This window comes from Lynx rufus, unplaced genomic scaffold (genome assembly GCF_022079265.1).
Source record: "Lynx rufus isolate CCGP_SWC_20201006 ecotype Redwood Valley unplaced genomic scaffold, mLynRuf1.p SCAF_8, whole genome shotgun sequence".
NCBI lineage: Eukaryota > Metazoa > Chordata > Mammalia > Carnivora > Felidae > Lynx > Lynx rufus.
Genome location: NW_025814896.1, coordinates 16,420,196 through 16,708,553, shown reverse-complemented (window position 1 = coordinate 16,708,553; position 288,358 = coordinate 16,420,196). Strand labels below are relative to the sequence as shown.

Genomic DNA, 288,358 nt, shown 5'->3' with positions numbered 1-288,358 from the left:
ATCTCTGCCTCCTGCCCCAAAGGTAACCACTGTCACCTTGGGATACCATTGTTGGGATTTCTGTCACTACCAATTAAATGAAGGGTGCCAGTGCTTAGATTTGTACTAGTGGAATCATCAGAATCCTCTCTTCTTTGTCTGACTTTTTTTTTTTTTTTGCAAAACATAATGTTTTTGAGATGCATTCCATTTTGCTTTTTCACTGTTGCTGAGTATTCCATAGTAGGAATACACACAATCTATTTGTCCATTCGACTATTGAGCCACATGTGGGTTGTTTCCAGTTTGGGGCTATTATGGGAAAGCTGCCATGGACATTCTCATGTGGTTCTTTTTGGGGATGTGCCGTGCTTCAATTGAGAGAGTCCAGGTTGGGGGTGGGAAGGCTTTAACCTCATCTCTTCATCTCTCACTCTTGACGACTTTCTGAAAATGCCCTCATTTGTTCTCTCTACAAATAGATTAGAGAAGAATGAAGCCTCTAAAAGGAACAGAGAAATTTGTGCTAGGAGGTGTACATTCAGTGTGTTAGCAAATCTCATCAGCTCTGGCCCTAAAATATTTCTTCAATACGCCCACTTCACTGTTTTCCCAGCTCCCACCAGAGATGAAGCCACCTCTGTCTCTCCCCTCCTCACTGATCTGGCCTCCTCAATTCTGTACCCCCTAGCCTCCAGTCCACGAGAGCACCACCAACCAATCCTCCACCCTTTACACCCCATTAAGGCCCCAGAAGCTTCCCTTTGTCTTAGGAGACCCTTCCACCTCCCTCTCCTGCACTTCAGACTCTGTGGCCTCTAGTTCTGCCTCATCTCCCTCCCCAGCAAGCTCTTTGCCCATGGTCTCTGCAGTGGCTCTTCTCTCTGCCTGGAACGCACTTCCCAAGGACACCTGCCTGCCACCTTCCTTTCCTTCAGTTAGGACTGTTTCACTACCACCTCCACAGAGAGGCCTCCCCTGACTACCCGTTCATCCAGTCTGTCTTTTGACTGGGTAATTTAATCCACTTACTTTAAAAATAATTGCTGGTTGGTAAAGACATAGACTGTTTTCATGTAAAAAACTCTTTTCTGCCTGTTTTGTAATTCCTTACTTCCTCTGGTTGTTTTCCTTTGTGACTTGATGACTTTTTTATAGTGTTATGTTTTGATTCTTTTCTCCATATCTTTTGTGTTTCTACTACAGGTTTCTTCTTTGTAATTACCACGAAGCTCACATAAAACATCTTCTAGTTATGACAGTTCATTTTAAGCTGATAACTTAATTTCCATCACATACAAAAACTCCACACTTTTACCCCTTCTGCCCCATGTTATCGATGTCACTATTTACATCCTTTTATGATATGTACCAATGAGCAGGTTATTTAGCTATAGTTATTTTAAGTACTTGAGTCTTTTAACTTTTTTGAAATTTTTGATGTTTATTTATTTTTGAGAGAGAGACAGAGAGTGAGCAGAGGAGGGACAGAGAGAGAGGGAGACACAGAATCTGAAGCAGGCTCCAGGCTCTGAGCTGTCAGCACAGAGCCTGATGCGGGTCTCAAACTCATGGACCTTGGGATCATGACCTGAGCAGAAGTCGGCTGCTTAATTGACTGACCCACCCAGGTGCCCCGAGTCTTTTAACTTTTATGCTGGCATTAGGAGTGATTTATGCCCCACCATTGCAGAATTAGGGTATTCTGAATTTTACCGTGTGCTTACCTTCACCAGAGAGTCTTCTACTTTCATATGTTTTCATGTTCCACGTGGTATCCCTACCTTTCAACGTGAAGAACTCCTTCTAGCATTTCTCATAAGACAGGTCTGGTTGTGATGAACTCCCTCAGCTTTTGTTTGCCTAGGAAAGTCTTTTTCTCTCCATTTCTGAAGGACAGCTTTGTCGGGTAAGGTATTCTTTGTTGACAGTTCTGTTTTGTTTTTTTCCTTTCAGCACTTTGAGTGTATCCTCTGTCCTGACCTTCATGGGTTTGCTGGGAAATCCTCTCACAGTCTCACGGGGGCTCCCTTGTATGTGGTGAGTAGCTTTTCTCTTGCCGCTTTCAAAATTCTGTCTTTGACTTTGAACAATTTGATTTTAATATGTCTAATAGAAGATTTTCTGATATTCAGCCTACTCTTGGTTCTTTGGATGTTATGGATCTGGGTGTTCATCTCTTCCCCTGGAGACTTGGGAAGTCATCTGTCCTGAAGACAGTGTTTGTGGGGGTGTGGAGGCTGGGCTCTCCTGGTCCGCCATCTTGCTGCCATCACTCCAGGCATCTCCCCCTTTGCTGCTTTAGACATGGTTTCCTTTGGTTCTTTGAACATACTTAAAAGAGCTGATTTAAAGATTTTGTCTAGTAAGTCCAACACCTGTGCTTCCTCAGGGACTGTTTGCATGGGCATTTTTGTGAGTGTGTGTGTATGGGCCATACTTTCTTTTTTATTTGTGTATCTTATGTCTTATTGTTGGAAATTGGGCATTCTAAATAACATGACGTGACAACTCTGGAAATCAGATTGTCCCTCCTTCCCAGGGTTTGTTGTTTTGCTGTTTCTGTTACTGCTGTTGTTGTTTATTTGCTTAGTGACTCTACCGTGCTAACTCTATAAAGTCTCTGTATTTTTTGTTGTTTGTGGCCACTGAAGTCTCTTCTCAGCCTCGTGGTCAGCCATTGATTGGATAGATTTCCTTAAGTCCCTGGAACCAGAAAGTCTCCCAGGCTTTGTCAAGGGGTTCTGTATGTGGGGCGCACTTTCACCACGCAGCCTAGCATCTACAGCGCTGGCTTGGTCTCTACTTCCTGCTCACAGGGGGCCCCAAGATGAGCCAGCGGTGATAGCTTACTGCCTTCTCCTACCTTTCCTGATCATGCACGCAGCCCTAGGCATGTGCACAGCTTTCTGTGTGTGCATGGCCTCCTTTTCCACACCTTCTATGGAATTCTCCTTCTCCAGCTTTTCCTTTTAAGTTTTTTGGTTATTAGCTCGTTGTTTGCCCAAACTTCTTTCTCCTTCAGGCAGCTAAAATGTTATATAATTGCTACTTACTGTTTTTGACAAAAGCTCCTGGGGGAGGAAATAAAAGACTGTTTACACTGGCTGAGCTCTGAGCCAGGTCAACTAAGGATGAGCCTTACAAGTGGGGTTTTCCAGGGGACTGCCAGACAGATCAAGTGATGATGATGCTCTGACATTGGGACTCTGAAAAGCTCCACTCTGTTCTGACTCCATCAGTGGCAGCTGGGCTGCTGGGCTGCCGGTTTTCCCAGTGATTTGCTAGTGATTATGGGTCGTTAGTTTTCAAGGTTATTGTGGGCTGGAGAGCAGGGGGCGGGACTAGGGCAAGTTAAAATGTCACAAAGCTCTAGGTTCTTATCAAGATTCATTGTTTTCCTTGAAAAAGCACCCCATCCCTGATCGCTACAAACTTTTGGTTAATTTCTAACATTCTAAAGCAGTTGATTCTGACAATTTTTGCCAGTGATCCCATTGCTTTTATGGTCAAGAGGGTTTTTGGAGATTCTTATTCTGCCAGTTTTTGATAATGTCACTCTTATGTAGACAAACTTAGGCCTTTTCTTCTTTGTGATACTTCTTATGGCTTTTATGCTACTGTTATTTTCTCCAGCTAAATGCCACCGTGGATATACCTGTAGTTGAACAAAGTTGGGTTTATTGACTCTTTGCAACACAGAAGCCATACGTTATGGGAGAACTGTGAGGCACCTCATCAGGAGTATTACAAAGGACTTACAGGGTCTGCACCGGGGTCAAGTAGTTTTGAGAAGGTTTTAAGGAAATAAGGCTTTTCTTTGAACTGGACACTTTCTGGAGGTGAAGGCAAGTCTGTGATTACATATTCTAATAAATCTGATTAGAAAGTGCTAGGAATGAAGTGAGATTAAAGCTATAATTGACAAAGAAGTAGCATTCACCCTCATTAGCTAGGGCCGGGGGTAGAGTAGTCTGAATAATGGCTGCCACAGTCATCAGATCATAATCCCTGGAGGCTGCGAATATTTCCTTAGATGGAAAACTTGTCTTTTCAGCTGGGACTAAGTTAAGGATCTTGAGATGGGGAGATTATCCTTCGTTATTCAGGTGAGCCCTAAATATATTCCCAAATGTTTATGTAAAAGGGAGGCATGGGGCGCCTGGGTGGCTCAGTTGGTTGAGCGTCTGACTTCAGCTCAGGTCATGATCTTGTGGTTTGTGAGTTTGGGCCCTGCACCAACAGTGCAGAACTGCTTGGGATTCTCCCCCCCGCCACTTGTGCGTACGTGTGCTCTCTCTCAAAAATGAATAAATAAACTTAAAAAAAAGAAAAAGGAGAGGCAGAGGTTCACACATACCTGCTCTCTGTGTCTGTCTGTCTGTCTCTCTCTCTCAGGAGAAGACAGTGTAAAGATAGAGCTGAGAGATTTGAGGATGCTGACATTGAAACCTGGAGGGATGTGTCCACAAGCCAAGGAATGCCTACAGCCACCAGAACCTGAAAGAAGCAAGGGATGGATTCTTTCCTAGAGCCTCTGGAGGAGGCACTGCACTGACTATACCTTGATTTCAGCCCAGTGAGACTGATTTCATACTTTTGTCCTCCAGAACTGTAAGATGATACATTTCTGTTGTTTTAAGGCACTAAACGTGTAGTAATTTGTTACAGCAGCCCCAAGAAACATACAGGGGATGTCTGATCATTTTTATGGTTTGGACAATGTCCTTGTTTTTGTCCAAGTTCATGGGTTATGGGTTGAATTGTCTACTCCTCAAGTTCATATGTTAAAGTTCTAACCCCCAGTACTGTAGAATATGACCTTATTTAGAAATGGCCAGTAGCGTGGGCCCCTAAACCAATATGACTGATGTCCTTACAAAAAAGGGAAATGTAGACAGAGATGCACTACAGGGGGAACACCAGGTGGAAATCGGAGTTCTGTTGCCATAAGCCCAGGAACCACCAGAAGTTAGGAGAGAGGCCCGGAACCGCTCCTTCCCTTGCACCTTCAGAGAAAGCGTGGTCTTGCAGACACCTTGATCACAGGCTTCCAGTCTCCAGAACTGCCAGACCTTACGTGTTATCTAATCCACGTAGTTTGTGGTACTTTGTTACGGCTTCCTGGCCAATGAGTACAGTTCAGAGATGATTACAGAGTGGTCTTGCTTTTGTCTTGCCTGTGACCTTGCCTGACGTTGACATTGTATGAAATTGTTTATGTTCGACAGGAAAACTCCAGCGCCTAGCTGTGAGGGCCGGACCAGCTCTCCCAAATGTCAGGCACCGCTTTTCTCTTTCTTATCACAGAATCTTTACTCATCTGATAAATGTTCACTTTATGTTGTCTTTAAGCATTGTAACTAATTCTTTCTAAAAAATATTTAAACCTTCGATCCATTTGGCGTTTATTCTGGAAGGGAGATGGGGCAGAGGTATATGGCCTCAAGTAGAGGCCGTGATCAAAGGGGCTTGAGGTCCAGACTTGCTGAGGTCTTTATGAACCTGAGTTCAAAGCTGTCTTAGACCAATCCCCTCAAACTGCTTCGATTACTAGGAGTAATCTCAGAACAGTCCTTTAGAGCATTTAGGGAGTAGTTTCTTTCTCTCTTCCTTGTCATTCTTGATCGAAGGAAAGGCGTCAGCCCCCTTTAGTTACAACAGGTCATGGCTGTGAGTGCTTCTCACTACAGCCATTAATTCGGAGGATAGGCTCATCAGCAGAAAACCCTCCCAGAGCCCCACGTGCCCCGGGCATCTCCTCTGTCTATTTGGATAAGTGCAGTGCGGGATCAATTATGGATGAGGCTCGATGGGAGATGAGTAAGTGGGCTGTTGTCTACTTTTAAAAATTAATGGGATCTGATTAACACGAGAGCACACTCCCTCTTCCTCAAGCCAGAGAGGCTCAGATCTCCACAGAAGCTCAGGGGCGGGGTAGCGGGGAGCAGTAGCCCCTGTGTCTGTGTGGGGTTAGATTTGATTCATGGAATCATACTTTAGACTTATCTACCCCCTTGACAGATGAGAATACTGAGGACCTTCAAGGTTAAACAATTTGCCCAAACAGCAAAGAAGGAAAGAAAAATAGCCAATTACTGGGTTTTAAAAAAAAGTTTGCTTATTTATTTTGAGAGAGTGAGAAAGTGAGAGTGTGCACGTGAGTGTGAGCAGGGGAGGAGGGGCAGAGAGAGGGGGAGAAACCCAAGCAGGCTCCACACTGTCAGCACAGAGCCCGATGCCGGGCTTGATTTCACAAACTGTGGGATCATGACCTGAGCCGAAATCAAGAGTCAGGCGCTTAAAATAAATTTTTTTAATACAGGAAATTTAAAACCTATCCAAAGTAGAGAGAATAATATCATGTAGACATTCTCAAACTTTTTGGTCTCATTTTACACTTACACTCTTAAAATTTTTTGAGAACCTCCAAGAGCTTTTGGACCTGTGGGTTGCATCTATTGCTGTTTGCTATATTAGACATTAGAACTCAGACATTTAAAAATATTAATTCACTTAAAAATAATACTCCCATTACATGTCAACACAAATACTTTTGTCCTTTATAATTTATTTCTACTATAGGATTTATTTTTATTTATTTATTTAAATGTTTATTTTTGAGACAGAGAGAGAGGAGAGTGTGCGCAAGCAGGGGAGGGGCAGAGAGAGAGTGAGACAAAGGATCTGATGTGGGGCTTGAACTCATGAACCATGAGATCATGACCTGAGCTGAAGTTGGACGCTTAACTGACTGAGCCACCCGGGCCCCTCTCTGCTATAAGCTTTTAAATGCTAGTTATACATCATCCGTTAGATTTTACTTTATTTTATTTTGTTGTTATTGTGGTAAAATATATCCAAAGTTTACACTTTTAACCATTTTTAAATGTACCATTCAACGGCACTAAGTATATTCACATTGTTGTGCAACTCCCACCACTACCTGTCTCCAGAACGTTTTCATCTTCCCATACTAAAACTCTGTACCCATTAAACCCTAACTCCCCATACCCGCTGTCCCCAGCCCCTGGGAACTACTGTCCTTCTGTCTCTATGGATTTGACTGCTCTAGGTATTCCGTATGAGTGGAGTCACACATATTTGTCTTCTTTTGTCCAGCTTGCATCATTTAGCATAATATCTTCAAGGTTCACCCTGTGGTCGCCTGTGTCAGGGTTTCCTTCCTTTTCAAGGCTGAATAATATGCCATTGTGTGTATAGACCACATATTGTTTATCCATTCATCCGTCGACAGACATTGGGTTGTTTTCACCACTTGGCTATTGGGAGCAGTGCTTCTACACACATGGGCGCACAAATACCTCTTTGAGACCCTGCTTTCAGTTTGGTTGTGCATATACCCAGAAGTGGCATTGCCGGATCAAATGGTAATTCCATGCTTAATTTTTTAAGGATTGACACACTGTTTGCCACAGCCGCTCTACCATTTTACATTCCCCCCAGCAAAGCCCAAGGTGTCAATTTCTCCACATCCGTGCCAACACCTGTGGTTTTCTGTTACAATTTTTTTTAAGTAATAGCCATCCTAATGGTTGTTAAATAACTTTTTATAAAAAAAACTAAACTATGTTTTTCCAAACCAAAAAATTAGTAAGATGAGAGGCATTGTTTTACATTCTGCAAATCCTTTGAATGTCTGGCTTACTAGGCAGCTGGCTTCTCAGATCTGCTTCTGCATTTATTTCATGGTTGTCCAATCACATGCCATGTAGCCTCTGGAAAATTCCACAGTACCTTCATGAGAGGAAGAGAGGGAGAAAGGCAAATGACATTGTAGTGTTATTAGGCAAATAGTTCTGACTTGGCAGACCTGTTTTCATTATTACCTCAGGGTCTATCCTGTTGCGTCTCTTCTCCCTTTTGTGCCTCCCCTTCGTCATTTTCTTTTTAAAGCTTTTTATTTTAAAGTAATCCCTGCACCCAGCATGAGGCTCAAACCCACAAGCCGGAACCCACAACCCCAACCCACAACCCTGAGATCAAGAGTCACATGCTCTACCAACTGAGCCAGCCAGGCGCCTCTCCCGCTTTACCACTTCGAAGCAAATTGGCAGCCGTCAATTCTTACCAGCATTGTGTTGGGTACTTTCCTGCCCCGGCTTCTTAATCCTTGTTGCAGATCTGCTTTATTAGCATGTGTGAGTGTATGGTTGTTCAGTTGTGGGAACCAGGCCCCAGGGATGCTAGGAAATGTTCCCAAGTTCATGCCTCTGGAAGCTGATGGCACGCGGGCTGGTCAGATCTTTATTACACATTCTCTTATCTTTGACTTCAGACCATGGGAGTCGTTGGGGCTGCCACTGGCTTGCTTCTTTTTCCCATTGGGACTTTGGGGAAGGCATTCCCTGCCTCCCTCTCTCGGAGGTATATGGATGCTCTTTTCATAGATTTTAAAGAAGCCTTCTGGGCCAGGCCTCCTCCGGGCTGCTGGGCACAGAGCTGGGTTGGATGCTGCTGTGTGAAGTAATTCTGGACATTTCTTCGGGCATAAGCTGAGAAAGCATTTGCCCTCCCCATTTGGAGGCCCGGGACTGGGAGTGGCGGAAAAACAGCAGAAGAACCCAGGCTGGTGGGGTTTGGTATGGTCTGCTCCAGTTTGAGCCAGGACACCTCCACTCACTGTAGAATCACAGAGCTGAGAGAAGATGGGGCTCCAAAGTCATGTAGTCCCGACCACCTCCCAGGGCAGGAATCATCTCTGAAATGCCCTACCCAAAGGGTGCTAGACCTCTCTGTTTCACCCTCAATGACAGGGAACTCACTCCCTACCTCAGCAGACAGCCAGTCTGTGGATGGTACTCTCATTGTGAGAAAGCTCAGCTCACGTTGGGCGACCTTCCAGAGACAACCCAGATCTGTGTCGTGTTGGGAAGAACCCAGACTGGGAGTAGAGATTGCTGGGTATACGATTAGTGTAGCCGTGGGAAAGCCTGCTCCCCCTGAGAGTTTGATTTCTTTGTTGTCAAGAGAACTCATCTCTGATTCTTTTTACCACTCACATTTGTTTATTTTCTGATTTGGCTTCTTTTTCTCCAGAAGTGGTCTTCAGGAACTTGGAGAGAAACTGTGGTCCCCTTCAAGTGTGGGCATCACCTTTCCTCTTGGGGCACGTTCTCAGCTGCCCATCCAGGCACTAACTATCTCAAGAAACACCCCTGTCTTCCCCTGGCTCTTTCTGTGGAGTTTGATCCCAGCACAGGCCTCTAGGGTTTCCAGGAGCAGTCCTGGATTCCACAGACCTGTTGCAGCCCCGAACACCCATAGCTCCTTCATCCACCCTCCGTGACAACTCCCTACCCCAACACCAATGTAAGGTGTCCTCTGACTTTATAAAGACTTAGTAACTGCACCATCCATGAGACTTTCCACATCTTTGCCATATATCCCAACTGATTTTCAAATAGTGGGACCTTCTGACAGGAAGAAGAAAGAAAAATAAAGCAGAAGAACTCCACAGTCAGGTAATTGAGAGAAAGCTGGGACTCAGACTGCCTTTTGGGTTTGGAAAGGGTGTGGATGTGGCTCATCTGGTCCTGGCCTGAGAGTCCTTCCAGGCTGGCAGGCTGGACCTCCCATCTCCATGGCAACTGTTGTTATTGGTAACTGAATAACCATCTCCAACAACAGCGGCTGGAGTGGCTGCTGATGGTTTTCCCTTCTAGGTGAAAGTAAGAGGAGCCAGGCTCTTTGCTGACTGATTCCAAATGCTGAGCTCTTTGCCCCCATTTGGGGATCTTCAGTTGATACTGAGCAAACAGAGGCTACCCTTCTATTCCCCTCCAACTTCTGTGACTTAAGCAGTGGGACAAATTAACTTAGCATGTACTTTCTAGATTCTTTCTGAGAGGCTGAGAAATCTACTCAAGGACATTTAGCTAGCAAGGTCCAGAAGCTGAAGCTTGACCATCTAATTCTGAAAGCATGCTTGTGACCACATGGCTGTGGTGTCTCCATCCTTTTCCTCTGAGACCATGTGGAAACCTTCTCAGCCGTCCTTGTGAAACCATTGTTCTAATATTGTGAGGACAAGTGGCATTTCATAGTGATTCACGGGCCCCCGTGAAGCCATCCCACTTGATTGTCTTGTAGTGGAGTCAGCGGGACCTCAAGATACTATAGACCTGAAATTATTAGGGAAGTAGAGTATTTTTTTTTTTCAAAATTACTTTTTTATTAACAGGATTTATCCGAGTTCATTTGGAAAGGGTTTGCATCCTTTCCATTCTCCCCAAGGTCCCTAATTTTGTTTGTTGGTTTGATTTTCTAATTTAATTTAATTTAATTTAATTTTATTTTATTTTATTTTTTTATTTTTAAATTTACATCCAAGTTAGTTAGCATATAGTGCAACAATGATTTCAGGAGTAGATTCCTTACCTGTTCAGCCTATCCCCCCCCCCAACCCCTCCAGCAATCCTCTGTTTGTTCTCTGTATTTAAGAGTCTCATGTTTTGTCCCCCTCCCTGTTTTTGTATTATTTTTGATTCCCTTCCCTTATGTTCATCTGTTTTGCATCTTAAATTCCTCATATGAGTGAAGTCATATATTTGTCTTTCTCTGACTAATTTTGCTTGGCATAATACCGTCTAGTTCCATCCACGTAGTTGCAAATGTCAAGATTTCATTCTTTTTGATTGCCGAGTAATATTCCCTTGTATATGTATACACCACATCTTCTTTATCCATCTGTTGATGGACATTTTGGGCTCTTTTCATACTTGGGCTATTGTCAATAGCACTGCTATAAACATTGGGGTGCATGTACCCCTTCAAAACGGGACACCCGTATCCCTTGGATAAATACCTAGGAGTGCAATTGCTGAGTCATAAGATAGTTCTATTTTTAAATTTTTGAGAACCTCCATACTATTTTCCAGAGTGGCTGCACCAGCTTGCATTCCCACCAGCAGCGCAAAAGAGATCCTCTTTCTCCGCATCCTCGCCAACATCTGTTGTTGTCTGAGTTGTTAATGTTAGCCATTCTGACAGGTGTGAGGTGGTATCTCATTGTGGTTTTGATTTGTATTTCCCTGATGATGAGTGGTGTTGAGCATTATTTCATGTGTTTGTTAGTAATCTGGATGTCTTCTTTGGAGAAGTGTCTGTTCATGTCTTTTGCTCATTTCTTCACTGGATTATTTGTTTTTGGGTGTTGAGTTTGATAAATTCTTTATAGATTTTGGATACTAACCCTTTATCTGATATGTCATTTGCAAATACTGTCTCCCATTCTGTTATTGCCTTTTAGTTTTGCTGACTGTTTCCTTTTCTGTGCAGAAGATTTTTATTTTGATGAGGTCCCAATAGTTCATTTTTGCTTTTGTTTCCCTTGCCTCCAGAGACATGTTGAGTAAGAAGTTGTTGTGGCTGAGGTCAGAGAGGTTTTTGCCTGCTTTCACCTCTGTGATTTTGATGGCTTCCTGTCTTACGTTTAGGTCTTTCATCCATTTTGAGTTTAGTTTTGTGTATGGTGTAAGAAAGTGGTCCAGGTTCATTTTTCTGCATGTCACTGTCCAGTTTTCCTAGCATCATTTGCTGAAAAGACTGTCTTTATTCCATTGGATATTCTTTCCTGCTTTATCAAAGATTAGTTGGCCATACGTTTGTGGGTCCATTTCTGGGTTCTCTGTTCTGTTACATTGATCTGAATGTCTGTTTTTGTGCCAGTACCATACTGTCTTGATGATTATAGCTTTGTAATACAGCTTGAAGTTCAGGATTGTGATGCCTCCAGCTTTGGTTTTCTTTTTCAAGATTGCTTTGGCTATTCGGGGTCTTTTCTGCTTCCATACAAATTTTAGGATTGTTTGTTTTACCTCTGTGAAGATGCTGGAGTTATTTTTATAGGTATTGCATTGAATATGTAGATTCCTTTGGGTAGTATTGACATTTTAACAATATTTGTTCTTCCTATCCAGGAGCATGGGATATTTTTCCTTTTTTTGTGTGTCTTTTTCAATTTCTTTCATAAGCTTTCTATAGTTTTCAGTGTATAGATTTTTCACCTCTTTTGTTAGATATATTCCTAGGTATTTTATGGTTTTTGGTGCAATTGTAAATGGGATCGATTCCTTGATTTCTCTTTCTGTTGCTTCATTATTGGTGTATAGGAATGCAACCAATTTGTGTGCATTGATTTTATATCCTGTGACTTTGCTGAATTCATGGATCAGTTCTAGCAGTTTTTTGGTGGAATCTTTTGGGTTTTCCATATAGGGTATCGTGTCATCTGTAAAGAGTGAAAGTTTGACCTCCTCCTGGCTGATTTGGATGCCTTTTATTCCTTTGTGTTGTCTGATTGCTGAGGCTAAGACTTGCAATACTATGCTGAATAACAGTGGTGTGAGAGGTCATCCCTGTCTTGTTCCTGACCTTAGGGGGGAAGCTCTCAGCTTTTCCCCATTGAGGATGATATTAGTGGTGGGTCTTTCATATATGGCTTTTTATGATCTTGAGATATGGTCCTTCTATCCCTACTTTCTTGAGGGTTTTTATCAAGAAAGGATGCTGTATTTTGTCAAATGTTTTCTCTGCATCTATTGAGAGGATCATGGGGTTCTTGTTCTTTCTTTTTTTGATGTGATGTATCACATTGATTGTTTTGCAGAGACTGAACTAGTCCTGCATCCCAGGTATAAATCCCACTTGGTTGTGGTTAATAATTTTTTTTAATGTATTGTTGGATCTGGTTGCCTAGTATCTTGTTGAGGATTTTTGCATCCATGTTCATCAGGGAAATTGTTCTATAGTTCTCCTTTTTAGTGGGGTCTCCGTCTGGTTTTGGAATCAAGGTAATGCTGGCTTCACAGAAAGAGTTTAGAAGTTTTCCCTTCATGTCTATTTTTTTGGAACAGCTTCAAGAGAATAGGTGTTAACTCTTCTTTAAATGTTTGGTAGAATATAGAAGTAGAGTATTGACAAGGTGAAGGGACTTGCTCACCCAGGCCACTGTCTCAGACTGCCTGCTCTCCCCGTCCCACTCTCCCTCCAACCTTGTAGGGGCGTGCAGTGGGGCAGACCTGCCACAGGGATGAAATTCAGGCCTCTTTCATGGAGGACCCTTTGGCCTTGCATTATGTTTTATCACATCTCTGAGTACTTTAATTTTGTAAAACATTTCAGGCATACTTCCACTGATTGGTTTTCCTGGGTGGACTTTGGAGTTGCTTCTGTTAGTTCTTAGATCTGATCTTGCTGAGGTTTTGAGTGGAGTTATACAGTTCACAACTCGTGAAGGCCCTGCCCTGTGAAAGAGAGGAATAACCCAGTGTTAGGTGTCTGACCATCTGTGTTCAAATCCTAGTGCCCCTTCTCACGAAGGACCCTCATCTTTCTGATCTTTCATTGGCTTCTTACAGAGCTGACCACTCCCTCCATCATGAACATTGCCCTGTCCTGAGCTCCTGTGACCCCACCTCTCCCTGGTTTTCCTCTTCTCTCTCCGGCTGCTGCTTCATGGATCCCTGTGATCTTCCTCCTCTACTTGATGTCTTCATGTTGGAGGGGTTCAAGACTTGGTCCTAGGTGATACCATCCACCATACCTATGGTTTCAATTCCTTCCTGTCCCCAGATCACACCTCTCTTTTGAGCTCTAAACCTGCATTTCTCATGGAAGGCCTTGCAGCTCTTCCTGGATGTCCCTAAGACACAGCAAATTCAGATCATCTAAAACTAAATGTAACCCTTTTCTACCAAAACTTGTCTCACTTAACCCTCACCAACCCCACCCTCCATTCCAGTGTTTCCCATCATAGGAAATGGTGCCACTCTTTCCACAATAGTCAATAGACAGGAACTGGGGAATCATTTTTGACAGGTACTTCCTTCAATTAATCCATCCTTTTGTCCTTATATACTAAAAAGTCTCTAGAATCTGTCCAGTTCTTTCCATCTCTACCACCATTACCTTCATTCACTGTTATGGCTTGCTTCCTTACAAGTCTCTTTGCTTCTATACTCCCCCAACTATCTGTTCTTTACTCTAGTTAGAATGACCTTAAAATATAAATCAGATCATATTGCTTCCCTGCTATATTCCTATTACAGACTTCCCCTGCTCTCGTGACAAAGATCTGTGGTGGTTTTAAGACATAGCTTCAGAATACATTCTCTCCCTTGAAACTAGGTCGTGATTGTTTCAACTAATAGAGCATGGTTAAAATGATGTGGGACTTCTGATGGTAAGTCCTAAAAGACCATGCACCTTCTGTCTTGTTGGTGGAACATTAGCTCTTAGGGCTCTGGGTCACCATGTAAGATAGTTTGATCACCACGAGGCCACCATGCCACCAAACCCATGTCATGGGGAGTCCATATATTGGTGTTTTGGCTGACAGTCACAGCTGAACCCAGCCTTTGAGTTATTTCACACTAGGAGCCAGTTAGGTGAGTGAAGAAGCCTCTAGATGATCCTGGATTCCCCTACTTCAGTCATTGAGTCACGCTGGTCATTCATGTCTTCCCAGCTGAGGCTCTAGACATTGCAGAACAGAGACCAGCCATTCATGTTGTTTCCTGTTTGAATTTCTGACCCACAGAGAGATGACCATAATAAAATGGCAGTTGCTTAGGGTGGTTTATTCTGAAGAAGTAGATAACTGTACCAAAGTTCAGATCTTCCACAACATACAATTAGTGCACAGTGAATGTTGGATGAATGAAAGAATGGCTACAGGTAATATTGTTGATATTGTTTGGTGGCCATATTTGGGAGGCAGCAGAACTTTTGTTGCTTCCAAGTGACACGGGCTCTCCTGATTAAACTTCTTACCATGACAGGGAGCAGATAGGAAGGAGAGGACCTGGGCTGTGTGGGGTTTCATCCAGGTGGGAGGAGAGTCTCAGGGCAGGGTGGGTGTGGGGGGTGGTCAGGCAGGGTGTACATGCCATGCATAAGTTCCCTACATCAGCCTTTGTATCTGATTAATGAAAATTGGCCATGGTGGGTGGAGGCAAAGCCCATTCCTGACCTGATGGAAAACTTGGATAGGGTTCACTTGCCCTCCCCGGGCACCATTTTTATACAGATGTTAGATAAGAGCCCAACAAAAGCCTGCTCCGGCTCTGTAGATCTATATGTCCAGACGGCCAGGAAACCAGGAAGAGCTGCTCATAAATGGCTCTATAATCCAGGCAAAGTCAGCAGGGAGGGTTACAGTTTGTAATTAAAAAAAAAAAAAATTAACCAATTACGTCCTCAATACATTCAATTCCTAATCCCCTTGAAAAGGATCTTTAGGCATCTAATTGACATATTTTAAGAGACATATTGGCTAGTTAGACATCAATTGACATCCTTATTAAATATCAATTAACACATTCCCTAACTTGATATTTAATTAGCTTGCTGGAGCTATTCTTTTAAAAGTCAATTAAATGCTTAGAATATTCTTACAAGTTGACTCCACTGATAGCGATTATGTATGAATTCCTGTCATAAGTGGTTTTTAGTTAATTGCAGGGCAAGCTGATTCTGAATATACACATCAGGTCTTTCAATACGAATTTTAGAATCAATCATTAGATACTTAATGAACCCTCTTCTCGGTGCTGATTATGAATAAAAGTCACGTCTGGCTCTGGGACTCTGGGCTATTGTATTTTCACATGACTGCAAAAAGTCTAGGTCAAACAGTCCATGCCCCTGCCTGTAGGTAGAGTCATGCTTCAGTTTTTAAAAATTGTGATAAAATACACATAGCGTAAGATTTACCATCTTAACATTTTTTTAGCATGTAGTTCAAAAGTGCTAACTACGGGGCGCCTGGGTGGCGCAGTCGGTTAAGCGTCCGACTTCAGCCAGGTCACGATCTCGCGGTCCGTGAGTTCGAGCCCCGCGTCAGGCTCTGGGCTGATGGCTCAGAGCCTGGAGCCTGTTTCCGATTCTGTGCCTCCCTCTCTCTCTGCCCCTCCCCCATTCATGCTCTGTCTCTCTCTGTCCCAAAAATAAATAAACGTTGAAAAAAAAATTAAAAAAAAAAGTGCTAACTACATTCACATTGTTGTACAGCCAATCTCTAAAAATTTTTATCTTGCAAAACTCAAGCTTAATCCCTCTGAAACAATGGCTCCCTATTCCCCCTCCCTCCCAGCCCCTGGCAACCAGCCTTCTGCTTCATTCTCTCTGGGTTTGACTGCTCTAGGTATCTCATGTAGGTGGAATCATACAATAGTTGTCTTTTTGTGACCGGCTTCTTTCACTCAGCATAGCATCCTCAGGGTCCATCCACATCATAACCTGTGTCAGAGCTTGCTTCTCTATTCTTGTTTCTTTTTTTTCTTACTTAAAATTTTTTTAAAAATGTTTATTTATTTTTGAGAGAGAAAGAGAAAGAGGCAGAGCGTGAGTGGGGGAGGGGCAGAGAGAGAGGGAAACAACCTGAAGCAGGTTCCAGGCTCTGAGTTGTCAGCACAGAACCCGACGCGGGGCTCAATCCCACATACTGCGAGATCACTACCCAAGCTGAAGTTGGCTGCTTAACTGACTGAGCCACCCAGGCGCCCCATCTTTTTTAAGAATGAATAATATTCCGTTGTGTGTACAGACCACATTTCATTTTCCGTTCATCTGTCCATGGACACTTGGGTGGCTTCCACCTCTTGGCCATTGTGGATAACGCTGCTATCAACACGGGTGCACAAATAGCTCTTGGAGACCCTGCTTTCAGTTCTGTTGCCTATACACCCAGAGGTGGAATTGCTGGATCCCGTGGTCATTCTGTTTTGGTTTTTGAGAACATGCTTCATTTTGAGGTTTATTCATTCAGTGCATTCTTTGAGCACCTTGGCTATGTGGACACTCCTGAAATCAGGAGCTCGGTCCAGGGGCGCTGCAGACCCGGGAGTGACTGTAGCCTGGTGGGGCTGCTAGTGTGGTAGTCAAGTCCCGGCACAGATGGTGTGACTGGGATGGTTCTAAGCAGTCGTGTGGCATGGGTGTGGTGCAGCAGAGGACAAGGACCAGGAAGGGGTGGTTGGGTGGGGGAGGTGTTCTGACGAGAGGTAACAGCAGGCCCAGGTTTCCCCTGCACGCTTGTCATCACTTCCACCGTGGTGGATGTTTCCTTCACCTCACAGGAACTTGCCCTTCACCTCTAGTAATCTCCCTATAATTACTGAGTTCCTATTATCTGCCTGGAACATTGCTACATTTTGTCACATCATCTGTCTGAGAAGGAGAGGTTGCTAGCATTTCCTCTGCCTTGCACACAAAGATCTTGGGCTCAGGAAGCCTAACTCAGCTGCCAGGGGGTTCAGAGCCGAGGAGTCCATGCCTGAATAACACCAGACCTGCGCAGCTCCCCCAGCACTCACAGCTGAGGAGGTAGGGTGGTACCTCAGGCAAAGAGGGGGCTTGCCTGGGGGCGTCACTGTTGCTGGAACTGTCCAATGCTGTTTTGTGGGCCAGCTTGGAGTAACTTGAGTGGTCAGTACCTGGATCAGTTGGTGGATCTTGCAGGGTTCACGTGGGAAAGAACTCTGACCTATCAGAGTCCTCAACAATGGGGTGGGCAGGTCCTAGGGGCAGTGAATTCCCCGTCACCTAAAGTGTGTGAGCAGAGGCTAAAGGGTCATTTGACCATTTGGGAGCGAGTCGCACTGGGGAGACTTTCAGGTTCACAAGCAGTTCATGCCCACAGTCATTGCATTTATCGTTCTTTGTGTCTGAAGGTCTTTGTGTGTGCCTTCTTGTCTTTGAGATCTCAGTTTTAATGGCCCCTCCTCTAGGAAGTCTCCCTTTATTACTCACTCAAGGTAGGTTTCTTCTTCTCCCACTCTGCCATTCTCTATTTCAGAGAACTATCTGATTCCTACATAGCATTTTTCACAGTTTATAATTATTTAGTGTGTTTGCTTGTTTAACATCTCCATCCCTGGTACAGACCAAGTTGTTTTGTTTACTGTCTGTATCCCCAGTGCCCAGAACATAGTAGGTATTCAACATGCATATTTTAATGGATGAATGGATAAATAGATAGGTGGAGGTATAGGTGGGTGGGTGGGTGGATGGATGGATAAATGAACAGATGGACGGATGAATAGATGAATGGGAAGGTGGATGGATGGACTACTTCCCAGGGTTTCAGGTTCAAGCTTCTCTGTGTTCAGGACATCCATATGTGTACATTCTCTGTAGAGAGCTTCACTGTGTGTGGTTTCATCTTCAGTTCCCATGGACAAGATTTATGACTTCTCCTTAGGGGTCACTGTAGTGAGCTGATTAGGAGATAATTACAAGAGAAAATTTTTATGTTTTTGACCCCAGAATTAACACATGAACTTTGGTGAAGAGGAAAATCAGACATTGGGCAAATTCATTTGCATATAGTTTAACATGCCTTTTCAGCATGTAGGCCGCTAATAAAAAATGGCTATCTTTCAGGGCATCTGGGTGGCTCAGTTGGTTAAGCATCTGACCCTTGATTTCAGCTCAGGTCACGATCTCACAGTTCATGGGTTCGAGCCCCGCATTGGGCTCTTCACTAACAGCATGGAGCCTGCTTAGGATTCTCTCTCTTTCCTTCTCCTTGCCCCTCCTGCTCTGTGTCTCTGTTTCTCTCTCAAAATAAATAAATAAACCAAAAAAAAAAAAAAAAGGCTATCTCTCATGTCCAAATCTCCTCTAGAGGATGTCCTGGATGTCCCAGCTTTCTTAGAGTGTGGCCTAAAGACCTCTGGAGATAGGTTCACCTCAGGCCTATTGAATGAGAACCTTGGAAATAGAGCCCATTGTGGGGAGTTTCTGAAGTACCCTGAGATGATCTTGGCTGTAGTGACATCCTCTCTGATTCCAGAGAATGTCAGTGCTTAGGACCCTGGAAAGCTGTATAGTACAGACCATAACAGATGATGAAACAGGCCCAGAGATGGGCAGTGACCTACCTGAGGTCACACAGCAAATCCGTGGCAGAGATCAGACTGGAATCTTGTCTTTCTTCTGCTAGGACCTATAGTTTCCTCCTGATAATGGGCAAGAGGGAATGGGATTAGGGTTAAAATAATCATAGTGTTCCCAACCTTAAATTTATATTTAACAGTTAGCCCCAATTTTCTACGAATAATGTCCATTAAATAATTAATGTTCCTTAAAATAGCCTGTGCTCCCTCATGCCTTTTTATTCCTGGAATATCAAACTCTTTCAGATCATCATTAATTAAGATGCTTGATGGCCCCGAGAGGTAGCCAGACACCCACAGAAACTTGGTAATTCATTCTGAATACCCTGAGACACAGTCTCCATTCCAGAATTTTCCCAGTTCAAAGACTGCCAAGGGAATGAGGAGGAGGTGGGACTGGAGAGAGACTGTAGTGGGTCCCGAGGGCCACCACGCACCAGGCAGCAGGCAGAGTTCATTCCAAGCACTCTGGCGTGTCAGCCTCACGACCTGGTACAGGGGAATTCTCATTTTACAAACTGAGGCTACGGAGGCTCAGACCATGGGGCGATCTCTTCGGCACAGCGGCATTTGAGAGGGTGGTATATCTGTGTCACATGCTCACCTGTCGAGGTCAAGGTGCTGACTTGTCCAATGCTGTTTTTAAAACACACTTTCCTTGTTTGATTAGTCCTTGACCAGCGTGGCTGAGTGGAGTGGAGGGTGTTCATCCTGGGATGAAGCAGAGATGAAGAGAGGTCTGCAGAGTTGGGGTCTGGGGTTGGACAGAGGCCACGCTGCAGAGAACCTTCCTCAAGGTGACTAGTTATTTGTAAGTCTGCTTTGGGTTATTTGTGAGTGACCTTCCCTCACATCCATCATGGCCTTCCCAGGTACCACGCACAGTCACCTCTGGGTGTTTGTTCTCTCATTTATTCAACCAGTATTTATTCAGCATCTGCTATGTGCCCAGCACTGTTTCAGATGCTGGGAAAACAGCAGTGAGGAGGAAGAAACTTGCGGGTGACACAAGCAATAAATCAGCAAGCTAATTAATTAATTACTGACTGTGACCCATGTGATGAAGGTCGCAAATGTTGCTGTGGTTCAGGGCGTTGAGGAGGCAGGCCACGTCAGGTAGCATGGCCAGGGAAGGCCTCTCTGAAGGATGGAGATTTTAGACTGAAGGATGGGGAGGGTCCAGCTGTTTGAGGATGGGTTGCAAGGGTGCCCCAGGCATGTGCTGAGGCTCAGAGGTGAGAAAAGGTTTGATGTGCTTGTGGAATCCAGTGGAGACTCCCCCCTGCTCTTCTGTGTGGTGGGACAGTGAGGGTATGGGGAGGGTGAGCAAGTGGGTCTGGGCTGGTTCTGCAGGATCATAGCACGAGGGCAGTTTAGTCCTGGGTAAGGAAACGGGTGTGTGTGGGTGGAGGGGACACTGGAGGGGTTGGAGCAGAAGAGTGACATGAACTGACCTATGTCCTACGAGATAACTTTGGCTCCAGAGTAGACAGAGGTGGGGGCAGGTGGCTTCAGGGAGCCCAGGTGAGAGGTCCTAGCGGCCTGGTTTAGGGGCAGAGTGGTGAAAGCACGAGCCAAGGTCACACCCAGATCTATTTGGTGGAGGAAAGGATACCTACCAAGGCTGACTTCTGGCTGTTGGAGGCTCCCTCTGAGCCAGGGTGGAGACTTTTCTTTCATTGGACAGGTGACAACCCAGAGGACCCCAGGGGTGAAGTTCTCCCCAGTGGGTGCAGCTCTAGGCAAGGGCTCTGTCCCCCCATGTGGCTGGGCTGAACCCAGGGACCTAGTCCCACAGAAAGTAGGTGAATCTGGCTTAAGAGAGATCCCTGCCCTGCAGGCACACAGCCTCTGTTTACAGTGAGCCCCTCCCCTGGGCTCAGAGAGGAAGTCACTGTCCAATGTGGGGAGAGGAGAGGCCCAGGTAGGATGTAGTTAAAGAACTACACTCTGCAGGAGCTCTGATGGTGGACAGCAGGAGGCCTTTCTGGAGGAGGCAGTGAGGGAACCATAGGACCAAAGACCTAGACAGCAGGGATGTGAGAGATGCCAGTGAGAGTGGAGGGTGGTGGTGGGTGGGTAGTAGGTAGGAGAGAGCTTCAGGGAGCACTGTTTTGGGATTTAGGGTTAGCCTCATCTATCTGGGCTGGGAGACAGGAGACCTGGCTTGTGGCCTCAGTTCTGTTCTGAGTCATCAGCTGTGTGAAGTGTAGAGTTCTCCCCACCAGCTGAGCCTCTAAGGAGTGCTCCTCAGCACTCCCTGTTTATGGTAAAAGTAACCTCCCCAACTCTCTCAGAAGATTTACAAAGCTATTTCATATGTTAAAAAGTAGTTAATTATTTAGATCAGCATACTATTAAAGATTGCATTACAAAGTTTATGTTTAATGCCATTGTTATACAGAAAGAGACATTTTTTATCTTGCTCCTTTAAAAATAAATGCACACAATTAATTTGTTTTGAATTAATTATGTAACAAACTGTACAGTTTGCTGACAAATACATCTTTAAGTGACAGATCTTATTTGATTTGGGGAACAAATCCACGTGAAAATGGAGACTGACATTTAATCATGTTGATCATCAAAACAGAAAAACTGCTGTCATGGCCTGATGTTAGGGATTTTTACATTTTGTGGCTAAAATAAAAGCCGTTGGCTTATTGGTTAATTTTGAGGTTTTGTTTCAAATTGACTAAATAGGAATGAAGGTCTCAGGCTGGTGTTGGTAAGACCTAGTCAAGGAACACATTGTGGGTTTCTTTTTCCCTCCCACTACATGAAAAGCTGAATTGGTTGTACTCATGCCTGAATTTTCTCTCTTTATAATTGGTTTTTGAGGTGAGGGAAGCATATGGATGTGCTTCATAAGGACTGTGATCAGATGGTCCCAGTGAATGTTAGTTACCATGAGGCACATACAGCGAATTATCATCATTTCAGTGATGTTCACTAACTTGTATTTCAGATTCACTGTCGTCAGGCTTCCTGTCCTTAACCAAATTCTGTTGTGGATATAAATGAAACAGTGTATGAGTAAGAATGTGAACTTGAGCTGTATACAGCCAAAATCCTACAAACAAATGTGAAATTACAGCAGTGACAATGTTCATAACATGCTCACTACAGTGCCTGGAATATACTAGGTGCCCAATAAAAGTTAGCTATGGTGATGCTGATGACTAATGCCATGAAGGAGAGGGACATGGCACACAGTGTGTATAATATGGCATTTAGTCCAGAGGGAGGGCTGTGGAGCTAAACTTCTGTGTGACCACGAGCAAACTGATTAATCTTTCTGTGCTTCAGTTTTTTCATCTGTAACGTGGAGATGATTAAGATGCTTTCCATAGATTTGGTGTGATGTTTAAATGAATTAATATATGCAAAGTGCTAAAAATGTTATTTTAAAAAACTTATCGTCATCATCGTATTGTCATGTCAAGGGAGGCTTTGCAGAGGAAATGACTTTGAGCTGAGCTATGAAAGATGAATGTGGTAGCTAGGCAACAGTGGGAGGGACAAGCATCCCAGGCTGAAGGAACAGCCTGTACAAATGCCCTATGGTGGGAAGGATGGTGGTGCATTTGGTTAGCTGAATAAAGCTAGTGGGGCTGTAGCTAAGTGATCAAGGGGGAGGGTAGTGGGACATGAGGCTGGAGAGATAAGCTGGAACCAGAGCATGTAGAGGCTGGGAGGCTTTGCTAGGGCTTTTTTTTTTTTTTTTTTTTTTTTTTTTGGTGTTTATCCTCAGAACCAAGTGCCAACCAACGGTTTTAAGCAGGGGAGAGTCCAAATCTGATCTGCCATTTGAAAAGCTCCCTCTAGTGGCTTTGGAGAGAATGAACGGAAAGCACCCATGAGGCCTGTGGTGGGTGGGGCTAGTCTGGATGGATGAGAGCCGAGAAGACTGTATCTAGTAGGTGGACCCCACAGGAGCTGGTGATGAGTGGGGTAGATGTGAAGGGTGAGGAAGTGGATGGAGGCAAGGCCAACTTCCTCTTTCAGTTCATGTAGCCATTGGGTGGACGATGGTGTCTGAGAATGACGTTGTTGGGGTGAGTTGCTTTACCTTTCTGAGCCTCAGTTTCATTTGTACCCTCCATCCTGTTGTGAGGACTGTTAAGAGAACACATGAAAGTCAGCACATCCCCTAAAACGTGTCTTCTTCCTCCACACTCAGTACCTGAGACCTGCCCCTCAACTATCATGGGTGTGGGTAGGATGGAAAGTTACCTATCACCCACATTTAAGTCTCTGGGTCTTCACTTCTCATCTATAAAGTGGGGACCAGAACCCCCAACTCCAGGTTTCTATGAGCCCCTGAAGGATGATGGAGGTGAAGGAGCTTTCTGCCCATGGAGGGCCATACTCATATGGATCATGGTCAGTCAGGGGCAGGCAAGTCTGGGTCTCTGAGATGTTTCCTCTTCCCACCCCCTCCCTTCTGCAGCACGCTCCAGCATATCCATTTATGTGTGCACAGTGTGCGTGGACACACATTTGAGCCCACACATTCCTCTTCACACATGCACACCCCTTCATAGTACCCACATCCACACATCCCTCAAAAGATTTTAACTTAGAAGGTCTCCAAAGCTGTGCAGTCCAGCAGAAATAGAATGCAAGTCACACGTATAATTTTAAAATTTCTTGTAGCCACATTAAAAAATAAAAAGAAACTGGTGAAACTGATTCTATTTTATTTAAAAAAAATTTTTAGGGGCGCCTGGGTGGCTCAGTCGGTTGAGCATCCAGCTTCCACTCAGGTCATGATCTCGCGGTCTGTGAGTTCGAGCCCTGCATCGGGCTCTGTGCTGACAGCTCAGAGCCTGGAGCCTGCTTCGGAGTCTGTGTCTCCCTCTCTCTCTGCCCTTCCCCCGCTCATGCTCTGTCTCTCTCTCTCTCTCTCTCTCTCTCTCTCAAAAATAAATAAATGTTAAAAAAAGTTTTTTAAAATGTTTTAAATATTTATCTATTTTTGAGGTGGGGGAGGAGCAGAGAGAGAGGGAGACACACACTCTGAAGCAGGCTCCAGGCTCTGAGCTGTCAGCACAGAGCCCGACGTGGGGCTTGGATTCACAGACTGCAAGATCATAACGTGAGCTGAAGTCAGATGCTTAACCAACTGAGCCATCCAGGCGCCCCTTAGTGAAACTAATTTTAATACTATATTTTATTTAACCCAATATAGCGAAAATATCAAATAATATTATATAATCAAAATAAAAAGTTATTAATGAGATATTTTAAGTCCTTTTTCTTTTTTTTTTTTTTTTTTTTGTGCTAAGTCTTAGAAACCCGTTGTATATTTTACACCTTTAGGACGCATGTGGCTAGTGGCTACCATACTGGATAGCGCATCTCTGGATTATCTGCCCATTCAACAGATGGGGAAACTGATGCTCAGAGAGGGCCAGTGACTGGCTCTTGGCTTTATCCCCTGCCGTGGAAGGTTTCCATGATGCCCCACTGCCTGCAGAGTGGCTCCAGTACAGCTCCCACAGCCAGCCTCCCAGGAGAGGTGGTGCCTGCACAACCTCTTATCGAACCTGCTGACCTTGATCTTCCTCTGAGGGACTGTCAGCTGGAGGCACTGGGTTCATAGACAGGGAGGGAATGCTTGGGCCTGCCCCTTCACTTACACCCCCACACGGGGTGACTGGAATGGAGCCACATGGAAGGCATACAAGGCTGAGATGGGTGTAAACATGGTGGACACAGTAGGTATGGTCCTGGGGTCAGTACATCCATTCTTCTTGCCCTGGTTCCACCGTTAGCTGCTGAGGCTAGAGTTCACTGACAGTGGGTGGCTGACCCAGATCCCAGCCCCTCCCATCTACGAAGGTGGCTGTGTCAGGATAGACAGGAGGTAAGGAGTCCCCTAGAACAGTGGGTCAGAGCCTTTTAGCTTGTGCTCAACTGCTGTTGAAAGCCTCTGCATTAACTCTCCCATGGGGCTCCAGGATGAGGCCCAGCTAGAGTTGGGTCCTTTGAGAGCAAGGTTCAAAGGCTGGGCCATGGAGGGCCTGCAGGCCATAGGGGTTGGAGAGGAGCAGGTTCCCGGGAAGTTTCCTGGCCATTGGAAAGGAGGCAGGACATCTGCCACACTCTCAGTACCAAGTGCCATCAAGTTTAATCCTCTCAGTGGCCCGTGGGGGAGATCGTACCATGACCATCCCCATTTTACAGATGAAGAAATGAGGCTCAGCAAGATAAGGGAGCCTGCCCTAATTCCCACCATCGGTAATGGGAGGAGCTTGGGTTTATTTCCGACCCTGTGGTAGGGGTGCTTTAGTTTGTCATTTAAGCCAAACAAGCTCCTTTGCTCAGATCTCTTGCCAGCCTCCTGTCCCAGAGAGCCAACAGCCTTGTGGGTCAGGGTTACCTCAAACACAACACACCCAATCCCAGCTCCGACTGGCCTCTACTCTGTCCCTTTTCTGGAGACAGAAGGCTCTCAGAGCTTGGAGTTAGACTCCCAGAAATCACTCTGAACTCCTGCCCCTCCCTCAACCCCATGCCCAGGGATTCACTCTCTCACTCATTCAACAAATATTGAGCACCTACTATGCCTAGGCATTGTTCTAATCTCAAAGGAGAAGTCCCTATACAAAATGGACAAAATGTTCTACATTATGTCTCACAGAGACAGACTAAACAGTAAGCATAAAAAAAACAATTGATGTGTGTCAGATGTATATCTCCATTGCTATGGAGAAAACTGAGCTGGGTAAGAGAAATTGGGAATCTTGGCGGGGGGTGGGTTGCAGTTTTTTTTTTTTTTAATTTTTTTTTTCAACGTTTATTTATTTTTGGGACAGAGAGAGACAGAGCATGAACGGGGGAGGGGCAGAGAGAGAGGGAGACAGAATCGGAAACAGGCTCCAGGCTCTGAGCCATCAGCCCAGAGCCTGACGCGGGGCTCGAACTCCTGGACCGCGAGATCGTGACCTGGCTGAAGTCGGACGCTTAACCGACTGCGCCACCCAGGCGCCCCAGGGTTGCAGTTTTTAATAGGTGGTCAAAGTATGCCTTAAAATTTTTTTAACGTTTATTTTTGAGAGAGAGAGAGAGACAGAGCATGAGTGGGGGAGGGGCAGAGAGGGAGACACACACATAATCTGAAGCAGGCTCCAGGCTCTGAGCTGTCAGCACAGAGCCCAGTGCGGGGCTTGAACTCACAAACTGCAAGACCATGACTGAACCAAAGTTGGACGCTTAACTGACTGAGCCACCCAGCCGCCCCCAGAGTATGACTTTTAAAAAAGCGGACACTGAGCAAGGACTTAAAGGGACCAAGAGAACTACTCATGGGTATATTGGAGGGAAGAACATTCCAGGAAGGGGAAGAGCAGGTGCAAAGGCCCTGAGGAAGAGATGGGCCTTGCATGTTCATGGAATAGCAGCGTGTGGGCATGGAGGAGTGAGAAGGGAAGAGAGAGGTTAGTCATTAGGTCAGAGAGGAGACAGAGAGCAGGGAGAACATGCAGGGCTTCATAGGACCTTGGTTTCTGCTCTCAGTGAAATGGGCAGAGGAGCGAAGTACTCCCACATGCCTTCTGAAAGTCTCAAGTGGGGAGGCAGGGAGGCCAGTGAGGAGGCTGCTGCCAAATCCAGGTGAGATAAGACAGCTAGGGCCAGGGGTGGGTGGGAACAGAGTAGGTCCAGCCAGCAAGGCTTGCTGATGGATTAGATGTGAAGTGTGAGAGGGAAGGAGTCTGGGGTGACTCCCCCTGAGTGTGGCCTGAGCAACCGAAACATGGAGTCGCTACCCCCTGTGAGGAGTATGGCGGTGGGTGGAGTGGGTTGGGGGAAGACCAGGAGTCCAAGCTGCATGTGTGGGGGTTCAGATGCCTCCTAGACACCCACTTGGAGATGCTGAGCTGAGTTCGTGGGCTTGCGTGCAGAGTGAGGTCTGGGCCGCGGTTGCTTGCATGGAGGCAGAGTGAAGCCACTACCTGCAACTGTTGGCAAGGGCTGCGTTCCAGGGACCTGGGTCAGAGGAGGGCACCAAAAAGGAGTGGCCAGTGGAACAGGAGGAGGACCAGGCTGCTGTGGGTCCAATGAGAGGAAGACCGAGCTTTAACCAACATGGAGGTCATCAGCGACCACAGTTCTCCAGGTCTAGGCGGGTCTACCTTCACCCCCATTGTAGGTTGAATAATGACCCTCAAAGATGTCAGCTCCTAATCCCTGAAACCTAACGTGGAAAAGTGGTCTTTGCAGATGTGATGAAGTGATGGATTCTGAGATGGGAAGTTGTGTGCGTAGGCCCTAAATAGAATCATAGCTGTCCTTATGAGAGGGGGGCCCAGGGATCGGACACAGGCCAAAGGAAGGACAGCCTGAGTGCGACGGTGAGGTTGGAGAGAGGGCATGAGTCATTTAATGCCGGTGGCCCTTGGGAGCTGGAAGAGGCAAGGAATAGATTGAGTGTGGCCCTGCTGACTCCTTGATTTCAGATTTCTGCCCTCTGGAACTGGAGAATAAACCTCTGTTGCATTAAGCCACCAAGGGTGTGGCAGTTTGTTACAGCGGCCCCAGGAAACGCATATACTCCCTCTGGCTTCAGATACCTTCCTTGCCCTCATCTGAGTCATCAGCTTCCAACAAGTGTACTGTACCAGCCTCCGCACGAGACTACCACTCCTGCCTGCCTCCAGCCCTGCCCTCCACACACAGCCTGACTGGGTCACTTCCCACCCGAATTCCCTCAGCATAGAGCCCACATTTATTAGCCCCAAATGCAAGGCTTTTCCTGGCACTCCCCCGCCTACTCTCCATGCACCTTCGTCACCACTGCCTTCACCACTTCTGCTGCAGTTACATCAGCATGTTCTCTCAAGCTTCTGAGCCTTTGCACCTACTGTTCCCTCCACCTGGAACACGCTTTCACCAGATATCCCCAGGTATCTCCATGACTTGTCTCCCCATTGACTTCAGGTCTTTGCCCAAAGACCTTCCCTGATGACTGATTTCCAAGTGCAATCTCCTGTTCACCCTCACATTTCTGATTCCCCGCCCAACCTTGTTATTCTCCATCGTACTTACCTCTAGCTATGTATTTAACTTGTTCATTATCCGTTGCCCTCCTCCCCCCCCCCAACCCTGCCCCATTAGGATTATATTCCACAGGGGTAGGGCATTTAGACTGGGTGGCTTAGATAATGAACATTTATTTCTCACAGTTCTGGAGTCTGAGAAGCCTAAGATCAAGGCGCTGGCAGGCAGGTCCCATGTTTGGTGAGAGCTCGGGGCTCTCATCCCCTTATATGGTGCACATCCCATCCTGGGGCTCCAACACATTGACCTCATCCAGGTTGAATCACCTCTAAAAGACCCCAGCTCCAAATACCTTCAGACTAGGGATTAGACTTCAACATATGAACTGGTTGGGGTGGGGGGAAACACACATTCAGTGCATAGCAGGATGGCTTCAAGGTGATCTGTAACGCCTTCTGGGACCCTCAATCCCTTGCGGTCCTCAAGGCCAAAGATTCCTGACTTTTCTGAGCCATGGTCCTCTTCTCTGAACAAGCCTTCTAAGTGCATAAAACAAAATGGATTAGATTACAAAGGATTCTGAGTATATTAAAATGCAGTTACCAAAATATTAGGAAAACATTTTTGATATAATAATAAATGTGCTTCTTTATTAACACACTAAATACCAAGGACTAAGGACGGTCTAATTAGTATCATAATTTAGAAGCCATGATGAGTGTAAACAATCTTTCAAGATAGCAGCAGTGATAGGAATGTGGCATGAAAATATCTGTGATTTCTCTTGGCGACAATCATGGGCACTGCAAATACTGTGGTTTGCTGTTAGCATTCACAAGGGAAGGAAATGATACATTTCAGTTAGAGGTGAGTGAAGAGAAAGATGTAATCTTTTTTTACTTCCAAAGTTGCCAACCCCCCTTCCATTAAGATTCCCCCATCTCTGCTGGAGCTGGAGGTGAGCTGGGAAGGGCTTGGACCCCAGGACTTTTCAACACAGAGAGGTGCTCCTGAGGAGCTTGCCCTCCATGGCTAGAATGGGGGCGGGGAGGATGGTGGGATTTGAGGGGACAAGCCCAGCAGCGGGCAAACCCGATATCTGTGCAGGCCCTGCCCCTTCCTCCCTGCAGCCCTGGTGAGTCACAAAACGTCCTTTCTCAGGAAGACCAAATATAAACAGTTCAGCATTATCTTGAGAACAAGATGTTTGTTTACTTTTTAAAATTGCAGACATGGCAGAGCACTCAGTCCTACAACTGCAATTAATAATAATTTAGGTCAGTCTCTCCTGGGGTGAAGCTGCATCCTGATTTTAGAGAGGAAGACCAATCTTTTCCTTGTTTTGTGTTCAGGTAACATCATGTTGCTTATCTCTTCTTAGTCGTAGATATTTGTATTGCTTCCCCCCTCGCCCCCCAGATGATACAAGCAATACATACTCATTGTAAAAATTTCAAAACACTACAGAAAGTGAAATTTCCCCCATTTTAACTCATTCCCCGGAGAGAACCACTGATAATGGAGTAGAATATATCATGCATGCCTTTTGTTGCCACGCGTGTACTTACGCACATTACCATACGTAGATTTTTGTTTTTCCAAATAGCATCCTATGAAAATTGCTCTACAGCTTACACCTTTCACCTAAGATATCACAATTATTATTTGTCTATATATCTGTCTCCTTAACTAGGAATTTGAGGTTCAGAGGGAAATCCTGTACTTTTATTAATCTATAAAGCTAATACCTTGCCCAATAATTTGTAACTAATAGGATTTAATAAATATTTGGCAAACAACCAAATTAATGAATAAATGATTTTTTTTCCAAAATGATATCATAAACACCTTTCTGTGTTTGTCCATTGAACAATGCTTCATTGTTTCAGGGTTGCTGCGAGTTAAGCTGTGTGGATGTGATGAACTCTTTCAATAATCACTAATAGGTACTTGGACTTGGATTATTTCCAATTTTTCAAGTTTATATCTTCTGCACTGAGTATGTATGTATGTATCTATCTATAGAAATATAGAAATGTATATATATATATATGTATATGTACATATATATGTATCTTTGCATACTTCTTTATGCATTTTTTAGACTCAGAGAAAGGCTTATTTTGATAGATATTGCCAGGTTGCCCTTTTGATAGGTTGTACCAAATTGCAATACTATCTATCACCAGAGAATCTGCTTTTCTGTTCTCTAACACTGAATATTAAAAAAATATACATATTTTTGAAATTTCAAGCTTACAGAAAAGTTGCTAGAATACAAAGGACTCCCATTTACCCCTCACCCAGATTCCCAGATTGTTAACATTTGATCACATCTCTGCTATCTCACCATTATTTTTTCTCTGCATCTGTGGAGGGCAAACCACAGACATAATATCCTATCATCTCTAAACATTGCAGTGTGTGTTTCCCCAAACCATGTGTGTTCTGCTATGTAACCTCCATGCAACTCTCCAAATCAAGAAACCAACTTTGGTGCCAGTACCCCTATCCAATGCACAGACCTCATTCAAATCAATTGTCCCAACCATGTGCCTTTTTCCTCTGGTCCAGGATCTTCTCAAAGAATATGTATTGCATTTAGTTCTTTTTTTTTTTTTTTTGCATTTAGTTCTTATGTGCCTCCAATCTCCTCTAGTCTGGAACAACTCCTCCATTTCCCCCTGTGTTTTGAGGCCTCCATAGTTCCAGGGGGTATCGGCCTTACATTCCCTAGGTTGACCCTCAACCCAGATCTACCTGATGTGTCCTCAGTTGCACTCAGGTCATGCTTCTTGGGCAGAAAGACCATAGAAATGATGCTGTGCAATTTCAGTGCACTGTGTCAGGAGGCACATGGCAATGATCCATCCCATCCTGGAGATGTTAATCTTGGTCCCTGGTCCCATTGGTGCCTGACAGGTTTTTCTATCTTAAACTTACAATTACCTTCTTGTCTCTGATCAGTATATTGTCTGAGATTATGCCAATACTCTGTTCCTTGTCAAACCTCCTCCATGGACAGCTCCTGCCTGGATCAACCACTTCCATGGTGGTTGCCAAGTGGGAATTTTCTATTCCCATCATTCCTTCTATACTAATTAGTTGGCCTTCTATTGTAAGGAAAAGCTTTTCCTTTTGTCCCATTTATTTGTATCAGCAGGAGCTCATGGATCCCTATTTTATAATCCATTTCTATCATTACTTATTTTGATGCTCAGATTGTCCCAGATTTGCTTAGTGGGAGCTGCTTCAAGGACACAGTATCTTCTGTGTCCTTTTGACTTGACTCCATCATTCATCAATCATTTCCTTCCCTTCTGGCACAATGAGATATTCTAGGCTCATCCTCTCATGTTGCATTTTCCTTGACTCATTTCTTTGGAAATGGAATCCGTCACTTCTTTGATTGGCCCTGGTATATTTCAGTGGAGGATGGTATTTAAAACCAAGATATGAACACACTCAGTATGCTCATTGCTTCTGTCTACCTATCTGTGTATCTATCTGTATAATCGATGTAATCCATGCGTATGTGTATCTGTCTACCTATCTATATATGTACACATATACACATATAGTCATTTACTCATCTTTAAATTATTTCCTTACTTATTTGTGTACATATTATAGAACCATGAACTCATATAGATACCTCCATTTCCAATCCAGCACCTCAGGGTTCTTTCTATCCTTCCTTTTACATTTGTAAATATCTTCTTAGGCAGTTAAAATCTTGGTTCTCCTTATCCTCAATATTTATATTTATTTGCTCAGTTGGTTTACTGATTTGGTTGATGTAACCCATCTCCTAACTTGCCTTCTGTCTTCTCTGCCCACTAGCCCAGCATCTGCCTCACCATCTTGCGACTTCGGCTACTCTGTCAGCCCTGAATCCTTGGCCACTGACTAGCACCTCCACGCTCCTACTCTCCGTCAGTGTTTTCAGTTACTAAATATTGCAAATCTTATAGTTTAAAGGAATGTTGGTGTTGTAATTTGAGGTCTTTAATCATTAGTGAGGTTGAGCATCTCTTCATGTGATTTCTTATTGAATTGCTTATTTATTTTGCCCATTTTTCTACTAAGTTCACCTATGTTCTTTCCAGTATGAAAGAGTTCTTTGTACAGTAGAGACCTTGGCTTTTGGTCATATGCTACAGTTTATCTTGTGATTTTGTTTATGGTGTTCATTACCATTTAAAAATTTCTACATGATAAAATCAACCTTTCTTTTTTTTCAAGGTTTCATATTCCCCAATATATTTTTTTCCTAGCATTATAATCATTTAAAAAATAATTAAGCCATTGATGTCTGGAATATATTTTAGTATTAGGATAAAAATTGGGAATATTTTTCCCCCAAAGGGCCAGACAGTTGTCCCAACATCTTTTACTGTATAATTCATAATTTTCTGACTAACTTAAAGTGTTGCTATTATTACAGATTAAACTTCAGTGTATATATTTGAACTTAATTGGATTCTCCATTTTGTTCTACCGATTTGTCTATCTCTTTAGGCAACATGCGACATCATTGATTACTGTAGTTTTATAATACATTTTAATACCTGATAAGGAAAAAAATCCCTCTTCGTTGTTCTTTTAAAAGAATTTTTACAGCTCTATACATTCATTTTTCTTGGCAAAGTTTAGAATTATTTTGCTAAGACCCCAAAAAATCTTTTCGAGGTTTTAATTTGGATTGCATTAAATTTTAGCAGAATTTGGAAGAATTTATATCTTGATGATATTAGAATCCTCATAGAAGAAGGTATCTGTTACTATTCATGCAAGTCTTTACTTATATTTTATGTCCCTACATAACATTTTAGATTTCTCTGCACTATAGGTTCTGCACGTTTCTTGTTATGTTCATTCCTAAGTATTTTCTTATTTTTGCTGCTGTTAGGAAATGAGTCTTCTATTCCATTGTATTTTCTGATTAGCTATTACTCGTATATACAAAAGTATACTGAGAGGAAGCAGTCCCTGATGGTTAGATAGATGAGCTCTGGAATGAGGCTACCTGGATTTCCATCTTGGTTCTGTCATTCACAAGCTGTATTGACTGTGGGCTGGTGACTTTGCCTCTCTGAGCCTCAGTTCCCTCATTTTTAACACAAGGATAAAAATAGTGCCTATTTGATGGCAGTGCCCCTGGTATGTAGTAAGTTCTTAATAACCAGTAGCTATTATTATTTAAAATTTTTGTAATAAACTATTTTCCTGAGCTATTATAATGTATACATTTTCTGAATTACTGCTTTATTATTTTTATATTCTTGTTTTGAATTGTTTCTTTCTTTAAAAATTTTTTTAACATTTCTGTTTAGTTTTTGAGAGACAGAGGCAGAGCATGAGCAGGGGAGGGGCAAAGGGAAAGGGAGACACAGAACCCAAAGCAGGCTCCAGGCTCTGAGCTGTCAGCACAGAACCTGACATGGGGCTCAAACCCCTGAACTGTGAGATCATAACCTGAGCTGAAGTCAGACGCTTAACTGACTGAGCCACTCAGGCGCCCCTTTCTTTCTTTTTTTAAAAAAATGTTTATTTATTTATTTTGGAGGGAGGCAGAAGGAGAGGGAGAGAGAGAATCCCAAACAGGCTCCACACCCAGAGCAGAGTCCTGCTAGGGGATTGATCTCACAACTGTGAGATCATGACCTGAGCTGAAATCAAGAGTCAGATGCTTAACCAACTGAGCCACCCAGGCACTAACATAGGTTTTATTTAGGAATTATGTAGTTTTAATTTTGATTTAAAATTACTTTTCACAGTTATTGAGGCTTAGTTTTATATATAAAAGGACCCAAAGCTCAATTCTTATCCTTTGTTTCTTTTTTTGTAACGTTTTTATTTATTGTTGAGACAGAGAGAGACAGAGCATGAGCAGGGGAGGGGCAGAGAGAGGGGGAGACACAGAATGCGAAGCTGTGCTGACAGCTCAGAGCCCGATGTTGGGGCTCAAACCCATGAACCATGAGATCATGATCTGAGCTGAAGTCGGATGCTTAACCCACTGATCCACCCAGGTGCCCCTCTGGGCTATCTTTAATAGTCCTCCCTGTTTCTCACCTATTTGATGGTAGCACAGTGGGATTATTCTGGTGCATAATTCCTTACCTTGGTTCCAACCAATCCTATTAATCTTATCTGTTATTACCTTATCTTTAGTTTCTTTGAAGCTGTGATACATTTGTGGTCTAATTTTTTTTTTCTGTTTCCTGTCTTTTTGGCTGTATCTTTTTCCAAAACGGAGTCTCTGTTTTTAGCATGATCTATTTCTTCCTTTCTTTCCTGTTGTCTTTTGAAAATTTCCATAGTTTTGATGTTTGATGTTGTTATTTAAGCTTATTTATTTTTGAACCAGAGTGGTTTCATCAGGCCTATTATTTACCCGAATTTAGAACAGCTGGATTCTCCCTCGCCTCCTTCAGGTGGTCCCAGCTTCAGAGAAGGTCTCCCTCTGAGGCTGAGTCTTTGCCATAAGAACAGTCTGCTTCAGGCCACGAGTCCAGCCAGGTTCTTCTGCCTTCTCATAAGGCTGAGTTCTAGGGATTCTGCTCCTCTGCCTATTCACAGGGAGGGAGAGAGGCCAAGTGGGTCATTCTTCACATTCCACATCTTTCCTGGAGCTCCCTCAGCCCACGGGAGATGCTGTTGCCTCTCTCTGTTCTGTAAAGCTTTTGTTTGTCATCGCAGTGTTTTGTCCTGGTGGTTACCCCCTTGAAAGGGTTCTGCTTCCCCTTCAGCTAGAAGACATATCGCAGGTTTGTCTGAGTTTGGCCAACTTACTGTTTTGTGGAGTAAGGAAGAGTCTTCTAGACCGCTGGTTCTCATATTGGGGCAATATGGCCTCCTACCCCCAGGGGACACTTGGCAAAGTCTAGAGACACCTTTGGTTGGCAGGATTTGCTCAAAACTGGTGGAGCCTTCGTGTTCAATGCCAAGATTTTGTTACAGATTAGTTTTTCCATAAAAACAATTTTGAACCCCCTCCCCCCAATTAATTTTTGTTCATTCTACTCAGAGAGGGGACATTTAGTAAGTCTGCATTTATTGTATCATCTTTTCTCGAATGTTTCAGATAATTTTAAAGAAAACCTCACAAAATAATTTAGCCATTTGATTTCATGTTCCAGAAGCAGCTTTAAGGACCATTTGGCATACATTTTCAAATCGCTCTTTCCTGTGCATTATCTCATTTAACCCTCTAGCAGCCTGTTGAAGTAAATATTATTATGCTCATTTTATAGTGGCTTTCAATCACCTGTGGCTAGTAAGTTAATGTGGATTAGATGTGTCCGACTCCAGATTTTTGTCTTTTTTCCACCATGTGGCACTCCTTTTCAACAAATGAAGTAATGACCTCCTTGTCTTCTGGTGAGTGTGTTTTCTCAAGACGTTGCTCACCACCTCTGCTCTACCTAAGGGCATATTTAATTGAACTTAATTGGAATACCTATCCCGGGTTTTAAAAATTACAACATTACCTTTTCTTTTAAAAAAAAACTTTTTTTTTTAATGTTTATTCATTTTTGAGACAGAGAGAGACAGAGCATGAATGGGGGAAGGTCAGAGAGAGAGGGAGACACAGAGTCCGAAACAGGCTCCAGGCTCTGAGCTGTCAGCACAGAGCCCAACGTGGGGCTCGAATCCACGGACCGTGAGATCATGACCTGAGCCGAAGTCGGACACCCAACCGACTGAGCCACCCAGGTGCCCCACAACATTACCTTTTCTATCTCATTGCTAAGCAACTGCAAAAATGTTAAATGCTGACTCGAAGGGGCACGTGCACCCGAATATTTATATCAACAACAGCCAAATTATGGAAAGAGCCCATATGGGCTCTTATGGATGGAGCCCATCCATCGACTGATGAATGGATAAAGAAGATGTGGTGTGTATGTATGTGTGTGTGTGTGTGTGTGTGTGTGTGTGTATGATGGAATATATGTGTGTGTGTATACATACACACACACACACACACACACATATATATATGATGGAATATTACTCAGTGATCAAAAAGAATGAAATCTTGCCATTTGCAACAATGTGGACGGAACTAGAGTGTATTATGCTAAGCAAAATAAGACAGAGAAAGATAAATATCGTATGATTTCACTCATATGTGGAATTTAAGAAACAAAACAGATGAACATAGGGGAAGGGAAAGAAAAATAAGATAAAAAGAGAGAGGGAGGCAAATCATAAGAGACTCTTAAATACAGAGAACATGGTTCTGGGGGTGCTGGGGAGTGTTGGGGTGGGGGGAATGGGCTAAATGGATGATGGGCATTAAGGAGGGCACTTGTTGGGATGAGTACTGGGTATTACATGTAAGTGATGAATCACTAAATTCTACTCCTGAAATCATTATTATACTCTGTGTTAACTAACTTGGATTTAAATAAAATTTAAAAATTAAAAAAAGCAGGTGTTATTATATGTACAGTTATATGTGAATGTGTTTTTCCCCCTCTGCCTATTGGAAATGGAAGAAATCTAACAGATGTAGTAGCTCACCTTGGATTGGAATTTTCCACCTAGACCCCTTTCCCAATCTACTATGGGACACATCACCTCATTCGGCCTACCCAGAGGAAAGAACACTATATCCCTTGTCTCAGCTGTGTGACCAAGAACCCGTTATATAATAGTTCTGGGCTTCATCTCTCTCCTGGTAAAAGTGAAAAGTATATGGTTGTATGTTCTTTTTGCCTTTAAGTTTTCAGATTTCATGAAATCCATGCCTGGAAATTGGCCCCAGATCACAGCCTGGGCTTTGCTGTATTTCTGGGTGGCCCTGGAGAAGTTTCTTTGGTCCTGATTTTACCCATCAGTAAAATAACCTTGTTAAATGGGCCCTGTGTTTTTCAAACTGTGTTCCGAGGAGCCCTAGGAACTGTGGCTGGTGCTCTATATGGTTTTTATTTTATTTTAGAGAGAAAGGGAGAACGTGAGCTGGGGTGGAGGGAAATGGAGAGGGAGAGGGAGAGGGGGAGAGAGGGAGAGGTAGAGGGAAAGGGAGAGAGAGAGAGAGAGAGAGGGAGAGAGAGAGAGAGAGAGAGAGAGAGAGAGAGAGAGAGAGAGATCTCAAGCAGAGTCCAGGTTCAGTGCAGAGCCTGATGTGGGGCTCGATCCTATGACCCTGGGATCATAACCTGAGCCAAAACCAAGAGTTGGCACTCACCTGACTGAGTCCCCCAGGTGCCCTGGGTTCTCTGTATGGTTGAGCACTGGGTAAGGCTACATTTGTAACAAGTATTCTATCATTTACAAATTTAAAAGTTGATCTCAGATACCAGCTATTCCTTCCAGGACAGTGTCTTCCCTGAAAGGTGTAAACATTTTTAGAAACTAAAACTTGTTCCTTTAAGCATCATTTTGATTTGATATTGAATGGGAATGAATATCAAGTGGATTTAGATGTCTTGCCTTATTGAATGTAAGAGGCTGAATATGAATATTTTCTTGATGTTAAGGATTATCATTACAAATATCAGCGTGACACAGTGACACCTTGAGGACCTGGTTACGGTGTGAGCAGCTGTCACCCCTTCATGGACTGTGCCCTTGTGAGTGTGCTTCTTTAGTTTGTATGTCTGTTTTTCTAATGATTTCCTCTCCTGCCCATGACCATTGGGCTGTCTGATGTCCTTACTTATTGCACTGAGGGATCATTCTAGACCCTGACAAGAAAGTCTGACCACAGTGAGGCTCATTTTTAGGGGTATCCACATCCCCCTAGCATACCTCTGTCTTCACAAATCCATTGTCTCCGGATTCATTTATTGGTTGTTGCCAGGGATACGTCAAATCCAACACTCTGTCTCTGCTTCCCACTAACAGCACCTTTTCTTGCAAAGGCTCCTCATCTCTGTGCCTGACCCCAAGACAGAAACCCGTGGCTCACCCTGGATTCTTCCATCATCCTCAGCTTCACCATCCGCTTAGTTACCCTGTCCTGGATCTGCCCCTAAAACAGCCCAGTAACTTTTCACATCTCCCCTGATTTCTCTGGAAGGAAGAAAAAGACTGGACAGCAAGATAAAACGAAGCAAACAGCTACCGAGCCCCTTCTTTTTAACTGTAGGCACAGTATAAAGTATTTGACATCAACCAGATGGGGTCAGATCCAACTCTGCTGCTTCTCAGCTCTGTGTCCTTAGCAAAATAGCACATCCTTGTTTCCTCATCTCTCAAGTGGGGGCGATAAAGTGCATTTTGAGGATGAAATGACACAGTGGGCCTGGCACATGTAAGCAGTTGACGTGTTCTAGCCAGCCCTGCATGTCGTTTCTCCCTCCTTCCTTCCTTGCCTCGTGGAGAATCTGTCTATTGAGCTGTACTTTTCCATCCAGGCAAATGCTCTCCGCCATAAGTGTGTGCATTGTTTGGAGTGTGGGCTGTGAGATGAGGCCGTGAGTTGCAAACACATCACCTCCTCCAGTTTCCGTTGCTGGCCTACAAATGTCACGTTCGTCCAAATAGCAATTTCAGGACATAACTTCTTTTCTGATATGTTGGTGCTTCTGAAAAAATTAAATGGAGAGAACATTGAGGTGCCAAGAACATGATGAGCTCACTGTAGAAGCAGAGTCAGCCCTTCCCCCAACCGCCAAAGCTCTAAAATTAGACTCAGCCAACCCTGTGAGGAGGGCTCAGTTCTCTCTTGCCCCCAAAGCAGAGGGTGTCGCATTTGCTCTGAGGACCTGAAGTTTGGGGGCCAGATCCTCAAGGCTGACCCAGAGTTCATAGCATCTCTCACCTCCCTCCCCTTCTATGTTGAACCAGGTCCCATGGGAGAGGCTGAGCACCTGCCAATCAATGTCTCATTTAATTGTTCTCTCTTTTAAAAATCAGCTGTATTGAAATATAATTTACATGTGAGAAAATGCACCCGTTCTAGGTGTCCAGTTCAAGGAGCCTTGTCAGAAGCCCCCATTCATTAACTACCGACACAGGCGAGACATGGAACATTTTCATCACCCCGATAATTTTTCTTTTGAATTCAGAAATGTTACAACCACCCAGAAAAGAACAGAGATTAATATTACAAAGTAACATTTACAGACTTGCCACCAAGATTTAGCAAATGTTACTGCTTTGCCATATTTGCTTTGCTCCAGCCTCATTTCTCCTTCTCCCTCTCTCCTCACTCCTTTTATCCACCTTCCCTTTTAAAGAAATGCAATAAAATTCTTTTGAAGAAACAAAACATTATAGATATACTTGGTGCATTCTTCATCTCAATCCCCAAAGGTAACCAGTCACTGCCTGTGTCTTAAAGGTAACATGTCCTACCTACGTTTTGAAACTGTTACTGCATTGTGTATGATCGTAGACACAGCATTGTTGGGTGGGGGGGGCTTCTGATATTTACATAAAACAGTGCCAGAGTATATGACACCTTTTGCAACTTATTTTTGCTCAACATGTGCTTTTATTTTTTACTTATTTTTTTAATTTTGTTAATGCTTTATTTATTTTTGACAGAGAGAGAGAGAGAGAGAGAGAGAGAGAGACAGAGAATGGCGGGGGAGGGGCAGAGAGAGAGGGAGACAGAATCCAAAACAGGCTCCAGGCTCGGAGCTGTCAGCACAGAGCCTGACGCGGGGCTCAAACTCACAGACCGCAAGATCATGACCTGAGCCAAAGTCGGACACTCAACTGACTGAGCCACCCAGGCGCCCCAACATGTGCTTTTAAGATGTATTCACCTTTTTACAAGTAGGTGTGGTCCATTTGCTTTTATGTAGTGTTGTGGTATATGAACGTTTTAAAATTCCCTTATGCAGTCCTCTGTTGGTAGGCAATTAGATTGTTCTTTCTTTCTTCTTAACAAATCAGTGCTGCAGGGAATATTCTCGAGCCTGTGTATTGGAGTTACTCTAGGGTATTTACCCAAAAGTGGAATTGCTGGGTCATAGGGTTGTAGGGCATGCACATCTCCAACTTTACTAAATATTGCCAAATTGCTCTCCAAGGAGAGTACCCATACTCAGACTGTACAAGAGCTCCTATTTTTCCCACCTTCTCTATATTGTTGGATACCCCCTGACCCCCCACACCCACTAGTCTCTCCTAGTATTTATGAAAGGTTTGTCAGTTGTTTTAATTTGCATTTCTCTGGTCACCAGTGAAGCTGAGCCTGTTTTCATTTATTTATTGGCCTTTAAAAAAGTTTTTTTCTGTGAATGTCTTGATATTTTTGTCTTCTCATTGCTTCTACTTCTACAAAATAACAAGCAAGGTCAACAGCTGTGAGTGAAAGGTGGTGGGAGTTGGAGATTTGAGGGGAGGGGAAATGGGGAGGGTAGGTTATCTCACTTGGGGTTGCTCAAAAGCAGACCCTGAGACAAGGGTGTATTATATATAGTTAATTTGGAAGGGGATCCCAGGACACACAGGTGGGAGATGGGGAAGTGGGGCAGGGAAGGGAAGGAAGCCAGTAAAACGTTCATGGTCAAGTCTGTTACCATGGTGGGCAACTGAAGGTCAGTCCCACTGGGGGATTCTGGGAGCCACCCCTGAGGGGAGGGCTGCTCCTGACTGAGGATTCCATAGGTCCCTAGCATTTACATAGGCTATAGTGGTGGAAAGAGACCTCTGGCCACCAAAGAAATCCCTTAGGCAAAGACATGCAGATGATGGCAATTAGGAGTTGAGTCAGCACTGAAATGGTCAGGGTCCAGGGCTCATGGATAGGAGAGTGAATTCACCAGCAGTGGGTAGTGGGCTGGCTGGGCAATGCCATAAAGGTTGCCTCAGGGCTAATGGTAGTTTGTTTTATTTATTTGTTTGTTGAGAGAGAGATAGAGAGAGATAGAGAGAGAGAGAAAGAGAATCTTAAGCAGGCTCCATGCTTATCACAGAGCCCAACAAGGGGCTCTATCCCACGATCCTGGGATCATGACCTGAACCGAAATCAAGAGTCGGACTCTCAACCAACTGAGCCATAATGGTGGTAGTTTAAAGGTAGCCAGAGAGCATAAGTGCCCAAAGGATCTCAGTCCTCACCAACCCTTTGGCTTACAGATGAGGAACTTAGGGCCCCCCAAGGAAAAGGATTCTTCCAAAATAACAAAGGACCCAGTGCAGTAAAGATGGCAGGCAGGCTGTGTCCCTTGCACAGAAGATAAAACAATTTTTAAAATAGTTTTTATTTTACAAAAGTAAAAGATGATTATCGGAGAAAATTCAGAAAATATAGACAGAAAAGTAAAAATCACACCTGTAGCTGTCAACAACTTGGTTTGTATCTTTCTAGGCTTTTTTTTCTAGTCATATATCTCTATCTCTATCTCTATCTCTATCTCTATCTCTATCTCTATCTCTATCTCTAATCTATATCTATATCTAATCTATATCTATATCTATATCTATATCTATATCTATATCTATCTCCATATCATTTTTTCCACATAGTTTTTCTTCAACAAAATTTCAATCACATTATACATGCAGAACATACCTGCCTATAAAATGATTTTGTCTTCACATTACTGTATATCATGTATATCTTTCCAAATCACTGAATATTCTACATAAATCTTAAATGCTCCACAATATTCCGTTGTTAAACATTTAAATTGTTTGCACTTTTTTTATTATTATTATGAACACCATGGTAATAAATTTCCTGGAAACTAACTCTGAGCATGACCTTGATTATTTCCTAAGAAAAAATTCCTAGGAATGGAATTGCTAGCTAAGAGTGTAAGCACTTTTTAAGGCTGTTAGTACATATTGCCAGTGTGATAAACTTTGTTAGCTCTGGGAACTTGCACAACTGTTCTTGAGTATTGCATGTTGTAATTTTTTACATTGTACAAGATTTATGTAGGGTGCCCGCAAATGGGTTTGCTGAATAAAAATTTATGCTTGTTTCCTGTGTTTTGATAAACACTGCCAAATCTTCTTTTAAATGTATTTATACCAATTGAATATTCTTATCCAAAAACATGCCTGTTTTTCTCTCTTTTCAGTTAGTTAGTTGGGTAGAATTAGGTAGCTGTTCTTTTTTCTGTATAGATCATGCACATTTTAAAAAGTTTAATTTTAGGTATATCTTTTGTTTTTTATTGCTGGAATGAATGTGATTTTTTAAAAAATCTGCTATATTTTCTAATTGGTCATTGCTGGAAATGTAAGAAAACTATTGATTTTAGTATGTTTATTTTAAACCATCTACTTTACTGAATCTATTATTATTTCTAATAAGTTTTTAATCGATTTTCTTGGTTTTTTTTCCCTAGGGAGAAAATTATATAATGTGCAAATATTGATCACTTTGCTTTTCCCCCCATATATCTATACCTCTTGTTTATTCTCTTCACTTGAGAAGAGAGGGCAAAATGAGTGGTAATAGTTGTTGCTTTGTCTTTCTTCATGATTTCAGGGGAATGCTTCTGAGTGTCTTCCCATTGAACATGATGCCAACAGTCATTCTACGTGCATGTGTAATTTTTTTTGTTGTTGTTATGCTACGGAAATATCTTTCTATTCTTATTTCTTATTTTACGAAACATTGCTATCAGGGATAGATGTTGTTTTTAATTTTTTTTTTTTTCAACGTTTATTTATTTTTGGGACAGAGAGAGACAGAGCATGAACGGGGGAGGGGCAGAGAGAGGGAGACACAGAATCGGAAACAGGCTCCAGGCTCTGAGCCATCAGCCCAGAGCCCGACGCGGGGCTCGAACTCACGGACCGCGAGATCGTGACCTGGCTGAAGTCGGACGCTTAACCGACTGCGCCACCCAGGCGCCCCAGATGTTGTTTTTAAAAATCAGGTTTTTTGTCATTTATTGTGATGATTATTTACCTTTTTACATTAATAGTCTATAAAATTTTGAACAATTGTTGCTTGATCTCACGTTTCTTCTTTTAACATACTATTTAGTTTATTTGCTAATATTTTAGTTAGTGTTTTGCAGGTGTATTCATAATTGGGTTTGTAGTGTTTCATTTTGTGCTTTGTCTGCTCTTTCTATATTGAATCCTGCATAATTTGTAAAAATAATTGGAAATTTTCTTTCATTATGCATCAGAATAATTTAAATGGCAATTGACTTCTGTGATATTTGAATGTTTGAGAGATTTCTGCTTTGTCTGATGTCCACGTTGCAGCTATGCTTTCTTCCTGTTTGCATTCCCGGGAACCTCTTTGCTTTTTGTCTTACTCATAATCTTTCTGAATCATTTTGTTTTACTCAAGTGTTTTGCAGGCATGTGCAAGCTGTATTTTGTGTTTTCACCTAAGCAAGCTTAAAAAAAAATCTGCTTATCCCTTTTTCATTTATTGTCATAATAATTTCTGTTAAGAATGTTCTTTGATTATTTTGTTTTTTGTTGTGATTCGCTGCAGTATTACTTGCCCTGTATCTTCTGCTATAACATTTACAATTTTTAAAGTAATATAGTGACTGTAGTTTCTGTTTTCTAGATCTGTTAATAATCGAATGATTAATCTTAGATTCTCTAGTTCATCAATATTGGAAGAAAGATCTTGTCTTTTGTCTCTCTCTGTGAAAGGGAGGAACATTTTTACTCCTTTTTGTCCCCTCCTCTGTCAATCTCAACTCCAAATCTACCGGACCAGATTAGTGTATCCTGAATTTTTGCCCCGGGGCGTTATAATGAAGTTATTATTCATAATTATATTATGTGTCATTCTCCATCCAGGAATTGAATATTTCCACTCTATTTTATAAGTATAATTCTTACAGTTATTAAGTCCTAATTCCATGCTTAGAATTGGGTGGATTTGACTCTTCCCCATGACACAACTTCCATGTTCAAAAGTATTTATTCAGCTAGTTCTCGAGGAAAAGTGTTTGTGGTTTCCTCCTCAGATTCTCCAGTGTTTCATAACATCTTGTCCATTACCTTACCAGGTGATTGGTGCCTTGACAATGATCTGGGGCCATGTTCTTATTATTTCTTCAAACCAGTGAATTGTATGGCAGAAAAGTCAGGGTCCTGCTTCTTCTACATGGATATTTACATAAATTTTTATTTATACATAAAATGAAATAATTTTATCAGAATTGGCCTTGTTACTGTTTGTTTGACCAATTTGTTCTGGGAATTCTCCTTTGGGAATACCATTTATTCTACATTGAATCTCCATTGTCTTTCCTGTATGGATTTTCTTATTCTTTTGTCCTTTGCCCCTATATCCTATATTATTTTTCTCAAGTCTACTCTCCACATCACTGGTTTGGGTTTCTTCAATGATGAGTCTGTTTTTCATTGCTTTGTATACCTTTTTTTTTTTTTTTTTTAAGGTTGCAATAGCATGGTTTATTTCCTTACTGATTTTTCTTAGCATCCATCACCCATTCTTTTGTTAACCTGATCTGTTGTTATAGGATCTTATTTTTCATCCTTTTTTCTTTGGAGTCCTTGATGATTTTTTTCCATTCCATTGAAAGTGGAAAGTAGATTTGCCCCAAATTTTCATCCGTTTTATGGGTTCAATTTTCAGAAACATATTCTTCATTTCTCTGGGCTGCTATGTTTGTTTCATTATCTTTTGTTGCCAAGTTTTTGCTTGTGTCCCCTTTTGTCATCTTTGAATAAGATTCTTTTTAGGATTTCTATTTGCCTCAGACTTGCATGGACAGATTTTCCGTGGTGATTCCCCATACCTCACACTTTACCCCTCGGTATTTGAATAGCTTTGGCATCATCTTACTAGAACCATATAAGTGTATATTTTGGATGCATTTGGAGAAAGAGTTGAAAGGATACAAAACCAACAGAAAATATTAGTTACTTAAAGGTAATTTTGGAGGGAGAGACTATTTCTTTAAAAATCTCTTTTTAAAAAATGGACAAATATTATGAATATCAGATAAAATTTATAAATGACTGAATTACCCTGTAAAAAAATGCTTGACGTTGCTGATATCCAATGAAATACAAATTAAAGCAACACTGAAACATCATCTCTTGCATACCAGATTGGAAAGAAGCATTACAATTTTATAATATTTAATATGGTAAAGATATGGGGAAGATGCACTATTTCAAAAAATAATTTATTTTATTTTAGGGAGAGAGAGCATGAGCCGAGGAGAGAGACAGAGGGAGAGAGAGGTAGAGAATCTTAAGCAGGCTCCACACTCAGCATGGGCCTTGACATGGGGCTTGATCCTATGGCCCTGGGGTCATGACCTGAGCCCAGATCAAGAGTTGGAAACTCAACCAGCTGAGCCACCCAGGCACCACCCCCCCCAATTTTTTTTAAAAAAAAGGGAACTTGGAGGCTGTATCATGTAACTTAAAATACTATTTCAGGCATTTAAAACCCAGATTGAAATGGGGCTATGGACAGAGTGGGTTAATTTAGTCTTTGTGTATTTTGACTAAAGAAATATTTCATATCCTTTTAAGAACACTATGAACAAATTCAAGATCAGACTTTATTTTGTATTAGGATTGCCTTCAGTTTTTCTAAACTATTATGTTTTGCCTAAAATGGTGATTTCTCCACTGCTTTATCAAATGCCAAATACATCAACATTATAAAATAGATACATACAGAGTCTGAGGACTTCAAATTCCTGTTAAGGTGACCTTGTAGCTGGGGTTGATGGCTCTTGCCCTCAAACTGTACTCCAGAGAAATGATAGAAATGGGAGAAAACATGGAGTCAAGGAATTAACAAAGAACTGATGGAAATTCCTGGGGAGCCTGAAGGCTGCCTTGAGCTGGAGTGTGAGTGTGTGTGTGTGTGTGTGTGTGTGTGTGTGTGCGCACATGCACATGTGCTGTGTGATGGTGTGTGTATGCATGTAATCTATGTGTGTATGTGTGATGTGTGTTCTGGTGTGTGTTTGTGGGGGGGGGCGTCTGTGTGAATGTGTGCAGGCTCATGTATATTGAGGGGTAGGAGACAGGGCAAACAGAGGCAATGGTGGGAAGATAGAGCAGTGATTCTCAATCCTGGCTGCACATTAAATGTCATCTGAGAAAGCTCTTAAAAGTATTCACAGATAACAGTGATATGTAGGAGAATGTCCTCGTTCCTACGACCTTTGTATTGAAGTATTAGGGATGAAAAGTTATGACATCTGCAACCTACTTTCACTGGTTCAGCAAAACAAAACCAACACCCTCACTCCCACCAGAGAGAGAGGAAGCAAATGTGGCAACATTTGGCGAAGCAAGGTAAAGACCATACCCGTGTTCATTGTATTATTTTTTTCAACTGTTTTATAGGTTTGAAAACTTTTTTTCAGAATACAATGTCAAGAAAATGTATGCTCACCTCCTGACCCAATCCCAGACATTCTGATTTTATTAATGTGTGGTGAGGTGGCTTTTTTTTTTTTCAACTTCACAGACAATTGTAATGTTGAACCAGGGTTAAAACCTGTTGGGTTGGAGGAAAGCTTTTAAAAGTTCTGTTCTTGCTACTCCTCCTGAAATGCCCTGCTGTCTTTGACAGCCATTTCACCATAGAAGTTGGAAGCAGCAGCCCAGACCTCCAGTGTCAGTGGAATAACAGGGACAGCTAGCTGCTCTGCTGGCCAGGTGGAACCTTGAACTCACAGGCCAAAGCATCGAGACACTGCACTTGATCTTAGCCAAAAGGCCGAGAAGCAATAAAGCATCAAGACACTGGAGAAGTACATCTGTTATGAAAGAAAGGTGAGAAATTGAATGTATCCCAGCTGAAGCAGAATTATTGAGACAGATGGATCTAGAATTTAAAATAAACATTATAAAAAGAATTAAGGAAATAAAAGGGAAAGGTTAGGAATATGTAGAAAAATTAAGAAATTGTTTAAAAATCAAGTGGAAATGTTAAGCGTGGAAAATATAGTAGTCGAGGTAAACGGATACAGGAATTGGAATTGATAGCAGGATGGAAACAGCTGAAGAACAAGTTAATGAAATGGAAGATCAGGTTGAAGAACTTGCCCAAGAAGCAGTAGCAAATGATAAAGGGGGAAAATATATACTATTAAAAATGCTTTGAGGGGCGCCTGGGTGGCTCAGTCAATTGAGCATCCCCAGGTCATGATCCCAGGGTCATGGGATCAAGCCCCTTGTTGGACTCTGTGCTGAGCGTGGAGCCTGCTTGAGATTCTCTCTCTCTTTCTCCCTCTGCCCTTTGCCCCTTCTCTATCTCTCTCTCTCAAAAAATTCTTTAAAATAGGGAAGATAGGGGCGCCTGCGTGGCGCAGTCGGTTAAGCGTCCGACTTCAGCCAGGTCACGATCTCGCGGTCCGTGAGTTCGAGCCCCGCGTCAGGCTCTGGGCTGATGGCTCGGAGCCTGGAGCCTGTTTCCGATTCTGTGTCTCCCTCTCTCTCTGCCCCTCCCCCGTTCATGCTCTGTCTCTCTCTGTCCCAAAAATAAATAAACGTTGAAAAAAAAATTTAAAAAATAAAATAAAATAGGGAAGATAGAAGTAGAATTGCCAACATTCAGAAAAATAAGAACTCTAGGAGAAGAGGAAAATGGAGAGGATAAAATATTTGGAGAAATAGTAAAAGTTCAACTTTCTGAATCAAAGACAAGAGGTCCTGGCTTGAAAAGGCTTCTAGAACACCATACAAAGAGATAGAGAAAAACCTTCACCTGCTTTAGGGTAAAACATAAGAACAGCACAGACACATCCTAAATATTTCTGGAAATGAAGCAGATTGTCAACAAACAAGAATCAGACTGACATCAAGAAGACACTACAAGTAATATGGAAAACAAGGAGGAGTAGGTATAAATATTGTCAAGTTCAAGAAATAAATAAGGGAAATTAAACTTGAGTAGGAGGTTTTTTTGTTTTGTTTTGTTTTGTTTTTTGCAGGGGAGGGGAGAGGAAGGGGCGGAGGGAGAGAGAATCTTAAGCAAGCTCCATGCCTAGCGTGGAGCCTGACTCAGGGCTCAATCTCACGACTATACATCAAGAATCAGATGCTTAACCATCTGAGTCACCCACGTGCCCCATGAGTATGAGTTTTAAAGACTACTGTAGTGGTTACTACTGACCACAATAAGACCAAAAGCAAAATATGTAGCTTTTTAAATCAGCAAAAGGAAATTCTCCCTATCCAATAGAAACCAAGAAAGAAAGAAAAAGAAAAAAAATCCTTATAAGTTGTGAAATTCATATGTTCTAATCTAACAATAATTGCAATAAATGCAAATGAATTAAACTTACTTATTAAAAGATACCTAAGATTAGATGTTTTAAAGAAACTGTCAATATTATTATTTTTTAAAATAAGAAATACACTTAACATGAAAAGGCAAAGAAAGCAAGGACTGGATTCTAGGCAAATATTAAGAGATCTAGGGTAGCAATTTTAATATGAGACAAAACAACATTTAGTATAAAAATACAATAAACATAGCAAGAGGTTGTATACTGGTAAAAGGAATAGTAAAAAAATCATTACCAACAGGAAACTATATGCCCTTAAAAGTGTACAAATACATCAACAATTCACAGCATCCCAGGGAGATGCTGGTAATCATTATTTGTCATTGGATGTATTATCATATTCCTCTCAGAAGTGGACAGATTAGTTAGTGGTCTAAAAATAATCAGAGCTATCTTGAAAAAATCTCTGCTACTGGTGTTTTGAAATTTCATGATGATATGCTATAGCATGAGTCCATTTTTGTCCATCTTGCTGGGTCCTCACAGGCTTTTTTCTATGTGGCAATTGATGGCCTTCTCTGTGGGGGAAATTGTTATTGTTTTGTTAATGACATTTTGTGATATTGTGAATTATAATAAGAAATATGTATTTGGTCTTCAACCAATTCCTAACACTGAGCTCTCAAAATCTTTGACATTACCCATGATCAAAGTGTCTTATTATGTTAATGAGGTGACTTTTAGAAAGCCCTTTAGGTAACTTAAGGATGGGGGCTCGTTGAGGGGGGGGGTGGAGGGTACTAATCATGTAACCAGAGGTTTGGAACTTTTAGCACCCCACCCCACCCCACCCCACCCTCAGAGGATGAGATGAGGGCTGGAAGTTGAATTTATTGCCAATGGCCAGTGATTTAACCATCTTGACCATGGCCTCCATAAAGACCCAGAAGGAAGGGGTTTGGAGAGCTTCTGGGTTGATGAACACCTGGAGATGTGGGGAAAGTGGTGCTCCTAGAGTGGGCATGGAAGCTCTGTGCCCCTTCCCTAGAGCTTGCCTTATGCAACTCTTCCATCTGGCTGTTCCGGAGTTATATCCTTTTATAATCAGCTAGTGATCTGGTAAGTAAATTGTTTCTCTGAGTTCTGTAAGCCACTGTAGCAAATTAATCCAGCCAAAGGAGGGGTCATCAGAACCTTTGATTTACAGCCAGTGGGTGAGAAGTACAGGTAATAACTTGGGCCTGTGATTGGTGTCTGAAGTGGGGCAGGGAGCAGTCTTGTAGGACTGAAATTTTATCTTGTGGAATCTGATGCTGTCTCTAGGTAGGTGGTGTTGGAACAGAGTTGAATTGTAGGACAGCCACCTGGTGCCCAAGAGTTGTTTGTTGGTGTTCAAACTGGTACTTTAACCTATTTACATATTGCCCTCTGTTTCTCTGGAACTCCTCTTATTTAAATGGGGCATCTTCTAGAGAGTTTCTTATCTTTTCTTGCATATTTTCTCTATCTTTATCTTTTTAATGTACTTTCTGGGAAATTTCCTCACCTGTTTCTTCCAACTCTGCTGCTGACTTTTTGAAATTTCTCCTATCTTCTAACTTCAAGAGCACTTTTTTGTGTCCGAATGTTGCTTTTCTTAAAAGAGAATCCTGTTCCTAGATCATGCTTGCAATACTTCATTTCTTTGAGGCAATGAATGCTTTTTAAAAAGAAATTCTCCTCTTCTGAAACATCTGTTTCTTGAAATCCCCCTGTATTTGGTTTTTATTGATGCTACAATGAATTAGCACAACTGTAATGTATTGTCTTACTATTCCATAGGTAGAAGTTCAATACGGATTTCACTGGGCTAACATCATGGCATCTGAAGGGCTATGTTTCCTTCTAGAGGCTCTAGGGAAGAATCTGTTTTCTTGCCTTTTCCAGCATTTTAGAGACCACCCACCTTCCTCAACTCATCTTCAAAACTAGTAACCCACATCTCTCTGGCTCTTTGCTGGTCGTCATATCTCTCTCTGACCATGGCCAGGACGAGTTCTTAGTTTTTAAGGAGGCATGTGATTAGACTGGGCTCATCCAGATACTCCAGGATAATTTCATCTTAGAATCCACTGATGAACAACCTTAATTGCATTTGTAGGCTTCAAACTGCAAAAGTGCCGTGTCATGTAATATATTCATGGGTTCTAGGATTAGGACATGGACATTTTGTGGGTGCCATTATCCTGCCTGTCTTTTTTTTTTTTTAGAGTCATCTCTATGCTCAGTGTGGGGCTTGAACTCATGACCCTGAGATCATAAGTCACACACTCCTTTGACTGAGCCAGCCAGGCACCCCTATCCTACCTGTCTAATCTCCTTCTCTCTCTCTCTCTCTCTCTTTTTTTCTCTGATTTTCACATTAGAGGATTTCCTCACATGTCTGGTAGTCCTTAGTTATCTGAACATGGTCTTCATCATTCACCCCATTAACATGGCCTCAGAGTGCTGTCTGTGTAGGGAAACGGGTCTCTGATTTTCTCATGGCCCATCTGTGTCTTTGTCCTCATGCCTCCAAATTGGAGATAGTGCCATAACTTTTCACTTAGTTTTATAGCCATAGGAATATCCAACACCACATATGCTTAAATTGAGGACAACCAGAATGTAAAGCACCTCCATCCATTTTCCTATTTAGAATAGTCTCCAAATTCTTGGCCAACTTACATATAAAAAACCATTGCAATATAATTGAAATAGATATTTACTTCTAAATTTTATTGGGATAATTTCATTAGATATACACATTTACAATGATATATTAGAAAACAACTTAATGTACTGCTTTTTTCCTCTTGTATATATTTTTAACTTTTTAAAAAATGTTTATTTATTTTTGAGAAAGAGGGATAGAGACAGAGCATGAGCAGGGGAGGGGCAGAGAGAGAGGGAGACATAGAATCCAGAGCAGGCTCCAGGCTCTGAGCTGTCAGCATTCATGAGCTATGAGATCATGACCTGAGCTGAAGTCAGACACTTAACCGAATGGGCCACCCCGGGCGCCCCTCCACTTATATTTTAAGAAACAATTGTATGCAGACTCTTCACCAGCATCTTGGACATCCGTGTCTTCATCATCAGTAAAGCCATGTTTTGAAACTCCACAGTACATCGTCTTTATTTCCATTTGGGGCATTTGGCATACATTAATCTTTGAATCTATATTTTTGCTATCACTGAAATTTGTATCCCAAGCCACAATAATCCATGTCAGGACAGGGTTTTGGTTGTTTAATTTGTCCTAGTGGTATATGTGCATGACTTCCACAGACAACCATTCCCTGTATTGATTTTAAAGTGAGCGTTAAAGGCTTGTTTACAAAGACATGTGACACTTGTAATTGTGAGGTGCTACCTCCAGCAATAATTACTAAATCTGTGTCAAATTTCTTTTGCCTTCTTTATTTACTGATTCTGTCAGGTGCCATCCCTAATCATCCCAAACCAGTATTGATTGAGGTCATTTCAGGTTGATGTTTCCTCCCCAAACAGGATTTTTGTTCAAAATAAGGAAATTGAGAATATATTCCCAATAATGTGAGGGATTTTGCAAGAACTCAGATTTGGGGCAATTCTTTTCTGAGAGATAATTTTTAGAAATATATGATATTTGGAGTGAATTTCATCCTAAATCAGTTTTGTTGCTTATTCTCAGTTCCCTGTTACGATCTTCTCATTTCTGGTTGCACATTTTGATCCATCAATCAGCAGCTTTTAAGGATAGGGGTTCTAAATATCATTTACACACTCTATTTTCTACCTCAAGTCCTGCCATTCCCTTCATCTTGAGGTACATATTCACCTGGCAACTCAATACCTCTGATTGATGTGACTGATGTCTATTAGGCATCTCCAACTGATAATGTCCAAAACAGAACACAGAAGTAGCAATGGACCTTCTTGCCCCTTCCAGAACTGTTCCCCCTCTGCCTTCCCATTTCCGTTAACAATGCCATCATTCATCCTGTTACGTTCAGACACCTAAAAGGTATTCTTGAGTCTTCTGTTTCCTTATCAACTCCCACACTGGATTCCTCCCCAGTTCTATTAACCTGAAGACCACTAGTCTGACCACTTCTGACTTCCTCCACCGCCCCCACCCTGGTTCCAGCGCTCATCTCTCTTCTCTGACTTTTGTAAAAAGCGTCAACACTGGCTTCTCTGTTTTCACTTTTGACTCCAAACAGCCTACACACCACACAACAGCCAGAGGGATCCTTTTTAAAACATAAGTCCTTTGCTCACATCCCTCCTGTGGATTCTTTTCACATGTAGAATAAAATCCAAAGCCTTCAAGTGGCTGACAACAGTGCCTCTCCATCTTTAACAGGCATCCAAATCATCAGGGGATTTGTTAAAATACAAATCCTGATGCCATAATTCTGGAGCAGAGTCTGAGATTTTGCATTAAGCTTTCAGGTGACGCCCATGCTCTTGGTCTACAGATGGCACTTAGAATGACAGTGGTCTTTAAAACCATTCACAACCTGGCTGCTGTCTTTGTGAGCTCATTCCTACCACGCTGGCTCTTCCTCAGTTTGTACCAGCCATCCTGGGCTTCTTCCTCTTGCATGAAAATGCCTCTTCCTGTGCTATCTCCTCTTTCTTAAATACTTTCCCTCCAGATACACACAGGACTCTTACTTCATTCAGGTCTGTGCTTAGATCTCATCTTCCCAACTATAGCTTGGTCACACTCTTTCACTTTCAACTTTTCTGTGTCCTATTTTAGATCTATCTCTTGTTAAAGAGCATATAGCATGAGTGTTACACTTTTTATATAGTCTATCTTTGTCTCTTATTTTGGTCATTTAGCCCATGTGTATTTAATGTAGTTATGGGTGTACTTGAGTTTATATCTACCATTTTACTATGTGATTTATCTTTTTTTCTGTCATATATTTTTTTCTGTTGGATTTGGTGTGTGTGTGTGTGTGTGTGTGTGTGTTCTCCCCCTCTGTTATCTTAGTAATGATACATTCTTTTACTATTGTTTTAAAGGCTACCATAGAGATTATAGCATGTATCTTTCATTTATCAAACTCTAATGTTAGTGGGTACTTTTATCTTCTTCCCAGTTAATGCAACTGGGAACCCCACAGCACTGCTTACCTTCTCCCAGCCTATATGCTATTATTGTCACATATTTTATTTCAATATATATCTTGAGCCCCATAAACCATTATCATTATTTTTTTTTATAAAGTCAATAATTTATTTCAATCTATCCGTATGTTTATCCTTTCCATTGCTCTTCATCTTTCTTACATCTCTGAGCTTTTCTCTCGGATCATTTTCCTTCTGCAAGACCCCTGGTAATTTTCTTTGTGTGAGTCTACTAATGACAGATTTTCTACCTCTTGTGTTTGTTAAGACTTCTGAGACAGAATTCCAGGTTGGAGGGTTTTGTTTGTTTGTTTGTTTGTTTGTTTGTTTTTTGGCCCCTACAGCATATTGAAGATGCCATTCGATTTTCTTCAGCTCATGTTTCTGGTTTTAAGAAGGCAGTTGTAAGTCTGTGTTGCTCTTTCAAAGGTAGTCTGTCTTCTTCCCTTGATGTTTACAAAAGATGTTCTTTGTTATTGGTTTTCAGCAGTTTCAGTTTATTGTGCCCAAGTGTGGATTCTTTTTATTTATTCTGCTTTGTCTTTGCCATGCTTCTTGAAACTATAGGTTGATATCTTTCAACGGTTTTGGAAAATTCTGAGCCCTTGTCTCCTCCAGGATTATTTTTAAAATTTTTTTTTCAACATTTATTTATTTTTGGGACAGAGAGAGACAGAGCATGAATGGGGGAGGGGCAGAGAGAGAGGGAGACACAGAATCAGAAACAGGCTCCAGGCTCTGAGCCATCAGCCCAGAGCCTGACGCGGGGCTCGAACTCCGGGACCGCGAGATCGTGACCTGGCTGAAGTCGGACGCTTAACCGACTGCGCCACCCAGGCGCCCCTCCTCCAGGATTATTTAAGGGCCATTGTTTCTTTTCCTCCTGACACTCCAATTACACATATGCTGGATATTCTCACTTTATTCTCTATGCTCAATGTTCTCTTTCCTGCGTCTTCCCTCCATTCTTCTCTTACAAAGTGAATATACCTCTGTGTATTTTCTTTTGTTCTGACTTCCAGTTTACTAATTCTGTGTTCTGGTAGGTCTCTTATGTTCTTTAACCCCATCCATAGGGTTCCTCATTTTGGTTACTGTCTTTTTAAGGTTCTAGTATTAATGTTGAGTTCTTTTACAACTATGCTATTTTTATTTTAAAAATATGTCCAGTTCTGGGGTGCCTGGGTGGCTCAGTCGGTTGAGCGTCAGACTTGGCCTCAGGTCATGATCTCACTGTTTCTGGGTTCAAGCCCTGTATTGGTTCTGTGCTGACAGCTCAGAGCCTGGAACCTGCTTTGGATTCTGTGTCTCCCTCTCTCTCTGCCCTTCCCCTGCTCACATTGTCTCTCTCCCTCTCTCAAAAATAAACATTAAAAATATTAAAAATAAATAAATAAATAAACAAACAAACAAATAAATAAATAAATAATATGTCCAGTCCTATAATGAAATTCTTCATGTTTCCTTTTATTTTACATTTGTATCTGAGTACTCCAAAATCCAGAGTTGCTGTGGGACCATCTCTTTATCTGTTGTTTCTGCTGGTTTTGTGTATGCTGTATCATTGCCTATTTCTTTTGAGAGGTCTGGGTTCACACCAAAAATCTGATATTAAAGCACTGTTCAAAAATCTTGATTGGCTTTCCATTGCATTCTCAACAAGAGCCTGAGTTTTGGACTAACACCCATATCTCTCCAGAATATGGTCCCCACTTACCTGTTCAGCCTCCTGTGCAGTTCTCCCCCAGCGTTTACCATCCCTCTTTGGTTCACCCTTCAAACGGTGCATCGAACCTGCCATTCCACACAATGCAGCAGAACATGGAGCTGAGATACAGGAGACCTGCCACTGACCAGCTGTGTGACCTTGAGAAAGTCACTTCAACTTTTCAAGTTTTAGTTTGGTCAGCTGTCACAATGGTGACTCAGTCTGCCTATCTCACTCTGTGGTTGTGAGGCTGAAATGCAATAGGGTATGTGAAGAGCCACAGAGGACAGATTTTGCTTAGTCCAACATTCCTCTCTTTTGGGGGAGAGGCTTCTTGTCCTGCTTCCGCCCTTCGCTTGGGTGGAATATCAGTCATTGCAGCTTACTTCCCCGGGCCAATCAGAAGCCTTCCTGGGAGATTTTAAATTCGAATTAAAGGAAGAGATACGGCATCTCTCAGGTGGGAGAGCTGGCAATGCGAGGCAGGGTGTTGGTGTTGGTGGGTTTCTAGTGGGCCCAGAAAGCCCACCTCAGAGTGAAGCCTCTCTGGGTTCTGGAGGCATTTAACTTGGGGATCTGGGTATTTCTGAGGCCAGCTGCAGCTCTTTCCACAGTAAGCAAATTCACCCATCGATGATTCTTTTTGCCCAAGCTAGATTGCTATTCGGTTCTGACTTTTGCGTGAAGTCACCTGACTAACTCAGGGGTCAGAGATCAAGGGACTCCCAGATGAGGTCACTTTCCTTGTCCGTTCTCTCCCCTCCTCAGCGCCCTCATCAAGCCAGTTTTGTCTTGTTGTCCCCTCTGATTCTTATCTTCCCACCAGACCCGAGGCTGTGTGTGAGCAGACTTGGTGTTCATCTGACTTGGTGTTCCTGGTGAGCTAGGATGGGGATGTCAGTGGTTAAGGATGAGTGTACTAACTCACAGGCTCAGACAGCGTCAGCAAGGCCCTCAGAGTCCTTGCCAGGGAGCAGATACTAGAAAGCTCCAGTGTGGTGTCCAGGACCTCTGCCAGCTTCCAAGGAGGGCTGAATTTGGATTTCTATGAATGTCAATGGCTAAACTACCTTCATTTCCACTCAGATCCACCAAATGCACGTTTCTGGAAGTGGAGCTGAGAGTCCGCATGTCTTTCAAGCATCGGGGACATTTTAATATAACCAGAACTAGAGAATCTCTGAGCTGGGTTTTTTTCTGATGCTTTGAGTTAATAGTTTTACTCCTTCAGACCCCTGAGCAGAGAGCAGTTTAGGGCAAGTTATGACCAAAGCAAGCCAGTGAACTTCGCTTCTTGTGTTAATGGTGATAGAGGCCTCATAATGACAGGATAACACAAGTGTCCCGTAATTAGCGTCTGCTGTTCTGTTCCCTGAGGTCAATTGTTCTGCAACAATGGCCATGCTCAGCACTGGACAGCCAGCAGCTCAGCTCGCTCCCCTCCACATTCCATTCTCCTGAGAGAAGAGCCCCTGGGTTCTCGGGACTTTAACCCTCTCCTGCCAGGATCCCAAGGACCAGCACTGAGGTGGGGGAGGTTTATGATCTGGGACTGGGCACCCAGGGAGGTGGGAGAAAGATTTTACAGAATGACTATTTGGGTCAGCGAGCACTTTGCATCTAACTCTGTGTTTCCCAGACCCAACACGCCAACTTTCGGGACCGAGGCACAGGGATGCTCCTGGGGATTTTGACTGCACCAGGATCTGAGACACACTGACCGATTCCCTGCCTCTTCCATGCCGAAGAGTTGGCTGAGACATGTCTCTGTCACTCAGCCCGCAAGAACAGCTTTCCCTATCTCAGCGGGATTATGAGTGACCAGCAGCAAAGTGGTGTGGTGACAAGAACACGCATTTGACCCTAAAGCCTGTGTCAGTTCCTGGCTGCCAGTCATCAGCTATGCGATTTCAGGGAAGTTGTTTAATCTCTGAGCTGCAGATTCCTCATCTGTAAAATGAGGCTAAGGATGCTCACCTCTCTTATTTGCATATTTAGATTGTTTCCAGTTGTTTTCTTCTTTTTTTCTTGGCATTAGCAGTTCAGCATTCAAGGTTCTGACCACACTGAGGTGTCCACGAAAATCACCTGGGGAACTTTTATGAAACAAAGACCTAGATCCATTGAGTGGAAATCCATGAGGACCCAACTACTTGGAGAATGGGTACTGGGAGAAAGCGCTGCAGGCCCTCCTGAGGGACACCGTTTGTTGAAACCCATCTCTGAGAGACTTGCAAGGACTGTGACATGTAAAAAAAAAAAAGTATGATTTTGCAGAGGCATCAGTTTCAAGTGTGCACACTGCTCTGTTGGAGCAAATTAGCGAAGAGTGAGCCTAGCCAAGTGCCCGGCATAGACTTGTCTGTCTCTCTCAGGCTCACAATGGTTTCAACACTTTACTTGACTCCCTTATTTAACCTCAAATTTCTATTGCCGGTCTGGGCCGCTGCCCTGAGCTCCAGACCCATGTATCCAGCTACCTGCCGGCTCTCTCCGCTTCGAAGTGGACACTCCTCTCTGGTGGGATTTGTCCCAGCAAAGTTCCCGATCTCCCCAGTGCTGTTCCACTGTCAGTCTCAGGGGCAACTCACTTCATGCAATTCTTGCAGTCCCTCAGGCTGAACATTTTGGTCCTCTCCACACTCATGATAAGATAAGAACCTCATGGTTCCCGCTGCATCCTAAGCCACTGTCACCTGTCTCCTGAATAAGTGCTGTAGCATCTGAATGATCTCCCTGTTCATTGCCACCTTAATGGGAGTCCTTCCACAAATGTCCCCCTCAGGTGCAGCCCCCTTCCTCCATTTCATGTTCCTGCTTTGTTTTTCTTTTTTGCACTTACTATTAGCTCTCATTATTTTGTTTATTTTGTGGTTGTCTGAACTCTGACGATATAAGTTCCACAAAGGCATAGATTTTTGTCTCTTTTATCATTACTGGGTCCCCAGTATTTAAAACCATGCCAAGTGATAGACACTCAATATATATTTGTTGAATGAATAAATGAATTGCCTGCAACATCTAGGCATTATTGTCTTCACTTTATTGGCCAGGAAATGGAGGTTCAGAAGATGAGTTATTTTTTCCAAGGCCACACCATGAGTTGAGAGAAAAGCTGAGTTTTGAAATTAGGACTGACATACTCCAGAGATCATTTTTTCCACATGTGGACGAGGGGCCATTTTTGCAGTCTACCACAATTTCCTTCTAAATGTCGCTCCTGCGTTTGCATTTCAAATCGAGATTGCTGTACTTATAGAGCAACCTGAAAGCTTAACTTGAAGACAAAGGGGCTTTCTTACCCCAGTCTCCCAAAACTCTGTGCTCTGGACCCAGCTAACCCTGAAGGAAAACACACAGCTGTTGTTGGTACTGACATGATGAGGAGTTGTACCTTCCGTGGCTCTTATGTCCACTGTTCGCACTGGTGAGGAATCATAAGGAGGAAAATACACAAACCACGGGAAGACCCATTTACACAATATTTACCATGGAATTACTCACTCGGTAGAATCCTTGAGAGTTTTAAGTCTGGGCTCCAGGGTCCAATGTTAAGAGGTTCTGGGAGAAGAGAAGGAACCAGAACAGATACCAAAAAGGAGTGACCTGAGAGGTAGAAGGAAGAACAGAGAAGTGTGGTGTCCTGAAAGTCAAGTAAAAAGTGCAGCAAGGAGGATTCTTAGAAACAAGATCAGGAAATGGTCTTATACGGAGAAAATGATGAATTTGCACTGAAGGATATAAAATAGGACCTTAATAAATATAATGGTAAGTAAACAATAGGACTTCCTATCTGGATAAGCAGATTTAGTATTATAAGGATGTTCGTTCTTCTTATATTAGCCTTTAATTCAATGTAATCCCAATAAACACACATACACATACCCTCACATTGATGGCATTTAATGAGATTATTGTAAATCTGGAACAATGGGTATGAAGAAATAGAATGAAATTTTCTGAAAAGGAAGCATAATCAGTGGGACTTACCTTATCCTTTTCCCAAACCATGTTGTAAAGTAATGAAAACCACAAAAGAGACATGGATGCTGAGAACAGGGCCCAGAGTGTAGGTATAGACCCAAGGACCCATGGCTGTTGGGCGTGGAAGGAAGTTGGTGTTTCACCTTTGGGAAGGAAATGATGAATTATTCAGTAACTCGTATCTAAATTGGCTAGTCATTTGGATTAAAAAGTTAAGCTAGAAACTATTCTCAGGTCTTTACTCCAAAATAAACTTCAGAACTAGATCAAAGATGAAAAGAGGAAAAAAAAATGGATCTGTAAATCCATGCAGTATTAAAAAAAAAAAGAATATTTTAGAAAACTTTAGAAAAACTAAAGGAAAAGATGTACCATTTAATTGCCTGAAGATAGATTTCTACAGAACAAAAGAAGTTATAAAGTTAAAAGATAAATACCAATGTGGAAGAAAAACTTTTAAAATATGTACGAAGAGGGGCGCCTGGGTGGCTCAGTTGGTTAAGCGTCTGACTTCGGCTCAGGTCATGATCTCATGGTTCGTGGGTTTGAACCTCACGTTGGGTTCCGTGCTGGCAGCTTGGAGCCTGGAGCCTACTTCAAATTCTGTGTCTCCCTCTCTCTTTGCTCCTCCCCCGCTCATACTCTGTCTCTCTCTCTCTCCTTCAAAAATAAATAGAAACATTAAAAAAATAAATTATATATGAAGGAAAGGGTTAATATCATTATTATTAATTAGGGGTAGGGATAAAGTTGGGGGCAAATAAATACTTAGGTGGGGAAGGAAGAGCCTTAGGCTCTGTCCACCCTCACTTCTTACAGGTGTTCGCCTCTTTGAACCCCTACTAGTAGCTTGCAAGTGGGCAGGCTGGGCCATCAGGATGTTTCTAAATACCAGAAGCTGAACCCTCCTGTCCCCAAACCAATCCTCCATCCAGGGGGCCCACCCCGGACCCTACGGTTCCTTCCCCTTCCCCAAGTGGTCATCATGGGGACCAGGAGGAGTCCTGTGAGTCCTCTTCCCCTCAGAGAATGAACCTAGGGGACTTGAGGCCTTGCTGGGCATCGGAGTGAGGTGGGGGTGGGGGGTAGGGGGGCTAGGGCTGCTGGGTAGGGGAAGAGGTGGGGTGCAGAGTCCAAGGTTTAAGGTTACAGGTGTGGGGAGGAGATCTGAAGGTCATGAGCAGCATCTGGGAGGGGAGTTGAGGAGAGGAAGATTTGGTGGTAGGGGCCCAGCAGGTTAAGATTCAGGAGCAGAGCAGATGCGGGGTGGGTATTGTAGGCCATGATTTGCAATGAGTCCCCTCTGCTAAGGGGAAGTTACCTTCGTGTCTTGTTTTTAGGAAATAATGTGATGTGTGAAAACCCATCTTGAGACATTACTTCTTTGGTTCATTCATTCAACACATCATTTATTATTTACTCTGAGCCACGGGAGCAAGGCTCTGGGATAGTCTATTCCTGTGTGTTCATAAATTTTAAGGCAACGTGAGAATATTTGGATTTAACATCAGATACCACAAATAACCAACCCCTGGCTCTAATTTGCTGCCTTTCACTGGGGTCAGAGAAACACAGGGTGTGTGTGGGTTTCTGTCTTAAGTTTATTAAACCTGCTGTGTGCCAAGCACTGGGTGAGGCACTGGGAGTAGAGGGCTGATGATCCTTGATTCTGGTTTATTTAATTAATTAATTAATTAATTTATTTATTTAAAAAAATTTTTTTTTAACATTTATTTATTTTTGAGAGACAGAGACAGAGCATGAGCGGGGGAGGGGCAGACAGAGAGAAGGAGACACAGAATCTGAAGCAGGCTGCAGGCTCTGAGCAAGTTGTCAGCACAGAGCCTGATGCAAGGCTCAAACCCACAAACTGTGAGATCACGACCTGAGCCAAAGTCGGATGCTCAACCGACTAAGCCACCCAGGCGCCCCTGGCTTATTTAGTTTAATATGAGGTCCCAAAACAGGGTCACAGAGTATCCAAAGTGAAACAGCCTTTGTGACACAGTCTGTTTCAAAGCAGTTGAGATCAGTTGCCTTTTTGGCATTTGACTTTTGGTGCTGGGCCAGAAAAAGGTATGTGTGTGGTGGGGGGGGAGGGGGAGGGACAGACAGAAAGACTTTTACCAAATGCAGCTATTTAATCCACTGTCACTTTGTATGAGTCCCATTGAATTTTTAATGGAGGAGATGTTTTTGTGTGGGTCCAACTTCAGGACAAAGGGAAATGTAATGAACACAGGGCAGAGTTGATAGTGTTTAAAAACATGTTCAAAGATCTTATACTTTGTAACTGAGTTGCTGAGCAATAATGGAAGAATTCCTGACACAGCAGGGTGAGCCTGGCTAAGCCTTGCCCACTGACAACTGGGAGGAGGGGCTTTTATTCCCTAGCAGAATGCAGGCTGGATTTCAACTCCACTCACCTCCTTTGTACAGTACACAACCTATACAACTGTGCATGGTCACCTTGGCTTTGAGCGCCTAAGCCCCAGTTGTGGGCTTCTCCCTCTGGCTTTGCCTCTCCAGCTATATCCAGACCCTGTCTTCCAGGTTCTATCTTCTCTACCAATAGCTGGCTTCATGGGGTGCTCTGCATGGAACAAGTTACTTCATACCACTCTGCCCTTGCTTTTACTGTTTCTTCTGACCGAAGCTCAGCCAGCCCCCGCTCATTCCCAAGACTTTGTTTGGGAAGGTCTTTATCCTGCAAGTCCATCTGTATTCCTTCCATCCTCCCTTCTTACCTCCTGCAGCCTCCACCCCCAATACCTGCAGCCCCTGGGTTACCCCCTTTGGCACTCACTGCCTCCCACTATTTTGTCTGCCCACACATCTGTCTAAACGCAGCTGCTCTAGGGCAAGGATCACCTCTGCCATCTTGGTAGCCTGCCTCAGCCCTGGACCTGGCCACAGAGGAGAGCAGGAAATGGAATCAGATGAGGAAATGGCTTCAGCCTGAAAAAGTGGTTGATAGGATGCAATGAGTCCACACTGTAGATAAAGTCAGTCATGATTCGTTGGTTCAACAAATGCTGTCTGAGTACATGCCGTGTGCCAGGCCCTGTGCTGGCCCCTGGTGCACACTGAGTAACAAGATACTGTTTCCGGCTCTGCTGGGGTCTCAGCTTCCACACACATCACTGGGACAGAGAGAAGTGTGAAGTGGTGATTCTGCTCGGAGGAGCGACAGGGGGAAGAAAAGGGGCTCTGAGAGCCTCAAATGGGCCTAACCTGGCAGGTACAGGGCGTGGAGCCCACAGCTCTGGGAGCAGGAGGAGGGCTGCAGCCCGGGCTGGATGCTGTTTCCTACCCTCCCGTGACCTTTAAGAGCTAGGCCTTCCTCTCAGGTGACCAGCTCAGCCAGCCTGGGCCGGGCACTACCTACCACCGCCCGCCCCCCCAATTCCCCACCGCACCTTTGAGGAGGGAGGAGTGTCCCAGGCTGAATGCACTTGAGCCCCAGGTCTGATCGGATGGAGTACCTGGTCGGAGGGGGGGGCTGCCCTTAACGCAAGCCCCTTGCTCTCAAGTACAGAGGCTACACCAGAGCCGAGGGCAGTCAGGCTCCCTTTCTGGGCCGGGGCCAGGCTGCTTGCTAAAATTTGAAGAGCCCATCTGCTCACCTACTGCTGCTAGAGTTGCCATTTTAATAACCAAGTTTAGGAGATTCAATTAAGATTGGGAGCCTCATCCCTCTTCCAGGGAGGCCTTACAATTGGTGTTTTTCTTTTCAGGAGCATGAGTGGGGCCCTTTGCAGGGGTTTTTGTACAGCAAACGGCACAGAGAGAGAAAAGAGAAAAACAACTTTGGTTCAAAGATGCCAATAATAGGGGATTGCTTTTCTCAGTCTCCCCATGGAGGGTTGTCAACGGCACAGGCATAATCAGGCCGGCGGCTGCCCTGCTCCGAGAGGGGGACGTGTGCTCCTTTGTCATGACGGGCTGAATAGGATGTCCCTGCACCCAGACCTGGCCTCCCGGCTGACAAAGGGCCCCTTTGTCACCCCGGGCAAAGAGTGCTGCAGAGGTTGCCACAGCAACTCAGGGACACAGACTTAGCGTGCAAGTGACATTTCAGATGGGAAGCGGGTATCAAAAATTCAAATTTCTTTATGTATAGTGGTTTCCCTCTCTGGATATTTTAAAGAAACAATGTGGCAAATGAAATGAAAACAAGCCAGCGATAAACACATAACCAAGCAAGCAAACATCACTGCCAGTCAGCATGCTGCTTCATCCTCCCTCAGTGGGTAAAAAGCCATCGTTGGAGCAAGCTGTGGGTTCTTCTTACCCAAAAGGCAACTGGACACCATTACAGAAAGTTTGAAAAAAAAAATCGTCTGCAATTGCACTTGCTGAACCCAGGACACTTTTTCCTTGTCTCTGTCTCTGCACTCCTTCAGCAGTCGTGGATGATCCACTCCATGCCAGTCCAAGAGCTGGGGCAGGGGATGCAAAGATAAATGAGGTTCTTGTCTGCAAGGGTGTTGGTATAGTGGGGGTGCCCATGTGCGTGTGATCTCCATGCAACTCTACTCAGCCTTTCCTTGGGGTCTAGACAGTGCCCATCAGAGGCACTAACCCATGCTGTATGGGGAAAGGGGGTGAGCAGAGCTTTATGGGGGAGGAGAAATCCGAGAAGTGATTTGCTGCCAACTGGGCACTTTGTTGGCACTTTGTTGCTATTTGCTGGATGAAATGAGGGAGGAAGGGCTATCTTTGTGTTGTTTTAAAGGAGAAAGCATACTAAACAGCAGCAGGCAGGTGAAAGTGTCCAATGCAAATGTCTTCTCACAGTAGCTGGTGCAACACCGGAGACACACCCCCCAACGTTTTATTTTGGACAGTTTAACAAACACTGTTGAAAGAATGTTACAAGTGAACACCTGACTATGCACTGCTTAGATTGTTAGCGTTAGCATTTTTCTCTCCTGGCTTTATCCTAATACATTTATCCATCTAGCCATTTCTCTGTCCATCCATCGTCCATCTTATTTTTTTTTTCCTGGACGCAATTCAAGCACATCCTTTGACCCTGAAACACATCAGTATGAAATCATTAACGAGAGTCCAGAATTTGTTTACATTTTTTCTTTTGATTTGAAATTTACATGCAATGAAATGGACAAATCTTACATGTCCATTAACTGAGATTTGACAACCGCATCTGCCCATGTAATCCAAACCTTTATGAAGATATAGAACACTGTGATCACTCCAGAAGGTTCCCCCGTGCTCCTCCCAAGTCAAGCCCTGCCACACACAAGCTCTCTCACACACACATATCATTTTGTCATTTGCTTCGCACTTACTATTACAGTATAATTACTTCCCATGTTGCTTCCTAGTGTTCGTAGTAATTCATTCTTCTGTAACTCACTTCACCCTTTAGTCACCCAGGGTCTGCTCTCCTCCCATGTGCTGGGGACATGAACCCATATGAGCTGGTGGATCAGAGTTCCAGAGCCAGGTTGTCTGGGTTGAGTCTCAGGGCCAGAGTTGTGTAGGGCTAACCTCACCTAACCTCTCTGAGCTTTGCTTTCCTGACTTAGCCTAGAGATGGATGGTAAGAGCAACCTCCCATAGGTGGCTGGGAGGATTAGGGGAGTAATACATGTCAAACGCTTAATATGTAGTAAGTGCTCAATAAATGGTTTCTTTGAGAGAGTCCACAGCTAAGTGGTTGCTGTCAGCACTGCGGGACTGTGAAACCCTTCTTTTCATGTCCATTAACCAAACTGCTGTCTCTGTCCTACTTAAGACCTAAGTCTTACTCCTCTGGGCTAGGAGATTAGGGCTTCTGCAGGATGATTTCCTGACGCCTCCCAGAGGAGACTTGGAAGGGGGTGGTCAGAAAGTTGTACATCTTTTATTTTAATGTACTGATGTTTCCCATAAGGTTGCGCCTCTACAAAGCCACCAGCAGTTGGGGAGTAACTGTCACTATAAGGAATTTTGCCAAATTCTTCCTTAAGGTGAGAAGTAGCAACCATTTCTATCTTTATTCTCCTTTGTCCAGGCCAGTACATGACTGAGGCCACTGTAGGTGATAGAAAATACCAGGTGGGTCAGCTGACAATGGGCCCAAGGGTAGAGCTAAGAGACACCCATCTTTTTCATCTGCCTAACTCCTACTCATCCTGCCATGCCCCACTCAGCATCACTTCCTTCAGGAAGCCCTCCTTTCTGTTCCCATTCCACTTTGTACTCACCTTTCTTATGTTGATCACATTGTATTTAAGTGACTATTTGCTTGTCTGTCTCCCCAGTTCAGCTGTAAGCTCCTTGAGAGGATAAACTATGTCTCAATTATAATTGACTAGTCTCTGCCATGTGCTCAAAAATATTTTTCCTATATAAACTTAATGAGTATTTGCCAAAAGCTAAGTTCCAGTTACTTTACACCTATTTTCTTTGTTTTAAAAACTATTAATATTAGGAGCACCTGGGTGGCTCAGTCAGTTAAGTGCCCAACTTCGGCTCAGGTCATGATCTCGTGGTCTGAGTTCAAGCCCCACACGGGGCTCTGTGCTGACAGCTCAGAGCCTGGAGCCTGCTACAGATTATGTGTCTCCGTCTCTCTCTGCCCTTCTCTGCTCACACTCTGTCTCTCTCTCTCTCTCCAAAATAAATAAATGTTAAAAATTTTTTTAATGTTAATATAAAAAAACCCAAGTAACTGTAGAAAATTTAGAGTAAAGGAAAATATAGAAAATATAGAATATAGAAAAAATATAGTCTAGTGACATAGACAAACCTTGGGCATGATTGATTAAGAAAAAAGGAGGGGCGCCTGGGTGGCTCAGTCGGTTAAGCGTCTGACTTCGGCTCAGGTCATGATCTCATGGTTCGTGGGTTCGAGCCCCGCGTCGGGCTCTGTGCTGACAGCTCAGCGCCTGGAGCCTGTTCCGGATTCTGTGTCTCACTCTCTCTCTGCCCCTCCCCCACTTGCACTCTGTCTCTCTCTGTCTCAAAAATAAATAAAAAAAAAACATTTAAAAAAACATTTAAAAAAAAGAAAAAAGGAAAAAAAACATTGATAATAGATACAGTAGAATTTTTTTATTGAAGTATAGTTGACACACAGTGTTACATTAGTTTCAGGTGTACAACTTAGTGATTTGACAAGTCTGTACAGGTTGTGTTCATGGCAATTATAGCCACCACCTGTCAGCATACAACACTGTTACAGTTACCATTGGCAATATTCCCTATGCTGTGCCTTTCATCCCTGTGACTTATTCACTCCAGAACTGGAAGTGATACAGAAGAATTTATAAAACTGTAAAATAGTACTAAAGACACATTTACACCAATCCATTTGAAAAGTTAGAGGAAATGAACAACTTTCTAAAAAAGTATAGTTTACCAACACTTACTGGAGAAAAATATAAGACATAATGATCCAATTACAATTTAAGAAGTTGAACCAGTTACTAAAATTCTTCTTCCCCAAGTCACTAGGCAAAAATAATGATAACCTTGACACACAAAATTTGGCAACAACAGCATAAAAAAAGTACAACCAATTTTAATTATTAACATAGTTATAAACTGAAATAATTTTCTAAATGAAAATTCTAAATGAAATAATATCAAGTGGAATTTGGCAGAATTAAAAAAACAAATTACAACCATATATAAGTTCCAGCAGTTTTTGCCAGGAATTCAAGGATAGTTCAATTATAGCTTAGAAGATAAAATCCAAATGATTATTTCAATAGATGCTCAAAAAGCATTGTAAACCCTAACTAATGCCAGAAAAAAATTTCTTAGCAGACTAAAAACAAAAAGAAACTATTAATTGATAAGAAGAATTGCCAAAAGTTCACAGAAGTATCTTACTTAATGGCTTAATGGTAAATGTAAACAGTGTGTTTATTGAAGTAAATAATAAGACAAAAATTCCTGACATCAACACTTCTATTTAACATTGATTCCAGTGGTGATGGATAATGCAGTAAGGAAAAACAAGTGGTAAGATGCTTGGAAAGGAAGAATCTCTCTCTCTGCAGATTACATGATCATTTACACAGAAAATCCAAGCTAATCTACAGAAAGAAAAAAAAACTGTTGGCACAAGTAAGAGAATTTGTAAGTTTCTTGGGTACAAGAGAAGCATTCAAAGTTTCCCTAGTATCCTTATACATTGATATATGTGTACATATATACATACACACACACATATGTACATGTGCATATATAAATCTATATAAATATATATTGTATTGACTATTGTCAATATATATTACACTGTCAAATATATATTGACTATGGAATATTTTAAATACATTACATTAAATTTACATTACATAAATTAAATATACATTATATTAAACATATTAAAATATAATTTATAAATATATATGCAACCTCAATAGATTGAAAGGCTTTATCAAGAAATTTTGGTTCTCCCCGGTTTATCAATTAAATGTAATTCCAATAAAAACATGAACAGGGTTTTCTTTTTTGCTTAAGCTGAAAGTTATATGTAAGATCAGAGGTGTAGTGAGGTCCAGCAGTCAGGAGTGTGGGCTTTGAGCCAATCCTGGCCACAAGATGTATGTACTAACTGTACGTAAGATACTTGGCCTCTCTGTGCCGAATTTTCCTTACTTGGAAAACAGGGATAATAGTAGTACCTACCTCATGGGGTTTTATCAAGATGACTAGAGGTACAGCACTTAACACAGAGTCTGGCACACGTCTGGCACTCAGTGGTTCTTAGCTGTTAGGCATGCTTCTTTTGATTTCCCTGCAGATAGCTGCACCCAGTGATTTCTTTTTTCTTTTTCGAATGGGGTTCAGTCACATTTAACTTTCTTGGCTTCTCTCCATATTTAACCAGCACACTCTAATACACAGGTGTGCACTTGGCAGACAAAGTTCAGACCTTGACAATTCTCAGGGAGTGTGTTCCAGATAACTCACCCGTTAGAAGCTCCTTGTATTGTAAGACAATACGCACCATGTAATTTAAACTCAAGTGTAGTGTGTTGTAGAAGGAGCATGGATTTCAACTATGAATCCTAGCTCCAAGAAGTCCTGGCTATTACAACAGCAATATATTGGGACAGACCATAGTTGTACTTGTGGTGAGCACACCGTAATGTGTCAACTTGTGGAATCACTATGTTGCACACCTGAAACTAATGTAACATTGTGCATCAACTACACTCAAAAGAAAGAAGAAGTCTTGGCTCTGGCTGTATGGCCGAGGCTCCAGGCCTTCTCTCTAAGCCTCAGTTTCCTCATTTGTAAAAAATGCTTTATAAATATCGTTCACTTTGAAGGCTGGCGAGAGCGTCCCAAAAGCTCAGGTGCTGGTTCTCAGCAGGTGCTCCATGAACTTCCCATGGACTCTCCACCCTCACTCCTTACATCCAGCCTTCACTTCCTCTCTGTGGGAAACCCCGAGGAGCGTGGAGTCTCCCAGATGGACCTTGGCATTGCCTTTCTGGAAAGATGGAGAGGAATTCAAGGGTGGGGACTTCAGAATCCTTGACTAGGAAAACATCACTTAATGACTCACAAGTTAATAGTGCTTCAGAGATTTAAAGTGCTTTGCTATTTCATCATTGCTTCTTACAACAAACCTATGGAGTCAGCATTACCACCCCATTTTGCAGAAGTGGAAACTGAGACTCAAAGAGGTGTAGTGACTTGGCCAAGGTCAAACGGAGTTGAAAAGAACTCAGGACTTGAATTCGGAGCCCTTGGCATCTCACGCTTTTTTTCCGGGTAGGGGCCTGAGTGAATCGTCTTGTGCCAAAGCCTCTGCCGCGTGGGCATTGGTCCATTTGCTCTTTGGTCCAGCAGACGTTTGGAATGGAAGCTGTGTGCCATGCTGGCTGCTTCTCAGAGATAAAGGACAGACTGGAATGCTGGGGACACGATGGCCAGGGCCCTAGGAATGCCTGGCTACTGCCCCAGATGGTAGTCACCCACCTCAACCAGGTTCCCAAAGAACATGCACACACATAGAGTGAGCATGCCTGAGGGAGCAGGAGTTCTGCCCTGTGACTGGATGGCCCGGAGCCCTGTGGCAGACACTTTCGGTGCTCTATCCACATCCCCACAAACCTCACCACTCCAGCACACGACCAGCTGCTGAGTGCTGGTACCTGTGTCTCTTCGTCTAATGGCTTTCTCTGGTTGCCAGAGCCCCATTCTGCCTGCCAGGCTGAACTTCCTGGGAATTAAGGTCCTTTGGGAAAAGCCTGCAACCAAAACTTTTAGAAGTTGGTGGGTAAAGACTCAGCTCCTTGCCCCTCAAGTGAGATAACTCTGGGCACATGTTCCACGTTGTTTTCCAGAATTGTGCAGTGGAGTTAATTTTCCACAGTGGCCATTTACCTTTTATTGACTGTCTTCCTTTGCTCCTCTTACTTTCCCACCCCCCTGCCTGTGTGTCCTGGGATCACTCTCCAATCAGCTACTTGCACTAGGATCCTTGTGTCAGGATCTGCTAAACTCAGAGAGGTGAGCTTTCCCCTGGGTTCCTCCGTCTTCCACACCCCAATCCAGCTTACCACGTCTCACCACATCTTAACCCGAGTCAGATCTTACTGGCCACCAGGAATGCAGAGACAAAGGAGCAGCTATAGCTGGGCTTCTAAATTGTGACCCCCTCCCCCCACCTGCTCACCGGTAAGTGTATCCTGGAATCTGAACAATTTAGAGGCTACTTCTTCCTCAGCCTGTGTGTGTGTGTGTGTGTGTGTGTGTGTGTGTGTGTGTGTGTGTATGTGTAGATGGGAAGGTCGTTCAAAGCTCTGTCTCCCTTGGAAGAGGGCATGAAGCATCCATGCTGTCTTAGCTCCTGTGCTAATCGCTGGAGGCACCAAGATGAGTGAGCCCTTGTCCCTGCCCTGAGGATACTCATGGAGCAAATGCATTATTATGGTTTGGTAACACTTCTGAGTGCAGGCCGTTATTGGGGCAGCGAATTGAAACACTGAGTTGGAGTCTTGCGGCCAAGTCTTCATTAAGAGGTGTCACTTGGGTTGGGTCTTAGAGGCAGAGCTGGAATTTGTTAGTGTTTCCATGGTGGACAGAAAATAGAATAGGGTCAAATATGCCCAGATCCTTAAAGCTCCTGCCCAGAAGGGACAAATAGCATTTCCACTTATGTTCCCGTGGCTAATGCGAGTCATACTGTCATACCTAAGTTCAAGAGTGGGGGGGAAGTATAATTCCTCCAAATGCCCATAAGAAGGATGAGACAGAGTATTAATGATGAGACCTAAGGACTCCCACAGCTGGCTACATAGCTTCTCTGCCACAGTTGTTTCTGAAATGTTGGCTGTTTTGATTTAAAGCCAAGACATTCCTCAGGTAAAGGGGCCATAGTTGGAGTAGGACTCCTTTCTCTCTGGGATCCCATGGCTAAGTGGACGTGCCTTGTATGAACCATGTCTTTTCTGTATTTGATGCTTTGACATCTGGGGCCTTGCAGACCCTGGACGGACTGCCCCTTCTAGGGTTAGCCAGTTCCTAGAGACAGTCAACAGCTCTGCTGTGCATGTATTTTTCAAATGTACACCAGCCAATCCAGAGCCTGTACCAGCAACCTCCTCCTTTACTGAGCTCTCACACCCCATGCCGCTGGCTATCCACCTGCCCTCATCACGCAGGGCCAGGTACCACACAACGAGGGATAGTCCCTAGGCCCAGAGCCCACTGAAATTATTCGAATTAGCCAATCCTAAATCTTCCTGCCTCTCCTGTTCTTTTCCACAGAAGTTCTTTTCCAGACAGTAAACGCTTTTGCCCACACTTCTCCTCTCTCCCTCTGCCTCCTGAACAATGCATATGCTTTCCTGTGTGCCCTGCCCCACCCCACCTCCATGGCATGGTGTGCCTCCTTCTCTTGGGAGCTGTAAAAAACTGTCTTTTCAATGACTATCGTCTCCTGATCTGTTTGCCTTGCCATATCTACATAATAAAACATATTAAGACATATATGTATTCTGATATCTCAGCTATTTATGATACTAGAAGCTGAGAACTGGAAGATGAACAAGCAGATATTCTGGGTCCCCTAACTGGCTTGCTGCAGGCAGGGCATGACCAAGCTGTCCTGAGCCAGCTGGTCACTGGGTGACACCTGAGATTCCCCTCTCTCAGATTCTGTATGGGGTCAAGAGGAAGAGAGGAAGGCTCAAGCCCGACTCCCATCCTGAGGACAACAAATGAGGCTGGCTATTTCTTTGGGGGAACTGAGTCATCAACTTCCTATCTGATCCACTGCCTACGTGAAAGGGCAAGTCCAAGCTTTGGGTCTGCGTGACTTCCTTGCTGGGCTCCCTCCTGGCCTTCCTGGAGACCTCCTTGGTGCTGACCCTCTCCTTAGGGAAGGGAGTGGACAAAAGTGACTGTGTTGGTGGTGTTGCTCCTGGCAGACCCTTAAAGAAGCCAATGGCTGTCTGTAGCTGATTCATTGCACATGGCCTCCGGCCTCTCATGGATGTAGTTCTATAGCTCTGGTCAGAGTTAGTGAGACCAAGACTGTGGAAATATGGGCCTCAGGAAGTGCTCCAGGTGAGAGATCTAGGTTTACATACTGCTAATTAGTCCTGCTATTAAGACTGTGATGTTGAGCATTCCTCCCTGGACCTTATTCTTATCATCTGCAAAACGGCCAAAGTAGTCTTATTTGCTGACCCAGAGGATTGCTGTGAAGATTGACCTCCCCAGCCCACAGCAGAGGTGTCTACAAAAAACCCAAAACAAAACAAAAAAACATAATGAAATTAAACAAAAAATGATAGCAAGCTTTATAATCAAGTGTGAAATATTGATAGCTTTCCTTCTGAGATCAGGAATGAGATAAGGATGTCTGTTATCATTACTTCTTTCCAACACTGTACTGGTAATACTAGCCAGTGCAACAAAGCAAGAGAAAGAAATAAATGTATAGGGATTGAAAAGGAAAGAACTCTCATTGTTACAAATGAGACAGAATGTGGTATATATATTTTTTAAAGCCACAGAATCTACAGATAAATTGGTAGCCTGAGTCTAGCAATGTTGCTGAATACAAGGGCAGTGTACAAAAATATATATATGTTCCAGATCCATATTGTCAAGTAATGATCTCTAATAGTTTCTGTACATTTAGGATTTGGGAAGGGCTCAGCTGGATGGTCCAGAGTTTTTCAAATGGCTGTAGCCAAACAGTGGCTAGAACTGGAACCGCAGGGGGATGATCCAACTGGAGACTGGCAAGCCATCTTACTCTCCTTTTTAGTCTCAGGGTTGCTGCGTATGAATTCTCTGTGTCAGTTACTTCAGGCTTCTTTATTTTTTTAAAAAATTATTTATTTTAATTTTATTTTTTATTTTTTTAAACTTACATCCAAATTAATTAGCATATGGTGCAACAGTGATTTCAGGAGTAGATTCCTTAGTGCCCCTTACCCATTTAGCCCATCCCCCCTCCCACCACTCCTCCAGGAACCCTCAGTTTGTTCTCCATATTTATGAGTCTCTTCTGTTTTGTCCCCCTCCCTGTTTTTATGTTATTTTTGTTTCCCTTCCCTTATGTTCATCTGTTTTGTCTCTTAAAGTCCTCATATGAGTGAAGTCATATGATTTTTGTCTTTCTCTGACTGACTAATTTCACTTAGCATAATACCCTCCAGTTCCATCCATGCAGTTGCAAATGGCAAGATTTCATTCTTTTTGATTGTACTTCAGGCTTCTTTAAAGCACAACAGCCTGAGACTTCTTGCCTAGTGGCTGAGGGTTCCAAAAACGAATAACCCAAGAGAGGGAGCCAGGCACAAGTTGTATCAACTTTCATGACCTAGACTCAGAAGCCATGTGTCATTTCTGCCATATTCTATTTGTTAAAAACCATTCACTAAGCCCATCCCTTTTATAGGGGAAAGTTATTAGACCCCCACTCCATGGGAAGAGTGAGGGAATTTGTTGACTTGTCTTAAAATTGCCACATTGTACTTGCAACAAACAGAAAAATAAAAAGCTATATAAAGAAACCATTTATAATAGCATCAAAAGTATAAAACACTCAGAACAAAATCTAATAAAAGATGTGCAAGATCTTTACATAGAAAACTACAAAAAAAAAAAAACAAACTACAAAACATTGCTGAGAGAACTTAAAAAGAAAACTAAACAAATGAAGGGACATACCATGTTTATGGATAGCAAGACTTAATACTAAAAATGTTGATTTTCAAATTGATCTAAAGATTCAATGTGACAGCAACATAGTAATCAAAATCCCAGCAGGAGTGTGTGTGTGTGTGTGTGTGTGTGTGTGTGTGTGTGTGTGTGTGTAAACAGACTGGCTGATTTTAAAATGTCTGTGGAAGTGCAAATGTCAGGAATAGCCAAGGCAGTCCTGAAGATAAGAGTGTGTAGACTTATTCTATGGGGCACTTACTATAAAGCTACAGAAATTCAGACAGTGTGATAATGGCACGGGAAGAGAAAAATAGGCTGATGGAACAGACTCGAGAATTCAGAAACAATACATACACATATGGACGACTTGATTTACAACAAAATTAACACTGTAGAGAAGTGGGAGGAAAGGTGATCTTTTCAATAAAGAGTGCTGGGTCGGTTGGATGTCCAGATGGAAAAAAAAAAAAAGTAGAGGAGCCAATGGGAAATTCCTTCTGATGAGATATGGCAGTGCATTTCTAGAAACAATGACTGCTGAAATTTATTTGGAATTTTTTCCTTTCTGAGCAGTAATTTCCCTCTGTTGTTCCCAGACCTTTAGCGAAAGCCTGTTTCCCACACCAGTCTTGTATTAGTGGATCTTTGTGGTTACAAATAGTAGTCACAGCTCATGGTCAGGACCAACAAAGCTGTTGGTCAAGAAGCTGTTGGGAGCTCTGTTGTAAGTTGTCTCCTGAGCAGGCAACAGGCTCACTCGCTTTTCTCCAAATAGCATCAAATGTCCAGCTGCCATCCAACAATATCATTGTGACCCGCTTCTGGCTCCCGGCATCCCAGTGTGTCAGTGCACCAGTCGGTAGAGGTGAGGGAGTAGAGACTGCCAGTGTAGACAATTCTTGGTTGAGAAGGGGAGGAGCAACAGGCCAGCTGCCTGTGATGTGAAGAGTTAGGGAGCTTTTCTTCTGTGGGAGAGGAGCCTGCTTCCCTCACCTTTCTGTTCCACCATGGGAGCCATCCCATTTCTGTTCTCAGGAGACCTTGGGGTAGGGGTGGAGGGGTAAATTCTGGACCCCTCCTCAGGACTTCAGTTTCTAGGCCATCTCTGTGGCCCTCCCTCTGCTATCATTAAAGGGGTCAGGGTCCTCTGCCTTCTCCCAGTTGTCTCAGACCTGGATCCTCTGGGGGCCGTGGGCCCACACACTTGGAGCTCCGTTACTGAAGTCACCGTCCTTGCCTCAGTTTCCTCATAGGTAAAGTGAGAGTTTAACAGCAGCAACTCCCAGACCTCCAATGGCAGTGACTCAGGATCAGTGGGACAAGGAGAGAAGCCATCCTAAGATCAGTTGCAGGCGCTGGGCCTGGTCCCCCGGGCAAGGCAACACCCATCTTCGAAAGTGTTCCTGTCACCGCCTTCCTCCCCCGCCCCCACGCCCTAATTATTTAGGGTGGGCAGTGTCCCACTTCTGGGGAGGGGTGTCAACCGGGCTTCTCCCTCCCCTCGCCCTTGGTGGCGGAAGGCGGGACGGGAAAGGGCCGTCTGGACAGGCGCGCAGCCCTCCCGGACCCCCAGGGGTGCAGGGCCAGGCGGGGGACCCCGCGGCGGCCCGGCCCGAAGGAGGGGGCCCCCCTCCCCTGGGCCCGGGCCCCCGGCCCTCCGCGGCGCCCGAGGCCGGAACAATAGCGCGCGCGGGCGGGGCGGGGGCGGGGCGCTCCGCCGGGCCCCGCCCTCGGCCCGCCCCCCGCGCTCGCACACCCGCTCGCACACTGGCTCCCACCCGCCGCCCGCCCAGGCACTGCCCGCGGGAGCCGCCGCCGCCGCCGCCGCGCCCGCCATGGACGTCCGCCTGTACCCCTCGGCGCCCGCGGTGGGCGCGCGGCCTGGGGCCGAGCCGGCCGGCCTGGCGCACCTGGACTATTACCACTGCGGCAAGGTAGGCGGGGGCCGGGGGTGGGCGCCGAGGCGGGCGCGGCCTGCCCGCGCCTTCGGACCCCGCGCCGCGGCCGGAGCGTCCCGGGCTGGAGCGCGGGGCAGGAGACACCTGGCAGCTCGGGACCGGGCACTGTCGGAGACCCACGGGGGGAGGTGCCGGCGGTGCCAGCGCGCGGGGGACCCGCACGCATCCGCCCCGCCGACGGGCACATGCCGGTCACACCGATACGTTCGCCGTTACCCTCCGGCCCCGAGTTATTCCGTTCACCGGCAGGAGTCACCTCGACGGCCACTCACACGATGACACAGTGACACGCCCTCCAACGGCCCCCTGACAGCCTCACGCTCATTCCCAGGCTGACACACGGCGACCTACTGTCGCACACACAGACAGCCCTGCACCTGTCTTACCGTCCCGCGCAAGTCACCCTGACAGTCATTGATACACAATGACATGTAGTCACTCGCCCACGCACGCTGTCACATAGACACACACAAGTCACCCATCCACACAGCACGATGCCACACACGCCGATTCATGCCCCCGGTCGCCTGTCACACCCAGCCACAACTGGGGACAGGCACACAAAGAAGTTGCTCCGACAGTCACACGCTCACACTCCCCACGACTCACACGGGCGCGCACTGTCACGCACAGCCACCCATGCACGGTGAACCCGAGAACCACACAGCCACACGCGGTCACACCCGGCCTCCGCGCCGCCCCAGCCCTCACCCCGGTCACCAACTCGCGCGTCGGGGCTTCAACTTCCCGGCGCCCAGACGCACTAATTGGCCGTTCACTAATTGGCCGTCACTCGCCCGGCGGGGCCTGGGATTCCGAGTTGACAGTGGCCAATCGAGGCCTGTCGCTTCCCGGGGACGGTGAGCGGGAGTCCTCACCACACCCCCCCGCCCCCCGCCCCCCGCCCCCAGGCTGGGGCCTGCGGTGACGGCCAGCCGCCCCCACCCCCGGCCTTTTCCGAGAGGGCCGCCCCAGCCCGCGGCCGGGTCCCCGCTGTGCTGTCCTGGCGCGTCCTCCGGATGGAAGCTCGCGTGCCCGGTTCCCCGAACCAGGGGCGTGCGACCCCCGCTGCCCAGGCGGAGGCCGGCCTGGGACCCTGAGGTGCGGCGGCGCCGTCCGCATCTCTCGCCTCGCCGGGGAGGGAACTTTCAAACTTAGTTAGCAGGGCCGACGGTGGGTGCGTCCGGCGGTCGGCGCGTTGGTCCGGGGCCGGAGCCGGGAGCGGCTTTTCGTCACTCGGAGCCCGGATTGAACGGCGCGCGTGGGTCTCCCGCGGCTCTGCCGCAGACGCACGGGCCCCGCGGCGCTGCGTGGTGAGTGCGCGTCGGTGGTCGGCTGGGCGGCCCTCTCGGGGTCTCGGCCTCCGCCTACACCTCCGGAGCTCCTAACCGAGCCCCTTGCTGTGTGGGTGCTGCGGGAAGGGGGCGGCCCCGCGCGGACCGCGGGGTCTGTGGGCTGGGCCTCGCAGAGCGCGTCCTCGGGCGCTGGGGAGCGGTTTCTAGGGTCGCAGGGCAAAGCCCTCCGCAGTTCGCCCAGGGTGGGGGAGTGGGGTCCTGGGCCGCCAGGACCTGGGCGGCGTGGGGACGAGGTGGGGGAGAAGTGAGGTCTCCCGGGAGGTGGGTGTGATTATCTTCTGTCCGGTGACTGGCAAAGTTAGAAGCGGGAGAGGGGGATGGTGTCTTTAAGAGAAGGCCTGTTCTGGGGCTATTTCCAGTTGCATGGAGGGAAAATTGATTACAAGTAGCAAGTGGAGTCTTGAGGGAGAATACCACCGTTGGATGAGGGGGCAGTTGGTCTGTCTTCTGCCCGTGGCTTTGTTACTTTTTTGAATATCAAGTTGGCGAGGTTCCAGTCCGTGGTTTCAGGGTGTGCTCAGGGGATGCAGGATTTGTGCCTCAAAGTCTGGATGGGTGGATGACCGTTAGCCTGGAGTGCTCCTTTCTGGGGTGGTGTTTCTGTAAATCCCTCCAGAGTGGGGTGGTCCCATATGTGGGCCTTTGGGGGGACCTCTGAGGGGGGGCCTTTTGGCACTTAGTTGAGGCCCCAGCTTTATTCGGATAACTCCACAAAGCTCCGACTCAGCACCAAGAACCAGTGTGAAACCCGGCCAGGGAGAGAACCGCTCAGGGAATGAGAAGCCGGGTGATTCTGGTTTCTAAAGTTTGTGACCTAGGACCCCTGGACCAGAGCTAAGCGCATGTCCAGATGAAGGAGGGTGGCAGCTGGGCCACTAAGATAGGTGAGAGAAAGGTCTGACCTTGTACTTGGATGTGAGCCCTGCTTCTCAGGCTTCAGGCTTGTGTCTGGATGAGGCCGGGAAGTCACTTGGCTCAGCTCGGGTGGGTCAGATGCCTGTTGGTAGCAGATGTCAAGTGGGCAGTCACCTTTAGTGCCGGTGGTTTGCAGGTGGAGCACATTGTGGCCGGGACCTGATGGTGAGGGACTGCCCAGGCTCCCTTCGTACAGCTGATCACTATCAGAACTGGAGGGGAAACTAAGGCCCAAGGCACAGCCATGACCACACTTGGAGCCTGTGAATTGGGCTGCAGAGCTAGGACACAGCCTGCACACTGGGGGCTTGGCCCTGGCAGTCCACATAGGAGGCTCGCCTCCACGGGGAGCTGGGCCTGCGAAACACAAGGGCAAGCTTTTGCCCAAGTGATGCTTGATAACCATGGGACAGATGACCTGGAAGGGCCCTTGGCGACTGTTCCCTTGGTGACTGTCCCCTTAGTGATCCTCTACACAGAGATTCCAGCCACTTTAAACCAAAGTCATGAGCAGTGGCTGTTCTTTTGGTATCTTTTGTTTGAGAAAATACATAATGGCAAAAGCTGCTATGGTTTCATTTTTGCTTTGAAATAGATGTTATTTTATTAATCACAGTAATATTAGCATGCATTTGAAAAATAGCTTACCAGACATGAGGCGGGCACATTACTCATTTCATGTAATAACAGTGCCTGGTGAGCATAGGGGCCTGTGGCCCTGTGGCTCCCAGGATCTGTGGCCCCACTGATCCTCTCCTTCTCCCCTGCTTCACAGAAGGGGCAGCTGAGTCACAGAGTAATGTACTCACAGGTTACATAGCATGTGAAGAGCAGAGTTGAGGCCTGAGCCCAAGTTTCTTGACTCCCAGCTTGACACTTCTGTGGCCCTCAAGTCTCTGCCGTGGTTTAGGGGTGGGGAGTGCATTGTGACTTCCTCCTAGGGTATCTGTGAGGTGCCTTCATTCTGATTTTGGCAAGGCACTTTACCTGGCTGAGGGCACTGCTTAGGGCTTCCCACTCAGCTATGGCAGACTCGTGTAAACAGGCCATTGGCATTGGGCAAACCTGGGTTCAAATCTCTAGTTGTGGCTTTGTGACCTAGGGTACATGACTTATAGCTCATTTTTTTTTTTTACTGAGATATGATTGACATAAAATTAAATGCAAATTTTAAGTGTACAGTTCCAAGAGTTTTGACAAATGTAAACACCCATGTAACCATGATCCCAATCCCCATATAGCCCATTTTCCATGCCCCAGAAAGTTCCCTTATGTTCCTTTCCAGCCTACATTCTTCATCCCCACCTTTATAGGAAATGACTTATCTGATTTCTGTTATCAGCGCTTTATTTAAGTTCAGTTTAAGTGTGCTAAGTATGTTTAAGTTCTAGAATTTCATAGGCAGCATGTACAGTTTTGCATCTGGTTTCCTTTAGCTTCTTGACATAGTGTCAAGATTCATCTGTGTTGTGTATATCCAGAGTTGTGTTTTATTGCTAAGAAATATTACATTGTATGCCTACAGCTCAGTTGGTTTATCTGTTTACCTGCCAATGGACGTTTGGCTTTGTTTCCTGGTTGGGCTGTGGTAAATAAAGCCTCTGTGAACATTTTTACATAAGCCTTTTTGTGAGAATTGCACATCTAATGAACTCCAGGGTGATGTGCCGGGCGGTCCAGCGACCACACTTCATGTAGCAGTGGTTTGGTTGTTTGTGTACAGGTTTCTGTGGGGCTCCCAGCACCTGGCACCGTGCCTGACCCATAACTACTCAGGAAGTATGTGCTGGTGGGTGAGTGATGCAACTTCCCACCCACACAGCCCCGGGCACAGCATCTTATATCTTGATGGGGATAAACACAAGCTCCGCTAGTGAATCACTGGAGTCTCCTTGGGATGAAGATCCACGAAGCGGGGTTGCTGTCTCCGCCTCACCTGTACTTGAGGTTTATTAGTCCTGCTCTGTGTTTCTGGTGGATGAGGTCCCACTGCTTCTCTGTGCAGGGGCACAGGTGGCTGTGAGCCAGGTGAGCTCTGAGCTGAGATGGCTGGTCCCGGGGACTCTGGAGGCTGTTAGGAAGCTCTTCTACTTTTCACCTAAATGTGTTTTCTGTAGCCCCTCCCCTAGTCTGTCTCGAAGGTCCTTACACCAAAACTCCTGTACCTTATGAATGTCAGGAGCCACAGCCCAGGCTTAGCACTGCTGTCTCCAGTCTCCTGGGTGACCTTGAGCATAACAGTGCCCTTCTCTGGGCCTCTGTTCCCCTCTTGGCAAAGGGCAAGCAAATCAGCGAACATCGGTCTAGTGAGAAGGAGAGCTGTGGTGTGGAGATATAACGAATGAAGGCTGGGTATGGCCTTTGTGACTGTAGAGTGTGGTATACCTAAGAAGGATGAGAACGATGCTTTTTGAGGAGATGGGCCCTCATAAGCTTCAGAGGGCAGGAACCACTGTGTCTACTTTCACTTTTGTATTCCTAGAGCCGGCCTGGCACATAGGTGCCCAATAAATATTTGCTGACTGACGGACTGACTGACTGAAGGAATGAATAAATTCAGGGCTCACCAGTTGTCCCCTGTAGCTTGAGGCACTTAGCATCTGTTTGGCTCTTATAAGATTTAGTGAGCCATCAAATCCAGGGCAGGGCAGGGGCCAAGACTCTTTTGGCTGACTGGTCATTCCTAGAAGAGCTTACCCAAGTAGGCCTGGAGGACAGAGCCCAGCACAGAGGGCAGTCAGTAAGCCTGAAGAGCAGTTGAGACTATGCATACAGGACAGGGCCCCACACCTCACCCTTGTCCCAAGAATCCCCCTTAAGGACTGCCGGCCCCTTGTGATTCCATAGGGTCAGCTATCTTGCTTCTGATTTCCTAGAACTAGTCTCAACATATGAAGGCAGTGTAAATTCTGGAACCCAGAGGAACTGGGTTTGAATGCTGCCTTCACCATCATCAGCACAGGCCAGTTATTTCCCTGTGCTTCAGTCTCCTCATCTACAAAATGGGCACAGCAACACTTCCCCTATGGGGTTGCCTTGAGGTTGGAGATCATGCATATATAGCATGTGGCCCCAGCAGGAAATGCTTTCATTTCTATTCATAAAGAGCCGCACAGTTGAAAGTTAAAATGCTGGAGGAACCTGTTTCAGCACTAGATGCTGGAGGACTGACCAATCCCAGCTGCTGCAGGGGAAGGGTCTTCCTAACATCAGGTGTTTCCATACCTGGGTCTCTGGATCTGATTTTTCTTGCATCTGGTTTGAAGCCGTCTCTCACTGGACTACTCAGCATAATGAATTGACAAGGCGCTGCTCATTTCCTTGGGTTCTGTTTCCTTTTTGAATCTGTGTGGGAGCAGAGCTGGATTCATCAGGCAGAGAAGACTGGTTAATTACAGCCTCACCATTCTCTGGAGTGGGCTGGTGACCTCGTGCACATTATTTAACTGCTGCAGGTCTCAGTTTTCTCATCTGTACAAGGGGGCAGTAATGCCTTCCTCATACTGTTGCTATGAAGCTCAGGTTAAAAAAACAGACATGGAAGTTCCCTTTGATCTAGAACGGTGTTTCCCAGCCTCGGCACTGTTGACACTTCGGACCTGATAATTCCTTGTTTGGGGGGCTGTCCTGCGCGTTATAGGATGTGTAGTAGCATCCCTGGCTTCCACTGCCAGCAGCCTCTCCTCCGTAGTCGTGATAGCCAAATATATCCTCACACTTTGCTAAGTGTCTTCTGAGGAGCAGAAGTGCCCCTGTTTGAGAACCATTGGCCTGGAAAATGTGACACAGGTAAACTAGAAAGTGATGGGGATGAGAGTGACAGAGCTTTAGAGCTTGTGCTTTCTGTTCAGTATTTTAGTCCTGGGTCTCCCTGTCAGTAAATTCTGTGCCCACGTGGTTGGCAGTCATCCTATTTACATGGACCAAAAACCTGCATAGTGATTTTTCAGTGTGGTTTGGGAGCAGCAATAAACACATATGGTAAATAATTATTAACTTAATGAGTCGTGGTAAATTGTAATTTTATCTCTTAGTGAAAACATGCTGTATAACACAGGATAATAAATTTTGATCAATTATCCCGATGCTTAAACTTGCCACTGTATAACAACAAACTTCTGGTCCTGCTAGAATGAGCAACAAGACTGTGGTTTTTCACTATGTAATTACCCATTTACTGCTGGGCTTCTCAGATGTTTAGCAGGTTTTTATTGCGTGCCTACTGTGTGCCAGGGGATGTAGCCGTGTCTTGAAGGCTCAGCCACTCAACGGGAAACTTTTATTTGCTAGATGAAAGGCTGTGTGGGTCTGTAACATGGCTTAAAATGCAGAGTCATAATTAAATATATAATTGTCTGGGGATGTGGCAGGACTGTGAGACGGCCTCACACAGCAGAGTCTTACAGGATACGCCAGGCGGGCTATGTGGGGGGCATGTAGAACTCTTGGAACAGTGTTCTGGGCAGAGGGGAGAGCAATTATTGCAAGGGGGCCTGGAGGGTGATTTGGGGATACTGTAGCCTAAGGCAGGGAGGCCTGCCTACAGGGGAGCTGAGACACCAGCAGAGATTGTCATAAAGGGTGTCACATCCCAGCTGGTTGGGTTTTAAGTAAAGGAGTGCCTTGGAGCCAGAGGTGTGGAGCAGAGTATGGAATGCTTCATGTTGCTGAATCAGGCTGTTATCAGCAGCTGTCCCTTGGTCTTCTGCTGATGGAAAAGTTTAATGACTTGTGTTTCATTTCACCCAGTAGTCATAGAGGCTCTGCTTCTCAAACTTTAGTGCAATAGAATCACCTGGACAGAGGGCAGTTGAAACACAGATTGCTAGGTGCTGCTCTCAGAAGTTCTGACTCAGGAGGTTTGGGGAGAGGCTGAAAATGTGCAGCGCTAATAACAAGTGATGCTGATGTTGCTGGGAACATATTGTTGGACTGGGCCATGTGGCCTTGGCTCAGACACAGTCAGGTATCCCAGAGACCCCTGCCTTCTTTAGGCCCTCTGTAGTTATGGGGAGAGTCTCCTTCACCTTGGAGAGTCTTACATTGGGCTTCTTGGAAACAGACTCTGAGATGGAGGGTTGCCTGTGGAAAGTTTTTTGGGGGGGAAGTTCCCAGGAAGTGTACCTGTAAGGAAGTAAGGGAAGCATGATTGTATGGAGGGAGAAGCTGGTCTGGAGCATGGTCACTAATCTGGAGTGGCTTTGTAGCGTTGTCTCAAACTGGGGCAAGGAGGGCTACCTGTGTCTTTGGTTCTTGCAACATGCAGTCATTAGCTGCAGGGCATCTCCTTGGCCCAGGTGGCTCCATATAGCAGAGAGGTTCCCAGTGGGGGCTACAGCTGGGACATCCCCATCAGCTGGGCATGAATGCATAGAAAGGGGAGCACTATAGTGCCTGTTTCAGGGAGATGCAACATAGGGAGAAAACTCATCCTTCTCTTGGTTCCCAGGAAATCAAGGGCCAGCATGTTGATGATTTATAGAGACTTTGAGTCACTTGCTGAAGATTCTTCCTTATCTCATGATGTGAGTGAGAACTGTAGGATAATTGCTTCTTAGGTCTGAGTGAAGAAAAATTATAATTAATGGGATTTTCTAGGGCCCAAAGAGATTCTATTACTGAGATGTCACATACTTTCCTGTGTGGTGGGGGAGGACTCCACACTGATTTCTGAGAAACTTTTGGGCCATGCTTCAGGGAGTCAGCTCTGGGCAGGGGACAGTGGCTTTCTCCTTGGGCTGGAGTCCTGTCACAGCTTCAATAAGAGGCTCTTCACCTGGCCCCTGCCTCAGTGTCAGCCCTTGTTCATGGCTGTCCTATCCCCATTGTCTTCACCTTCTCTGAGCTCCCAGGAAGCTCAGAGGTAAATGAGCAGATCATCTGTAGCTATAACGTAGGATAGATATCACACACATCTTTTGCTTATTAACTCCCAATTTCATTTTGCTTTTCTGTCATTTTCCCACTTGATCTTGAGTCCCACTTTTTTTTTTAATTTGTTTTTGTTCTTTGTAAGATACACAGAAATATGGTAGAATATAAACGAAAACATGGGGGTCCTGCTCATTCTCATCCCCTCTCCCCACTGCCTTTCCTGCCCTACTCCCTAGGGCTAACCCCTGAGGGTATTGGGTGGAGGTACTTCTAGTCATCATTACTCTTCAGTTTACTTCTAATAAGTTTATTGTCTCTATTCTGTAATCACTTTTTCATTCACAGAATTTTGTATTATTTCTTGATTGATCTTGTATCAGAGTATCCCATTCCTTTTATAAAATGGATATGTGAATATCTTGAGTCTTTTTGAAGATTATAATACAGTTGTTTTTTTTTTTTAAGTTATCTTCTGTTTCCTGCATTAACTCTGTTTTCTTGGTGGTTAGTTCTCTTCACCTTAGACCTCTTTTTATGCTGATATTTTCTACACATGTCTGGTGATTCTTGATGGACATTTACTTGTAAACAGAGGTCTAGACTGATCTGCTCTGTAGTTGTAAGTTTCCTCAATGCCTGTGAAATCCACAGTTTTGTGGGTAAGCAATGTGAAGTTGATTTTAGGTGCGCTGGATGTGGTTTGTGTGTGGATACTTGAAGCTGGGGACTTCTATTAGCACATGGGACAAGTTCACTTGAGGTTGGGGGCATCTGTTTCCCATGTAGACCAGCAGTTACCCACGGATACTGGTACACTTTGTTTCTCCTGCCTCATGCCTACCCACAGTGGGGATTCCCTGAGGCAGATCTCTCATTTAATTGGAATTCTCCTCCCTGGCTGGAGGCAGATCCTACAGTCAGCTTTTGTGAGTTCTGTTAAGCTGACACAAAGGTCCAGGTACACCCCTGGCCCAGGGCTTCCAGTCCCTGCTGCTTCTCTTCGGGGATTTTCTGGGGTTCAGTTAGGATAATAGTTTTCCCAAAGGACTGTGTTGGTGTGCTGGTGCCTCGGAGCTGATAGGCTTTCATTGTCAGTCTGACTTCTTACTGCCTGGCACTCTTGGTGTTTCTGATCCCCAGCCCTTTCTTGTGTTCTTTTGGGAGCTCTTTGGAGTTACTCCACTTTAATCCATCTATCTGTCTGAATTATGAATATTAATGTGTGTATATAAGAATTATGAATATATGTGTTATATGTGTGTATATCTTTTTTTTTTCTATTCTAGTGTTATTTAGAAAAGAGGCAGAAAGTGTGTGCTCCTTCTGCCATCTTGAACAAAAAGTCCCCTCTCACTGATTTTTATTTTTTAAATTTTGTGCTATTTTATGAAGGAAAGTAGGGTAGAAATAAGTGCAGATTTATTTGCTGAGCATTTCCCCATCTCAGGCTCATTCTCGTACCATCTCATTAAGCCTCCCAACTATGCCAGGCACGTGTGTCCCCATTTGTAGGTGACAAAACTGAGATCCAAGTAGATCACGTTACAAAAGGCAGCAGAGGGGCTGGTTGGCAGAGCTGGAGTTCAGAGTGTGTTCTCTCTCCTCCTCTCTCCTGCAGCTTCCCTGGTGCCGGGTGGAGCTCCTGCCCTCTGCAGGGATGGAAGAGTGGATCAGCTTGCCCCTCGGTTTTACTGTTGACACCTTGGCTCTTCTAGGGGCCGGGGGATTCCCAGCTGGGCCTTCTGCCTTGGTTTTCAACTTCAAACATCCCTTGGTAATAGAATGCCTTCATATTACAGCTAATTAAAACGTGCTTATCTCGAAGTTGGGCCTCATTTGCAGAAATGATTTAGAAACTTGTTGGAAATGAATCCAACTCAGTAGTATAACCCAGGGTCAATCTCATGCATAAATTTTATTGTTCCATTTTGCTGTGTTTTGACTTGAACTGAACTTGATAATGTGGAATATGGACGCTGGGCCTTTCGTTGCTCATTTATTTTGCAGATATTTACTGAGAGCCTAGTGGGTGGTATCTACATTATTTAAGGAGGTCCCTTCACCCCAACCCCCATGCTTTTTTCTATTCTATTCATTCACCTGAGCTGTAAGTTAATTGTTTTGCAAAATCAGTGGATTCAAATGTGACTTTGAGTTCAGCGGAAGTGCCTGGCTTCCTATCCTTCCGCTTACAAGCTGTGTGACTTTGTACCTGTCACTTAACTTCTCTGATCTCCTGTGTTCTCACATAACCACACTTCCATCTCAGGTTTGTGGTGGGGCCTCCATGATTTACATGACCTCCCTCATTCCTGCTGCCTAGTACCATTCAGGTCATCTGGGCCCTCTGTAGGACAGCGAACATAGGCTCCATCCCAGGTTTTTTTTGTCTTTTATAAATGGCTGAGTCTCAGGAGCTTTCCCGTTCAGAATAGGTGTAGTGGTGGTTTTGGTTGGGACGGTTTCCTTTCTCTCCGTATCAGTTCCCTTATTTCTGGTTGTATATCCCACAGGGACTTGATGAGGTTCAATTAAACATTCAGACTCACGAGACACACATGGGCGACACTTGGTTCCTGTCTCCTTGAAGGAGCCACCTGCCAGCAGAGCATAGGATCTGTTCCTCTTCTGCAGGAGTAGTTCTAGCCACAGTCTCTGCCTTAGTCCATGGAGGTAGCCACCAGCTCCTCTGTTACCTGCTCCCCACCCCCCGGGTTTTAGTTTAGGTGCAAGGGAATGAGACCCACAACGGGTAGGTTTGGAAGTCACCCTGCTCACAAGCCTTATTCCTCAAATGACCCATATCTGTTGTAGCAATTCCATAGCCTTTAGTTCGAGGGTTTCTTGCAAGGGGGCATGTCAGTTATAAGAGTCACTGCACTCAGGAAAATCTAAAGTTTGGTTTCTTTATCAGATATTTATAATTTATTTATAGTTACTTCCAGTCCAGGTACAGTTTGCCAGTCAGGGGTCATTTTTACCATAAGCAGAGTTGCCTAGTAACATAGTTAACATCCTACTTTAATCAGGTTTCCAGGGAGTTATGCTAGACAATTAACAAAGGTGAAATTCTCTTGCAGAAGGGAAAAGGATTTGCTTAACCCTCTACCCCACATACATCATCCTGTTTTCCCCAGAGAAGTGGTGCTTTTCGGCATCTCTTTTGGAGCCATGAATGAAGTCCTCAGTATGGTTATGATATATTCCATGCTTGTTTATGTTTTCTGATTGATCTATATAAGACACAGACATAAACTCTGGCCAAGAGATATCCTGTGGAGTCAAATTGGCTTGGGATCAAATCCCGGCTTTGCAACTTATTAAGAGTGCATTCATTCATTCAGCCATGCAAAGAACATTCACCGACTGCTGTCTGCAGGGCTTTATGGTAGATGCTAGGCAGGAACAGGTGATTAAGACCTGGTCCTTAACCCTTGAGGAGCCACAGTCTTATTAGAGAGATAGGCAAAGATAAGCAATTCCAAATGGGTGTGGGATTACCAGGCCAGGCTGAGGTGGTCAGGGAAGGCTTCCCAGAGGAGGGGGGACACCTGGTCTATGCTTGAAGGTGAATTGGCCAGGTGAAGAACGTTGAGAAAAGTATTCCAGATAGAACAACATTTACAAAGGCATAGAAGGGGTTGAGAGTGTCAAGAGATAAAGCTCAAGAGGGAAACGAGGGCATTTGGAAAGCTACTTAATATCTCAGAACCTCAGTTTCCTCATCTACAAAATGGGATTACCATTTTGGGATGGGATTAAATTCCCGCTTATGAAATTAAATGAGATAATAAGGTCTGCTTAAGCACCCGGGATAGGTTAATTTTAATTCCCTTTCCAAATCTGTCTATGGATGCCTAAGAGCCAAACTTTGACTTTGAATGAGAGACACGAGACAAGGAGAAACAAACAAACAAACAACCTGGAGGGCTTGGCCACCCACCTGTGCAATGCAAGCTTCTCCTCCAGTGACTCTTCTGTTAGTTGTCTTACCTCTTTTTTGGATGAAGCACTAAATGTTTGCGCTCTGTCTCAGATTATGTCTTACAATATCAGTGAAGCACATAATTGTGTTTTCCTAATGGCTCGACATTAACAATAAGCCACGACCCTGTTGAGGCGTTCTCTGGGACAATTTTCCATCTGCCAACAGCCTTGTGCCCGTCTGATGCTCTGTCAACACATCCTGTCATTTGCTGCTTTTTCTTGCTTTTCTGAAAGGCGGCCCCCTCCCACACGCCAGCTGGGGATGCTTAGCTTTGGGGGACATTTACTATCTAGTGACCACAAGTCACATTAGGATGAGCTGAGGAGTTATCCCGGCCATGATCAAGATCTTTCTGATGTGTAAATTGGATCCTGTCATTTCTCTGGGTGAAACCACTCAACGGCTCTCTGTTACAGCTTGGTGAACTCTTACCAACCTAAATCAGACCTCTGCTTAAAACCTCCCAGTGGCTCCCCCTGGTGTGTAGATAACATCAAATACCTTTTTTTTGGGGGGGGGGGCCATAAATCCTGGTGTGATCTAGCCCCTGCCTGCTTTTCCAGCCTTACTCCCAGCTGCTCTGTCCAAGGCACCAGACTTTGTGCTGGGGATACGGTGGTGAGCAAAGACAACCTCCCCGTGGTTGACCTCATTCTAGCCGTCCTGGCCTTCTTGCTTCCAGCCCCCCTCATGCCTCCAGTCTCCCCTACCATGCTCTTTTTAGCTTGAGGGGCTTTGCAAATGCTATTCCCTTTGCCTGGAATGTTCTTGCCTTCACTCTTCACATGACTGGCTCTTACTCATTTTTTTTCGCCTTTTCAAAGACTCTGACCTTCTAATCACTGCGGTTATCCCATTATTTTCCATCACAGCCTCTAGTGTATTTTTTCCCCATCGCACAATGTGTCTATGAGATTACTTGAGTGTCTGTTTCACCTTTCAGACCACTGGGGGTCATGTTTGTTTTCTTTACCACTGAGTCCCCAGCACCTCAGTATGGTGTCTGCTATAGAGTAGGTGCTCAATAAAAAGTTGTTGAAAGAATATATGAGTCAGTGTGGAGGTTATATTTTCTAGAGATGGCCACTATAACATAACTTAGGCTGTGTTTCCAAGAATAAGTCACTCGCTGTCTCTGGGCCTTTACATGTCTTATGTGTATATTGTTGTCAGGAGGATTAAACATATAAACGTGAGAGGCAGTGTCTGGGGCCTGCAAGCGTTTTGTTTGTTTGTTTTTTGTTTTAGCTTTTATTTATTTATTTATTTATTTATTTATTTATTTATTTATTTAAAGTAATCCCTACACAACAACATGGGGCTCGAACACACGACCCCGACATCAAGAGTTGCATGCTCTTCCGACTGAGCCAGCCAGGTGCCCCAGCCTGCAACTGTTAATAAATGTGAATTCCCACTGTTACCACATGCCACCCTCCCCTCCAGCTGAGCCCAAGAAAGAAAGTTGAAGTGTAAGTCAAGAGGGATGACGTTTAAAATCGTCTGGATTTTAATCAATGCTTGGCTCTCTGGGGCAAGGGCTCGTAGACCTCAGCCCCCTGTTTTGTCCGCCTCCCATCTCCCTGCCGGTGGTGACCTTGCCGCTTTCGAGGGGAGGGTATCACTCCCTGTTGCCTGGGTTGGGGTATCTGGGGCATGGTGGGCCTGGCCTTCAGAGATAGCACAATCTCCAGCTCGTGGGAACGTTTCTGTTGAGCAAGCAGGAGTTTTGGGTGACTTCTCTCCTGAAGGGAGGACCCCCTTCTTTTTATTAAACTGTAAATTATAAAGATTATGTTACCTGCCCAAACGTTTAGGAAATGGGGGAGATCCCCTGCCACGACCCCACTGTGCAGACTAAAGAACAGTGTTGATTTGGGTCCTTTCCTTTCTGAATATTCAGTGCAGACTGTTCTGCCCCACCCGGGTCCTCCAGGAACCCCTTACCTGTCTCATCTTTTCTCTTTTCATGGACCATAATTTGCATTTCTTGTTTATGTCCCACCCCCACTGCTAGAATATCAGCTTCACAAGGACGGGGGTCTGTGGGAGCAGCTCTGATTGCTCTGCCTCTGGTTTGGGCATTTCCCACCTGCCTGGCAAACTCCTGCCCATGTGTCTTCTAGGTTTCTTCTCAAGGGCCACCCCCCCCCCCACCAGGTCTTTACTGCTGTTCTCTGTGCCGCTGTCATTGCCCCTTCAACACCTGGAACACCTTAGGCTCCCTGAGAGGTGGGATGCTCCCTGTCCCCAGGAGATAGGGCCTTGAAGGCCATGTCTAGGAGCTTGGACTTTGTCTCAAAGGGCAGTGGGAGCTGAGGTGTATTGCATTTTAGAAGAATCTTGACGGCTGTCTTCTGGGGAAAACTTTGGATGAGGGTGAGAGTGGATGCAGGTGATTACTATTGTTTAGGAGAGACTCGATGATGGCTTCCTGCACTGTCCAACATGATAGCCACTGGCCACATGTGGCTATTTATTTTTTATTTTTTTTAAACGTTTATTTATTTTTAAGACAGAGAGAGACAGAGCATGAATGGGGGAGGGTCAGAGAGAGAGAGGGAGACACAGAATCGGAAACAGGCTCCAGGCTCTGAGCTGTCAGCACAGAGCCCAACGCGGGGCTTGAACTCACAAACCACGAGATCATGACCTGAGCCGAAGTCGGACGCTTAACCGACCGAGCCACCCAGGCGCCCCCACATGTGGCTATTTAAATTCAATATCAAATCAAATCAAATTGAACTCCTAGGTCACACTAGTGCTCGATAGCCACTGGGCTGTGCAGATACAGAGCATTCCCACCATTGCAGAAAGACCCAGGCTGTTGGCTGTGGGCCAAAGTAGAACCCAAAGTGAACATTTTTATGGCTCTTGATTTGGATTGTCATGTCATTTTCCAGAAGAGAAGAGTCATCCACATTCCCTAGCAGCACGAGAAAGCGTCCATTTTGTCCCACCCTTCTGACGCAGCTTATCGTCTTTTGAGGAACCTTCAATTGTGTATATGCCTCTTGTCAAACCTGCCTTCACTTAGGGTGTAACATGTGGACCATGAGGTCTTTGTGATCAGGGAATTATATGTATATTAATGCAGATTTCAATAAAAAGAGTTATGTTTGCCATTGTGGTACGGTCTGATGCTGTTTAAATGCCTTTGGTAATATCTTCAATCAGATGGCAAATAGAAAACAGGAAAGTTAGTAATAAAAAATGAATTAGGACGATTAGCAAAAGGTGAAGCGCTTCCCTCCTCAGGCAACAGGCAGAGTTGACGGAGCTTTGCAGGGTGTTCCTGTCCAAACACACGTCTGGATTATTGCAGTCTCCGGGGCTGGCCCTGGGGTCTGCTCGGCACATAGGACTTGGTTATTGCCTTTAGTTTTGCAAAGGTCATGGACAACCCCTTAGAGGGTCTCTGAGGGACTCACACCAGGATGAGGGGGCTCATACCCTGGGGTGGCTGGATGGGGCCTCTGAAGAGGGGTTTCTGACTCAGGGCAGGCCAGGAATTTGCTTCTTCCAGGGCAGAGACATCCATGGCCTTGTTCCCCCTCCCTACCCACCAGGATCTTGGAGAATCCTAACCTCCCCTCTTTCTAGCATCTTCTGCAGGGGTGCCCTTGGGGAACTTTTCTTCGCTGTCTGGTGTTAGGGGTGCGGTCCCCTCAAGAAGGGGTAGAGGCAAAGGCTTTAACTGACTAATGCAGACACTCGACTCATTCCAAAGAGAAACAGAATTCTGGTGACCAAGTAGGGTGTGGGGTTGGAGCTCAGGCCAGAAGGACATGGAGCTTGCATCTTGCTAATGTTGTAACTCACACTCACCAGAGGGTGGGCCATGGAGATAACACACTGGTGTGTGGGGTGGTTATGTCCACACTAGCTGGCTCACCTCCACAGTCAATAATCAGGGTTGGATAATGCCCACGTTAGCTGTATAATTGCTGTAACAGATGGGCGCGTGTTGTTAATACCATGTTTGCTGGATGGTCCCGCAGTTGGCTGGTGACTACCTACCTTAAGCCAGAGCTTCTCAAAACTTGAACGTGCATGTAGATCACATAGAGTCTTGTTAAAATGCAGATCCAGATTTGGGAGACCTGGAGTAGGGCCGGAGATTTTTCATCTCTTAACAAGGTCTGGAAGATGCTGGGCTGCTGGTCAGCGGACCACAATTTGAGAATCAAGTCCTTTGTGTCAGGCTGAGCTCCCAAGAAGCAGAGCCTGGGACAAGGATGCTTGTCAAAGAGATCCAGTGGGGTGCCCTCCTGAGAAGGGTCATGGGGGCCCAGGACAAGCCTGGGGGAGGAGGGGAGCAAGGAGGTGGTCTCAGCTGGAGACCTGCTTCAGCCTGATCCTACGAGGAACCCTGGAGCAAGAGTGGCACTACAGAGCTGGTCCCGTCTTGAGGTCAGGGCTGGGGGTGGCCTTTTGCACACCCTTGTCAGTTGGTCACTGGCCATAGGCTTCCTCAGGGAGGGGTGGGGGAGGGGTGATATGCTTCCTATGCTTTTCTCCTATCAGCCAAGGGCTCTTCTGCAGAGGAAGGGACATTAGCACTCATTTACTGGGGGATGGGTACAGAGCTGAAAAGGGAGATCTGGGTAAGACCCCATCAGTATCCACACACTGCATCCTTGTCTGATAGCCTTGAGAGTGTGGACAAGGAGGCAGGACTGTTTGCTCTTGTTTGAACTCTGCTCTGTGACCTTGGGTAAGCCACTTCTGCTCTCTGGGGACTGTGCTGCAGCCTCACAAGGTTTTGCTCATGATTGGTCCTTGGTCTTTGTCCTTAGGTTGTGATGGAGCCTGCAGGTAGGGATGGGCAGATAGGTGGGGCTCTGTACAGGATAAGACAACTCTTACTTCAGAGCTGAAGGGGGGGGAGGAGGGAGAGAGGAAAAAGAGAGGGAAGAGGGTGGGAGAAGGGAAGATAAAGGGAGGGAGGGGGAGAGGGAGAGAGAGAGAGAGAATCCCTGAGACCTGTAGTGTTCAGGGAGGACTTCCTGGCAGAGGGAGGCATTTAGGCAGGACCTCCAAGAAGGATAGGATGAGGACCTATAGAGGAGGGGAGAGCAGAAGAGCATTAATTTAGTATCTATCATGGGATGGGTATTTCACTTACATTATTTATTTACTCTTTGCAACCACACTTGGAGTAGAAGCTGATCCCACTGTGCAGATAAGCTGAGGCACCAGGAGTGTGGTGACTGGGCCCTGGTCACACTGGGACTGGAACCCAAACCTGTGAGCTAGGACCCCCATTTTTGGCCTCCATGACTGCACCAAGCAGGGAGGGAGTGTGACCAAGGCCAAGGGGACCAGTGGCTTAGGGAACTATGGCAGAGCTGTCTGGATGGGTATAGGCTTGTGTGGAAGAAGAGGCAAAACTTGCAACATGGGAAGGGCATTGAGTGCCAGGCCCTGGAGTTTGGGGCCTATAGGGGGGATCCGCAGAGGGCTTTGGGGCAGGCGTGGTGTGTGCAAGGGGAGTGAGCCAGTGTTGTGCCCCTCTGCTCTGGGGCCCTTCCTGGTGCATCTATCTTCCCTGATTCAGCTTATTCATCAGTGTGTGCGTGCGTGCGTGCGTGCATGTGTGTGTGTGTGTGTGTGTGTGTGTGTGTGTGTGTGTACATGTGCATGTGGGGTGGGGTGGGGTGGGGTGGAGTCCATCCTCGGCCCTTTCTGTAGACCATTTTCTGGGCATTTGGGGTCCTTGGGGCCGAGGGGCTTCCGCTTTTGCTGTAGGCGCTCTGTGGGACGGAAGGCCTGGAATAACACTGCTACCCAGCAGTCTCAGTGTAGGGAAGAGCTGGTTGCCTCTGTGACAAGCCCCCCTTCCTGCCTCCCTCCTTCCTGCGTGGCCAGCCCCAGGCCGCACACCCCGTGCCTTGGAGGCAAAGGGAGGAAGGACCACAGACAGTTATCCCAGATGAAGGTAGATGTGGGCTCGGGTGTGTCAAGACTTTGAGGCTGAGGACTCAGGTCTGAATCATCTTCAGCCTTCTTTACTCTCTTATCCGTGGCCCAAGTTTTTTCTCCCCCAGTAGAATCTGGCAATACCCAGCTCTTTCTCATTCTTCATGTAAACCTCTCTCTCTCTCTCTCTCTGGATGTTATGTAAGCTACAGTCACAACTTGGCACCTGGCACAAGATGTTGATATCAAACATGGAAACTGTTACTGCCAAGTTGGGTGGCAAGGGGAGTGGTGTGAGAGGTACCCGCTAAGTGGGGGTGGGGACAGAGGAGGAGCTACTATTTACTGGATCCATACTATGTGCCAGGGGTCTTATGTATACTGTTTTACTTAACCCTCACAAGAGTCCTGCAAGGTACATATTATTTTTGCCATGTCACAGACACCTGACACCTGGTCAGGTGACACCAGAAGCTCGGATAGAGAACTTGTCTAAGGTCACACAGCCTGCAGGTAGCAGAATGGATCACGAACCAGAATCTATCTAGCTCTGAAGTCATGATGCTTATTCTGCACCATATGCAAAGTATCTTTAGCTTCCTTTGAGGGGCCCTTTTACATGTGTTCCCTGCTTAGACTCAAACCATCTCAACCTAGAAGACTTGGCGTAGGATGTGCTATTCCCACTGCACAGACAGAGGTGAGTGCCTGCCTTGTCCAGGCTCAAACCAAGGTCATAGGCCAGTAGGGCTCAAACCCAGGGTTTGAGCTGCTTTCTACGTCCCAAGAGGCATTTGTTGTTCTCAGCTTGATGTTGTATAGACCAGACACACTTGTTCTTTGGCTGTGAGCGTATCATGGCCAATGCTCTTCTGTTAGCTCCTGTATCAGTTGTCTGTTGCTGCATACAAAGCCACCTAAGATTAGTGCTTCAAAGCAACTGTTTTGTTTAGCTCACAGTCTGTGGGTTAGCTGAAGACTCTCTGGGCATGGGCTGGCTGGTCTTTGCGGGGCTCCCTCCTGCATCTGTGATCAGTCGGTCATGTATCTGGCAGCTGGATGATCTAGGATGGCCACACTCACCTGTTTGGTGGTTGGCAGGCTGCTGGCCAGGAGCTGGCTGAATGTTGGCTGGGCTTTCCCCAAAACCTTTTCCTCCAGCAGGCCAGCTCGGGCTCCTTCACTTAGCGCTTCAGGGCTCCTGGCGCAGCAAGACAAGATGCTCTAGTTCACAAGTGCTGTTCAAGTTTTTCCTTATGAAACACTTGCTGCTGTCTCAGTGACCGCATAGAGTCACATGGCTAAGCCCACCTTCAAGGTGTGAAGAAAGACTCCATCTCTTGATAAGAGGAGCAGTGACGTCACTGTGCAGAGGGCCCATGTGTAGAAACGGGAGGACTTGCATTCATCTTTATAAACTATCATGGCTGGCAGCAAACATTTATGGAGCCCCTGCTGTGTGCCAGGCACTGTGGCAGGAACTCCAGGGTGAACAAGAGACCTATAATGACATAATGGAACACAAAATGGGAGCATGACAAGGTTGGTCAGGAGAGCTGCACAAGTGCTATGAGGCCAGGTAACGGAGGGTCAGAAAGGACTTCAGGAGTTACAGGAAGACGCGTTGCTAGGTGGTGGGGGCAGGGTAGGCATTCTAGATAGAGAGAACAGCATGTGCAAAGGTCCTGTGGAAGGAGAGACTTGGCACATTTAAGCACCCATTGATGTGCCAGTTCCCTCTAAGTGTCAGCATGCTTGGGCTGCGAAAGGAACTTTGGTTCATAGATGTCCCTTGAGCAGCCCCCATGTGACACAGTTTCAGTAGGGAGGTGGTGAGAGACCTTTCCATGGGCAGCTTATACATTGTGCAGCTGGGCTTGGTGGCCTTTGGGAAGAGGGAGAGATTAATGCTCACGTAGGCACCCAGGAAATCCTGTGGAAGAGGAGGGATTTGGGCGTCGGAAATGACAAGGAGGCAGTGAGGGAGAAGTCATAGTTATAGGATTGAAGGGCAGGTCTAGGGTGCTGGGTTAGGTAAGCGTTTGGATTTAGTTCTGTTGGTCAGTGATCTTTGAACCATGAACTGAGAATGGTATCAGATCTGGGATGGGGACCTGAGTGCCCAGCCCCCTGGGGAACCACCTACTTACTCCCGTGAGCTGCCTTCGATGTCCCTGAGCCTTCAGCAGGCTCTCTCAAGGCATATCAGACGGTGCAGTTTTAGAAAGGCCTGATCATAAATGAGCCAGCACAGAAGTGGAAAAATGGGACAGGTCAGACAAATTCAAGTTTGAATTCCTGCTCCTTGTGACATCACCATGAACCTCCAGGCAAGTGCCACCAGCCTCAAGCCTTGGTTTTCTCATCTGAAAATGGGGGCCTGGTCCCATCCACCCTGGGTTGGACTGAGCCCCTGTGGGGCGGAGTTAATCTTAGTGCCTGTTCTATGCATGCAGGCTCTTCCTGTGTGCAGCCAAGGACAGTGCAGGGGCCTAGGTGACTGCCAAGTTGGAGTATAGCAAACACTCCTCTTTACCGGGCCCCAGAATAAACAGAAACCACGGCAACTGGGATGCATCACATGGCCGGCAGCCCATCTTGCTGCTGATGGCCAGGGGATGTCACAGATGCCCACCACCGGTGGCGTGACCCTTGGGAACTCCCTTAGCCCTCCTCTCTGCCTGAGGTAGGACCGAGTAGTTCTAGCAAAATCAATCCTGACTTTGGGTTTTATCCAACCTCATATTTTATTATTTAATTTTATTTTTTCAGTCTTGTCCCAGAAAGCGTGTCCTAAATGAGACAAGCTGGAGCAAACCCCGCTGCCCTCTCCTTCCCTCTGTCATCTCCAGTTGGATGCCCTGGAAGGAGTTGCCAGGATGCTGCTGGAGACCAGCACCGAAATAGCAACGCGTCTATTCTGGGAGTGTGGGCACAGGGCCAGTGGTCTCTGCCAGTGTCCACAGACATCCAGCAAGGTGGTGGCATTAATCCCCTACTTTGCAGAGAGGCTCACCCTTACCTGAGAGGTTCATAGCTACTAGCAGAGCTGGGATTTGAACCTGGGTCTTCATGCTTCGGAACTCATTTCCATACTGTCTTTGGTTGAACTGGGGGTTCAGGCACCAGTAGAGCTAGGAAGAGTGTGTTTGTCAGCTCCCCATGTGGGGGCCGCTGGCTTGTGATGCCTGCCCCACGACACAGGGGTCCAGGGCAGTGGTGGTGGTGGTGGAGGGGCGGCTAAGGTGGCCTTGGAGACTGAGAAGGTTTCCAGTCCTTGTGCTTCAGCCTGTAAGCCTCCTTGTGCACCTCTGGCAGGAGTGGACCTGGACCTTTGCTTCCAGAAGCATGGCTTTGCCTTGGCTGGATGTTGAGAGTGGGGCTTTCTGGAGCCACTGGCTTCTCTCTCTACATCTGCAGCCATCCAGACTGGAGAGTCAAAGTCCAGGCTAGGGTGATCCCTTTGTCTCTTGGAACCTTGACTCATCTGTAAAATGAGGGATCTGGTGACTCAGTTGACAACACCACAGTGAGCGTGGACGGCAGGCCCAGAACCTTCCTTCCAGTCCTGCCTGTGACACTTACTAGCTGTGAGCATCCAGCAAGTTACTTAACTTCTCTGTGCCTTAGTTTCCTCCTCTGTGATATGGGGATAATAATTGCATCTACCTAACAGGGTTGTCTTGAGAACCAATATGTGTAAATGCAGGAAGCAGTACCTGGGACAGAGTATGTGCTGCTGTAAGCGTTACCTTGTGTTGGGAAGTTAGTGTGGCTATCACAGGACCTGTCCCTGTGCTTGGCAGGAAGCAAATGCTCAGAAACTGCTTTTGGCTGAGGAGGGGAGGAAGAAGGTGACACCGCTGGGCCTGCTGTGGGACCTGGGACACCCACCTAACCTCTCAGAGTCTCACTTTTGGTGGTTCCTTGTTTATTTTTGGTTATTCAGTGACAAGAACACATATGAAGCTATAAGAGTATATTTAATACATTCCAAAATTAGAGGCAAAGAAAATATAAAACAGAAAAAATTCTAGGTGGAAAAATGAAAGCAGGTATGTTGGTCCTGGGGCTCTGCAGTTATAGAAATCAGCCTGCAAATCCAGCTCTGGGCTTCCTGGCAGATGAGTGAAAAGGGAAATAGATTTACCCCAGGATTTCTTTGATAAGGGGGAAGAGGCTTGACAGGTCCTCACAAGAAATACTGTCTTAACTGGCATTTGGAGCTGAAAGAAATTCCTCTCACCAGCCTCATGGAAGTTCTCAGGCTTCAGTTTCCCGTAAAATGGGGGGATGAGACCATTCTTCCTTGCTACTCCGGCTGATTGTGGGGATTACGTGGGTATAAAGTACCTGGTGTATGCCCAGCGAGTCGTGGGCTCGGAGGGCACACTTCTTGCCCGTCTGTCCTGTCATGGCTAACTCCTGCCGATTTCTGGATGAAAGCTGAAGTCCAAACATACCCTGCAGTGCCTGGAGAGCACAGCTCTGCTGTTGGGACCCAGTCAGGGGGAGTCTCGTGTGTGGGAGGTGGTGACTGTTTAATAACGGGACAGATGCCAAGGCCAGTGGGGCACTGTGAGGCATAAGCCCCACAAGTGAGCATGTGCAGTGTGTCTGAGGACTACATGAAGGCCGCCTGGTGCAGTCAGACATGAGTTCGAATTCCGGGAGGGCTACGGGGTGGTGGAGAGAGTGTTAGGCATTTACAGAGGATGAAGGGAGGCAGGGTCCTGTGCACCGTCAGGTGTCCAGTGCGGCCCCGCAGTGGCTGGCAGTTTTGGCGAGGAGGCACATGGGATTAAGCCCACCACGGTGCCCCAGTGGGTGTGAGGATCCAGACAGGCACCACAGAGGCGCAAAGCGGCTTTAATCACTTCCCTTGGGCGAGATTTATTCAACAGCAGCTCAGAGCCTCCAGCATTTACAGGTGCTGACGGGGGCATCACAATATTGTGAAATTAAGCAGGGAGCCGACTTCATTACAGCTTACCTGGCAAGGAGGCAGCTGCCTTAGTTAGCAGCGATGGCTGGATGTGACAGAGCTAAAATTGAACTTGGCAATTAGGCTCGTGAGAGGTTCTCGGTGCTGTAAAAGGAAGTTCCATGGAAATCAACCCTGGTAATCACAGGGTTTACAATTAGTCAGTTACTATTAAGGTTGCCCTGTCAGCATATACTGCAGGGCAATGCAGGGGAACAGGGATGGAAACTTGGGTTTTGACTGTCTCGGGTTACCATGTGCTCGCCTGGACCAGCTTTTTCTGTTTTAATGTTTGTTCCGGGGCAGAAGATTGACAGACCCTGTGTTAATGTCATGGTGCAGGTGCAGTGTGCCTATTTGCATTATGGATCATTTTAAAGTCCTTTTTTTTTTTTAAATTTTTTTGGCATGAGCTTGCACCTCTTTCTCATTTTTGGGTTTCTCTTGACTTGTGAGGAGTGTTTTCCCAAACAGCTTCGTATCTCTCCTTGGGATATTGCACATGAAGAGCTCAGCGTTTTGTTGACTCTTGGTACTGGAGAAAGGAATGATGCGATATTATTGAAGGTTTTTGAGCACCCTCATGGAATTATTTTTATTAAGCCATAACTAGAATATTTCAACAACCTCAGAATATTGTCCCCATTTTGCAGATAAAGGCAGTGAGGAGCTGGTGTGCACTTGGCTACTGGTGCTGAGAGAGGCAGACAGAAAGAAAGAACTTACACAGGTTCGCTGCTGAGTCGGCCTGGGGTGTGTGCACTGACCCTCTTGAATGGGAAGATGGAAACTCAAGCCACCTCATTGCTTTGAGCCCCAGTCAGTTCATCCGTAAAATGGGAACTTGTGCCTGGCAGCATGTAAGGATTAAGTGAGATAATTCAGGCACAGTAGAAGGTCAGCACAGGTGGCTTTTGTTACTAACACTAATATTTATTGTCCATTCACTTTCTGCCATGAGTGACGGTGGCTTCGCACAAAGACCGCACAAGGCAGTCTTAAGTAAACGCAGGCTCAGAGAGGGTTTGACTTTGTCCAGGTCTTCTTAGTAAGGGGTGGTGCCAGGAATCAGACTCAGGCAGTCAGGCACCCAGAGTCTGGCCCTTGCCCCTGCCCCCAACTCTGGGAGCAGTTGAATGTCAAGAAAACAAGGCAGCCTGGATGAGCTGCTTCTGTGGCTGAGAAGAGAGAAGCATTAAAACAGAAATATCTTTCCAAAAGGCTTCGGCTCCTTCACATGAAGCTGAGTCATCTCTCTGTGTTTTGAACCGTAACCATCAAGCTGCCTCAAAATGCCCCAAATAAAAATAAAAATAAAAAATGCTGAGTTCTCCCAAGAGGAGCTGAGTAGAGGGCCCGAAGAGCTGGGACCCCTGCCACCCTGCACTGGGTACCTTGGCCCAAGTGTTTAATGGGGCAGGCGCTCTCAGGGTGAATGGGTCCAGGTCAGGAAGCTGTTCTGTGCCTGAATGCATGGGGACAGCATGGTCACAACCCCAGAAGTCCTGCACGTAATGGAGTTCAGTGTTTGATGGAGAATGCAGGGATTTTCTGCACCTGCCCCGTGTCACCCCACCTCTGCCTCTTAACATGCTTCCTCCAGTCTCTGTGTACACAACCCTGCCCCTCCTTCCACACTCAGCCAGTGACCCTGAGGTTCTTAGCTGTGAGCACTGTCTCCCTTATATAATATTTTCTCACCTACATACATGAGCTGAGATGTCTTTGGGGTCAAGGACAGTGTCCTAATTACACACTGCCCTTGTGTCTGGAACCGTCCCTTGCATAGAGTAGGAAATAGGCAGAGGGAGGGAACAGAAAATGCTATTGACTGAATGAATTAATAAATGATAATTGAAGGCTTTTTACCTTCACACTTTCTCAGTCACAATAAATTATACCGTTTTCTTCTCAGTCTCTGATTCCCAGTTAGAAAGTTTAACATCCAGCAAGCACTATGGGCTTCTTTCCAGATCAGTGAACGCAGGTCATTTGTCTGGCTGCATACTATTCCATGGCACAGAGAGTTGTGGCTTATTGAGCCTATACCCTATCAATGGATTTTATTCTCATTTTCATTTTCTTATAAATAATGTTGTAATAAAGAAGTAAATGTCCCTGTGCAAATAAAGTTGAGCCTAGAAAGTCCTTTTCCATCTTAAGCCCATATAAGCATTCAAGGATGGACTTTTCTAGCACTCTCCCAGCTTTGTGTGTATGTTTCCAGTATATCTGAAATTTCCACCTCTCTATCGTAGTGCAAAATGTACATCTCCCTCTCCTTCACACAAGTTCCGTGCGCTTGGAACTAGGCCTTGGATCTACAGATTGTGTGTACTTTCTATTTGTTGAGCACCTGCTGTGTGTCAGGCCCTCTGCTAGGAGATGAGACCCAGAGATGAGCAAGGCAGAGGGGTCCTGGCCATCATGGAGCTCACAGCCTAGTGAAGAAGATGAACAATAAACAAATAAAAGCAGCCATCAAAACAAACAACCAGAAAACATTGGCTGGAGGGGTGTGCTGTGAACAGTGTAATTCAGGGTGGGTGAGTCAGAGGAGCCCTTTCTGGGAAGGAAGGAGATCTTTGAGCAGAATGCGAAGGATGAGAAGTCAGTTGTGTGAAGTCCTGGGCAAGGGAACAGCATGAGAAGGGTGTAGAGGTACGGATGCAAGACTCTTCCTCTCTGGAGCCCCTTCTAGTCCCCCTGCCCCCTCCTCATGCAGATATGCTGGTCATCGGTCTCTTTTATCACCATGTGTTCCCCAGGTCTTTCTTGTCACTTAGTTTATTATTGTTGCAAGTGTTCAATATTGGGGTGATTCCCAGAACTCCTCTCACTGAGTTCTGAGTATCCTCAGCTCTGTGAGGCTTCCTCAGCAGCCTCTGGTGTTTCTAAAATGTCCAAAAATGAAAATTGGTTTAACAGGGCCTGGCACAGTACATGGCACTTAATAGGCACTGTCATCCCCATTTTACAGATGAAGAGACTAAGGCGCGGGGACGCTAATTGTTCCAGTAGGCAGAGCCAGGGTTTGAACCCAGTTCTGTCTTATTCCTAAGTCCACATTCTTCACAGAGCCGAGTTAACTGCACTTGTGTGGAAGCTAATGAGCTTCAGACCAGCCCTGTCCCAAGCCTGATCCAGCCTCATGGTGGGTGACCTTGGGCCTTGGCTTGCTACCCCTCAGGAGTGAGAAGGAACCAGGCAGGCTCTCATGTTTTTGTTTTAAATTACAAATGTCATACATGCTTGTGGAAAAGAGAAAAGAAGAAGGAGAAGGAGAAGGAGAAGGAGAAGGAGAAGGAGAAGGAGAAGGAGAAGGAGAGGAGGAAAAAACAAGACAAGAAAGAAAAAGCAGCGACTGAAAATACCTCCTTATCCTACTCCCCAGGGTGACCACTATTCACAGTTTGGCATCTTTTACAGTGTGTATCCAAACACACACACAGTTGTTGTTTTTATAAAAATGGGATCACGTCCTTGATTCTTTCTCCTAACCAGTCCCAAGTCAGTACCTGCAGACCTTCCTCATTCCATCATATTCCACAGAATGGATATATTTTAATCTGTGCAATGCAGCCCTGCTTTGAGACATTCAGCATGCCCCCGATTCTTGTCTGTAACAAACAACATCTGTGGGTGTGCACTGTGCACGCCAGTGCAGGTATTTCCGCAGGACGGATGCTCAGAAGTCTGACTGCCAAGTGAAACGGCATGCAACTTTCACGTGTTGACAGGTGCTGCCAGGCTGCCTTCCAGAAGCTTTTCCAGCTCAATACCTGCTCCCGAGGCAGCATGCGTGAGTGGGGAAGGCTCGTAAGCCACAAACGATGCAGAGCCAGGCTGCCTCCCCTTCCGCTCCCTGAGACCTGGTGTGGAGACCGCTGCCAGGAGCTCCGAACACTCAGGCCCAGATTGGGATAGAAGATGGATTTTGATAAAAGAGATTAAATAACAGGTTTTTCCATTTCACCTTATAGGAATGGGATGGGGGGGGCGGGGGTGCCGGGCCTCCAGCCAATAGAGGACCAAGACTTGTCAGGAGGGCTTATAAAGCTTGCTATTTCTGGCATTTTTTCTCTTTCTCTGCTGATTATGCAGCAGAATCGCACAGAGGCTGTCGCGGGCGCGTTCTCTCGCTGCCAGGGCTTCTGTGGAATGAGACTCGGGCTCCTTCTACTTGGGAGACGCTGGTGCATTGCAGGTGTGTTTCAGCAGAAGGTAAGCAGCGGGTGCCCGCCACCTCCTGAGGTGGAGGCGGCCAGGCCGTTGCTGTGGGGTGAAGACAGACAGTGCCTGGGTGGGGGCAGGCAGCGACCTGGACTGGTGCCTGTCACGTTGTGGAATGAAGATGCTTTGGAGGGTTCCAGGAGGCCTGCACTTGGCAGCTCCTTCTTGAAAGGGAATTCTAAAAGTGGCTGGGATTGGCCCCTGGAGGGGCAGGTCTTGGTGCCCTGAGCATCATAGCTGCCCAGGGTACTCAGGAAGCATTTGTTCATTCACTCATTCATTCATTCATCCATTCAGCACACCCCGCAGTGGGCCTGGCCAGGTGTGGGTGGGGGGCCTGGCCAACTCAGACCAGAAACAAGGGTGGGGATAACACATGGTATGGCAGGGGCCCAGAAGATACCTAGGGTGAGGAGTGGGAGGGGCTTTTCAAGGCAGGAGGGGTGAGGAGTAGCTGGGGCTGTCACTAGGAACCAAGTTTGAGCTGCTGCTTCCATTGGATTTTGGAGTTTGTGGAATCAATAAAACTTCCTCCCCAGATTTGCAAGTACCACCTTTTCCTTTTGTCTGTTAAAGATATTGAAAAATAAGCAGTTGGGATCTCCAGTTGCTGTCCTGTTGTAAAAGCAAGGACAGCAAAAGATAAGGAAGGACATTGTCACAGATTTTTTTTTTAAGTTTATTTTTATTTATTTTGAGAGAGAGATGGAGTGTAAGTGGGGGAGGAGCAGAGAGAGAGGGCAACATTGAATCCCAAGCAGGCTCTGCACCATCAGCATGGAGCCTGACCTGGGGCTTGAACTCATGAACCATGAGATCATGTCCTGAGTTGAAATCAAGAGTCGGAGGCTTTACCAACTGAGCCACCCAGGTGCCCTGACATTGTTACAGATTTAAAGGCAAACACATACACACATAATAGGCGACAGAGATTTTGAATGCAGAAACCTACTATTAATGACATTTTCCAGCTGTCGCTGGGGAGATTGTCTTTGTGGAGGGAGTTGGCTGAGCTGGAGGTGGGGCTTGTTGCAGGTGACAGGGCTGCACCCAGCTGAGCAGGAGGCCTGACCTCTTCTGGTGCTCTGATTTATCACAGTCGTTGTGGAGAAGCTGGCTTTGTGCACGTGCGTCCCAGAAACGGAAACCGCCCTCTCAAGCCTGCTTTCCCTTGCTTGGAATGTCCCAAGGGAACCAAGAGAGACCAAGAAAGAGGAGCTTCTGTGCCCCCTGGCGTGATCTCCACTTTCTGCATGCTGGTTCTAAAGGCAAGAGGACGCAGCCCCTTGGTCTGCGGGAATTGGCGTTGGAGCCAGCCAGCCACTGAGGAAATAGCCACGGAGTGCCTCCTGTGTACCAGGGTCTGGGTTAGGTACTGGTTTCAGATCTCAGCTCTGCCACACATACAGTCTGTGACATAGGGCCAGCTTTTGGAGCTTTGCAAGTCTCTGCCTGCTTATCCATAAAATGGGGACACTGATACCTCCCTCCTTGTGTTGTGATGATTGTGTGTTGTGCACACACATGTGCTGCCTAACACTTTGCCTTGTATGTGGTAGGACCTCCATAAATGTTGAGTGAATGAATGAGCAAATGACCCAGAACCCATAGCTCTGCTTAGGAGAACTTCATGGCTAACACTGTGTGTGTGTGTGTGTGTGTGTGTGTGTGTGTGTGTGTGTGTGTGTGTGCACACACACATATGACCTGGGGAGCTCTCCCCCTTGTGCTTACAGCCAGAGACTTTGTGTTCTGGTTCTCTTCTTAGGGAGCTTGGATGCAGGGCCACATTCTGCTTCACAGTCCTGTCTGGTACGAATTTCTCTATGTCTCTGGTCACATCCATAGCTCTTGACTGGGAGAGGAGGAGTTAATTACAGAGACTTACCGGTTGTCTTGAAACAGGCTGAGTCTTATTTTTAATGCTTGCTGAGAGCCCAGGGTGGGAAGAAAGACTTTGGAAGGGAGATGGGAGTAGTCTTAGAAGGGAGGGTGTGACTGGAGTATCACCATTCCTGAATACCCCCAGATCTGGAGAACAGAAGCTGAACCCAGGGTTGGTTTTGTTTTTTTTTTTTTAATGTTTTAGGTTTATTTTATTTTTTAAAGTTTATTTATTTTTGAGAGAGAGAGAAAGAGAGAGAGAGAGAGAGAGAGAGCAAGCGAGCAGGAGAGGGTCAGAGAGAGAAGAAAAGAGAGAATCCTAAGCAGTTTCCACACTGTCAGCACAGAACCTGATGCGGGCTCTAAACTCACTAACCGTGAGATCATGACCTGAGCCTAAATAAAGAGTTGGACACTTAAGCAAATGAGCCACCCAGGCACCCCTGAAGCCAGGTTGAAGACTTGGCTTTGAGTCCTGGCTCTGCTTTGTGTTTGCTGTGTGGTCTCTGGCAGGTCACTTACCTCTCTGAACCAGTTTCCTTACCTATAAAATGACAGATTATTAGAATTAAATGGGACTGTATATAAAGCACTGTGTTGGTGCTCAGTAAATAAAAATACTCTTCCCTCTTGGGGATGGACCCTGGAGCCTTTGACTGGGGCCCAGGGTATCTGCTGGCACACAGGGTTTGGCACACAGCAGATACCTAATGAATATTTATGGAGCGGGTGAAGGTGCCCAGGGAGTGGGAAGTCAGAGTTGTATGTTTATATCCTCCTATGCAATTGCTTTGCGATCTTGAGTAAGTTCTTTGCCTTCCTTTGGTCTCTGATTCCCTTAGAAAAAAGTAGTTCAGGCTGGTCCTGCAAACTCCTACTATTCTGTTCCGTGTTGGAAATCAAACATAAACTCATGTTTGAAATTAATTTCCTTTCTGCGATTAGTGGAACCCGTGATGACTGTCTCCCTCCTGCTGCCTCCTGCATTCGCAAACCAGTAATTAACAAAATTGGGAGCAGAGGCAGAGATGCGAGGTTTCCTGAGGAGGCCGCGCGGGCATGGCTGGGGCTCCCTCTGTGGTACCTGCTGTGATTGCCTCCAGGAGTCACCATCTCTGTCCAGTCAGGGGGCCTGGCAAGTGTTCACGTGTATGGATAATCACAAATGGAGCACTGAAATATCATAGATGGGCAGTGGTTTCTCCAGTTTCTCCCAGACCCTGGGGTGCTGTTTTCCAGGGAGGGTGTGGGGTCCTCCTGCTCTTGGGTGTCTGTCCAGATGGGCACTGATAGAGGAATCAGGTAGGCTGGGATCTTCAGGCTTCCCTTTCTTGATTTCTGGCTGAGACTTTAGGCAATGCGCTCACCATCTCTGGGTCTGCCTTGCTGTGCAGCCAGGGGGGCAGCAGCCTGTTATGAATGGGGGGATCGTATAGAAAAGCCGCTTTGATTTACACCTTCTCTCCCCAGAGGATTCATCTGAAGAAGACAGTGGCTCTAAATGGCCCTTGTCTTGATTCACACGCCCCACCTTCCAACATGCCCTCCCCTGTCATGCCCATCTTGGTTAAACACTGTGACTGTCTGCTCCTTGGCTGGCATCACTCCTGGCCCTTCTCTCTGCCTCACTGCCCGATGGCTGTACCTGCAGGGTAAAACCCCACCTCCCTACTTCACTATTACCTGTTGCTGGGTGATACAGGAACCTCTGCCCAGGCCTCCCTGCCTCCGCCTTCCTTGTAGAGTCCTCTCTCCTCACACAGCTAGCAGGATCTCTGTGAACCACTCCCCTGCTGAAAGCCTTTTGTTGGATGTTGCTTGTAGCCTGTTGGGCCTGTTCCGATACCCTTAATGTGTATTAATGTGGCCACTTGGGGGGCTGGGGCACCTGTCTGATGTCAGTTTTTGCAGTCAGCAAGCTAGCTTCTGCCTCCTCCCTCCCAAGCAGAATCATTGCTGCTGTACAGCTTCCTGAAGCCCCCTCCCCCACTAACCAAGCTGTCATGCTTCTGGATTTATACATGCAGACCTTTTTGTCCAGAATGTTTCCTCTACCCCTTGAACTTCTGCTCATTATTGCAGACAGAGTTGTGGCATCACTGCTTTCCAGAAGCCTGCTCTGATTGTTCATTCCTCCCACCCCCAACAGTCTGGGCCAGGGACCCTTCCCTGCCCCCACCCCATTGTAATCCTCCTCATCAGTGCTCTGATGCTCTGGGGGACTGAAGCTGGGTATGATGCATTTTATCCTCACACCCTCTGGAAGGTGATGCAACACAGAGTATCTGCTTGGGAAACATTAATTTAGGTGTAAATGCAAAGAACTCCTTGCAAATTAAAGGTCTTCAGACCTAGGCAGACTGGATTAGATCCTCAGCCTGTGGTTTGATTTGGCTTTGTTACCTTGGAGAAACCATCTAACCTCTCTGATCTTGGAGGGTCATGAGGATGGACAAGATGACACTTACAACAAATTTCCTGTTATTTCCCGTCTGCTTGACTGTAAATGTCCCCAAAGGCACTTGGAACATTTAAATGGCTCCCCTACTTTGCTCTGAACAGAGCAAACCCAAAGAGGGGCCAGGCCCAGTGGCCCCCAGTACCGTGCACAGAGGAGCCCTGCACAGAACCTCAAACAGGAGCAAAAATAGCACCCATTCAGGCAACCTGAGATGCAGAAGCCACAGGAAGAAGCCGCAGGCCAAGCGGATGTCAGCTGCTCTGAGGCCCCACCGAGGCTCCTCCGATGTACCGAGCTATTGCAGGCCTCACGCCTGCCCTTACTGGCTCCTCTGACCACAGCCATCAGATAAGGCCGAGGAAAAAAGTGCTGGCTTCCTCTCTCTGGGGAGGAGTAATCTCAGTGCCATCTGTGGGGTGCACTCCACTCTCTGTTGCCTCTCTGGCGTCTCTCCCCCTGCCTCCTTGCTCGCTTTGCTTACCTTACTGGTCTTCACCCATACAGTCCCACCTTCGGGCTTTTGCACAGGTGGTTTCTCCCCCATTTACTCGCCTGGCTTAGTCCCTTACCTCCTTTCAGTTTGCCCAACTGCCCCTTTCTTAGGGAGGCCCACCATGGCCACCCTCCTTAAACTCACATAGCCTCCATCCAGGCATTCCTGATTCATCTCACCTGCTCACCTTTTCCTTCCTTCCCTAATTCTTGAACCTTCTAACATACTGTGGAAGTGACTTAGTTACTGTATTTAATGTTTGCTTTTTGTCTTCAATGCAAGAGGCAGGCTCCAGGGATCTTTGGTCTTAGAATAGTGCCTGGACCCAAGTAGATACTGAATAAATATTATTTCAGGAAATGGATGAATGAGTGAGGGGATAAGAACCAGCCCAGCCATCAGAAGGGGGTCGGGGTGGATTTGTTTGGATTCTTATTTCACATGCACACTCACATGTATGAACACACATGTGTGCTTGCATAGATATCTCTAGCCACTTTTTGAGCCTCTCAATGTTTGAGACAGGGCTGGTCTGAGGTCATCAAATGGCTCATCAAATGTTTGTAGGAAGGAAAGGGAGATTGACAGCTGGGCCAGTGTGATGGAGACCTCGTGCTTTAGGGAAAGGGCCTTTCCAGGAGTGGGTCAGCTGGCAGGAGAGGAGAGGTCCAGTGGGAGATGGCAAGGGATGGGGCTAGAGAAAGTGGCAGGAATCAGGTCAAGCAGAACATTGGGACCAAAGAAAAGAGGTGGGAGCCTTTGAAGGACTTTAATCAAGGGAGTGACTTATTGATGATTTAAGACGGGGTTCTCCTGGTTTGTGATTAGGTGGGAAAATTCAGTCTTTGTTCTAAGAGTCAACTATATGCCAGACACTCTTGGTTGTGCTTTTCATGAGGTTTCTCATGAACCCATTATGTAGGTGAAAAAATTGAGACTCATGGAAGGGAGTTTCACAGAATCCATCCTCCATATGACAGCCTGAGTCATCTTCTAAAATGTAAATCAGAGCATGCTACTCCTTTGCAAGAACTCTCCAGGGTCTTCCCATTTGGGATAACACCCAAATCCCTACTATGGCCCCAGGTTTTCATATGCTTTGGCCCCTGCCGACCGCTCTGATCTCAACCTTGTCCCTCCCCTGTGCTCTAGCCACATTATTTCTCCCCCATGTGACAGCTTTCTGCTTGCTGACCTCAAGGACTTTGCCCTTGGTAAGCCCTCTGCCCACAGTACTTTTTGAGCCCCTAGGGCTCCCCCAGTTTAACTGTTACCTCTAGAGAGAGATCTTTTCAAGTTCTTCCTTGCTGTCTTTTATCTCTGCAAACAAGGGGTTGCTTCACAGCATTTTATCACAGTTGTGCCCATGTTTGTGTGTTTGCTTGTTTGTTGCCTGCCTTCCCCAGTAGGCTCTAAGGTCTGTGGGGGCTGGGATCATGTCTGTGGAGGATGTGGGGAGCTCTGGGCCTGTGTGGCCTGGATGGCTGCCTGCCTCTGGACCTGCCCGAGAAGGCCAATGCCTTACGGGGACCCCTGGGAGGGGGGTGGGTAGCACCATGATTCCTGCTGCACCTGGTCTTGACTCACTCCCAATGCCGCCATGTTCCCCGTAAGATGCTCCACCTGGCATTTCAGCTGCCTGGAGTCCATGAATATATGTGGAAAGAGGTCAGGTCTGGGCTCGAATCAGCTCAGCCACCTAATAGCTGTGAGATCTTGAGCACTTTCCTTTACCCTTTCTTTTTAAAAAAAATTTTTTTTTCAACGTTTATTTATTTTTGGGACAGAGAGAGACAGAGCATGAACAGGGGAGGGGCAGAGAGAGAGGGAGACACAGAATCGGAAACAGGCTCCAGGCTCCGAGCCATCAGCCCAGAGCCCGACACGGGACTTGAACTCACGGACTGCGAGATCGTGACCTGGCTGAAGTCGGACGCTTAACCGACTGCGCCACCCAGGCGCCCCTCCTTTACCCTTTCTGAGCCTCACTTATCTCTTCTGTAAAATGGGCACACAGAGGGATGGTCTGTCAACAAGGTCCTATCACCTGTGTGCCCAGTGCTTGGTTCAGCTCTAAAGTCCCTTATCTGAAATCCAAAAAGCTCCACCACCAAATACTGGTTTGTAAATATGCTGCGAACTCATTTGACCCCAGAACCTGATCTGAACTGACACAAAACTCTTCATAATTTTTACTTAATCCTTGTGTGGATATTCACAGGATATGAATGTGTTTTATTACAGGTGTGGCCCCGGACCCCACTCCGGCTCCTATGTAATTTGTGGGATTTTCACTTCCTTTTTGGAAATCAGAACACATTCTGAATTCTGGAATCCCATGAGTCTGGCTCAGGGACTTGGATCCGTGTGTGCGAGCTGATACTGAAGACACTCTTGGGGCCCAGGAGGGTCGGGGGGCCTGTGACAGCTGTTGCATAGCCAGAAACCTCTTGTTTCCTCTCGGTTTCTTGGCGGCCAGTGTCTTTTTAGCTGTCTGGGGTTACGTTGGGTTTTGTTTGCTCAGGGGCAGAGGTTATGGCTTGGGCAGGGTGAGCTCAGGTGCTCGAGCATTTTTGGTTTGAATTTAAAAGGAGAATTTTTTTTCTTATGAATCATCAGAAAAAGAAATCAGAAGGAAGTGTGTGACCAAAGAGAGGAAATTAGGGTTTGCGAACTGCGTGAGTCACCCCCTTTCTGACTCCTGGGTGATCCCTTGCTCTTGGCAGTTTTCATTCATCTCTGAGACTCTCGGTTCTGTAGTTTGGAAAACATACCAGGGACTGCCGTGGTTTTATTCTGGCTCCAGCCCCGCTTCCCTTTCTAGCCATCAACATAAATGTCTCTCTTTGAATCACTGCCACACTGTTTTACTTCTTACTGCTTTATCGAATATTTCTTCTCTGCCCAGGCTCTGCTCAGAGTCCTACTTCCTGGTCCTCCCCACCCTCGCCCAATCACTGCAGCAGCTTCTGCTTGGCTTCCTGGACAGGTTCCAGTCTTACCTTTTCCAACCCATTCTCCATCCTGAAGCCAGAGGCCAGCTTCTAAAATGCAGCCGCCCCCCCCCCCGCCCCCACCACTGCCAAAAGTAGAATAAAGTAAAGTAAAGTAAAGTAAAGTAAAGTAAAGTAAAGTAAAGTAAAGTAAAGTAAAGTAAAGTAAAATGCAGCTTCATTCTGGGCTTCCAACTCCTTGATGTAGCCCTGAAAGCCCTATCATGATAAGGTCCTGTTTGCCTTGCATCTCGGCTCTCACTGCCTCTCTGTTCAGTGAATGGGCCCCCTCTCCAGCCCCCAGGTCTTGGTGAGTACTGTTCCCATGCCCTCTCCCTTCCATTGGTACCTTCTCTCGTCACCTGGCCAGTTATGCTCATGCTGCAGGTGGGTCTACTTAAAAGCCATCTCCTTCATGAAGTCTTCTCACACGGCCCATCTCTAGGCTCCTGTGAACTCTGGCTCCCAGTACACTCACCACCCACATTACAGTACCTGGTCCCATCCCCCTCAGTACACCACAAGCTCAGGAGGACAGAGACTGGGTCCCATCCATCGCTGGTACCATCTCCAGCCCTTAGGACAGAAGACTGTTTTAAGCAAGACTGGATGTACTTGAGACAAATAGGCAGTGTATTGACAGGGTGACTCCTAAGGCAGGAGACAGGGGTCTTGGGTTTTCATCTACCTTGCTTCTGGCTGGCTGTCTGCCTTGGGAGTAGGTGCCATATTGCTTTCCAGTAGGCTGGAAACTGTTTTCCATGTCAGCAGTGGCATGAAATATCCCTTTCATTATAGTAGGTGTGTTTCGTGTATATTTTTCTCCTGTCATCATCGAATCAAGTGCACAGTTTCCCTATATATTTGTTTCTTGCATGACTTTCCTGTTTGTGTCCTGTGTCCTTTTGTTTATCAGCATCTTGCTGTCTCTTTAATTTGACTGAAATGTTTCTACGTCTTATATATTAACTGTCTCATAGTTGGTGCTGATATTTTCTTAGTCTGATGTCCTTTTCATTTTGGTTTTATTATGCTTCCTTCTACAGAAGATATTAATGCATATATATTTGAATCTGTCAATCTCCCTTCCTCTGTGATTGCTTCAAGGGCTGAGGAAGTTATCTTGGTGCCATAGATCTGATAAACATTCTGTTCTGTTTTCTGATTATTTCCCTATAACATGGCTTTTTATACTTAACTCTTTAATCTGTTTAGAGTACATTTTGGTGGGTGGCTTGCAGTGGGTATCTAGTTAAGTGTTCCTAAATAGGAACAGGATAGCCCTGTTATCCCCATTCTGTTTTTTAAATAATTGGTCTTTGTCTCTTTGTCTCCAAAAGGAGAGACAAAATAGAATAGTTGTTATGAGGGTGAACTTTGGCAGAGTTAAGATGCTGGTCTTGCCATTTTCTAGCTGTGTGACCTTTGTGGCTTAAATTTTACCATTAATTTTCTCCTCTGTAAAGTGGGATAATATCTCCCTCATAAGCTTGAGTGAAATATCGTATGGCAAGGCATGTCACATGGCACCTGACATATTGTGAGTGCCCTCTTTCACCATACATTTTCTTTTTTATTTTAATGTTTATTTATTTATTTTTGAGAGAGAGAGAGAGCCCAAGCTGGGGAGGGACAGAGAGAGAGAGGGGGACACAGAATCTGAACCAGACTGTAGGCTCTGAGCTGTTAGCACAGAGCCCGATGCGGGGCTCGAACTCACAAACCATGAGATTATGACCTGAGCTGAAGTCGGATGCTTAACTGACTAAGCCACCCAAGCATCCCCACCATACATTTTCATACAGAGTTGGGTCTGATTCTGCACTTTCTCTTCTGTTGCACTGATTTAAAGTTCTCCTTTGGCATCATTATCATTCTCCTTTGGTTGTGGCTTCACAGAAAGTTTTAGTCTCTGGCCAAATGAGGCCCCCGTCCATTACTCTCCATTTAGGAATATTGCTGCAAACTCTCCCTGTTTTTTTCAGTGAATGCTGATTCCTCCTGCCCCCTCTGCACTGCAGCCCACCTCAGTGATTTATAGACACCCTCCCGCCTCCCATCATTCATGCCTTGCCTTTGCTCCCTGTGGTCCTTCTGTCTGACAGGTGTGTGTCAGCTGCTCTCACCTGGCCTGTTTCAATCTAGTGCCTTGTCACCCCCACTCCCCATCATCAGTGCTGGTGCCTGCACTCCCTATGGACCCCAAGCATCCCCAGGGATCATTTTTGTGACTAGTCCTCAGAGCCTGGCACATGGTCAGGTACATCATAGGTACTCAGATCAGGGATTGGGGAAGGCAGGATAATCCCCATGACCTTCAGCTTTGAGGACAACCGGGCTAACTCTGGATTCTTTTGGAGGCACAGGCTCAGGGGACCTAGTAACGTAGTGGTTGTAACCCTCAGCATGCTGTTGCCGATAACTGTAGGCCATCTACTAGCTCTGGCCTCGGGTTTCTCCATGGGATAAGGAGAAGGTCTCTGAGGCCCTTGATTTATCTTAAACTGGGTGGCTATAAAGTGATGATGAATTAGAAGAACTCACTGGCATATGCTGTGCCTTGGAGTTTGGGTTGCTCTCTCTTTCTGTTTTCTGGGGAGAAAAGGTCTGTTAGGACACAGGTTCCTCCATTGCCCTCCTGGCCTCTGTGCTTCAGGGACCTCAGGAGAGCCCAGACTTGGTGTATAAGGGTTCAGTTGTCAAGAACAGAGGGATGGGGGTGGGAATGCAGCCTTCTAGGGCACCTCGGTGTGCCCTCACGTGGCCAGGCTGCCCTCCCAATCTGCCAGCTCCAGTCCTGTTTTATGGGGGAGAAGCCTGAGGTTCTGACAGGTGAGGTCCTTCCCTTGGCCACAGGGCCACTTGGCTGAGTGCGAGCCTGGGAGTGAGTGAACTCAGGGCTGCAGGCTTCCAGAGCTGCACCACACCAGTGTTCTCAGCTCCCAAGTCCAAAGGCTGGTTTTAAGACGGCCCTTAAAAAATGAAGCAGCAGTGTTCACAAATATCATTTCCTGTGTTATCTGGCACTGACAGAAGGAAGTGAACTTGGTACTTTGTCTGTGTTAGGTTTTGGGGTTAGATGCATAAATGCCAAGTTCAGGTGACCTAGAAAACCTTTCTAGGTCAAATTACTATTTCAAAAGATTTTTTTTTTCTTTTCTTCCTTTTTTTTTTTTAACCGTCCCACGATTCGACGCTGTCGTTGAGACATATTTCCCCTCCAACAATGCAAGCCCTTTGTGGCATGATTGAGGGCTTGTTTTGTAGAGCCGGGGAGAAAATATCTCCCAAATCATCTGCTGCTCATTGTCTCAGGCACTTGCTCGCCCCACCCCCCACTCCATGCCCCAGTCCCACCCAACACACGCTCATGTGGCCTCTGGTTAATTGTCTTTGGCAAGGATCAATTTTGGGACTTGTTCCCAACCGCTCGGAGGAAAGATAATTGTCAAGCACGAATACTGGCAGTACTGGCAACCTGAGGCTCCAGACCGCTGACCGCAACCCAGCCTCTGGGGAGGAGACTGGGATTGGCCAGCTCTGCCCTTGCAGCATAGCAGGGCAATACCACAAAAGTGGAGCAGCCTAACTGTTAGAGCATCGGCCCTGGAGGTGGACTTTCTGGGTTTGAGTCCTGATTCTACCACCTACCAGCTGTATGGCCTAGGGCAAGCCACTTACCCTCACTGAACCTCAGTTATCTCATCTGTAAAATGGGAGCCTTGAGAAGATGGTGTGAGTCAAAATTTACAAATCGATTAAAGGAGTGCCTGGCTTCTGCAAGCACTGTGTAAATGTTGCACAAATTAGTTAAAATAAATAAGTGCTCTCTTTTTAAAAAAAAATTTTTTTTAATGTTTATTTTTGACAGAGAGAGAGACAGAGCATGAGTGGGTGGGGGGGGGGGGAGGCGCAGAGAGAGAGGGAGACAGAATCTGAAGCAGGCTCCAGGCTCCGAGCTGTCAGCACAGAGCCTGACGTGGGGCTTGAACTTACAGACCATGAGACCATGACATGAGCCAAAGTGGGACACTCAACCGACTGAGCCACCCAGGTACCCCAATAAATAAATGCTCTTAGCGGTAGCAGACATTATTGTAAGTCACCCATGTCCCTCCTCAACTGAGACACTCATTCTGCTGGCCGTTGAGAGTGGTGGCTGCTGTCGCCTCTCTGGGTATTGCCTTTGTGGAAGGAGGGGGCCTTTCCCAAGCTTCTCCCCCTCCCCTGGGGCAGCCTGAGTCCCGAGGCTGGCTCACCTGGGAATATAGCTTTCCTGTTGAGCTTCCCCAGCTCCAGAGCTCTCCTGTGGACAGGCTGCTGCCTCTGATGTGACTTTATCACAGTTCAACTTGTCCCTTTGCCCAGTCCTGCCTCCCTGCCTTTCCTGTGGTGCCCCCCGGTGAAACTCCTACCTTCACTCTCAAGGTCTATTCCCAGGACCCTGCCCTAAAACCACAGGTAGCCACCAGATGTTAAATGGATCTTGACATCCATTTTAAAACACATTTATGTCACTTGCTTACATTTCCAGAAGGTCTTTGAGGAGCAGCCTTGGGGTTTCTGCACCATCCCTGTCCCCCCACATCTCTGTGTGCACCATTGACCTGCCTTGGCAAACTTCCCCTGCTCTGTAGAGTCCTGGTGGAACGTTTGAAGGTAGGTTGGTGATTTCAGGACCCTCCTCTGGCAGAAGAGGAAGGTCAAACTCCGGGACAAACCACAAAAGTTAAAACCAACCAAACTGCTTAAGGGACCCACAGAGCCTCACCCATTCAAACCCTTTATGTACAAAAAAGGAAAGTGAGGCTCAGAGAGAGGAAGGTATTGTTGGAAGCCACACAGTGAACAGGTGTCTTTCCTTTTCCCCCCAGAGGAGATAGTGCTTTGGGAAAAAGTGGGACAGGCTGGTCTTAGGAGTCAGACATGAAATAGTCGAGTATGGTGTTATGGTCCAATAAATGCTTTCATGGTGCCCCAAGCAGAGGGCAGCCAGTCTCTTTGGGGGCTTCCTGGACAGGGCGGCATGGAGTGAGTGGGAGTTAACTGCAAAGAAAGGGAAGGGAAGAGAGGTTTGGGGCTGGGGTGGGGGGAGTGCAGAGCCTGGGTGTGTGTGTGAGAGACCTCCTGGAAAGGCAGAGCAGGGGAGGAGCCCCAATGAGGGCCGGGAGGCCACCAGCATGGTTGGGTTGGCAGGGGGCAGGTTTTCAAGTGCTTTCAAAGACTTTGCCCCGGTGGGGAGGGTGGGACTTGAAGGAGAGGGTCCTGGGCAGAACCAGACAGGGGCCTTATCTTTCCTGACCTACTCTGGTCCCTCACTGCCAGCTCAAGTCGCTGCTCGGGGAATAGTTATAGAAGAAATGAGTGAGCGGTTGAGGGAAGGGAAGATTGTGCTGGAGAAAGATGGCTCCACTGCAGTGTGGGCAGGGCCGAGCTGAGGCTTTGAAGACACCAGCTCTGGGTTGGGGAGGGCATGCGGCTCCGAGCTGGGAGTTCAGGTCCCTGTCTTCCCTCCTCCCACCCCAGAGAGGCCCACTGGCGCCAGCTGAGAGGAGACTGTGGGCACACGAGGGGTGCAGGTGGGACCAGCTGAGAACACGCATGCCGGTATCTCCTGCCACAGAAGCCCGGTGGGAGGCCCTCCAAGTCTGAGCCAGATCTGATGGGGTCCTTGCCCTGCCCTTGGACAGCCTTATCTGACCACACCCTGACCCACTTCCCAGCCTGCTCTCTCCAGCCACAGGCAGCGTCTGCAGTCCCCTCGGAAACATTCCCCCTCTCAGCGGCCAAATGAAAATGTTTGTTGAAAACAACATGTGCATAATTAAAGCTTAATGAGCGCTTGTCTGTTTGGAATGTGCAATTAGATTTATAATCGGGGATGGGAGCGAGCTCCAAATGGCTTTAAATGGAGCTGAGAGAGAGGATAATTTTTGCCATAAATCTGCGGTAGCGCGGATGGTGTGTAAGCCACCACCGGCCCACCAGGCAGCCATGCTGTGCCCGCTGGGCTGCCCTGTCCATCCGGCTCTCCTGGCAGCCGCAGCTGGCTGATGGCCTGTGTGGGACTCACCAGGGGTCTTGAGGTGGTTCTGCTCCGGGCTGGAGCGGGAGCTCCCGTGTGTCTTCCTGCCTGCAGTCTCTGAGCACTGTGATCAGAGCTGACTGTGCAGAGAGGAGGGTTGGTGCCGAGTCCAGCTGCCCTGGTCTGTGAGGGCTTGGCCGAGCAAGGAATGCTGCACCCCCACCACGTCACCCCTGGGCTGGGGGGTTGCCCCATGTTTTATTCTCTGCTGTAACCCAGTACCTAGAACTCAAGCAAAATATGAGTGGTGTGCCTCTGTCCCAAACTCTTGCCTTACGTCACTCTCTGTGGGCCTCAGTTTCCCCGTATCTATCACAGAGAATTCAGCTATTGGTGATGTGGACTCTTCTATCCCCAAGGTTCTGGGTCTACAGCAGAGAGTGGCTGCATCTCAAGCAGTGCTGTCCCGCAGAAATGTCATGCAAACCACATTTGTAATTTTAATTCTCTAGTAGCCACATTGAAAAAAGGAAAAACGGGGGACACATGGGTGGCTCAGTCAGTTAAGTATCCAGCTTCAGCTCAGGTTACGATCTCATGGTTTGTGAGTTCAAGCCCTGCATCGGACTCTCTACTGTCAGTGTGGAGCCTACTTCAGATCCTCTGTCCCCCTCTCTCTGCCTCTCTCTCTCAAAAATAAATAAACATATAAAAAAAGTAAAGAGAAACAGGTAAAATCAATTTTAACAATATATTTTAGGTAGCTTCATACATCCAGAGTGTTATCATTTCAGCACGTAATCGATAGAAACATATTGATGAGGCATTTTACATTCTTTTGTTGTTGTTCTAAATCTTTGAGACTGGTGTGTATTTTATACTAACACACATCTTAATTTGGACTAGCTGTGTTCCAAGTGCTCAGGGGCCGAATGTGGCTGGTGGCCACCATACTGGACAGCACAGGTCTAGATGGAGAATGGCTGGAGCCAGTTGAGAAGGGTCTGCTTCTCCATCTGTAAAATGGGGACACTGACTTCTATCTCCCAGAGGTGGCAGGTGCTGGGTAACCCCACCACGGGAGTTGTAGTGATCACTGTCTTTTTATGCTACCTCTCAATGTATATTATGACTGAAACAGGAAACACCATCCACGCCAACTCTTGTCAGCAGTGGGGAGGAGGGGCCTGCAGTAGCCACAGCACTGGGCTTGCTCACAAGCCTGCTCCCAGCCCCACTGGGCATTGTTTCCCCTTACTGGTAGATGAGGCCCCAGGCCCAGAGTTGTGCTCTGGTTCACACAGCTGGGAAACGGTGGGGCTGGGAAGCCAATATAGGCTTTTAGGGGATCAGCAGTCTGGACTACAGACTCAGCTCTGCCATATCCTGGCCGTGTGGCCTTGGGCAGATCCCCTAACCTCTCAGCCAGTCATAGTGCTGGATTTCTCAGTGGGCAGAATAGGAATGTGCACTATGCCCAGCAATGTAGGTACACCAATAAGGAGAAAAACTTTTTTTGGAGAGAAATGATACTTGATATTTAGAAACAAAGCATGAAAGTCATCATCATGGAAAAGAATCAGCTCTCAGACTCTCGTAGAGATTTTAGTTTACAAATTTTATTTCAAATTATGTATGGCAGGTAGAGGTATTAGGGGGCTTTCCCATGTTTAAGACCTCAGAGGTTTGCATGTAGCCCCACTGTTCCCTCACCTATGGAATAGAGGTAGTTACAACGACCTCCCAGGGTTGTTCTGAGGATTAAATATAAGTAATAGCTGACAATTATTGAGTTCTTTCTGTGTACCGGGCAATGTTCTGAGTACTTTTGTATATTGACTTATTCAATCAAAATGATAGTCATACCCATTTTCCAGATGAGGAAACTGAGACACAGTAACTTAATTAAAAAGTCACACAGCTTGAAGAGCAAGGCTGAGATTTGGACCTGGGCAGCCTGGCACCAGGGCCCATGTTTGTAACCACAACACTATCATGCTTCTCTAAGTGCATTTGCGCCTGAGGCTCTATCGCTGGCCCCCTTCCATCTGCCCTGTGCCTCTCTGCCCCTCCCTCCTGTCTCCCTGGTCCTGATGTGCATCTCTCTGTGATTCTGCCACGTAAAACCGCACTCTCGGCAGGCCCAGGGTGCAGCTGCCACATTCGCTGCCTCTAGCTTTTGAGCCGTGTTTTATCTGTGTAGAAGGAGTGTTCTCACGGCCCGACGTGGGGGCAGGCAGGTGCAGTGTAAGCTGCTTTGATTGTTTCCTCTTTAGATCTCTGTGAGGTGCATCTCTCCGTGTCTGCTACGGGCTGTGCTGGGGGCTGTGCATCCTTGGTCTTTGATCTGTGTCTCTGTGTGGGAGTGGGGAGCAGGGGGAAGAGCTTCTATAGAACAACTGTTGCTTTGGTACCTGGAGTCAAGGCCAGGTTCAGAACTGGCTGGGTGGGTTTGGGCAAGCTCTCCAGCCACCCTGAGCCCCTGCCTTGGTCATCTCTACGACAGGGCTGGTCATGCAGCCCTGGCATTTCTGGGAGGGTTCCAGCGATGACCAGGCACAGCTCTCAAATGAGGTCTGGTAGGTGCTCACGGGCCTGAGCTCACAGCAGCCTCGGATGCCGTGTTCCCTGCTCTTTGCCTCGCCAGCTCCTGTGTGTCATCTGTCATGGAGCTTCCAAGTTACCTTTTCAGGACGCCTCTCTTGAGAGGCCTTCTTCCTTGCTTCCACTCCCCTGTGATAACCTTATCCTGCCATTGTCACATTCATCAAAGAAGAAGCCATTACTTGATATCTGGAGTGCTGAGAACTCATTGCCGTACTTTGCAATGTTAGTCTCTCCAAATCAAGCATGAGCTGAGCTTTGTAGGGCTCCGGGGAAGCACAGAGTCCTAGAGTAGAGGGACTTTCATAAGCAGGAGGTTCTGGGACTAGCTGAGCCCCAGAGGTGGACGTGTGGCTATTGGAGTAAGACTGGCATTGATTGCTTGACTTCCAGAGGCTGGGTGAATGAGAAGCTGTCACTGACCAATTGGGACAGGCTTCAAACAAGTTCGTATAGTTACTTATTCCCATCTTAGGACCAGAACTGCCTGTCTTTCTCAGATTTGGAGAGTGGGAACATTTTATTCTTTGAAACTTCTCCATAGAACTGGGGACTCCTTGAGGGCAGGGACTGTGTCAGAATCATTACCTGGTTCCTTGTGTGTCACTACTATGTTGGGCACATAGTATACACTCTCTAGACGTTGTTCAATAAACAGCAGTTGCCCCCTCTGTAACCTCAGAATCCCTTTGCTTTTACATTTCTGTGCCTTGTGACAAGTTTTATTTATTGTAAATACTCAGTGGTTGGGAGTTCATTCTGGGTGCTTAATATATGATATACAAGGGCATGGACTGATTTCATTTTGCTTCTGCGTATTTAAATTAGATCCTAGACCCAGGACAGAGAGTTAGAGTGAATGAGGGGAAGACATGGGAGGGTGGGGTCGAGGTGAATGAGTTGACCTTGAACAGGATGGAGATACTTCACCTTTTCAGACAGAAAGGAAGGAGGTCAGGATGGGTGAGCTGTCAACAGTGTCGGGGAGGGGAGAGATTTGAAGGGGTAGCTAACAGCCTCAGTGACATAGGGGACATGGTCCTGTACTAGATGGAGGGGGTTGTGGCTGACATAGGGATAGGAGTTTAGCACATAATAGCAATGATAGTTTAAATCCAAGGTCACACACAACTGGTTACTGGTGGAAGTAAAACTCCAATTCAGGAATCCATGCTGTTGCCCAGTGTACCACACTACATGTGGAAGTTGAATTAAGACCAGAGCAACTTGGGATGGAGGCGTTATGGTTGGGCCCAAGAATGCAAGTCTACAGAAGCAAGCAAGACCACTAAGGGTGGAGCACACAGCCAGAAACAAAAGACCTAGGGAGAGTTGGATTTCAGTGGGTAGAGAAGGGGAGGAGGGGGATGCTCCACACTGTCTATGGGACAATGTGTGTAAAGTCAGGGGCTCTGGAGGTTCCTGCAACCTTTAGGGAACACTGTGGGAGCTGAGGCTCAGGGGCAGTTGTCATGGAGGGTCCTGTATGGCACAGCTAATGATGTGGTGTCACTGCAGGGTTTTGATCTGAGCACTGAAGTGGTCACTAGTGATAGCCAGGGTGGAGGGTGGATTGGGAGTGGGGGTAGCTGAGCACAAAGACACTGTGGGTGTTTGGATTAGGGAGACATAGGAGTGGCAGGGTCCAGAGTCATCCTGGAGGTACTGCCTGTGTCCTATGCAGAGGGTGACATCTTCTCTCATGGTGGCAGACCACTTGGAGAAAGAGCAGGTTCATGCCCGTGTCATGAGTTCAGTGTGGGGTGTGTGGAATTTGAGATGCTCATGGACCAGATGTCCAGAGGGAGACTGTATGTCAGAATCTGGAGGTAACTTGGCTGAAGATAAGCATTTGAGAGTCAGTGCTGTGTTATAACCCTAAGAAGCCATGACATTGTCTGGGGAAAGTGTGGCTCCAGTGAGAAGGAAATACCAGATACAGTTATCCACCCACGTATCCATCTCACTCACCCATTCAACCCATTCCATCAAACCGGGCATCCCACCCATCTCTCTGTCTCACCCACCATTCCAAGCATCTCCTCATACACCTACCTCTTCATTCTCACCCCAGCATCCCATCTCATCACAAATTCCACGCATCCATCCATCCTTCCTACCCTCCCGCATGTCCTGTCTTCTAAATCTGCTATCCAGTCACTGAGTCATCTGTTTATCCACCTACTGGCCCATCAATTCCATTCATTCCTCCAAACCACTTATTTTCTCTACGCACCTGTCATCCATCCATCCATCAATCCCTCCCTCCCACCGACCCACCTATATACCTACCCACCATTCATCCACTCATTTTACCCATTACAACTATTTCCTTCTTTATTCACTATGTCAACCATCAGCCACATGTGACTTTTGAAGACTTGAAGTGTGACTAAGTCTAAACTGAGAGGTGCTATAATGTAAAATACACACCAGATTTCAAAGACAGTACCAAAAAAAAAAAAAAAGACTGTACACCATCTCATTCACAATTTTTCTGTTGATCACACGTTGTAATCATAGTATGGTAAAAATATTGGGTTAAATAAACATGTCATTAAAATTAATTTCCCTTATTTGTATTTGCTTTTTTAACTGTGACCACTAGAAAATTTAAAATGATATAATGTAACTTGCATTTGTGACTTGCATTATATTCCTATTAGACTGTGCTGATCTATACTATCTATCAGCCATCCATCCACGCATCCATCGACATCCATCCATCCATCCATCCATCCATCCATCCATCCATCCATCTTATCCTTCACTCCCTCTCTTCTCCCATCCATTTATCCATCCAGTTATCTCATTTGTCCATCCCACAGGTATTTAATTTACAGCTAATATGAATCAGTGACTCTGTGGGTCATAGCAATGAGGAAACTGAGGCACAGATCAGCTAGGGCACTTGCTCAGGGTAGTGCTGATGGAGCTGGCATCATCTGACTCTAAGATCAGGCCTCCCACCTTTCACCTTGGCTGCCTATTTGCTAAGTGTCCTTAAAGATAAAAATGGGATCTAGGTTGGGAGAGCTGTTGAATAGGAGCCCAGGAACCCCTCTTGCCCAGGGACCACATGGCGTGGGGGGAGATACAGACTCTTTAGAAGCCTCTGTGAGCAGAGTCCCTGGTGGCCGTCATGAAAGGGTTATCCCCACACATTCGATATTTGCAAAAATGTGGGTCCTTTCAGATTCCAAAACTCATTTCCATGACAAAACTCTTGGGAAGAGAAGATGAAGGTCTGGCTTTTGCAGAACAATCTTCCAGCTGTAATGAGGACTGAAGATGGCGATGGGAAAAGGAATTATAATTAGAATATGAAATGGGGAAAATTAATCTATTCCAGTCAGTGGTGAGAGGATGTTCTCCTGGCGTTTCGTGGAAATTCTTAGGCCCTTGTTTCCCCTGCATTCCCCCACTCCCCGATTTTAAAGCATACAGAAGGCTGTGTGGTGTGAAAAAAATATTTTTGGCTGAGGGACTGATAGACTGTGAAATATGCACAGAATTTAAGTTCTTGTGTATCTTTGCTTTGTGTATGTGTCTACATGCTTATGCCTTATATGTTTGTGTGCACATTTATGTGAGTTCTATTTATACAGCTGCAGGTGAATGTATATTTATACACATCTGGGCACTGTTTCTTGTCCGTGTGTGCATCCTGTGGGCATTGTGGTTCAGTCATGTAAAGAGTCCCATGCTTGTGCCGTAGACGCCTCTGTGTTGGTTTGTGTTAGCCATGGATGTGGTACGTGTGTGACTAAGTGCATTCTTGAATGCTGTGTTGTGTGTGACATGGTTCCCCCACTGGTTTGTGGTGTGTATGTGGTCACCATGCTTGGGCACGCTGCATCCATTGTGTTCACTTGTGTCCACATACACACTCAGCATTTGCTGTGTGGTGGCTGTCGATGTGGGCATTCATGATCTTGTGCACACAGAGGAGGAAGTAGCCCTGCTTTGCCCTTTGACTTCTCCCCTTGGCTTACAGGTTCTTTCCCCCAGAAAGCAACCTCCCCAAAAGGGCTGAGGAGGTAAGCCCCAGGCCATCGGACCTTGAGGGCCAAGCCAGAGGAAGCCTGGGACCCTCGGGATCATCCTCTGTCCTTCCTCCTCCTTGCAAGAAGTCTGGCATGGTGGAACACTGGATCGCAGGGGGGGAGCAGAGGACAGACGCCCCCACCCCACCACCACCTCGGGTTCTTGGCTGCTCAGTAGCCAGGTCCCAAGCGCCATGTGCTCCCAGTGGACCCTGCAAGACACCTGGGAGTAACCAGAGGCTGACCCAGGCCCTGCCTTGGGAACCTCTGCCAACTTCTCAGGTCCCTTGAAAGCAAGAAGCAAGCTTTACTTTGGTGTGGGGCAGCTCTTTCTTGGGTGAATAAACAAGTGAATGAATAAACCCCTAGAGGCAGGCTCTGGTGACCTCATGTGGTCCACGGGCCAACCCCCTTGCATCCTCCAGCATACACACATCAAAATCCAGGGTTTTCTCTCCTCATGTCCCCAGAGCCATCCCCCACGGCTCACTGCAGATAATGCCTCCCTCCCTGAACCACTAACACATGCTTATTGTGTGCCACCTAGTATGTGCCAGGCCCAGGCTAATGATTAGTTCCATAGTGGGGTGCAGCAAAGCCTCGATCCCCCCTCTTGAGGAGCTTCCAGCCTAGTGGGAGAAACCAAACCAAAGAAGCAGACAAGAAGCTGTGAAGCCCAGCTTGTCACTAAGTGTGCAATTTTGAGGCAGCTGCTAATCCTTCCAACCTGTTTCCTTGGTTTTAAACAGGGAAAATAATACCTGCTTTCACTGGGTTGTTCTGAGGATGAAATAAGATCTTTTATGGAAAGTATTTTGCTCAGTGCCAAGCATATTCATTCATTAACCAAATATTTGTTGAGCGCCTGTTGTGTGCATTGGGGAGAGCAGACGGGTTCCTCCTTTTGTGGTGATTCCGTTGTAGTCAGCAGTTAATAACTGGGCTGTTTCTCGGGCTTTGGGGGGACAGCTTTCCCTTGCTTCTTTGATACATGTTCCTGTATTTTTAACCTCTGCCATACTGTTTGATTACTGTTGCTTTATCAATATTTCAGATATCTGATTAAACTCTAGTCCCCCTCCATTTCTAGTCATTCTTTCTTTTAGGACATACTTATAAATTACGTGTGGTTTTGAAAAACGTTCTACTTTTATCAAAGTAACAAATGGCCATGGTGACACATCAGAAAGTACCCAAGAGCTTAGTCCCTTCTGATGCCAGCCTGTTCCAGGTGCTTGGGGGTTTGGAGATGACCGGACACAGTTCTAGCCTCCATGCTGCTCCCACTCTGGGGCGGAAGACAGATGTGGAGACAATCTGTATTGTAAGAGAGACAGCCAGAGGAGGCGAGAGCATGGCAGGCCTCCTGAGGAGGTGATTTCTGAGCAGGGCCTTGAAGTGTGAGCTGAAGGTGCAGTGTGGTGGATGGAGCCCTGCATTTGGGGCTCTAGGCATGCTGCAGCCTTTTCTTTTGTTAATCCTGCAGTCACTGAGGGACTCTGCCCATCCCTATGCCGGGAAGACATTTGGGAATAGCCATCAATCCTACTGCCTTGATGGGGAGACTGCACTAGGAAAAGACAATATGAATGGTGCAGTGGTTGCTTCATTCATTCATTCATTCATTCAACAAGCAATAATTGACTTTCTGCTTTGTGCCAGGCACTATTCTAGGTGCTTAGGAGGTAGCAAGACTAAGATCCCTGACATTTGAGAGCCTCAGTTTTAATAGGGGGAATCTACTATAAGCCACGAGCATGGTAAATAAGTAAATGATATAGAACGCTAGAAAGTGAAAGGGTCTATGGAGCAAAGAATGAGGTAGAGCAGGGCAAGGGAATCGGGAAGGATAGTGGTGGTGGGCTCGCAGGACCCACACAGGTAGGAGGCTGGCATCAGAGCCGGTTGTTGAGGAAAGCCTCTCTGAGTGACAAGGGTCCAGACGTCTTGTGCGTGATTGCGGGAGGGTCGATTTTTACAGTCTCCATGAAGGTGCTTGGCGATGCCTATCAAAATTACAAATGCACACACAGTTGGACCTGTTATTATTATTCAAACTAATCCTACAGATAAACTCACACCCATGCGAAATGATTCGTGAGCGCACTGCTGGAATAGGGAAAGACTAGAAACAGCTCAATTGCCTGTGAGCTCACCTAGTTAAATATATCTGTTATATCCATACTATGGAATACTAGGAACCAGAAGACAGAATTATGTTCTGATATAAACAAGTTCCCAAGATGTGTTGCTAGGATAAAAATGAGGTGCAAAACAGTGTGTATAGTATGTTGCCATTTATGTGAAAGAAACTGCTCTAACATGTATATATGTGGACCATCTCTGAAAGGATATAAAGGAAGCTTGTAGGTACAGTGGTAGCCTCTGGAGAGGAGCGTTGGATGGCTGGGAGGTGGGGTGGGAAGCAGACTTTTCACTCTGTTGCTTTTTGTGCTTTGGAAATTTTGAACCATGTGACTATAACTAATAAAACAATTAAATTTTCAATTAAAATAAAATGGCCAGCTGCCATTGGGGCCCCACCCAGAACACAGGATCCCTTTACTAGCCTGCACAGCAATCTCCCATCTGCTAGGAACATTGGCTGCAAATGGCTCACAGCTGGCACAATTCTCTGGGGAACTGTCCTTGGCCAAATGGGGGCTGCCCTGTTCAGAAGATTATGCCTTCCCCTGTCCCCTAAGGGCAGCCCACAGCCAGTGACTGACTTAACTCCGTGGTGCAATTCATGCCCCACAGCACCCCCTGGGATCAGGCTACAGCAGGCCTCCAGCTGAGATTGTATCTTTGCTTAGGTACTTCCACTGCCCTGTCCTGCTTCCTTCCCTCCCTCAGTTTCCTAAAGAGCACTTCTCAAAAATCACATGCATTTGAATCCTGGTCTTAGGCTCTAAATTTAGGGAACCTGATCCAAGACACCTATCTCAATGGAAGAGAACTTACTGGAAATGAGCTAAGTGCTCCACATGTTTCCGTGAAGCACCCCATGGAGAGGAGACTACTGTCATTATCCTCATTAAACAGATGAGGGACCTCAGAAGTTCAGACCCCTACTCAAGATCACGCATCAGGGGAAACAGCCAGTGGCCCCAAAGCCCACACTTCTCCCACTATATCTTCCTCCTACTGCAGGGAGATCTTCCTGAATCCAGAGTTGGCAGCTTCTCAGAACACAGGATTGCAGTTTCTATGTGTGGTCTCTACCACAGTCCTCTCTGCCTGTGAACACGGGTAGCCTGAAGGGCAAATGTGAGGGGGGGCAAAGCTTCTTAGGATGGTAAGACCTGGAGGGCATGTCTGGGGGAAGTGTCATGACCCCCAGGGCTCTGAAGACCTCAGCCTCTCTCCATCATGTGGAATTCTAGCTCTAGCTGATAGTCTGAAGTCATTTTGACCAAGAGAGATATTTGCATACTTCGAGGGAAGGGGAGCTCAGTATCTGACAAGGAACAGCTGCTGCATCTATGGACAGGGCAGAAGGGTTTTCCTCTCTTCATCCTAACTGTGATTAATGGTGCTAATCCAAGCCCACAGGGGCCACAGGACAGGGGCTGCTCGTTTCACCCCAGAGGGAATCCTGCTGAAATGGGATTTGAGCATCTTGGGCTGGAACTTTGCTTCTCTAGGCCCCACAGACAGACCTTGCCCCTCAGTGTATTCAGTCCCCTGACCTACTTGGGCTTCTCCAGGGGCCTTCTTGAAAACCTTACTCAGACCCGCTTCTCTCTCTTTCTCTGTTCCAGTTTGATGGTGACAGTGCCTACGTGGGGATGAGTGACGGGAACCCAGAGCTGCTATCGACCAGCCAGGTGGGTGCTCCACCCTCCCTGTGTGGGGGTCCAGCCTGGAGCTGGCTGGAGCTCAGCTGCTCCAGGGTGGGGCTGGGATGGTGCAGAGCAGCGGGGCATAGCCCACTACTGTCCTCTCTCACAATGATTAATATCAAGAGTCCCCTTAAAAGGGACAGTCCAACTGGGACTACAGTATTTTCTATAGATCACTGACCTGGCTACTGTTGGCTTAAAGTGAGCACCTTTGAAAACTTGGTAAAACTCAAAAGGTGTGACCCACATTCCCGGTGCACAGAGGAGAAATTTTCAGCTGTAGTGAGGCCTCTTGCCGCGACGCAGCACCCATGGGACATACACTGGCACGGAGGCACACACACCCATGAAAAGGCACACAGAGTTCTCCTGCCCACCTAGAGTTGTCTAGTGCCACTGGGGGGGATCGCGGGCTATGGTACACAGGGAGGAGAGCAGAGGCTTCCTCTGCAGTCCTCCCTGCTCTTGAAGGAAACGGAGTCATCCTTAGGCAAGGCTGTCCTGGTCCCTCGCCCTCTGGGAGTCCCAGATGCCAGCTAGAATATGAATTTCCACTGAGTCTGGTCTCCAGAAGTTAAATTTTCTTTCATCTGGGAGCATCCTCACTGCAGCCTGGAATGCTGGGGAGGTTCTAACTGCGGCTGAGATGCTGGGGAGGGTCCTCACTGCACACTGGGATACAGGGAGGGTCCTCACTACAGATTGGAATGTTGGGGGGGTGGTCCTCATTGTAGACTGGGATGTTGGGGAGGGTCCTCACTGTAGGCTGGAGTAGAGGGTAGGGTCCTCACTACAGATTAGAATGTTATGGGGGGGGGGTCCTCGTTGTAAACTGGGATGCTAGGGTGGGTCCTCATTGCAGGCTGGGATACCAGGCAGGGTATTCACAGATTGGGATGCTGGGGAGGAGCCTCACTACAGGCTGGGATGCTGGGGAGGGTCTTCATTGCAGAGTGGGATGCTGGGGTGGGTCCCCACTGCAGACTGGGATTCAGGGGAGGGTCCTCACTACAGACTGGGATAAGGGGAGGGTCTCACTGCAGATTGTAATGTTGGGGGGTTCTCATTGTAGACTGGGATGCTAGGGAGGGTCCTTACTGCAGACTGGGATACAGGGGAGGGTCCTCACTGCAGACTGGGATGCTGGGGAGGTCCTCACTGCAGACTGTGGCAACCTGGAGGATGGTTCCTTAAGGCAGTGGTGCCTGCAGTGTGGCAGCAGCTCAGGGTGCAGAGGAACTTGGCAAGCTGAAGGACAAGCCTGTCCCTGGAGCTGACCTCCATCCTCTGTGCAGCAGTGATGGTTGTGGCAGTCCAAATTGGGTGGCTGGGCCCACATTTTCTAGCTGGGGAACCAGAATGCTATTAGTTCACAAACATTTATGTGCCCTCCTATGTGACAGGCCCAGTGGCAGACTCAGATGAGTAAGGCATGGACCTGTTGCCCTCAGGGGCGCACTGCCAGTAAGGGAAGATACTCTCAGCTCCGCTGCAGGGTGCTGCAACCCCCTCCCCTGCCATGGCAGGTGTGCGTGCTGGGGCCACCATGCCATGCCCCTTCTTTGGCCTGTGACCACATGAGCATCACAGTGCTGCTGCAGAGCTTTTCTATTGCACTGATTCGTGCCAACCTAAAAGACACTCTGCTGGGCACGACTCCAGGTCCTGGAAATGCTCATTTTGGAAGAGACCACTGAAGTAATTTAATTGTCCATAATCAGCTTGGAAACGTGGTTGTCTCAAAAGAACAGAGCTTCCTCCTGACCATCTTACCTGAGCCCTGTCACAGTGTTCCAGGTGCATCTTGCTAACATGCTGAGCCCTGGCTCTCAGAGCCATAGCATGGTGGGATCGGTGTGGCTCAAACCCTGATGGAGAGTGTTGGCGCTATACCCCCGTGAGAACGGAAGGTGGGGCTCCGTGTCTGCTCCAGGCTTGGGCAGGGGAGTGCAGTCCTTTGGAGGGGAGACGCAGGGCAAATTAGTGCCCCAACAAGCTGTTAACAGCTGCGCCCTCACCTGCCTACCCAGCATCTCATGGTTGCAAAGCCTTTTCCTTGGTTATTTCACAACAGTCTTGAGAACTACTAGGTTGCCATTAATCCCATTTTATAGATGAGGAAGCTGAGCCTCAGGATACTGACTGGCTCATCCAGGGAGTGGGACAGCTGGGGCTCAAAGCTCCACACATCACTTTGCTGTGTCTGTGGAACACTCCGTTCCCACTCAACGCCTGCCACCGACTTGCTTCAGCCTAAATGTCACTTTCTCAGAAAGCTGTTGGTGACCCTGAAATCCAGATTAGGTCCCATCCCCTTGATTCTCTCTCGTGGCACCATGTGCTGTTAATTCATAGCATTTGTCATTGTTTGTGATGGCCTGCTTATCTTATCTGTGTGACAACTTGGTAAACATCTGATTTCCACATTAGACTGTGCCCTCCGTGAGGGCAGGATCCAGTCTGTCGTTCACTGTTGTGTCCCCCAGTGTGTTACAAAGCCTGGCACGTAGAAGGCACTCAGGAAAGGTTTGCGTAATGGGTAAATGTGGCCCCTTCTCTTTTCTGGACTTAAATTTCCCTGACAGTGAAATGAGGTAGTTGGATTCCCTAAGGATCCCTTTAAGTCTCGTGTGCTGTCACTCAGAGTCTCCTAAACTTAGCACTTTATAAAGAAAACATCAGGGTTCCCCGTGATTAACTAAGTACCCCTGGTGCCATGAGCCAACCTGGATATGAACAGATTAGCAATTATAGTCTAGACTCTTACACTGTGCCAGTTGGCTTTTGGTGCATAAGAAACATGTCAAAACTGGGGTGCCTCCAGTTGAGCGTCCGACTTTGGCTCAGGTCATGATCTCGCAGTTCGTGGATTCAAGCCCCACCCACGTCAGGCTCCGTGCTGACAGCTCAGAGCCTGGAGTCTGCTTCAGAGTCTGTGTTTCCCTCTCTCTCTGCCCCTCCCCTGCTCATGCTCTGTCTGTCTCTCTCTTTCTCTCTCAAAAATAAATAAACATTAAAAAAATTTAAAAAAAGAAGCATGTCAAAACTCAGCATCTTAAAATAACAAACATTTGTCTAGCTCATAGTTCCAGGGGTTGGCAGTTGGTTGGGTTCAGCTGGATGGCTCTTCCGGTCATGGCTAGGACCCATGTAAGTGGCAGCTGTAAGCCGCCAGGTCAGCTGTGGGCTGGTTGGTATGGAGACTCACTTCTCTTCCACACCCCCTGGCAGGCTAGCCTGAGGTTGTTCATGTGGTTGGAGAAGGGTTCCCAGAGCAGCAAGAGCAGAAGCTGCCAGACCTTTTGAGGTCTAGGCTTAGAACTGGCACATGACTACTTCTAGCACATTCTATTGGTCAAAGCAAGTCAGAAAGCCAGTCTAGACTCAAGGAATGGTGAAATAGATCCCACCTATTTGATGGGAGGAGCTGAAAAGTATCATGGTCTTTTAACAAACTACCACCTACAGGGAACATGGTATGTTGTTCGTGCTGATTTTACTGGAGAACAGCAGGCCCCTTCAGGACATGCAGCCCGCAGTGGCTTGGTGGGGCTCCAGGACCCCTACTTCTTAATTTTTTCATCCAGTCTTTTCCCTGGAGTGCTTGCCTGAACCCACACACTCACATATGTACATGAACACCCTGTCATGGTGTGGTACTCACCAACTGCAGGAATTATATGGTCCTAGTCATGGGGGGACTGACATAAACATGTGGGCAAAATGAGGGTCTCCTCGCCAATAGCGGATTCAGAGTACAAACACTCTAAATGGCATAAAATGCATTTTATAAATACAGTTAAATGTAAGTTTCACCTATTCAGCAAATGTTTATTGGGCACTTATGTGCAAAGCTCTGGATATAGGCAGGAAGCCATTTCTGGGAGACGTTTGCTTTCTGAACGTACAATTTCGTCATGTTAAAAAACCTGCTCTTTAATGTAACCTTCTCCTGAAACACCATCTTCTTTATTTAGAAACTTGATTGGAGACACAGGTTCCTATGGGGTATATATCAGCCAGCTGTGCCCCCTTTAAAAATTTTCAAACCAGCTCTTAGGGGCTCGAAGTTTCTTTTGCAAATGCATCCTTTGTTATTTGGTTTTTGCAAGTTTCCACAAAACTCCTGCCTAGCTGCCTTAGCTTTCATACAGTATCCCCTTTCCCCCTCCCTGGACCCTGTGTTTCTTTTGCACCAGACCTGCCTGGGTGGTCTGAGATTGAGATGCACTTCTCAGGCATGGCTCTGGCTCATCAGTAGCTTCTGGGAGGGGAAGGCCTGGTAGAGATCAGCTTTTCTCCCTGTTGAGAGCAGACCCTGGTCAGGAGTTACAAGGATAATGTTTCCTGGTTATGTGATGCTGGGAAGAGTCTCCCTCTTCCTGGGATGAGGGCGAAGAGGAAAAGAACTGGGCCGTGGGCTCAGCAGACCTAGATTCAAAGCCAGCTCTTGGACATCCCAGCCAGATGCCCACTCTAACCCTATGCAAGCTGTGTCAGCTTTCTGTCAAATGGGAGAACTTCTGCCTCCGAGGGTGTTATAAGTACCTAGTGTGAGTGTTGTGGATTCCCGTCACCAGGCTGGGGCACCCCTCACCCAGCTGTTGTGAATGCTGGCTGGTAACTATTCACAGCTGCCCCTTCTCTGGAGAATTGGCCTCTGCCAGATGGGAACTGTGAACAGGAGGGGTGTGGGGGATGGCCTAGAAGACCAGGAAGGTCCTCATCTCAAGCAGGGAGCAGTTTCTACAACTCCCCACGGACCTTCAGCTGGTATGGCCTCCTTGCCTAGCTCCTTCCCCTGCTCTGTCCTGCTTCCCTCCCGTCCCCTCTGAGTCACTTCTCAAAAGGAATGCCAGTGTCATAGGAATCCCCATCTCAGTCTCTACTTCAAGGGAATCTAACCTAAGATAGTATATAAACTACCAGTGTTTCATAAAACTAGCTGGGACTTATTTCCATGGTTTTCTTATCATAAATAATGCTTTGGTTACACAGACGAATCTCTGGTCACCTCTCATGCTCATTTATAGCTCTATGCCTTTGTATGCATGGATTCTGATAGGAATCTCCTAGCCATTTTCACCCAACAAATGCCTATTTGTTCCAGGGGTGCTGAAAATGTCACCTCCTCAGTCCACCCTTCCTGGCTGTAAGGTAGAATTTTCCACTCTCATGGCTGTAAATATGACTTCTGCTGAAGATTTCTGACTTCATGCTAAGAATTATTGAAAGGACATTGTGTGTGTGTGTGTGTGTGTGTGTGTGTGTGTGTGTGTGTGTGACACAGAGAGAGAGAGAGAGAAAGAGAGGGAGGGAAAGGAGAGAGGAGAGAATTGGCACATGACTACATTCATCACATTCTATTAGTCAAAGCAAGTCACTGGGCTTTGTTAGTGAGAAAGAGAGATTGATTGATATTGAATAACATGATCAAACAGTGGTTTTAACAGCTCTCAATGGCAAGAGTGGATACAGAGAGACCACATGGGAGGGTAAATGAAGGATGGTGTTGTCCTCTTTGGTGGTAGAAGCAGAGGAGATGGAAATAAGTGGATGGATCTGGGATCTGTTTTGGAAATAAAGTTGGTACATCTTGACAATGGATGGATCTAGAGGGAGAGAGAAATGAAGGAGTAAAGGATGTCTCCCAGGCTTCTAGCATAGTGCACTTTCCAGATGGTGGTGTCATTTTTGTGAGTGGGAGAAGGCCTGGGGAGGTGCAGGTTTCATAAGGTCAGACTTGGACATGTTACTTTTGAGACACTCCTCCCAGGGGAGATGTCCAAGGCTGTGCAAGTCTGGAACTTCTAGGGAAGTGAACTTGGAAGTTCTTAGCCCATGGTGAGGATCAAATTTGCAAAGACAGAAAGAGAATAGTGAGAACCACAGAGAAGAGCAGAGGACCAATGAGTCTTAAATGTTGAGCTCCAATATTTGAAAGCAAAGTGGAGGAGAAGACTGTGAAATAGGTTGAGAAGTAGACCAGAGAAACAGGAGGAGAACATGGAGGCTTAGAAGCCTAGGGCACACACAGTGTTCTGAGACGGAGGTCAGGAATCTGGGGAAAAACGATGTTGGATCCACAGCTTCTTCCCTGTCAAAGGATAACTTTTAAATAAATCAAAGATTTATATGTACTCATGGAAACCATAAAGGCACCAGGAAAAAAAAGCCTTTAAGGTATACTTTACAGCTTTGGAGTGGGAAAGACATTTCTATGACTCAACGTCTTAGAAGAAAAGACTTAAATATTTGACCACAAATAAAAATGTGAAACAACTTTTGTATGGCTAAAAAAGTCAAAAGACAAATGAAAAATTGGGCAAAATTATTTTCAACTCACAATATAAATAGAGAGAGTTCCCAGGAATCAATTCAAAACCGTGGTAGAAAAACAAGTGGGAGATATGAACCAATAGTTTACAGAACAGGAAATGCAAATGGACCTTACATTTATGAAAAGATGCTAAAATTCGTAAGAGAAACAAAACTACCATTTTCCACCTCTTTGACAAAAGTTCAAAGGTTTGGTAATATACTCTGTTGTAGCCCTGTGGGGAAAGAGGCACTTTGTACATTGCTTGAAGGCAGAGTAAATTGGTGTAACCCTATGGAGAGCAAATTGGCAACATCTATCAAGATTACAAATGCATTGACCTTTAACCCGGCAATTTCCCTTTTGCAAGTATTTCCCACAGATATATTTGCTTTTATGAGAAGTGATGGCCTCAAGATTACTCATTTTTGGTATTGGCATAATGGCAAAATATTGGCAACAACCCAAATATGCAACAATGTGAGAGTAGTTCAATAAATTACGTACATCTATCAAGTGGAATACTGTATGGCTATAAAGAAAGAAGAAAGTGAATAGATATAGAAGTTCTTCAGATACATTATTTACTGAAAAAAGCAAGGTGGCCAATAGTAAGTACAGTATGTTACCATTTGTGAGAAAGGGTACTGAGAATGTGTTTCTGGGTGCTTGTATATGATTAAAGTAACTCTGGAAGCTAATAACAGTGGCTTTGTACATTGTGTGTGTACCTATATGTGTGTGTTCACATTTGTATGTATGTTTGTGTGTGTGTGTGTGTGTGTGTGTGTGTGATGCAAATTGGGCAGGTGGACAGGGATGGAAAGACTTTTCATTGTACCTTTTTAGATTTTAGGGGTTTTTAACTGTAGGGATGATTATTTCAAAAAGTTGAATAAAATGTAAACAAGAAGGAGAGGGTCAAATGATTCTGAGGGATTGGTTGGGATAAAAGTTGAAATGCGTCCAATAGTTTTAAGAACAAGAAGTTATCCTGGATCTCAGAAAAGGCAGCTTTGATGTATAGTGGGCTTCATGCAGGTCCCAGGGTAGATGAAGAAGGGAGCCTGCATTAAGGATGTAAACAGTGTGTGTAGACAGCTTTTATGTGGAGTCTGGCTGTGTAGGACCAGGGCAAGGGCCGCTAGGGCGATGGGATGAGGACTCCAAAGGAGCGACTTTTTTTTTAAACTTGTTTTATTGTTTATTTTTTAAAATTTACATCCAAATTAGTTAGCATATAGTGCAACAGTGATTTCAGGAGTAGATTCCCCAGTGCCCCTTACCCATTTAGCCCATCCCCCCCTCCCACCACCCCTCCAGCAACCCTCAGTTTGTTCTCCATATTTATGAGTCTCTTCTGTTTTGTCCCCCTCCCTGTTTTTATATTATTTTTGTTTCCCTTCCCTTATGTTCATCTGTTTTGTCTCTTAAAGTCCTCATATGAGTGAAGTCTCTTAAAGTCCTCATACGAGTGAAATCATATGATTTTTGTCTTTCTCTGACTGACTAATTTCACTTAGCATAATACCTTCCGGTTCCATCCACGTAGTTGCAAATGGCAAGATTTCATTCTTTTTGATTGCTGAGTAATATTGCATTGTATATATAGACCACATCTTCTTTATCCATTCATCCATCGATGGACATTTGGGCTCTTTCCATACTTTGGCTATTGTTGATAGTGCTGCTATAAACATGGGGTTGCATGTGTCCCTTTGAAACAGCACACCTGTATCCTGTGGATAAATGCCTAGTAGTGCAATTGCTGGGTCGTAGGGTAGTTCTATTTTTAGCTTTTTGAGGAACCTCCATACTATTTCCCAGAGTGGCTGTACCAACTTGCATTCCCAAGGAGGGACTTTCTGTTTTTTTGAAGACAAGAGAGTCTTTAGAATGTTTCATTGCCAATGGAAGGCATCCAAGAGAGAGGGTAAAGTTTGGCGTTCAGGGGAGGGAAGAGTTAATTGATGGTTTAAGCTTTGGGAGAAGGTGGGAGGGGCCGGGTCCTGCCAAGAGGTGGAAGCTGTGGCCTTAGCCAAGAGTGGGGACAAAGTGGGAAAGAATGTGTGTCTCTGTAGAGGGTTGCCCAGAAGAGAGGATGCTGCACCTGAAAGCATCTGTCTTCTCCAAGAGATTGGTGGGCAGCTCACTTGCTGAGTCAGGGTGCCAGAGGTCTGAGGGAGTAGAGAAGGTCTGGGATATTTGTGTGGCCTGTGGGAGGCTGAGCTCTTGGCACGGGTGCTATGGGTGCAGACAGATGGGTGGATCCACAGTGGGGATTTGTCAGGCAGGTGTACCAGAAGGACACTCAAGCTTTTTTTTGCAAAAGAGAGACTGAAATGAAGGACCGGGGAATCTAAGCTGGGTAAGGGGGACCTGGGCAGTGAGGACATCTTAGTCATGGAGTGGAAAGTGGGTGATGATTCTGAGAGAAGCAGCTGTGGGCATTGCTGGGGTCCTGGGTGTGTCTGGAGAGTGGGCAGCTGACACTGAGTGGAGCAAGCCCAGCATCAGCATGGTGTCTGAGCTGGAGGGACCCAGGATGAAGCCAAGGTGGGGTTGATGGGAAGCCCTCTGGCACCCGGAGCCAAAGGCTGGGAGCCTGTTGGGTAGGGGGACAAGCAGAGGTGTGTGAGCAGCACGTGGGGCCGGATGCTGATGGAGCTGAGTGGGGTGGGGTGGGATTTGTGGGGAACATGGATGGTGGTCCAGGTGGGGCAGTGGAGAGGGAGGAGGATGTCAAGCCTGCCTTCCAGCCTGACATGTGTGAGCAGTGGGGGATGGACAGCTCATCCACAGAGGAGACAGGAAGTGAGCAGAAGGCATGTTCTAAGAAGCTCTGGGGAGGTAGGGAATTTTTTATTCTTAGAGTAGGAATCCCAGTGGGTCCAGGGACAATTTGCGAAGCGAGAGGTTCAGGGGGCTCACGTTTGAGGTGCTCCCTGGGGAACTCTAGGACCCATGGAACACGGTCAGCACCACCAACCATCAGCACTGCCAGGTGTGAGCAGTGTCCAGGGTGGGCCCTGCCTGCCGCTGCTTCTTTTGCACCCCTTCCTCACGTTCCAGCAGAGCGAGTGCGGTGGTGGAATTCTGTCTTAAAGGCAAGATTCCCACGCTACCAAATGAGGCCTTGCGGTGCCTCGCACCACACCCGGCACACAACAGACACGCAAGGACTTTGAGTGAAGCAGATTCTTGCCGTTGGGTCTGCACACGAGTGTGTGTGTGTGTGTGCGGCCAGCTTCCTTCGTAGATCCCCAGGGATGCCTGGTCTGTTTCGCTTACCACTTATATCAAGCATAGGCCTAGAGAGGGCCGATGGTATAACCAGGAACCCAGAAGACCAGAGCTGGTCTCAGTCACGACTACAGCCTCCTTCCAGCAAGGGATGGTGTAGGATGCCCAGAATGGGGGGAAAGCCCAGAGCTCTGAGTTCCGGGTTCTGTCTGCTCCGTTTCCTTCACCTCTGTTATCTCTCCCAGCCTATTCCTCACGTGAATGATGAGGGTAGATGGTCTGTGGGATTTTCCCAGCCCATGCTGCTGCTGCTGCTTTCGTAGTGCATTTCTGTGGGCTCAGGCACTGGAGCTAAATGTTTTCCATGAACTCTATCAGGTAGCTACTGTTGCTATCCCATGTTACAGATGAGAAAACTGCAGAGCAGAGAGACAGGGAGGTGGTTGAGTGTTTTTGAACCAACCAAACAAACAATGTGCTGGGAGTAAATGCACGGATAGTAAATGCACCCGAGGCAGGCCTCCCTCCTGTCACTGTTCAAATCTAAGATTCTGGCCTCTGAATCTGTGTACATGGTAAAGGGCAGAGAAGACACGGCTTTTATTGCTTTAATTAAAACCTGGGTGAAGAGCTCGCGATTCATATTAAAATGAAATTGTGTTTCGCTGGCCGTAGTGCCGAGAAGGGACCGGCAGTGATTACTGCTAAGATTACAAACAATCAAAGAGAAAAGGCCTTTTGCAAGCATTTCCTATTAAAGCCACAAACATCACACTTTAAAAATAATTATGGTTGTGTTATCGGAACATGATTCATGAATTCTGAATAAATATGAGGGGGCCTTGAAGGAAACTGTTTCAAGACCATAGATTTTGTTCAAATCTGATGAAATTTAATATCATTTCGCAGCTGGAGAATAAAATGCAAGGAGGGGAAAAAAAAACCCATCCTATGTGTATGGAAAGAATTGAGTATATGTCAGACTGAACTAATGAGCCTTCCCTCATCAGTCCTACACACGTGCTTAGAAAAATGGACGAGCCTCTCTTGTTTTCATTGAGAGAAAACCGCTGAGAAGGAGTTGGTACTTACACCTCACAGATCTTCATTTTGCATTCCAGTGGCTAAAAATATATTCACTTTAAAGCTCTGCATTCCTGACTGTGAGATGTTTAAATATTTGAGGGCGCAGGCATAGAGGCGTTAGGGAACGGGCTTGGGGGGTGGGGTATCTTGGTCTGCGTTTACCACACCTCCCCTGTAGTAAAGATATTTTTCATACAATGCGGTGAATGTTTACAGCATATAGTTTTGTTTCCTTCCAACTATTATGAGAGAAATTGAATCCCTGGAAACGTTCCCTCTCTCTAAATGGGATGGAAACAATGAAGATGGTGCAGGAAGTTTATGGGTTGGGGGAGGGAACAGCAGTGGGTTGGAAATGTAAGGATTTTCTTTAAAACAGCACCCCTCTCCCACTCTCAGCCACCTTGAACTCAGCATCTTCTATAGGGCCTGGGTCTTTGCTGGGGAGTGTGGGAGAGCCCTCTGGTTTAACACATTTGTTTGTTGCTAAATGAAAGCTAACCCTGGGGGCGTCTGGGTGGCTCAGTTGGTTGAGCGTCCGACTTCAGCTCAGGTCATGATCTCGCGGTTTGTGGGTTCGAGCCCCGCGTCGGGCTCTGTGCTGACAGCTCAGAGCCTGGAGCCTGCTTCCGATTCTGTGTCTCCCTCTCTCTCTGCCCTCCCCACCCCCCGCCCTCCACTCACACTGTGTCTCTCTCTCCTTCAAAAATAAATAAACATTAAAAAAACAAAAACAAGACAGCTAACCCTGTCATCAAGATGTGAGAGCCAGAGAGCCAGATGCGAGACCTTTCCAAAATGGTGCAGGGTTCTTAGCTTCTGGAGGGTCAGGAGCCTGGTTCTGGCCCCCTTCAGCCTCTTTCACTGTGTGCTCTTGGGTAGGTCATTTGTCCTCTCTGAGCCCTGTTTTTTCTGTCTGTGAATGAGAGTCTGAATGGGTGTCTCTGAGAGACCTTTTAGGTTATATCTGTAGCCAACGGATTGGCTTCCTCCACCTCCTATTTGAGTCTCTAGGAAGGATACTGGTCTGTCCAACAAGCCAGAGCTCCCCTCCCCCACATAGCACCAATGCTAAGGGACCCTTGGAGATGGTGGTCAGTGGTTCTGAGCAGGGTTCCAGCCCACCACTGGCGACAGTAAACAGATGCTGGTAGTCGGATGGGTTATAAGGGTAATGACATGAGAAGACAGACAGACCTGGGCTCAAATTATGGTCTTCAAGTTTCATGACTGGATGACCTTGGACAAATCATCCAGCTTTCCTGAACCTCAATTTTGTCTTTAGAAGTTCCTCAGAGTGATGCAGGGAGAAATAAGTAAATAAAATGTATTTATACCCTGACTTTTTATTACAGTGTTTGGTCCATGGCAAATGACAGTTGCATGAGGTGCTATTAAAGTATCTATCTTACAGATGAAGAAAACTGATTTTCAGGAAGATAAAACAGCCTGCCCAAGGTCATCCACCTAGGGTGTGTGGTGAACCCAGGAGTCAATGCGGCATCAGAGATATCAGCAAGGAGCCAGTCAGCTATTTTATCTAATACAAATCAAATTATGTTAAGGGTTGAAATTGAAAAGATGATATTGGAACTATCTTGTTTTTAAAATGTGCCAAGAAATGTTCCCCCTCAAATAACAAAAACAGTAGATGCCTCCTGGCAGTTACCAGCTCACCAAAGGTGTGTGATCCCTTCCCAGCCCCCTCCATTAGACCTCCAGCCCAGTGTGCCAGGGAACAGCTGGGCCATTTAAGCCTCCTTGATTCACATCTCATTAACATTAAAAGGCCTTCATATGGTCCAGACAGCCGATTTCTCTGTGTCTCATATACCCAAAGCCCCTGGCTCTGATGAGGAACAAAAGTCCAGGTGTGAGTGAGGTGGTTGCCCATGCTGGGTCTGACATCCTCCTTGGACAGTGTGGAGCGCAAGGGGCTCAGGTGAGAGTGAGTGGCAGGCCTATGGTCTGTGCGTGACTCCTCCTTCTGCCTTGTTCTTGCTGTGTGGCCTTGACCAAAGTACTTAGCCTCTCTTGGGCTTGCTTTCTATCTCTGTAAAATGGGAGTATTACTCCCTTCCTTGCAGGTTAAGAAAGCCAGAAATAGGTGTAGCTTAGTTAACTAGTTTAGTTTAGTTAGACTAGTTAAGTAAGTGTAGGCTGGTTGAGCGGACTGGTTAAGTGGGTAGAAGGTAACCAGCCTGGCCAGTGCTGATTATATCGGAGCTTGGTAAAGTTTTTGTTGTTGATTTTAGAATTTACAGTTTAGAGAAGAAAAGTGAACTAGTGAAGGAGCTGGGAACATGTTGAGTAGCTCTAATTTTCTGTGAATGTGTGTGTTACGTAAGACCGGGGTGGAATGGACAAGATGAGGTTGGTGGTTCAGGTAAGCACAAATCCAGCCCAGGAGCCCTCAGCTCAGATGCACCTGTGCGCCTCGTGGCACAGTCTGTACAAGTACCCAGGGGCACTGAGCCATTGGGAGGGTGGCTCCCAGGAACGTGGGGGAGCTGGGGTGCTTGAGGGGGAGGTGTGTCAGGTGGGACGAGGATGGGGAGGTGGGCTGTGTGAACGACTGTTGGCTTTGGAGATGGGGAAGGAGCGCCTTGAGGAAGTCTGGCTTTGCTTTGTGAGGGATCGTTTCTTGGAAGCCCCCTTGAGAAAACCTTAAATAGAGTGTTCTGTAACAGCACAGGCCTTGGAGGTTGATCTGGGCTGCTTCTGGCTGTGTCCTATGCTAGAGTGGCCCTCAGGGGCACGGGGGTCGTGGCTAGAGGCTATATCTGTGCGGTACATAAATGCGGGGCAGTGCTGGTTCTAAGCGTCCTGCTGGCCTCATTAACAATTGCCAGGGATGGCAACGTGAGCCGGACAGCAGGAGAAGGGGTGAGGAAGCATTTTGAAATGTATTAACTATTCCCCACCACCACCACCAAAGGTAGAAAACGGAAAAGACAGAAAGTACCAAGGTGGCAAGAATGTGGAGGAACGGTGCCCTCACACGTTGTTGTGTGAATTAGCACAGCCACTTTGGAAAACCATTTCTCAGTGTCTGAAGCTCTATGACCCAGGAATGCAGCTCCCAGGTGCTCACTCAAGAGGAACACATTCATCTGTTCACCCAAAGACATGTAGAAGAATGTCCATAGTGGCACTTTTCATAAAAGCACAAAACTGGAAACAGTTCAAATGTCCATCCACAGTAGACTACGTGAATGATCGCAGAATATTCTTACACGGTGGAGTATTATGCAGCATAGAAGACCCAGCAGTTTATAACCACATGCAGTAATATGGGTGAATCTCACAAACCCCAGGTTGAGAGAAGAAGCCAGACACAACCAGAAGCCAGAACATTCTAGATGATTCCATTGACTTAAAGCACATAAACAGGCAAAACCAATCTGTGGTGGTAAAAACTCTGAATTGTGGTTACCCCGCTTGAGGGTGGGTAGTGAGGAGTCTTAAGGGGCTTCAGAGGTCTGGTATGGTGCTGTTTACATAAGTCTGTTCACTTCATGAGGATTTGTCCTTGAGCTATATACTTATGACTTGTATCCTTTCTGTTGGTATCTTGTGCTTAAAAAAAGAGTAAAAAAATTTCAAGGTATTTGCACCAGTGTCTCCATTTTTAGAGACATGGTAAGATGGGGAAGGTGACCTAGCCAGATATCTTGTATAGTGTGTTCCGTTCCCCGTAGGGGTGTGGACGGACTGACCCTTCATAGCTTGGGAAATTTATTTAACTTGCTGGGAGGGGAAGGACTATTTTAGCCTCATAACGGATGATGAACTGTGAAAGTGCTCCTGCCATGGCTCGCTCCAGGGAAACAGGTGGTATGGGTTTATCTGGATCGACTCAGCTCTGTGGGCCCTGACCTTCACTCCTATTTCTCTACAGAATTTTAGGAAATGACTGAAAATATGAACATCTAAGAAAAGAAAGTGTGTGTGCATGTGTGCGTTTTTGGGACGCTGTGTTGTGGTACCAGGAAATCTTGTTTATGGAATATGTGAGGATGTCTGTGGAAAAGAATCCTTCACACACAAATACGAGCATAAGTGCACGTCGCACTCATATTGCTGATACATACCTTTTCACGCATTAAGCATCGCTTTGTGACTCTGAGCAAGTTACTTAACCTCTTGGTGCCTCAGTTTCCCCAATGAAATGGCAAGAATAATAGCACCCAGCCCTTGGGGCTGTTATACACAGATGCACACACAAATTACATTTTTATTTGCGTTTATTTGTTTAATGGCTGCCTCCCTCCTAGACTGTTGGTATTGTGGCAGCAGAGACCTGACACGTAGTAGGAGCTGCGTTAAAAAAGGGGGAGGGAGGGAGGGAATGAATGGACAACTCTCACAAATCCACTGGCACACGTGCTGATGTTTAGACACATTGACGTACACATTTGTGCATGTCTGCAGACACACATGATCACATGTGTAGACTTGTATGTAAGCACCCAAGGGTTATGCATGCACACACCCAGACATGTCCAGGCCCAGAGCTCAGGAGGGTGGGGTTAGCTGCAGTTTCAAGACTCTGCCCTGGAAGTCAGAACACAGGGTTCTGTTTGGGGTTCCACATAACTGTCATTTATTATGTGACTTTGGGTAGGTCTTTTTTAAAAAATTGTTTTATTTGATTTATTTTTGTTGTTTTCCTTGTTTTATTTTTATACATATAATTTATTGGCAAATTGGTTTCTATACCACACCCAGGGCTCATCCCAACAGGTGCCCTCCTCAATGCCCATCACCCACTTTCCCCTCTCCCCCACCCCCCATCAACCCTCAGTTTGTTCTCAGTATTTGAGAGTCTCTTATGGTTTGCCTCCCTCCCTCTCTGTAACTTTTTTTCCCCCTTCCCCTCCATCATGGTCTTCTGTTAAATTTCTCAAGGTCCACATATGAGTGAAAACATATGGTATCTGTCTTTCTCTGACTGACTTATTTCACTTAGCATAATACCGTCTAATTCCATCCATGCTGCTGCAAAGGGCCAGATTTCATTCTTTCTCATTGCCAAGTAGTATTCCGTTGTATATATAAACCACATCTTCTTTATCCATTTGTCAGTTGATGGACATTTAGGCTCTTCCATAATTTGGCTATTGCTGAAAGTGCTGCTATAAACATTGGGGTACATATGCCCCTATGCGTCAGCACTCCTGTATCTCTTGGGTAAATTCCTAGCAGTGCTTTTGCTGGATCATAGGGTAGTTCTATTTTTAACTTTTTGAGGAATCTCCATACTGTTTTCCAGAGTGGCTGCACCAGTTTGCATTCCCACCAACAGTGCAAGAGGGTTCCCGTTTCTCCACCTCTCAGAGGTTGAGGACTCCTAGCCAGGATATGACAGAATTGGAATTTGAACCATGGTCTGTCCAGGTCAAAGCATATGCTTTTAATGCCTATGGCATTGCTGTCCACAGTGTGACCCACAGACCAGCAGCGTCCCCTGGAGCTTGTTGGAAATGCAGCATGTCAAGTCACACCCCAACCTCCTAAATCACAACCTGCATTTACCAAGTTCCACAGGTGATCTGTGTGCACATTATGGGTTGAGAAGCAGGGCCTAAGGTACACTGTTTCCCTCAAGCATTAAGAGGAAGTAGGGTTCACAAGGCGGGTAGAGCACAGGTGTAGGCACACCCTGAGGACCACCAGAGAGGAGCAATCAGAGAACGAGAGAGGATGCAGCCAGGAGCTACCTGTGGAGACAGAATCAACACGGAGGCTCTGCATTGCACATGTGGGGGCCTAGTCCCTGCTGTTTATAAAGGTGCAGAATCACAGTCATTAAGGGTACCAATTCATGAGCTAAACTTTTACATTTAAAAACAACACATGTTAATCATCTTGTAGTTCCCATAGGTGAGAAACCCAGGTTTGCATTAACGGGGTGCCTCTGGCTCCAGACCTCTCACTAGGCTGCAGTTCGTGTGGTGATCAGGGCTGCAGCCTCATCGGAAGGCTCGACTGAAGGGAGGTTTGCTCCTGAGCTCATTGGTGGTTGTTAGCGGGATTCAGATCCCTGGAGTATAACTTTTGAGTTGGGACTTGGCTCTGTCCCTTCCCAGTGGTGTCACTTCCATTGAGTTTCACTCTCAGTGCCTCTGTTTCTTTCTCTGTGAAATGGAGTAATAGCACCTGCCTCATAGAGTTATTGTGAAGACTAATAAATTGATGTATGAAAAGTCTGTAGAACAAGGATACACTTAGCACCTCACAAGCACTATCTATATAAATGCTTGCTGTTATTATTATTATTTGAACAAAAGTGCAGAGAAGCAGGACTATGCAAGCTTCGTTCACAGAAGGCCACTTAATAAGCCTTAGGGGAGTGGATGAGCTCTGGGTTTCCTGTGGGGACTTTGGGGCATATTAACAGGAGCATGGGGGTCCAGGCTATAGGAGGAGGCCTTGCTCCATTCTGCTCAGAGTAGCTTAGAGTGCTGGGCATAGTCCTTGGTACTACCACTTGGGAAGGCACAAGGGTGTTGTGGTGATCCTGAGCAGGAGCAAGTGTCATCTGGGGGTAGACAGTGGCCCAAGTGGAGGGTCCAGCATCTCCAGGAGTCTGGTGATACCAGAGTATGCATTGTCTGGGGGCTGCAGTGGGCTCACTACACTTGGTGTTAGGTGATATTGCAGGATCTGGTCCAGGAGGCCTCATATACCAGAAAGATACTGGGACCCTGCTCTGAAGGCAGTGAGCCTTGGAAGGGTCTGAGCAGGGCAGTGTCCCTGGAGCAGCATGGATGGGGGGACTTGCCTACTTAGCCATGTGTCACAGAGCCTAGAGCACTCACAAAGGCCAGTCTCTGAAAACTTCAGCGCCTTCGTATTCAGGCAGCTGGCTTAGCACATTTTTAGATGATGCCACTTCTGTAGTTTTCAAAAGGTAGAGATGGAAAAGAAAAAAAGGCTGCAAATAGACATATTTTTTTTTCCAGAAGCTATTTTAACATGGAAATAACTGGAGAGCCTACTCATCATTTTTAAATGCTTTTAAAATTAGTGCTGCCTCATGCCTGCCTGTGGACCTGCAAACCAATGGCACATACGTGAATTCAATTTGGGTTTAAAAATCCCTTGGTCCAACTCTCTCTTTTCATGTGTGGTGTAACTGAACACTAAAATGGGGGGCAGTGACTTTCCCAAGGCCACACAGCCCATCAGGGGCAGAGCTGGGACTCAAGCGCCTTCATAGGAAAATGATTTCTAAGATGAGAACATGGAACCAGGAAGCCCTTGTGAGCATTGTTTCATTCTGAGAAGCCTTTCTAAGGGGAAGACCACTTCAGATGTTTGCTGACTTCTTAGAGCTTACGGGGAAGGTGGTGAAGAGCCCAGCCCCGCGTAACAGCAGGCCGTCAGTACATTCATTCATGCAATCATTCATTCAAAACAATATTTACTGAGCAGCTACCTTGTGTCAGGCAGTGTTCTAGGTGCTAGAGATACGAGTGTGAACACGGCAGTCCAATCCCCGGTTCTCATTCATTCGTGTATTGTTTCATTCTGCAAATGTTTATTGAGGCCATACTATGTGCAACCACTGTTCTTGGTCCTGGGTTAATCAGTGATGTTACAGCAGAATATACATTATGGTGAAGGGAATGGGAAATATGTATTTTTTTAAAAGTCAAGACTCTTGTGTGTTAGATGGGAGAGGTTTGATGGGAAAGAGAAACCACCTTTAGGACAGGGTTCAGCAAACCATGGCCCCATAGGTCAAATCTGGTCTTCTACTTGTTGTTTGTAAATAAAGTTTTATTGGAACACAGCTGTATTTGTTAGGTTAAATATGTCCATGCTACAGCAACAGAGATGAATAGTGACAGAGATTACATGACTTATAAGCCAAGAAAGATTTATTGTCTGTACCTTTGCAGAAGAAGTTTGCTGACTTGTCCTCTAGGACATCCAAGGGAAACTGTCAAAGAGGCAGTTGGGTAGGTGATTATAAAAAATATGTTATTAAGGGGAGCCTGGGTGGCTCAGTCAGTCAAGCATCCAACTTCCCCTCAGTTCATGATCTCGTGGTTCCTGAGTTTGAGCCCCACGTCGAGCTCGTTCGCTGCTGTCAACATGGAGCCCACTTCAGATCCTCAGTCCTCCTCTCTCTCTGCCCCTCCCCCTCTGCTCACTGTCTCAAAAGTGAACAAATATTTTAAAAATATGTTATTAAAGTAAATGAAACTCTGCCACTTACTGGAAAAATGAACTTCCTTATCTATAAAATGGAGTGATGCCTGGTGCTCAGGCGCCCCCCTGACTGGAATGCTGTGGTCCCAAGTTATCCTCAGCTTTGCTACTTGCTGGGACTGTTTCCTCCTAAAGAAGAAGGCAGCTCCACCACTCATGGATCATTTTTCCAGAAACATCCCCCCCTTCCCCCCAGGTATATCAGTCCGGAAAGCTACCTCAAGCTCAGAGTGTCAGATGATTTCTCAAGCAAAAACACATGGAGATTATCATGTTTGTTCCCAGATAGAGTTTTAGTAAACAAAACTCATGGCTGGGGCGCCTGGGTGGCTCAGTTGGTTAAGCATCCAACTTCAGCTCAGTCTGATCTCACTGTTTGAGTTTAAGCCCTGCATCGGGTTCTGTGCTGACAGCTCAGAGCCTGGAGCCTGCTTCAGATTCTGTGTCTCCCTCTCTCTTTGACCACTCCCCACTCACAATCTGTCTCTCTCTCTCTCTCTCTCTCTCTCTCTCTCAAAAGTAAATAAAAATTAAAAAAAAATTTTTTAAACCCTCATGGCTAATGTGACTGGCGGCCGTTGTCACATTGTGATGCCTCTGATCTAAGCTTTTCAGGGTCAGAACCACCAGCAGGGGAGTGTTCTACTCCCTCCTTCACTCCCTTGACACAGCTTGGGAGTTCTGCCTGTAAATAAAGGCTTAAAACGATGTTACTCCCCCCTCCCATTCCTCCAGAATCCACGTGTAATTTTAACAATATGGCTTTTTCATTTCCATTTTGTTTATATATGGTATGAGCTTTTATTTGTTTATTTATTTATTTTTAAGAAGCATTTTGAGTCCGGGAAAATGATAGCCCAACAAGAAGGCATAATTGTACTGATTTTCAGAAGTGCAGCAATACTCCAGCTCCGATGTACTGCGAGACATGAATCAGAAAGATTCTATTACACATCTCTGGGACAGGCGACACAGGGGTATTATCCAAGATGATTAATTTGGCTTGGTCATTATAGACACAGACAAGCCTGACAAAATTGCATTTCATTCCCCACTGAATTCATAAAATTGCTGTACACATAATAAGTTATAGCGCTGGGTGCCCTGCTCCTGTTGATGGGATTTCAGGTTTGGATAAGGTTTTCCTTGGATAAGGTTTCCTTGTTTTGAAAACAGAGCCAGGAAACACTGAATTGAATGACAGTCTTTTCACTGAGATGTTCTTACAGGGTGTGGATTTTACTTGTGAAAATAGTAGGGTGATAGGGTAGCCGTGTAATTTATCGTCCAAACCAGGACAATTTTATTTTTTTAGTTTTTATTTAAAATTAAAAAAAAATTTTTTTTTTGAGAGACAGAGACAGAGAGAAAGTAGGGGAGAGGCAGAGAGAGAGAGAGGGAGACACAGAATCCGAAGCAGGCTCCAGCCTCTGAGCTGTCAGCACAGAGCCCGACGCGGGGCTCAAACCCACAGACTGCGAGATCATGACCTGAGCCGAAGTCGGACACGCAACCGACTGAGCCACCCAGGCGCCCCTTTTAAGTTTTATTTTAGATAGAGTGCGAGCAGGGGAGAGGAGCAGAGGAAGAGAAAGAGAGAATCTCCAGCAGGCTCCACATGCAGTGCAGAGCCCAGTGTCGGGCTCAATCCCACGACCCTGGGATCATGACCTGAGGCAAAATCAAGAGTCAGATGCTCAACCGACTGAGCCACCCAGGCGCCACCAAACCAGGATGATTTGGGGGTGAAAGAAGGCGCTATGAAAGATTACCCTGAGACAAGAGGCATAAACAGGACTGACCCGGGCTAATCAGGATTAATGTGTGTGTTGGGAGGGGTGCAAATAATGGCAGAGCATGTGTTGGCTCCAGATAGGGCTTCCTGTCTTTATTTCCATAAAAGCTACCCGTGTGACTTCGGATAAGTCATTTTGCCCTTTTGAACCTCAGTTTCTTCATCTGTAAAGTGGAAAAGATATTTAGCACTTGTTGTGCTTACCACCTGATGTCTTTTCTCCCCCTCCTTGGGTATGGGGAAGGGGATCATGTTGATTTTCTGTTCATGTGTTTTCACATCTGTTTCCTTGTGTCGTTCTCTCAGCGGTTAGGTGGAGTTTCATAGATAAGGACACTCAGGAGTAGACAGTTTTGGATAAGTTGCCAGAGGTCCCTCAGCCAGTAAGTGACTGGAATTCCCCCAGGTCAGACTAACCCCAAAGCCAACATTCTGTCTGCAGATGAAAGAAAGAGAGAAAGAAAGAAAGAAAAGAAAAGAAAAGAAAAGAAAAGAAAAGAAAAGAAAGGAGAGAGAGAGAGAGAGAGAGAGAGAGAGAAAGGAAAGAAAAGAAAAGGAAAGAAAGAGAAAGAAAGAAAGCCAACAACCCAGTACTCACTGATTATGTATTCCAAGAAACTTCAAGCATCTTTGGGGAAAAATATTTGAAATACATAAAAGCATTTGGAACCCCAAAGTCCTGTGTCAGTGCAAGGTATTGTTGCTGTCACTCAGGTTATTCAGCAGGCTGGACTTGTACAAGAAGGCAGAGATCCATCCCTCACTCTTTCCTCCGGGCTCATGGCCTTGGGAACCTGCCGTGAGAATGAGGGTGGTCTGTTCCCTTTCCTACCACGCCTACTTCCTCTGCTGCTGCTGGAGACCCTGGGATCGGGCAGGGCGAGGTGGGGCTCAAGAAGTAGGGTCAGAACATCTTGCTGACTAGTGTCCTACCATCCATGCCTGCTGTTCTAGCCAATTTTCACACACTGGTTCTTTCCATGAGGCACACTGAGCTGGGGTTCACACTGCAGCTCATGACCTGCTCCGCGGCTGGTAAACCTACTGCTGAGGCCTCCATATCGTATCAGGCCGCTGTCTTGGGTGGGACCCTTTCAGATGCCTTCAGCCTCTGCCTTCCTCGGCTTTCACTTGCTCTCCAGGACCGCTCACACATCCTTGCCTTGCCTTGCCAAACCACGCACCTGCAGATTGTTGTCTGTCCCTGTCTCTCTCAACCTGTCTCTCTCTTTTATTCTCTCAATCTCTGCCATTTCAGGCAGTGCCAGCTATCCTCCCATCTCCCCAAAACCTCCTGAGCCTCTCAACTCTGGGGACACAAGCTGGGTCCTCCTGAGAGCTCTTTCTTGCCAAGCTTCACCAGGGAGTGAGGTACCACCTCCTGTCTTGTGCTGTATCCTGAGTCCCAGCGAGCTGTGCCATTGGGGACCTTTCTTGCTCGGCTCGAAGGTGGGGCTCCCCTACTGCTATAGATTCCCCCTCAGTGAATCTTCCTCCTTTGTCTTATACAACATGGGTGTGGATGATGGAAGTGGAGTCCAAATTTCAGTCTGAGAACCTTCTGGAAGCATTACCTGGATAAAGTAGGAAACCATCACATTGTGAAAGGCATACTTCCCCAGAAAGATATCAGCAATCTGTAAATACTTAATGACATAGCTCTGAAACAGATGAAGCGGAAATGAAACAGAAACACAAGAAGAAATTGATCAAATCACAATCACAGCAGACATTTTTACCTCATAAACCAAGGATCAAGCAAAAAAAGAAAACTAGTGTGATTTAGACAATTTAAGTAACAGAATTAAGCTGGAGATAATACACATTTATGAAAATTAGCTTTATACTACATTACAAAGGAATTATCATTGACTTTCAAAGGATCGGTATATTTTTCATTCCCTTTTGGGTATTCTCTCTTTTCTTTTTTTGTCAGTAGTTTTCCCTTTTGTTAGCCTTTTAAAAACACCCATCTGTTCCTTAAATTTATCAAAATTTTTGTTTTATTCCTCTTTCTTCTGACTTTTGGTTTATTTTGTTTCCATGTCTAGCTTCTTGAGTTGAGTATTGAGTTGTTTGTTTGTTTGTTTGTTTGTTTGTTTTTCTTGCCTTCTGATAAGTTTACTTAGGTAAAAAGTTATAAATTTTTCATTGTTCACTTCTCACAGGTTTTGTCAGATAGTGTTCTCATTGTCTGTAATTTCGGTTTTGGCTTCCTCTTTAACCCAAAAGTTATTTAGAAGATTGCTCTTGGGGCACCTGGGTGGCTTAGTTTGCTGAGCGTCCAACTTCGGCTCCAGTCACGATCTCATGGTTTGTGAGTTTGGGCCCCGCATAGGGCTCTATGCTGACAGCTCAGAGCCTGGAGCCAGCTTCGGATTTTGTGTCTCCCTCTCTCTCTGCCCCTCCTCCACTTATGCTCACTCTCTCTCTCAAAAATAAAAAAAGATTGCTCTTAAAGGGTCCAAGGATTTAAGAGCATCTGCCTCCCTCCAATTTTTTCTATTCCTTCTTTCTCTACCTTATTTGTTTTTTGTTAAAAACTAGGTTAGTACATTTAGATAGTAGAGTGTGGTCTATATCATTTCTACCTTTTGAAAAATTTGAGATTATCTATGTAGCTAATACATTGTCATGTTTTTTTAAGTGTTCTAGGGACATTTGAAAAGAATATGTGTTCTTTAAATAGTGGAAGAAATCAAGAGGGTGAATCGTCTTATTCAGCTCTTGTATCCTTAGTGATTTATATCTGATTGATTTATCAATTTTTGAAGAGGAGTGTTAGTGTCTTGTTGTGTTTATGATTTTGTCGAATCATCTTTGTACCTCTAACAGTCCTTTACATTTTATATTCCTGTGGTTTATCAGTCTACATAAAAGTTTATGTCTGTCATTTCTTCTTAGTAGAATGTATCATTTATCAACTTAAGTATTTCTCTTAGTTCCCTCAGTGCTTTTGCCCTGAATTGTACCTGATTTGTTACTAATTTTGCCACGTCTGCTTTTTACTTACCCGACATATCTGTTTATTTTTAACCATCTGTGTCATTTTACTTTGGGCATGTCTATTATAAATGACATATGCTGGATTCATTTATTTTAACCAAAATATTAATTTTGATCTTTTAACAGATTAAAATCATTCATATTTATTGTGATTAGTAATATTTAACCTTAGTACTGTCATTTTATGAAGGTTCTTTATTATCGTGTTTCATAGTTCATTCCTATTTTCTTTTTTTCTTTTCAGATTTTTGTTAGGTTGATAAGATTCCATTTTCTTTTCCTTTATTTTGGTTCCTCCAACGGTGTGGAGTTTCTGCTTTCCCTTAAAATTATAAACAAAAATAGCTAATCAGTGAATTCAGCAAAGTTTCAGGGTGCAAGACTAACACACAAAAATCAGTTATGTTTCTATATACAATGAAATGAGCAGTCCTAAAAGGAAACCAAGAAAACAACTCCATATATAATAGTGTTAAAAAGAAGAAAATATGTAGGAATAAATTTGTCCAAGCAGGTGAAAGACTTAGAACACTGAAAACTACAAAACATTCATGAGAGAAATTAAAGAAGACCTAAAAAATGGGAAAGACATCCCATATTCATGGATGGGAAATCATAATTTTGGTAAGATTGCAATACCATGCAAGCAAGCTACAGATTGAGTATAATCTGTATCAAATTTCTACCAAGCTTTTGGGGCAGAAATGTAATTGATGATCCTCAAATTCATATGAAACTCCAAAGGACCCTGAGTAGCCACAAAAATCTTGCAAAAGAAGAGAAAAGTTAAATAACACACACTTCCTAATTTCTACAAAGCCACAATAGTCAGAACAGTGTGGTACTGTTCCAAGGATAGACATACAGATCAATAGAATAGAATCAAAATAGTCCAGGAATAAACCTCTACCTACATATATGGCCAATTAATTTTTTGGCAAAGATCCCAACACCCTTCGGTGGGGACAGAATAGTCTTTACCAAATAGTTCTGAGACAACTGAATGGCCATGTGCAAAATAATGCAGTTGGACTTTACCTCCTGCCATATGCAAAAGTTAAGTCAAAATGGACTCATTACCTTAGTCTCAGAGCTAAAGCCATAAACATCTTGGAAGAAAACATAGGGATAACCCTTCATAACATTGGATTTAGCTGTGGATTTTTAGGTATGACATCAAAAGTATGAGCAACAAAAGATGAATGGATGAAAAATTAGATGAATTGGACTTCATGACAATTACACACTTTGTGCATCTACAGACATTATGAGAAGGGTGAACAGACAGCCTACAGATTGGGAGAAAAACCTGTGCAAATCCTATATCTTATAAGAGTGTGTATCTAGAATACATAAAGAACTCTTATAATACAACAACACAAAGACAACCAAATTTTAAAATGTGCAAAAGATTTGAACAGACATTTCTTCAAAGAAGATATGCAAGTGGCCAGGAAACACATGAAAAGATGCTCAGCATCATTGGTCTTTAGGGAAATGCATATCAAAACTATGAGAAGATACCATTTTATACCCCCTAGGATAGCTGTAAAAAAAAAAGTGGAACATAAGTTGTTGGTCGTGAGGATGTGGAGAGATTGAAACTCTCAGATGTTGCTGGGTGAAAAATGGTTTGATGGTTTCTCATAGTTAGATGTAGAATTACCATAAACCCAGCAATTCCACTCCTTGCTATATACACAAAAGAACTGAAAAGAGGGACTCTAACAAATACATATACACAAAGAAGCACTAGTCACAACAGCCAAAAGATGGAAATAGCCCACATGTCCATCAGTGGATGAATGGAGAAACAAATTGTGGTATTTACATACAATGGAATATTATTGAGCCAGAAGATGGAATGAAGTGATAACACACTACAGTATGGATAAACCTCGAAAACATTGTGCTAAGTGAAAGGAACCAAACACAAAAGGTCACATATATGGTTCCATTTATATAAAACTATCCAGAATAGGTAAATCCACTGAAAGAGAAAGCAGATTGGTGGTTACCAGGGGTTGGAGGGGCCAGGAAGAATAGAAACTGCTTAATGGCCATGAGGTTTCCCTTTGGGGTGATGAAAATGTTCTGGAACTAGATAGAAGGGATGGTTGCAGAACACTGGGAACATACTAAAAGCCATTGAAGTCTTAATTTTTTTTTAATTTTTTTTTAATGTTTTTTATTTATTTTTGAGACAGAGAGAGACAGAGCATGAACGGGGGAGGGGCAGAGAGAGAGGAGACACAGAATCGGAAGCAGGCTCCAGGCTCTGAGCCATCAGCCCAGAGCCCGACGCGGGGCTCGAACTCACGGACCGTGAGATCGTGACCTGAGCCGAAGTCGGACTCCTAACCGACTGAGCCACCCAGGCGCCCCGAAGTCTTAATTTTTAAATGGTTAACTTTATGTGACAGGAATTTCACCTCAATAAAGTTTAAAAATTGTAACAAATATATTTAAACAACTTTTCCTTATACTGCAAATATTAATCAGTATCTGTAATTTGCTTCTTTAAGGAAAGAAGACACAGCTTCTAGCTGAAATCCTCCAGATTTTTAGTTGGTGATCATTATTAACTTCTTAATCCTATGCTATCTCTTCTATTTTAGGAATCCTTATAAAATAGTCACATTAAATCCTGCAGTCACCTTAACAATAGCTATTTTGAATGAATGTAAACTGTAGTGGTTTCTGAGCTCACTCCTTCTAAAATTCCTTTTTTGGGTTTACTTTTCATTCTCTAGGTTTGAGCTTTGAAAGTATTTGTTTCAGAAAGGAACAATTTGAAAGAATGCACACACACACACACACACACACACACACACACACATGCACACAGTATGTATATTTTACTCCCTATGGATGAATGTTTGATTTGTTTGTCATTTTGTTGTAGTAAGTGAAAGAGTATATTCTGATGATTTCATAGAACATAAGCTTATCACCACAACAGGCTTCTGGCCCATTGGCTATTCTTGGATTCGTTCTTCTCTAGCCCCTCCTCAAGGCCCAGAGACCTCCCCTTTGCCCCTGTTTACCCCGCCCCATCTCAAGGAGTCATTGCCTTTGATGTTTACTGAAGACTCTTCCCCCTAGAAACTACAGGGGAAGGCTTACCCTTTCCTGACCCAAAGGAAAAGCCACATACTGGAATCAGCCTAGCATTCTTCCCTTCCTGGAATTCCCTTCTTGGTGCATGAAGAGCCTGTGGCAGTCTGTCCTTCTGCATGCCCCTTCTACCCGAGAAATATTGCTCTGCTCTGAATTCCCATTCCTTAGTTATTTGGAAAGAGAACCACAAATGGGGAAATTGGGGAACAAGGTGATTCTCGCAGCCTCATAACCCACCTCTGTGTGGTTGGTGAGCTCTAACTTCTTGTGTGTTTGTAAACTTCACGACCTGGACCTGCCATTTGCCTCAATGCTTCTTCTCCTCAACCACTCCCCACAAAGGACAATCAGTTATGGTTTTTCATGCACCACTTCTGGGGAAGGAGGAATGCTGGCCTGATTCAAACCACCTGTCCTTCCCCTGGGTCACAGCCAAGATAAGCCTTCCCCCACATGGAGAATCTTCATGGTCTGCCAGTCCATTCATTTTCTTACTATTCTTGCTTCTTGGCATTTGGTGAGAAGTTCATTTGTTCATTCATTCATTTACTTTTTGAGCACTCATTACTGTTGAAGAAACTGGGGATACAGCAATGACCAAAACAGATGAAAATTTCCTGCTTCATGGAGCTGACATTCTAATGGGGTGAGACAGGTAATCAATAAAATGTGTAAGGTGTTAGAAATTGATAAACACACAAAAGTGATCAAAACAAACAGAAAATGGATCATGGCCGTGGTTTGCGATTTTAAATTGAACAGTGAGGGTCGAACTCATTGAGAAGGGGATATTTGAGTAAACATGAGTGGCAAAGGAAGGAGCTGTGTGAGTATTTGCGAGAAGAGTGTTCCAGAGAGCAGTGCAAAGGCTCTGAGGCAGAATCATGCGTCGTGTGGCCAGAGTGGCATGAACCAGGAGAATGGTGGGGGATGTCAGGGAGGTGAGGGAGACAGAGGTGTGCGTGAGGGCGTTAGACCATATGGCATGTGGTAGGAGGTCATTGTAAGGACCCGGTTCTTCCTCTGAGTGACAAGGGGACCACTGGAGGGTGGTGAGCAAAGGAGTGCTGCGATCTGACATTTTAACAGGATAATTCTGGCCCCCGAGGGAGAAAAGACCATAGCAAGGGTGGAGGCAGGGAAGCCCGTCTCTTTCTTAGGAGGAGTGAGAATTGAATCTTGAAGGAGCCTCTGATCCAGTGTGGGACAGTGCTGAATTCAGAGTCACAAGACCTGGGTTTGAATCCCATCCAGGACGTACCAGGGGCACGACACCCCCACTTTCTGAGCTTCCCCTTCTTCACCTGGAGAGAATAGTCATGTGAGTTCTTTGCAGAACGGATGCGGGTTAAATGGAGAACGCGTGTGGAAAAGCTGGGCCCAATGGCTGGCACACACTAGGTGCTCAGTAAGAAGCAGTAGCCAAGCGGGTTGGTATTCAGGTGTCACGCATTTAGGATTTGATTGCATCCGAGGGAGACATGTAGTGTTTGCATGTTTAGTTATTTTTAAGTGTGCTAATCGCCTTTTTAAATGAATTGTCATAATTGTGTTATTCCAATATTTTGGTACAACATATGCTTATTTTTGCAAAAGGCTTCTGGCTGGTTGGGTTGGTTCCAGTGTGTTGAGGTTTTGGGTTTTAAAAAAAGGAATGGACTCGTGCAGTCGTTCAAATCTCATTGGGCACATGCTCCATACTAGCACCTGTTCTGGGAGCTGTGGGGGCAGGGAGCAGGCAGGAAGGCGGTGGTGGAGAGAGACATGAGCCATGGATAACTGAAGGGTTTCCAGTCTGCCGGGAGGGACCTAGGTGAGCTCTCAACCTGAAGCCTGGTACCCTCCCCATCTGATGTGCTCACTCACCACATTCTAACTGAGCACCTACTGTGTACCATGTGCTATGCTAGGTGCTGGTGACGAGACAGTCTGGCCCCTGTCTTCAGGGGGTAGGGGTGGGGTTGGGGGGGTCACAAGTAAAAGGGAAGTAAAGAATAAAAGATAATTGGAGATGTGTGTGATACTGTGGGGAGCACAAGCAAGGGGCCGAAGAGGGGGAATGTGAAGAGGGGAGTCTTGTTGCAGGATGGGCAGGGGAGCAGGGGGAGGCTTCCTGGGACCCTGCTTTCTGGGATGATATGAGGCCCATGGCTGAGTCGCACCTAAAACTAGTCAGCCCTCAGCCCATCAGGCCAAAGACAGACATCACCCCATGGTGTGCAAGCCTGGGGCATGCGGAGGAGGAGTGCAGACCATTCACAGTGAGGGTACCAAGTACATGAGCTGTGTGTTCTTGGAGTAGTTCCTTAACATCTCTGGAACTCTGAGCAAGGGCAACAATGGTGACAATTACAGCCGGCACTGAGAGGGCTGAGTCAGGACTTTTACACAGTTACTTTTTACACAGCCAGGCAGTGTCAGTACTTTTTACACAGTTCCTTTTTACACAGCCCTGTAGCACTTGCTGTTATTACCTTCCTTTCACAGATGAGGAAACTGAGGCAGAGAGAGGTTAAGTAGTGTGCTTCAAGTCACATACCTGGAGTGTGGCAGAGCCAGGATTCAAACTCAGGCCCTCCTGAGCTTCACCACACACTGTATTCCTGTGCAGTGGGGACAAATATCACCTGTGTCCAGGGCAGTCACAAAGGTTGAGTGAGGTGTATGCTCATGGCGTCTGCCCTGGGGCCTGGCTCATACCTGTGCTCAACTAATTATTCTTGAGCTCTCACTTTGTGTCAGGTTCTGGGAAACAGGACCAACAAGGGCTGTCCTAGCAGAACTCACATTGAACTTGAACCAAATAATTATGTAAGCAGTTAGTTAACTGCAGGTTTGATGAGTGCTTCCAAAGAGAATGCAGAGCCACCTTGAGGTATGTAAGGGGCTGTGAGCCACTCTAGAGAGTATCAGGGAAACCATTTAAACCAGGGGCTGTTGTGGAGAGGTGAGTAGAAATTAGATGAAGGGAGAGCGTGTGGTGGGCACAGCATTCCAGCAGAGGGAACAGCCTACGTGAGGCCCTGGAGGCAGGCAAGGTCACTGTGGCTACAGGGGTGGTTGGGGGCAGCCATGTGAGGATGACAGAGCCATGTTTGGGACTGGGGGGGCTTTATCCTCTGGACAGTGGGGAGCCATCAAAAGCATTGTAAGCATGGGAGTGGCATGCTGGGGTGATCATCTTTCTAGAGACCCCTCTGGCCACATGGAGGGGATGCACTGGCAGGGAAAGGAGTGGCCTGTGGGAGGCCAGAACAGAGGCTGCTGCATTTGTCTGGGTAAGAGACAGTGTGGCCTGGACCAGGGCAGTGGTGATGGGAATGGAGAAAAAATGGGTATGTTGAAAAGATAGTTTAGAGGAGTTTCACTAGATTTGAGGAATGACCAAGGGTAAGCCCCAAGTCTGTAGCTTTATTAACTGGATGGAGGACTGGATGAGGGAAACACAGGTGCAGGGTAGGGGAGGGCAACATGACTACAGCTTTGCACATGTTGACCCTGAGTGGCTTGTGAGACAAGAGGTGAAAATGTTGGGTGAGGGGAGGTGTTTAGATGCTCACATCTGGAGCTCAGATGGGTGCCAAGATTGGAGCTGGAAACATGGCAGAGGAGGCAGGTCCCAGTGGGCTGTGGAGTGAGTGGGAGATGAGGAAGAGGGGGCTACAGGTGAGGGCAGCCCTTTTAGGAAGACAGGTATGGACCAGAAGGAGGTGGTAGCAGCTGGAGAGGGATGGGGGAGTGTGCAAGACCAGAGAGAGATGGGCATGTTTCAGTGCTGATGACAGTGGTCCAGCAGAGGGGGAGGCCAAAAAGCCAGGAGCAAGAAGGGTTGATGGGATGCCCAAGGTCCTTGGACAGATGGGGAAGGATCATCGCCTATAGAAGCAAGGAGCTTGGCCTTAGGAAAGAGGGGTGGCTCTTCTGGCATCACAACAGGAAGCAAGTTGGTACCAAATGGGCAAGTTTGTGGTTCTGGCATCAGGATGCTGTTAGAGTTATTTTCTGTGTTCCCTGGGAAGTAGAAGGTCATCTGGTCATCTGCACTGGGCGAAGGGGCAGAGAAGGTGCTAGGGGATGAGGAAAGAAGACAGGCTAGGGAGAACCGCCATGGAAATGAACAAGCTGGGAGGGAGTGTTTCCCAGAAGTATGGAAACACCACAGAGAGCTGGTGACCATGATTTCTGGTGAAATTTGATCGAAGCCTTGCTCAGTTCTCTTGGTGAGGGTGAGAAAGGGTGGGTAGTTGGGTTCATATCATGATGGGGGTCTTATAAGCAAGGTGCTAGGCATAGAAGAGCAAAGAGGGGCACAGAGAGCTTTCTCTCCTCCACCATTTCTGATTACTTGGTGGTACTCTGGCCCCTTGTCCTTTCTGCCCCTCTATAGCCATCTCCCTTCACCAAGCCCTGTACCACTCATAGCCTTAACCATAACAGTATGCCAGTTGACCTGTGGGCTCCTTGTCTTGGAGGAGATGCACTCAAAGGCAAAATTGCGTTGACACCCACCAAAGTGCATCAAAACGCAACCTGAAAAACGATTTTCATCCCCCCAGGGAACCATGCTAAGATGTTTGGAAGATTCTCTCTCTCCGTCTCTTTCTCTCTCTCTCTCTCCCCCACCCCCAGACACTCTCCAGTAGAGGTGTACTAGTTTTTAAGCATGGAATGATCAGAATGTATTTATTTGGGAGGTGGGCACTGGGTGCAGAGTGGACAGAGTCTCAGTGGGGGATGGTGCCGGGAGACTCCTTGAAGAGGATACAGATCAGACCCTGTTGCCTCCTAGTGTTGTAACCTGGGTGAAGCCTCTAGATCTTGATTATCTGATTTGTCAAATGGGGATAAATACAGGATTCTTTTAAGAATTGGAGAATTAATTGCATGTCAATTACATCTTAATAAAGCTGGAAAAACTGGGGAACCCGGGAGAACCTGGAAGACATCCATGTCAAGGTAGACTCACCTGGAGAATTAGGGAGGTAACCCACACCAGGGTAGATATACCTGGGGAGTTTAGAGAGCTATCCAAGGTCATATTAGACACACATTTGTAATTAGGGAAACATAGGAGGTCATTATAGACATGCCTGGGGTATTATGAGCACATTCCAGGTTTTGTGTCACATGCCTAGGAGATTATGGAGCAAAGACAGAATTGGAGATGGCATGCATATAAAACACCCTGCATGATGGGTGGTCAAGGGTCAGGAGGATTATTATTCTAGGTAAGAGACAGTAAGAAAGAGGGCTGGGTTGGGGTCCTGTGTAAGGAAATGTGCTTTTGATCTGCACCATTTAGAAGGAGGTGTTGCTTTGCCAAGTTCCTCAATAACAAGGCTGGATCAAAGCCTGTTTCTTGGTCCCCAAGCCCTCAATTTGGCCATGATTTGGCACTGCAACTAAGGATTATGAGCACCCAGATTCTTAGGATCTGTGTCACAGGAAAGGACACATTACCTTCCTTTGGAGACAGTATAAATTGGAGGAAGGGGGAGGTGACTGGAGTTAGGCTTCTTTCTAACTGTGTGACTTTGGGCAAGTAAACGCCCCTCTCTGTGTCTTAGTTTCTCTATCTATAAAATGAGCATATAATACCAGAAACCTCCTTCATTGGGTTGTTGTAAGAATTAACTCATTAAATGTTTGTAAAGTACTTGCACCTGTCATATACTATATGCTCAATAAATGCTAGATACTTACATTTTTTGATTTAAAAAAAAAAAAAAGCTTGAGGAATTTGTTTACAAAAGATCTGAGACTTACCAGGACATGGTTTCCACCTATGTGTTGAGCTTCATCAAGAGGGACTGAGTCTTCCTTGGGTCTCCTCCCCTGGCCATTCTGTTAACCTCAGGTACCAGCTGTGTGTCCCTTATTGAATTAGATTCAATTCCACAGATATTGATCGAGTAGCTAATATTTTTAGCCATGGAGCTTGAGATGGATGAGATGAGTCCATCCTCCCCTCTCTTTATGCAAATGGAGAAACTGAGTCCAGAGAGGGGCAATGATCATACAATAAAGAGATTGGAGTGTACATATAGAGCAGTGAGGCAGGGGTCAGTCCCCAAACCTATGCAAGCCTTTCCTGCCCCATCTCCTGAGTCCTGGTCCAGATCTTGGAAGCAGTTTCATGTGATGGGAAGGAGCCAGATCTTGGGGGCAGAAGACTAGGTCCCGTTCCTGATGGTTGTGAATGTCCTTTGCCACCAGCACGATCACTTCTTCCCGGACTGCACGTTGTCCATCTGTGAAATAAGCCCGCAGCAGCCCTGCAGAGGGAGCCAGTGAGCAAGAGATGGCTTGGGCTCTGGGTCCAAGGATGGGTGTGAGTGTGGCAAGGCGCTTATCCTCTCGGAGCATGTTTCTGTAGATAATGCAGGGCTCTTCCCCGGGCAGTTGTGGTGAGGTTCAAACATGGTGCCTGAGGAGAAAAGTTTTGACACCAAAGAGGTGTTCAGATACCATGTGCTCCTTGCTCTCGCCACACCTCTACTCAAATCCTACTCACCCTTAGCGCTCAGTGGCCTCATCCAACAAGTATTTACTGGGAGCCTACTTACCAGGAAGCCGGTATTGTGTTGGGCTTCAACTACCCTAGTTTTTCTAACATACATATTTAACTTATCAAAGAAAACAAGGATATTGGAAAGATGTTATTTCCCATATTCTACTCTGGTATTGTGGGGTTCCCCCCCCTTTACACATTATGTATTATGATTGTTCTAAGATTTACCATTATATTCGCCGGTACCTCTGGTGTCTTTCTTAAGTTCTGAAATATTCCCAACCATTATCTCTTCAGTTATTCCTCTTCCCTTCTGTCACTCTTCCAGAATGCTGATTGAACAGGTGTCCTTTGGACACCCTCCCTTTGTCCTCAGTGTCCCCTAACTGCTCTTTCCTAGAAGTTTTCTCATATCCATCTTCCCATCTGCACACATCCTTTCTCTGAGCCCTGATCTCTTTCGGAATATAGAAAAGGGGAGTGATCCCCCAGGCTGACATCACCTCAGTACCAAAACCCAATAAGGGCAGAAGGCAAAGAGGGAAACTACAGGCCAGTCTCACTCATGAACTAGATGCAAAAAGCCTGAACAAAATGTCAGCAATCAAGGTCCAGCAATGCATAAAAACAGTAATACATCATGACCAAGTTTATTCCAGAAATGCAAGGTTGCTTGAACATTTTCTAATGTTAAACCAAGTGAAGTAATTTACCATATTAACTGTATTAAAGGAGAAAAGTGACTTGAGCCTTTCAGTAGATGCAGGGAGAAGGAGTCCAATAAAAACAACAACAACAATAACAACAGCAGCAGCAGCAGCAACAACAAAAACCCATGCACAGTTGAAAGAAAAATAAACACCTTGACAAACTAGGAATGCCCTCACTCTGTTACAGAATTCCTGTAAGAGCCTATGGCAAACATTGACCTTAGTGGTAAAACACTGAGCTATTTAAGATAAGGAAGAAAGCAAGGGTCCCCACTTTCACCATTTCTATTCAGCATCGTCCTGGAGCTTCCTTATCAGTGCAGTAAGGTGGAGAAAACAACAAACAAGGATTAGAGAGGAAGGTGTCCAGTATGGCTCCTAGCTTGTGCTCCTGGGGGATGTTTATGCCATTCACCAAGATGAGAAAGACCAAGAGAGGACCCAACTGGACTGGGTGTTCAGGGCACACAAGGGAAAGGCATCCAACTGCTGTGGAAGACTACCAGGCAGGAAATCAGGATACTTCAGCTCCATCCCAACTCTTCAACTAACCTTGGATGGGCCACTTTCCTCTTGGTGTTTGTTTGTTGGTCTTTTTAAGATTTTAAGTAATCTCTACACACCCAACGTGGAGCTTGAACTTAACCCTGAGATCAAGAGGCACATGCTCTTCCAACGGAGCCAGTACCTCTGGTGTCTTTCCTCTGGTGTCTTTCCCCTGCCACTTTCCTCTTGGACCTGAATTCTCCCATCTGTAAAATGGGTGGGTATAGGAAGATGGGCTCAAAGTGGGCTGCAGTGGCCAGATCTGAATGGAAAATGAAGAAGAGAGGGGAGGGAACAAGAGCTGGTCCCATTCTCCAGGAGGGCAGGTTTTTGTATACAGACCCTCTAGTGAGAGGGAGCACCCATTTAGAGATGGGGCAGGAATCTGACCAAGTCATAGGGCCATCTTGACTGTCTGCCTTGCAGAGGGATCATCCCTTCTTTCCTTTGCCAAGAAGTTGTTACCATTGTTGCTGCTCTTATTGGTGCTATTAAACATGTTCTGCGGTTGTAAGACACTGACTCCTAACAATATGCCCCTTTGATGTTTTAGACCTACAACAGCCAGAGCGAGAGCAACGAAGACTATGAGATCCCCCCGATAACACCTCCCAACCTCCCTGAGCCATCCCTCCTGCACCTGGGGGACCACGAAACTGGCTACCACTCGCTGTGCCACGGCCTCACGCCCAACGGACTCCTCCCTGCCTACTCCTACCAGGCCATGGACCTCCCAGCCATCATGGTGTCCAACATGCTTGCCCAGGACAGCCACCTGCTGTCAGGCCAGCTGCCCACGGTGAGTCCTTTTCCCCCACCATTGTTCCTGCTGGTTACAGTAGGGAAATGGGTTAAGAAAGCAGAATGCCAATGTTTTGTGTGCTTGTGTGCAAGGTGTGGGCTTGGATGTTTGCATGGGGGTCTGAAGAATATGAGGGCTGGGCATGGAGAATAATCTGTGTCTTCACACAGGTAGCTTCTGGAACTCTCTTGGTATTATTTGTTTTGTCATTATTTCTAATGGTATAATCTCATCTTTATTTTTATTTTATAATGGCCTTATTGGGATAGAATTCACACACCATACAACTCACCCCGTTAGAGTATACAACTCAGTAGGTGATACACAGGGTTGTATGAACATCAACACAGTCCATTTTGGATCATTTTCATCACCCTGAAAAGAAACTCTGTACCCCTTAGTCATCATTCTCAACACCCCCAGCCCCACAACCCCCAGCCCCAGGTAACCACTGATCTACTTTCTATTTCTAGATATCTGCCTATTCTGGACATTTTATATAAATAGAATCATAATAGTTTTAATATAATTGTATTTTGGGGGCGCCTGGGTGGCTCGGTTAAGCGTCTGATTTCGGCTCAGGTCATGATCTCACAGTTTGTGGGTTCAAGCCCCGCGTCCGCCTCTGTGCTGTCAGTTGAGAGACTGGAGCTTGCTTCAGATTCTGTGTCTGCCTCTCTCTCTCTGCCCCTTTCCCGCTCACGCTCTGTCTCTCTCTGTCTCTCAAAAAACGAATAAATGTTAACAAAAATTTAAAAAAATTGTATTTTGTATCTTGTTTAAACTACCAGGGAGGAGGGTGGTTCCTGAGTTAAAGTTTTCAGGATAAGTAGAAATGCGGCAGGCAGACTAGGGCAGGAAAGTAGTTTCCAGGTTGGGAGAACAGCATGTACAAAAGTAACAGGCGGGAGGGCTCGCGTCATGCTTGGAGACAGCATGTGGTTCATTTTCTTTATAGGGCTGGAGAGAAAGGACTTGGAGCAAGAGAAAAAGAGGAGGTGAAAGAGCTAGCAGGGCCTGGACCACAAGGGTCCTGAATCCCATGATAAGGAAATGTATGATTTCTTAGCATAATGGTGGATTTGAACAATCAAGATCTATAGAAAACTAGCACAGCATTGCTTGTATAATAGAAAAAGACCCTTAAGGGAATTGTAGTACTTCTCCTGAGTAACTATGATTCCTGTTTGGTTTCTGCTTTTTCCTTCACAGTTAATATTATATACTAGTCACAACTCTTAAGTTCATTTCTAAGTGACAGGGACCAATCTCAAACTAGCTTGAGCAAAAAAGTCTGAAATATCCAGGGGCGGACATGGGGTTTCAGGCATGGCTGGATCCAGAAACCCTAGTAGTGTCATTAGGTCCCTATCCTATGCCCATTTACACGCAGCAGGCATGGTGGCTGCTGGTAACCAACATCTTCCCTGACATCTCTGGCAAGTGGCAGTCTGGGTCTTCTGGAGGGAGGTGGGAGGGACCACGATGGAGCATGGCTGGACCAACCATTGTGTCCAGGAGGAACAATCTTCGATATTGTCAGCTTGGGTCACAAACTCACCAGTGGCAGAGGAGAAGGGACTTCATAGTTGATTTCCTATCAAAATCACTTGGTATTGGGTGGATCACTTTCGTCTCTGCAGGGGATACTCAGAGGCCACAGCCACGTGTTTGGCCCAATTCTAGCTGATGCCCAGGACCTTTGGGCATGCAGTGTGTATTCTAACAATCTTGACTGTGTTTTATTTATTCCTTACTCTTATTATCACCAAATCTTCTTGCTTAAAAAAAAAAAAAAAGCTGGTATCCTCTATGTATTGTTGTAAACTACATCACATTTTTTTCTTCTTTGAATCCAGGTGAGAAGTAAAAGGAGGGAGAGGCAGAGGGGAGAGGGAGGCAGCCAACTCAAGCTCCACATCTTGTAACGTTCAGGGTCTGACTCAAGTGCTCAGTGGAAGTGGATCCTCCATTTTTTGAGGAATGCTTTTCTCTGGGGCCCATCAATAATGCAGGTCCTTGGTTTCCTCTTCTCTAAGAGACCTCAGGATGCCAGAGCCATATGCTTTTAATTCCACTTTTTTAGAATGCTGTGCCTTAGCTGCCTGCGCGGCTAATTGCTCACAAGGCATCACTACTCCAGACCATCTCTTTTGGGGAATTATGGTAACACAAGCAAGGGCAGGGCCCGCAGACGCCTCTGGCATGTGCCCTGGGAAGGGCTGTGAATGCAGGGGTGAGTATGGCTGTAGTCCTGGGCCGCAGTGCTGCGGGCCTCTGGTGTGGTGGACAGGGGAGACAGTGGGTTGGTGGCTAGCGTGTGGGCTCCAGAGTCTCACAGACCTGCCTTAGATCCTGGCTCCACCTCCCGAGCTTCATTCCCTTCTCTTGGAATCATAACAGTACCCACCTTAAGACTGCAGTGAAGTGTATCTGAGATAATGTGTGCAGTCTTAGCAAATGCCTGGCAGAGAGCAAGCGATCAGGGAATATTTAGTAGTAGTAGTAGTAGTAATAACAATGAATTCCCACCGGAACCAAATGGCAATGTTTTCCGTGAACCTCCCTTACCTAAAGGAACAGATTGCAGATACTCTCAGGTACTTTTGTAGGGCCACCTGATTACAGTAGCTCTGATAATTACAAAGAATGCTGTCTGTTAATCAAAAATGATCTTCTGATCCTTCCTCCTAGGATAGGTTTTGGTTGGGCTCGTTCCAAATAGACACTTTGAGTCATTTTCCATATTTCTTTAAAACTAGCTCATGTTAAAGATGCTTCACAAATTCAGATAGCTTGAATTCTTTCATTAGTTTTCAAGCGTTTGCTGAGTTTTATATTCCCTTGTTATGTAATGAAAGATAAGCTAAACTTTCTTATCCAGGGGAGGGCTACCGGAGCAAATGAGAAACCGGGCAAGCACAGGTCCATCTGTCGGGACTGTCTGGTGAAGAGAGACAAGGCGCCCTTAGAGACAAGTTTTTAAAATTTGTCTGAGCTGTAGGACGCAGGTGTGTGTCTGTGTGCATATGGACGTGCACACTGAGGGTGGGGCTGGAATTTGCTTCGCCACCTGCTAGGTGTCAAGCATGGTGCAGAGGGCTTTACAAACTGCTCACACACTGCTCCCAAGAACCGAGTGCCGCATTACAATAAGGAAACGGAGGCTTGGAGCAGGCAGGTGATTGTATTGGTTTCCTGTGGCTGCTCTAACAAATTGTCACCAACATGATGGCTTAAAACAACCAGAAAGTGATTCTCTCAGAGCTCTGGAGGCTACAGGTTGAAATCAGTGTCACTGGGCCAACCTCAAGGTGTCTGGAGGGGTGAGTTTCCTCCGGAAGCTCTGGGGAGATTCCATCCCGTGCTGCTTCTTGCTTCTGAAGGTTGCTGGCCATCCTTGGCTTGTGGCCACAACACTCGAACCTCTGGCCTGTCTTCACATGGCCTTCTCTTATGTCAGTATAGTCTCCACTGCCTTTCTCATAAGGACACTTGTGATAGCATTTAGGAATAATCTAGGATAATCCCTCCATCTCAAGAGCTTTACCTTAATCACACCTGCAGATTTTTTCCCAAATACACCTTCCAGGGATTAGGACCTGACATTTTTAGGGAGCTGTTTTCAGCCTGTGGTATGGTGATCGACCATGCAGCAGCCTTTATTGAGAGCCTACTAAGCACCAGGCATTGTCTGAGCCCTGGGTCTACAAGATGCCCTTTATGCACACACATATATAATGTATGTAAATATATGTAAATACTATATGTAATATATATGTATGTTACATATGTATATATATTACATATTACATATGTACACATATGTATATATGTAAATATATATGTTTATATATGTAAATATATGCATAAACATAGGTATAAACATATATGTAAATATATGTTTATTATTTATTTTGAGAGAGAGAGCATGAGTAGGGGAGGAGCAGAGAGAGAGAGAGAGAGAGAGAGAGAGAGAGAGAGAGAGAGAGAATCTCAAACAGGCTCCATGCTGGCAGCACAGAGCCCAACACAGGGCTCGAGCCCATGAACCGTGAGATCGTGACAGCAGAAACCAAGAGTCAGATGCTCAAGCAACAGAGCCACCCAGCCGCCCCTACAAGATGCCCTTGAGGAACTCCTGGAGCAGGTAGAGAGACAGGTGAAGACTCTGTTTCTGCTATGTGTGCCCAGAAGAGGCACCTTTAGGAAGTGATGAGCTGACATATAGCAGCTTCTACAAACACTGTATGAATAAATGAATGAATGAATGAATGAATGAATGAATGTCACACAGTTGTTGAGAAACAAAGCCAGAATTCCAGCCCAGCTCTGTCTGCTCCCATGCACCTCTCAGTTTCACCAGGTGCCTGAGAGATGGAGCAGCTGGGCTGCAGGGCCGTAGGCGGCACAGGTGTTCCGATGGGCAGGAGGTCACAGATGCTATTTGGACAGGTTGAGATGCATCAAGGATGTTCCTGGAGATGTGGTTGAGGCCAGAGCGTTTGACAGCCATCTCGTTTATGCCCAGCCCTTTTGGCTCTGGTCCAGAGGCCACCGATTCCTTCTGGTCCCCCACCCTGGCCTGGTGGCCTCCTGATGTGCATGGCCGCCGGCTTTTCCGCTTTTAAGGTATGGCTACTGGCAGGAATCCTGTGCAGTATTGGAATTGGGCCCCTTTTACAAAATTAAATATGCTTAAAGCTTCTCACTCGACTTCAGCGTCTTAACTGATTAAACATTCATTTCCAAGACAAAAAGAGTCAATTTAGTATGAAAGATACATTTTGCCGGTTTAATTTAAAGCACTGCACCTCCATCTGACCCCTATTTTCATAACTCAATAATTTTATCCTGTGTTGATTGTCTCATTTTGAGAGAGATATTGTATGTATAAATCAGTTTCTAAAATACCCAAAGAAACTGGAAGAGTGGAATTTATTAAGCGGCCTCTGTTAAGTCTGAAATAATTTATTTTGGAGTCGTCCTTGGGAAATGTTCAAGCTTACGGTCCTGGCACACCCAGGAGGGGAATTCTCCTGGGAAGGGCCAATGCTAGATGCTGCCAGACAAGTCCCGGGGAACCTGCACCTTCTGTGAGACCAGAGAGAGTTGTGGGAGAGTCTTGAGTGGGTGGAGATGGGTCTGATGGAAAATGAGTTCTGGCAAAGTTGTCCCCGCCCCAGCCGTGGGTTCTGGTGATTTGGGAAATGTGGGGTTTCCCTAAGCCGAGCCCTGGGGGTCACTGGAGCTGAGTGGTCCAGTCTTGGTCCTCAGCACAGGCGTGGCATACAAGTGTCATTCAAGCGTTCTCTTCCAGAGTTGACTGTTGTTTACTGTTTCTGGGGCCTTTGACAATTACTGTCTCTCCCAACCTCAGTTTTCCCATCTATTGAATGGGGATTGAGATTCCAGCTCTGGTGAACTCACCAACAGGAAAATGGGAATAATTGCTCTGTCCGCTAGGACACATTGAACAAGTATATGGGTTTGAAGTTGTATAGACCCTCCACTACCACCACCACACATGTCACTGGCCCAGGAGCCTCAGATCTTACCAACTTGGATTAAAATCCTGGGTGCTAGACTGGTAGTTTTAGATACTTTGTGTTTATGTCCCTGTCCCAAAGCATCTTGGTAGGACTGGTCCTTCTCCCACACAGAGTGGGCTAGGGGCCATGGTTCAGGGACCCCATGCCAAGTGAAAGGTCTTTCCAGACTAGTATACTGGGGTAGGCTGCTGGGGAGGGAGCTGGGCATTCTTAGTTTCCACTTCTCCCCCTTGTTTAGAGGTGGTTCCCATGAGAGAGCCTGCAGCTCTGGGTTAGGGCCTGGGGACTGGGGCAAAGTCTGTATTGACTCTGGGAGGTCCTTGATATACGTCCTAACATCTATAGCCTTCTCTTCCTGTTCTCTGCTCTTCCCCTCCAATCTCCTCTCTCTCTATCCTCCCTTCCCTGCCTTATTCCTCCTCCCCCAGGAGATTTGGTCTACCTCTATTTGATTCTCACAAGCTGAGATGCAGGGGATTCCCCTCCTCAGTCTGAGAAAAAAGGACCAAAGACACCGCCCCCCCCCCTTGTCTGGATTACTGAGCCACAGTGGGCAGTAAAGACCACCAATCAGACTATTCATTTTGTTGCCCTTAATGCATTTAATTTATTTTTTTGTTTGTTTTGGCTTATGATTGTATCAGTTAGTTTTTGCTATGTAACAAACTTGAAGCAAACAATGAACTTTTACTATTTCTTGTGATTCTGTGGGTCGATAGGTCTGTTATCTGGACTAGCTTGTCTGATTCCTGGGGCCAGGGTACAGCTTGGCTGGGACGGCCTGGTCTAGGGCTACCTTGTTCACATCCTGGCAGTTGGCCTGATACCAGCTGGGGCCAGTGGTCTCTCATCCCATAGGCCGGGCCTGTTTACATGGCAATGGCCACAGGGTTCCCAACAGCATCAAGGAAGGACAGGCCCCAGGTGCAACTACATTTCTTTTTTTTTTTCTTTTTTAATGTTTATTTATTTTTGAGAGAGAGACATACAGAGTGCAAGTAGGGGAGGGGCAGAGAGAGAGGGAGACACGGAATCCAAAGCAGGCTCCAGGCTCTGAGCTGTCAGCACAGAGCCCGATGCAGGGCTCGAACTCACGTAGCTCAAGATCATGACCTGAGCCAAAGTCAGACTCTTAACCAACTGAGCCACCGAGGTGCCCCGAGTCAGTTTCAAACCTCCGCTTGCATCACGTTTGCTGATGTCCCACTGGCCACAGCAAGGCATATGGCCATGCCTAGATTCCAGGAGTGAAGAAATCGGCCCCTCTTCTTGAAGGGAGAAATATCAGTGTCACACTGCAGAAAGGTGTGGATGCAGGGAGGGCAGGAATTTGTGGCTGTTTTTGAAATCTGTGTGATAGTGTTTTGTTTGGCTTATGTGCTTTTGTTTTCTTGACGTTTAGTATCACCTACTAGTTAGGAGCATGGGCTCTGGAGTTAAGTTGACCCAAGTTCAAAACCCAGCTTCACTATTTGTTACCTTTTACCCTGCAACTCAGACCAAGAGGTTAATCCTCTACGAGGCTCAGTTTCCTCATCTGTAAAATGGAGGAAATGTTACTTGCCTTGTAGGATACTTGTGAAGATTTAATGATCAGATGTAGGAAAAGTGCTCAGCTCAGTGCCTGGCACACATTGGGCATTCATAATAAATGTGAGCTACTCTATTAATTTTGCTGGTGGAGTTTGGGTGGCTTCAGCCTCGTCTCTGTCCAGCCTGAGCTGTTAGGGGGTCGGCTTTGTTGGGGCAGTAACTAGTCAGGCTGGCTCACCTGCAGGGGGCCGGGCCCAGGGTTGGGTGTTGGGAAAGGCAGGTCAGAAGCTCAGGTGGAGTGGGTAGGGAGAGGGCCCCAGCTCAAGAGCGGGCTGGAGGAAAGCATGTTACCTCCACTGGGACCTCAGTTGGGGCTCAGAGCTTAAAAGCAACTGCAAATTGACAGTCCCACTACCTGCCAAGAAGGCAGGGCCCCTAGCCTGAATGGCTCAGTCGGCTGGGTGTCTAACTCTTGATTTTGGCTCAGGTCATGATCCCAGGGTCATGGGATCAAAGCCCTGCATCCAGCTCCACACTGAGCATGGAGTCTGCTTGGGATTCTCTCTCTCCCTCTGCCCCTCTCCCTCACTCACACTCTGTCTCTAAAAGAAATAAAAATAAAGACAGAAAAAAGAAGGCGAGGACCCTAAACCCAACTTTTCTGGGATGCTTGACGGGGAGCAGCATCCATCTCAGTAAAAACAAGGGGCTCACAGGGATACCCCAGCTTGGGTTTTTCCTGGGTGCCATGTTTTTGTCTAATTCCCCTCGGGGGGTGGGAATGGGGGTGCTGGTCTCTGAAATGGGCCTCTGAGGATCCATAAGTGGGGGTAACCAGACGCCCAGAGGTTTCTTTATATTCAGCAGAGTGTGGATGAGACTCCCGCCCCCTGTTTTTCAGAGGCAGTAAGCAAAAGAAATATGTCTTTTTACATTTTATAAAACTCAGAAAAATGGCTTTAAACAGCTTTTGCTCTCCTGCTATAATTATTTATTTTCAAACACTCCTGCAGGGGACTGCTCCGTTTTCTTATCCTGCACTCCTTTTTCTCATAAATGAACCATCACTTCAATAAATCATTATGAAAACAGAGACTAACACCAGCTCTGAAAGGTTGAAAGATTTATGTAACACATTTATGTTTCCCATTTTCTCATTCTGGTACTCGGCTGCAAAAGCTAAGCTAATAAAAGCTGCTATTAATATTTCTTGTTGCCTAGCAACCCCAGAGCGGGAGTAATAGCTTCAGCTAGAAAAATAGATGACCGATAAGGAAAAATTCAATTCTTTTATTATCTCAGGGGGAAATGGCCTTTTACTGGAACATTATGATGTACGAGTGTGAAGTTGAACACAAAAGATTTTTTTGTGTGTTTGTTTTTCTATTTTTAATGAACATTATTTTACCTCCACTAACTCTTTTAGGGCACTTTTGTTTTCCTTTTGCGCTCTCCCCCCGCCCACCCCATCCCTCATGCTTAATTTAGCAGCTATAGTAGTTAAGAACCTGTCAGCGTTTTTTAGTTTAAAAATGGTTTTTGCAAAGGTTTATAACTCGGTCATAAAAATTCACTCCCTGTGAAAACTCAGGCCAGTGATAAGCCAACACACAGGCTAGTTCTCTGCGAGCAGACTCCCGTTGGTTGAGAGATAAGACTTGTGGTTTTCACTAAAAGAAAGGTCGGAAAAGAACAGAATGTGTTCTTTTCTGTGTCCCAGTTTCCTTTGGAACCTGGGGGTGCTGTCTCTCTGAGAACTGTTTGCTCTAAAGTTTGAGATGTGTTCAAAGGGGAAAAGGTGGGGGCTTAAGCATTTATTGAATACCTGCTGTGTACAGATTGGTCCCATTGCTTCCTCCCAGCAACCCGTTATTACCCCTATTTTTCAGCTGCAGAAACTGAGACATAGAGAGGCCAAGCAACTAGCCCAAGGTAGCATGATGCCACGATGTCTCACATGTCCATTCATTAGCACTGGGTTTCTCAACCTAGCACCACTGACACCTGGGGCAAGAAGGCTCTCTGTGGTGGGGGCTTCCCTGTGCCTTGTAGGATGTCCAGCAGTGTCCCTGGCCTCCACCCACTATTCCTGGCCTCTGGGAGCTCTCTGTCAGTCAAAATCACAATAAAAAATGCCTCCAGTGGGTGCCAAATGTCCCCCGGGGCATAAAATCAACCTTGTTGAGGACCACTGCATGCTGTTTCTTCTGTTTGGAAGGCTCTTCCACCCTGTCAACCTGCTCAACTCCTTTTCCTGTGCTAGGACCCAGCTCAGAAGTCATCTTCTCTCTGAGGCTGTCTGGACCCTCTGGGCTGGGAGTAGGGCGAGGAGAGTGGGGCATTTGCCTCCATCTAAAAATTTAAGAGAGGGCCAAAAAACTCAGTGATCAAGATAAACAGTATCTTACTGCAGTATTTTTTAAAATCAAAATTACCACAAAAAACTATGATGAGCAGTATATGAAAAGTTTAAATAAAGGTGAGATCAGTCTGAGTTCATGGATACAGGCAGCTGTCTGTGCTACCAGCCTGGGACGGCCTGAAGGCTGGGTCTGTGCTTAGGCCTTCCTCTGGCACCGGCATCTGGCAAAGGGCCTACCTTAGCGGAGAACCCTCAACATCTGTTAATTGACTGAATGAATGGGAGAAGAGAGATGGCTTGTCCGAGGTCATGCAGTGAGAAGAAAGGGGGAGCGAGAACTTGAACCTGCGCCTCTGGCTCCAAACTCAGTGCTCTCTGCACCCTTCTGGCTGTGTACAGGTGAATGGGTGTTGCCTGCAGAGCTGTTGGTACCTAAGCCACGGAGGACTCAAAGATGCCCTGGGGGGCTCATAACGTGGAGGAGGGGCCAGGTAACAGCAGCCATGATTTTAGGTTGGTGTCCACCTGGCTCTCTCTACAGCTCTCACTTTAGGCTTATAACCCGCTTCCCAGGCAGCAGCTGGCAGCTTTCTGAGGCAGAGTGTCTCCAAGAACAGAACCCTGGTGGCCAGCCCCTCAGAGCACTGTTGTCCACGTTCACTGTGGTCACAGTTTCCTTATCTTGGCCTTTGGAGAGCGAGGACCACATCTTGTTGGACCCCATATCCTGTTGGCAAACTTTTCCTAAACGAGTGGCTGAATTACCTCTAACTGTAGTCTGCTAACATTTATTTAGCACTTATATGTGCCTGGCACCCACTTAAGCCCTTTATATTTGTCATCTCATTTGGTCCTTCACCCCAAGAAGGAGGTATTCTTATTGTTGCTCCTTTACAGATGAAAAAGCAGAGGCTTAGAGAGGCAAATCACTTCGCCACACAACTCTCAATGGTGGCCCCAAGATTTGAACCCTGGCAGGCTGACTCCTGGGTATTCTAGTATCTAACCTGAATACCCTTCAGATGAGTGAGTGAATGAAGAATGAGCAAGGGAGTGAGCCAGTCAGGACTGAGACCCACTTCATCTATTCGACTCTGAGCCAGGCCATTCATGTTCATAAGTAAGCACAGCGTGAAGTATGAAATGCTAGCTTGGAACAAGGAACACATGAATCCCGAGGAGTTCAGAGGAGAGTAGTAGCAGAGAAGTCTTCCTGGAAGAGGTGGCCTTGGAGGTGGGCCTCAGGGGCCGGAGAAAAGCAGCAGAAGCCTGGGAAAAGGAAATTTCACACCTGTCCAAACTTCCTTGTTCAGACCCAGTCACCACCATTTCTGCCGGGATTCGCAAAACAGTTTGTGATGTCTTATGATTGCCCAGGTAGCCTCTGGTGCCCACCCTTTCCACCCCCTGCCGGGCTCCTAATTGGAGCCATGACCCTCTGGCCGCAAACAGTGCCAGGGCCAGACATTTAACTTCCATTCTGGGCAAAATGCCAAGCTTGGCAGACTACCTCTCGCCCTGAGACCTGCTCCAAGTCGTGAGGGAGAGTTCAGGGAAAGTCCCAGCAGCATCCGTCAGCCGCAGCTGCAGCATTACCCGGCATAATGGCCCTTTCCTCCGAGTGCATATTCAGTACCATGTTTGGGAAAATGAGCTTTTAATGTACCGTCGGCATTGCTCAGAAGCCATCTCCGGCTCCGCAGAGTGTCTGGAGCACATAAAACTTGAGATCTATTGGAGTCATTTTCCCCCTGCTCCGGCTGGATAATAAAAAGTCAGTCTCCTGCGCTCTTTCTCTCGTCTTGTGGCTTTGTCCATTTAGAACTCAGAGTCTTTAGAAAAGGCAGCAAGACAAATAAAACTCATCTAAATATTAAGGCTCCAGAGGAGAGTGTCGGTGCTCTATTGAAGCCGAGGGGCCAAGAGCACCTCGAGGAGTGTCCGTGGGAGATTTCCGCTCACCAGTGGGGATGGGCTGTGGCCGCGGCTGTGATGCTGCCTCCTGGTGTCCAAGCAATAGTGCATCATGGGAGCCTGGAGTCCCAAGGTCCCTGTTCTGCCCTGTTGGGTGGTCTGGGGGCATTATTCTCCCTCTCTGAGCCTCAAGTAGGGTGGAGCTGATGCTATTTACCCAACAGGGTGGTGGTTAGGGTCAAATGTGTTAATAAAATGCTTCTGGTGCTTAGCTTTATGTGTGGGTTGCAGCAGTGTCTCATATGGGTTTGTGGACTGACTGAATGAATGAAGAACAGCAAATGCTGCCTGTGTAAACGGTGTCACAAACTGTGGAGCGCTGCCTACGTCATAGGTGGCGAGGAAGCCAGATGGGGTCCCAATAGCTTATTCCATCTCACAGTAAAATCCACCTTGTCTCATCTAACCTTGGCGGGAGATGGAATTATCCTCATTTTACAGATGTGTACCTGAGACTCTGAAGGCAAGTGGCTTGTCTGAAGACACACAGCCAGGAAGTGGAGGAGGCATGATGGGAACCTTGTTCTCTTGACCCCAAGTATCTTGTGCCCTCAACATTGTACAGAAGCATTCCTGACCCCAGCCCCCAGCCCCCACCCTGCACCTCTGAACTGGGCAGGACTCTCACCCCTGTCAGTCCAGCCAGGGAGGGGTGGTCAGAGCTGTCACCTGAGACAGAGCTAGTAGGAGGGACAAAAATGGCCCCCAGGGCTCTTCTCCAAACTCTTGGTAGCAAGGTCAAAGGAAAGGAACTTTGGGGTGAGTAGTTGGAGCCTGTCATTGGGCTGAGCCTGTCACATGGAGCCATGGGCCTGGGATGCTGGAGCCTTGAGGAGTCTCTCCCGAATAAGCCATTGTCAGTTTTTCCTGTCACCCCAGAAACTGACGAGAGACCTAGGGTGAGGAAACCCGGGTTCCCGTCCTACCTCTGCCACCACTAATGGATTACGTAAGGCCAGCCACTTTCCTCCCGGCCTCACATTCTTCATATGTTGAGTGGGCAAACCCCACATTGCCACAGGGAGTCGAGGAGAGAGGATGTAGGTATAGAGAGCATCTCTGAAATGTGTCCTGCATGGGCCCTGCAAGGGGTTGTTGTCACTGGAGTTGCGGGTCAGAGCCACAGGTCAAGGAGCCTAGGGGCTTGGGAGAGAGTGCTCTGGGGTCAGACATCTGCACGTGTAACCAGTTGTGTGACCTCAACCAGGCCACTTGACCTGTCTGGGCCACAGTTTCCTGATGGGGTTGTTGTGAGGAGTGAATGGTAGGTGCTGTCCAGATCCGCATTAGAGGGAGGTCCGCCTGGTCCCACAGGGAACTCTCAAGCGTGAATCAGACCACAGAGTTGCCAGCATTTGTGCCCTTGGGGTGAGGTGTGAGTCAGTCATTGGTCACAGGCTAGGATGGGGGTGGGACTTGTGCAGAGCTTCCTAGGCAAGACGACTCCTGCTGATCAAGGACAGTTCTGAGAGAAGAGGGCAACTGCGAACCTTTGACAGCTGGCACACCCAGGAATCCATCTGGTGGGGGCTCGGGCAGCATCTGTTTCTAAAATGAGTTCCTGGTAGGATCAACATCACCTGGGAATGTGTTACAGGTGCAGACTCTCAGGCCCCACCCTAGACCCTCAACCTGTGTTTCACCAGCCCTCCGGGGGATTCTGATCCTGCTGAGCGCCACTGGATTGCCACCATCCTCAGCAGGGGCCCAGGTTCTGCATGTTTTTAGGGTACACAGAACCGTCACTCATATGTTAGTTTGCCTTGAGGATTTTATCACGCTGGAGACAGTTGCAAACCTTATCCCCCAGAGAAACCAGAGAATCCACACCTCTGCCAGTGGCTCCAGACTCTTCTCATCACCTTATGCCTCCCATTGGCACAGGCCTTGAAACAGACCCTTGGGCATGAGGACCATCCCCACCCAGCCTAGGATCTGAAGGACTCCAGGCCAGCTCTCCTTAGATTGTAGACTGTCTTATCCTTGTGAGGTTAATGGGTAATTGTGCACCAGGAGTGGCCCAGAATTAGAAACAAAAGGCAGTAGGGAAAATAAGGGAAACTCAGGGCAGGGGAGGTCACCGGGACCTCTGTACGACTGGGAGGGAGGGTTCTGCCAGCTGCTTATGGGGGACTGTGCCTGTGTACCAGGTGTGGGGCAATCAGTGGAGCCTGTTCTTGGAGACCATGAAAGGATGGAGTGTGGGGAGTCAGACAAACAGACTCAAGCTAGACACCTGCAGCACTGGCAGCAGCTGGACAAGAAGAATGGGGCCTTGGCCAAAGGTGACAAAGTGTAGGGCCCCCACCGGACATCCAGGGCCCAGTGCATCAGCCAAAATGGTCACTCCCCCATCCCGCAGGACTCTTCCTCTCCCTTGGGAACCCCAGACCTTGGGCCCCTATGCCTTTGCACATAAGACCCCTCCTCCTTGTTCCCTTTCACCTGCCTTGTGAACTTGACATATTCTTACTTGCTGTGTGCCTGCTAAGGAGAAGCAGAATTCCAGCCAGCAAATTGGCTGTACCCTTCTCTGCATGTCCTCACCATTGTGACTTTGGTCATACTAAATTGGAACTGTATCTTCCCATAACCCTAAAAGGAGTAGAAAACAGGCTCACTGTGTCCCCAGCATATGGTGGAAGCCTGCCACCCAAGAAGGTGTTCACGGTGCAGGTGACCAGTGGCCAGTCAATGATACTGGAGACAAAACTATCTTCTGGGAATAGGGGCTTAGCCTCTGCTGTGGCCCCTTGGCCTAGACACTCACATCATGTCTCTGTGCCCACTGCCATGCTGGAAGGGGATCAGCACTTTGCCAGAATTGATATCACTGGCTTTAGACCTCAAGGGAAATGGATTTAAACCTGAGTTCTTCCAGCTGCTTGCTGTGTTGAGCAAGCTACCCACCCCCTCTGAACTTTAGTTTTCTAATGTGTAAAGTGGATATGTTAATAATTCTTACCGTATGGAGTTGTTTTGATAATTAAATGCTATCATGCTTATAAAATGCTCAGCATGGTAGCCATAACAATGATATTAGTCTCTAAGCACTTTGTGATGAGCTGCCTCTGTTTTTCTTCCCCGCCAACCCACACGGAGAACTCTGTATCCTTTCTGGAACCCAAGAAATCCACCTGCCCAAGTATTGGTGGACAAAGTCGGCTGCCTGGGGGTGTGACGGCGGGGGGGGCACCCACCACAGACAGCTGCACATGTCTATGCTGCCAAGTCCCCTTTTTGGCCACACTGACACTGTGATGACCTCTCTCTCTTATCCCTGCCCACATGGCAAGTTCAGTGTCAGGCTCCCCTCTGTTCTGTCTCCCGCTGTGTTCCCCTTAGCCTCTGCATCTCTCCCAAGGTCTACAGATCCTCTGAGGTCAGCTGAATGAAGGTTCCTCCATTACTAGCACCTGACTTCCTTAGAAGTTAGTTTAGGGCCCCTTTCATTTGAAATGAGCATCTTTGGGGACACCCTCTACCCTAAGCAGGTCATGGTGTGTTTCTCAATACAAGTTAAGTACAGTTTTCTCTCAAAGAGGGATTCTGGTTGCATTTGTTTGAATCCACCAAGAAGCAGCACTAGACAGGATTAGGCAGGTAAGAGATTTATTGAGAGGGAGAAAGAGATGGTGGGAGGTGGGGGGAATTTCAGACCACAATGCAGGCCTGATGCCTGCAGAAAGAGGGGAGGAAGGAGGAGGCTTGAGTATGAAGAGTCTTGGACAGTGTGCAGTTCCCAGAAAGGTTTGGCCAGGCCAGTGGGGGGTCCCCAAACCAAAGTCGCTCACTGGAGGAGCTCCTTGTCTCACCAGACGGTCCTGCCTTGGTATCCCCAGTGTGCTTAGCCATTGACTGGGGGTGGCCCTGGTGAGAGCACGTTCGTGGAGCCAGAGGAGCAGTGGCTGGGGCTCTCAGCATTGCGATTCCCGAAGCAGAAGGGCTGACCAGTGCGTTTCCATGGCCCGCCACAATCCACCCCTTGTGCCACACAGATCTGATCCATGGTTCCCTGGGCCCCTTTTCCCGAAGGACACTTAGTGGAACAAATGACAGTTTCCCTCTCCCTCAGCTATCACCTTGATGGAGCTGGTGGCTTATGTGTCTTACGGGCTCTGGAAAAGTCTGAGTCTTTGGCACTTGTTCAAGTTTGTCACACCTGTCCCTTCACAGTTGCAATGGGAAAGGGGGTGGCAGGACGCATCCAGGTGGGTCCCCTGGGTTACATGTGTATTACACTCCCTGCCCCCACTGGGTCACAGCCACCCTTGTTCCTCCTGCCCATCAGGACTGATTCCCCTGCCCTGATGGTGAGCCCTCTTCTCACCTGCCAGTCCTTAGACATAAGAAGCCCAAAGGCTTCTATGACAGCAGACATAGCTGCTGTGTCCTTTGGCAAGAACACGCCCCATTGGGAGACCAGGTCCTCCAACCCAGCAGAACCCAGAACTGCTGTCAGGAAGCACAAGATGCCCCAGTGAGTCTCTTGGAGTGATAATGAGTAGGGCCACTTCTGCTTCTTCCCCTTGGTTCCTGAACCCATGTATTCTTCATGGAACCATACGGAGGTCCCAGATCTGATGCACATACCACATGAAGAAAGACAGGACCCCATCCCTTCAGTGTTTTCAGGCTAGCACTTTGCATCTTTAGAAGGTCATTCCAGCATTCTGTGAGGCATTCTGTGAGCCAGCTTCGGGCTGGTGGGACTTGTGATATGGCCAGTAGACCCCCCATGACAGGGGTCCATTCCCTGAAGTGGACCCCCTGGTTGCATAGTACGCCATGCGGGATTCCATGCCTCTGGGCGAGTCTTTCTGTCAGTCTTCAGAGAGCAGTGCTGGCTGGAGTTCTGCTGATAGAGGCAAACTATGCCCAGAATATCTATCCTTGAGAGGACTAACTGCTGGCTCTTGCGTGGTAGAGGGGGCCCAGTGTGGTAAACTTGCATCTAAGGGCTGGCCATTCTCCTCAAGGAGTGGTGCCATGTTGGGTCTCAGCATTGGTCTCTATTGTTGACAGGGTGAATATTCAGAGGCAGCAGCAGCTAAATTGACCCTGAAGGGGGAGTTCATGTCATTGGGCCCATGAACAGCCTCCATCTTTGCCACCTTGGCTATTAGATCCATGTGCTTGGTGCCATTGGGGGGTGGTTGATGATAATGGCTGGCTAGTGGCAATGGGCTTAGCCATTTCATCCACTTGATTATTCAGTGCTTCTTCTATGATGAATGCCTTCTGGTTGGCAAAACGTGATTCAAAGATCACACTTCATGCTCACTCTTGTATCTCCATCCATATACCTCTCCCCGAGACCAGCTTGCCTCCAAGGTCACATTTCTCTTCCTTCTAGACCCCTGGCCAGACAGCCAGGCCCTTAGCTGCTGCTATGAATCTGTATATAATCCATCCCCATTATTGGCAGATTTCTCCATTTGCCACTTCATCTACTAGCTCAAAATTTTTTATAACCCCAAAATCAATATTCACGGGGTGTTCGTAGTCATCTGTGGACATGCACAAAACAGCAAAAAATTCATGTCATCCCCATGTGCACATTCCCAGCTGAGGTCGAACAAGGCAACAGATGCTCTGCCTTCTAGTCTCAGCCCTCATACTCTATACAAGAATCTGTTCTGCAGTCTGTGCGGAGCCACGTTTTTTGCATTTTGTGGCTTATTTCACTGTTTAAAGTGGTCCCCAAGCACAGTGCTGAAGTGCTGTCTGGTGCTTCTCAACTCAAGATAGGCCTCACGGAGAAAATAGGTGTGTTCAGGTATGACTTATGGTGCCTTGAGTTCCTAATGAGTCAACAATATCAAATACGGTGTTTTAAAACGGGAACACGCATAAGGTTATATATGGGTCAGCAGATGAAAACAGTGTGACCAGAGGCTTGCAGGAACCTATCCCTGTCTTTCCTCTAGAAAGACAACTGTTCAACATTCGCTAATTCAGAAACTAACTACCGTGAATAATGAGAATCGACTTAGTGTCACGGTGGGGGGCTCCTCCTTCCACACAAAGTAGGTGATAGGACTCAGGGCTCACAGCCCCAGCTGTGGGGAACATCTTTCGGCTCTGTTCTCTTTCAAGGCCCACCGTGTACGTTGCTCAAATGGGGTTCCCCGCCCACTTTTTGGCTGGTACCCATGTGGGTAACTGACCCATGTGTAAATTGTCCTTGGGCCTTTTCTTCTTGTTTCAGCTGGTTGTACAAGACCGCTCCATGTATCAAATGCCTGTTAAGTATGAATTGAGATGATCATGTGGTTTTTCTTCCTTAGTATACTGGGGTGATGCATTTTATTCATAGATTCCCCAGGATTAATATATTCTACTTGGTTGTGATATTCATGTATACATATATATTTGAACATACATACACATATATTTTTTTCATATGAGGCTAAATTTAAAGCACTATTGTTTTACTTAAGGTTTTTATTTAACATTTTTTATAGTGAATAGATCTGTAGTTTTCTTTATACAAGAGAGCTTTCTCATATTTCTGTATTGAAACACAGGTTATAACTATAATCTATATAACCATTATCAAGGCTATACCATCTTCATAAAATGAATAGTTCATTACACTAAGATCTACACAGCTATTACCGCTGAATTACATTTAGTAGTAGTCTTATAATTTTTATAGTCTTTGTACCTGTAATTATGTCCCATTCATATTCCTAAAGTTGTATATTGTAGTTTTGCTCTTTTTTCATGTTCTTCTTTATGGGAGGTTCATCCGTGTTACTAGTTTATCCAATTTCACTCATTTTATTTAGAGAACCAACCATCAGAGTTACATTTCAATTCTGTTACTTATCTTTTTTCTTAACGTATCCATTTCTCCCTTAAAAAAATTTTTTTTTAATGTTTACTTATTTTTGACAGAGAGACAGAGTGTGAGTGGGGGAGGGGCAGAGAGAGAGGGAGACACAGAATCCAAAGCAGGCTCCAAGCTGTCAGTACAGAGCCAGACGCGGGGCTTGAACCCACAAACCATGAGATCATGACCTGAGCCAAAGTCAGACACTTAACCGACTGAGCTACCTGGACGCCCCTCCCCTTTTTTGTCTATTAATTCCTTCTTCTTCCTTTCTTTAGATGTTTAAATTTGTCATTTTAGATTCTTTAGTTCATTTACTTTTGTTTATTGTGTAATGATAAAAAAGTTTATGGCTGTGCATTTTTTCTGAGTATGGCTTTGGCTGTATCCTATAAATTTTGAAGTGAGTCCTTCTTACATCCTCTACATCTTCCAAAAACAGAGCTGTGTTGATTTTTATAAAAATGGCACATGTTCACTGTAAAAGAAAAATTAAACACAAATACAAAGAAGAAATAAAAGGTCATTAAACTGTACTATCCGCAAGTAACTATTATTAACCTATTTGCTGGTTGGGTATCTTTTCAGTCATATCTTTGAACATCATATGAATATCATTTACATAAACAAGATATAGTATGGGGCCTTTTCCTGTACTTTTTAGCCTATTCTGTTAGAGCTGTTGTGTGGCCTGACGATTTTCTGTAGGAGTAGCTAATGGATGTGTTTCCATGTCCGTAATTCTAGGTCATGCCCGTATTTTTAGTGCCTGCATAACAGTCCGTTGTGTGGATGTTTCATTGTGAACATAAACAATGTTCTGTTGGCATCTGGGCTTTTTCTGACATTTCTGTACTGTAACACTGTCTTGGGATGGGTTCCTCCTGCATTGTGGAAGTGTTTTTCTGAAGGTGTGGTCTCAGAGAGGGAGGAGAAGAGAGCTTTACCCCAGGCAGACTGCTTCGTCCTCTGAGCCTCAGTCTTATCTGTAAAAATGGGAGTCATCATGGTGCCTGCCTCATGGGAGAGATGTGAGAATAGATGAGGAGCCATTTGTGGCGACTTCAAAACTATATACAGGCTGTGGGGGCCCTAAAACTCATGCCAGAGTGAAGGGCACATAGTCCTGTGACCGGGTCCTGGAAGGGCAGGAACTCTGATCTTTAAGGGTAGAGCCAGCCTGGATTCTAAAACAGCCTGTGTCCCTGAGCCACTTTGGCAACAGTTGGCTGTTGCCTTTAAGAGGCTGGGCACCAAAGAATGCCAGGCTTCCTCTGTTCCTAACATTGTCTCACAGCCAGATGCCCCTACCCCCCTTTCCCAATTACTTTGTAGCAGCCGTGGCAGTGGGAATTGCACCAGAACTCTGAGCCCTGTCTGTGCCTTGGATGCACTGTTACCTGAGGACCAGTCCTTACCCTCGCTGGGCCTCCCCTCCTCGGACCCTTCCAGCTTGACCACCTGCAACTCTTCTGAGAAGGGGTATCAGAAGCTTTGCCTCCTGCCTCCAGCCCCTCCCAGGCATTTCAATCTTGGCTTAACCAGGGACTTTCAACAGGCAACGTGTTTCTCGAGAGTTCATAAAAACATGTAAACACGGATGAGGATACAAAATATTGAGCAGCAAGGCAGTAAAACACGCCAGTGTTTGTTGTGTTAATTGAATATTCATGAGCTGACTGTTTAAATTACAGTTCACAACTGTTGCAGGGCCTGATGAATAATTTAAACGAGGGTGGCCAAAGAGATTTCAACACCGCATTAGCAAACTGCTCAGGATCAGCTACAGAGAATTTATAATTAGCTTGGAATATCCTATAATAAATTCTTTGGAAAGATGGTTTTAATTAGCACATGTGCTAATTCAGAATGTAGAATGTTCAGTGTTCAGGAGGGGTGAGTAACCCTTCACTCTCCTTGTGCTTCCCTCTCCTGTGGGTCCCAGCCATCTGCCAGGAATCTCTGAGCCACGCAGAGCCTACCTCCTGAGTGACTCCCACCTCCACTGCCCCTGCCTTGGGCCTACTGCCCCATCCCAGCTCAGACCTCCCCTGTCATGGCCTGGGCTGGCTCAGAAGCCTCTGAGCTGGTCTCCCTGCCTCTGTCTCTCCCCATCTGGTTCATTCATGAGCTGGTTCACTCCCACAGGGGCAGCTAGCGTAGCTTTCTGAAATGCAGATGTGATGCTTATACTGCATTTAGAGTCCTCCTGTTGAGGAAGCCCAGAAGGTGAAGTGGCTGGTCAAGGTCATTCAGGTCATTCAGGTTAAGGTCTTCTCACCCTGAGCACACCAGGACCATCTGACTTCAGCCAGTCTCCAGACTTGGAGAAACAGAGGAACAGCATAAGCAAAGGCAAAGAGGCAGATTTGCCACTGGGGAGCAGACAAGGCTTGAAGGAACAGGAGCCCCGGAAGGCGAAGGCGTGGAGTCTCTGGTGTTAGAGGGGGAGGGGCAGAAGCAGTTCCCACTCAGGGGCCGGGTGTCTACTGGGCTGGTCTGGAGCTTGGGAAGCACCCAGGCCTACCTGGCTCATTCCCTCCACATTTCCTTAGTACCTGCTGTGTGTCAGGCCTGGGGCTAGACGTTGGGGGAACCACCCTGAGCAAAGCAACCCGGTCCCCACCTTCATGGCTGGAGCACAGAGCCAGAATCATGCACACCGGCAGCGAAAGTATTATCCCAACCATGACAAGGCCAATGAAAAAACTAACAAGGTGCCGTGAGAGGCAGTCCACGGGGGGCCCTGGTTTAGGTGAGAGAGCCAGTTGAAGCCCTCTTGGAGGTGGTGACATTTGAGCTAAATCCTGAAGAATGAGTAGGGGCTAGAGAGACAAACTGGGTTGCCAGGCACATGGCACTGGGCCAGCAGGGCGTCACAGCTGCCCCATCCCTGGAGGGAGGTGCTGAGGATGGGGGAAGGGCAGAGTCCCTGGCAGTGGCCTGGGGTGGGGGTGGGGGTGGGGGCTGGACTGGTCATTCGAAAGGGGCATCTGTCCACAGGGAGCTATCGCTGGAAAGGAAACAAGCCCCTTTCTGGTCCCAAACCCTGGCTCCTGTCTTTAAAGTTGTGAGACTTTGAGCAAGACCAGTGGAATTTCTCAGCTTCATTTCATTGGGTTCACTCATGCACTTGTTCATTCATTCTAGAACCTTTTATTGGGCCCTTACTGTGTACCAAGCATTCTCTCAAGCCCCGAGCAGTTGACAGTCCTGATCCATGGAGCTTCCATTCCAGTGTGGTAGGCAGACAACAAGATAAGGAAATAAAATACACCCTTCCCGCTGCTCAGATGGAGAGGCAAAGGCTGGCTGTCAGATAACCAAGTGCATCCTTGCAGAATGTGGCTCAGCCTTAGTGCTGCTGGCACAGGCATCAGGCCCCTTTCGAAATAGGAACTGAAGATCAAATTCGGGAAGAGGGGGGGTTCCCGGTCTGGGCAGGTCATTGTGGTTATCAGCTCCCTTTGACCGTGGGCGCTGGCTCCACCTCCTCAGCTCTCTCCTGTCCATGACGTCTGCCCCAGATGCCTCCTGACCCTATCTCTGGCCTCTTGCCCTGAGAACAGGAAACCTGCTGGGCCATCCGCTGCTCATGGCCACCCAGGCTCTCCAGAGCCTGTAGGACCAAGCCCTCACCGTGTGTGATCTGCCCCCAGCTTCGTCACTGCCAGGGCCCCAGTGTACCCCCAGTCCTAGTAGCTCCCTGACACTCAGCCCCTGCCCCAGTTCTTCACAAAGACAGAGGAGAGCTCAGTTGTAGTCAAAATAAGACAGACCTGCTGTGCCGACTCCCCGTGTGGTGATAACAGAGCCGTTCCCTCTCAGATGCTCTGTTGCTGTGGCCCTCCGCCCTCAGTAGTGAAAAGAGCTCAGACTGGCAGACTCGGGTGGGGATCAGGGAGCAATTGATGTTACTGCTCTGGGACTCCACGTGCTCATCTGTAAAGTGGGCACAGCAGCATCTACCTCACAGGGCTTGTTAAGAGGCTCACTTGAGACCAAAGATGAGCATGTGGCCAGCAAGAGGCATGCATAGTGGTGCTGTGGCCCCTCAGTTCTGCGGTTCAGGTCTCCACGGGGGCATTTCTGTGCTTCCCCTTAGCATCTAAGTAGAAGGTCATCCTTGGACCCTGCCACTGTCCAGTTTCTCTCCTGATGGTCCCAGTGAAGCTCCCAGGAGGGGTCATCAACCGTGGTCATATTTCCTCCCCTGCCATTCACTCTGGCTTCTGCCTCCCCCCAACTACAAAACTGCTCTGCTTCGGGACCCTGGTGGCCTCCAAATTGCCAAATCCATCAGGTACGTGCTGCTTCTATCGTCCTTGACATTTAGGGGCCACTCCTTTCTTCCTGAAATGCCTTCCTGTTCTGCTTCCTCAATGTGACTGGAACTCCTGTTCAGACACCCCTTCTCACACCCCTCCCTCTTGGCCTGATTCTCCCCCATGGTGAGTGGGTGCCTCTCTCTGGGTACCTGTTGGTCCCCACCTCTAAATACCAGACCATGTAGTCGACCATCCCCACCTGGAAACCCCACTTGGATGCTGGGCCCAAGCTCTGCCTGCCCACAGCTGACCACTCCTTCCTACCTGGTTGGACACGTCTCTTCTCTCATGTGACCAGCCCATGAATATCATTAGTGATCTGGTGTCATCCTGGACCACCCACCATGACCAGTCCCAAATCCCAGATTTGCCCTTGGCATCTCTCACAGCCATCTCTTACGTTCCATTATCCGAATCTGAGTAGTGATTATGTGACTTCTCACCTGCCACCTGCCACATAGCAAGCAAGCTGGCCTTTCTAAAATTGAAGTCACTGATCTTCCTAAAATATTTCTGGGTTCTTTGTGACCCTCAGGATGAAGTCCAAATATCTTCACCTGGCATTCAAGGTCCTACCCAGCCTGGCCCCTTCCTGGCTTTCTAAGCTCATCTTTCCAGCCCTCCTCCCCCCTCCCCACTAACCTTCTAACTGGGACCACTACATAGCCCCAGCCTGCATTGCACAAGCTCACAGTGGTCTGTGGCTTCCCTTTCAGTGCTCATCACCATTGTGACTGCATACTGATTTGGGTGTGGAATTGATTGATGCCTGTCTCCACCACAAGACCGTCAGCTGCATAGGGCAGGGACCGCGCCTGTATTACTCACCATGAAATCTGTGTTCTGCAGTGCCTGGCACATAGCAGATACTTAGTAAATACAGATGTTTCTGCTATTCTATGAGAGACACAGTTCTACAAAACCTGCAAATTCCTAAAATCAACAGAGCTTGTGGGGAAAACAGGGTTAGGGCAAACCTCTCAAGGTCTATGTAACTTGGTAACCACAGCATTAACAGAAAATCATAGTGATACTAATTCAGATACCTGTACAATTAAAAAATACGTGTTAAATTCTTACTAAAGAAACTCTCAGGGGGCACCTGTGTGGCTCAGTCAGCAAAGCATCCAACTTTGGCTCAGGTTGTGATCTCGGCGATTCATGCGTTCAAGCCCCGCGTTGGACTCTATGCTGACAGCTCAGAGCCTAGAGCCTGCTTCGGATTCTGTGTCTCCCTCTCTCTCTGCCTCTCTCTATCTCTCTCTCAAAAATAAATAAATGTTTAAAAAACAGGAAAAAAGAAACTCTCAGTAAGACCTGGGAAGGTAGCTTCATGGGAGAGGGTAGAAGGATGCCTTTTCACTGCTGGGTTATGTAGAAAAGGACAAAAAGAAACACGTAGAAGGAGCTGACCCCTCCATTGCCTGCTGAGCTCAGCTGGGTTGGCATCCTCTGCATTGGGGCTGGGCCTTGGTGGCACAAAATATTAATGTGCTGGAAGAATCTTGTAGGCCTGAAAAGGACCTCTCTGTGGTGCAGCCGTCCCCAGTTGACAGGCATGGGATAGTCTGTGTCCCAGGAACACAGGCCACAGGGAACACACCGCATTTGTTGAGTGGGTGAGAGTGCCCGCAGTGCAGTAATGGTGGGTGCGTTAATAACACGTGTCACACTGCATGACATGGCTGGCTCACTTGTCTTCCTGTTCCACTGGACTTGATGGTCCTTCCTGAGTGACAGGGGCTGTGCCTGCCTTCTTTGTGCCTCAGGGTCTGTGGCTCAGGGGCAGTCATCGTGTGGGCTTTGGGGTTGTGACAGATCACAGGCCTCCATTTCTGCCCTTGAGGAACCAAGAATGTGCCATGTGGCATGTGGGAGTTACCCCAAAACTCTTACTGGACAGATCCCTAAACAGCCCATTAAGAGATGTTTCATTGTTCAGGAAAAAGAAATGGGGTCTGTGTTAGGGTTCTCCAGAGGAAAATAACGGGGTATATAGACATCCAGATAAGAGGAAATTTATTATAGGACTTGACTCCTGTGGTTACGGACACGGAGAACTCCCATGATATGCTGTCTACAAGCCAGGAAACCTAGTGGGATGTGACTTAGTCCAAGTCCAAAGGCCCGAGAGCCTGGAGCTCCAGTGTCTGAGGGCAGGAGAAGATGGATGTCCCAGCTCAAGAAGAGAGAGAATTTGCCCTTTCTCTGTCTTTTTGTTCTCTTTTGTTCCATGTGAGGGTCTTCAGTGGATTGGCTGATGCCCACTTGTATTGGTGAGAGCGACTTTTACAATCATTGGCCAATTCAAATGCTAATCTCTTCTGGAAGCAACCTTCCGAACACCCCAGAAATAACATTTTACTGGCTCTCTGGGCACCCCTTGACCCAGCCAAGCTGACACATAAAATTAACAATCGCTGGCTCTGAACCTTGACAAGAGGGGGTGGACTTGGGAGATCATGAAGAGGTGGTATTGTCCAACCTCGAGGCCAAGAGGTTGTAGGAAGTGAAAGAGGAAGGAGTAGGGACAGATAATTCCTTCAACAAACATTCACTGAATCCCTGCTATGTGTCAGGTGCTATTCTGGAACAATGAAGATGTGAGCCTGTGTGGAACTGGCAGGGGGAGCAAGATAAGAAACAGTAAAATAATAAATGAGTCATATGGTGTGTTCACAGGTGCTCAGTGCATTGGAAGGAAGAAAACAGTGGCATGAAGGTGATTGGGATGGCTGGGGGTGGGCAGAGGGTGGTTTTGGGAGGATGGTCAGGGAAGACCTCATAGGAAGAGGGAGACCCGAACAAGATAGGCAGGAGGTGAGGGAGCTGGCGTAGGTACCCTCTCACTGGGGAAGACCATCCTGTACAGAGGGAGCAGCTAATATGTAGGGCTTCCCACCCTTGCCACTGTTGACATTTTGGGCTGGGTCATTCTTCATGGTGGGAGGCTGTCTGGTGCATAGTAGGATGTTGAGCAGTACCCTTGGCCTGGTAACCAGCAGATACAAGTAGCATCTCCCAGCTGTAACTGGCAGTGTCCCCAAATATTGCCAAATGTCCCCTGGGGTGTGTGTGCAAAGTCACACTGAGCTAGAGAAGGGCCCTGAGACTTGAGCATGCTTGAGTGGGAGTGTGCGTGAGTGGAGTGAATGGGAGGGCGGGGGGGCGGGCAGAGAGGTATCAGGTGCTGCTGGTGGGGTTGTTCTCAGAGCTTGCGGCTTAGCAAGGACTTGGGCTTTTCTGGGAGGAAGGGAGGGAGGGAGCTGGTGCAGGCTCTGAGCAGAGGAACAAGGGCCTGCATCCCAGAGCTGCGCAGCACCAGGACCGCAGCCCCCACCCCAACCCAGGCAGAAATGTCACTCCCCCAGCAGGGCAGTCCCAGACCCAGTGTTCAGTGACCCTGTTTGCAAACCTTTCTTCAGAGACCAAATCAGCCCTGAAGGGGACAAATTGCTTTCCATTACATCCTTCCCTGCTGGTGCCTTCATATTCATAACAGGATGATCAGTGTAACCAGGAATGGGGTTGTTGCTTTAAAAGGATAAATTAGTCTGACTCTTAACTCAATAATTAAAACTGTGATGGCGCTCGGCCTGCAGGGATAATGTACTATTATTATAGTCGTTTGTTTCAATTAAATGCTTACTGATTTTACAATAGCAGCTGGGCACCTGTGCACTATAGCTATTACTCTGAACAAGACATCTCAAATTTCAGGAGAAATTTGTCAGCGTGCGAGGGATCTCCCACCAAGCATGAAAGTTTATTAGAAATACTTACTCACAAAAGGCTTCGGAGTGAGAGGCAGGCACTGGGGAAGGCTTCCTATTGGCTTTCTTTTCCTCTCTTTTGTGCTGAAAAACATTTTTTTTTCCTAAAAGAAAATAATTTTCAAATTTTTGACCCTTAAAGCCCAAAGAAGCCTCAGAGAGCTGGTTTGGTTGGCTGAGGAGGGGCTCTGGCCGTGACCTCACACATCATTGATTCCAGGGTGTGGTAGATTAAGTAATGCTACCCTGCCCAGATGACCATGTTCTAATCCCTGAAGCCTGTGCATATATTACCTTATATAGCAAAAGGGATTTTGCAGATGTGACTAAGTAAAAAAATCTTGAGATGCAGAGATTATCCTGGATTATTTGGGTGGGCCTGGGGATGTAATCAAGAGTCCTTATGTGGGCGGGGGCAGGAGGGTCCAACACCTAGACTAGGTGGTGTGACAATGGAAGCAGAGGGAGAAAAGCCCTTGTGATGCAGGACCACAAGCCAAGGAATAAGGACAGCAGCCATCCTACAAAAAAGAAAAAAAGTGAAGACACAGAGTCTCCCCTGGAGCCTCCAGAAATAACCGGCCATCCCTGCACCTTGACGGTAGCCTGGTGACATTGATTCCAGACTTCTGGCCTCCAGAACTATAAGGGGTTGAGTTTGTGTTCTTTTTCTTTTCTTAAGATTTTATTTTTAAGTAATCTCTACACCCAACGTGGGGCTCAAACCCACAACCCTGAGATCGAAAGTCACATGTTCCACTGACTGAGCCAGCCAGGCACCCCAAGTTTGTGTTCTTTTAAGCCACCAAGGTTTTTAAAAAAATTTTTTTAAATGTTTTATTTATTTTTGAGAGAGAGAGAGAGAGAGATCAAGTGGGGGGGAGGGCAGAGAGAGAGGGAAACACAGAACCTCAAGCAGGCTCTGAGCTGTCAGCACAGAGCCCAACAGGGGCTCGAACTCACGAATGGTGAGATCGTGACCTGGGCCAAAGGCAGATGCTTAACCGACTAAGCCACCCAGGTGCCCCTAAGCCACCAAGTTTGAGGTAATTTGTTACAGCAGCGACAGGAGACAGCCACACTGGCTCTCTGCTGCTTCCCAGTGTCCTGAGACCCTTCTCAGAGTCCCGAGACCGCTTTCCCTAGGCAGGCAGTTCTGTCACAGATCCCAGGACTCCCTGGAGGCTGGTGGCACACAGACCTGGGCTCTGACCCTCCTCTGCTTAAAGCCCGTGGCCATCCACTTAGCACCTGCAGGCATGGGCCCTCCGCCTCGGTCCCCCGAGTGCTCGCCTGTGATGCCCCTTCATCCTTATCTCCCGCTGTTTCGGACACTCCGGCTTGCTAGTGGGCATCTTGCCAAGCTGGTCGTGCCACTCGTGTTAGAGCTCTCCCGAGAAAGAGAATGTCCCAGCACTCAGGCTGGTGAAGTTCCCCATCACTCAGCCTTTTCGTTCCATTCAGGTTTCAGTGGACCGGATGAGGCCCACCAACCTTAGGGAGGACAATCAGCTGTACTCAGTTGACTGATTCAGATGTTAGTGTCATCCAGAAACACTCTCAGAGACATATCTAGAATAATGTTGGAGCAAATGTCTGGCCCCCCTGTGGCCCCGTCAAATTGACAGAGAAATTAACCATCACATTACTCCATGCCTCTGTGCCCTTGCCGAGGCTGTTCCTGCTCCTGGGCATGCCCTCTGCACCCTCCTCATTTCTGCAAACTTCCTCTTCAAGAGCTGGCTCAGTCTTCCCCCATGGAAATGCTTTCTGGCTCACCAGGCACTGGAGGGGCCCCTTCTGTGACCCCCTCCACCCAGGTCCCTTTGCTGCACTGGTTAAAACAGTGTGGGTGCATCTCTGCCTCCCCCGTCAGACTGTGCACTCCAGATGGGGTGTTCTGTTAGTCTGCTCTTAGGGTCCCAGACACAGCAGCCCTCAGGGAATGTCTGTTGAATGAATGAGTGACAGGAGCAGACTTGGGGACCCAAGAGGACTAGAGAAGTAAGACGACCACAGAGGTCGGTTCTGCTAAGGGCAGTTCAAGGCAAAGGCCCAGTCAAGGACCCGAGAAGGAGGCTGCAGGCAGCAAAGGAAGGCCAGCGTCAGAACGGGGGCTAACTACAAGGTCTCTGTGGCCAGTCCAGGCCTTCTGATTTTAAAGAGAGGCTGTAATGCAGTCAGAGCAAGGGCCCAGATGGTGCCCAGAGCAGGGTTTAGTGGAGAGACGGCAGCGAGTGCCTGTTTCCTGGGGCCAGGTCTGGACAAGACGGCGGGCTGGAGGTGTAGTCCCTGAGGACAAGGACATGGCAAGCAGATAGACCTTGACTTGAATCCCAGCTCTACCACTTACCCTAAATGACCGTGGGCATGTTCCTTCCCTTTTTGAGCCTCAACTGTCACATCTGTAGGATGCTGATGATAAACCTACCTCCTCCCATGGCTGGGTGAGAATTAAATGCGCTCAGAAGGTCAGTGCCTGGCAGATGTAACTGCCACCTGAAGGGTAGTGCCTCTACCACTATTTCTGTTTACTTCACATTCAGCTAAAACAGAGATTGGCGGGATGCCTGGGTGGCTCAGTTGGTTAAGCATCCAACTCTTGACGTTGGCTCAGGCCAACATCACAGTTCGTGAGATCGAGCCCTGAGTCAGTCTCTGTGTTGACAGTGCGGAGCCTGCTTGGGATTCTGTCTCTCTGCCCCTCCCCAACAGCATACTCACGCACACTCTCTCTCTTTCTCAAAAACAAAACAAAAACAAAATAAAAAAAAATGCAGAGATTGGCAACCTATGGCTATAGGCCAATTCTGGCTCTCCACTTGTTTTTGTAAATAAAGTTTTATTGGAATACAGCCACGATCATTCATTTACATATTGTCTAGGGCTGCTTTTGCACTACAATGGTAGAATTGAATAGTTGTAACAGAGGCCATCTGGCCCGCAAAGCCTAGCATATTTAATATCTGGCCCTTTATAGAAGAAGCCTGCCAACTCCTGATATAACAAATAAATATTTGTGAAGTACTACCCTACTGCCAAGCCTAATGCTGTTATTTTTATTCTCACTGGAGCCTCCTTTCTGGCTTCTCTCATACTTCTCTCACTTTCCAGACACTTCCATTGTTTCTCACCTCTTAGCCTGGTTGAGATCTGGTTCAAACATCAAGTTTATACCTCCAGCAAGTTTGTGAGGGGGTGAAGGAAAGGAACACATACCAGTGCCAGGCTCTGTGCAGAGTTACCTTTTCATTGGATCCTCACAGCTGCCCTATGAGAGCAGGTTCATTACCCTCCACCCACATTAGAGCCATTAAGATCTGTGTGGGTGCCATGAAAAGATCTCAGTCTCAGAAGACAACCAGAATTCTGACTTTCTCACTTCCTGGCTGTGTGACCTTGGGAGAGTCACTCAACCTCTGGTGATAACATTGTTCATGCAGCTCATGGCATGGTGCCCAGCACATAGTGAGCACACATCCAGTAAAATAATAAGTATTTTTAATCATTATCACAATTGTTACCATCCTCTGTAGAACAGAGGGATTAGTATGTGTTGGAAAGAACCACTCTGGACCGTGGGAGGGATTGTAAAATGCTGGTCAGTGGTTCGTTAGTTTTCCTTTGGGGTCTGACTGTGCTTAGGAATTAAGGAGTTTCTGGCCCCTCTAGAGCTGAGGCAAAAGCTTCAGTGAAAGGACACAACTGAGCTGAGCTGCTGTCGCCTTCAGAAAAAAGTCCCAATTCTCCAGGCAGAGTGCGAGGCTGTGTTTAATGATACACGTCCCTGCCTCAGAGGAAGCAGGCAGGGTGTTAGTTCTGCGAATCAGCAGAAGGCAGGAAGGAGTAGGTGTGATTTCTTATCCTCTCCCCTCTGGGTGGGGGCACCCTGGCACCTGGGGCTCCTCTCCACAGAGGCTGCAAATGGGGAATTTGTGAAAAACACCTTTGTGTTCCTGCCCCTCCGAGAATCTATTAAGCTAGGCGAATCTAATTAAGTTCACAACGATGCCTCCTTACTCTTTCCTCTGGCTCATCCTTCCTGAAGAGGCCACAGAAGCGGCTCCTAAGTGTGCCCATATGTTTCCATGAGAGAAGCAGGAGGCTTGGTGCCCCTGGCCACCAGATATCTCCTAAGTGCCAGCTGGATGCCGGGCCATGTCTGCACAGAAGCAGATGCTTGATGCCCACCATGCTGAGCCCTGGGAAAGCTCAGGAAAGGGGTGTGGCTGGAAAGGGAGGTCAGGGGAGGCCTCTCTGAGGAGGTGATGTTTCAGGTAAGCCTCAAAGGATGCTGACATGGAGGGAGGGAGCAGTGAGCCACAGGGGAAAGTCTCCATTTAGAGGGAAGCCCACATGGAGCTCTGGGAAGGATCTGGAAAGGTCAGGAAGACAGAGGTGGTGCATGCAAATCTTTGTTTCACAGGCTAAGACAATGCTAGCAGACCCTGCAGGAGCTTCTGAAGATTCTGAGCAGGGAGGACACCCTTTCTACTTGAGTGGGGTCACTCCAGTGGCCAGCATAGCACCAGAGAGGGGGCTGGTATCTTAATTTGGGACCCCCTCCCTAAATCAGACTCTGATGCAAAGGTTTGGGTGCAAGTATTTTGTTTGGGGGTGACCCCAGGAAGCCATGCAAAGGATGAAGGGAATTGAGACTGGAAGAGAAGAAAACCAGGAAAGGGTGGGCTGGGGAGTTGTGACACCGTGGCCCCTGGAACACAGTTCCGCTGCGGACACTCTGAGGAGAGCATGGAACACAACTCGGAATCGCCCCGCCGAGGAGAGAGGGAGCCCAGGCTTTCCCACATGCTCCTGGTCCCTCATGGTTGAAGGGCACTCCTGGACCCTCAACTGTTCGGCACTTCTGTTCTGCCCTGGGCAGAGGATGCTCTCAGGAGACCATGAACAAGTAAATGAGCAAAATAATTTATAGCTTGAAATAACCATTATGAAAGAAAGAGACAATATGATGATACAAAATAATGGTCGTGGGTTAGGTTTTTAGACAACGTAGTCAGGGAAGGCTTCTCTGAAGAGGTAACATTCCAGTTAAGAACTGAAAGATGAGCCACGTGCAGAGACCAAGGGGAGGAAAGCTCAGGTCAGAAACCTGAGGCCGGGGTAGGCCTCCTGCATTTGAAGATCTGAGAGGAGGCCAAAGCAAGCTAGAGGTGCAGTAGGTGTGGTGGGGACAGTGTACAGGAAGGGCTGGAGCGTCAGACTGGGGCCCATCATGCACAGCCTTGAAAACTGTGGAAAGTGGAGCACATTTTAGCCCCAGGGAATGGGATGGGGATGCTGAGGAAGACTTTTGAGGAGGGGAATAGCATGGTCTTATTCGCTTATTTGAGAGATCCGTCCAGTGATTGTGGGGGAATAGGCTGGTGGGAGGTGGGAGAACAGACAATGAAACAGGAAAACTGGGAGATGGCAGTGGCTTTGGGGGGTGGGGGGGAGGGTGGGGAGAGGTGTGTGTGGGACTTCGGATTCGCTGCAGAGGCCGAGCCAACACAGGTGTGTCTGGGGCAGGAGAGGGGTTCAAGGAACACAGAGAAATCAAGGTTGGGGCCCAGGTGTGGGGCTTGGTGAAGCAGACTGAAGGAGAATTAAGTTCCATTTTCAACATGTAAAGTTTGACGTGCTTGTGGGGCACCCAGTGAAGACGCAGCGAGGCAATGGAATGAAGGTGTTTGGGGCCCAAGCTGGAGATCAGGGCACCAATCCTATCTTATTTCAGGATGCATCACATAACCAACTAAGTGATGTGGATGCCAGCTGCCTTCCCAGACTTCCCAGAACCTAGTACATTCAAGTTCAACACCAGGCTTTGAAGAGCCCCTGTTTATTATTATTATTGTTGTTGTTGTTAGTTTGGGGTCTATTTTTGAAAAAATAAAATATTACAGATACAAATTAAGCAGCCTTTGTATCTGTCTTTCTTTTCCTGCTTTTCCTGTTTTTAATGCTTTTACTACATTTTTGTATGTCCTTAAACACTTTATTGTAATGTTTTATGTTATGAACATGTACATTAAGGTATTTTACTGCATGGATCTTTTGAAACTCTTTTTATTCATTATTGTTCCTGAGTTCATCCACCTCTCTGACAAGTGTAGCTACAGGTAATCCCTTGAACTCTGTACAGAATTCCGTTATGTGAATATATCACGGATTTTCACCATTTCCTAATTGGTGAACATTCACATTATTTCCAGTTTTTCTGGAACTTAGAAAATGCCATAGCAATGATCATTATTATAATATATAATTTTTGAAAGGTAACTTCATGACTCTCACACAAATACAAAATGAAGACATGTCAATTTATTTAACTCATTCATTAGTGAGAAAGCCAATAATACATTACAATTGGCTCAAAGGAGAATCTGATGAATAGACATATATATCAGCAACCCAGAATGATAAAATAAATTTTGTAATAAAGGTAAAACTGGAGTAACAGAATACTGTGTTTGAAATCTTCTTTCTACAAGGTAGAATCAATTGTACCTCTACCAGACAACACTTATTTGCATTTTTATGGACAAGAATCAGTTGCATTCTACCTGATACCCACTAAGATGGCTCCTATAAAAGAAAAGTTACAAGTGGTGGTCAAGAAGTGGAGAAATTGAAACCTTGTGTACTATTGGTGGGAATGTAGAACGGTGCAGCCACTATAGAAAACAACAGGGCAGTTCCTCAAAAATTAAGTAGAATTAGGGGCGCCTGGGTGGCGCAGTCGGTTAAGCGTCCGACTTCAGCCAGGTCACGATCTCGCGGTCGGTGAGTTCGAGCCCCGCGTCAGGCTCTGGGCTGATGGCTCGGAGCCAGGAGCCTGTTTCCGATTCTGTGTCTCCCTCTCTCTCTGCCCCTCCCCCCGTTCATGCTCTGTCTCTCTCTGTCCCAAAAATAAATAAACGTTGAAAAAAAAAATTAAAAAAAAAATTAAGTAGAACTACTGTGGGGTGCCTGGGTGGCTCAGTCGGTTAAGCATCCGACTTCAGCTCAGGTTGTGATCTCACAGTTCATGGCTTTGAGCCCCACATTGGGCTCTGTGCGGACGGCTCGTAGCCTGGAGTCTGCTTTGGATCCTGTGTCTCCCTCTCTCTTTGCCCTCTCCCGCTTGTGCTCTCTCTCTCAAAAATAAAAATAAACATTAAAAAAAAAAGTAGAATTGCTGTATAATCCAGCAACTCTATTTCTGTGTTTATAACCCAAAGAATTGAAAGCAGAGTCTTGAAGAGATATTTAAACACCCACGTTCACAGCAACATTATTCACAACAGCCAAAATGTGGAAGCAACCCAAGTGTCCATTAATAGATGAATGGATGAATGCAGCATCCACATACGATGGAATTTTATTCAGCCTTTAAAAGGAAGGGAAGTCATAAGAGACTCTTAAAAACAGAGAACAAACTGAAGGTTGGTGGGGGAATGGGGGAGAGGGGAAAATGGTGATGGGCATTGAGGAGGGCACTTGTTGGGATGAGCACTGGGTGTTGTATGTAAGTGATGAACCACAGGAATCTTCCGCCAAAACCAAGAGCACACTGGATACACTATATGTTAGCCAATTTGATAATAAATTATATTTAAAAAAATAAAAGAAAAAAAATTAAATAATAATGCAAGGAAGGGAAGTCTGGTATAGGCTACAACGTGGATGAACCTTGAGGACATTTTGCTTGGTGAAATAAGCCAGTCACAGAAGAACAAATTCTGTATGATTCCACTTACAGGAGGTACCTAAGGTAGTCAGATTCATAGAATAGTAGCCAAATGTCACAGTAGTAAAATGGTGGTTGCCAGGGGCTGCAGGGAGGGAGGAATAGCAAGTTATTGTTTTATAGCTAGAGTTGCAGTTTTGCAAGATGGAAAGAGCCCTGGAGATGACGGTGGGGATGGCCGCACAACAATGGGAAAGTGAACTGTACTCTTAAAATTGGTTAAGGTGGTAAATTGTATGTTGTGTGTATTTTACCACACTGGAAAAAATGTAACAATGAAAAAGATGCACTAATTTCATTTTTTTACAAAGTTGTAAAATAGCCTAGTCAAAGACAAAGGTACACATTCCTATAGAAACAGATAACCCCAGAGGCCCAGGAGCCATGCTCAGCATTCCGTCGAAAGGAAGGACAATCATTTGCCCATTCTAATGTCTTTGAGATTTGTCCCGCAGTATTTATTTCTTCTTGTGCATCTGGGCAAGTTCTTTATAATAAATATCTTAGAATAGAATTGCTAAGTTACCGAATTACATGTCTTCAGTGTACCTGGGTATTATCAGATTGCTTCCTGAAATGTTTACCTTACTAGCTCACACTCTAACAGCAGTATAAATAGACACCCAAATGGCCAGTAAACTTATGCAAAGGTGTTCAACCTCTGCAGTAGTCAGGACAGTGCAAATTAGAACAAGTTTGAGAGCATTTCGCACTTTGCAGATTTGCAAAAATTTGGAAGTCTGCCATTATCAAATGTTGGCAAAATATGAAATTACAGAGTCAGGAATCTCTGGCTAAAGAATTCTAAGCACGCTGCTGGGAAGAAAAATGAAAAAACAAGTCCTAAACACAGAACCCCAAGGCCATTTTGCCCTTGAGGAAATAATGTCAGACTCTTGCTTAAGATTCAGGGAAGGAAGGGTATTTACGCATGGAAGTGGAAAGAGGGTTGTTTAGAGATTTTAAATCCTTCGACTCTTATTTCTTGAGAGTTAAATTTTTTTCCCAGCTTTATTGAGATAGTGCTAACATTTAACGTATATTATTTTAAGGTATACAACATGATGATTTAATGCATGCAAATATTTTGTGAAATTATTATTGCAGTAAGGTTAGTTAATACCTGCATCCCCTCACATAATTACCTTCGTGTGTGTGATGATTTAAGATCTCTGTTCTTAACGACTTTCAAGTATACAATATAGTATTGTTAATTATAATCCCCGTGCTGTACATTAGGTACCCAGAACTTATTTATGCTGTAGTTGGAAGTTTATTCCCTTTGACCACCTTCACCCATTTCCCAGCCCCTGGCCCTGGAAACCACCATTCTACTCTCTATTTCTTTGAGTTTGGCTTTTTTAGACCCCACATGAGGGAGAGCACAGTCTGTCTTTCTCTGTCTGCCTTATGTCACTTGGTATAAGGCCCATCCATATTGTTGCAAAAGGCAGATCTCCTTCTTGCTTATTGCCAAATAACATTGTACATACATTCCACACTTTCTGTCTGTTCATCTGTTCAGAGAAACTTAGGTTGTTTCCATGCCTTAGCTATGGTAAATAATGCTGCAGTGAACAACGGGGATGCAGATCTCTCTTCAAGGTAGTGATTTCATTTCTTTTGGATCGATACCCAGAAGTGGGATTGCCAGATCACATGGTAGTTCTGTTTTTAATTTTTCAAGGAACCTCCAGACTGTTTTACTGTTTTCCAGAGTGTCTGCTCCAATCTACACTCCCACCAACAGTGCACAAGGGTTCCCTTTTTTTTTCACAGCCTCACCAACACTTTTATCTCGTATATTTTTGATGATAGCCATTGTAACAGATATGAGGTGGTGCCACATTGTGGGTTTGATTTGCATTTCCCTGATGATGAGTGATGTTATGGACCTTTTCATGTACCTGTTGGCCGTTTGTAAGTCTTCAAAGTATCTATTCAAGTTCTTTGCCCATTTTTAAATTGAATTCTTTGTAAAAGTTTCTACTCTTTGAAATAGTTCACTTGAAGTCTGTTTCCTGGGCTTCTTTATGATTAATATAATAATAAAATATAGATTTCACAATATATTATATTAAGAACTCAGAACCAAAATCTACTTACGTGCTGTTCACAAGATGCACACTTAAAATGATGAAGGACAGTAATAAACAGTGGGAAAATAGGGGTACTGATCACAGGTGAAGTTGGATCTAAAATAAAAACATTAATTGAGGCAAAGATACTGGGGTTTTTTTATTAAGAAGAAGAAGCCATCATGAAAGTATAGCATTCTGGAACATTTATGGGAATGAATAGCGTCACATCAGTATATGTGAAGAAACCTGTTTAAATTCCGTAGAGAAACTGAAGGGAACACAATAGCAGTGGGAGCTGCTTTAACTCATTTTTCTTGAAATCTCACAGCTAGAGTAGTCAAAACAGTTGATTGAATAGACATATAGAGAAATGTGTATATTGCAGCATAAACACGATTTCAGATACACATGAACATTTTACAAAAACTCATCATACCCTAAGCCATAATGAAAACCCCAATACCAAAAAGATAAAATTCTAGGAGTCATGTTTTCTGACCATAATAACAAAAGAATATATTAAATGAAGACTCCTCTCCAAATAACTTAAGGTAAAAAACAAAACAACATGAAAAACCAACAAACAACACTTCAGTTGTAGAATATATATTTTTATTTGGGGGGGATGAGTAGGGGCAGAGAGAGAGAGAGAGAGAGAGAGTCTCAAGCAGCCTCTATGCTCAGTGTGGAGCCCAACGTGGGACAGGATCCCACCATCCCAGGATCATGACCTGAGCCAAAACCAAGAGTCGGATGCCCAACCGACTGAGCCACCCAGGTGCCCCATAGAATTAAAAAAAAAATTAATGTTTATTTTTGAGAGAGAATGAGAACGAGAGCGAGAGTGAGCACAGGTGGGGGAGGAGCAGAGAGAGAGGGAGACACAGAATCCAGAGCAGGCTCCAGGCTCTGAGGTGTCAGCACAGAGCCCGATGAGGGGCTCAGACCCGTGAACTGTGAGATCATGACCTGAGCCAAAGCTGGATGCTTAACCAACTGAGCCATCCAGGCAACCCCCCCCCAACCCCGCCTAACACTGTAGAATATTTTTAAAAATATTTGTGTGGTATACAATGAGGGAAAAATCATAGTTATGGAGCAGGGGTTCTCAACTTCAACACTACTGACATTTTGGGGTACATAACTCTTTGGGTGTGTGTGTGTGGAGGGGGCATTCTACACACTGTAGGACATTTAGCATCATCCCTGACCTCTACCTGCTAGATGCTGGTAGCACCAACTACATACACACACACACACACACACACACACACACACACACACACAGACCAGTTGTGACAGCCAGAAATGGCTCTACATATTTCCAGATTTCTCTGCAAATGGTCCCTGTCTGGACCTCTGCCCTAGATAGTAATATTATTAGAAAAGAAAATCTGAGGGGCATCTGGGTGGCTCAGTCGGTTAAGCATCTGACTTTGGATTTCAACTCAGATCATGATCTCATGGTTCATGAGTTTGAGCCCTGCATCAGGCTCTGTGCTGACAGCATGGGGCTTGCTCAGGAATCACTCTCCCTCTCTTTCTCTCTCTCCTCTCTCTGTCTCTGCCTCTCCCCTGCTTGTGCTCGCTTTCTCTTTCAAAATAAATAACTTAAGAAAATAAAATGTGAAAGTAAATAAATTATTTAATTTGAAAAGCTACATAAAAAGCAACTTATGATACCCGAGGTCAACAGTAATAGAGAGGAAAGCAAAGTTAATAATCAGAAAACTTGTCAAATTTATTTTTTTTAATGTAAGAACTGGTTCTTTGGTAGATAAACATATAAACTTTTTGAGAAGGAAATTTTAAAAAAGCAACATGCATTCACAGTATTGTAATTGGGAATGAGGATTTAACTACAAAAACTATAGAGTAGGTTAAAAATATGATAACATTATCCCAATTATATGCTGTTAATGTTAAAATGTGGACAAAGTAGCCAGTTGAAGTATATATGTATGTAACTTACCAGAATTAACTAAAGAGAATATGGAAACTAAAATAACCACGGAAAATATTGTGAAAATCAGTCTTTCGAAAAGCACATAACACAAATGCCAACATTGGCCAAAGATAACCCCCCAGAAAATGGAAATGAGGACAAACCTAAAAAAGAAAGTTCCTCAGAACTAAGGACATACCAGACAAAATCAAACAAACACACATCCAGGCCAAGACGGCGATGTTCCGATCAGATTCCACTGAATTCAAGGCAAAAGGAGGCACTTTAATAATAATAATAATAATAATAATAACAACAACATTCATGGGGCACCTGGGTGGCTCAGTCAGTTAAGTGTCCAACTCTTGGTTTCGGCTGAGGTCACAATCTCATAGTTTGTGAGTTCACGCCCCACATTGGGCTCTCTGCTGACAGTTCAGAGCTCGCTTGGGATTCTCTCTCCCTCTCCCTCTCTCTCTGCCTCTCTCTCTCTCTCAAAATAAATAAATAAACTTTTAAAAATTTCATAAAAAACATTCAATCCATAATGAAGACAGTTTTCTTTTTCCAACAAAAACCAACATTGAGCCCTGTGATGACAGCTCGGAGCCTGGAGCCTGCCTCAGATTCTGTGTGTGTCTCTCTCTGCCCCTCCCCTGCTCGTGCTCTGTCTCTCTATCTCAGGAATAAACATTAAAAAATTTTTTTATTTAATTAGAAAAAAAAGAAATTGGATTCTTTTGAGGAGAAAAAAAACTCCCACATAATAAAATGGGAAATCCATGAACTTGCCTAATGAAGAGAACATGGGAGGAAAACAGCTCCTCGACATGAGAAATTAACAAAAGGAAAAATAACCACAGATGCAATGGAAATAAAAATAGGGGCGCCTGGCTGGCTCGGTTGGTGGAGCATGTGATTCTTGATCTCGGGGTTGTAGGTTCGAGCCCCACATTGGGTGTAGAGATTACTTAAAAATAAAATCTTTATAAAAAAAAAGGAAATAAAGATAATTATAAGAGTATGCAAATTGTTATGCCTCACTCAACAGTGTGTGTGTGTATATATAAAATATTTAGGTGAAAAGAACACACTGTTCTACAGATGTATTTAGTATGAGAAATGCCTATATGTAAAAATCAGGAGCTTTCTTATATTCCAAAAATAACAAGTTAGAAATATCATAGGGAAGATTTGATGAGAAAATTACTGACTTAGAGGAAGAGAATTACAAAGCTTTATTAAGGCATTTATTTCTTCTATGTGTTTAACAAACACTTATACACAATATATGGCTTACTAGGGGCCAGGCACATTTTGTCCTACCCAGACCTAAAAGGTAGTTTTAATTATTATCTGCATTTTTTTGGATGAAGAAACTGAGGCACAGAGAGGTTACATAACTGGGCCAAGGTCACGCAGCTTAGAAGTGGCTGAACTGGGATCCAAAACACAGCCAGCCTCCAGCACCTGTGCTCTTTGCTGTAGCGCTGCATAGCGAGTAAATGAACAGACACACCGTGTTCTAGGAGGGAGGACTCAGTATCAGTAAATGGAAAATGATCAGTAAAATGATCAATTCACTGCTGGCCTGAGCTCTCTGGCGAGGGCTGAACTGCTAACCATCTGTCCAGGGTGAATGTCAACAGAAGGCAAACCGTCAGGGGGCTGTAGGCTGCCCCCGGGTGCACCGAATCTCACCCCTGCCCACCCCCCGACCCCACCGCTGGAGACTGGGGAAGCCCAGCTGGGAGTGGAGCCCCCCAGCCTTCTCCTCTGCATGCTGCTGCTCTGAGTCCCACGGTGCAGAGGTGATGGTGGCCGGCGGGTCCTCCCTAGCTCACAATGCCCTGTCCTATTCTCTTAGATCCAGGAGATGGTCCACTCGGAGGTTGCTGCCTATGACTCGGGCCGGCCTGGGCCCCTCCTGGGCCGCCCGGCGATGCTGGCCAGCCACATGAGTGCCCTCAGCCAATCCCAGCTCATCTCTCAGATGGGCATCCGGAGTGGCATCGCCCACAGCTCCCCGTCACCCCCAGGGAGCAAGTCAGCGACGCCGTCTCCCTCCAGTTCAACTCAGGAGGAGGAATCAGAAGCGCATTTCAAGGTAGGGAGGGTGGAGATGCAGAGCCCTAACTGATGCCCTCCTGTCAGCAGGTGGGTGGGCCCTGTGTGGAAATTGGCATCACCTACCTCTAGACAAGACTAGAAGGGTCTAACTGTACCCTTTGCTGGAAGACACAGAGGAGGAAAATCAGCAGGTAGAACGGGGCCCACTGGCTGGAACGCCTGGGCAGTGGGGATGGTGGTGACTGGAACTCGGGATACCTGGCTTCAGCTGCTAAATTTGCTGAGCATCTTTGACAAGATCCTCAGGGTCACATCTTAGGGCCACATTGGCCTTTTAGGAGAAAATGTGCTGATAAAAATGGGTGGCCCAGCAGAAGACATCTCTGGACTGCGCTGACCGCAGGATGGGGCACTAAAAATGAACACCACCACCCCAGTCACTGGGGACATGCCCCCCCCCCAACATCCCTGGAGTCATGGGTGGTCCTGCCTCTTAAGAACAGGTCGGAGGGGAGAGGTCACCAGCTGTCCAGGCTTGTCCTTTCTTTGCACTGACAAATGCCCCTGGCTGTTGGAAAGCATCTTGTTTTACTGGGGCCAAGAACAGAGGCCCAGAAGGGCCCAGGATGGAAGCTGTCACTGGGAGCCTCCCAATGAGCCCATGGCAGAATAAACTTGATCCCACCACTTCCGCCTCCCTTCCTTCTTCATAAGGGCCTCTCACCCCTTTCCACACGGTGGCCCTGCAGACACCTGGGAGCAGGAGCCATGGCACCTGTCCCCTCTAGCAGAGACCCTGACCTCCTGGGCTTGGGTGGCGGGGGGGGGGGGCAGGGGGAGGCGCATCTGGATCCGGTTCAGCTTCATCCTCAGGATAATTTGGTCTCTGCCGTAGGCCAGACAGGAGCCGTTATTATTTTATTTTTTATTTAACGGACACTTGGGGCCAGACGCTGTTCTAAGCACATAACAAGTATGCATCCATGTAATCCTCACCACGGTCCTGGCGGTAGGTGCCATCATCTATCTCCAGTTGGCTGATGGGAAAACTGAGGCCCAGAGAGATTGTATAACTTCTCCAGCGTCACCAAAACAGGATTCAGACTGAGGTGGTCACAGTCTGGCTCCAGCTGATGTGCTCTTGGCCACCTGTAGTGCCCTGTCATCTCTTCCTCATCCAGCGGTGTATCCGCATCCCTCCTCCTGCTAGAGCCTCTCCTGGGGTGGACACAACCGGGCCCGGAGGGCGGCCAGCTGCACATAGAGGCAGGAACAGAACAGGCTCTGCTGCAGACTGCCCCTCACTGTCCCGCAGACTCGGAGGCCTGAATCTTACCTAGTGGCACACGGTTTCCCTATCAGTTCCCGGCGTCACTTTTATCTGCTTGGTGCAGGCTGACAGTCCTCATTGCAGGATCCAGGGCCTTTGACCAAAGTTCCTGGTCCCTCCTGTGTGGCCTGAAGGGTCCTTTTGGGGACCTGCTGAGGTCTGTGGTGAGCATCCCTATACTGTACCCATCCTGCAAGCCCTGAGTCCGACACTCACGGGATTGCAGTCCTGGAGTCTGATTGCTCCTGAAGGCCAGGTGTCCGGAGTGAGGCCACACCCAGCGAGTCACATAACCCCTTTCCCATCCAGCCATGTCAGTCACGGGGGCCCCCGGGGACTATGCCCCCTGCCCCAAGTTGCACACCTGAAAATTGGCGGGAGACCCTGATCTTCTGTGGTTAAGGATCACCTTTGGGGATGATTTGTGACCACAAGAAAGGAGAGCTGTTAAGAAAAATATATATAAAACTTGGAAATCGGGCCCTGAACAACAGCTGCACGCTCTTTCAGTGGCGTACCACAGCACTGTCCAGCAGGCTTGCTCCAGAATTACCGGTCCTCTGGGAGAATGTGCCGCTGTTGTGATTCATTACTCATGATCGATTAGGGGACTTTACACCCTGTAAAGTCAGATGTTAACTTGGGAAAGAAGTGGTAGAGATGTAAACAATTTTCGTCTGATCACAAGGCAAATGAATTTTTCCCTGTAGAGATGCAAATGACTTCTGCCCCGTAGAAATGATTAAAAGCCCCCAAAGCGATAGTTTCATTACTCTGTAGGGCAGTTTTGCTTGTATTTCTTTGAATCAACTTTGCTGCCTTGCTGATTTTCATTAATGAGTTAAGCACAAACCCCGGAGTTCCTGGCTCCTACCCAGCCTGTGCATATGTCTGTTGCCTCCCTCACCTAGAGAGTGAGGAGCATGACCATGTGTTTAAGCCCAGGGTGGTGGCCAGCCCACCACTGCCCATGCATGCGTGGAGTCAGACAGGGAGGTGGTGGGGTGCTGAGGAAAGTCCCCTCTGCCTCAGGCTGGGGTGGGTAACCTTTGACAGGAGGCCCCCAGCTTCTCTGTTTTTCTGACTCCTCTCACCTGCACAGATGTCTGGAGAGAAGAGACCCTCAGCTGACCCAGGAAAAAAGACCAAGAACCCAAAGAAGAAGAAGAAGAAGGACCCCAACGAGCCTCAGAAACCTGTGTCGGCCTATGCGCTCTTCTTCAGAGACACTCAGGCCGCCATCAAGGGACAGAACCCCAGTGCCACCTTTGGAGATGTGTCCAAAATCGTGGCCTCTATGTGGGACAGCTTGGGAGAGGAGCAGAAGCAGGTGAGTCTCTGTCCCTTTTGGGACCGTCCCCCGAGGCTTTGAGGCCCTGGAGCCAGTGACAGACTTGGAATGTCTGAAACCAGGAAGACGCTCTTACGGAGGTCTTTTCCTGGACTCAGTTTGCCCATCTGTAAGCTGGGAAGCTATTCCAGTTCTGCTGTATGCCAGCTGCGTTCTCTAGTGACTTAACCAGTCTGGATTTCGGCTTCCTCATCTGTAAAACACGAATAAGCATCTCCGTCCGTCTTGTCGCTCCAACTGTGTGAGTCTGGAGTCCAGACCAAAGCTTCCTCTCCCACCTACCATGTGCCCATGGCTCCTCTCGTGGGCATCCAGGGAGGATAGGGAGCAGAACCAGCCCTAGGCAGATTCCAGTTACCAGCTTCGGGACCTCGGGCTGATTGCCGAAGCCCTCCCCAGTGTTGCCCATGTCTTGAATCTTTCAGGCCTACAAGAGGAAGACCGAGGCAGCAAAAAAGGAGTATCTGAAGGCTCTGGCAGCCTACAGGGCCAGCCTTGTATCCAAGGTAACACCCTGGACCGTGGGCCCGGCCGTGATGAGGGTGGCACCCCCCAAGGGATAGAGCAAGAACTGAGGCCCATGGGAACGGTCAGAGCTATAGTTTGTGGAGAGAGTGGATAAGACCAATGTGGTCACTTCTCCGGTGTGCCTACTATGTGCTGCGCTCATGCTGAGCACTTTACATGGATCTCGTTTCATTTAATTCTTCCAAGAACCCAGTGTTCAGTGAGGTTAAGCAACTTGCCTGACATGATGAGTGTAGGGGTGTTGTCTGAAAGCTATCCTAGAGGACATGGCAGGTGGGTTAGGCCCTAAAGCGTCAAGTGGGGGGAGGGGGGTGTTCCAAGTTGAGGGAACAGCACGTGCAAAGGCATAGAGGCCGTAGAGGAGCATAAATAGAGGATGTCCCAGCTGGATGGTGCTGGCCTCACGGGCCAGGCTGAAGAGTATGGGCCTCATGGGCAGGGAAAGCCCAGGGATTAGTGCAGGAGGTGGTTGGATGGTCAGAGCCAAGTGCACTGAGGACCCAGAATTACCTCCGGTTAGCCCATAGCTCCCTGCCAAGGGGTCAGAGAGCCAGCCAGGGGCCATGGCAGTGGTTTGCAGACCCCGCTGGTCTCATGGCCCAAGTTCTGGCTTATCCGTCTTCCCCAGAATAATTGGTGTCTGTCTCCTTGCAGAGCTCCCCAGACCAGGGCGAGACCAAGGGCACTCAGGCAAACCCGCCGGCCAAAATGCTGCCACCCAAGCAGCCCCTTTATGCCATGCCGGGCCTGGCCTCCTTCCTGACGCCATCGGACCTGCAGGCCTTCCGCAGCGGGGCGTCTCCCGCCAGCCTTGCCCGGACGCTGAGCTCCAAGTCACTGCTGCCTGGCCTCAGCGCATCCCCGCCACCGCCCCCCTCCTTCCCTCTCAGCCCTCCACTGCACCAGCAGCTGCCGCTGCCGCCCCATGCCCAGGGTGCCCTCCTCAGTCCGCCTGTTAGCATGTCTCCAGCCCCCCAGGCTCCTGTCCTGCCCACCCCCATGGCACTGCAGGTGCAGCTGGCTATGAGCCCCTCACCTCCAGGGCCACAGGTAAGGACGGCCCGGTAGGAACATGCCCTTCAGGACCCCTCGTGGGGAAGGGAGGTGGCTTGGGATTTCAGATACTGGCCCTGCCCCTCACCAACCTAGGCTCCTTACCTCTCTCTGAGCCTCAGTCACATCTATGAACTGGCTCTGGCATACCTTCCCCGAGATATACCGGCTACAGTGAACAGTTGACAAGTTCCCAGACAGATGCTTTGGATCCTTAGGATGTCCCAGGCCCTCCTCTTCTCCTCTGTCCATTTCTGCTCTCTGGCCCGAGGGGCTGAAAGCCATGCAGCTTCTGCCAGACCAGCCCCAGCCCCTGACTCTCCCCAGCGCCTTCAAAGTCTGACCCCAGTGATTGTTCCACAGATACTCTTACGAGACTTGTGTGGCTCAGCACGATAACTCCATTTTATAGACTGGGAAACCAAGGCCAGAAAAGGAAAGGCCCCGAAAGCAAGAGTCCTTCACCCCGCCGATGCAGCTAGGAGAAGGGTTGAATCTTCCAGAAGGTGCTCCGCTAGGGAAAAGGAAGAAGCATTCCAGGCAGAGAGGCAGAGTGGAGGTTTTGTAGCGGCCGGAGGAAGTGTCTCCGTGAACACCCTCAGGCACATAGAGTTCCCATCCCCCACTCGCTGCTGGGGATGTGCACCCCATTTTCTCCCCTTTGCTCACCTGCCTCCTTTCCCCTGGGCAGGACTTCCCTCACATCTCCGAGTTCCCCAGTGGGTCCGGATCCCGCTCACCCGGCCCGTCCAATCCCCCAAGCAGCAGCGGAGACTGGGACAGCAGTTACCCCAGCGCGGAGTGTGGCGTCAGCACGTGCAGGTGGGTCCTCGCCCTGGCCTCCCCCGCAGCCCCGGGGCTGCCAGGGGACGGGAGGGGCAAGGCTCTGTGGGTCACCGTCAGCCCTGCGGGAGTGCCCCGGGGGTGCCCGCAGTCTTGCGAGAAGACACGGGACGAAGCAAGACCCCAGAAGGACTCCGCTGGTCTGACGCCAGGGCCTGGGAGACGGGGCCAGCTTCAGTCTTCCTTTTCCTCCTTCCGTCCTGGTTGTCTCACCGGTGCCACCATGTGACACTCACCGATGGCTCCTCTGTCCTCAGTCAGGTTCCCTGGAAGCAGAGCTGATGCGGGTGCCTTCGATGGTGCCGAGGGAGAGCTTGTGGGAGAAGGGAAGGGAGAGGGGCAGGACAGGGCCCCGGAGGGAGCTGAGAGAGCTCAGCCACAGACTCACTTCAGCCTGATCCACCGTGAGCTCGGAGCTCGGCCACAGATGGCCCAGCAAACTTGGTCCCGCTCTGAGGTTAGGGCTTTTTGTACCCATGTCTGTCAGCCATTGGCTCTGGGCTGCCCCAGGGGGTGTGGCCCCCAGGCAAGACAGGTCTCGTCCACCCCCGGGCAGCTCTCTGGGGAGGGCAGGAGAGGGGGTCTGGGGGAGGCACGAGCAAGAAGGGCCAAGGGGCCAACACGGGGAGCCGCAGACCTTACTGGTACCCCTACCGCCCGCTGCAGCCCAGCACCCCCTCTGACACCCCCCCCCCGACTTGGCTGGTCCCTGGTCCTCATGTGGACCTCGTCCTCCGACCTCCTCTCCCATCCTTCATTCTCAGCCTCTTAGCCTGTCAATGCCACGCTAACTTTCCTTCCTCTAGAAGGTCTTCCTGACCCAAGAGACAGTGACCCCTCATTTCAGAAAGGGAAATGGGGTACGGATGGCACCTTATTCCTCTACCCACCAGCCCTGACTGCCGTCCCCTGGCAAGAACTAACCCTGTGGCCACACCCTGGGTATGTGGTCCCAGCAGCAGCCCCACACCCTGGAAAGTCTGGATGGTCATGTTTGGTGGACAGGAGGTGCTCTCTGTTGCCGGGCTCCAGCTGCGCCTAAGCCTGGCTGTCGGCCTCTCTGTTCCTCACCCGGCCAAGCCCGCCAGGGAGCGAGCAGACAGGGCTCGTGCCCCGCTGCTGAGGGCCAGTGCCCGGCCACAGACTCTGCCTGGGTGGGCAGACCGTGCTCAGCGGGAATTCCTGTCCCCCTACCTGGGCAGGTGCAGACCCTCCCTCCACGGGCTCCCTTCCCAAGAGTCAGAGTGTGGGGCTGGGGGCTCTACGATGGACATTAGGGAATGCGTCCGAGCTTCCCCCCAACACGGAGGGCAGCCCACAGCTGTGCCCTATTTTACTTATGTTTTAAGTGGAGGTAGAGCTGGCGTATTAGTTTCAGGTGTACCACAGAGTGATCGAATCAGACTTGCGCTTCCTGGGAGATGATCACCACAGACAGTCTACGTAACATCTGTTGCCACTCAGAGTTACAGATTCTTTTCTTGTCCGGAGAACCTTTCAGATCTACTCTCTTAGCAGCTTTCAAGCGTATAAATTTACAAAAATACAGTATTAGTAACCGAGGTCCCCTGCTGTACACGGTATCCCCAAGACGTATTCATCTTCGAGCTGGAAGTTTATTTATACCTTTGGAGCCTTCACCCATTTTACCCATCCCCCCGTCTCTGGCACCCAGCGGTCTGTTCTCTGTGTCGATCAGCTTGGTTTGGGGTTTGTTTAGACTCGACATGTAAGTGAGATCATCTGATACTGGTCTTTCTCATCTTTCTCGGACTTATGTCACTTGGCACAAGGCCCTCAAGGTCTCCCGCTCTCACAGATGGGCATCCTATTTGTAAAAAAATATTTTTAATGTTCATTGATTTTTAAGAGACAGAGTGTGAGCAGGGGAGGGGCAGAGAGGGAGGGAGACATAGAATCCGAAGCAGGCTCCAGGCTCCGAGCTGTCAGCATGGAGCCCGATGCGGGGCTTGAACCCATGAACCGTGAGATCATGACCTGAGCCGAAGTCGGATGCCTGACTGACTGAGACACCCATGCGCCCTGAGCGTCCTATTTTAAAAACACAGAAGGCACCTTCCTGCCCTCCTCGGATTCCATGTGGAATTTACAAATGGAAACCGACTCCACACGGACCTGAGAGCTGGGGTGTGGTTGGAACACCTTCTCTGAAGGACAGGCGCTCGCAGCCACCTTCCCCCAGCGCTGAGGACCTCGTGGTCCCCAGCCGGGGTTCCAGGAGGGGAGTTTGGTTCTGCCTGGTGGCCCATCAGGGAGGGACCAGTGGTCTCCAGAGGGGCAGCACATCCAGGGTGAGGGTGAAGGCTAGCGAACAGGTGGCCTGGCACCCTCCGCTCCAGGCCATGTGTGCGTTCAGGTCCCTGGGAGCCGGAGGGCGCCTGGCTGGGCTCCCCCCGCTCTGACAGCCCCTCCTCTCTCCCCAGCCTGCTCCCCAGGGATAAATCGCTCTACCTCACCTAATCCCGCCTCCCCTCTCCTCCCTGAGGCTTGCTGGAGGGGCACTGCTCCGAGCCTGAAGGGCCCACAGCAGAAGGGGAGCCTTGGCAGGAAGCGGGGTGACCGGAAAGAGACGGCAGTGACACACGGACGCCCCGGGGCCTCGTCTCTTCCTCCACCTCACACCAGACTCTGCAGAGGCAGCCCGCCGCCCCACCGCCAGCCCAAAGAACCTGCAGGAACCTTCTGTCCCCGACCTGCTTGCTCCAGGGTTACCGTGGACCCCGCTCCTCGCCCTGCACGCTGTACTCTGCATCTGGACGTCTGGCCCCAGCCCAGGCTCGCGTGGGCTGCCCCCGGAGGGGTCGCCTTCTGACAGAAACCCACCCCCAGATGCACGGGCCTGGGGCCGCCCGGCCACAGACGTGCACATGCGGTTTTACAGTGTGAACAAAGATTATGAAACGTCTAGACTATTGGCTCCACGTAAGTAGTTGACTAAGTGTTTTAGAACCGTGAAGACAGCTGTGAGATTATTTTGTGGGGGAGGGGAGTAGTTTCCTTTTAAGGTGACAACCATTTTCTATGACCCTTAGCACATTTTTGTTTAAGTCTTCTCTTATGGGAGAGGTGCACCAAGCAGCGGCCAAACCGGCTCCCCGCCTGTACAGCACGTGCCGGACGACTTGTAGCCACACTGGGAGACGTTGCGCTTTTTTTCTTAACCCTACGTCCATCTATTTAAAATTGCCAACACCGACCTTTGTCTATTTATGGAGAAAAGTTGAGAACAGAAATGCAGTCTATCATCAAGTGTGTGTGGTTTTCGGGTTCGGTTTGGGTTTTGGTTCTTAGTGTTGTTTGCAGCTGTTCCCTGGCCCTGGCGGGTGTCCGTCCCGGCGCCCAGTGCTTCTCTCCGTTCCTTTCTAATAAAACTTCCGAAAAGTTGAAACTCGGTCTGTTCCTTCATGCGCTTGGCAAGCCAGACCCAGGCCTTCCGAGGTGCCTTGTGGCAGCAGCTCTGCCCTCGACGTCAGCGGGATCTGGGCCCAGCGTCACCTGCCGTTTACTCACCCGGAGGGGAGGGTCTGTGTGGACGACTGCGCCTCCGTGTCACGTCTGCAGAAGTAGGACAGCAGTGGCGCCCACACAGGCCTGCTGGTGACGATGGCGGTCAACGGGGGCGGAGGGCTGGCTGCGCAGGGCGCATCTGCCTGGGGGAGGCGAGAGCTGGGTTCGGGGAGCCCTGAGGATGCTCCCAACCTGAACGTAAGAGGCAGCCCAGACAAGGGCATCTAACCCAGATTTCCCAACAGATGTTCAGCGGTGATACCAAAAAAAAGTAATAATTATGTGACTATTTTAACTGTATCTGGAAAAATCACAGTTTCTTGGTATGGAGGAGCCCTCCCATCCCCACCCCCACCCCGTCGGCTCTCAGGGCCTCTCCCTCTGCCACCACCCATCACCGTCACCTCCCTTCTCCCAGATAACAGCCCCGGGGCTGGGGCGCAATCTCTCTGTGAGCAGTTTCCTCACTGGAGGGCATTTTGTAATCCACTTTGGAAAAAGAAAAAAGAGAACCAAACCAACAACAAAAACAACATGCTGTCATGTCAGTAGCATCATTGCGATGCGAAGCATAAATATTTCATGTGGTTACAATTTCCTTTCCTGTGTGGAGCTTGTCAGTAACACGGTGATGACTTAGTTTAATATTCGACTCTTGCTTCTACATTTGAGAAAACAGTGTCATTGTGATCCACACAGACAACCCAAAATAATGAGTGTAAAGCTCTCAGGTTCTTGCCGGCCCCCCATTGCTGCCCTGGCCTTTGGAGGTGTCCACGTGCCAAGGCTGACCTCTCCATTGCAACGGGCGCTCTGAGATGCCCAAGCGGAGTCTAAATACCCTGCCTGCAGATGTCAGGGGTTGTCCGGTGGCACCCCCAATCTGCCAACGCCAGTCTGCTCTGGACCTTAGAGCGGTGCCCCTGTCGTTGTAAGGACCTTCAGCCCCTGCAGCCCATCTGCCCTGTCCATGGAGCCGACCCTTCCAGGTGTCATGCACCTGCTTCAGATTTTTCCACCTCCTCCCGCAGACAGACTGGAATCCCAGCAGAGGCACAGCTTGGGCAAAGGCCAAGCCTCCAGACCCCAGAGGAAGGGGTGGCTTGTCCCAAGAGTGTCCAGCACTAATCCCTCCCTGGGATTCCACATTAGATTGGAAGATGGACAACACGGCATGGAGGGGCCTTCCAATTACTCTTTAATTAAAGAGTCCACAGTGTGGGTGCCTGGGTGGCTCAGTCGGCTAAGCGACTGACTGTTGATTTCGACTCAGGTCATGATCTCGCAGTTTAGGAGTTCGAGCCCCCCGTGACAGGCTCTGTGCCGACAGTGTGGAGCTTTGCTTGGGATTCTCTCTCTCTCCCTCTCTCTCGGCCCCTCTCATGTGCTCTTACGCTCTCTCTCTCTCTCAAATAAATGAACTTTGATAAAAAAAAAAAAAAGAACTAATCGTGGTCAACAGTCCAGTTATATCTTAAAAAAAAAAAAAACAAACAAAAAAAAAGATAAGTCGCCTGGATGGCTCAGTTAGTTAAGCATCCAACTTCAGCTCAGGTCAAGATCTCACGGTTCATGGGTTCAAGCCCCGTGTCAGGCTCGGTGCCGACAGCTCAGAGCCTGGAGCCTGCTTCAGATTCTGTGTGTGTCTCCCTGTCTCTCTCTCTCTGCCCCTCCCCTGCTGGCACTCTGTCTCTCTCTCAAAAATAAACAGTTAAAAAAAAAAAAAAAGTCCACTGTGCTGAAATTCAATGTGTTCATTCAGCAAGACTAAAAACAGGTGAGCGGTTACTTTCTGCCCCAGCTGAGCACCGGGGATGCCTGGGGAATCACACACAGATTCCACCCCTAGGAGCTCCCTAGCTGTGGTAGCAGAGAAGGAAAATGGTAATAGTCAGCTATAAAAGTATAAGTGTATATTATAAACCATAAAAATATAAAATTCACAATACTATGTGACGAGTACGAAAAGGGGCCGGGAGAAGGCAGAAGAGGGGCCCCCAGGCTAGCCAGGGTCCGCAGCGTCTTCCTGGGGGAGGCGATATCTGGGCTGCGCCCCATCCAGTGACCGGGACTGAGCCAGAGCACTGACATGTGGTTCTAGAGTGCCGTGCTTTCCTGATTCACGACCCCCAGAGGCCGTGGCTCTGTGATTGTGATTCTCTGTGACTGTGAATCCCAAAGAATTCTCTCTGGAAGAAGCTGAGGATGAGTCCACAGAGCTGCGTGGGGATCTCAGAGGCAGGAACAGGGGCGGCTGTCCTCAGGTTGAAAGTGAACCTCAGGCGTAGTGCATGTTCTCACCTGCCGGGGTCTGGGCCAACCGGGCTCCCTGTACGGTGGGGGTGGCTGAAGGTGCCGTGCATGCGGAGGTGGTGTGAGCGTGGGTAACGTGCCCCTGTGTGTGGGTTGTGCGTAGGGTGGCGAGGTGTGCACGTGTGGTGTGTCTGTATCTGCAGGCTTGTGCTGCGCACCTGTAGGTCTGCGGGGTGCACGTCTGTGCGGTGTGCTTGTGAGTACAAGATGCGACGTGCATGCAGTGTGTGTATGTGTAGTTGGTGTGCATGTAGGAGAGGACACACGTGTGCACTGTGCCCAAAACACAAATGCATGCACACACATCAAACTCACACGGGGGCACATTACACACGCCTGCACCCTACGAGCACGCATGTGCACGTGCACACACATCACACGCATTCACGGTACATAATGCATAGCACGTGGACGTGCACACCAGACACATCACATACCACACGCACACGACGCCCATGCACACATGTATGCTACATGTGCGTGCATATCATGCAACGACACCACACACATGAGCATGTGCACGCGTACATCACACATATGCACACTACGTTCATACACACAAACCCACCATGCACATGCATGCAAATATCTTCCTTTCACCCACCCGGTGGACACACAAGTGCATATATATATATATATTTTTTTTTTTAAAGGGGGCAGAGAGCCTGAGGGGGTGAAGAGCAGAAGGGGAGAGAGAGAGAATCCCAAGCAGCCTCCATGCTTAGCATGGAGCTCGTCATGGGGCTCTATCCCACAACACTGGGATCACGACCTGAGCCAAAATCACACGCACAAACCACACAACTGCACATCCTCACGCACGGCACATATGTATCCATGCATAAGTTAATGTGGGAATGAAATGTTCTTGAAAATTTGGAAGAGTTCACATGCAACGAATCTGACACACAGTTATAGGTTCGGGGGCTTTAAAAAAACTGCCCAGCACCTCCGTTATTACACAGCTCTGCTCCCTAAACCTCCCCAAATGAATAACCCCAAAGCCACTAGAGGCAGAAGGGCAGTCACTCAGAAGTGGCGCGCGGTGGTGAGGAGGGAGGCAGGGCAGAGGGCACCCCTGCAGACTGCGGCTCGGCTGCCCGCTGTCTGTGTGCCACGTCCCCCTTCCCGCGTCCTGCAGTGTTAACTGTGGGTCAGCGTCCCCTGCTTCCGAGGTGCCGTCACGTAAGCTAACGCTCACTGCTGGACCAAGCCGTGTACCTGAATCGTATTTTTTCCTTGAATAATTTTCTGCTTTTGCTTCTCATTTCTCGAGTGGTCACTTTCCCAGTCTCTGCCACACGAGCCTCTGGGACCTCACGGCCCTGTGACTCACTCTGCCCGTGCTCGGATGCTGGTGCCAGTCTGTCCTCTTTCTGGAGGTGACCTCGCCCTGAAGCTTCCTTTCTGTGCTTGTGATGCACAAACCCCTCTGCTCTCGCCCACCAGAGGGTCCTCTCCTTTCTGGGTTCCATCGAGCCCTCTCTCTGGCGTCGCTTCTCCGTGGTGGCGGGGCGTATCTGCCCCTGGCTTTCTCAGAAAGGGTAGATGGAGAATAAAGGTGCAGTTCCGCCATCATTTTCATTCTCCCTGCGCCCCCGGCCCATGGTTTGACTGGGTGAAGGTGTCTAACTTTCTCTGCGACCCAAGGCACTGCTTCATGGCCTCCTGGTCTCCAGCTTTGCTGCTGGGGAGACTGCTGTCATCCGCTTCTCTGCTCTTTGTCACTTCATGTTCCCCCTTCCCTGGTAGCTTTCAGATTTTCTGTCTCTACATCTCGAGACGGCACAATGGTGCACATTTTGAGGGTCTTTGCTGTGCCGGCCCCGAGTGGGCCCTTCCAACCTGCAGCGAGCTAGATACGGCATCTCGCCTCCAACTTCAGTCTTACAGACCGTATTTTTTGTAATCAGAAGGCAGGAACTCGGCTTCCTGGTGCTCTTGTCCATGAAGAAACGGTAGCGCCCATCACTAATGGGAGGAGGACGTGGGGGACAAAGCACTTCAAGTAATTGTGCCCCGGAAGTGTCTCGTGGGGGTGGGGGCTGGGAGGACGGGGTCATGCTCCCTCATCTTCCTCTCTCAGGCTGGCCCTTGGCCAGACTCACATCCCCAGCTCAGCCAGCCCTTGTCTAAGCCCCCGGCCGGCCCACTTTCCATGAAGACAGAGGACCAGTTTGCTAGGGGCGCCATAATGAAACACCACAGACTGGGTGGCTTACACAACAGACATTTATTTTCTCACAGTGGAGCCTGGAAGTCCAAGATCAAAGTGTCGGCAGGCTTGGTTTCTTCCGAGGCTCCTCTCTTTGGCTCGCAGATGGCTGCCTTATCTCGTGTCCTCACCTGGTTTTTCCTCTGTGCACAAGAGCCCTTAGCATCCCCCCTGTGTGACCAGATTTCCTCTTCTTATAGGGACACCAGTCCAATTGGATGAGGGCCCACCCTAATGGCCTCATTTTGCCTTAATCACCTCTTTAAAGGCCTCCTCTCTAAAGATGGTGACCTTGTTAGGTACTGGGGCTGAGAGCCTCAACATAGGAGTTACTGGGGAGACACAGGTCAGCCAGAACAGACAGAGTGGTTGGTACTGATTAGAAATCCCACAGTGAGGGTTAAGTCCACTCACCGGTTCAAGGGCCAGGCGAAAGGGAACTGTAAGGACACAAACTGGGAAGGATTCCGTCGGGGCGCATAAAACAGCCAGATCACTCCACTGGGAGAAGGCTGCGAAGTCCAAATGCGCCTCGTCTGCCTCCAGCTCACCATCGCCCGTCCCAGGAGACCCACGCATCTGATGGTGCCTCGCGTGCTGGAATGACTCAGAGAACGTTTCCTCGCCTGTCAGGGGAGAGCGCTGAAGGACAGGACTGCCTCCCACATCCCTGGCATGACACTGGGCCACAACCTCTTGTCATCTCTCCCGGGTGCCTCCCCAAACCAGATCTGATTCCAGTCCATGAAATGTTACGAGCACCAACGGAGGTGCAAATGCAAATGACCTCAGAGTCGGGCAGGTAACATAAACAAAGGACTGAGACAGGATAACAGGCCAGGGCGCGGCCGAATGGAAGGTGCCCTGCCAAAAAGCATTCAAACTCAGGGTGTCTAAGGACACCGCGCTGACCAAAGCACAACGAGCTTGCCAGCCCAGTGCAGCCTCCAGGCAGTTCGAGCCTCCTACGAGGAGACGGTGAAGAGATGGGCCTTGAAGACAGACCTGGTTTTAAACCTTAGCCTCGTAGTTGCAAAGCACAGTGGTGTTTCTAATCACAGAGCTGGTGTGAGGAAAATATGAATTAATGTATGTAAAGTGCTTAGTGCAGGGCCTGGCACATAGTAAGTGCTTAATTTATAGTAGCTGTTATTACTGTGGTTAAGTCGGAGGATAGCAATGGTGATGAATTTTGTGTAAAAGCAGCCTGCCTTCTCAAGAGCGCATCTGTGAGACCACTCATGTGTGGGGCCGTGGCGCCCCCAGGTGGTCAACATCGATAACTGCAGTGCAGTGGAACAGGCCGAAGAAAATGGTTAGGGGCCAAGTTAAGCTTTAGGGTGAGACAACGGGTTTGCGTCCAGTTCTGCTGTGTGCAAGTAGGTGACGGGCATTCACCTGCACTCTCACCCTCTGTGTCTCTACCTCCAGCAACTAGAATCCCATGGAGCGGCCCTAACAACTTAATAATACCGTCCGCCATGCAAGGGATATGAATATCCCCTAGTAAGTGCTGGCCATGATCCTAGCATGATCCTGCCGCGATGCCGGCACGATGGCAGCGTGAGCCTAGTGCTCAGAACACCACCGGCCCCACACTGCCAACATCCTTCCATCTTGTGGGAAGGAGAAGGTGGATGCCCCTTTGTTATTTACTTTTCTTATTGGGTGGAGCTGACGGGTGACTCTGACGCCCCCTGTGGATACCTGAAATCTCACTGGAGCCAAGTATTCTTTTGATAACTTTTGATAACGCATTGCTCCATCCAGACTTTTTTACAGTGACAATTCCCCTGTAACTTGCAAATGCCCAGATGAGGATGACGGTGCACCAGCCGCTTTCCTCCCAGACAAGAGGGGCCCGGGGGAGACTGGGGGTGAGGGACGTGTTGTGTTGTCATGATCTCTAGAGAGACCCCCACTCCACACACACACTTTCACCCCACTTGCTTTTCTGCCCCCACAGGCGACTTCCTTCCTTCCTAGAGACCAGAAGGGGATGAGGGGACCGCTAAGGGAGGCCTTCCTAGAGTGGGAGGCCTGCCCTCCAGCTGTCGAGCCATCCCCAGGAGGTGGAGGACCCGAGGCCAGGCCTGGGCTTGGGCTGCATTTCCCTCTGGCCCAGCCACCCCCACACCAGCCCCGCTCACGCCTCCTCCCTGGGCTTGTTTTCCAGCAAACTGAAGTTCCTTCTGCCCAGATACCCAGAGAGGCCTCTGCTTGCTCCCTGAGCATCCTTTCCTACCGCCCTGGAAGATTCCTGCCAAGACCCTAAGGTAGTGGTCAGTGATCATAGGCCCTGACAACGCCCACAGGGTGGTTTCAAGTTCCCCTTTGGCACAAGACACCTTAAATGAACGCTGGACGTGGCAGACGACGGGAGGCGCTTCCTGGAGCTGCGGCTGGCCAGGACTGGGACGGTCTGTGTGCGGCACCTGAGCCACCAGGGGGCGCCCGACTCTGACCAACCTTCCCTGACTGGGAGACTCCAATGGGGGCTCAGGAAGGAGCCTTCTTTATCTTCTTTCTTTTTTACCCCTTTCCCACCGCCCCCCCCCCGCCCCGATGAGCCTTCTTTTCAAACCATCCAAGGCGATTCTAATGCAGTCATCCCTCTGCCCCTACCCCTCGCTCCCACGTCCTACACACACACTCCCCCACACATCCCCACCCCTTTGGGACTCCTGGGGTCCTCCATCAAAATGCAAGAGGGCTTTTGAGAGGGCTTGGGCAGTACTGTGGTGTGCAGCCATGATGACCCATGTCTCCATCTCTCCACTTCTCTCTCGGCTGGGCTTTACTACATAAGCGTCAACATTTTGCGGAATCCTCACTGCAGTTGGACATAGCTATTATTATTTCCCCTGCTTTATAGATGAGGAAACTGTGGGTCACAGAAGACAAGGGGCTGAGCAGGACTGCAGGCCAGGAAGACCTAACCTCAGAGTTTGGGCTCTTTCTTTTACCATATGCTGCTCAGGGAAGGTTCTGGAAGTCTGCTTTAGAAATTCAGGGTTTGTCCTAGAAGGTCTTTGATCTGCCCCACCAGAACTGAAGCCCTGTGGCTGCCCCCCAAGAGGTTTTAGAGAAACTGTGTGTGTGAGAGAGAGAGACAGGACCCCCAGCCTCTCTTGCCCCCTTTGGCCAGTCCCTCAACCAGGGCCCACAAGCAGACACCGCAGCCCCACCGCAGCCCACGAGCAGATGCAGGTTTATTATTCCACAGACCGCAGCATCCTGAACCGTCACCCCAAACACCAGCTCTAAAAGTAGGCCTGGGAGCTCTGGTGCCTGCAGGCTTGCCCCCAGCCCTGGGCCAGACCAAAACTCGGGCCGTGGTCTCAGAGCTGAGGCCCGGGGCCCACTGGCCCTAGCAGCACCCCCAGCCCAGCCGTCATTTCTTTGGAGTCCAGAAAAGCCCACACACAGATGCAGAGCCTCGGGCCGGCTGAGGACGGGGGAATCTGCGGGCTCCCCTCCAGAGAAATGCAGTCCCAGATTCCAACCACCCCGTGCAACGTCAGGACCCCTCAAAACAGCCAGTGTGGGGCTGGAGGAAGCTTCCCAAATACTGAGGGGCAGAGGCACAACCGACCTCTCATCAGAAGCAAACTCGAGGTTCGACCACGGCACCGAAGCCCCAAGTCCACAAAGGCTGTGGAGCGGCCGAGGCAGTTCTGCTTGGACACCACTGCCACAATCCTCCCTGGGTTTGGAGGGGCCTAGAAGCCTTTCCCTCTGTCCTCCCAGGTGCAGGTCCCTGCGAGCCCTCGGCTTGCACCCGGCCCCCCAAGCACAAGGGAGCGGAGGCCTGGGGTGGCTCAGAACATCTGTAATGAGCTACATGCAAATACCATCTTCTGCCAAGCAAGACAAGGGGCTTAGTATCGAACAGACCGCACCCACCGGGGCCCCCAGACTTGCTCTCCTCTCCCCGGGAAAGCCTGTCTCCGGCACCTGCCCCAGAGTCCGCCCCGGGAAATCTGCCTGGGCTTCCAAGGCCCACTCTCCCCTGAGCTGGCGATGGGCCCTGGTGAAGGAAGCGGCACACCAATTCACAGGGTGCCCCGCTAGATTTATCGTGGCAGCCCCGGGGCTCCTGGAGGGTGAGCCTTAGCACTCTGAGCACACTGGAAGCCTGAACGCAATGCCAGCCTCAGGCTCAGGCATGCCAGAGAACAGGGGCCATCCTAACTGCCCCTATGCCCGCTTCCCACCCCCACCCCGGCGCCACCTGGTCAGCGGCCTCCCGGCTAACGGCTCCAGTGCCTTGCGTCTCCCCATCCTCTACGGGTCCAGCAGGGAAGCTAGCTGGACCGGTGGGAGGAGACAGGAGCACCGTATCCCGGGGTTCTCGAACCGAGCGTGTCTGTTTCCTCTGTTGTCATCCAGAACGTCTGTAAGCAAGGGACAGAGTGGGTGCTGCGTGGAGACCACGGAAGGCAGGGCCTCTGCTCTGTGGGCAGCTCTCTGGCTCGCCCACCACAGGGATCTGCTGCAAGTTAAAACAAAGCAGGGGAGGGGTGGAAGGAGAGGGGCTGGGAGTTATATTACTGTCCTGGTTCAGTGATTTCTCCCAAAACACACGAAAGCTCAGGGAAGGGGGACCCCGGCAGCAAGGCGAGGGAATGGATGAGGACGAGGGACAGGAGCGCTCAAGAGACCGGGGCTCCTCCTTCGAGGCCTCCCCCGCCACAGGCACGGAGCTCCTGGAGGATCCCCAGCACATTCTGTTCCTCTGGGCACCACTGGCACCCAGCATAGGCGCCACGGGAGGCCTCCAAAGTGTACGTGGTGTGCCCGTGAGCTGGATCCCGGGGCTCCAGGTCCAGAGTCCAGTCCTCCTTGGCCACCCTGCCTGGCAGCGCAGAAAGACGGGTCCTCACATCCTCAGCAGGAACTCCTCTGCAGAGAGACAGCAAGAGGGTCAGGCGAGAGAGGGAGGGAGGGAGGAAGTGCTAACTTGCCTGGTACGCTCTTCCCTGCCCTCCTCCTCCTCACTGCCTTCCACCCTTCAGGTCACAAGCTGTCAGTCCCTGCAGCCATCATTCCCAGATCCCCTGTAAAATGAGGCCCCTGCAGAGCTCAGCACTCACCCCCCAGGGCAGCACCTACCAGGCTAATGTCGTCACCGGCTATTTGCAGGGTGACTGGACAGGGATTTTCTTCTCCTCCTCTCCTGGGACGGAGTAGGAACCTCCAGCCCACACTAAGCTAGGATCAAGGGAGGGGGTCTTTGGTTGGGAGCAGGGCAAGAGGCAGAAACTCTGTTAGCATCACCAAGCACAGGCTTTATGGTGTAAAGGCTGGTCCCAGCAGCTGAAGATTTTATTTGTGGTGTGAGTACTTCACCCTGAGACTCATGAGGGCCACTTTCCGTCAGGCCAGCCCAGCCAACCTCCTTTTCCCAGGACCTTACCAAGCCCTCCCAGCTGCATCGTGGGGAAACAACTGACAGCAGTGGGGGGCGGGGGGGGGTGTTTCTAGAAAGGAGGACTGGGGGATGGGGAGGCTGGGGGCGGAGGGATTACAGACTGAAGCGGGCAAGAGAGAAAGGGAGGGCAGAGAGAAGGGGGCCTGCCCATGCCAGGCAAGCTCCGTGAGACTGTGAGGGTCTGGGGAGAGAGTCAAGAACTGTTTTGCCTGACATCCGGATGTCTGACTTGTGCCTGTAAGTTAAGGGCTTACTTTCATCTTCACCCTGTTTCTTAGGGCAGGAGTGTGTCCCTCCTGGATCTCTAAATCCCAGCAGAGAAGTGGCCCAGTAAATGGTGATACATTAATGAACAAGCGAGTGAGTGAAACCCCCAGTGCTCACCTGACAGGGAGCAGGTGCTCTGCACGTGTTGAGATAACGAGGTGTGTGTGTGTGTGTGTGTGTGTGTGTGTGTTGTATTGGGGAAGGCACCATCTATCAAATCCACACTCTACGTCCCTGCCTCTGTTGGGGGATGGGCCTCAATGAGCCGCAGGACAGATGCCCAGTAGGCAACTTCCCTCCTCCATCACCCTGGTGCCGAGAGCTCTCCACAGGCTCCCACCCCCTGGTAGACCCACCTGTTAGACAAGGGTCAGGTCAGGAGGTGAACGAAGAGGATGGCCAGGCCGATGTTAAGCAGGATCACCATGCAGATGAGGACAGTGTTGGGGACCTGGGAGCAGTGCAGAGAAGCTGCCTGAGTTCCCAAGGCCTCTGAAACACCCCCTGCCCAAGTCCCTACAAAGCTGGACAGAGGAACAGGAACCTTCGGAAGAACCCTCCTCTGAGCACCCTGCATTTTGCTCACTGCTGTGTCGGGCAACTGGACAGCAGACCATCAGGGCTGGAAAGATTCTGGGAAATGATTAACCAAACCATTTAGGGTCCAGGTCGCAAAGCACAACAGTGGGCAGCACTGGAACTGGAAGCCAGGAACACGCCTTCCTTTCTGCGAATCCCCCCTGGGCCGCATCCATGGGTCCTACAGACCTAGCTTCATTCTGGTCCCTGAGTTTGCAGCTCCCAGCCCCTTCTAATAAGCCCTACTGGGCCCTTCCTCCACTGCCAGGAAGCCCTCCCTGCTACACCCTGTAGCAGATGCTGCTGGTGCTCAGCTCAGATACCCCTGGTCCCGCAGATGCACTCACTCCCTGCCCATCCCCAGCTGCCTAGGGCTCCCAGCACCCCCTTCCCCAAAGCACTGCCTCTGACCAGAGGGACCAGAGGAAAAAGCCTGTCCCCTGCCCCAAGGTGCGGGACTCTGCAGTGAAAGTTACCTTCCCCATGCCTCCAGGGATCAGGCTACACTTGACTAAGCCCACATCCCTGCTGGGGATTTCCCTGCCCTATTCTGTGCGCTCACCCTTCCCACCCCCAAATCATCCTCACTGGAATCCCTCCTGGAGCTCAGCCACCCTAGGGGACCCGACGTGGGACACCTCCTTCCGCCACAAGCATCACTCACCTCCTCCACCTCCACCTCGGCCTCCGCTGCCTGCGCCGCCTCCTTCCGAGCCTTCTTCTTGGCCCCCCCCTTGGTCAGCCCTCGGGCCTCGGTCTTGCGGGCCTTGGCCTTGGGCTCGGCTTTGGGGACGATGGGCTTGGGCTCCAGCTTGGCGGGGGAGTTGGGCGCGGGCTCGGGGGCCCGCACTGGGGCGGCGGCCGGCGACGGCGGCGCGGAGTCGGGCCCGGAGGCCTCGGGCTCGGGCTCGTCCTCGAAGGGCGGCGGCGCGGGCGGCGCGGTGCGCACGGCGTAGCTGTGGTAGCCCCGGTACAGCGCCACCTCGGGCTCGCGCGACGGCGCGGGCGGCGGCTGCAGCGCCTCGATGGCCATGTGATCGGTGGCCGGCCGCGCGGGGCTGCGGCGGCCCGCGCCCTCGGCGCCCGGCTCCCCGTTCCAGGCGCCCGGGCTCGCCGGGCGGTCCTTGGTGGCCCCCGGGCGGGGCCGCTTGGGCTGCGGGGGCGTCCCGGCCGGCGACGGGGGGCCGCCCTCGGGCCCGGGGGGCTCGTGCTCGTGCAGCTGCGGGCTCTCGCGGGTCCGCTGCTGGGGGCCCGCGGCCCCTGGGCCCCGCTCCGGGGGCTCGAGCAGGCTCTCCGAGTTCTCCAGGATCTCCTGCAGCAGCCGACGCTTCTGATACTCCGGACCTGCCGGGAACAACCGGCGAGGCTGGCCTCGAACCCCGGTCCCAATAATGATGACCCTGGGCAAGCCATTTAACCCCAGCCTCCTTTATTTACTCAGCCAGCAGCTTCCTACCACCTGGCCTGTGCCCAGCACTGTGCCAAGCAATTTCCAAACAGTAGCTTGTTGAGGTGTTTTAACAACGCTATGAGCTCCGTGCTATTAGCCTCATTTTTACAGATGGAAGAAAGGGAGGCTCGGAGAGGTGGCATCGCTTGCCCCAAGTCACCAGGCTGACAAAGGGCAGAGGCAGGCCCAGACCCAGTCCGAATGGCTCCAGAGTTTATGTTCTTAACTGTGGCACTGGTTTTCCACTCCCTTATCTGAAAAATGGCCTAATCATACCTATTTCACAAATACTAATGCAAGGTTTAATTGAAAAATGCATGTAAAATGCAAAGCTCAGGACCTGGCACAGGTGAAATTGGGGCTGGGAGGTGTCGTTCTTCCTGGGACCAGCAGGGGGAGCGCTGTGATGGGAGGCAACTTACAAGTCTGGGCTCCAAGGTCCCCCAGCCAGTCCCCAGAGGTCTCCTTGCTACAGCCAGAATAACATTCAGAAAATACAAGTTTAATCGTGCCACTTGCCATAAAGCCCTTCAATGTGGAGAACGGTCGCCCACGCCCCGAGCTCCCACTGCTCTGCCCAGGCGCCAAGTTTGTATCTGAGTCAGGGGCTGCAGAATCCTTACTCCGCAGCCGCATTTCCCACCACCTCTGCTGCTTGTTTTACCATCTAGCTTCCTCGCCTGCCACTCCTTTCCGTTTCTGTGCCTTTGCACCCACAGTCCCTTCCTCTTGATGTGCCGGTCCCACACAGCACTACATGGTGCAGTGATTCTCAACGAGTGGCCCCAAACCAGCAGCACTGGCACTTCCCAATCCTTGTTAGAAAATCACATTCATGGGCTCTATTCCAGACCTACCGAATCAAAACCTCGGGGTGGGCCCAGTGTTCTGTGACGTTTGAGACCCACTGATCCGAGGGCAGCCTTCTCTAACACCGCCCCGCCTGGAGATGTAACTCCCTGGGTTATGTGCTCCCTATGAGCTCCCAGAGCCCCCGTTCCAACCACACAGAACGTACGCTGTGTGGAATTTAATCGTGAAAGGGAGACGACAGCCAACACCAACAGTTATTGAGAGCTTGCCATGGACTAGGCCGTGTGCTCTTCACCTGACGTGCATTTAATCTGCTGCCCAAAAAGTATTATTCTTACTCCCATTTTACAGATCAGAAAACAGGTTTACAGAGGTGAAGGAATTGAACAAGGTCTCTGAGCTGGTTAGCAGTGGAGTCAGGACGTGAATACATGCCTCACGCCCTGATATGCTATCTTCAGGATTCAATGCTCCTCTAGATTCTGGATCCCGGCTTTGTACCCCAGAGCCCAGCACAGTGCCTGACACACGGGCAGCACTCGATTAAACTGAAAGTGATGCGCAAGAGTGGGAGGGCTTAACGCCTCCTCCTCCACAGAGACCTCTCCCTTCACCACACTTCATCAGCTCAACTGCCCTGCCTGCAGCAGAGAGAGGAGGCAGCCAGGAGTGGGGCCAATGGGCAGCTGGGAGCCTCTGATTCCCCACCACGATCTCAGCATGAGTCCCCTGGTGTCACTCTATCCCATGCTTTCACAATCCCCCGTTCTTGGACTCACAGACATTTGTGAACCCATCTGGGTATCTCAGCTTTCCAGCAAACAAACAAAAAGAAAAATGGTCCAACCCTGGGGGCCTCCCCTCACCCTGTCCTGCCCGTCCCCTCCCTGGGTGGCCCTACCTGGCTGGTAGAAGTCTGGAGCCAGCTCCCTGGCCAAAGTGCGGGCAATGCTGGACTCCTGGTTGGCAGCCACGGCGGCCTGTTCCGCTGCCTCAGCTTTGGCCTTGGCGTGGCTTGTCCTACGGAGACAATATGGTAGAGACTCAGAATCCCTCCAGAAAACCAGGCCTCTGCCCACAAAAGATAGGCTGGCCAGAGCATTCATTCACTCGGGCTGTCAATGAATATGTATTGAACCCTGTGGCCCAGACTGCTGTGCACTCCCTAGACCATTCCCTCTTCTTTCTGAGCACACAGGCCACATGTCTCTTGCGATCAGTGTGGTCAGGCAACTGAGTTCTGGCCAATGCACTGTGGGAAGACATGACATATGCTGTTTCCAGGCTGGGCCCATGAAAACGTCTTCTGCAATCTACATCCTCTCCTTTTGCCCTGGTGCTGGTTGGATGGAGGAAAAGCCAACACTCCAAAACAGGGAAATTAACTTCTTTTGGGTCCCAGACCCCTTTGGCATCTGGTGATACTTATGGACTCCTCCTCAGAATAATGTTTTAAAATGCATAAAATACATAGGATTACAAAGGGACGCAATTATACTGATACACTGTTACCAAAATACTTAAAGGAACAAATTTGTAATATAATGTCTGGGTCCTTCCTCATTAACACATTGAACAAAATATCTAGCAAGCGTATTAACTACACTCATTTTAAAGTATAGATTAGCATAAAGGGTATTTCAAAGATATCTGCAGTAGGGGCACTGGCTCAGTCAGTGGAGCGTGTGACTCTTGATCTCTGAGTTGTGAGTTCAAGCCCCACACTGGGAGCAGAAATTACTTAAAAAAAAATAAAATCCCTTTTTAAAAGAAGATATCTGCAACAATAATAATGTAATGTGAAAGTATATGTGATTTATACCAGTGACAAAGTCACATATATTTCTTCATTTTTTATTTTTATTTTTGAGACAGAGAGAGTGCAAGAGGAGGAGGGGCAGAGAGAGAGGGAGACACAGAATCGGAAGGAGGCTCCAGGCTCTGAGCTGTCAGCACAGAGCCCAACACGGGACTCACACTCATGGACCATGAGATCATGACCTGAGCCGAAGTCGGATGCTTAACTGACTAAGCCACCCAGGTGCCCCAAGTCACAGATATTTCTAGTACTACTATGGTTTTTTGCCTACCTCCATAATTTGAAGCAAATGCTCAATTTCAGTTAGAAGTTAGTAAAAATAAGATAATTTTCCTCTCTGTTGTAGAAACTTTTGGCACTCTGCCCAGATCCCTTCGCTGGGCAAAGGCACCCACCCCTAGCTCCTGTATAGGCTGCTAATGGCTCATTACTGTCCTAGAAAATTGCACCCAACAGAAGCCACATTGCTCCGGAGGTCAAATGGCCACCCACTCCAACCAAGCGGCTCACAACTAATGACTGATGACACCCACCAGGCCCCTCTTGACCCAGGAGGAACCAACTCTCTGGTAGCCACAGAACACTCCCCCACCCCCTGCCGTGGGGTCAGGCTGAGGCGGGACTGCAGGTAAGATTACATCCTTGTTGGGTTCCCTACCCTACTCTGTTTCTGTCACCCTCCCCTCTCCTGAAAGCATCCCCTCAAAAAATCATCTGCTCATGGGGCACCTGGGTGACTCAGTTGGTTAAGCATCCAACTCTTGATCTCGGTTCAGATCATATCTCACAGTTCTTGAGATGGAGCCCCATGTCGGGCTCGGTGCTGACAGCACAGAGCATGCTTGGGATTCTCTTTTTCCCTTTCCCTGTGCCCCTCCCTGGCTCGCGTATGCACACACGCTCTCTCTCTCAAAATAAATAAACACTTAAAAAAAAATAATCTGCTCAAGAATCCCCACCTCAGATTCTGCTTCTAGGGAATCTCACCTAAGACAGCATCCAGGTTCACAGACTCCCTGAATTCTATCCACAGAACCCGCTGTGAACCCCATGTTAAGAGACACAGTGGAAGGAACCGAGGTCCAGAGATGATTATAGATAATGCGAAGTTCCCTTCCCACAGTCCCACACTGGAATGTGGAACATTTAGCCATTACGTTTAAACATTCAGTGTGGAACATTTAAAGAAGCCTTAAATGTTTATTGTGTTAACACCTGAGATCTGGGAGATGTTCCTTTCAGCTGTTAGTCTAGCCAGAAGCACCTACTAAAATAACAACTCCATTATGGGCCAGACACAGTTCTGAAGGAATTATCAAGATTATCTTATGTAATCATCATGATGCCTTAGGGAGCTGGTGCTGTTATTATTTTTCCTATTTTACAGAAAAGAAAACTGAGGCACAGACAGGTTAAATAATTTGCCCTGGGTCTCAGGGTCATTAAGTGCAGGAGCTAGGAATTTGAACCCAGGCAATAAGGCCCAGTGCTCGTGCTCGAGCACTACTCTGGAACACGTGCCACCCCGGGGCACTAAGGACAGAGACCTGAGGATAAGACCAGCCCTGTCCCTGCCCTCACAGCCAAGTGAGGCAGGAAGGAGGTAAACAAAACAACAAAACGTATTTAATACAATGCAGTTAAATAAAAAGAACTTAACTGCTGTTGTGAGAAGTGCCACGAAGGAAGTGCCATGAAAATATAGAAAAGGTACAGCACATATACTAAAAAAAAAAAAAAAAAATTCTAGAGCAGGAAGACAAATGGATCGGTGACAGATGTGGGACCAGGGAAGGTTTCTTTGAGAATGTGACATTTACTGAGATGAAGAAAAACATAAATTAGACCCATAACAGGAGAGGTGGGCACAACAAGGCAGAAAGAAGAAAGAGCATGTGCAAAGGCCCTGAGAAAGAGGAAGAGCTCAGTGCTTTGGAGAACTAAACAAATGAGTGTCCACATCTGCTGATGAGACACACCTCAGGGAGCTGATGTGTGTCTTTGCATCTCAGTCTCCAGTATATAGAATTGGGCCTGGAATAAGGGAGGACAGGCCCTTTACCTATGTTATCCCCTTCAATCCTCAGAATGTCTGGGAGGTAGTTTTTACTGTTTGCACTTTACACATGGGGAAACTGAGGCTCAGAGAGGTATCTTCTCAAGGATGCAAAATAATAGTTAATACTTACAAAGCATTTACCACATGCCACGGGCTTTATAGAAACCAACTCATTTGATCCCCCAATAACACTGGGTAGCAGATATTAATACCACCACCCCTCTTTACTGAGGAGAAATCCAGGGCACAAGGCTTTAAGGAACTAAGGCAAACTTATACAGCCAGGAAGTGACAGAGGAAGATTTCGAACCGAGACATTCTGGGATCCAGGGTCTGTGCCTTTAACTGCAGGCTGTCCGCTCACCCAGTAGGGAACAGTGGAGTTCAAACCCAGAACCCTGTGATTTCCAAGCCCTGCCCTTGCCACCTTGCCACAATAGCGTTTATACTGACAGGGGCGCCTGGGTGGCTCGGTCGGTTAAGCGTCCGACTTTGGCTCAGGTCATGATCTCGCAGTTTGTGAGCTCAAGCCCCGCATCGGGCTCTGTGCTAACAGCTCAGAGCCTGGAACCTGCTTCAGATTCTGTGTCTCCCTTTCTCTCTGCCCTTCCCCTGCTCACGCTCTGTCTCTGTCTCACAATAACAAATAAACATTTTTTAAAAATTAAAAAAAAAATTCTTTACTGACAAAAGAATACCTAAATATGGGATGTCTGGCTGACTTGGTCAGTAGAGCCGATGACCCTTGATCTCGGGGTTGCGAGTTCGAGCCTCACATTGGGCACAGAGTTTACTTTAAAGAAAATGAACACTTAAATGAACTCACGCATGTGCACAGGTATGCGTGGAGGGGCAGCACAGGGAACGGTCAAGAGCACAGCTTTGGATTCCAGTTCGGATGCTGCCAAGGCTGGGGCTGAAACTTAGGAGGATGCCAAAAACTCAGTAAGCAAGAGAAGACAATGTTTTAAAGCAGTATTTTAAAAGTCAAAAATAATGCCAAAAAATCCTTGATGAACAAGTTGTGAACAAAATTTAGATAAAGACTGGATCAGACCCTGCACTTTGCATGACCTTGATCACTTCACCCTAGTCCTGATCCCACCGTGACTCCAGGACCTTGGGTGAGTTGCTCTGCCTCTCTGTGCCTCAGTTTCTTCATTTGTACAATGGAGATAATAATTTCCCCCTCTTGGAGTTGCTGTGAAAACTCATGATTTAAAAGGCAACATATGAAAGCGTTTAGGCCACGATGTGACTGAGTGGAGGTGGCAGTAATGGTGGTGATGGTGGTGGTGGAGGTGATGGTGGAGGAGGAGGTGATGAAGGAGAAGGAGGGAGATGAGGTTTATGACATCAAAACTGAGTGTGGTACATGCGTATCCCAGGTTCATATTTGCCTGCGCACGAATGCATGTGACTCAAACTCCTAAACTTTCCAGAAACACTTCCCTGGCAACCTGAAACCCCAGGTCGGGGGAGGAGGGAAAGTGCTGGGCAAACCTTCAAACAGAGAAAATGTCCTTTTTTGGTAACGCAAGCTGGATGGTGCTTGCTTGTTTCCTTGGTGCCCTGGGAAGCTGTGCTGCAGGACTCCTCCTAAGGCCAGACAGGCAGCCTGCACATAGAGCCCCAGAAGATCTGGGGAGATCAACCGTGGACACCCCCCAGAGCAGCCACACAGGGGTTGAGAAAGGGGCGGCCACACGGCCCAAGGCAGTGACAGCTGCTGTGTTCACAGGAAGCTCGCTGCTCTTTCCCATGTCCATCAGTCTGGCCGGCTGACCCCCTTGGTCTCTGGTCTCAGGAATGGCTGCCACCCTTCAAGCCAGGCACTCCCGTGTTCTCCCATGCCCTCCTCCTCGGCTCCTTGCGGCAGCCACGGCCATCACTCACCAAGTCCCCTCTCCTAGTCCTGCGAAACTCCAGCATCCACAGCCTCTCCCTCCTTGCGTCACTGCTCCTCAAAGCCCCCGTGTGCTCCCTACAACTGATCACAGTGGCATCGTGGGCTGGCTTAATCCAGACGTCCAGAGGCCTCAACTCTTGCTTAAAATCTTTGCAAGGCTTCCTACCACGCTCAAAATAAAGCCCAAGGCACTTAGCACAGCCTTCCAGCCTCTCCAGATCCTCCGCTGAGGCCGTCCTGATGAGCGTATCACCAGCTGCCGTCTCAGCGCAGCCCTGGCAGCTCACAGGGTGAGGGCGGGGAGCCTGCTGTTGCCCAGAGGCTTTTGTAGGTCAGGGCCACTCACAGTGTGGCCCATCACCCTCCTGGCCCCCATCACCTGGGAGCTCATCAGAAATGCAGGTTCGCGGGCTCCATCCCAGACCTACTGAGTCAGAACTTCAGGGTGAGGAGCCCAGGAACCTGTGTTTTAGAAGTGCTCCAGAGGCTTCCACTGCTCACTGAAGTCTAAGAAGCATGTGCTGGTAGACAGACGGAGAAACCAGCTCTATGCTGGGCAGCTCCCAGCCTGCTCAACTCTCCGGGAGCCTTGCTTGAGTGCTTCTCCTTAAGCACCAGGATCCCTTCTCTGGGTTCAGGTCCTGCTAAGGAAATGCTGGACCCGTTTCTTCTCCTGTGACCACTCACTGTGTCTGGGCTGAGACCGCTAGGGGAGGGTCTCCAAGGATGGCTCTGACCTACGGGAAAGGGAATCAGCAGAAACTGGGGCAGGGGGAGGGGCAGGGATCAGTCACTCTTCTTGATTTCATTGGGATTATCTTTCGTCAGCGGGGTTAAAAATAAGGCTGGTGGTTCTGGGACAGGGGCAGGGCGATAACCCAACAGAAGTGCTTCTGAGAGCATCCCCTGCACCCCAGCTCCTTCTCCTCACTCCTAGCTCCCTAACTGCTGGCTACAAGTCAGCTTTGCTGCCCAGTCGTCTCCACCAGGAATCGATGGCTTCATGGACCAAGGGGCATACCTTCTGGAATTATCCCCAACTCTGTGCCTTTGTTCAGGCTGTTCCCCCACCTGGAAGGCTCCTTCCCCTCTGTCCACCCTCCCAGTCTTAAAGGGCCAGCTCAAAACCCACTTCTATATATTGATTCATTCACTTAATATAACTTTCTGGAGTGCCTACTGAGTGCTAGGCGCCATTCTGGGTACTGTGGATCTAAGAGCAAACCAAGCATCTAAAAACCCCTTGCAGAGCTCACGTTCTAGTGCAGGGGGGTCGGCAAACTGCAGCAGCGGGCCAGCCAGTGCTGCCCGTGAACAGAGACTGGTTTGTATATTTTTGAATGGTTGAAAAAACAAAAGAAAACAAGAGTGATATTTTCTGACACATGAAAATTACATGAAATTCAGAGTTCAGTGTCCATATAATGTTTTATTGGAACTCAGCCACACCCATGTGTTGACACATTGTCTAGAGTTAAGCAGTTGCCACAGAGACCGTGTGACCTGCAAGGCCAAAAATATTTACCATCTGCTCTTTTACAGAAAAGGTTTACTGACCCCTGTTTTAATGCATTCACTCAACAACTGTCTCTTCTTCGACTACTTGTAACACTATTAACATCTGTTATTTGTTGACTCCCTTGTGCCCAGCTCTGTGCTATGGCTGCTTTACACAAATGACCTCAGAGAGGTGGAGTCACTTTCTCAAGGTCACACAGCTAGAAAGTCAATCAGCCCGAGCTCTTACCCATTACACCAAGCTTCCCCCCACCCCCCCCCCCACCACTTGCCGGTAACTCTGGTCCAGGTCCTCCATGTGCTGGGCCCAGAGATGGGGATCAATAGGACCCAGCAGCCACCTGAGCCTAACGCAGCCATGCCAAGCCAACCACACAACAGCCCTGCAAACCAATGGATGAAGAGAGATGCAGAGCAAAGCCTCTAAACTGCTGGGGAGAGCCGCTGAGAAGAGAGAAACTCCAGCTAGGTAGCTTGGGTGAGGGGTCCTAGCACTGCCCCCTTGCAACCAATCTTTGGCAAGTCTGAGCTCCCTGAACCCCGGTCTCCTCATCTGTAAAATGGGGATAATAACAGCAACTACCAGGCAGAAATGATGTAAGAAGTAAATGAACGGACAGTCATCTGGCTCTTAGAGCAGTGACCCGGACGCAGGAAGTCCATACAGTGCTTGTTAATAAAATAAATAAGCATACTTCTTTGGAGAAGCCTAAAAATCCTGGATGTACCACGTGCCGCTGAGTTGTTTAAAAAAAAAAAATTAAAACTTTTCTCGTTTTTAAAATGAAAAAAAAAATCTTCAGAACAAAAAACCTCTGGTATGCCTGCAGGACAGAGGCAGATAATGAGTCTCCAGCTCAAACCTCTGCCAGCCTCTCTGGAGGCCGCAGAGGTGGCCGGCAGGGACAATGCTGCCAAGTGTCTTCCTGTGGTGGGGGATGCTTCAGATGCCACTGCCCTGCCCTCTCCCAAAATAGCCCCTCGCCCACAGCTCTGGCTGGCCGTGGCCACTTCCTCCAGAACAATCATGGTCAGAGTAATCACAGAGAGGAACCACAGCTGGGGTGTCCAAACACCATCCAGAGAGCTGCCTGGAAGGAAGCCCCCAAGGATGTAGGCAGGGGCATGGTCAGTGAGTCTTGACAGAGGAGGGAACTTCCTCCCCTCTCCACCCCAGCCCCAGGACTTCATTTGGCAAATGGGGCGAAGTCCCTCCGGGAAGCCCCCCTCACCAGAGGGGTTAAGGGCAGAAGCTCCAGTCTAAATAATAGCACCGTCACACTAGAGGTATCTGACCTTTGCTCACCGGTCTCAGTTTCCTCAACTGTGAAATGGGGATAATAATACTTCACAAAATTACTGACAGTCTGAAATGAGCATAGACGGAGATTTAACAAACACTAGCTTTCATTATCATGGTTTTTGTAACTATTATAACAACGCTTCCCAGCATTTCTCTTCCAGAATTCTATGGACTGCCAATAAATTGGGATGTAAATATGCATTCTTGTGGAAGGATATGTCCTCTGAACACTGTTCCAAGATTCACCCATTCTGTACCTGTGTCCATACTTTAATCCTTTCTTCTTTTTAATTTTATTTTTATTTTGAGAGAGAGAGAGCATATGTGAGTGGAGCAGGGACACACACACACACACACACACAGAGAAAGAGAGAGAGAGAGGGAGAATCCCAAGCAGGCTCCACACTTAGCACAGAGCCCAACACAGGGCTTGATCCCACAACCCTGGAATCATGACTTGAGCCGAAATCAAGAGTTGGACCCTCAACTGACTGAGCCACCCAGGCGCCCCCATACTTCAATCCTTTCTACCAACAAATGTTATTTTACCGTGTGCAACAACTGTATTGAGTTTACCTGTTCTTTAGCTGATGGACATTCGGGTTGTTTCCGCTTCTGCCTGCTGTGAATAATGCCGGTATGGACATTGGCATACCAGTTTTTGTGTGTTTGTATGTTTTCATGTGTCATGGGTGCCCACCGGGGAGCAGAATTTCTGGGTCATGTGTTAAGTCCATGTTCCGGCTGAGGAACCGTCAGGCTGGTTCCACAGTGGCTGCACCATTTTACATCCTCCCCGGAACATAGGAGGGCTCCCATTTCTCCACATCTTCGCTAACACTTGTTATTATACCCATCTTTTAAATTTTATTCATACTAGTGGTTTGTGAGGTGGTGGTGACAGTGGTGATGGTGGTGGGGGCATCATTAGCCATTGGGGAAATGTCCACCTGCATTTTCCTGATGGCTAATGACGTTAAGCATCTACTCACGGGCTTCGCGGCCATTTGTGGATCTTCTCAGGAGAAATGTCTCTTCGGATCCTTTGTCTTTTTTAAATTGGGTTTTTGTCTATTTTATTATTGAGTAGTTAAAGTTCCTTATATAGTCTAGACATAGTCCCTTATCAGATATGGTGCCAGTCATGTATTGCAAATATTTTTCCGTCCTGTGGCTCGTCTTTCCACTTTCTTGATATCATCCTCTGCAGCATAAAGGTCTTTAAGTTTAATGCAGTCCAGTGTATCTGTTTTGTTTTTGTTTTTTCTTTTATTGCGTGTGCTTTTGGTGTCAGATCCAAGAAGGCTTTGTCTAACTTATGGTCACAAAGGCTTACTCCTGTATTTTCTTCTAAGAGTTTCCCAGTTTTCGTGCTGATGTACAGATCTATACATACGCATTGCTTCTAATAAGAAAAATGGGAAATGACCTAAAGGTTCATGCCGCCTGTTGAGTTAGGTACTACCACCATTGTACAAATGAGAAAACGGAGTCACAGAGAGCCTAACTCACTTGCTCATTGCTATTAAAATGAGTGTTGAGCCAGAAGGAAAGGAAATCGAGTCTGGTAGGAGAGACAGACAAGACTGAAAAGTCCTGATAGCAGAGCAAACAGAAGTCAACAGAGTAGGAGAAAGCCCATCCACCGTGTTACGTGTTCATAATTTGTCTTTTGTTACTTTTATATTATATATAAAAAAAAAAAGGTACAGGGGTGCCTGGGTGGCTCAGGCGGTTAAGCCTCCGACTTCGGCTCAGGTCATGATCTCATGGTTCATGAGTTCGAGCCTCGCGTTGGACTCTGTGCTGACATCTCAGAGCCTGGAGCCTGTTTCAGATTCTGTGTCTCCCTCTCTCTCTGCCCCTCCCTTGCTCTCTCTCTCTTTCTCAAATAAAGATTTAAAAAAAATTTTTAAAGGGTATAAAACGACATGACTTCATTGTAGAAAAGTTCTGAAAATCAGCAGTTTTTCTTTTTTAAAAGAAAAAAATGCCATCAACGTTTTGGTATTTTGAGGTGGGTAGGAGCACAGTTGTAGGACTGTGGATGACTTACTAAATTTTCTGTGCTTTGGTTTTTCCATCCGTAAAATGGGGCCATGAATAGCCCTCACTTCATTGGGTTGTTGGGATTATAGAGTGAATTAATGTAACAAAGCATTTTGAAGCGGAGGCTCTATGCAAGAGTTTGAAACTTTTCCATAAAGTGATTTTGTTCCAGGTGAAGTGGGCAGCTACACCTGCCACCTCCTCAGGGCCCCAGAGAATACCCCCGCCTTGGAAACCCAGCCTGGAATCCCCAGGCCGTGGACGTGAGGTCTTGCAGATCATGTTATGTTGTTTTTTTTTTTTTAATTTATTTATTTTGTGAGAAAGAAAGATAGCACAAGCCGGGGAGGGGCAGAGCGAAAGAGAATCCCAACCAAGTTCCTCCACACATCAGGGCGGAGTCCGATGGAGGCTCGAACCCACGAGCTGTGAGATCACGACCTGAGCAGAAACCAAGAGATGCTCGACCCACGGAGCCACCCAGGGCCCCCCCAGATCACGTTTTATAGCGACCCTTCCCCCCTGCTGAAAGAAGGCCTCCTCTGTCTGCATGCCAGCAGGTGTGTGTGACCCCCGCCCCCAGCCTAGAAGGCAGAGGCAAAGTAGTAAGAGTTGCTGTTTACTGAGTGCTATGTGCCAGACATTTGACCTATGTGGTCAGCTGAATAATGGCCCAAGGATATCCCCGTCCTAATCCCTGGAACCTGTGAATGTGACCTTATATGGCAAAAGGAGCTTTGCAGATGTGATTAAGGATCTTGAGATGTGGGGATTATCCTGGATTATCCAGGGAGGCCCTAAAGGTGATCACGAGTGTCCTTATACGAGGAGGCAGAGGGAGGTGGGATGGCAGGAGAGAAGGCGAGGTGATGACAGCAGCAGAGACTGGACATGAAAAAAAAAGAGAGAGGTGCCTGGGTGGCTCAGCCAGTTAAGCGTCTGAGTCTTGATTTCGGCTCAGGTCATGATCTCCCGGTTCACGGGTTCGAGCCCCGTGTAGTGCGGAGCCTGCTTGGGATTCCTTCTCTCCCTCTCTCTGCCCCTTCTGCTCTCTCTCTCTCTCTCAAAATAAATAAATAACCTTAAAAAAAAAAAAAAAAGCAGAGACTGGAGCGGTGTGATGTGAAAATGGAGGGGCCATCAGGTGAGGAATGGGGCAGCCACTGGAAGCTGAAAAGCCAAGGAATTGGATTCTCCCCTGGAGCCTCGAGAAGGAATTAGCTGTGCTGACCTTGGCTGTAGCGTGGTGAGACGGATTTCAGACTTCGACCTCCAGAAGTGTAAATGAATAAATCTGTGTTGTTTTAAGGCCCCAAATCTGTGGAAATCTGTTATGGCAGCAACAGGAAACTAAAACAACTTGTGTGATCTCCTGTCATCCTCAAAGACAACTCACTTTGGGGGGGGGGGCAGGCGGGGAAGAAACGCAGGCTCAGGAAGTCATTTGCCTGAGGCTCGTAGCTCGAAGTGCCAGGGCCAGCTGGAACTGCGTCCAGGGCCGTCTGGCACCAGAGCCTTTGCTGGCCCACGTGTCCGCTGTGCTGCCTCCGTTCAAGCCCACGTTCCAGGAGGGCACAGCGGCCACCACCCAGCCTCTTCCCCAGGGGCAGTGTGAGGCCCTGAGTCCCTGTGCCCCTCCGAGAGGGCCCAGGGCCAGCAGTTACTGGCGGTGAGAACCCTACTTCCCCAGAGAAAGGCTAGTCCATCGGGGCCTGGGGACTGCTGGCTCATTATGTATGGCTGAGGTGTGGCTGCACGTTGGTAACTAGTGAAATGACAGGGAAGGGACCTGGGTCTTGCACCCCTCCCCCAGATAAAACTGGGTCCTGCAGTCCAATCTGGAACCTGGCTGCTGCCAGGGTGGCCTCTTCTGCATGGGCTGGCAGATAGACCTTTGGAGCAGCACAGAGAAACTTCCTTTTTAAAACGTTTATACCAGGTTTGAAAGCCAATTTTGTAAATTATAAAAGCAGTAATATTAAAGCTGCAGCACCATGAATCCACTGAGCTCCCTGTGCACAACCCAGCTTTTAACAGGGCCGTGAACACAGTAATGATTCAGTTTTGGGGCACAGCGCTTGAGAGTGTGGAACCTGCAATCACACTGCCTGGGATTGAACCTGACTCACACACGAGGCTGTGTGGCCTGGAAAAATTGCTTAACTTCTCTGTGCACCCATTTCTTCTTCAGAACAATGAGTGTGGCAGGCAGATTTCTCAGAGGGCCCCTGGCACTCACACCCTTGTCTAATACCCTCCCCTCATGCATGGGCTGGACTTAGGCTCCTAAATAAAAAAACTTGGGAAAGGTGATTCGTTTCTAGAAGACAATGACTTCTCTCTTGCTAGCAGCTTCTCTTGCTGGCATTGACGGGGACATCCAGTGGCAAGGAACTGAGGGCAGCCTCTGGCCAACAGGAGTGAGAAACTGAGGCCTTCAGTCCAAAGGCCCACGGGAATATTCAGTTAAGCGTCCAGCTTCGGCTCAGGTCATGATCTCGCGGTTCGTGAGTTCGAGCCCTGCAATCGGGCTCTGTGCTGACAGGTTAGAGCCTGGAGCCTGCTTTGGATTCTGTGTCTCCCTCTCTCTGCCCCTCCCCCGCTCACACACACACACACACACACACACACACACTCTCTCTCTCTCTCTCTCTCTCAAAAATAAAAACATTTAAAAAATTAAAAAAAAAAAGACTATGTCTATCATGATATTGTGATTTACAATAAATACAGCTGACCTTTGAACAAGGCAGGGGTTAGGTGCATCAACCCCCATACAGTAAAAAATCCAAGTATCACTTCTGACTCCCCACAAACTCAACTACTAATAGCCTATATTGATCAGAAGCTTTACTGACAATATAAGCAGTTGATTAGCACATATTTTGTATGTTATTTGTACTATATACTGTATTCTTTCAATCAACTAAGCTAGAGAAAAGGAAATGTTATTGAAAACCATTAAGAAGAGAAAATACATTCCCACTACTGTACTTTATCTCTTGAAAAAAACCCATGTATCAGGGGACCCGTGCAGGTCAAACACCTGTTATTTAAGGGTCAACTTGAGGGTCACTCAGATGACCAAAATATATTTCTCATATATATTTGATCTTCATTCATGGTTCCTGTCTCATGGTTTCCAAAACTCTTGGAATTTCCTGAGTGATAAGAGCAATGGGAGAACCTTTTGTTACAATATTCAGTCTCTTGTCTCCAGTTCCTGAAATCACTTCAGAGTCATAAAAACGAAAGAGGTGTCTTGATATTCATAACAAGCCCCTTCCCACCACACCTGCGTTTATGATAAGGAGGTGACTTTTGGAAAGCACCTAATGATGGAGGCTGGTTACCAGGGGCACCAACCAAGAATGGAGGGTTGGAACTCTCAGTCCCACCCAGTGATTTCAGGGGAAGGAAGAGGGGCTGGAGGCTGAACCAATCACCAATGGCCAATGATTTAATCAATTGTGCCTATGTAATGAAGCCTCCATAGAAACCTAAAAGGATGGTGTTCAGAGAGTTTCTGGGTTGGTGAATATGTGAAGGTACAGGAAGAGTGGCACGCTTAGGGCACAGAGCCCTGCACAGCTCTTAGAAACTAGTAATCTAGAAATAAATTGTTTCTCTGAGTTCTGCGAGCCGCTCTAGCAAATTAATTGAACTCAAAGAAGGGGTCATTGGAACCTCCTACCTACAGCTGGTCAGTCAGGAGCCCAGTGACACCCTGGAGTTGCAAATGGCATGGGGAGATATGCCATCTCGGAGGACTGAACCCCTGACTTGTAGGCTCTGATGCTTTCTCCCGGTAGATAATGTCAGAATTGAGCTGAATTCCCAGAGCCCCAGCTAGTGTCGGTGAACTGCTTGGTGCCACGGGGGGGAACCACACCCCCCACCACCACATGTTGAAACTGGGTGCTAAGACCCCTTACTACCTCCTAGGGTTGCTACGAAAATTAGAATTAATATACACAGCAGTGGCTCGCACAGAGGGTGCACTAAAGGAGTGCACTACTACAGATTTTACACTTAAACAATTTTCTGTGTTTCTGTATATTCGTATTTAGCTTTCAAACTGCTCAGCTTTTTCCTTTAGAAATTTGGCATCTACCTCTTTTCAGTGCCAGTGATTCCTCTTCTGGGAATCTGGCCAACAGATACGCTGGAAATGACATATTGCAAAGGCATTTATGGCAACATGGTTTGTAACAGCAAAGGACTGGAAACAAACCCAAAGCTAGCAGTAGGGACCTGGTTAACTACGCTCTGGTACGGCCACCTGAAGGACGTTACGCAGCCAGTACTAAGAATGAGATAGATCTTTAAAACAGAGTGAATCCTGATAGGTCAAGTTATGGAGCAAAGTGTAAATTAACATATATTGTATGCAACGCTTGTGTAAACAAACAAGTGAGTTTGCTCTTCTATATGTGGAATATTTCTGGAAGGATAGATAAGAAATTGGTCACAAAGGCTGCTTACTGGGATGGGAACTAGATGGCTGGGGGTGGGGGGAGGTGGAAGGGAGGAAGATACACATGCGTGAGCACACACACACACACTCATTTGAGCTGGGGACTTTCCTTTTGCCTCATCTCCTCCCCCCTCAGCTCACACATCATTCTCCACCCTGCTCTGCACCCTGGGTGACCCTCCTCCACGGTCTGCATTCACAGCGCCCTTGCTCTCTGGCTTCCAGCTGGGTTTAGCTGATGGGGGGCACCAGCCAAGGGTTAGAGGAGGGAGAGGGAGCGGCTCCCTGTTCCTCTTCAGGGGGGTTCTCTCCTCCACAGCTTGCACCCATCGGCTCTAATGTAACACCATTTCCTCCCCTGGCTCTGTCAGACGCAGGGAACTAATGGCTTCCCATCATTGCTGGTCCCGGGTACCTCAATATCCTGGTTAATTTCCTGCCTACCTGGTATAAACATCCAGTTATAAGATGAATAAGTTCTGGGGACCCGATATAGAGCATGGTGATTATAGTTAGCAGTAGCGTATTATATGTTTGAGAGTTGCTAAGGGAGTAGGTCTTAAATATTATGTGACACAATGGAGGTGTTAGCTAATGCTAGGGTGGTAATCATTTTGCAATATATAAGTGAGGCAAATCAACACCTTGTATACAGTGTTATATGTCAATTATAGCTCAATAAAGGTGGGGGGAAATCCAGTAGCTTCATGAAACTGTCTGCAGCTGAACTCTTTGCAAATATCCCTTCCTGCCAGGACTCTGACTGATACAGCCCTTTTAGATCTTTTGAATGTGCATATAATATTCCTATTGCAAGATAAATAGATAGATAAATAAATAAAATTTAAAAAACCTAACATCTATGACTGCTAGGATTTTTAAATGATCTAATTTATTCCTGAAAACAACCCTAAGGGATAGTATTATTATGTCCACTAAATAGACAGGGAGAGCCACATAGCCAGGAAGCGCTCTAGACCCCAGGTTGGCCTGACTCCCAAGCCTGTGTCAGCCAGTGTAGGATGGCCCCGTCTCACCTGCTTACCCAGCAGGAAGAGGACAAGGACTGGGCTAAGATCCAAGTTTCCCGATCTGGTCCTGCTCTATCCGATGTTCTACAATGTTTTCTTAGAACTGGAACTCGACTAAGATGTATACAGCAGAGGGATATTAAAAATATTGAGCAAGTGCTATGGGGGGTGGGCACCAACCAATGAGAGTGGTGTGCCAAGTGGTTAACCATTTAGTTGCTGGGTCTGGGGAAGTCAATATCCTGGGCAAGAGGCCAGGTGTACAGGACGGTAATGGGAGGTGGAGAGCACTTAGGGGGCTCAGGGGAGCTGATGGCTGCAAATTGACACAAATCAGAATACTACAAAATGTTAACAACAGGTATGATGCTACAGGAGTGTTCAGCTGGATGCTAACCCTGGATGTAAGTTTTCCTTCTTATGCCCCATCTGGTTCAGGAAGCGTTCCCCAGAGTCTACCCCCAGTAAACATGATCTTGACCCTCTGCTGAAGCCCCCTCAGTGCCTTTCCCAGAGCCTGGAGGATGATGTAGAAATGCATTATTATGCTATGCATATGATTTCATGACCTAGCCCCTGCCAACCTCTCTGGTCTTCATTTAAACCAGCCCTCCAGACAGCCAGAAATTTCCAGGTCCCCACATGTGCTCTACTATTTTCACTTCTGGGGATTTTACACAGGCTGCTCCCATTCCTGGGAACACTTGTTCCCTCCTTCATCTTGTCATCTGGCAAACTCCTATTCATCCTTCGGAACACTCTCTCAGGAAAGCTTACTCTGACTGCCAGCTCTCTGTTCTTGCAGTCCCCTGCACTTAGCTGCAAGGTCACTTTCTCTTCCTCCACTTGGTCTGTGAGCCCCCAAAAGGGGCAGGAGCCTCACTGCTGTGTTTCTACCAAAGCAGTAGCAGGTACGTAACAGGTGCTCAGTAAATATTTGTTAGGTAAATGTGTTATATGCATTACATATTGGACTGTGAGACTCACACATCTCTTCGCATTTAATAACACAGTTATAAGATGGAGTAACGGAGACCCAGAGAGACCTGTGTGATCATTATTTTTTAAATGTTTATTTATTTTGAGAGAGAGAAAGAGAGTGCACCTGTAGGGGAGGGGCAGAGAAAGGGAGAGAAAAATCCCAAGCAGGCTTCATTGTCAGCACAGAGTCTGCCGCGGGGCTCAAACCCACAAAACGCAAGACCATCACCTGAGCCAAAATCAAGGACGCTTAGTTGACTGAGCCACCCAGGTGCCCCTGATCATTTTCAATATTTGAAAATTAATCATGCTGATGGTTAGCTCTGATACAGACATGTTAGAAGGGTCACTTGCTATGTGACAGGCTCCGGTCTAGGTGCTTAGACACATTACGTCACTAAACACAAACAACTGGATGGGAAATACAATTATCACCCTCGGTGTGCAGATGAGAAAGCAGGACTCTGGGCAATTTCAGTAACTGGCTCAGGGGCACACGGCCAGCCAGGGATGGGCATCCTGACAGTCTGGCTCCAGAACCTGTGCTTCTCCGACACTCCACTCTGCTGCTGTTCCACAGTGTGGCCACAGGCTCCTTGAGGGACGGCAGCAGGCCCTGCTTCTGGGCACCAGCCCAGACCTGGGTACACAGTAGGTGCTCGTGGAAACCTCGGGCAATCGAGCTGACATAAGAGCATGATTGCACACCAGATTGCACACCAGGGTAAAACCCACACCCCTTCCATTCTCTTGCTCTGGGAATCTGAAAGGCTTCAGACAGGCTAGGAATGGCTCTCTCTACAGGGCCATTATTGTCACTGTGCTCCAGGAGGGGAGAGAGCCTGCTGGGAGATGGCCCCATCTTTTGTCCACTCTGCTGCCTGCGTCGCATCCAGTGAGAAGGATGCTGAATCCTGAGAGCCATCACCACATTACTAACAGACAACACGTTAAGCCCCTACTGTGTGCTGAGCACGATGCTAAATGCGTTACTCCATTGAAGCCTCACGATATTCTCCAAGGTACGTATCACTATCGATTCCCATTTCACTGGTGAGAAAACTCAGGGTGATGAGGTTATGTAATGGATCCAACCCCCACAGCCAATAAAGGGGGAAAGCCAGGAATTCCAGTGTGGCTACCGCCAATATAAGAAGGTGGGAACATTAGTTAGTGTTGGGATCAGAGACCTTGGCTTCAAACCCCAGCACCCCCTGTTCCAAGTTTCATGACCTTTGCCAAATCACAAAACCTCTGTAAATCTCAGCCTTACCACCTGTAAAACGGGTTGATAATTAGCCACCACTAGAATTACTGTGAGGATCAAGTGAACTGTGGCATGTGAAGTGTATATTCACTCCATCGTGACAAGTATTTACTAAGCCCCAACTGTGTGCCAGGTCCTGGGGTAGATCTGGGAGTATAGCCATGAGTAGGAGACATTTACCCTCTGGAGCTTACAGACTGGCTTCACTCAGTGCTCTGTGCACCATAGGTACCCAGAATGGTAGCTGCTATTTTTGTAATTATTACTTAGAGAGTGACTTTTCTCCCCAAGGGTTGAACTTTCCATTGGGATTGCTGGTCCAAGAGCCCACTGATCTGGTTCCAGGAGTGCTCTGCACGCCCCACGCCCCCACCCCCGCCGCCCCCCAACCTGCCTGGTGAGCCAGCCAGTCATGGCATCCCACAGGCCAGAGTCAGCAGACATCTCCTGCCCAAATAAGGACAAGGCGCCCAGGAGAGCTTTCTGTGAGCCTGAGGAATGTGACAGCTGAGGCCTCCCTGCCCAGCACCCTCCCCCACCTCCGGCCCCTCCCCAGGTGGGGCTTGGGCTCTGGCATTCCAGCTTTTTCCAGAGCAGTCCTGAATGTCCCCAACACCCCCCTCATCCTACTCCAGGCTGCTGTGAAAACTGATAAGGAGCCTTGGGAAGGAATTCCAGGCAGTGACAACTGTTCCTGGGGGCTGGCATCTCTGTCACCACAAGGATGGGGAGGAAAAAACCACAGAGAGGGGCCAAACCCAGCCCCCATCCTACAGAATCGCATCCCTTGGTTCAAAAAGCATTTCCAGAGATTTTATTTGGCGCAGGCACTGTGCCAGAGTCCAGAGGAGAATCTGGCTCCATTGCTGTCCTGCTGTCACAAAACTGTGTCACAGCAGAGTCCTGACTAGGATAAGTGTGTGGGTGGAGGAGGGGGAACACATCTGGGCTTGAGCACAGGATCAACAAAGACCTCTTAGAAAATTTGAGCTCACAAGCCACACTTTGGGTGAGCATGAGCCCCACCTCTCTCTCTCTCTCTCTCTCCCTCTCTCTCTGCTCCTTGATCACTTGCATCCTCTCTCTCTCTCTCTCAAAAAAGAAAAGAAAAGAAAAAAGAGAAAAGGAAAGGAAAGGAAAGGAAAGGAAAGGAAAGGAAAGGAAAGTTAAAGGAAAGGAAGGGAAAAAAGAAAAGAAAGGAAAAGAGAAGAAAAAAGAAAAGTTCATGCTCAGATAGTGGTTGAGCGAGAACACTCTGGCCCCAGATGATCTGGGTTCAAAACCTAGCTCTGCTTCTTCCAAGCTGTGTGACCTGAGCAAGTTACTTTTATCACTCTGTCCCTCGGTTTCCCCTTCTTTGAAAGGGGCGAATAACAGAACCAACCTCATAGGGTTGGGAGGGTCACATGCACTGGAATGTGCAATGTGCTCAGAGCAGTCAGAGGCTTTGTTTAGGGTGACTGGAGAGCTTATCCAAACCAGGGAAGCTGAGGGTGAAGGGGAGGCTGCTAATAATTACACCTAGCATGAGTCAGGACCGTCCCGGGCACCTGAAGCCGGGTGGTAATCTCAGCCTTGACCATACTAAGGTGCCAACTGAGGCTGGAGACAGGAGACTGTGCCTGTCACTCTGTAAGCCCTGCAGCACTGGGCAGACCGAGCACATGGAAGGTGTACATAAGGGCTGTTGAGCTTTTGTCTAACAGATCTGATATTCAGACTGTTCGGGAAGAATAGATAACCCACACAAGGAAGACCTGAAGACATTTAAAGCTGCAACTTTGCTCAGAGTCCAAGGGAAAAGTCAAGGATTTCCGTGCGTTAATAGAGATGTTTATCAGACTCTTCATGTGGGGTCCATGCCTGGGCCCTGAGGTGGTGGGGTGAAGGGGGAGGAGAAAGAGGTGTCTCAAGGGAGTAAAGAAGCAAAGGATTCCATTCCTAGTGGCCAACCACGGTTGGCTGGATAACAAGGAAGGATTTGGAGACAAGGCCAGAGACACAGAAAAGACGCCATCAGGGAGGACTCAGGTTGCAGGTGGCCTGAAGGATATGTTCACAGGAAGGGATCCAATGTGGAGAGGGCATGCCAGGGAGGGCACGCGGGTCTGCCTGGGCAAAGGCAGAGAGGTGGGCAGGAAAGGGCCCTGTGGGTAGGGAAGGGCATGTGATGGCTAAGAACCAGGTCCTGGGACCAGATGCCGGGGTCTAAATCCTATCCTCGTCCTCCATGCCCTGACTGACTTCTGGCTCCTCACATGACTCTACTTCACTTCACTTCCTGTAGCAGGAAAATGGAGCCCTGCGAGGTTTCTGGAAGTTGAATGAGACAGTGCCTGTGAAAGCCCACTCAGTTTGTGGCATGTTGCAAACATAGGACGTAAGCTCTGCGAGGAAGGGATTTTTATGTTTAGTTCATTGCAGAATCCCTGGCACCTAGAACAGAGTCGGGCCCAGAATAGGTGCTGAATAGAACTTTGTTGAATGAAGACACATTACCATCATCATTACCGTGCAGTGACAGGCCTGCCTGGCTGGAACAGAGGATGGAAACAGAGGGAGAAGGATCCGCCTGAGCTCACACGGCCAGCAAGTCATAACGGCCCCCCTCACTGGGCTCCTCAGCCCCACCTTGTTCCATCCCTCTTCCTGCCCACCCTCGATAAGCATCTCCTGGGTGCCTCCTACGTGCGTGCGGGCATCCAACAGTGCAACGGGGGACACAAAGGGCACCGTCCTGGCCATAAGAAGCTGACAGACACATAGAGCAGATCGACAGGAAAACAATCTAGTTTGGATAATGTTCAGGCTCCTAGAGCCGATGGAGGAATTGAGCCCTGGGCGAGCCGCGTACGGGAACTGCTCGTCCAAGCTCTTGCTCAAGACAGCCCATCTTGTCACCTGTCTTCCCAACTCTGCACTTCAGGAGCGGGCAATGGTGGCAGTATTTACACCATGGAGATCGGCGGCCTCCAGGAAACAGGCTCCCACCTCCCCTCGCCACCCGCCCCTCCAAGAGCTACTTCCTGAGCACACGACTCCTCGGAACAGACATGAACTATAAAACAGTTAACTGTCTCCGCACTTTCAGACCCTTGTGTTCCTCCTCCTCCCGGGACAGTTCCCACGACTTTGAGAAACAGGTTCCCAGCTTTCTAGCCAGAGCTCTTGAGGTCTGCCACCTCTGACTATAGATCCCCTATCTATCACAGGACAATTCGGGGAGTGGCGTCGGTGCATAAAAGAAAACCTACAATCGGCTTTAGGAAGGAGGTGGGAGAGTGGCTGGGGCTGTGGTCATGCTCTCCACACCCCTGTAAGCTGGTCAGTCAGAGAAGACAGGGAAGAAGTGAGGAAAGGCTGTTCTAAATAGAGGGAACTGTGAAAGCCAAGGCACATGAGGTGTTAAAACTAAGAGACACACAGGGTGGCCTGGGTGGCTCAGTCCGTTAAGCATCTGACTCTTGATTTAGGCTCAGGTAATGGTCTCACGCTTTGTGAGATCGACCCCTGCATCGGGCTCTGTGCTGACAGTGCAGAACCTGCTTGGTATTCTCTCTCTCCCCATCTCTCTGCCCTACCCCCCCACCCCCAGTAAATAAATAAACACACACACACACACACACACACACACACACACTTTAAGAAACCGAGAAAAGTTCAGCCTGATAATGTCAATGTCATGAGTGAATGAAAACATAGGACAGAGGCAGATGATAAAGGACCTTGAGTGCCACGTTCGCTAAGCTGAGACCAGTTTGCAGTTCATCGAGCCGGTTTCCTCTTCTTCCTGGGCACACGCTTAGGCTGCTTCCCAGCCTCCCTTGCAGAAGGTGTGGTCCTGTGACTGGATTCTGGCCAATGGAATGTGAGAGGACATGACAAGCCCTGCTTCCTGGCCTGGCCAATAAAAACCACCCACTTGCATCCTTCCGGGTGTTCTCCCTTTTCACTGGCTTGATGCAGAAGAGCAGGTCAACCCTGGAAGCCAAGTGTAGAAGATGGCGGGGCCACAGACGGAAGGAGTCCAGGCACCTGAATCAATTGAAAGAGCGCTGCCCACCAATGAGGGCACCAGTTTTGGATTTTATATGAGCAGGAAACAAATTTGGGCTTGATCTGTTCACCTGTGCGCATGTTTGCATCCTACAAACGAATGAAGAGATGGCAGGAGATGAGGCTGGTCCTGGGCTCCTCCTATCCACTCTGTGTGGCTCCTCTTCCAGTGTTCTCCCAGCAAGACTCAGCTGTGAGGTAAACCATTTGCCACAGGAGGACAGAGCAAGAGGAAGCCATGTCCTCTCTGCACAAGATTCAGGAAGGTACCTGTTCGTCTGAACGCCCATCCTTTCATAAGAGCCCCTCAGGCTCACTGAAAAGTCAGTCACTGACAAGCATTGAGTGCCTACTGTGTGCAAGCCTATCTAAGCTCGGGCGTCTCTCACCCAGAATTCCACAGAGTCTGGTCCCTGGACCACAGGCCCTTCAAGATCGACTTTCCCTCTCTCTTTCTCTCTGAGGATCCGGGAGGAGGGAGAGGAGAAATCTGTCTCTTCAGGCCGATGTCTATAAAGTGTGGAATGCTTACCACGGGTAGGACCAAAAATGATAGGTGGTACCAGGACATTCATCAGGTAATACCGTTCTTTAACATTCAAATTTCAGGGACACCTGGGTGGCTCAGTCAGTTGAGCGTCCAACTTCAGCTCAAGTCATGATCTCACGGTTCACGAGTTTGAGCCCTGTATTGGGCTCTGTGCTGACAGCTCAGAACCTGCAGCTCAATTCTGTGTCTTCAGCTCCTTCCCTGCTTGTGCTCTCTCTTTCTCAAAAATAAAAAAAATAAAATTCAAATTCAAATGTCCTGATTTCATCAATGAGAAAGACTCCTTTGATGCTTATATGTCTTTAATGAGTCTCTTACCTTTCATTTTTTAGCAGAGAGAGTGCACTGTAGCAAGCAGCCTTGATCTGAGCTTTCAGTGAGCCAACAGTCAGAGGGATGGTTTAATGATGCTTTGCTCCATCGTATTTCTCTCTTCTTGTGTGTGTGCACGCGCCTTTTTTTTCTTTTTCTTTTTTTGCTAACTTTTTATCTAACACTGGATTTCTATTTATGGTGATGTAAAAAGTTCTTTTATAAAAATAAATGTAGGTTTAAGAAAGTTAAAAACATTTTTAAAATAGCAAGGAAATAATAACCAGATGGCACGTGGTTATGGCACGGCTTAGGAAGGTCCATCAGTGATTGGCATTTGGGAAACCCTGCCTCACTCCATGCTGCCACACCTCTGTGCCTTTGACCATGCTGGTCCCTCTGCCTGCTCTTCCATGCTGACCTCATTGGGCCGCCGTGGCCTTGGCCGGGGCTGAAATCATTTCCCAAAGAAGCTGTGGCAACAATAGCTGCATGTGGCTGGGGCATGGGAAAGGCCAAGCAAGGAGACGAATCTGGGTCGGCTATTTTTCCCAAGGACAAGTAAAGGAGAGCTCAGTGCTCCAGGAAACAGACCCACAGAGGGCAGGGACCTGCCCAAGGTCTTTCAGGACATCAGTGGCAGAGGCCTTCTCGCCCTCATTTAATGTGGATGGGAAGATAAAATGGGACAACCACTACAGAGAGCCTTTGATCCAGTCACTGCCCTTTGGGGAACTTATCCTAGAGATACACTGACCCGTGGGAGAAATGGTGAGTGTCCAGCTTTATTTAACATAGCAAAATTCCGGAAGCTACCCAGGTGATCATGTTCAAGCATGAGGGGCCTGATTAAATAAATTGTGACCCAGCCATACAATGGAATACGATGCAGGTGTTAAACTGATCCAGGTCTTTATTTTGGAAGTTAGGGAAAGATCTCCAATTCACGCACAAAGAAAGCAAAGTTCAGGACAGTATGCGGGATATGCTATCTTTTGTGTAAGAAAGAGGGAAATAGGAATCCAAGTGTGCATTTCCACGTTAGGTGGAACTGTATGAAACTGCCATTTTGGAGGTCAGCCATGGTCCATTTCCTGGGTCCCACCTTCATAGTGGGATGCACAAAGTAACTGGAAGGAAAGAAAAGAAACTGCAAACAGTCGCTGCCCATGGGGTGTGGAGGTGTCCTCACGAGGAGGACAGGGAGAGGAGATGGACTCAACATTTAAAAAAAAAAATTTTGTTTTAGTTTATGTATCTTGAAAGAAAGAGAGCAGGTACAAGTGAGCGAATGCAAGTGTGGGGGAGGGGCAGAGAGAGGGAATCCCAAGCCCGTTCCACGCTGCCAGCTTGGAGCCTGACTCAGGACTCCATCCCACGACCGTGAGATCGTGACCCGAGCCCAAACTAAGAGCTGAATGCTTAACCGAGTGAGCCGCCCAGGTGCCCCTCTACATTTGTGTAACTGTGGGGTTCTGAACCAAAGGAACATGTGACCTATTTAAGAAAAAATAAGGGAAGAAGTAATTCAGGCTCCAGGGTGGCTTTTCTGCTACACGATGGTTGTCTCTGTACCCACCCCAGTTGGGGTGATTAGGGAAGGACTGTTCAGGCCTGGAGCTCAGCGGGGCTGTCCCAGGTTAGCCTCCGACAAATCCCCTTCTATGGCATTTCTGAGCCTCTCCCAGGTGGGTCAGAGCTGAAGGGCCCCCACCCCTAGCCAGGCTTCTAGCAAGGCTGCAAGTCCTACGGGGTACAGTTTAGGCAGCGGGCTTCCACGACCTTGGGGTAACACCCCCTTCCCAGACAGGGTTGCCCGAGCCAGGGCTGACGGGAACGGCGCTCAGCAGTAACGCGACAGCCCTCACACAGGACGTGGCTTGGCCAAAGGTGGCTGTGGAGATGGATCCCACTGAAGCCTCTCCTCCTCTGCGGCCCCACCCCACATCCCTTCTCGAGATGTACAGAGAGAGGCTCTCCCTGGAGTGACTGCTGGCATTATGGGAACACCATGGCGACCCCAGCAGAGAGCTCACCTGGTCCGGGCTCCCTGGTTCCTCGTTCAACACCACCAGAAGGACTCACTGAAGTAAGAGCGGTAACGAGTACAATAATAAAGACAGCAACTGCCTCTACAGCGTGACTGCTGTGTGTCAGGCACTGTGGCTAGTTCTTGGGTTACCTTGTTTGGGCCTCACAACACCCTTAGCAGTAAGTACTAAACTACTTTCCTCCACATTCCACGGCCCAAGGAGCCAGTGTTGTCTGTCCGGCCCCCAAACCTGTGCTCTGACACCAGATGATGTATGTCTGTTCCTCTGATTCTCCACCTAGAAAATGGAGTCAGTGAGGAGACCTGAGAGCAGAGGCCAAAGAAAGGGAACCTGGGGCAGTTAAGACAGTTTTTAAATCTCTGCAGGGATGTGGGTCAAGGGCAGACATTGCCAGCTGCTCACCAAATATCCATTTTCTCCATGCTCCCCACTACCAGAAGGCTAATCTTGTTTAGGAAACATGTCTGGCTAAAAATACTCATTTTCCCAGACTCCTTACATGCAGTGAAGGCCATGCAATCCGTTCTGGAGAATGAGATGTCAGTCCCTGGGGTGGGGTTCACTTACCCATGAAGAGGAGTTGTTGCCTTGTGACCTCTGCCCTGGAATGCAGAGGTGAAGCCAGGGGATGTGGTGGCCATCTCTGAGGATGAGGGCACAAGACACATGCTCAGGAGAGCAGGGGGGGAAGACAGCTGGAGGCAGGTCACTGTGGGCATCACGGGGCTGCCGCGACAGCCTTGTATGGCCTCTCTGATCTTATGGAAGAAGGTCAGCCCAGACGCTAAGACACTAAAGGCAGGTTCTGACACCGGCGGCTGAGTACTGTTCTAACTGATACAGGCCCCAAGGGCAGAACTGGGTCTGATGCTCAGAAGGTACAGAGAGGCAAAACATTCTGGTTTTAGCAAACCCAAGTCAAAGCTCTCCAAGGTTGGCCTGGACCTTCTCAGGAGGGGTGTCTCCTCTGCCTGGAGATACAGAAGCAGTGACTAAAGGTCCACCTGGCAAGGATGCTGGGAAAGGCATTCTGACATTGTCTGTGTTTGCATGCTTTAATTATACCCACTTTGGGAAGTGAGGAAAGGACCCCCGGATGTGCATCCAGCTATGGACGGGCAAGGTCGCAGGCCCCACCAAGGTACTGTCCAATAGGGCTTTCAGTGGGGGAAATGGACTCTGTCTGTGCTGTCCAATGCAGTAGCTACCAGGGCTTGACACATGCCCAATGCAACCTAAGAATGGAGTTTTCAATTTATTTCATTTCAACTAACATAAACTTAAACTGCCACATGTGGCCAGTGGCTCCCTTGCTGATACAGTGACCTGTCCTTGCCCTAGCCGCACACTCTCTCTGGCCTCTTCTGCTATTGATCTCCTCTCCCACTCCACATCAGCCATGCTGGTCTCCTTGCTGTTCCCAGAGGACACCAGGCGCATGCACACCTTGGAGCTTCCTCCTGGCTCTGCCCGCACGTGGCTGGGCTGCTCTTCCCCCAGACATCCCACCGGCTGATTCTTTCAACTCCTTTGTGTCACTTTCTCAACGAGGCCTGCCCTGACCACTTATGTAACAAGGCGGCTCACCCCCTACCCCATGCTCTATAATTTACTTCTTCTGTCTGCTCAACTAGAATTTCAACTCCATGAAGGACAGGATCTTTAGCTTTTCTTCCCCAAGAGCCTAGAACACTACCTGACACATAACAGGTGCTCAATAAACATTTGCTGAATGTATCTGAAGGCTTAAATGAGCTTTAATGAGTCAAATGGAGGGTGCTTCCCATCATGAGATGTTTGGGACCTAACCTTAGTCAGCAACACCTCCTGAGACCCACTACGTGCTGGGTGCCATGACAGGTGCTGGTACCGGGCAGTGAACACGGCAGGCAGGACCCCTACCCTCAAGGAGTATACAACCTAGCAGAGAACACAGGATGGATACAGACAATGGCAGGAGGGCTGCAGTTGAAGCAGGGGCACATAACACAGGGAAGCCGAACCAGAAGAGAGCTCAGAGGAAGCAACATTCGAGCTGAGTGAGGCCTGATGAATGAGAAGGTGTTGTTAGCAAACTAAAGAGTAAGGGCCATTTCAGGCAACATGAACAGTATATGCAAAGGACCAGAGGCAGAAAAGAGAAGAACCCTTTGGAGGAACTGTGGCTGAGGCTGGGTGACAGGGACAGCACATGAGATGGGGCTGGTGGGGTCAGCTGGAGCCAGACAGGAGGGGGCTTATGGGCCGAAGAAAGAAATCTGAAATTTCTGCCAGAAGCAGACATCCCCGATGCCCATATCACATCTCCTCAGTGTTCTCCTAATTTCACCTGCTGCTGTGGAGGGAAGTTACACACATTCCCCTGGCACTGCTGGTGTCTCACCCAAGCACAGCTTTCTGCTTTCTGCCCAGAGCCTGCTCTTATGCTGCAGGAGGCCCCTTCAACCCCACCCCAAGTGCAAGCACACCAGGAAGTAGACAAGGATTTATACCCCCAGGGGAAATCTTCAGGGAATGGGGGGCTGGAGTGGGTGAGCCATGCTTTGTCCACCCACCCTCCATCCTTCAGGTGACAATCTGGGGGGTGTTCTGTACTAAGGTCCCAGCCCATCCATTCCCTGTGGCCTGTAGTAATGCCTCAGCAATACACCCTTAGACTGGCTTTTCCTTCTTCCCTGTCTCTACTCTACCCACTTACCCCTCTTACCTTCTTCCTGCATCACCTCTCAAATCAACTACCTGTACCCAAATCCCTGCCTCAGGCTCTGCTTTTGGGGGAACCCAAACTAAGGGCCCCAGGAAAGTTTTGCTTACCAGAGTGGCATGCTCAGGCTTACATTTACAAAAGCTCACTCCAACTGTTGTGCAGAGAAGAGTACAGGGCAACAAGAGGAGTGAAGAGCTGCTGAGGGGCCCTTACAGTTCTGCAGCGAGAGGGGCTGGTGGCCAGCACCGGGCTGGTGGCAGTGGAGACAGGCAAAAGGGGCTGGAGACATGTGGATCCCCCTTGGGACCAGAGGCTTGGTGGCAAGGTGGGGTGGTATAGAGGCTTGGCCCGTGCCTGCCCGACTGTGAGAACCAGGTCCGCCAAGTTCTATCCCTCAAGGCCAGCCTGGCTCTGGAGACCAGTTGCAAAGGCACTATTTTTAGAGAGCTGGGTGTTTACTTGAAGGATTTGAAGACTGGGCTTTATTTTTAACTCCTCTCCCAATGGCAGGGACTCACTGGTGTGGACTTAGGAAGTCAAGTGGAAGTTGGACTGGGCTTTGGAAACCCAGGGGAGCAAAAGGGCTTGCACTTGGGGACAGATGAGCTTGGAGGAAGAGCCTGCTGGCCTCTCCATGTTCCGCTTGCCTGAGTTTCTGATGATAAAACTGGCCATGGCCTCTACTCACCAAGCACCTGCTGAGCACCAAGACCATACAAACCCTCTAAGCACACCCCCTCATTTAGTCCCCACCATGACCTAGGAGGCAAGGCTGACACTGTCCCCACTCTACAGGTGGGAACATACCTCTCTAGAGGCTCAGAGAGGACCAAGGACACACAGTCATGTAACAATGTGGGATTCGAACCTCGATTTCCCCATCTTCCCAGCCTATCCCCTCAACTGCTCTGCCATACAAAAGGCCAGCCAGGTGCCAAGGTCCAGGCACCGAATGTCAGATGGGCAGGATAATGATTTGACAGGTTCAAGCTGAAGGACTTCCTCTTTCACCTGTGCTTAAGTGGGCAGAGTCCGGATCTGAGAATTCAAAGACTGGTTGTGTCAGTTACTTTAGGCCTTTGGGCTAGTTTCCTGGCTTACACAATGGATTATTTATTACATATAAACAGCACCTCACTGTGAGGACTAAATGAGATGGTGTGTATAAAGGGCATCAGCACAGAGCCTGGCACACAGTGGTGGGAACGGGGCACTGATCTGTGCCAAGCACTGACTTCTCATATGCTCACGAGGCAGGTTCTCTCAGGATCCCATCTTAGAGAAATGGAGGTACAGGGGAGTCACTAGCCCATGCGGCCAGCCAGTGTCCAGGACTAGAACCCAGGCAGCCCAGCCCTGAGCTGAGCCCTCGAGCCACTGCCTTCCCTCTGCATCCCCTGTGCTGCTGGAGCTCCACTCAAGTGCCAGAGTCAGGGGCCAAGCACTGGCTTCGTGTGGTCGGACCTTTCACAGGATGTGGGGAAACACTTGCATTGAAAGAAAGCAGCATTCTTCTCCTGAACGTGCAGGCTGTTGGGCCTGTTTTCTGACTCTGCTACTGAGGCTAAAAAATCAAGCTGGACAGGTTCTGCAAGGGCTATAAGGGCTAAGGGTAGGGGAGAGAAAACCATGCCTTTCCACCTTCCAGAGCCCTGTCTTCTTCCTAGTTGATTTGTTAAATGTGACCCAGAAGTCAACTGAGATTTCACCAGAGCCCTCCAGCCATGCCTCTCTCTCTCTTTCCTCTGCCCCTGGTTCACTGCATGCCCCTGGTTGGGTGCCTATCCCTTTCCAGAGCTTAGTTTCCCCATCTGTGACATGGGCACATTGGGCTGTGTTCTCCCTAAAGTCCAGTTCTGACAGGATTTTTCTGAGGAGTGATAGGAGCTCACTGGGTCTTTTCTCTGGTTTCCCATTCTCCAAGCTTAGAAGGTCTGGCTTCCCCAAGTACACTGCCTCATAGTTTGACATCTTCTTGCTGCCAGGGGCCCAAGTAAGGTCTTCTGTCTCCCCAGACCACTCAGCTCAGAGGCCGGCCTTGGAGTCACAGCTGCCTCTTGTATGTCACAGGAGTCCAGCTCTGACAACTCAGGACATTCCATTCACCCCGGTCTTCAGTCTCTGGGAGCAAAGGGATTTTGTCCACTGGCAATTCTCCAAGGAGGGATGTGATGGAGGGCAGGAGTCGAGTGTCAGGGGCCTTTACAACATCCTCAAGACCTTCTGCAGGGAGTTTAATCCCCCTCAATGGAACCCCAGACCAAGGAGGAACCTCAAGAGGCAAGCTAAGGGCTAACTTTTGCCTCTATGAGCATGGGTAGTTGATGGTGGTCACTGGGTTTATGGAAGACCTGATTGTGCTCAAATAATTTGGCAAGGATGCAAAAGACTGATGATACATGGTGTTGGTGAGAGTTTGAGGAAAACCGCCCTCCTGGGCACTACTGGTGGTGGGGGGAGGGTATAAATTTGGTGCACCCCCTTAGGAGGTTAACCGGGGCTCTGGTAATAATAAAAATGCACATTCTTTTTGAATTGGCAATTCTGCTTCTGGGACTGTAACCCATAAGTGCAGATCTGTGCAAGCAAGGACAGGCAGAGACGTGGGGGGCATGCCAGCAGGCTAACAATCCAACAATTATTCTTAAATATCTATTGAACAGATATGGTGGGGGGACATTAGACAGGAATGGTTTGGATTTCTGCTTGTTTGTGTAAATCCTTGAGTACTGGAGGAGAGAGACCACCATATTCACATTTTGACAGTGAACATCAAGAGTTCAGTTCCTTGCAAAGACCCAGGTTAGCTGGCATCATATTTCCCATGCATTCCAAGGACGGTCGAATGTCCCTGATGGAATAAGGGAACGGGCTAAGCCATCCCTTTCGCCAGCCTACTCTTCTGTGAGCAAGAGTATGTGTCCAAGCAGGTTCACTACAGCCTTTTTTGTCAGTGTGAAAGCGTGAAATGGTTTCAATGTCCCTCAAGAGAGATCTGGTTAAATAAATCATGGTATTTCCAAACTACGGAATAGTAAGCAACTGTTAAGAACAGGGAAGATTTATGTGTAGAAGATAGAAAAAAAAAAAAACCCTCAAAACACATGAAGCCAAAAAAGCAAGCTAAAGACCATTATAGAGGTAATCCTCGTTGCAAAAGGAAACAACAAACTCAGAATAGGTAAGAGGAAGAGGGCTGTAAGTGAACGCTTAACAACGGTCACGCCGGAGGTGTGGCTGAGACAGAAGTAGGAGAGGGGTTTGATTCCTTTTTTATCTTTTATTATTCTGAATATCATTTAATTTTAACAAGTATGTTGTTCTGAGCAATGTAAAAAAAAAGAAAAGGAAAAAAGAAAAAGGAGAGAGAAGTTCGCTGTATGTGAAATGGTAGCATGGTGGAGGACGATGCAGACGCTGGGGCCGGAATCTCCGCCCCAGCACTTACTAGCTGTGTGACTTGAAGCATGTTAAAGAAATCTCCATGTGCCACCATAAGCATGAGATGAGTGAATTCAGCTGGGCACCTAGAGTAATGCCCGCACACCGCACGTCTGACACTCCTCAAGCTGGCATTCACAGCCCGTCCTACCCTGGCCCTCGGCTGCCTTCCCAGCCTTATCTCCAGTCTATTCCCCGCCCGCTCCAGCTCCCCATGACTCACTGCTCCCAAAATACACCACACACGTTCCCACCTTCGTGCCTCTACCTGAAGCGACCTTTCTCTCCCTCTTCTCCATCCGGCAAACTCCCAGCCAGAGTCACCCACCACCTGCAGAGAGCTTTCCCAGACCACCCCCGGGGCAGTTCTTCCTTGGACCTCCCTCCAACCCACCATGGGCTGTGCTGAAGCCCTGTCTGTCTTTGCCACTAAGCTATGAGTCCCCAGAGGATGCTGACCACACTGGTCCACTGGGTGCCCTGTGCCCCAGCACAAACCTGGCAAAGAGTAAGTGCTAATCAGTATGTGAAAGAAAACCTGCCAAAGGTCAGATAATAGTTAAGAGCATTCTAGAACCAGGTCTTCTGGTTCTGGGGTGTCAGTTCCCAGTTCTGCCATTACTCAGCTGAACGACTATATTTAAGATACTTAACCTGTCTGTGCCTCAGTTTCCTCATCTGTAAAGTGGTAAAATAGTACCTTCTTCATAGGGTTGTTTTGCGGATTAACTAAGTTAACACACATAAGGTACTTAGGATCCTGCCTGGCTCTCAGAAATAAGGACTACATGGATGTTTGTCAAATAAAAATGAAATAAACAAATTGCCAACATCCTCCCTTAGACCTGGTCCAAGGCCAGGCCCTCTTCCCCCTGGGTCTGCATACCCTGGTGGTTCTGGAAATGAGGGTTGGCAGGTGCAAAGCCCCAGCCGGAAACAGGGCCAGACCCATGTGTCTTGTTGGTCTAGGACAAACCTTGGCCAGGCGCATATAGGTCTTTCACACCTGTCAATCTCTTGCCAATGTCTCTCTTTAACAAAAAGAGAGGAGACTTCCGGTTTAAGCACCTTTGGTAGTAACAGTTTGACCTCTGTTTCAGAACATGATATTGGTTTTCCATTTTCAACAGTGATTAGAAAGCCTTCCTTTTCGATAAACATATATAAGTACTTTTAAGTAAGTTGATTTAAAGAAAGATATTAAGAAAGTAAGTAGAAAGGGGATGGGATGTACCAAGAAATGGGATGGTGGCATGCACAAGGGGCAAGTTTGGGAAACACAGTTGTAAGGACTGTGACAGAAGATGGGGCTTTCCCTCGGGGCAATTTCATTCTCAGGGAAGACGCTTAGATTAGTACAGAATGATGCATGATTCACAGTAAAGCTTATACTACCTTGCCCGCCTTCAACACATAGGCCCTTTATGTGGGCTACTTTTTTTTTTTTATTCTCTTCAACAACACTTTGAAGATGGATTCAATTTAATTCTCACTTGACTGAAGAGGAATGTGAGTTTCAGAGAGGTGAGGTAATTTGCCTAGGGTCACACTGCTTATAGGAAGCTGAACCCAGATTCAAACCTGGGTCCATTCAACATCACAGTCCGAACTCTTAGCCACCATAACACACACGCTCCTGCTCACCCGACACATCACCTCCCAGGAACCTGCAAACCAGGTCTAACCTTACACTCAACTGGGGAACTTCCAGGGCCAGTCCAGGGAGGAGATGTGGGGGCGGGGAGCAGAGGAGCAGAAGACAGGCCCACTCAGCAGGTCCTGTCCTCAGGGCCACACTGATGCCATCCTGCACAAAACCTGAGGTGTTCCAAACCTCACACCCTGCGGCAGCTGAGAACTCTTGCAGGGCCAGCCCCTGGCTCTGCCCTAGGGACACAAGAGCAGGAACGAGAACAAGAATACTATGATGACCAAGCAGCTAACATTTACTGGGCTCTTCCTCTTCCAGTCCTGTGCTGAGTGGTTCACGTGCAGTCTCTGACTTAAGGTAGTATCATTATTTTCCTTTTAGAGATGAGAGAACTGAAGTCTGGAGATAAGATAAAGCAAGCAAAACACAAGACCAAAGCAGCACTCTTAACCCCTCACTCCCTGTGCTCCTTATGGAAGGGAGCCGTTTATCATCACAGAGTTGGCATGACAACCAGAAACATTCAGGCACTCCCCAAACATCCAGCTTCCCTCCACCAGGATCTATAACCTTAAAAGGCATTACAAAAAGAATTTTTAGTGGCTCCTGGGAGGCTCAGTCGGTTAAGTACCCAACTCCAGCTCAAGTCATGATCTCATTGTTCATGGGTTCAAGCCCCATGTCAGGCTCTGTGCTGACAGCTCAGAGCCTGGAGACTGCATTGGATTCTGTCTCTGTCTCTGTCTCTGTCTCTGCCCCTCCCCCACTCACGCTCTGTCTCTTTCTCTCTCAAAAATAAGTAAACATTAAAAAAAAAAATTTTTTTTAAGTTTTTAGCCACAAAATCAGAAGACCTGAGGCTAGTTCCCCCTCGACCACTTAGTGGCCACAGGTATTTCTTTGTCCCTTTCTTACTGCGACTCTCCCATCTGGTCAGGGAAGGGGTTGGACTATCTCCTGGAGCCCTGGATGGGTCTAGAGCAAAACTGTCCAATAAAAATACAATGTGAATCACATATGTAATTTTTAAATTTTCTAACAGCCACATTCAAAAAAGTAAAATGACACAGATGAAATTAATTTAGTAATTATGTTACTAACATTATTAACTTAATAATAATATAATGATACATTCTACCCAGCCCAATATATCTAAAGAACCATTTCAACATGCAATCAATATGAAAAATCAATATAAAATTATTTTATACTTTTTTTCTTGCTAAGTCTCCAAAACCCAGTAAGTGCATTTCTCCCTTAACAGCACATCTCAGTTCAGATCGGCCCCATTTCAAGAGCTCAGCAGCCACTGAGAGACTACCCTATTGGTGACTGTAGGTCTAGAATATTTTTCAGTCCATAGCCCATTTTAGGGGGACATGCTTTCTCCACTTTCTCTCTTCCCCCTGGAAAAGCTACCCCAATCCCAGAATCTGAGCTGACAAGATCCATGGAAGCCCAGGACCAGGAACTTGAGGCCACAACAGAGAGAAAACCCAGGTCTGCCTGGACCAAGGAGTCTGGTGGCCGCTGGGGATGCTCCCTGTTGCTCTGAAGCTCGATTACTCACCAAAACCCCTGTGAGGGAGACAACCCTGCTTTCCCTCCTAACCCAAAGATTCCCTTAATTGGAAATTCAGTCTGAGCTTAAAACGGAGCCAGGGAGCTGCCCCCCACATGGCAACAGCCCCATAGGCATACAGAATGTGTTCCCTAGACCCACGAGGAATCCAAATCTTCCCTGCGCTCCCCTCCTGGCAGACCTTGTAGAAGAAGCCAAATACTACCTTCTCACTCCCAAGACTCAGTTCCCAGTTCTAGGCTTGGCAGCTCCAACGGAGCTCGTCACATTCAAGGGCACAGGACTTGGCAGAAAGGACAAGGAGGTCAGGGAAAGCAAGGGGGGCAGAGACGGCGAGATTTTGCCCCCAGCAGGGAAGAGCTCAGGGGAAACCCCTCCTTCTTCCCCAGCTTCCATTTCCTCACCTTCCAAACCAAACATGTTAGATGATGACCATGACTGCTTTGGCTCCTGGCTTCTCTGCACCAGACGTTTTCTAGGCATTAGCTCATCTACTGCTCAAAACAACTCTAGGAGGGAAGAAGATCCAGGGTTCAGAGTGGCGAAGCAATCTGGGCAAAGTCACACAGCTCTGCAGTAGAGGAGCAAGAACTCTAACTCATGATCTCCCAAATCAAGAGCCCAAGCTCTTACCTATTGTGAGCTCTGCCACGTCCCAGGGTGGCCCAGGACAGTGCTGGTTTATGCCTGCCGTAACAATACACACTTGGCGTAATAATTTAAAATGTTCCCTTTGGAGGAAGGGACAGATCTTCCTTCCAGAAGAATTCCAGCTAATGTATGTTGATACTCCTCCCTCTGGAGCTTCATTCCAGAACTTTCTCCCTCTGAGGTGTGGACTGAACCTAGTGTCTGTATTCCAAAGAACAGAGTACGGGAAGGGGGAAATGGTAATCTGGCAGACACCAGGTGATCAAGGTTAACATCCTCTGTGACAAGTCATGTTGAGACCATGTGTCCTGATATGATGTGATAAGGACACCTCACCTCTACAGTCTTCTTCCCCGAAACCCATAACCTCCGTCTAACGATGAGACAAACATCAAACTGAGGGACATTCTACAAAACACCCGGCTGGTAGTTCTCAAAACTGTCAAGGTCGTAAAAAACAAAGGAAGGCTGAAAACCTGTCCCAGACCAGAGAAGACTGAAGAGAAACAACAATGGCAATGCTGGACACCGGATGGAACCCAGGAACAGGAAACGGACAACAGTGGAAAAACCAGTACAATTCAAACGAAGTCTAGAGTTTAATAAATAGTAAAGTACCAGTGTTGGCTTTGACCAATGTATCATGATAATGTAAGAACTTAACGCTAGGGGAAACTGGGCAGAGAGTATGGGTACTTTTCTTAAGATTTAAAAATACCATCTTTCTGTCTTTTTTTTAAAAAAAAAATTTTTTTTCAACGTTTATTTATTTTTGGGACAGAGAGAGACAAAGCATGAACGGGGGAGGGGCAGAGAGAGAGGGAGACACAGAATCGGAAACAGGCTCCAGGCTCTGAGCCATCAGCCCAGAGCCTGACGCGGGGCTCGAACTCACGGACTGCGAGATCGTGACCTGGTTGAAGTCGGACGCTTAACCGACTGCGCCACCCAGGCGCCCCCCATCTTTCTGTCTTAATGCTACTAACTGCTCACACATTCACAGCAATTTAAAGTTCACAAAGTTCAGAGATAGCAAGATGTGTTGTTTAAAGCTTTTTAGAATCAGAAACGTCAGGGCTGAAGCCTTCGTTCTCTCATTTGCTTGCCAGGCAGTCTCCGGCATACTATGTTCCTTTCTGGGCCTCAGTTTCCACATCTGTATAATGAATTCACTAAATGACGACAGTGACTAGTAATGCTTACTGAGCCCTTGCTGGGTGTCCCACACTGTAGCAGATACTGTGATGCACCACCCAGTTTCCCCTTCGGGACTGAAGGACTTATTTCTCCTCTCCTCCTCACCTCGGCTACTCAGAGTGATACCGGCTGTCAGCCCTGTCCAGGGATTGCCCTTGGCTGAACAGAACTGTCCAGCCCCAGCTCACACCCCTTTCTTTCTTTCTTTTTTTAATGTTTGTTTATTTTTGAGAGAGAGAGAGAGAGAGACAGAGTGTGAGTGGGGGAGAGGCAGAGAGAGAGACACACACACACAGAATCCGAAGCGGGCTCCAGGCTCTGAGCTGTCAGCAAAGAGCCCGATGCGGGGCTTGAACCCACAAACTGTGAGGTCATGACCTGAGCCAAAGTTGGATGCTTAACCGCCTGAGCCACCCAGGTGCCCCTCACACCCCTTTCTGGAAGGTAGCTGCACCCAATGCAGAGGGTGTAAAGATCCAGCGACCTCACCTCAATTAGGGACAGCTCTGAAGGTCGTCTCTACAGCAGCGCACCCCTCGTGGTTGGCTGAGGCCTTTGTAGGGACTGCACTGCAGCCCAGCGTCTCCTGCCCAATCCAGCTTCCTTCCCTTCCCCACAAATGTTGATCCTGAGTCCTCCCCATAAACTTGCTGTACCCTGATCTCCACCTCAAATTCGGCTTCCAGGAGAACTCGCCCCATGACAGGACTGTAAACCACAGGACCTGCACTGTCTTTGTTAACCCTCAGACTAACCTTATTTTTCAAGATGACACAATGGAGGTTGAAGAAGAAAACGGACTTGGCCGAGAACATACAACAAAGAAATAGCTGTACCACACGTGGGGAAACTCAAGCTGGGACAGGCAAACTGATCCGCCCAGCTCTCAGCTGACAGAGGATAGATCCGGGATTTGGTCTTAGGTTGGCTTAACCCTGAAGACCAAAGAGCCACAGCCTCCAGCTCAGGCCATTTAGAGCCACCAGCAGGATTGTCATGGGCACCAGGACAGACGAATGCTTTTCACCACTGTCCTGTCACACCCGCTGATGTCCCTGCAGCTCACTCCACATTTGTGAGATGGCAATAATAACAGTACCTACCTTTTTGAGATGTTACAAAGATTAAGTGAGTTAATATAAGGTCTCAGTTAAGTAAAGGTCTCAGAACAGTGACCGGCCCATAAGGAGCCCTTTATAAGTGGTAGGCTAAAAACAAATCCCACGAGCAGCACATAGCTGCAACTGCAAGATGTTCTAAGAAAACGTCCATGCAGTTAAGTGACAGGGACTGGGTTTCATCAGCCCTCTAAGGGAGTCAGGCTTGACCTGAAGGAAGAGTAGGAATTAGATGGGCAACAAGATGGGGCGCCTCAGTGGCTCAGTCGGTTAAGCGTCTGACTCCTGATTTCAGTTCAGGTCATGATCTTGTGGTTCGTGGGTCTGAGCCCCACGGTCTGGCTCTGCGCTGACAGCGAGGGGAGCCTGCTTCTGATCCTCTGTCTCCCTCTCTCTGCCCCTCCCCCGCTCACACGCTTTCTCTCTCTCTCAAAAGAAAGAAGGAAAGGGAAGGGAAGGAAAGCAAAGGGAAGGGAAGGGGGCTAAATAGAAGCGTAGGAACCAGATTTATGAAGGGCCACTCACTACCTGGGTGATTTGGAACAAGTCACTTTATCTCTCTAAGCCTCATTTAGCTGATCTGTAAAATGTAAATAAAAATAGTACCCATCTTATAAAGTCCTTAAGGAAATGAAATGAGTCAATATTTATAAACTACTAAAATAGTGCCATGTGCACAGCAAGAGCTATAGATGTTTGAAGACAACATTAGAACCTTTTCCGAAGTACAACGAGAAGACATGGAGGGATCTGAACGTGAATGAAAGGGTGGTTGCTGAATGGATAGGAAGGTGCCTGGACACAGGGCCGGTAGATGGACGGGTGATAGCAGCTGAGTGAGTGGAAGTTACAGTTGGACACTGGAGGGGGTCAGATAGACAGATGATAGATGGGTGCTTGCGTGACTGGGTAGGTGGGTGGGACTGGACGTTGTTTCAGTGGATGGAAGCATGGCTGGGTGATGGGGGTGGTTGGATAAATGGAGGAGATTTGGTGAACGGAGGTGGCTAGGTGAATGAATGCATGGATGGATGTTAACATGGGTGGCTTGGTGCAGAAATGGACCCACAAACGTCTGGCAAACTAATCTTTGACAAAGCGGGAGAATATCCTGCAGAATACAGACAGTCTCTTCAGCAAATGGTGCTGGGAAAACTGGACAGTGGCATGCAGAAAAATGAACCTGGACCACTTTCTTACACTATACACAAAAAGAAACTCAAAACGGATGAAAGACCCAAACGTAAGACAGGAATCCTAGAGGATTGCTAGAGAAATCCTAGAGGAGAAAGTTGGCAAACCCTCTTTGACTGCCAGCCACAGCAACTTCTTACCCAATACATCTCCGGAGGCAAGGAAGACAAAAGCAAAAATGAACTACTGGGACCTCATCAAAATAAAAAGCTTCTGCACAGCAAAGGAAACAGTCAGCGAAACCAAAAGGCAACCAACAGAATGGGAGAAGATATTTGCCAATGACATATCAGGTAAAGGGTTAGTATCCAAAATCTATAAAGAACTTATCAAACTCAACACCCAAAAAACAAATAATCCAGTGAAGAAATGGGAAAAAGACATGAATAGACACTTTTCCAAAGAAGACCTCCAGATGGCTAACAGACACAGGAAAAAATGCTCAACATCACTCATCATCAGGGAAATAAATACAAATCAAACCCACAATGAGATACCATCTCACACCTGTCAGAATGGCTCACATTAACAACTCAGGCAACAACAGATGTTGGCGAGGATGCGGAGAAAGAGGAACCTGTTGGCACTGCTGGTGGGAATGCAAACTGGTGCCGCCACTCTGGAAAACAGTGTGGAGCTTCCTCAAAAAATTAAAAATAGAACTACCCTAAGACCCAGCGATTGCACTACTAGGTATTTATCCAAGGCATACAGGTGTGCTGTTTTGAAGGGGCACATGCACTCCAACATTTATAGCAGCACTATCAACAATAGCCAAAGTATGGAACAAGCCCAAATGTCCATCGATGGATGAATGGATAAAGAAGATGTGGTATACATATATATATATATATTATATATATATATATACACACCCACACACACACACAATGGAATATTACTCAGAGATCAAAAAAAAATGAAATCTTGCCATTTGCAACTACATGGATGGAACTAAAGGGTATTATGCTAAGTGAAATTAGTCAGAGAAGGACAAATATCAGATGACTTCACTCATATGAGGAACTTAAAATACAAAACCGATGAACATAAGGGAAGGGAAGCAAAAATACATTAAGAGACTCTTAAGTACAGAAAACAAACTGAGGGTTGCTGGAGGGGTTGTGGGCAGGGGGATGGGCTAAATGGGTAAGGGGCACTAAGGAAGACATCTGTTGGGATGAGCACTGGGTGTTATACATAGGGGATGAATCACTGGATTCGATTCCTGAAATCATTATTGTACTGCATGCTAACTTGGATGTAAATTAAAATAATAATAATAATAATAATAATAATAATAATAATAAATCAATCAAAAGATGGGTGGCTTGGCGGATAGGAGTAGTAGGTGAGTGAACATGGGTGGCTGGTGAATAAGGGGTGGATGGGTGGTTGAATGGGCGGGTGTCTAGGCGGTTGGGTGGACAGGTGGATGAATAGAGGGTTGGGTGGGTAAAAGGACAGAAAGTTGGATGGGTGGGTGGGGGTGGAGGAGGAAGTGGTTGGGTGGGTGGGTGGTTGTCCAGGTAGATGTTAGAGAGGCTGAGTGACTGGAGGTGGTTGTTCGGGCGGGTAGTGGAGAAGTTAGGTGAATGAAGGGGCTGGGAGAATGAATGGATGACTGGGTGGCTGGACGGGTGGCTGGGGGTTGAATGTGTAATCAGAAAGTGGAGTGGGTGGTTGGGGTGAAGAGATGGTCGTCCAGGTGGCTCTTAGAAAGGCTGGATGAACGGAAGGGTTACTGAATGGAGGGTTGGATGAATGGGTGGATGGACAGGGGACCAGAAGCACCTCCAGTTAACTCTCTAAAGGTCGGGGAGAAGCCCTGACGGTGAAAGAAGCAGAACAGCCTTGGAGACCGGGCCTCCAGGGTCGCCCTGCCCCCGGGACCCCCTTCCCCGGCGGGGGCCCACCCCGCCTGCGCCCAGCCCCCGGGGGCCTACCTGGAGGCGGCGATCTCGGCCTTCTGGCGCGCGATGGCGGCGGCGCGCTGGGCGCCCTCCACGCTGTGCTCCACCTTCTGGCGGACCTTGCTGCTCTTGAGCGGCAGCACGCGGCGCTTGGTGCCCTTGACCAGCACGTTGTGGCGGTACTTGCCCTCCTCGCGGTGGCCGTCGGGCAGCGTGGTGCAGCCGTAGCCGTGGCGCAGGTTGTCCAGCCACTCGCCCTCGTAGCGGAGGCCGCTGGAGCGCTCGCTCACGCCGAAGCCCGAGCGCTTGTCGTTCTTCCACTCGCCCATGTAGGTCTCGGTGGTGGTGGCGTCGATGTCGGCCTCGAAGGGCGCGGCCTCGTCGGCGCCCTCCGCGCCCTCGGCGCCCTCGCCCAGGCTGGCGGTGGACGCGGCGTCGCTGGCGCCGGAGCTGAGGTCGCTCTTGAGGAAGCTGACGCGGCTGCGCTGGCTGCCCAGCGACGTGCGCGACTCCGCGCGCCTCAGCCGGCCCAGCAGCGCGCCCCGCTGGAAGAGGCCGCCGCCCTTGGGCGCCCGCGCCGCCTCGGCGTTGGCCAGCAGGCTGAGCGCGAAGCCGCCGCGCGGGATGGCGGCCGGGGGCGGCGTCGGGCCGTCGGGGGCGGGCGACGCGGGCGAGTCCGGGGCCACCGTGCCGTTGCTGTGCTCGCTGCGCAGGGACGAGAGCGACGTGCGCAGCGGCGAGCGCACCACCACGGCCATCCCGTAGGGCACGCTCTGGCGCACGCCGTAGCCGTGGCGCATGCCGTTGGTGAACTGGCCCTGGTAGGTCCCTGCGGGCGAGGAGAGGGCGCGTCAGTGGGCGGCTGGGAGGGCCCTGCGGGCGCGGGGCGAGGCGGGCCGGGGCGACGAGCGCGCGGGTGGGAGGGCGGACGACGCGGGGGGGAGGGGGCGCGTGGTCCGTGAGGGTGCGAGGACAGAAGTGCGACCGCCCTCTGCGCAGCGCAGTGGCGGGACTATTCCCGGCGGCCACAGTGAGGTCGCGCGAGTGGGCGTCAGCGTGTGACGCTGCGTGAGCGGGCGAGGCCCCGGAGTGCGTGCGGTTAAACGAGTGAGTGGCCAAAAGGAGTCTGCGGGATGGTGTGAATATTTCTGGTGGTAGGAGCACAGCAAGGTCACGAGTGTGCCAGGCGGGGTGAGTCAGTTTTAAAGTGCGAAGTTGCCCGAGCAGATGAGGTTCGGTGAGTGTGAATTTGAACGAGTACACAGATTGTGCAAGAGCATGAGTGGGCAAGACAGTGAGTTTGTGCCGTAGTGTGAATATTTGCATTTGTGGGAGTGTGCAGGGTCCTGGAAGGCTGTCAGATCATGAGTGTGCGAGGCAGTGTGTGCGCAGAGGGTGACCGAGATCACATGAGTGTGATGTAATGAGATGTAAAGTAAGGTCATGCGAGTATTTGAGGTCTTGCGTATGAAAGGAAAGGCAAAATTGAGTGAGGGTGCAAAACCAGTAGAGGTTCAAAGCGTGCGGACTTGTGGGAGCAGGTACATCTATCTATGTGTGAGGTTAAATGCATGTGCATAGTCATCATAGCGTGCAAGGTGGGCTAAGTGCCCAAGTTCCTGTGGAGGTGACATCATGGGGATGTGAGATGTTCTAAGTATGCAAGCCTGTCTGAGTGTTAAAGCACAGAATAACATGTGGCACTTGAGGCTGAGTGTATGAGGTTGTGGGCAGCAGGGAAACTGAGACCATGTAAGACCGTGTGTGTACAGGATAATGGCATGTACAAGGAGGTATCATCAGTGCAGGCCTTGCGTGTCCATTGGTGTGAGCACGTGAGCTCCTGGGAACAAGAGCCTATGTGAGTAGCCTGCCGAAAGCCAGCTCCCTGCCTTCATCTTTATGCCTTCAGCATGCAGGACAGTATCTGCCATAGTGTTCACGGAGTTGAGGGGGGAAATTCAGAGCCTTTGTTTTAACATGAGCTGATACTTTACCCTGGTTAACCAAAAAAGGCCCCAAATGGCCTTCTTCCCAGCAAATGCCCAGGATGGCTAGGGAACTGAAACGGCCGGCCAGGTAAGGGATTCCTAAGCTCAACCCAACAGGCATGCTCCCATTCGGGCCTTTGCACTGGCCGGTATCTCTGCTTGGAACTCCTTCCCTCCAGATACGCTTCATGTCTCTGCTCAGTGAGGCCTATCCTGACCACCCTATTTAAAATTGCCATCTGCTTGAGCACAAGCACCCTTATCTACCCCATATCTACTGTTTTCTATGGTATGTATCCTCTTCTAACATATCATATGACTTAATTGTTGCATTTATTGCTTTTCTTTCCTCACTAGAATGGAAATCCATGAGGGCAGGGATCTTTCCTGTTTTGGTCTCTGATGTAGCCCCAACATCTACAATAGGGCCTGGCACATAGGGGTGCTCTGTAAATACTTGCTGATTGATTGGCTGAACCTCCCCAGAAACTCCATCTCATTGTGTGACCTTGGGCAACTCTCTTCCCTTCTTAAGGCCTCGATTGCCCTGTCAATGACATGTTAGATATGAAACTCTCTAAAGTTTGGCCTAACTCTGAGACACTGGAATTCTAGAAGGACCTGCATTGTGACTCTGCAGGGGAAGGACAGCATGTCCCTATGACTCTATACTATCTGGTCCCTCCCAGCCCAGGCTACTCCACCTTGGGCCCCTACTCCCACCCCGCCCCCATCACTTTCTGCATGAAGAGACTGCATTAAGAGTCATGTACAGTGCCGAGGGCTCATTTAAACATCTCAAAGTTCCTATCAGGTCGGTCCCTTGACGATGCTCATTTACAGGAGAGGAAGTTGGTGGTCTGAGAGGTTAAGTGACTTGACCAAGGAGGCAGAATCCAAACCCAAGTCTATCTGATGCCCGAAGTTCACACTCTGAGCCCCCAGTTCTCTATCCTGGCTGCCCTTCAGAAGCTCTAAAAAATACCAGTTTCTGGGCCTCACCACCAGAAAGTCTGGCTTAATTTGTTTGCAGCCTCTCTACAGGCAGGCACACAGCCAGCAGTGAGAGGGACATCAGAGCTCTCCTCCTGTCAGTGACCAGCCATGGAAAGCCAATGACCATGGAATATGAGCTATAAAAGGGCCAAAGGGAAGTGGAGAGAGAGAAAGGAGATATCACTGGACATGATCTCATAGAAGAAGATGCAAATATGATCTCCATTTCACAGGTGGATGATTCAGAGAGATTGTGTGACTTGCCCAAAGTCACCTAGTAAGGAAGGAGCAGAACTGGGGTATGAACCCAAGGTCTGACTCAAGCTGAGGAAGTGGGAAAATGGGTTTGTGTGGCAGGTGCAGAGAGCAGAGCAAAGAGAACGTGGTCCAGGGGATGGGAAAGTGGAGAGTTAAAACTAATGTGTTCCCCTTTCTAAGCTCATTCACATGTGGTCACATTATATGGGAGGCAAGGGGACAGACAGAAACTTGCAGTCAGAGACAAACTGATCTCAAATATCTAATCTGGAGAACCTTGGACAAGTTACTTCTTCAGATTTTCAATTTGCTTATCTGGAAAATGGAAAAATAATACCCACCTTCTAGGGTTTGGGGAAGATTAAAAAGGAAACAACAACAAAAAAGGAAACAACCCCGGTTCCTGGGTGGCTCAGTTGGTTAAGCGTCCGACTTCAGCTCAGGTCATGATTTCATGGTTCGTGGGTTTGAACCCTGCATTGGGCTCTCTGCTAACAGCTGGGAGCCTGGAGCCTGCTTCGGATTCTGTGTCTCCCTGTCTCTCTCTGCCCTACCCCTGCTTGTGTTCTGTATCTCTCTCTCTCAAAAATAAATAAATTAAAAATTTTTTAAAAAAATGGAAACAACCCAAATGTCCATCAACTGGTAAATGGATGGACGGTGGTCAGCCACACGGTGGAATACTGGTCAGCGTTAAAAAGGAATAGACTGCTGGCATATCCAACACTGATGGATCTCAAAAACATGCTAAGTGAATAAAGCCAGAGATGAAAGAATACAAACTGTGCGATTCCAACTACATAAAAGCCTGGAAAAAAAAAAAACTAAAGTATAGTGACAGAAAGCAGATCTATGGTTACCAGGGCTGCAGGTAGGAGGGATCTACCACAGAGGGGTACAAGGGAACTTTCCGAACTGATGGAAATGTTCTACACCTTGATTGTACTGGTGGTTACACAGGTGTATACATTTGTCAAGACCGTGCACTTAAAATGAATTCTCTGCCTGGAAACTATACCTTGATGTAACAAATAATCTAATTTGTAAATAAATTTTTAAGAAAAAAACCACTCCAGCACAGCATTCTGCAAATAGCCATTGGAAAATCCTGTCAACTCTCCTTTCCAAGTGACTCTGAAATCTGGCCACTTCTCACACCCCCCTGCTACTAGTTGGTAGCCTGAGCCACTGTTGTCTCTCGTCCTGGATTTGCATAATGGCTGCCACGCTGGTCTCTCTCTGTCCGTGCGCCTCTGTCCATTCCTAGCTCACTAATCACAGGGATTCTGTCCAAATGTAATAAAGTCAAAAATCACGACACTGCTCTGCCTCTTCTCATTCAGAGGAAAAGCTGAAGTCCTTAGTGATCCACAGACCTAACCTGATCTCACCCCCATCGCTCCTCTGTCCTCACATCCCTCCATTCCTCCTTTCCCTCACTCCACTCTGGCCACAAAGTCCTCCTTATTGTTCCTCCCGTTCCATGAGCCATGCCCCTGCTTCGGGGCCTTTCTGTTTGCTGCTCCCTCTGCCTGAAACAGTCTTCCTCCAGAAATCTGCACAGCTCACTCCCAGAGAGGTATTTAATGGTTCCTATAAGACTCACCCAAGGTGACAAAGTTAATAAATATACCAAAACTCCCATCCATGTCCAGCTGTGCTCCTTACTGTGCTCAGAAGAAAGAAGAAAAACAAATATGTGAAAGGAGAAAGTGAACAAGAATGGAGCAGAGAAGTTGGTAACCTGGGAGAAAGACAAAGGACATCTAATCTCTGGGTTGGACACGTTTGTGAAATTAAATCAACCAATCTACCTTTAGCTTAAAGTTGGCGTGAGATGAAGGGGCGCCTGGGTGGCGCCGTCGGTTAAGCGTCCGACTTCAGCCAGGTCACGATCTCGCGGTCCGGGAGTTCGAGCCCCGCGTCAGGCTCTGGGCTGATGGCTCAGAGCCTGGAGCCTGCTTCCGATTCTGTGTCTCCCTCTCTCTCTGCCCCTCCCCCGTTCATGCTCTGTCTCTCTCTGTCCCAAAAATAAATAAACGTTGAAAAAAAAAAATTAAAAAAAAAAAAAGTTGGCGTGAGATGGGCTGACATGGTCCCTTTAAGCCCAAGAGAAACTGAGATTGCTCTTGGCCACCAGCTGGGGAGGAAACTGCCAGGCTATATTAGGAAACTTACAAGCAAGTGGCAAGAGGCACAGACACCCAGGGGAGACTGGGAGTGACGGGGCCCTGGGAAGGGGGAAAAGCCAAGTGCTGGGGCCATCCCCAGCCTGACTCTCTCTAAGACAGGACAGCTCTCCCTGGGGACTGGAAGAACGCAGCATCTGCATCTGAAGAGAGGGAAAAGGAGGACCCTGCCCACAGCCATCTGGCTAAGATGAGCTTTCTATGGAAGGAAGTGCTTCCTGATCACCTTTGGGCTGGCCCCTCACTTGGTCTTGTAGACTCTACAGGGATTCTCACTGCCCTCAGGGTAAGAGGCAGGATTCTCAGCCTCTGACCCCCTCTCCAGTCACATTTGCCTTTCCACCTCAGGACCTTTGCACATGCTCCCGTCCCCCTCCACCTCTTCTCAGCATGCTCTTCCCTTCTCTCTTCCCCTGGCCAACTTCTTTTGATATTTCAAGTTTCAGCTTAAATATGACTTCATCCAGGAGGGTTTCTTGAACCCTGCCCCCTGAGTACTGCCATATGATGTCATGTCTCCCTGTTCTTCTTGGCACTTTTCCCAATTGCAATTAAATAACTGTTAAGGTCATTTGTCCACCATAAGCCTTTCCCACTGGACTTTGGCTTCCAAGAGGGAGGGAGCCATATCCAGCTTATTCCTGCTATGATCCCAGCATCTAGCACAATTCCCAGGCCCAAGGAAGCCTACAGTAAACATCTGATGAATCTGTATCTTCTCTGCAGTGATACCCTTCCATTCTTCCAGGGGCAGGAACCACATTTTCTTTTTTCCTTCATGACTCAGCACATGGTAAGTACTCAATAGTGACTGGCAGTGGCTGCCAATGTGGTCAGGTCTAGATTTAGCAGCCCAAACCCTGGAAATTATTGGGGTACATGTAAAAGGCTGGTAAACACGGTTCTGTCCCTCACACCAGGCTCCTAAAGTTAATAAAACCTAAATATCATCTTCTCCCTGCAGTTGCCCTTCTGGTTTAGTACAGAATAAGCTGGGTTTCAACCTTGACTCTGATGCCAAATAGTTCTAAAACATGTCGAACTATTTAAGCCTGCTGAGCCTCAGCTTGTCCTTCTTAAAATGGAGATAATGATACATACTTTAGATCATCGTTCATTCACTTGTTTGAATTTAACGAGTATTTGCTTTGGACCTGGAATTCTTGGTGTTAGATGCTGGGGACACAGTGATAAATAGACATGATCTCCACCCTCAAGAGGCATAGAGTTGAGCGCCAAGGATAGACTAGATTTAAGCAACCACCACAGAAATAAATGTTAGGCAGCCACACCAGTGATGCAGAGTGACAATGGTCCAGGCCTTAGGTGGTGAGGGAGGATTGGCGGACCAAGGAATAAATGAACCATATGTGAGGCAGCTAGTACACAGTAAGTGCTCAATAAAGGCTAGTTTTGGCAGGCTAGAATCTTTGCTCAGAAAAGCTCGCCCAGAAAGGATTAACTGGAGAGTTGAAAAGGAGCCGGGGAGGACAGAAAGAACTCAGAGGGAGAGAACGAGCCCAGCTCCAATTTTCCACCTACGTCTGCTTGCTTGTAAGAAAGCAGGCTTATGCGCTGGGATGCCCAGGCTTGGCTGCTTTGGCCACATCTCTGACCCAGGAGGCCTTAAAGTTTCTGTCCTTGGGAGGAAGAAAATTTGGGGGGTTCTCTTCATCAGTGAGACCTGCCTCCACACCCTCTAGACACACATGAGAGAGTAGTTTCTGGAAACCATATTTATAGTACAAGATCCACCCTTTGGGGGAGAGATTATGACTTAACCGACGTGGACACTGGAGTTTTTTAAAGCACCTCTGATGGCTCAAATATGCAACTTGAGTAAGAGCTGCAAAACTCTACACTAGCCTCTCATTAACCAGTTGGCTCCGTTCCTTCTGTCAAACCTGTGACATGCTGTACCTGGCAGGTGTCATGCAGATCCCAGTGGTTACCCAATAGTGGATTTCTCCTTTGCTGATGGAACCTCATTCTGTTCAAGGGCCCAGACCTCCTTCCTGGGCCTCAGAGAAAGGTTCCTTATCCAGGGGTAAATCCTGATTGCTCTCAGCCAGACTTCATGTCTACTTACCTTGCCAATGATTGGATTCGATGTGAGCATTTGATGAAATCCAGCATTGAGACCGGAGGGAGAGTTTGCTGGGGGGCGGGCCAGGGAGGCAGGAAAGAGTTCCTAGTTCTTATAAGGAGAAACATGCAGGCATACACTCTTCTGCTGCTGGGTATTGCTGCATGTGGAGGTGACCCCTGGAGCTGTGGCAGCCAACCTAGTACCATGAAGCCACTGAGAATAGAGTTGACACTATATGGATGCAGAGCAGAACATGGCAGGACCCTGGGTCCTTGTTGACATTGTTGAGCCTCCAAGTTAACCAATCCTGAGACTCTCTTACCTCTGGATTCTTCTCTATGTGAGATTATAAATATCCTTATTGTTTAAGTCTGTGCTGTCCAACATGGCAGCCAGGAGACACAGGTGGTTATTGAGCACCAGATTGCAAAGAATTAGCACCAAAAAAATGTAAAATACATCACTAATAATTATATATTGATTGCATGTAGAGATGGTATTTTGGTTATTGGGTCAAATAAAATATATATTTTTTAAGGAGGCTCCACACCCAACATGGAGCCCAACGCAGGGCTCAAATTCAGACCCTGAAATCAAGCTGAGATCAAGAGTCAGATGCTTAACCAACTGAGCCATCCAGGTGCCCCTAAATAAAATATATTATTAAAGTTAATTTCACCTTTTTACCTGTGGCTACTAGAAAATTTTAAATTGCATCTGTAGCCCACATTATATTTCTGTAGAAAATGCTTATTTAATTCACTTGGAGTTAGGGTTTTCTGTTTCCCACAGACAAAAAAATATCCTAACAGGTATAGGTGTCATCATTGTGATTTTATAGTTGGAACAATCGAAACTAAGAATTTAAATTACTTGCTTCAAGTACAGCAGCTGTTGGTGGTCACAGCGAGGTGTCCTGACCAGTGCTTTCTCCTCTACGCCTCTAGGAATCTGAGAACATCCCTTACGAGCTAAAGGTTTGCAATCCTTCATCCAGACCTCAGCTCTGAAGGGAGCGGACCATTTCAGAAACCCAAGGGAAGTCTAGGAGATCCAGAACCCACTTTGACCCAGAGAAGAGATATGTGGCCCAGACCAGGGATTCTGCCTCCAAATACAGAATGGACACTGAGAACATCACCCCCTCTGGCCAGTGACACCTGCCTATTTCCAGGAAACTGTCTGAGGTTTGAACACCAGTGTCCCTGGAGGACTGAACAGAGATGGAGAGAGAAGAATCAGGGCTAACTCCTCTCCTGTGGTCCCCGCTGCCTACGGAAGTCCTGACCTGACAGTCCATTGTCTTCATGACCTGGTCCCAATTCACCCTCCTAGTTTTGTCTTCCCAAATCCACCAAAGCCCAGCTTCAAAGTCATCTCCTCCAGAAAACCTTCCTGGAATATCCTTTTTCCTCCATACTCTCATTGCTTGAGACATTTGTCACTTCTTACCTCTTATACAGCTATCTCATCTATATCTTGTCTATTTGGTCTAATAGCCATTCTCAGTCCTTCCTCAAATCCTTTCCCATAGTGTGAGATGTCAGCACAAGATCTTTGACAGGACTATGGAAGTGTCATCAGCAGATCTCAGACGTTGTTTAAGATGGAGAATGGCAGGCAGGGGACTGAGCAACCGAGAGTCCAGAAGTCAGTGGCTCTTGTCCAGGTGCACCAAAATTGGGCCATGTAAACCAGGAATGCACAGCAGTGAACAAGCATGCCCTTATGCCACAGATACCTATATAGATGCTCCTAAATATAGGGGACCCATCCCAGCTCAACTCTAACCCACCTTGATAAATACCATGGACCCAGTGTCCCTGAGAAAGCAAGCCAGGCCTGAGACATCTTTGGGGGCAGCAGAATAATGGAAATTGTTTGGGCTTTGGAAACATACAGACCTGACTCTGAATATTTCTTTAATTACCCCCACTTCTCTTTATCTTCACCCCGTCCATCTAGTCCAGGCTGCACCAGTGCCTCCTGGTTAACTACAACAGCATCTCCCCTGGTCTCCCGCCTCCCCTGATGCTGCAGTCCACCCTTTGCTGCTGCCAGAGTCGTCATCTTAATAAGATGTAGATCTGATCAGGTGACCCCGCCTAAAACCCTGCAGTGGTTTCCGAGTGCCTCAAGGATAGTCTTGGGTCCCTAGGAAGCCAGGATTGCATGTGAGTGATTTTGGGGGAATACTCTTGGGATGAGCATCTGTAAGGAAGGAAGGAAGGAATCTTCTGGATTCAACTGCAGAAGAAGTTGAACTTCTTCAAGTTGAACAAGCCAAGGCTTGTAGTGATCCCATGGGGATCTCTGGAGCTAGTATGGCCCTTCAGAGTTGTCCAAAGAGGCTGGGTCTTTGGACTCCTGTATCAAGCAGTCATTAGCTCTGGGTTGCCCACTGAGCTAGGCAGCTCCTTCTGACAGACAACAGTGCCTGGCTGTGAGCCATCAGCGACCAATGCTCCTGGCAGCAAGGGGAAGGAGGACTCTGCCCCTGGGGGGTATCTGAGGGTGTCCTGCAGTGTCTACTGCTGGAGTATTTACATGGGTTCTCTAGCAGAGCTCTCAGACTCTCATCAACAAATGTTGGCTCCCTTCACCTCATGGGAAAGGATTGCAAGGTAACCAGTCATCCCAGTTTGCCCTAGACTGAGGGATTTCCCAAGATTAGGAGTTTCAGTACTAAAACCAGGACAGTTCCCAGGCAAAGCAGGCTGCTTGGTTACCCTTCATCTGGGTGAGAAGGAAAAAAGGGCATGTCATATTAGCACAATGTTCAGTGGTGTGCTGGTAGAATAGCTCTTTGGAAAAATAAACAACCCTGATTTTGTAGTGCTAGCCAATTTCCATCTTGTAAGTATACCCACCGCGGCCAGACAGGCTACCAACAGTTGAACAGCCAGCTTGCAAAATTCCTGAAAATTTAGTAATGGGCTCTCATGAGATGGTAGCCGTTGGTGCCAGCACCCCGTATGTAATACAGACTGGTATGTTCCTGATACCTACAAATGTGCAGCATGTTCACTGACAACCTCAACTTCAAGGTGAGACTATCTCAATCCCGAGAATAAGTGGCCCTCCGAGACCACCTAGTTCAAGGCAACAAGTAATCTGTCATATGGTCCATCTCTTACCCACAGTGTGTCCACAACAGTAATTGCTAATCAATCATGATCCTCATATGGCTGAGCATAGGACCCCTTATCACATCTGCAGGTAGCTATAGTCAATTAGCTGGTGTTGCATATAAGAAAAAAGTGACTTACCCTTGGGAGTAAGTGTAGTTCAGCCCCCTCATTTTACAGAGGAGGAAGCTTGCACACAGAGAGGTGGAGGGACCTGCCTAAGGCCACACAGCCCGGCCATAGCTCATCTGAGATTAAAGAATAGATCTACTGCCTTGCCAGCTCTTTCAATCCCGCCTCGCTTTGAACTGCTGAATACCCCAGAATGGAGAGGAACAAAGGGGGATCTTTTGAGATCTGAGCCTAGATTCTGGGGAACTTTGCTTAGAGCCTCCAAACCTTTTTTGTACCCTGACAGTTTCTTTTCTTTTCTTTTTTCTTTTTGTTTTTTGTTTTTTGTTTTTTTTTGTTTTTTTTTTTGAGAGAGAGAGAGAGAGGCAGAATGAGAGGGAGAGAGAGGATCCCAAGCAGGATCTGCACCCCCAGCACAGAGCCCAATGCTCAAACCCACAAACCATGAGATCATGCCCTGAGCTGAAACCAAGAGTCAGACGCTCAACCAACTGAGCCAACCAGGCGCCTCACCCTGAAGGCTTTTTATTTGTATATGTAAGTGTTGTATATGTGTTGCTGGGCAGGACACTCTTTAAAAATATAAAAGTTGGGGTGCCTGAGTGGCTCAGTCAGTCAAGCATCCAATGTCAGCTTAGGTCATGATCTCACAGTTGGTGAGTTCAAGCCCCACATTGGGCTCTGCACTGTCAGCTTTGGATACTCTCTCTCTCTCTCTCTCTCTCTCTCTCTCTCTCTCTCTCCCTCCCTCCCCAACTTTCTCTCTCTCAAAATAAATAACTTGGAACAAAATTATAAAAATCATATATGCTCACTGCACAAAATTCAAACAATACAGGAGTATTTAAAATTAAAAAAAACAACAACAACAACAACTTGTGTGCTATTTCCCCAGGATGAGAAGGGTAATCACTGTTAACAATCTAGGTCCTAAGAGGCCTTTTCTGCTCATTTACAAGGATATACATATAACAAATAGACTAAATGTTTAGCTGTTCCCCCACTCTACCATTAGCCCCATCACTGAAAACACTGCCTAGCACATAGTAAGCACTCAATAAATATTTGTCAAATGGTTCTTGTTTCCTTAAAATGTCTTAGTATAGGTGGGTCTGCCTTTGTCTTTTTAATGGTTTTAGTACTTCATGGCATGGTTCTCTTGAGTTAGTGTAGCAGTCCTTTTGTGTGAGTGTTTAGACTGCATTTCTTTTTTCCTATAACAACCCCAAGACTTGTTCTCTGGCTTGCCTGCAAGGTGGCACCAAACTCCCTTCCCACGGCTCCCAAGTGCTGCCGCCCATCAGAGCTCCACTGTCCCTGGTTTCCCGGGATCACCGAAAGGCAACCCAAAGCGGAGAAGCTGGCAGCATTTGTGACCAGCTCCTGAGAGCAGAGTCAGGTTACAGCAGGTGTAGGACAAGTCCCCATGGCCTGCAGGGCTCCACCATCCCCACATTCAGAGGCTGCTACCCCGGATGACACCCCACAGGTCACACAAGAAGCAGGGAATTAACCAGGCGACATCACCTGGGTGCTGCCAGCCCTGCACACCAGTCACCTGGGTGAAAGTGCCTTTGCCAGGCTCTGAGTCAGCTCAGTAACCCTGAGGGCCTGGGAAACCAGAAATAATTGGGTGGAGGGGAGGCAAAAAGATATCAAAGGGAGAGAGTCTGGGTTCAAAGGAGGCCCCCCATGGTCATTCAGGCCCCCTTTTTCTAAATTTTTTTTTAATGTTTGTTTATATTTGAGAGAGAGAGAGACAGAGAGAGAGAGAGAGAGAAAGAGGAAGTGGGGAAGGGGAAGAGAGAGAGGGAGATAGAGAATCTGAAGCAGGCTCCAGGCTCAAAGCTGTCAGCACAGAGCCCAATGCAGGGCTCAAACTCACAAACTGTGAGATCACGACCTGAGCTAAAGTTGGAGGCTTAACTGACTGAGCCACCCAGGTGCCCCATTTCAGGCCCCCTTTCTATGCTCAGGCCTGCCCACAACCCTCATGCCCAGGTGGCATGTGCAACAGGCATCTCTCACCCACGACGTCCAACACTGAGCTCCTGACCTTCCCTCTTCGAACTCTTGGCCCATCTCAGGTCAGGGCAATGCCATCTTTCCGAGGCTTAGGCCAAAGCCTTGGAGCCATCCTGGACTCCTCTTTCTCTCACTCCCCCTATCCAATCTATCAGCAAAATCTATTGATGCTACCTTCATAGTAGATCCAGAATTCAGCCACCTCTCTACCTCTGCCGCCGTCAGATGGTGGCCCAAGCTTGTATTCTCACCTGTCAGTAAGCTCACTGATTTGTTTCCCTGCTTCTACCTTTCTGCACCACCTCCTCTCCCCAGTCTCTCAACAGAGTGGCCAAAGGAATCCCTTTAAACAAGATCTGACCATGTCACTCTTTATAGGCCTCATTTTTCTCATAGTAAAAGCCAGATTCTTATGATGGCCCACAAGGCCCTGCATAAACTGCCTCCTCTCCACACCTTCCTGGCAGGAATGGTGTATATATAGGTGATGCTGTGCCCTCCTCTGTACATCCCATCAAGGGCCTATGTTGTAAGACCGTCCTGTCATCGGTGATGTGAAATTTGATCACTTTACTAAGATGGTACCCATAAAGGATTCAAATTTAATTAAAAATAAAAGTCTTAAAAACATCATGTGTGTAGGGGCACCTGGGTGGCTTAGTCAGCTGAGCGTTTGACTTCGACTCAGGTCATGATCTTACTGTCTGTGGGTTTCAGCCCTGAGTCACGCTCTGTGCTGACAGCTCAGAGCCTGGAGCCTGCTTCGGATTCTGTGTCTCCCTCTCTCTCTGCCCCTCCCCCACTCGTGCTCTGTCTGTCTCTTTCTCTCAAAAAATAAACATTAAAAAAAATTTTTAAAAACCCATCGTCACTGTGCATGCCAAATAGAGCATTTCCCGCAGGCTGTGTGCAGCCCTCAGGCCTCGGTGTGTGACCCCCACTCTACATTGCCCAGATGATGGTCAACAGCATAGGCTTGGATACTTCCAGGCTCACGGTGCTCACTACTTGCCTGGGGAGAAGGGGTTCTGGCCTTCCCACAGCCCCTGGACCATTCTATAGATTTTTCCAGGTGGGTCTGGGCCAGTCAACTCTCAGTTATAGAGGAACGAGTAGGGGTCCTAGATGCTTCATTCGTGACCGGACCTAATTGTCCACCTACTCTGTGGCTCTAGCTCCAGAAGGGGTAGAAGAGAACAAGGGTAGCTCTCTGGTCTATGGCAGGAAGCAACACCATCCCCCCGTTCAGCCTGCACCCCGACCTCAACCAGGGCCCTCAGAAAATGAGGCTCAACATTCCTCACAAGGGTGTGGCAGCAAGGGCTGGTCCAGGGAACAGCTGTTGGGGACATGGAATTAGCAGGCTCTGGAAACAAGCAAGCCCCATGAATCCCAAGGGCCTGGCCTTGGACAGGAGCATGTGTGCAGAGACTTGGCCAATTGGACACACACATCACAGAAAGCAAAGCTGCAGAGAAGAAAGACTAATTGTGTCCACTTCCCTGTCTCCCTGAGGGTCCGCTCGGCTCTCCTGGGGTCCCAGATAAAGCCAAGAAGCTGCCATGACAGCAGCTCAGCTGGCTGTCACACTGGCCCCCTGGCTGTGAACTGGGACATGAGATTTTCAAGATGAGGTTAAATTATGCTGATTCTACATTCGAAATGGAATCGTGCCTGGCAGGAGTTCCATCAACACTGGCAGGACTCAAGGCAGAACTAATTGAATCAAAGTCTTAGCTTATTAACTGCTCCCAAGTCAAAAGCTAGTTTCTGTGCTGAAACAGTCTCCCCAAAACAGCTGTGGTTCAGACCATCCTGAATTAGTTCACCCTCTAGACGGTGAAGGGAATGCAAGAAAGGAGAATAGTTTCAGCACTTTCTATGTGCCAGGCATTATGCTAAGTGCTTTTTATGTGTTATCTCATTCCATTGTTTCAGCCATGTTTTGAAGGAGAATGTGATATCCCTAAGGGAAAAAAGGAAATGGAAGCTCAGAGTGCCCACGTTCAAAGATTTAGGAAGTGGCACAGCAGGGGAGCACCTGGGTGGCTCGGTTGGTTGAGGGACCAACTTCGGTTGGTTGAGGGACCAACTTCAGCTCAGGTCATGATCACGTAGTTTGTGAGTTTGAGCCCCGCATTGGGCTCTGTGCTGACAGCTAGGAGCCTGGAGCCTGCTTTGGATTCTATGTCTCCCTCTCTGTCTCAGCCTCTCTCCTGCTCTCTCTCTCAAATAAATTAAAAATAAAAAAATAGAATTAAATTAAAAAAAATTTTTTTAAAGAAAGAAGTGGCACAGAGGGCATTTGAACCCAGATCTGGCTACTGCAAGCCCCACATGCTAAGTCCCACGTGCCCCTCTTAGGACTTCCACACTTGATTTTTAATAGCAATCGAGAAATTTTAAACTAAAAGATGTTCCTTTTAAATCTGAAAAAGAACAAAAAAAATCCCACTGGAACTAAAAAATTAATTTAGCAGGGTAAATTAATCGATTCAAAGTCAATGACAAAAATAATTGCATTTCTATAACCTAGCAATGAACAATTGGAAAAATGAAATTTAAAATTCCATCTACAACATCGTTTAAAAAGCTTGTAATTTTATTCAATGAAAAAAAGTGTGCAAAACACTGAAAACCCCAAAACATTGCTAAGTGAAATGAAAGACTTAAATAAATAGGGACTTCTACCACGTCCATGGATTGGAAGTGTCACTACTGTTACATTACCCATTCTCTGTAAATTGATGTGTAGGTCTAAGGCATTTCTTTTAAGTTTTTGTTTGTTTGTTTGTTTTTGAGAGAGAGGGAGTGAGCAGGGAAGAGGCAGAGAAAGGGAGAGAGAGAGAGAGAGAGAGAGAGAATTCCAAGCAGGCTCTGCACTGCCAGCATGCAGAGCCTGATACAGGGCTCAAACTCATGAACCACGAGTTCATGACCTGAGCTGAAATCAAGAGTCGGACACTTAACCTACCACGCCCCCCAGGCGCCCTAGGTCTAAGGCAATTTTAATCACTTTAATGCGTATCAGTCTTTTTACTAGAAATGAACAAGCTGATTTGATAATGTATATAGAACCGGAAATGACCTAGAAGAACCCAGCCATAAGCAAAAAGAGCAAAGTTGGAAGATTTACTCTGATTTTAATATTTACTATAAAATTGACTATAGGGGTGCCTGGGTGGCTCAGTCGGTTAGGTGTCCATCCAACTCTTGAATTCAGCTCGGGTCATGATCTCATGGTTCATGAGTTCGAGCCCCTCATCAGACTCTGAGCTGACAGTGCAGAGCCTGTTTGGGATTCTCTCTCTCTCCCTCTCTCTCTCTGTCCCCCACCCCTCGTGCTCTCTCTCTTTTTTTCTCTCTCAAAATAAACTTAAAAAATAAAATTTACTGTAATAAAATAAAATAAAATAAAATAAAATAAAATAAAATTTACTGTAAAGCTCCAGTAACAAAGGCAACGTGATATTGGCATAAAGGTAGACAAACAGATCAATAGAAAAGATATTCCTGTGGATAACGAATGAATGAATGAATGAATGAATGAATAAAGTTGCTTCAAGGAACACATATCCCAGGCCCAGATAATGGGACACTAGGTATTGCTCAGACCCAGATCCTGGCAAATCCATTTTGTTCCCATGTTCAGAGTCAATTGGGCTAAAATGAGCTTAAGCCATCAGCTTTAGGCAAGAGAAAGAAAATTGGATCCAGAGAGCAGAAGCTTGGGTTTTTGACCCAGTTGTCATAGCTAAACATGTAATAATAATAATAGCACTAACCCACATGTTAAATTCTGTTCTAAGTGCTGTACTCTATCAGGGCAGAGTTTAATTCTGTCAACAGGATGGAATAAAAGAGACAATAGCAAGTACTGCATATAGGAAGGGAAATATTTTTCAGTGATATATTTCAGTTTTACATTTGTGTGTGTATGTCTAGAATTACAATGTGAAATACCTAACTTATAGCGGGTTGTAGTCATAAAGATGTAAACACCGCTAGGGTAGTCAATGAGAGTATTAAGAAGCCTGAATAGGGTGCCTGGGTGGCTCAGTCGGTTGAGCATCCGACTTCAGCTCAGGTCACGATCTCGCGGTCCGTGGGTTCGAGTCCCGCGTCGGGCTCTGGGCTGATGGCTCAGAGCCTGGAGCCTGCTTCTGATTCTGTGTCTCCCTCTCTCTCTGCCCCTCCCCCATTCATGCTCTGTCTCTCTCTGTCTCAGAAATAAATAAACGTTAAAAAAAAATTAAAAAAAAAAAAGAAGCCTGAATAGTATAAAACGTGTAAGATTCTTAGCACAGAGCCTGGCACAGAGTAAAGACACAGTAAGTGGCTCATGCAGATATGGCCATTGTCAAGGCCTGCTTCATGAGCATACCCCCTGTGTCATAGCTCCAGGCTCTGCACTTAGAAGGCCCTGCACTTGGTTTAATTCTTGGCTGTCACTGTGTTGAAATTCTTAATGATATTGAAGAAGGGGTCTTGCATTTTCATTTTGCACTAGGTCTCACCCATGGTGTAGCCAGTCTTATTTTGTATAGTTGTTTATTGTTTATTAAAAATAGTTATACTGTGAAATATTTAATTATCACTTACTACCATCCGATTCTATGTCTGCCTCTTACTAGCTAGAGGACCATGAGTAAGAATACAGTGCTTAAATCATCTGTCTCTGTTTCCTCGTCTGTAAAATCGGGGTGATAACAGTACTTCCCCACGAGGTTGTTGTGAAAGTTTAAATAACATAGCGTGTTCCATGCCAAGAACAGCACCTGGCACATAGTAAGCACACCAAACATATTAACTATTATTATTACTATTGGCTTTATGAACAAAGTCAGCCTTGGGCCTGGTTTTTCCACTGCACGTTTGGGGGAGGGGATTACTGACTAGATAAGTAAGTAGTTCTAGAACTTATTGGAGCACCAGATTACTTTAAGAATCTGAGGGCTCGCTGAGGAAAAACACAGATAACCCATATGCATATGCACACATATTGCCTGCACCCTGATGGGCCTTTGAGGCCAAGGCACGGGCCCCAGATCAAGAACCTAGGAAAGCAAAGATCGCCAATGGCCCTTCCAGTCCTGGAGTCTGTGGGTCCCTGGGGTGGAGACAGCTAGGCCGTCAAAGGAGCATTACTACTTAAGGCCTGGGTGTATGCTTGCTTTGGAGCTTTAAGTCAGAAGCTATTTTTAGTTTTGCTATATATGGCCAGGGCAGGAAGAGGGCTGTAGGCAGGGGAGGGGTGCCAGGAGGTTTATAGCAGGGTTTGGGACCCCAGGGGGCACCTTTCTTTCCATCTTCTCCTGCCCGGGGAGGGGGGGGGTTGCTGGAGAGCTTAATTAACCCCCAGCTGAAGTGTCAGGCTTGGAGGAGAGGGAGAGTCTGTGGACGTGGGAATGGAGAGGCTTGGATGAGGGTTCCACGTCAAGTCACTTTAGAATAGTGATTTTCAAATGTTTTTGACCATGGCCTGCAGTAGGAAATACATTTATACACACATCATGTAAGAAATACACAATGCATGTAAACACAGAAGTTTTTATACACACACACACACATTATATATGTACATATGTCTTCAGCTGAACAAATGTTTCAGGAAACAATGCTTTCTTATCCTCTGGGAAACACTCTGATTTTTCTGTTCTGTTCTTTCATTTCTAAAAATACAGGTCATGACCCACTAAATTGATTTTACTGCCTATTAATGGGTCAATACCTCCAGTTTGGAAAACTGCTGTTTCCTTTGGTTTATTTATTTTTATAAATTTTCTGAATGTTTATTTTATTTATTTTGAGAGAGAGAGCAAGCGAGCAGGGGAGAGGCAGAGAGAGAGAGAGGGAGAGAGAGAATCTCAAGCAGGCTCCATGCTCAGTGCAGGGCCCAATGTGGGGCTCGAACTCATGAACCATGATATCATGACCTGAGCTGAAATCAAGAGTCGGACACTTAGCCGACGGAGCTACCCAGGTGCCCCTCCTTTAGTTTAGAGGAGGCAGTCACCTGCGACATTTGACCACAAGGCAAGGTGGGGACTGGAGGAAATGGAACATATTGTCCCTTTGATCAGTCCTTCCGAAAACTGGGGAGGAGATGCAACTTTCAGCTTTATTTCCTGGATGGCAGTAAGTTCTGGACCTCCTGACCTGCGTGCACTGTTCTCTCCACCTGGGGCACTCATTTCCCACCCTTGTCACCTGGCTCCCTCCATACTTCAGAGCCCAGCTTGCCACTTACTCCAGGAAGCCTTCCTGAATGCCTCAGTCTGATTAGTTGCCCACCTCTTCCTCCCTTAGTTCCCAGTACTTTCCTGCCTAGTACCTAACACACTATAGTACAATTTCTTGTTAGATTCTCTGGAAGATAGGGACCTTGCCCATCCTCTTCATGTCTATACTCCTCCCTCCCACCACCAGTATAGTATAGAGCTAGCTTCATAATAATCACTCAATGCATATTTATTGAATGAGTTAATGAAAGTGAATAGTAATTATAGCAACTACCATTTATTGAGTACCTGTTTATCTCATGAGAAATCTTATGAGAGATTAGCATAGTCCATTTTATTGGTGAGGAAACTAAGGCTCCAAGAGATTAAATAATAGGATAGAGCCACAATAATAACCCAGGGCTGCCTGACTCCCAGCCGTTTCTAATCACAGGATCTTATTTGTCCACATTCTCTTCAGCACTACCCAGGATGGGGCAAAGGGCAGGTCCTTAACAAACCCTCGGGGAACTGATGACAGGTTGATTAAGGAGATTTTCCGAAGCAGTGGCCACATCTAATTTTGGAGAGTTGCACCTCGTGTGTGGCTTGGGAGAGATCTGAGGTTTCCAGGGCTGCTGGATGTGGGACTGTCTCATTCGGAAGAAGAGTCTGGGCCTCTGACAAACCAGAGGAACAGGCCTTCCAGTTACCTAGCCTGAAGAGCTCCTGTGCACACCCAGAATCAAGCCCTGGGCCCTGCAATGCCTATGTGATCTGGCTCACACCTTCAGCTCCAACGTCAACCCCTGCCTGTCCCCCTCCACTCTACTCCTGCCACCCTGGCACTCTTGCTGTTCCTCAAGCATGCCAAGTCCAGTCTTGCCTCAGGGCCTTTGTGACCATCATTCCTTCTGCCTGGAAGTCGTTACTCTCTCCCTAGTCCTCCCATCTTGCTTCCCAGGCTACACCATCCAAAAAGTCACCCTCTTCCTTCTCTGCTATTTGTTTCATAACTTTGCTTGCCCACTGCCCTGGCTCCTGGAACTTGCTGTAGGATGGAGCCTGACACCTGGTTGGTGCCCCATAATATCGGTTGCGTGAATGAATGAATGAATGAATGAATAGGTTTCCCCCTTTAAGACACTTTAGCGAAGGAACATTTGGCACCCTGTGCACCACTCTGCATGGGTATCTGACACCCAGCAAGCACTCAAGGATCATCTCCCTGTTGTAGCCAGAGAAGCTGAGGCCTGCTCTCTACTTGTCCCCAGCGCTCAGCGCAGTGTCCAGCATAAACATCCAGTGAATTGAATTGCACCGAATTGCAGACATTCAGCAAACGGCTGATGGACACCAAATTAGGAAGCGTGGAGCCAGAAATTGTCCTCAGCGCTGTCCAATTCCAGCCAGTGCTGTGTAGCTGCCACTGCACCCACAGAAACTCCAGGGACACAACCTCATTAACATGCAGATGCATTTGAGGGTGGGTCCTCACCACGGGCTCACCAATGGGCAGCCCAGTCAGGAGCCCATCCTGTACGTGAGGCCCCTCTGTGTATGCCCACCAGCCTCAGCTTGAGCACAGCTTCTGCTCTGGGCTGGCTCATGCCCCTTCCTGCCCCCTCCCCAAACCCACTCTGGGACTGTCCACTGCTCACCCTCTGTCATAGTGATATAATATAACTACGCATGCATCTGACAGATGCCAAAATATATAGTTCTGAGGTATCTGTGTTAGCTCCTCTTCCCAATGGGGCAAGTTATGGAGACTTCATAGAATTATCCTGAGCTGGGGGGAAACTAAATGACCATTTAAAGCAAGAGCCAGCCAATTCTCCTGTAAACAGTTGAATAGTAAATAGTATTGGCTTTGTGGGCCAAAAGGATATTATGTAAGGACTTTCATACAATTTCCACATGTCACGAAGTAGTGTTCTTCTTTTGATTTTTTTCAAATATTCCACCCTTAGCTCACAAGCTGTACAAACACAGGCAGCTGGCCAGTTTGGCCCGCTATCTGTCATTTGCAAGCACCTGATCTAAAGCATTGCTTCTTAAATTTTAATGTATATGAAAATTTCCAGGCGGGCTTGTTAAAGCAAATGCCTAGGCCTGCCCTCAAGATTTGGATTTGGATTCCGAAGGTCTAGTTGGGGCCCCTGATTTTGAATTTTGAATTGGTGGATAGATGATGCTGATACTGTCTACTGACCACATTTTGAGCAGCGCTGACATTCTAAAACCGATTTTGTGGATGAGGAAACTGAGGCTCAACTAAGTGATACATGCAGTTGTACCCAGTGGATGATGTGATGATATCTTCTCTGCCACTCCCCACGGCTGTTTGCCACAGAAAATTCCTCTCCATTCCCTTAACCCACCGGGCACGCTCATGCTTTTGAGCTTCTTACTCGTTCTCTCCTGCTCTCACACCCTCTCTAAAGCAATTTTCCCAACAAGATCCAGCTCAGATGTCACCTCTTCTAAAGCAGCCCCTGACCTCCTCAAATCTAACTTCTCTGCCACAGCACTCTGTACCTACTCATGTATAATAGCTTGTTTAAAGCCAATCTTTGAAGCTTTGGGCTGTATCTTATTCCTCTTTATATCTAACTCTTTTCATAATACCTGGCAAATAGGAGGTACCACAGAAATATGCACTAAATGAAAGGATGGATAGGTGGATGAATGAATGATTAGATGGGTGGGTGGGTGGATGGATGGATAAGTGGGTAGATGGATGGGTGAATGAATGAACACTTCATGATCTATTGCCTGAAAATAACTTTCATGGCAAAGTTGAGATTAGACCCAAATTCTTCTAGAGCACAAGCCAGAGTATATTCCATGCCTGTTTGTAAGCCTAGCATGCAAACAGTAGTAGTTAGGTTTTACTGAATGTGTGTTGAGTGTGTATTTATACAGCAGGTCTTGTCCTAAACACCACTGCCAGCCCTCTCAATGGCCCTGTCATTGGCCCCACCTTTACTGACAAGGAAATGGATTCTGAGAGAGGTAGGGCAGCTTGCCCGGTGCCACACAGCAAATAGCGTCCTGGCTCCTCTGATTCTGTGTCATATCGCCCCTCCTTCTTCCCACCCTCCACCAGTCTCCCTCACTCATCGGCCCCCTCTGCGGGGCCCCAGGCTGGGCTCACCTCCATCTGCATAGGTCTCCGTGCCGTAGCCATCCTGCAGGCCATTGTTCCAAGTGCCCTCATACTTGGCACCGCTGCTGCTGCTCTGTCGGGTTCCGTAGCGTCCCTTGAAGCCGTGTGTCCACTCGCCCTTGTAGAGCCAGCGTCCCTTGGTCTCTATGCCCAGCCCATGCCGTTTGCCCTGGCTCCAGTATCCCTCGAAGGTGTTCCCACTGGGCCAGGTGTAGACGCCCGCCACTTCGAAACCAAAGTTCCAGGAGCCCGAGTATTCGCCCTGGCCCTTGGGGCCCGTGCACAGTCCATGTCCATGGGCCTTTCCCCCCTCCCAGCCCCCACAGTACGCCCCGCCATCATCAAAGTCAAAGCGGCCCCCACTCATCTCATCGTAGCCCCTGACAACCTCACCGTCCTCCAGCGTGGGGGAGAGAGGGTGTTGGGGGGGGGGGTGCCAGCGACACTCTCCAAGCACACTCAGGGCTGGACGCCCCTGACTCACCACTGTGCCCCAGGAGGGGGAAAGCAAGATGCCACCAGAGACTGAATGAGCCCAGGAGCCAAATCAGCACTGGGTCGGCTGGTCAGTGCCATGCCTGGGAGGTCCCCACTCAACCAGCCAGAGGAAGGCTGCCAGTTGGGAAGGAAGCAGGAGGGCAAGATTCAAAGTCTCCATAGAGCGTCCCAAGTCTGGCTTCCCTGGAGTCAAAGGAAAAACGGTGTGATCCCTTTAAGAAGCACAGTGAAAGGGGTGGGGTGGAGGGGTCCCCAGTCTGTTTCAAAGTGGAGAAATTCCTCCTTGGTGACAGCCCCCAGCCCGAGGCTGAATTCCTGCAGCCGGCTGGCCCCCTTCTCCACCCAGTGGGTGTGCGGGGCTGTCCATCTCCCAGCCGCTGCCCCGCCCCTCTCCAATCCTGCCCTCCTCCTGGGATGGAAAGGTCAGTGTTGCCCTAACAAGGCCATTGGATCTCTGAGGCTGCTCCCAAAATAACCCCCTGGCCAGCCCAGCCTCCTTCGAAGCGGGAGGGGTGTTTCAAATTGGGCTAGTGCTCCAGACCCAGCTGAGAGGCTGGAGGGGCAAGGAAGGGCAGCGGAGAACTCAGTGTAGGCAGCTGGGACAGTTTGGTGGCTTTTCTTCCCCTGGTTATGAGCTCCCTTCCACCTCCAGCGTCCCCGGCTGGCCGGAGTCTGCAGAAAGAGAACAGGCAGAGGGATCGGGGAAGGGAGGGGAAAGGAGGACTAGAGGAACACCCAGTCCTGGAACACTTAAAATCCCCCAGAGCAGAGCGATTGGCAAATCTCAGCCCCACCACTGCTCACATGCCCTAACAGGACCCGGGGCTATCCACGCTGCCAGCCCCATAAAGGAATCTGGTGACCTAAAGAGAAAGGAACGGGCATGGTTCACATATGCTTTTGAAAGCAGAGGAGGGAACTCGGGAAGAGAAGTGAGGTTCTGGAAACAG

General features: G+C 47.5%; 2 protein-coding genes across 2 annotated transcripts; one reads left to right on the top strand and one right to left on the bottom strand.

Moving 5' to 3' along the window:
* Positions 1-74,869: 74,869 nt before the first annotated feature.
* On the top strand, positions 74,870-210,042 carry TOX2 (TOX high mobility group box family member 2). Its single transcript, XM_047069265.1, has 9 exons — positions 74,870-74,968; positions 126,534-126,599; positions 161,727-161,972; positions 201,964-202,203; positions 204,599-204,826; positions 205,273-205,353; positions 206,030-206,425; positions 207,120-207,250; positions 209,716-210,042. Exons 1-9 carry the CDS (start codon positions 74,870-74,872, stop codon positions 209,750-209,752), a joined length of 1,524 nt encoding a protein of 507 aa, XP_046925221.1. The 3' UTR covers positions 209,753-210,042.
* An 11,356-nt stretch (positions 210,043-221,398) lies between these two features.
* JPH2 (junctophilin 2) lies at positions 221,399-287,277 on the bottom strand. The gene is made up of 5 exons (XM_047069874.1): positions 286,899-287,277; positions 264,743-265,538; positions 224,772-224,890; positions 222,272-222,951; positions 221,399-221,479 (listed from the first exon to the last, which is right to left on the bottom strand). The coding sequence occupies exons 1-5, from the start codon at positions 287,275-287,277 to the stop codon at positions 221,399-221,401; spliced, it is 2,055 nt and encodes a 684-aa protein (XP_046925830.1).
* Positions 287,278-288,358: the final 1,081 nt, after the last annotated feature.

What these genes read in the sequence shown, in the direction of transcription:
- JPH2 (XM_047069874.1), bottom strand. Translation starts at nt 287,277, where the DNA reads ATGAGTGGGGGCCGCTTTGACTTTGATGATGGCGGGGCGTACTGTGGG. An exon ending in GCCGAGATCGCCGCCTCCAG is followed by an intron (nt 224,891 to 264,742) that starts GTAGGCCCCCGG and finishes TTGTCTCCGTAG; the next exon opens with GACAAGCCACGCCAAGGCCA. An exon ending in TCCAGACTTCTACCAGCCAG is followed by an intron (nt 222,952 to 224,771) that starts GTAGGGCCACCC and finishes TGTTCCCGGCAG; the next exon opens with GTCCGGAGTATCAGAAGCGT.
- TOX2 (XM_047069265.1), top strand. Translation starts at nt 74,870, where the DNA reads ATGGACGTCCGCCTGTACCCCTCGGCGCCCGCGGTGGGCGCGCGGCCT. An exon ending in ACTATTACCACTGCGGCAAG is followed by an intron (nt 74,969 to 126,533) that starts GTAGGCGGGGGC and finishes TCTCTGTTCCAG; the next exon opens with TTTGATGGTGACAGTGCCTA. An exon ending in GGGCCAGCCTTGTATCCAAG is followed by an intron (nt 205,354 to 206,029) that starts GTAACACCCTGG and finishes GTCTCCTTGCAG; the next exon opens with AGCTCCCCAGACCAGGGCGA.